General features: G+C 56.8%; 10 protein-coding genes across 24 annotated transcripts; 6 read left to right on the top strand and 4 right to left on the bottom strand.

The window, feature by feature from the left end:
* Positions 1 to 3,851: 3,851 nt before the first annotated feature.
* On the bottom strand, positions 3,852 to 6,546 carry FBXO39 (F-box protein 39). The gene is made up of 4 exons (XM_055306608.1): positions 6,433 to 6,546; positions 5,132 to 6,236; positions 4,235 to 4,411; positions 3,852 to 4,033 (listed from the first exon to the last, which is right to left on the bottom strand). Exons 1-4 carry the CDS (start codon positions 6,450 to 6,452, stop codon positions 3,905 to 3,907), a joined length of 1,431 nt encoding a protein of 476 aa, XP_055162583.1. The 5' UTR covers positions 6,453 to 6,546; the 3' UTR covers positions 3,852 to 3,904.
* A 3,823-nt stretch (positions 6,547 to 10,369) lies between these two features.
* XAF1 (XIAP associated factor 1) lies at positions 10,370 to 19,462 on the bottom strand. 3 transcript variants are annotated; one of them, XM_055306385.1, is made up of 5 exons: positions 19,334 to 19,462; positions 18,268 to 18,442; positions 17,376 to 17,461; positions 11,810 to 12,160; positions 10,370 to 10,679 (listed from the first exon to the last, which is right to left on the bottom strand). In XM_055306385.1, the coding sequence occupies exons 1-5, from the start codon at positions 19,358 to 19,360 to the stop codon at positions 10,623 to 10,625; spliced, it is 696 nt and encodes a 231-aa protein (XP_055162360.1). In that variant the 5' UTR covers positions 19,361 to 19,462; the 3' UTR covers positions 10,370 to 10,622. The 3 variants fall into 3 exon arrangements, with proteins under 3 accessions (XP_055162360.1, XP_055162361.1, XP_055162359.1); XM_055306386.1 differs by having other exon boundaries at positions 12,012 to 12,160; XM_055306384.1 differs by lacking the exon at positions 10,370 to 10,679 and having other exon boundaries at positions 11,183 to 12,160.
* Positions 19,463 to 40,160: 20,698 nt separating this feature from the next.
* SLC13A5 (solute carrier family 13 member 5) lies at positions 40,161 to 59,310 on the top strand. 5 transcript variants are annotated; one of them, XM_055307123.1, is made up of 12 exons: positions 40,161 to 40,329; positions 43,668 to 43,796; positions 43,977 to 44,113; positions 45,743 to 45,879; positions 46,440 to 46,608; positions 47,575 to 47,697; positions 48,614 to 48,829; positions 49,443 to 49,543; positions 50,535 to 50,653; positions 52,701 to 52,862; positions 55,117 to 55,254; positions 56,554 to 59,310. In XM_055307123.1, the coding sequence occupies exons 1-12, from the start codon at positions 40,228 to 40,230 to the stop codon at positions 56,713 to 56,715; spliced, it is 1,695 nt and encodes a 564-aa protein (XP_055163098.1). In that variant the 5' UTR covers positions 40,161 to 40,227; the 3' UTR covers positions 56,716 to 59,310. The 5 variants fall into 5 exon arrangements, with proteins under 5 accessions (XP_055163098.1, XP_055163096.1, XP_055163099.1 ...); XM_055307121.1 differs by having other exon boundaries at positions 45,692 to 45,879; XM_055307124.1 differs by having other exon boundaries at positions 55,982 to 56,696.
* A 16,094-nt stretch (positions 59,311 to 75,404) lies between these two features.
* Positions 75,405 to 82,872, top strand: MED31 (mediator complex subunit 31). The gene is made up of 4 exons (XM_055307148.1): positions 75,405 to 75,505; positions 76,375 to 76,452; positions 76,740 to 76,836; positions 82,434 to 82,872. Exons 1-4 carry the CDS (start codon positions 75,478 to 75,480, stop codon positions 82,624 to 82,626), a joined length of 396 nt encoding a protein of 131 aa, XP_055163123.1. The 5' UTR covers positions 75,405 to 75,477; the 3' UTR covers positions 82,627 to 82,872.
* A 1,074-nt stretch (positions 82,873 to 83,946) lies between these two features.
* TXNDC17 (thioredoxin domain containing 17) lies at positions 83,947 to 87,314 on the bottom strand. The gene is made up of 4 exons (XM_055307149.1): positions 87,060 to 87,314; positions 85,508 to 85,589; positions 84,725 to 84,800; positions 83,947 to 84,128 (listed from the first exon to the last, which is right to left on the bottom strand). The coding sequence occupies exons 1-4, from the start codon at positions 87,202 to 87,204 to the stop codon at positions 84,060 to 84,062; spliced, it is 372 nt and encodes a 123-aa protein (XP_055163124.1). The 5' UTR covers positions 87,205 to 87,314; the 3' UTR covers positions 83,947 to 84,059.
* Positions 87,315 to 87,515: 201 nt separating this feature from the next.
* Positions 87,516 to 132,427, top strand: KIAA0753 (KIAA0753 ortholog). Of its 5 annotated transcripts, none has more exons than XM_055307144.1 (18): positions 87,516 to 87,820; positions 92,270 to 92,432; positions 96,792 to 97,398; positions 99,911 to 100,017; positions 100,673 to 100,735; positions 101,115 to 101,330; positions 102,800 to 103,010; positions 111,045 to 111,268; positions 113,613 to 113,779; positions 115,185 to 115,304; positions 116,154 to 116,243; positions 118,628 to 118,706; positions 119,551 to 119,634; positions 123,016 to 123,126; positions 123,922 to 124,003; positions 127,507 to 127,627; positions 127,920 to 128,144; positions 131,336 to 132,427. In XM_055307144.1, the coding sequence occupies exons 2-18, from the start codon at positions 92,340 to 92,342 to the stop codon at positions 131,451 to 131,453; spliced, it is 2,718 nt and encodes a 905-aa protein (XP_055163119.1). In that variant the 5' UTR covers positions 87,516 to 87,820; positions 92,270 to 92,339; the 3' UTR covers positions 131,454 to 132,427. The 5 variants fall into 5 exon arrangements, with proteins under 5 accessions (XP_055163119.1, XP_055163122.1, XP_055163120.1 ...); XM_055307145.1 differs by lacking the exon at positions 87,516 to 87,820 and adding an exon at positions 91,039 to 91,756; XM_055307143.1 differs by lacking the exon at positions 87,516 to 87,820 and adding an exon at positions 91,039 to 91,768.
* LOC129496905 (collagen alpha-1(I) chain) lies at positions 88,031 to 90,967 on the top strand. Its single transcript, XM_055305263.1, has one exon. It carries the CDS (start codon positions 88,031 to 88,033, stop codon positions 90,965 to 90,967), a length of 2,937 nt encoding a protein of 978 aa, XP_055161238.1.
* A 9,993-nt stretch (positions 132,428 to 142,420) lies between the features above and the next one.
* PITPNM3 (PITPNM family member 3) lies at positions 142,421 to 202,459 on the top strand. 2 transcript variants are annotated; one of them, XM_055306102.1, is made up of 21 exons: positions 142,421 to 142,553; positions 156,527 to 156,622; positions 162,779 to 162,886; positions 172,885 to 172,932; positions 181,737 to 181,813; positions 182,171 to 182,406; positions 184,383 to 184,572; positions 185,049 to 185,171; positions 185,496 to 185,677; positions 187,759 to 187,931; positions 188,854 to 189,024; positions 190,199 to 190,393; positions 190,754 to 190,902; positions 191,722 to 191,838; positions 193,456 to 193,572; positions 193,770 to 193,918; positions 194,126 to 194,275; positions 196,637 to 196,820; positions 198,353 to 198,481; positions 199,581 to 199,833; positions 200,218 to 202,459. In XM_055306102.1, the coding sequence occupies exons 1-21, from the start codon at positions 142,532 to 142,534 to the stop codon at positions 200,313 to 200,315; spliced, it is 2,967 nt and encodes a 988-aa protein (XP_055162077.1). In that variant the 5' UTR covers positions 142,421 to 142,531; the 3' UTR covers positions 200,316 to 202,459. The 2 variants fall into 2 exon arrangements, with proteins under 2 accessions (XP_055162077.1, XP_055162078.1); XM_055306103.1 differs by having other exon boundaries at positions 199,581 to 202,459.
* Positions 202,460 to 203,501: 1,042 nt separating this feature from the next.
* Positions 203,502 to 207,815, bottom strand: PIMREG (PICALM interacting mitotic regulator). Of its 4 annotated transcripts, none has more exons than XM_055306866.1 (6): positions 207,537 to 207,815; positions 206,897 to 207,219; positions 205,134 to 205,423; positions 204,651 to 204,746; positions 204,311 to 204,355; positions 203,502 to 204,200 (listed from the first exon to the last, which is right to left on the bottom strand). In XM_055306866.1, exons 2-5 carry the CDS (start codon positions 207,182 to 207,184, stop codon positions 204,325 to 204,327), a joined length of 705 nt encoding a protein of 234 aa, XP_055162841.1. In that variant the 5' UTR covers positions 207,185 to 207,219; positions 207,537 to 207,815; the 3' UTR covers positions 203,502 to 204,200; positions 204,311 to 204,324. The 4 variants fall into 4 exon arrangements, with proteins under 4 accessions (XP_055162841.1, XP_055162837.1, XP_055162838.1 ...); XM_055306862.1 differs by having other exon boundaries at positions 204,311 to 204,358; positions 207,537 to 207,813; XM_055306863.1 differs by having other exon boundaries at positions 203,502 to 203,850; positions 204,311 to 204,358; positions 207,537 to 207,813.
* Positions 207,816 to 209,296: 1,481 nt separating this feature from the next.
* On the top strand, positions 209,297 to 217,063 carry AIPL1 (aryl hydrocarbon receptor interacting protein like 1). The gene is made up of 7 exons (XM_055306861.1): positions 209,297 to 209,892; positions 210,506 to 211,136; positions 211,684 to 211,863; positions 214,933 to 215,121; positions 215,771 to 215,947; positions 216,075 to 216,216; positions 216,800 to 217,063. The coding sequence occupies exons 2-7, from the start codon at positions 211,041 to 211,043 to the stop codon at positions 217,000 to 217,002; spliced, it is 987 nt and encodes a 328-aa protein (XP_055162836.1). The 5' UTR covers positions 209,297 to 209,892; positions 210,506 to 211,040; the 3' UTR covers positions 217,003 to 217,063.
* The last annotated feature ends 58,108 nt before the right edge of the window (positions 217,064 to 275,171 follow it).

Below are 275,171 nucleotides of genomic sequence, written 5' to 3'. Positions count from 1 at the left end.
CTGGTCACTCTACCTGGTTCACGTGGGCCCCGGTCATGTACCTGGGGCGAGGCCTGGAAAGGTGCCCCGTGGGTACAAGGAAACAAGTAAAGCCTGATGAGTAGCCTCCGTCTATGGGGAAGCCCCCCGAGCCGCGGTGCATCAATTGCCCGTAGCGTCCACATTGTGGGCACAGTTTCCCGCTGCTGGTGACCAAGGCCCTGTCTTCCTTCTCTGGAGACAGGTGAGAATGAAACATTACCTGGAAAATAACCGGGTGCTGCCAACAGAGGTGAGATCGCAGGTCAAAAGGGTCTTCGCCTGACGGAGAGCGAGTAAGTGGGATTGTGGCCAGGCCCTGTCTCCTGGAGCCTGTCCTGGGCTGATGGGAAGGGATGGGGTCATGTTCATCATCCTGCAGCACCGGGAGCAGAACCGGAGCCGGCGGATCCAGTTCTGGAAGCAGGAGCATCTGCGAGGCCCTCCCTGGGGTGGCGTCAGGACCCCGAGAGGGGTGTTTTGTGTTGATAAATGATTGCTTCCCTTGGTTACAGTGGGCGACATTTTTCCCAGGACAATGACCTCCATTGTCCCAACAACATCATGAAGCTGTATTCGTATCTACTTAGCTTGAAAAACCTTCCGGAGCCCCCCTCCCGCAGTGGCATTTCCAGGCTACATGTAGTCAAACTGGGGTCTTCGCGGATCTTCCACGCGCCCTCGTGCTTCCTGCATTTGCAGTGTCGACTCCCAATCCTGCCACGGGAGGTGGTCAGTGGTAATTAAGAGTACAGCTTTGTTGTGCGCGCTCGCCACGCTTCCTGGGCATCGGACCTTGAGCGGGTTCTTCTTGCTTAGCTCCGTTTTCTCAGCTCTGAATGCGGGATGATGGCCTCCGCCTGCCACAGCTGTTATGAGGGTTCAGGGAAGCGGGGACCATCTCCTTGCACGACTTCTGGGGACCCTCCCAGGTCCAGCTGGGGTGGTAGGGAGAACCCAGCGGGCTGACCCGGGACGGGTGTGGGCTCTGTTAGCCACCCATGTGACTCCCGACTAGCCGCCTCCTGTTCCGAGCCTGTTTTCTCTTTAACGACACTAAAGCCAAGGTCACAGCAGACTCCACAGGCGCACGGTCATGTTCCCATGTGCAACATGGAAGCTGGCAGCCAGGGAGGCGGGTTCATGCCCAAGTGACCAAGTAGCCATTGACCCTTCGGTTCAGTGTGTGTGGCCCCATCCTAGCTTTGTGCGTGAGGGACATGGTGTCCAGCCACCAGGGGCCCAAGTGGGCCCAAGTGGACCCAGGGCTGAGGGGTGGGGACTTTAGCCCAGATGGTCAAAGGCCTTTCCCCAGGAGTCTTTCCAAAGGCAGACCCTGCCCTGTGGTTGTGACCTTGCCCGGGGGTCAGGGGTCCCACCTTCCTTTCCTGGCTGGAAGGTCTACCCATCTCTGTCACTGGGCTACCCCCGCACCCCCAGTAGTTGAGAGCAGCCACCAGGGCATCAGAACCCAGACAGGGTCGCACCCGCGTGTTTCCCCGCAGAACCAACCAGGTACTCTCAGCAGACCCAGAGCTGTGTGGGGCTTCTGGGCCCCAGCTGGAAGACAATGGCACAGATGAGTGGGACACGCGGAAGTCACAGGTCTGTGGCTGTGTAAGTGTACCCCTGGTTGCACAGACCATGCGCGGGCTGCATCCTCCCAGGGTGGCTCCCCTGTGCCGGGTGCTGCCTCCGTTCCTCTCATGAGGAGGCACACAGAGAGAGGCAGAGACACAGGCAGACGGAGAAGCAGGCTCCCTGCGGGGAGCCCGATGTGGGACTTGATCCCGGAACTCAGCATCCCCGTGTCCTTAACACCTGCCGTCAGGGCTCTAGGGGCCAGACTATTCTGACCACAATACCGAGACATTACGTGGGTTTTCACTCCTTCTCTGGAGTCTTCTGGGGACTGCGCCGCGGCGTGTGACATCACAACGGACCGCAGAAGCAGGGAGGTCGGCCATCAAGCCAGATGTGATTCTCAAACCTGCAATCCCAACCCACTCGTTGACAGAAAACGTGACCATAAAACGTGAACGTGGTCTCTGTGCGGGAGCTCACTATGCTCAGATTCTGCGTCTGGAGTTGAAGCTGACCAGAACCAGTGCATGTGGAGAAGAAACCACACCAGTCAGTGAGTCAATCAGTCAATCAATCAGTCAATCAATCATCAGTCAACAAAGCAGCCTCCCAGGCGGTCTGCGTTCCAGCTGAGCCTCCCCCTCACCTGAGCGGGCCATGCTTCTCCTGTTCCCAAGGTCCTTACCCCGTCCGCACATGACTGGGGAGCTCCCACGGGGGGACCCCATCCCCTAGCCTGTGTTGGTCTGTCCTGAATGCTGGTGAGGCAGGGGCCCACTGACCCCACGGCGCTGCGGGGTGATCTGCCCATGCTGTGACTGGGCAGTGCTGGGAACTGGGGAGCCCGCATGAGCAGAAGCCCTGACAGAAGCCCAGAGGCTGGCACAAACGCTGACACAGCAAACCAGAGGCCACACAAACCACATGGCATGAGGTGCTTGGCAAAGGTGTTGTGAAATTTTATTATTTTAGGTCCTATTGGAAAAGAAAAACCTGTATACAAATATACACACAAAAATCTCAAAAGCCCAGCAGCAGTACAGCTCTGGGACCTGGGCTCAAGAATTTATAATTTCCTGTTGAAAACACATGTGATTCCCTCCCTCCCTGTTATAAAAACTAACACACAGTCCTTGTAAAAACTTGAGAAATAGGATAAAGCTTAAAAAGGAAAATAAAAACCACCTACAATCCCACCACCCGGCAACACCTATTAATGTTTTTGGGGTAGCTCTTCTGCGCTTTCACCCGACCTGGTGACTGTGTTGTGCAGGGCTCATATCCTGCTGCAGACTCAGTTGTGTGTCCTGCTTTTTTCATGGAATGCCACATGAGGACCTTGTCCCCAGGACATTAAGATCCTTCATAGGGGATCCTGGGGTGGCTCAGGGGTTTGGTGCCTGCCTTTGGCCCGGGGTGTGATCCTGGGGACCCGGGATTGAGTCCCATGTCGGGCTCCCGGTATGGAGTCTGCTTCTCCCTCTGCGTGTGTCTCTGCCTCTCTCTCTCTCTCTCTCTCTCTCTCTCTCTCTCTGTCTTTCACAAATGAATAAATTAAAAAAAAAATCTCAAAAAAAAAAAAAGATCCTTCGTAAATAGGAGCAGGTTTTCACAGCCGGCCTGGTGCAGCCCTGCAGGGATGGGGCATAGAGGGGACGGGGAGAAGCAGGTACCCCGTGTGGTAGTCAGGGGGCGGGTTCCTCTTGCGGGAGGGACTGCCAGCTCCCAGCACGCTGCCCTTATTAAGATTTTATTTATTCATGAGAGACACACAGAGAGAGGCAGAGACACAGGCAGAGGGAGAAGCAGGCTCCATGCAGGGAGCCCGATGTGGGACTTGATCTCAGAACTCCAGGGTCACGCCCTGAGCCACCCAGGTGCCCCAGGGGCTGCATTTAAAAGAAGGAATTTCCCACCTCTTGGAGGATGTGCAGGTGCATCTCCATTGCGGAGTGGAGCAGGTTCGTGTGGGCTCCTGTGGGTCACCAGGGACACCGGGCATTTGCCCCCAACCCCCTACCCCCACAACGTGTTAGGAGTCAGGATGGGGTGGGGTCCTGTGTGGCCCTGGACTCCCAGCTCTGCGCCTGCACCCTGGGACGGGTTCAAGCAGCAAAGCCCCGTGACAAAGGAGAGGCCAGCCCCGGGTGGTTGGTAAACATAGCCTTTAAAGTCCCATCGTCCGCACCCCGGCCTGGGTTGGGGCTGGCGTCAGAGGGGAGGAACGGCGGAGACCTGCAGGAGGAAAGGGGCGGGGCGGGGCCGGGACCGGGACCGGGAGGGCGCTCCCGGAGAGCACTGGCTACATCATGGGGTACGCGATGACGAAGTAGTTGAGCTCCGCGTCTATGAGCTTTCGGTACTTCCTGTGGATCTCGCGCAGCGTCCTGTCCTCGTCATTCGTCTCGTATCGGTTTGTGTAAATTCTCACCTGCGCGGGCAGAGACACGCGCACACTGCCCGGCCCTCTCGCGGTCCGCCGCGAGCAACCTGGCAGGCCCTGCCCCTGTCGCCGAGGAGGGGCGCTCCGGGTCCTCTCCCCGTGGATCTGAACCCCGGACCCAGGGACACATGCGGGGGACGTGCTGCCCCACTGCCTGCTACGCGCCTGAGCACGGGCCCCGCGCCCTACCTTGAGAGTGCGCAGGGAGCACTGCCCTTCCTCCTGACTCTTCAGGATCCGCTCCACAAACTTGACGTCAAGAAAAGCCCAGATCTTGAAGTAGAACAGCTTTCGACAGGACAAGACCAGGAGGTGCAGCTCCTCATCCAGCGACTCGTGGTTGTTATTGAACTCAAACGTTAGTTTCTGGAAAAGAAGATGAGGGCGGAAGGAGGAGGCGGGCAGGGGTGCAGGGGTGGCAGAGTCGCTCCACCGCAGACCTCTGGCCCCACAGAGGGCCCAACAGCGGTCGAGGTGGGGGGCACCGCAGGGAGGGGACGGGGACTCGGCAGGGAGCTCGTCCAAGTTTGCGAACACTTGGAGTTCAGAGGCTGCGTGCATGTCCCCCCTACTCCTATCCTCCTTCTCTCCCCGCCCCCCCACCACCCAACTGGAGCGGGAAGGACAGTAGTGGCCTGGTGGAGCGGGGGCTGAGCTGTGAGCACGTGGCCATTGGTACCAGGAGACATGAACTACCCCAGCCTTGGGTGCAAGTGCGGGATGGACAGAGCGATCCTGATTTTATGGATGCGGAAGCTGCTGGGTCTCGGAAGAGACTGCACCTGCTGGTTCCTCGGGGATTGGTCTGCTTCCCACAGGACCTCCTTCTCAGAGTGGGGTGGAGTGGGGGCGGGTGTTGCCTTCCGGCTCAGACTGGGTTGGGAGCTCACCAGGAGGCCTCGTGTCCACGCGTAGATGTGAGCTACTGTCATGTGCGGTGCCCCTGGGGGCCCAGGGACCCTCTAGTAGTTGGCTAGCATTTCCTAGAAGCCCCGTTTGCGATCAGTGGGTGCCAGCCCCGGGTGGCAGCCAGCCCAAGTGGCCTTCCCCCACTGTGGAAGCCAGGACCCTGCGTGGTGGCTCTACCTGCAAAGTGTTCCGGAAGGTGGGCAGGAGATCTGTCAGCGTGGGCCTCATGGACCAGTCTGGGTCGCTAAAGTAGCAGCTCCTCAGACTGATGCTCCGGACGGGGATCTCCTGCAAGAGGATCCGTGCCAGGCGCTCATACTTCATGACTCGCTCGAAGAAGAAGTTGACCTTGAGGTTGGAGGCGTGCCTGGCCAGCTTGGCCCAGGACATGCCCCAGATGACCTGCCCATGGGGGTCGTGGATGTGGCACTTGATGTTCATGGTCCAGAGGGTGCCAGCATTGTTCTCACACAGGTTCTCCAGCAGCTCGTCGGAGATGCAGTTGTAGTTGAGTGTGAGGGACACCAGGCTGCGGAAGGTGGCCATGGTCTTGTTGAACTGTGGGCTGCTGTAGACAGCGAGGTGGTGGCTGAAGAAGTCCTCAATGTTGAGCTGCGACACCACGCTCTCGCTCCGCAAGTAGCTCAGCGAGGTGAGCACCACGCAGCCCTGCTCCACGGTCAGCCTGGCCCCCTTGAGGTTGAGGTAATCCAGGTGTTTGCCCACCTTCTTTAAGAAGAAGCCCAAGCTTTTGATGAAGGAGCTCCGGATACTGTTCCTCCAGACAAGGCGGTCCAGCTCCAGGTGCTGGATGGACAGGGACTTGAGCCGGTTGTTACTCTTGCCCAGACACGACAGGAGGCCCCGCATGGTGACCTGAAACTTCTTGGTCAACACAGCATTGTAGGGGTTCAGAAATTTGATCTCTAGGTGTTCCAGGTAACGACCAAATTTCTTGACATACCAAAGAGCTGACTCGAATTCAGAAGCATGCACCCTGGAAGGTCTCCCGCTGAACGTGATGATCCTATAACGCCACAGGTCCGCCGAGTACATCATCTGGTTCCACTTCCTGCAGACCAGGGCAGCTCTGGACCGGTCCCTGTCCCCCAGCCACCAGAAGACACGGCGCAGGCACACATCGGGCAGATTGGCCCAGCAGCTCTGGTCTGGGGGCTGCACCGGCGGGCTCTCTTCGTCCATCGAGGAACCGGGTGTCCAGAGCAGCTGTGTGGTAGGCAGGGCTTCCAAAAATGAGGAAAGAAAACCAATCACTCGTTTTCTGTGGGGAGTAAAGAGGAAGAACCATTATTTGCCAAACAGAAATCAGGCCGGGCCGAGTGAACTTGCGTTCCCACCCAGTGTGCAGACATGGTCGGTCCACGATCTCTCGGGGACACACGCCAGGGGACCCAGTGATGGCCCAGCAGGAGAAGCGAGGAGGCTCAGGTGGGTCTGCAGCGCAGGGTGGCACACACCTGGGGCGGTTGGAGTCCATGGGGCAGCTCAGAAGAGGTGGCACCTGTGTGGGCTTTGCAGGGTGGGTAGGAGTTGGGAGGCGGACCAGCTTGGCCTGGGGGCTCGTGGTGGAGGACAGAGCTGGGACCGGATGGAAGGTGTGCAAAGGCGGGAAACTAAAAGCTGTTTGGAGCTTGACCTGCAGGCGGTGGGGAGCAGGGCGGGGGGTGGGTGTGGGGTCAAGGAGCCCGAGCAATGTGATAGAGACTGTGCCCTTGGACCAGGGGATCCCGGAGACAGGCCAGGCCCCTTCCGGATGGGAATCACCGTCTGGCAGGGGGCGCTGTGTTGCCGATGGCTGCATTTGCGTTCAAGAGTGGCCATACACAAAGGGTCACGCCACTGGAGTCAGCCAGGGTCACAAAGGCTCAAGGTCCAGAAGTAGAAGTGAGGTGGTCAGCCAGAGGTGTCCAAAGGGAAGAGGACGGACGACGGCCCAGAGCAGAGTTCAGGCTCCGACCTGGGGCCAGGGCAGCGTGACTTGTGGGAACTGGCGGGTCTGCAGGACGCCTTGCGGTAACTGATGACAGTGGCGGGAGCGTGGGAGGGCCCTGACCTGGTGGCTGGATGGCATGTGTGCCTGTACCGGGCTGGGGAGGCCAGGTCACGCCGGGTCGCAAGTTCCTGCTTCGGTGTTTCCCAAGAAGTCGTGCTTGCGAAGCCACGGCGCGAGTCCCACCTCTGTGTAAGCTGTGGCGCTCCTAGACCATTTTAGCTCGTGGAAGGGCACGGCTGGACGGGCTCCCAGAATTCTCTCTACACGTGGATGCGGAGGCCCGGACACAGCCTGCCACCCATGGGCCTCGGAGCCGCGGGCCGCGTAAATCTAAGATCTCGGGTCTAAGATCTAAGACTAAGATCACACAACTGTGCAAGAGCACCCTTCCATTCCGTTCCCTGGGCGGACGTATGGATGCGTGGACGCTTGCCCTGTGTCTGATGTGCATCTGTGGGTGTGCTTTGCCAGATGTGGGCTTGTGAACATCATCCTGTGGCTGTCCACGCCCCCCACCACAGGGGTGCCCCCACTGCTCCCTTAGCTGTTCTCTTGGTGGGTGTTGGACCCCCAGGTACCCCCGACTGCTCCCACCACCACTACAGTGACCATGCATGCCCCCAGGCCAGCTCCTGTGTGGTGTGTGTGTGTGGTGCTTTGGGGGCTTCACTAGCGCCCTGTCCCCACCGTTCCCTCTTTCCCCTCCACACCCACAGCTGTCACCAGCCCCAGTGGCTCTCCCTTCTCCAGGGCCACAAGAGGTCCCCATGGGGTGTGGCAGCAGCCTGTCCCCGTCCAGGACGAGGCATCCACGGGTGCCCAGAATCACAGCCTGCTGCCTCCTGGTTCCCCGTCCCCCGTGTCTATTTCTCAGGTTAACCTTCGTCCCACCTGCATCACCTTTGACCCTGGGGACAGCCTCATTCTCCTTCTGAGCAGCACTTGCACACTTAACAAAGGAAGAGGTCCGCGTATCTTCATTTACAGAGGCTGCTCGCAGCCCCGTCAGGTTGTCCCCGGCACTTAGTGGGGAGCCAGGTGCTCAGGAAAAAGCTAGACCAGTTCCCGAGCTAAAGGAAGCCTTTGCTCCAGGCAGTTAGGGGTCAGAACACTGAGCAGGGGGCAGTGTCCCCAGGGTGGTTCCATGTGCGGTGTCCAGAGAGCGCATCTGGGCGACTGGGAAAGCTGTGGAGTCCTTGCAGGGACCGTCTCCCCTTCCCTCAAACCTCCCGGCGGGCCTGCCCGTGGGCTCCACGGCTGGACCCCGGTATCTCAGCTGCCATGCAGGACCTTCGTTTTCTTCCAGCCCCACTTCTGCAAACCGGGGTTAAGAATGGCGTCTCTCCCTGTGCCAGGAGCTTAAATGAGCTCACGGGTGGAAGGGGGTGGAAGGTGCTGGAAGGGCGGGAGGGGGGGTAGAGGGGCGCACAGCCGATGCTCCCGAGGGTTTGCGCCCTAGCGAGCTGACGCCAGGCATTCCTGGCTCCCCCGGGGAGGGGCGAACACACCCAGCTGACGACGGGAGCGAGCGGAGAGAGTTGAGGAGGGCTCCCAGTGCGGCCCTAACCATGGGGAGGTGGGATTCCAACCCACTCCGGACCAGGGCGCGTGCACCTGCCCCAGCTGCCAACCCGGGAGGAAAGGGTAAGGTGCCCCAGGACGGCTTCCAGGAGGCGGCGTAGGGCCGTTACCCGCTCGCCGCGCCCCGCCCGCTGTGCCCCGTTCGGGCTGCGGAGACCGCGAGCCGCTGCCTGCCCCGCCCGCGCCGCCTGCGCTCGGACGCCGACTCCCCGACGCGCGCCCGCGCCCTCCGGGGTGGGGGGTGGGGGGTGCTGGGAGCCAGGGCCGCCGCCTTTGTGACGCGCGCCGGGATCTGCTCCGGCCCCGGGCTGCGGGGCCCAGACCTGGGGGCGTCAGAGGGCAGGACCCACCGCACCGAGGGTCCGGGAAGGTGCGCCCTCCAGGGCCAGGCGGAGGAGCGGCGGGGAGGGACCTGGGGGGCCCTAGGACTGGGGGCGGCAGGGGGCCGCGGGGGGGCGAGGGTAGCCGGGAGGGAGGGGGCACCACATGTGTGTGTACCTGAGCGCGCGTTGGGGTGGGGGAGGGGAAGCTCGGGCACCACCAGATGTGGGGGGTGGGGAGGGGGCCCAGGGTCCGGGAGTCCGTGGAGGGGGCGCTGGGGATGAGGAGGGGGAGGTTTGGGCACGGGGAGAGGGGAGAGGGGAGGGGAGGGCCCCGGTGACTGGGCAGGGGAAGCTGGGGAGGCAGTGGGAGGGGGTCGGGAGGGGGGTTTCTGGAGGGCCTGGAGATTTGGGGTGCCAGAAGCAAGGATGCTGGGGGGCCTGGTGCTGGGGTACTGTGGTTCCATAGGCAGGGATGCCTGGGGGCAGGGGCAGGGGTGTCCAGGAATGCGAGGAGGTTTGGTCAGAGTGGGGCACTGGGGGGCTGAGGGTCCAGGGGTCTGTGGAGGGGCTGGGGAGGGGTAGGGGGTTCAGGGGCAGGGGTCTCCAGGAATCCAGAGATAGGTTGGGGCACCAGGGGGATGGGGTGCTGGGGACCTGGAGTCGGTGGGGGAAGAAGGCGACCAGGGTCTAGGGTCCAGTGAACCAGAAGATTTGGGGCCCGGGGCCAAGGGTGGGCCATGGGGGCCTGGGGGACTGGAGCCAGGGCGTGGAGTCTGGGGTCTGGGGGGGGGGCGGGGGGCATGGCAGGGGGTTGGGTCCAGGGGGTGGGGTGGGATGGGGTGATCCCTGTGCTGACCCAGCTCTGGGGCCTGGGGAGCCCTCTCGGCTCCAGCTCCCACTTCCTGCAGCTCCAGCCAAAGCCTCCCAGGGTGGCCTGCGCCCACCAGAGGATGAGGATGAGGCTTGAGAAGAGCCCCATCTCCCTCCCAGCTTCCAGAGGGTGGAGCGCATCCAACTCACATGGGCCCGCGCCCACCTCCCTGGCAGCCCTAGTGGGTCTCCCCAGAGGCCAGGCAGAAAGGCAGCAGTGCTGATTGCATTGCCCTGCGGGAAGGCTGCATCCGTGGCCTCTGGCTGCAGCCCCAGGGCTCCCCCTGGGTCCACCCCCCTTCCGTGGCCCCTTTCCCTGTGCCCTGCCTCATGCTATGTCCCACCTGCTGTCTCTGACCGGGAAACACCCATGAGGAGTCTCAAGGAAGATGGACAGCTTCCAGGGAGGGTACTTTTATTTCCCAGGGACAAGCCTGGTTTCACCCAGGACAGGGCGGGGTGGAGTGGGGAGGGAGGGCAGATGTCTGATCCAGGTGCCCACCACCTGGGATTCTCCCGTGGCTTCCAGCAAACCAACATCTCTGTTCAAAAGAAGGAAACAACCTTGTCTTCTTTTTTTTTTTTTTTAAGATTTTATTTATTTATTCATAGAGATGCAGAGAGAGAGAAAGAGGCAGAGACACAGGCAGAGGGAGAAGCAGGCTCCATGCAGAGAGCCCAATGTGGGACTCGATCCCGGGACTCCAGGATCAGGCCCTGGGCTGCAGGCGGCACTAAACCACTGTGCCACCGGGGCTGCCCACAACCTTGTCTTCTATACGGAAGAACCCAAAGCAGAAACCCAGTGTCTTCTCTCAAGGAAAGATGGCCCGGAGAGCAGGCAGACGGTGAGGAGTGCAGGCTTCTGTCCTGGCCCAGGTCAGCCGGAGCCGGTCCTGTGCGTTCCTCTGGATGATGCTAGCCACCAGCATCTCTCCTAGGGAAACGGGTATGAAATGGTTTGCTGTGTTGAAAGGGCAGAGGCTAGTTCCTGCCTATTACTGTCCCCAGAGCAGAGTGTCTGGGCTGTGGGTCTTGAGACCTATCCTTCTCTGGGGCTGTGGAGGGGTGGGGGGCGGGGAACGACACCGTGCCCTCTTGTGCAGCTGTTAAAGGGCCACACCATTTGGCGCAGAGACTTACGCTGGGTATTTTGGGATCAGAGCAATAAGATACAAAGAAATGCGTATGATCAGACTCCCAACGTGTATGTTTGTGTTTATATAATAGGGTGGCCTTGCCCTTCTGTTTCCTTGCATGGTATTATGTCAACTGGTTACAACAAAATCTAGTACTTTTATTATTTTTATTATTATTATTATTATTATTATTTTAAATCTAGTACTTTTATATTTTGAAAACAACAAATAATGAAAGTTTGTGGGGTTTTTGTTTGTTTTTTTGAATGAGGCATGCAGCATGAAGCTGAAGAGATGAGCTCTGGAATGACATTCAGGTGGCATCCCTGCTGGATTCTGCGACCCTCCCATTGTGTCGCCCTGGGGCAGCTCCTTCTCTCTAGTTTCCTCATCTCAACAGGAATAATATGCCTGCTTGTTGTTCATGATGAAGAATAACCATTTGTAAAGAGCTTCCTGTTCTCGCTGATGGATGATGGTTAAGTACCTCTAATGCCAGTTGTTCTTGTTACTAGAAAATAATTTAGGATGTAAAAATAATTAGGATATTGAGGGAAATGGCTATAAACCCTGGTGTGTGGGAGGCGAGCCACCAACTCAGGATCTCAACAAGACTCATCTGATCTCCGGGCCTCAGTTGCTCTATGTACCGTGAGGGAGCTATGCTGGATGCCCTGTGCTGCCTCTGGCCTGGGAGCTGGAGACACAGATAGATCCAGCTCTGCCTTCAAAGGTGGCCCAGGCTCTGGGAGAGTATGCAGAGAAGCTGAGTGGCTAGTGCTCTGAGAGCGTTCACCTGGGCCCATGGACAAGAGGGAGACGGAGAGAAGGGCCTGGTGGCAGCATCTGCAGGTGCCTCTGGGTCTCAGGTTTCTGGACATGCTGTCCAGAAGGCTGGTGGGGAAGCAGAAGACAGAGGGCTGGGTACCTGGTGTTGACTTAGGATGGGCTGGGGGAGCAGGATGCCACAGCAAGAACACCCCCCCAGAGTGCTATAGGCTGCCTCGTCTTCTGCAGGGAAGGTGAGCCTGGGGTCGTGGTGCCCCAACCTCAGAGGCAAAGGCAGGGTCGTGGTTCTGTTTGCACCTCTTGCTGCTTGCTTTGTTGAATTTTGAGAAGGAAGAGGACACCTGTTTCTCTTTTTGATTTTCGGACGGACATCCTTTTCTGCCTTGGAGGTCTGCTCTTGAGCGGTGTGACTGGGGTGGGGAGCAGGAGGTATTCCTGGCTTCCCAACTGGAAAGCATTTCTCAAGCTCTGGGACCAGATGTCGCTTATCCTGCAATTGTGAGTAATGTAGAAAATTAAAAAGTTTTTTAAAAAATGACTTTGGCTTTAATAGTTGGACAACATAACAAACTAGAAGACCTGAAAGCTCCCACTACAAACACTAAGAAATGCTGGATAAAATGTGACAAACATTAATTTAAGTTGACAGTTGACTTTGTAGGAAAGAAACCATATGACTCCACGTTCTTGGAACGAAGGCCTACGCTCTAAAGCACACGTACTTGCTGACACTTTGAGGGGAGACGTGGGGTCGGTTTGGTAACAGGGCTTGGATAAGAGATAAGCCTGTCCACGCAAAGTGAGGAAGGGGTGTTGGAAGTAAGCTTCCCCTCTCTCTGTGTAGAGCTCAGAACCTGTAGGTAAACTGATGGCCAATAGGAAAGCACCAGCTCACCTGAAAAGGAAAGGGACAAGCCAGCTTGTCTACCCTGGGATCTGAGCACAGGGAATAAAAACTCCGTCTCCTGAAAACTCAAAATCACAGGCCCCTGCCGTTCTTGTATTTGGGGTTCAGGTTTACATTAGACTCATGATCTGAAACTATCCAGTCCTTACAAATTAACATGAAAACTGGGAAGTCTGGCAGAAGCAATCACGAAATCCCTCTGGAGGACACACAGCCTCAAACTGGGTCATGCTCACAGGTGGCGGCCCACCAAATGGAGACCTAGGCCTACACCCAAAGAAGCAGTCACCCTAGAGTCAGAGGCATGAGCACAAGCTCCAGAAACTTCAGAAAAACAGAACTATGGCAGAGATGCTGTAAACTAAGCTAATCGGGAAGGATGTAAATGAGAGAAAAGAATAAGATCCTGTAAATGAGAGAAAAGAATAAGATCCTGTGAAGAGAATAGGCAAATCTGAAAGAAAGGTAAGTGGAACTTCTAGAGGTGAAAAATACAGACATTGAGCTTTCCCGGATGGGCCAAACCCAGTAGGATGGATTTGGGTAAGAAAGAGCGAACTTGAAGATTTGAAGAGATTACTCAGAAGAGGAGAGGAAAGTAGAAAATGTGAAAGACGTGAACTAGAAAGGCTTAGATCACATCCCACAAGTTCCATAGAAGAGTCTGGAGAATGTGTGAGAGGGAGGGAGGGAGGATTAGGTATTTAAGGAGATTATATATGATAATTTCCTAGAACTTTGATTAAAGACATACAACTTTAGATTTGGGCAGAAATCTGAGGGAGATTTCAGTTCATTGTTCTGAGTGGGATGAGTGAAACATAAATCGTTTAGTGACATGTAACTACAGATCAAAGACGAAGAGGATCCTGAAATCAAAGAAAAAGAACATCTACACAGGGTGTCAGTTATGCAGAGAGAGGACTGGTCAGCAGCGACGGCAGAGGAGGGAGATGAGCGGCAGCCTTCCACATGGCCAGAGGGAATAAGTTAACCCAACGGCCACTCAAGATTGCAGGAAAGAGGAGCACCTGGGTAGCTCTGTCAGTTACACATCTGGCTCTTGATTTCAGCTGAGGTCATGATCTCAGGGTCATGACATTGAGCCCTGTGTCAGGCTCCATGCTCAGTGGGGTGTCTGTTTGAGATTCTCTCTCCGTCTCCGTCTGCCCCTCCTTCCCTCCCTCTCTCTCAAATAAATCTTTTTAAAAATTGCCCTTTGTGCTTTCTTTCTTAAACTATTTGAGGATATGTTCTCCCAAAGAAAGGGTAGAACAAGAAAGAGATGACCTAAACCTGGAATTTAGGAAGAGAACTCCAACACTGGAGAGAGTAGAGGTAAATCCCAGAATGACAGCTATTTATCAGATCTAGGGAGCACCATGCCCTCAAACTGAAATGGATACTACTGTGCTTGATTATACCAAGGGGAAATTTTTCAGGTCCAGTAGAAAATTTTAGGAATGACTTACTGACAGGTACCTAGAAAGTGAAGCAAATGAAAAACTGAAGCAATAACTAACTCCAGGGAAAAATCAAAAGTTATAGAAGAAAGTGCATGTAATCATGATTTGTGTGGCACATTTACAATATTTACATGATCCTAATAACATAATGTTGAATATGGCTTTAACCACAATGGGCAGGTAGAGAGAAGGAGGTGTGTATAGGATAGCAGGTATGCATAGGATAGCTGGTGTAAGAAAGAGAAATCCATATCCCTGAATCCTCATGGATTAATAGATCATATCTAAAATTGGAAAAGAAAATAACAGTGTAAGAAGGTGCTTGAGAAGTAGGAGATAAATACCAGAAGAAACAGGTAATAGGATGAGAAAGTAGCTTGAAGGGAGTAGTGGAATTTGTTTAACTGGGCCACAATATGTAAGTAAATTACATAATACGTTAGAAGTTGATGGAGCACCTGGGGGGCTCAATCAGTTAAGCATTTGGCTTCAGCTCAGGTCATGATCCTGGGATCCTGGGGTTGAGCCCCACATTGGGCTCCCTGCTCAGCAGAGAGCCTGCTTCTCCCTCTCCCTCTGCCTGCTGCTCCCCTACTTGTGCTCTCTCTGTCAAATAAATCAAATCTTGAAAAAAAAAAGTTGATAAATGCCCTAGAAAACAGTAGAGAAAGGTAAGGGGGTTGGTGCATGTGGGGTGGGGATTCAATATGTTGTCAAGAGACATCTCCACAAGAAGGTGCCTTTTGAAGATTTTTTTTTTAATTTTTATTTACTTATGATAGTCACACACAGAGAGAGAGGCAGAGACACAGGCAGAGGGAGAAGCAGGCTCCATGCACCGGGAGTCCGACGTGGGATTTGATCCCAGGTCTCCAGGATTGCGCCCTGGGCCAAAGGCAGGCGCTAAACCGCTGCACCACCCAGGGATCCCAAGAAGGTGCCTTTTGAACAAAGACTTGACGGAGGCAAGCGTTAACTTTGGGAACGTGGTGGTGGTGGTGGTTGAGCGGCTTCCAGGCAGACAGAGCAGTCAGTGAAAGGGACCCAGGGCACGATGTGCTCGAGGAACCACCTGCAGACATGGAGTTGAAGTGGCCGAGGAGGTCAGAGTGGTGACAGTGAGGAGGGGAGGCCATTGTAAGGATCCTGACTCTGTGTGACATGGGCCGGGAACCCAGGCAGAACTGTGAACAGAGCCACAGAACGGTCTGACCCGCATTTTTTAAAGGATCGTGTTGACAGCTGTGGTTTGAACAAAGGTTAGAGGCAGGGGGACCCATTTGGAGGCTGCAGGGATGGGGACTGGAGGAGACGGCATTGGCATAAGTGTGAACAGCGGAGGCAGGAAAGAGTCTTTCCTAGTGGACTGGATGTAGGGTTTGAGGGAGAGAGGAGTCAGCACAAGCCTGAAGTTTTGTCCTGAATGACTGAAAGGATGGAGTTGCTGTCAGCTGAGCTGGGAAAAGCTATGGCAGAGGGAATCTCATGTTACGTTTAAGAGACAGGAGACAATGCTGCGTAAGCAGAGATACACGAGGCTGGAGTTTGGGAGAAGAGTCCAGGATGAGCTAAATTTGGGACTGTCTGCCTACACAAGGCATTTATCTTTTAAAGATTTTTTTTATTCATGAGAGACACAGGCAGAGGGAGAAGCAGGCTCCCTGCAGGGAGCCCCACGTGAGACTCGTTCCCAGGACCCAGTAGTCATGCCGTGAGCCGAAGGCAGATGCTCAACCACTGAGCCACCCAGGTGCCCCATATATAAGGCATTTTTAAAATATTTATTTATTTGTGATACACACACACACACACACACACACAGAGAGAGAGAGAGAGAGAGGCAGAGACACAGGTGGAGGGAGAGGCAGGCTCCCTGCAGGGAGCCCGACACAGGACTGGATCTTGGGACTCCAGGATCGCGCCCTGGGCCAAAGGCAGGTGCCAAACTGTTGAGTGTAAGGCATTTTTAAAAATAAGAGTGGATGAAATTGTTGAGACAAGTGTCCCCAAAATTTAGAGGGTGGGGAGCCAGTGAGGGAGACATCAGTGGGGAAACTGATAACCAGGAAGAGTATGGAATTCTGGAGGCCAAGAGAGAACATGGAGGAAGGGAGGTGACAAGCAGTGGCCTTGGATGCTCCACAAAATGAGGGCTGAGAACTGGCCGTTGAGTTTAGCAGTGTGAAGATCATTGATTTTGGGAAGGGCGGTTGGCAGTGTGCAAAGGTCAGACGGGGGTGAGTGCGAGGGTGGGACAAGACTGTCTCCACGGGACAGGGAGTGGACCTGCCGGGTCTCAAGTAGCCTTTCTGTGGGTGGGGTGGAGAAGATCCTGCATTTCCGACAAATTCCCAAGTGACCCTGATGGTACTTACCCCCCCACCTCCCGGTGGACTGTGCCTTTAAACACCAGCACTAGACGGTGGAAGCAGCCCTTATGCCCCTTGGCAGCCGAGGGAGGGAGCGTGCAGATGAAGTGTGTCAGGCCCATAGGAAGCCACACAAAGGATCAAATCCCAGCAGGGGCTGCGAGGTGGGTGAACCCTGGAGGCCTCTGCTCCACAGAAGCCGGTGGCCTAAGACCACATGACCTAGCAGTCCATCTGTAGGGAATGTTGGCAACAGGCAAATCCATGGAGGATTTGGGGATGGGAGGTGTCCCACCAGTGTGGGGCTCCTTTCTAGGGTGATGAAGATGCTCTGGAGCGGAGACTGGGGGTGGCTGCACTGACGGTGGATTGTGTGCATATTTTACCACCACAAGGGAAGACCCAGACTGTCCTAGGGTCTTGGTAAGCCTCAGCTCTTTGAGTGGAAGGTTAGGACAGGGTCACACTCTTCACACAAGAGAGGAGGAGCCTTAGTGAGTTTCCCCAGAGGAAAGGTGAACATCCAGTAGAGGCACGAATAGGTGCTCAGGGGAGAAAGGGAGGATCTGTGAGTGTCCTCCCTCCCCCCAGCCTGGTCAATCCCATAGGGAACCTCGACCAAGCCCCCTTTTTTGGTACCTGATGCAGGCTACCCTGTGCAAAGATGGAGAAAGTTGCTCACTCCTGCCGGAGCTCACATCCAACTGAGACCATTCGCATCAAGAGCAGAACAGAGCAAGGCAGGTCCTACCGGGGGTCAAACCACCAAGTCCAGAAGCTGGGGGCCAAGGAGGTGCACAAGTGTTGGGTCACCAGAGCGAGCCACCCACCTCCCTCCCTAAGCATGGCAACAAGTATGGGAACCTGTAGTAGCCCTGCTGTGTAGGGTCAGGCCCAAATCCTACCTGCCAACACCACATGTTTGGAGTAGGGATGAGCAGAAAGTGACAAATTTCTACTCACCATCCGGTCGAAGTCCTTATTTCCTGGGATCGCCTGGTTGCAATAACGACAGTAGATGTCATGTTTAGGAGGTGAAATTCTTGTCCCTGAATAAGCACAGAAACAGCGCCATAAATGATGGCCCTCGGCAGCAGCTAGGCCAGCTCCCCTGTAGCCCCGTCCATGGCCTTTGTCCCTGGCGGTCCTGAGCACCAGCTGTCCCCAGGCCTGCCTAGCTGTGAGTGTCCCACACTGCCCGCGTCACTGGCCAGATCACCCATGAGATGCCCTGCATGGCCACGGACGGCGGTGGTTCCTGGGGCAGCGTGGGAACCCCGATGACGAGGTGGTTTACTGGAGCAGGACTGGTTTAGGAGGAGGCCACGGCGCCAGTGTCCCAGAGGCTCTGGCAGCAAGCTGGTGTCTGTGTGCATGTCTGCATGTTGGGTGTGTGGAAGCCGTGTCATGTTGATGACACCGTGCGCAAGCCCAGCCACGCTGAGATGCAGGAAATGGTGCGAGTCTCAAGGATCCCAGTTTTTCATGTGCTGGTTTTGACCTCGTCTGGATTGTCTTGCAGGAGACATGTCTTGTGACCGCCTGCAAGCTCTGTGTACCGGCGGAAGGGTGCAGGTGGATCTCTCCCAGGTTGGGAGCATCCTGTGGGAGTTCAAGCGAAGCCTCCTGTTGTGCGGGGGTCCCTGGACTCTGTCCCAGCCTCTTGGTCCCCCTAGACCAGTCCCCAGAGGACTACAGTGGATGACACTGGGAGGCCGTTCAGGTCCGAGGTCCAGAACTCCAACAGCCAGGCGGATGGGAGATGCGCACAGCCATCGCCTGTCCTGCTGAGACCCCCGTCCCTGTGTCCACCCTTACCCGGGAGCCCCCCTGCCCTCTCCACCCTGGCCCTCACCTGTGCTGAGCCGGGCCTGTTCTCTCTGACACACCCGGAGCCCAATGGGGTGGCCGCAGTCTGGGCACAGCTCCCTGCAGCTGGCACCGTGGGGCTCATGTAGGCCCAGGGCGCTGAGGCGCCCAGCCAGCTCATGGAATCCATGCTCCATGGGGCGCTCCAAGTATTCCGCAGCCTACAGGGAGGCAGAGAGGACAGGCAAGGTCACCAGACCCCAGGCAAGGCAGCCCTGGTGGGGACAGGAGCCGATCTGCCTGGGGCACTGGAGTGCATGAGGAGCAGACAGGAGGGCCCAAGAGGGACTCCCCCTGGGGAGCAGCGGCCGTCTTGGGTGCAGGGGCCACAGGAGGCTCTTCTACCAGCCTCTGGGGAACGGGGGCCCTGTGTCCCTATGGTGAGCTCCTTCTCCCTTGCCCCTCGCACCTACCTTGGATAGAAGACAGTGGTGTCTCTGCACCCCACCCCCTGTGCCACCCCACCCCCTGCCTGCTTGTTTGTTAGGAAACCATGCTGGACCCTGACCCCCTGGAAGATGACTCTGCACGGCTGTGACCCACCAACATCTGACTACACACAGAAGCCAGGGTCCCAGCCATACCCGCAGCCTCCCTCTGTGTCTGCCTAGGCTACCGTCTGGGGGCTCCTGGGAGCAGGGGCCAGGGTGGCTGCCTGTCCCTCTGCAGCACCAGCCCCATGCTCAGGAAGTGAGTGTGGGACCCATCTGCCCAGACCTGAGTGTCAGGGGAGAGGGAGGGGGCTGCAGGGGACCTGAGGGTTGGGGGATGGGGGAGCTGCTGGGGGATGGGGGAGCTGCTGGGGGACCTGCAGGTCAGGCGGGAGGGGCTGCAGGGGGCACCCATGTGAAGAAGCAGGAAAGGAAGCTGGCCTTGGCCTGGCTATTTTTTAGAGCTTTCCTGGCCTGCGTCCCCTCCTCTCAGGACATCCAGCCTTTCCTGAAACAGGGACCACTTGCCCGGTCTGGTCCGTGAGGACATGGTGGGGGAGGGGCCACTGTGTCAGCGGCACTGGGTTGATGCCCAGGACCCCTGCACCTCTGCCTCCGCACCTGCTGGTGGGGCTCATGGTCGTCCATCTTCACCTGTGGGATGGGCTCCCTGCCTCGGGCTGGGGATGGATCAGCAGGCAGTGGGTCTCATGGACTGACGGATGGACGGCCAGGTGGGCAGAGGCCACGCTCTTCTTGCTGCGGATCAAGGGGAGAGAAAAACGGGCCATTGGGTGGTGCGATAGTACAGCCGTAGTCCTCACCCAGGGCCGGGGAGGAGGTCTCAGGCCTCAAGCACAAGCAAGACGGTGAGATCACCCATGTCCCCTCCCGGCAGGGCAAAGCAGGGTCACAACATCCACAGGAGGTCTGCCTGCAAGAAGGGGTGGGTGAGGCTGCAAGGGGCCAGGTGGGGACGGCCCTGGAGGTGTCGGGGGCGGGGGGCTGTCTCCCTCACATCAGTACCCTGCTCTAGGAGCAGCCCACTGGGGACAACTGGCCTCAGGCTTTGGGGCTGCCGCAGGTTGTCTCACTGTCCCCGGGGTGGGTAGCGCCTGACCCCTGTCCCCCGTCCTCTGGGCTCCACTGAGTTTAACCCTCCCTTCCTGCCCCTTCCTGCCCTGGGGGCCTCCTGTGGCTCTGATGCCCCCACCCCCACCCCCCAGCCAGGAGCTGCATCTCACGGTCACCTCTGGGGTGAGCCTCTCCTGCTCCGCCTCAGCCTCAGGGCCTCTCCTCCTGGTGAGTTTCGTTTCTTGCAGACAAAGAAACAAAACTGAAAGTGCCGGCTGCGAACAGACTGTGCTGGGGCGGCGAGCGATTTCCCCAAACCTCAGCCCAGGGGCTGCAAGTCCCTCGGCTTTGACCCAGGAGGGCCCGCGCCTGCGACTGACCCCTGCTCCCAGGGGCCACACATCCCCTTCCGGACACCTCTGTCCTCCCTCCTGCTCTGCAGGGGGCTTCCTGCACCTGCACCATCCCCGGATCCCTGGCACTCGGAGGACTGGGTGGGGAGTCGGGGGTGCAGGTGCTGTGTGCCAAGATGGCAGGTTCAGGCATAGGTCACTGAGCAGCTTGGTGATGAAGGACGACGGGCAGGCCACCCCGGGGGGTGCTCTCCTCGCCTGTGAATCCACAGGGCACCTCGCCGCGCCTCACAGGGACTGTGCGTTTCACGAAGTGAGGGTCTTGGCCACCCTACGTCCCGCATGGCTGCCCGCACCGCGTCTCCGACAGCATTTGCTCATGTCCTGTCTCTGGGTCATATTTGGTAATTGTCACAGTACTTTAAACTTTTCTTTTTAATTTTTAAAAAATATTTTACTTATTTATCCATGAGAGACACACAGAGAGAGGCAGAGACACAGGCAGAGGGAGAAGCAGGCTCCCAGTGGGGAACCCGATGTGGGACACTTTCCCAGGACCCCGGGATCACGCCCTGAGCCGAAGCCAGACACTCACCTGCTGGGCCCCCAGGCGTCCCTCAAACTTTTCAGGTTTGTTTTTGAAGTGATGGGACCTGTGATCAGTAGTCAGGACTCACTAAAAGCTCAGGAAGGCTGGCATTTTTGAGCAATGTATTTTTAGATTAAGCTGGTACATTGTTTTATAGACGACAGTATGGTGTGAACCTAACTCGTATATTCATGGGGAAGCCAGAGGAATCCCGTGACCCTCTTTGCAGCGGTGCTTGCCTTGCGGGGCTGGCCCCGAGAGCAGCCTGTGGCCCTGAGGTACAAATGCTGCAGTCGTGCTCACCGGGTAAGAGGCATCAAGGAAGGTTCTATTTCATCATCCTGGCTTCAGATAAAGAAACTGAGGCACGGCAGGGGCGGCACAGGGGGATGACAACGAGGTAGCAAATACATGTCCTGCCACCCCCAGGCTCTCCCCCGGTCAGACTCTGAACCCAGGAAAAGTGGCCGTGGCTGGTCTTCCCCCACTGATAGAGGGCATGGAGGGCTGAGTTTGGATCCTGGGAGCACACTCAGCTGCTAGGTGATCACCTCACGTGGTTTGGCTCCTGTCTCCTTGTTGCTCTGGACTCAACTGGGGGCCTAGAGGGGACATAAGGCCAGGTGCCCCCAGAACTTGTGTGCGAGGTTGCTTCCCTGTGAGTGTACAAAAGGCACCTTTTCCCTTTTTTGCTGGAGTCCACATCCTGTTACTAATGACATGACTGAGTGACCCAAAGATTTGAGGAACCAGGTCCCGGTAAAGGCAACTTGTCCCAAATCACAGGTGCGTCAGTGAATCAGGTGAATAAAAAAACACTTGTTTCCACAGGGAAATGCAGGGTGCATTGGTCAGACAAGAAAAAATGATGCAGATAATTGCACCTCCATTAGGACACATTTAGATGTGATACATTTCGTGTCGATTTATTTAGAGCATTTTACACGTGTTTCTGTTTCCCAGAATTTTGTCCATAAAACAATTGAGTCTGTCGGCAATTAGCTTCACTACTTATATTTACCTTTATGGTTTGTAAATGTAATGAAGACACTACTGTGTAGTTGGAGGATTTTTTTTAAAGATTTTATTTATTCATGAGAGACACACAGGGAGAGAGGCAGAGACATAGGCAGAGGGAGAAGCAAGCTCCCTAAGAGGAGCCCGATGTGGGACTCGATCCCAGGACCCCGGGGTTACCCCCTGAGAGCCAAAGGTAGATGCTCACCTGCTGAGCCCCTCAGGCGTCCCCATCAGAGGATTTTGAATGTGGCTGCATGTCCATCTACACTTTTTAACCCGTTTCACCGTGAGCAGGCCCGCTGTATATGTGACTTTACAACAGCAGCTTTTTGCTAGAACCTGTGGCTTGTCCTGATGTCAGGAGTCGGACAGGGTTCTGGGGCAAGGGTGGGTTCTGGGGGCTTAAAGCACTTGGCCACATGTGGGCTCTGGGTCACCCCCGAGCTTGTCCACATGCTGGGATCCTTGGGGAACCTGCAGGAACCTCTGGTGCTGCCCACCCCCTGCGAGGGTGATATCCCTGGAGGGACACGTGGCTGGGGGGACTGTGGAGACTCTGGGAGGTCCCCAAGGGTTGTGAGGGAGATGGGGGCCATGGGCGTGGGAGGGAAGGTGGGCTCCTGGGCTGGTGCCCTGACCTGAGTCTTGGCCTCTGGAGAGGAAGATGGCCTGATTGGTGAACTCACTGAAGGGTCTGGGGACATGCACATGCCGCATGGGGACTTACCCTGGGCCCCCCTGGAAGGAAGAAGGATGGGCTGGGTCCCTGCAGAGGGCACGGCCAGGCCAGAAGGCGCAGGTCCCTATCCTGACCCTGTCCCTGCGTGGCTGTGATGGAGGGGAGCCGCCGAGGACCAAGGCTGGGGCAGGGGTGAGGGACATGGCAAGCCCCCAGCAAACCCGTCCTCAGGGGGCCTGCCTGGAAGGGAAGGGGAGGAGGCCTGCGGACCAGGTCCTGGGTGACACGGGGCTCCTCCCTGTGCTCACCCCTGGGGTCCCAGAGCCGTCCCTGCCCAGAGGCTTGTGCAATGTCCACACATGCTACGGTACCCTGAGTCTGCAGGTGTGCTGGGGCTGCGGCAACGGGGGGACCCAAGCCTCTGCCAGGCTCTCTGGCTTGGCCACCAACACTGACACGCCTCCCCATCCCCGGCGACACCGCACATTTCGCAGGCTGCTGTAGAATCAGAGGCGCAGAGAGGGTGTGCATCTGCTGGGGGTCTCACAGCGACTGTCAGGGCTGGCGCAGTGACACAGCTGCCATGACCCTGGGGCCTTGGTGCCCAAGCATACCACCACCCCCTTCCTGGACATGGGGTGGTTAGGGGCTCCGGGAGGGGGAGATGTCAGCCCCTCTGCCCCTCTGTACCCTGGGTGTCTAGGCCGTGTCTGTACTGGTGGTAACAAAAAAACAGCTTTCACAGTGTCAGGGGCTCCAGCCGGGACCCCCTGAGCAGAGGGGTGGCCAGGATGTAGACGAGGGGGATGCCGTGAGGCCTCCGGATGACCACGGTTGGTGAAGGGGGGGCTGCCCTGGGAGTGACCCGAGCTCTCCCATCTGTATCCTCACTTTCTCCAGGATGTTCCCCTTTGCAGACTCCCCCCCCCATCGCTCCCCCTCCGGGACTGACTCCCGTGTGACGATGGGGAAGGGACCCATGTCCATTGTCCCTGTGTTCACTTAGCACCGTCTGCCCGGGTGACTGCAGACTCTGCCCCTTCCATCGGGTGCCTGGAGGCCATGGGGGATGGTGCGGGCCAAGGGGGTGTGTGCTCTCTCCCTGGTAATTAGAGCAGAAGTTAGACACCCCCTCCTCCTGCCCTGGGGCCTGAGGGCAAAGCAGCAGGCGCCTTGCCCCTTCAATGCTAAACAAAACCGGTGTCTCTATTGCTGAGGCGCACACATGCTTTCACTTAAAAAAAATTCAGGATACAACAGACGAGGCCAAATCTCCTTTCTGACCACTGTACCCGCTCCTGAGCCATCGCTGGCATGCCCCGCCTAGCACGAGAGCCTGTCCCCATTCCCACTGCGAAGAGAGCCAGAGCTGTGGGCTCGCATGATGTCACCGTTCTGCTGCTGCGCTTGGCTGGTCACCAGCAGGGGCCCCAGACCCGATCCATGCGGTCCTGCACGGGAAGTGCACATGAGAGCTCCAGGGCCCTCTCCAGGGCCCTCTCCAGGGCCCTCTCCAGGCTGTGCAGCTCCCCTGCGCTTTGCTGGGGGTACAGGAAGGGGGGGGGGCGCAAACCCTGGGCCGGATGGAAGTGGGAGCCACACACACGCCCTGGTGCAGGGTTCAGGGTAATAGGAGTCCAAGGTCATGGGTGGGCGGCGGGAGGGGCGCCACAAGGACAGGATCCTGAAGGCGGCAGGTGGCTGTCTTGGCGAAGGAGGCGTGGTCCTCTCCAGGGGCCGGTGATGTCACGGCAGAGGTATTTCACTTCCCAGACGGAAATTACACGGTGCAATCGTGCATAGTTCTCGTGGTGCCTCTGGGAGGGTCCTGTGGTCAGAGTGGAACCGAGTCCCGGGAGATGCGATCAAGGAGATTTTGCTGTCTCCCCAAGAGCACCGTGTTTGCATGGGAGTGTGCTGTTCCCACCACACACAATTGCATCCGATGAGCAGTCTCTGGACCAGATTCAAGACCTGGAACGCCTGGTGTTTGTGCCTGGGGCTGACGCGGGTGGGCAGGCGGCACCGTTGGGGGATTCTCCCCCCACCTTCCTGACTCCTGCTGGGTGGGCGGCGAAGGATGGAAGCTGGTCATTAAGCTCACAGGCATCCTGCCTGCCCGGGGTCCCCAGTGCCATGCACTCCCCACCCTGCTGTCTCAGGCCCATTCTCACTCTCTCATCAGAGCACCTGCTGCCACCACCCTCCCCCCTGGCCGATCAGCAATCACCGCTCCCCCCCCCCCCCGCCCCCAAACGGACACCTTCCTGGAGCCCTAAAGGGGCATCTCAGGGTCAGCGTTCGGGGGCCTCTGGCCTCCGGCTGCCAGTGGCAGCCTTGACTGTGTCATGAGGCACAAGAACTGATGACCATGCACTTCAACTCTTTTGTTGTCACTGGTTTGGGGGGAAGAAGAGAAAAAAATGCATGCCTCAGGCATCTCTTAATGACCCAAAATAGGGTGCACCTCGCTTGGGTGAGCAAACGGCAGAGTCGGGCAGGCGGACAGCAGGCCAGGCACCAGGCCCAGCGGGCGGGGTATTATTTCACAAAGGGTGCAGTCAGGGGTGAGCTGCTCATCCCAGTTGGTGTGATGAGATATGCTGGATAGGGGATAGGCCGCTGCCTTTTCCACGTCATGGGGTAACTTATTTGACACTGGGGTGGCCCATACACACCTGCTTCGGGATTATAGTCCCAAAGAACATCACGTGTCTGCCCTCAGTGCACATGGGCCCCAGGAGTGGAGCTCAAGGGAAGGGATGCACTAGAACTTTGCAAAAACCAAGTTGTAATGTCACCGTAGAGGTGACTGGAGCTGTGGGGGTGGTCAGGTTGGGGTGCCTTTGTGGAGCGGTGAGGCCTGAGAGTACGTGTGCATGCGTGCGCGTGCTCGTGGGAGGGGAATTGGGCAGGACACGGGGAGAGACCCCCACCTACCCGGCTGGAGAATGCTGTGGATGAGTGAGGCTCCACGGCCGTGGGCACCTTGCAGGTCGGGTTAAGGGCTGGGAGAGGGGAGCTGGTCCCAGGTGCCGGGGAGGGCCCCCACAGATGCTCCCAGCTGTTTTTTGATGAGACAGGTGGAGGAGGAGATGGACACATGGTGACCAAGGACAGAGATCCAAAGGTGTCACTGCTGGAGCTGGGAGCAGCCCTGGGGATACACCGAGGTGCGGCCAGCTCGAGGTGGGGACAGGAGCCCCTAGAGCCCCAGGGAGCAGCTCTGCTCACATTGCTTTGGGGCTCCTTCTTCTTTTTTTTTTAATTTTATTTTTATTTTATGATAGTCACAGAGAGAGAGAGGCAGAGACACAGGCAGAGGGAGAAGCAGGCTCCATGCACCGGGAGCTCGATATGGGACTCGATCCCGGGTCTCCAGGACCGCGCCCTGGGCCAAAGGCAGGCGCCAAACCGCTGTGCCACCCAGGGATCCCTCCTTCTTCTTTTTTAAGATTTTATTTATTTATTCATGAGGGACACACAAAGAGAGGCAGAGACACAGGCAGAGGGAGAAGCAGGCTCCATGCAGGGAGTCTGATGTGGGACTTGATCCCGGAACTTTGGGGTCACACCCTGAGCCAAAGGCAGATGCTCACCTGCTGAGCCACCCAGATGTCCCCACGTTGGGGGTCATCTTGGCGCTGGACTCTGCTGACCATGCTTCCGACTGAGAGGGGGCCCACACCTGCCAGTTCATACCCGATGTGGAGCCACTTGGGATTGAACCTCGGGCATCGTGACTGTTATGTGTAGATTCCGGATTCTGTGATAGTGTCTGAAAAGCACCATGTCAGGTTTTGGGGTTTTCTTGCTGTTGTTGTTTTAAGCAGGCAATTAACTGACTGGATACAGATGCAGACTTTGGATCTCAACTCCCAGTTCCCATTTTCATGTGCAGCCGAAGAGTTTACGCACAGAACCAAAGACTCCATTCTGCACGTTGTCATCACTCGGAGACTCCCTGTCACTCTGGCTAACCGTGGTTGTTCTCTGGTCCTTGGGGCCAGAAGGACCAGATGTCTTGTGGGTGCAGGTGGCATGCCTGTCCTGAGCACCCTGAAAACAGAAATCGCTCTGGGCTTCTCCTCCCAGAAGTGAAGTGACTTGGGGCTTTATCTGTGGGTTGGGTAGTGCTAGGGCTCCTGTTTTCCCTCTAGTGTCGTTTTGTTCCTTTTTTGTTTTTTTAATCATTTAATTAATTTATTATTATTATTTTTTGGTTTATTTTTATTGATGTAGACTTGCACACAATGTCACCTCAGCGTCAGGGGTCCAGCATTGCAGTTCCACAGGGCCACCTGCCACCACTGACTGTACTCCCTGCACTGTCCCTTTGGCCCCCGCGGCTTAGTGGATCCGTAACAGGGAGCCTGGGCCTCCTCCCCTCCCCTGCACCCATTTTGCCACCCCCTCCTCTCCTCCTCTCTGGCATTGGTTTGTTCTCTGTATTTATGGCTCTGTTTCTGTTTTTTTGTTTGTTTGTTCATTTGTTTTTTATTCCACATAGGAGTGAAGTCATGGCATTTGTCTTTCTCTGATTTATTTCACTTGGCATCATACCCTCACGATCCACCTGTGTTGTTGCAAATGGCAAGACCCCATTCCTTTCTATGGTCGAGTTGCATCCCATCTGTCACATCTTCCTTATCCATGAATCTAGCGGTGGACCTTTGGGTCACCTCCATATCTTGCCTGTTGCAGACAAAGCAGCAGTAAACGTAAGGGTGCATCTATTTATCCAGATTCATGTTTTCCCTTTCTTTGGGTAAATGCCCAGTAGTGGGATGGCTGGATCACATAGGACTTCTATTTTTAACTTTTTAAAATAAGATTTTATTTATTTATTCATGAGACACACATAGAGAGGCAGAGACACAGGGAGAGGGAGAAGCAGGCTCTCTGTGGGGAGCCCGATGTGGGACTCAATTCCAGGACCCCAGGGTCACACCCTGGGCCAAAGGGAGACACTCAACCGCTGAACCCCCCAGGCGACCCTATTTTTAGCTTTTGAGGCACCTCTGTGGTATTTTCTGCAGCGGCTGCCCCTGTCTACATTCCCAGCAGCCATGCACAAGGGATCCTTTCTCCCCGAGTCCCCATCTAAGCATTGTCTTTCTTTGGTGTCCAGGTGTCCAGTCCTCACACACCCGTCTGGCCACACTGGCCTCCTTGCTGTTCCGTGAACTATGTATTCATGCTTCCCCAACCACAGGCCACTCACTCTGCCTGGAAGCCTCTCACCCCGGAATCCGCCAGGCCAGCTCCTGCACTTCCCTCAGTGGGGGCTACGTGGGCAGCCCCACAGAGCGTCTCTGCTTTGTCCTGGGATATTTCCTATTCCCCTTCCATCTGGTTTTCCCCTCATTGTGTCATATATTTGCTTTTGCCTGTCTTCCATCAAGCAGGCTGTAGCTCTGCAAGGGACGGAAGGGATTTTTGTCTGCTGTTCCCTTCTTCATCCCCAGCAATCAGGGCATTGCTTCATGTGCGTCAAGCTCCCAGCAGAAGCGTGCAGAGTGAACACTTGCTCTCATCCGCACCCCACACGCAGGCACGTCTGTTTGTGCCCAGTCAGCCCCTTCTCTTCCGTCATTCAAAGCCAGTTTATTTTCTCTTCTCCTTTGCAGTTGGGACTTGTGAGTTCATATTATTATTATTATTATTATTATTATTATTATTATTATTATTTTTACCTTATTTCTATCATTTTGATAGGAGTTGAGGAAGGTACAGAATTAAACGCCTGTGAGGGATGCCTGGGTGGCTCAGCAGTTGAGCATCTGCCTTCGGCTCAGGTCATGACCCTGGGGTCCTGGGATCAAGTCCCACATTGGGCTCCCTGCTAAGCGGGGAGCCTGCTTTCCCCTCTCCGTTCCCTCTGCTTGCGCTCTCGCTCAAATACATAAATAATGTCCTTTAAAAAAAGAAAACAAAGAAATACAGAGGTCAGTGCTGGAGGAAAGTGCAGGACGAGACTTATTTTCACCTGGACCGAAGCCTTGGTGATGGGAAGAAATACCAGATGTTCAGAGTGATGGAGAAACCCTGGCCGTGCGGGTCACATGCAACGAGCCCTGCTGTCCTGCTGTCTCTCCGTCCATCCCCACTCCCGGGGTGTCTGCATCATTCCTGGGGCAGCCAGAAAGAGCCTCCCATCCACATCCAAGTCAGGTCCGTACATCTGCCCAGGGGTTGGCGTGCTAGGAAAGCTGCCCCCTGCACATTCCACCTCCCTTTACAATCCCTTCTTGATTGTTTATTGTATGGTTATGTTCAGGGCACTGTCCCTTTTTGTTAAAAATAAGCAAAACTAGATTATTTATTTACTCACATCCTATAAATGACAAAATGGCAACTGGAGTTCTGTTGATACTTCTATGCTATCCTTGTATTTTATTATTTTATCTTATTTTATTATTTTATTTTATCTATTTAATTTTAATTTGTTTATTTTATATTATTTTATTTTTCTTTAATTAATTAATTAATTAATTTATTTATTTATTTTTGCTAACTTTTCTAAGCAGAGACGTGACCTTCTGGGTTACCTTTCTATTTTAAATAAAATTTCATCTTTTCTAGGAGGGGCCTGGCCGACTCAGTTGGTGGAACATGTGACTCTTGATCTCAAGGTGATGAGTTCAAGCCCCACCTTAGGCAAAGAGCCTACAAAAAAAGAATATTTGTCCCTCCTGTAAACTTCGAGTTGTTTTTTATTTAATCTCCTCACTTCATATAAATGTAAAAGTTATGAATATTTAAAAATGCCAAACAGAAAATCTGTTTACTCACTCTTCAGCTTTAGAATGAAAATATTTTTTTAGGTTTTTTTTTTTTTTTAACTTTTATTTTTTTATGATAGTCACAGAGAGAGAGAGGCAGAGACACAGGCAGAGGGAGAAGCAGGCTCCATGCACCGGGAGCCCGATGTGGGACTCGATCCCAGGTCTCCAGGATCGCGCCCTGGGCCAAAGGCAGGCGCCAAACCGCTGCGCCACCCAGGGATCCCGAAAATATTTTTTTAAAAAAGAAAATATTAGAAACAATAATTGAAGTCTCCTGTTTCCTTGCTCCTCATGTGTTACCTGAATATAACTAGTCTTCTGGACTTATTTATTTTTATTATTATTTTTAAAAGGTTTAATTTATCTATTCATGAGAGACAGAGAGAGAAAGAAAGAGAGAGAGAGAGAGAGAGAGAGGCAGAGACACAGGCAGGGAGAGAAGAGCAGGATCCACGTAGGGAGCCTGATGTGGAACTTGATCCCAGGACTCCTGAATCACACCCCTGGCCAAAAGCAGGTGCCCAACCGCTGAGCAACCCAGGTGTCCCTAGTCTTCTGGATTTAGAGTTTATTATTCCCTTGCATGGCCTTTAGACATGTACTTCATATGCATGGACCCAGAAACTATAATGTATAATGCTATTTTTGCATGTTGCTAATTCTTGCATAAATGAGGTTAAGAATGTATATATTTCTACTGGTTATTTCCCATTTATCCACATTCACGCAGGCCACCCTGGTTCACTCAGTTTAATTGCCAAAAGACAGCTACTTGTGTGGCTATGTCTCATGCTGTTAATTCATTCTCCTGGGAATTTGGATTTGGGACTTCCCATTATTTTGCGCCTGTGGGAGAAACTGTCACAATGCAAAGTTTCCAAAAGAATGAGATTTTTGCAAAGACGCTTTATGAAACAAGGAGGGAACGCTATGCAAAAGGCTATTCTGAGAACAAAAACGCATTCTTGGAAATTAAATATGAGACAGCAGAAATAAGATCGACTCAGTAAAAGCCTCGGAAGGTAGAGTTGAGGAAAATGGAAAGGAAGAAACAACCAGAGAAGTGACTTGACTAGAATTTCCTGAATGAAAGGGTGTCAGTTTGCCAAGCTTCCAAGTGCTCCACACGCACACACACACGCAGAGTATGGACCAGAGGACGTTGGATATGACATTTCAGAGCATCAGGGACAACGAGAAGCTCCTGTTGGTTTCCGGAGGGAAACATATGGCAGATTTCCCCAAAATAATCAAGAGCAAGAATGGATGTAGACTTTCTAATAAAGTTTGATTTTGAAAAGGCTTGGAAATTGAAAAGACAGGAGAAAATTCTTTTACGTTTCTGCAGGAAAGCAGTTTCCGGCACAGAATTCTCCGCTCGGCCGAACTCTGACTAAGGAGGGGCCTGGCACCGAGGCATTTTTGGGGCTTTGCTGGATGGGATTTGGCATCGAGCTACCCAGGGCGTGTGTGCATCCCCCTGGGCGCTGGGCGTCTGCCCTTCCTTCTGGACCCGGCGCTGGAGTCAGGCCCACCTCCTGTGTTTTCAGCAGCGACGCCTATGAGATTGGGCTCACGCCTTCATCTCACGTTGGCATGTGTTGGGGAACGCGCAGGATGGGTGATGGGCAAACACCCACCTGCGGTGTCTGAGGTCAGAGTGGCCGCCACCTCAGGGGCAGAGGCTCACCCTCCCCGGAGGGGCCCTAGCCCAACAGATGACACTGCGGCCCAGCAGTCACCCAAGCCAGAAAGCTGGAGTCACATTGGCTGAGGTGTGGAGAGCTCGGTTGACAACGTGGGGGGTGATGGTGGACCGGGCAGCCAGGGCTCTGCTGGAGCTCACCTTCCAGTCCAGGAGCTGGGCATCGAAACTAAAGGGGCCGTACCCTGTCTGTTGGGAAGGGTTGTGAAAATAAACGGAGCTTGGCAGGGGGTTGCCAACGGTGCCTGGAGATGCTATCTGAAGGGGGTACAGGGAGAGGCTGTCCTATCCTGGGGCCTGGAGGAAGTGAGGGAGCCACTCCTGTAAACATGTGCCCGAGAAAGTTTTCCAGGACGAAGGAGCCTGCATTTGCCAAGTGCTGGGGTGGGAGCAGGTGCGCTCTACTGGAGGGACAGCAAGGGGGGGCAGCCGGGGGAGCGAGTGAGGCAGAGCAGGGTCAGGGATGGGCCAGAGGAGCCGAGAGCGTTCCCAGGCACGGACGTCCCGGTGAGCAGGGAAGGGTGTTCATCAGAGATGGTCCCTGGGGCCATGCGGAGGGTGCCCCCCAAGGAGGGAGGGATGCTACAGGGTGTGGGGAACACACCCAGGGCTGGGGGCAGGGATGGGCCATGTGGACAGTAGAGCCCGAGGATGCCACCCACAAAGACAGGGACACCTGGAAGGAGTTCGGGGGTCATCTGGACACTTCATGTGTGGAGTCCCTGAGAAGAGGCCTGGAGGGCTGCCAGGCACCGCTGTGCAGGTGAGTGTGGGGCCAGGAGGAGGGCTGGCTGGTGGTGGGAGGATGGAGAGCCATCAGGTGACCCAGGGCCCAGAGCCCAAGATGTCAGGAGCAACTCAGCCTGTGGCTCCTCGCGCTCCCAGCTTCCAAAGAATGATCGGCAGAGCCCAAGGATGAGCCACCAGGGAGGGGGGAGGAGGGCTGGGGAGGGGTGTCCTAGGGGTCCTCTGGGGCAGGGAGCTCAGTACTGGGAGTCCTTAGGGTGCTGTAGGGAAGGGAGCTCAGTACTGGGGGTTCTGGGGATGCTGTAGGGGAGAGCTCGGTAGTGTCAGGTGCTCGGCAGGCCCCCCCCCACCAGGGCCAAGGACCGGCCTCCAGGACCCATAAGGTAGCTCACTGTCACCCTGTCAGCCTAGTTGTGGTGGGGGGGGGGGCTGCACTGGTGTAGGATCGGGAGCAGCAGGGGCAGCTTGGGTGGTGAGTGTAGATGACAGGGCCTGGTGCTGTGTTCCCTGGACACAGGCATGTAGTGTCTGTGTGGGAGGTGGGGACTCGCCGTGACGGGAGAGATGGATCTGCAGACACGGGTGGGGGGGGCAGTAAGCACACACGGGACCCCCACAGAGAGGGGCAGGTGTCAGGGCCGAGGTCACAGAGGTCACCGCTTGGCGGTCCCTCCGTCCCCGCTGCAGAGGCCTCACTGGGGATCCTGAGCACCTGGGAAGAAAGAGAGAGAGTGAGAGACAGCGAGCTCTGTGTGGCATCCTCAGCAATGAAATGCAAGGTGTGATAAAAAACACTCACACTTGGGGCACCTGGGGGGTTCAGCAGGTGAGCATCTGCCTTCGGCTCAGGGCGTGATCCCAGGGTCCTGGGATTGCATCGGGCTCCCCGCAGGGAGCCTGCTTCTCCCTCTGCCTGTGTATCTGCCTCTCTCTGTGTGTCTCTCATGAATCAATAAATACAATCTTTTTTTTAAATAAAATCTTTCAAAAAAGAGAAATTCCACATTTTCCTGGTGAAAGGCTGTCCCCGCCCCCCGCCCTCCCACCATGTTCCCCGTCGCCAGGCAGCCATATCTGAGCCAGAGGAAGGAGAAGTTGAAGGAAAAGAATTGTGGGCCGTTCAGCAAGAAGGGAATGGGAAATTATAGCAAAGGGGCACTGTGATCCCTGCAGCCTGGCGGCCAAGGCAGCGTCACTATTCCCGGACACAGGACTTTGGACACAGCATGAGCGTGGAGGACGGATCAGAGTTCACATTTGAACACAGGCGTCAGTGGTGTTCACAGCGCAGAAGATAAGCACTGCTCGTCTTGGCTCAGACACACAGCAGGGCTTCTTGGCCCAGTAGGCCCCACGCCCCAACCCAGCCACCCTGGGGTGGGACTTCAGGGCACCAGTGAGATGGTGGCCATCCCAACCTTGTCAGAAATACCACTCCCTTCACCTTCCCTGGAGCCTGGCTCCTGTTTCCCCGTGTACGTGCGCCTGCGGCCCCTTTGGGAAGCATCGTAAGCATGTGGTTTGCCACATTTAAGATATGGGAATGAGGGCAAAGGATGACGTGACTCTGGGACCCAGTGACATCATACCCACCCCTGCCACCTTCCCACCCGTTAATTTTTTTAAAGATTTTATTTATTTATTCATGAGAGACATATATATATATATATATATATATATATGTATATATATATATATATATTTTTTTTTTTTTTAAATGTCCCCTTGCACGTATGGGGAAGAGAAGGTGCTTTTCTAGGGCAGCGGGCTCTTGACTTCCTGGCTCCTATAGTCCCCAAGATATTCTTGGAAAAATCACGTTTCTCTTCCCACATTGTTAACACCCGGATCTTTTTTTTTTTTTAAAGATTTTATTTCTTTGTTAATGAGAGAGACAGAGAGAGAGAGAGAAAGAGAGAGAGAAAGAAAGAGAGAAAGACAGGCAGAGGGAAAAGCAGGCTCCATGCAGGGAGTCTGATGTGGGACTTGATCCCGAAACTCCGGGGTCATGCCCTGAGCCGAAGGCAGATGCTCACCCGCTGAGCCACCCGGGCTGCCCAGCACCCAGACCTAAAACTTCTCTATCATAAGCGTCAATGTCGGCTTGAGTCACACGAATTCGCCACATTTGTCTGTTGGAAGTGGGTGAATATTAGCGACTTCATAAGACTTAAGCTCAGTGTTGCAAAGGATGTTGCATCTGGTTTATTGTAAATATCATTTAAAAATAAAAGTGCTGCCTCATTTCCACGTTTCCAGATATACCCAGTGAGCTCCAAATATAGTGATTTAATATTTGCTATGATCCAGTTTAAAAATGCTCCAATAAGGGACGCCTGGGGGGCTCAGAGGTTGAGTATCTCCTTTCCGCTCAGGGCATGACCCCGGGGTCCTGGGATCAAGTCCCACATCAAGGAGCCTGGGTCTCCCCTGCTTGAGCTCACTGTCTCTCTCATCCTCAAATAAATAAAATCTTAAAAAATAAAAAACTGGGGATCCCTGGGTGGCGCAGCAGTTTAGCGCCTGCCTTTGGCCCAGGGCGCGATCCTGGAGACCCGGGATCGAATCCCACGTCGGGCTCCTGGTGCATGGAGCCTGCTTCTCCCTCTGCCTGTGTCTCTGCCTCTCTCTCTCTCTGTGTGTGTGACTATCATAAATAAATAAAAATTAAAAAAAAAACTAAGTGTAATCCCCTGGGCTTGATAGTCTTTGTGCCATGTGCACTATTCACACTGCCGCCCTGCCCTGGACCCGGGGTTCATTTCCCACCCCCCAACTTCAGGCTTGGCTGGGCCTGTCTCTGGCACTCGGCCCTCGGGGGTCAGCGGTGTGAGGCTGGTTCCTGCGGAGATGAAGCCCCCTGGGTTGTGCCCTATGGCCCAGAGCAGCATGTCCCTGGTGGTGTGCACGTCCTCAGTCCAGCCTCAGGTTGGGGGGGAGCGTGTGGGGCAGACCCCCAACCAGGCGCACCGTGGTGAAGCCACACACCACCTGTGGTATGCGGAGCTGGAATTAATATTTGTCGTTGCAGGACTGACCTATGGGGAGGGGACCACACTGTATTTTAAGCGGCCACGCCCTGTGGGGCTGACCGGGCTTTTTAGCAACCAAAGCCCAAAGCACGCTCACAAACAAAGCAGTGTCCCTGAGGGACCACGTGGAAACAAGGGACACCCATTCTGTGACCCGGCGTGGGAGACGCCCTCCCAGGAGAAAGGTCATGATCCATGCCCGCTGTGTGCAAGCAGGCTCAAGAGGAAATACCCAAAGCCTAAGAAACGCCGCTCCTAGCTCCTTTCCCATCTCACCAGCAGCGCTGGTTCTTTGCTGTAGTGTCAGCCGTGCGGCAGGAACCGGGACAGAGTGGATGTGTCCATCCCTAAAGCGTGTTGTTTGTTCACCGCAATTTTTAAAGGATTTTTAAAATGTTGAAAGAGCCTGATTCGTAAGGAGGACTTGCAAAAATAGTCCAGAGGCTTTCCCAACATTGTCCCCCAGACGGGCGCTGCTGAATGTCCTGGGAGCAGGTGTCACCCTCACGGAGCTCGACAGGCACTGGCTGGCTCGTTCAGCGCCATCGACTTGTGTCTGGCGGCCCTGATGCCAGCGTCCGAGGCTGCCGTGACTCTGGGAAACGCACGTCTCCATTCCCTCTTCGGTTCCTGCAAAGTTGTTTTGACTTTATTAGTGTCACCTCCCGATGTTCCTTTGTGGATTCTCATGATTTACAGTCACCAGGTCAGCCTCGGAAGGTTCGCGGTGACACATGTACGTTTTGGTTATTGATTGTTCCTCTGGGCCGCGAATACCACCCCTTCCCTCCTCTGCCTATTGGATCTATCACTTGTTCTGGTTTCACACGACCCGCCTGGACTCCCATAGGGTAGGGGAAGCCCTGGCACCAAGGACGGCCTGGTGCTGCCCTGAGATCGCAGCTGTGCTCAGACTTTTCCGCGTGATTTCATAGTGTTTTCTCCAATGGCTTCACGTCAAATTCGCACAGCTCCCTTTCCTTTTGTGTGAGACTCATTGATATTGTAAGATGCTGCTAATTGTACCCAATGATGACAGTGCAGCCACTGCACTGTATGCTTCCGACACTGAGATCGCCTAGTTTCAAAAATTTTAAACTTTACTTTATTTGATCCATTTGGATTCGGGACAGAGTGGCTGCCATTGGGCCTCCGAGGAAACCCCCTTGTGGTCCCACAGGAGCCATGAGGGTTTGTTTCTTGCTGTGGAATCTGTTTCCCACCCCGGTTGTAAACAGCGTAGACGCTGATGGATAGAGAGAGCAAGCTCTGGAGATCTGTATCCGGCTTGGAAGTCCCGTGTACTAAATTTCAGGCCACAGGGTACTGATACTGTAAACTCCGACGTGAGCAGGAGAGGCTTGATGAACAGAGCTTCCCGTCTCCTTGGGGTAGAAAGCTGCGGTTTGAGATAGATGCCACATGTATACCACCACCATACAGAGTGCATTAGATGCTACACTTTTTTAAAAAAGATTTTATTTATTTATTCCTGAGAGACACAGAGAGAGGCAGAGACACAGGCAGAGGGAGAAGCAGGCTCCCTGTGGGGAGCCCGATGTGGGACTCAATCCCGGTCACAACCTCACCCACTGACCCCCCCCCCAGGTACCTCCTCCACATGCTACATTTCTGACATGTCGTCTGTACACCTTACAAGGCATCCGTGTTGTTTAAAAGTCTGGACATAGAGTCCACACATCTCTTGCTCAGTTTCTAATTGGCTGATAAGGGATTAAATGGTGTAAGTCGAGAGTGTCGAAAATAATCAATTTCTGGCCTGTTTATATCTAAATAAATTAAATAAATGCCAATTCTGTGTTTTTAACAGCTGCCCTTCTACAAAAATGTCAGCTCACAAAGAGCATCAGGAACTAAATACAGGTTATTTTCATGGTCCAGCGCTGCACTCGGTTCAGTAAGGTAAGTTGGTGCCGCCGGCACACTCGCCGGCCGTGTACACACCGGGCGCGATGCCAAGGGCCGGCGAGTCATTCAAGCCAGTCTTCGCCGTCCAGGTCGGAGTCCGAGAGGCGAGGCTGTTCAGGATCCTCGTCAGCCCCGTGGGGAGTGAAGGGGCAGCTCCACTGCGGCATCAGCTTCCCCACGAATCCAGCTCCCGTGGTGATGGGGGCTTTCCCTGGGAGCAGGTGGTGCCAACAGCAGAGGGCAGGGTGGAGGCGCCGGGAACCTGGTGGTGGCCCGGGGGGCATGTAGCGATGCCACCGAAGGCAGAGCTGGGCTTGCACCAGAGCGGGGCCTCCCACTTGGGGGGCTGGAGGGTTGCTCATGCCGAAGCTGTCGGGAGAGTATCTGTAGCAGATTCTGGCTGTTTGCTGGGGCCTTGGCTTGTGTGGCTGAGTCAAGGCGCCAGCGCCTCTTCCTGGAGGACACCCCAGCCAGCGGGCCCGACCCAGACTTCACTCTACCCCATGGCCTGCACTCTATCCCCCAGCCTCGTCCGCCAGGGCCTCTCCAGCCCTACCTGAGTGGCCTCGTGGCTCAGTGTGTTTTATTTTAGTCGTCCTAGCAGGTGTGCAAATAACGGCCACTTTGACAAAATTTGCTAATCAGTGACATCTGCCTCTTCTGCCCTGAGTAGAGTGCAGCGGTATCTGCCGAGGAGGCAGATTTTTTTTTTTAATTAGTTTCTTTTTAAATTTAAATTCAGTTTGCCAAAATATACTATAACACCCAGGGTTTATCTCATAAGGAGGCAGATTCAGTTGAAAAAAAATGAACTTGGCATCAGCGGTGTACCCACTATGAATATTTCTTTTTTTTTTTTTATTTTTTATTCACGAGACACCCAGAAAGGCAGAAACACAGGCAGAGGGAGACGATTCCTAAGAGCATTTCAGGCTACGTACAGAGCGACACTAGTCTGCATGCATTTTCCAGAGCTCACTGTGATGACCCTGTGAAAACGTTGAGCTTGCTTCACATTCTTATTAACATTCTCACTTTTCCTCATAAAAAATTTAACAGGTGTACTTTCAGAAGCTGACTGCTTTGCAAACTGCTTTTGCTCAACAGATGGTTTTGTGAATCAACAACTTTGCTCAAGAGGTAGTGCAGAGGACCCAGCAGGGCACCCGTTTTGCTGTGGTTGTGCCTGGGTTTTGTGGGATTGAAAAACAGTTCCTATAGTTGTATAGTTTCTGGAGTCTGCCTTTATGAGAAATTGCATTGGCGGCCTTAGTGTACCTAACAGAATTCTCACCTCTAGTCTCATCAACATCCATTTCAGTTTATTAGAAATTCACCCATAGGTTGGTGAATTTTCAGTTTATTAGAAATTCACCCATAGGTTGGTGAATTTTCAAAAACTTAAATTGCATACGATACTAATTAACTATGGTCCATAATTCTGTAATGCAACTTTTATCCCCATGTGAATAATTTAATAGAATTTCAATCTTAAAACTGAGGTAGTAGAAGTCTACCTATTGGTATAAAAATTTTTTGATTAGGTGTGTTTCATCAATTTGATCTCAGTTCCAATTTGCAGTTGTTTTTTTCTGATCAGAATTATGACAAAATAGTCCAAGATGATTTTAATTATAATTAAGAACAATTCCAAAATAATTTTAATTTTGCGTATATCAGTAGCATATTTTATTTTAGTAACAACATGTTTTTAGGTAGGGAACTACTTATTGAAGAACTGAACATAAATTCAATAAATTTTGTATTCAATTTGATTTTGTATTTTGAAGAACATGATTCAAAAGAAAAAAAACAAGAAAAAAAATACAGAACACATTCTGATGACTGATACTACAAGCAGCCACATCCCAATACAATGTTTGACACCTAATATAATTAATTTTTTGATAAGTTATCAATAAAAGATATAAATTGATATGCTTTTTTCATTACTTTATTTGTTACCATGCAATGTAACAGGCCAAAAGTACATTACATTCTTTGTAAATGAGAATTTGATAAAAAATATAGAATATTCTTTTGGTATATATGTTTGCATTCAAAAATCAAACCTTTAGGGGCACCTGGGTGGCTCAGCTGGTGAAGTGTCTGCCTTTGGCTCAGGTCACGATCACAGGGTCTGCATCGGGCTCCCTGCTCAGGGAGGAGTCTGCTTCTCCATCTCCCTCCCCCTGCCCTGCTTGTGCTCTCTCTCTGTCTCTCAAACAAATAAATAAAATATTTAAAAATTGAAACTTTATGTTTAGTTTTGGGGAATAACTAAATAAAACTCATGAATAAACAATAAATTTCATTAATTTGTTAGATATTATCATCAAACTGTTCTTATGTATTAACCATATTTTGGGAAGGAAACCTCTCTCCACTGCTAAAAACTACTAGGGTTTAGGCTCTGAGTGCACCAGGCACGGCTGCCGGCTAGATGAGTCAGGCAGACAGTAGGTAAGAACCACACCAATACATATACGGGTACTGTTGTGCTGAGGGCGGGGGTGCAGTGGGGAGGAAGGGGCCAGGGGACCTCCTGGGGTCACAGGGAAAGTCATTCAGGTGTTTGGGTCCCCGCAGCACATCCAGGCTGGGAGAGCTGCGGCTCTAGCAGCAGGGTCACCTGGAGACAGGCCTGTCACCACTAAGGGGCAGGCTGGGGTTCACTTACGGCTGGGTAGACTCTCCAAGGGACAGACCCGGCTGGCCCAGGAGAAGGGAAGGAGGAAGAGAGTGACGGAGGAGGAGCAGTGTGCATCCCTGCGTCTCCAGCACCCAGGGCAGGCAAGGCGCAGAACAGGTGCCCAGTACCTGCATGCGACACACCCGGCGCAGCCTGGGGCAGGTCCCTTCCTCTCCGGACGCCCGTTTCCCTCTGCAGGGCGGCCACGGAGCCCAAAGGCGCTTGGGCGGCCCGAGGACCTTGGGCTTGCCCTCCCTCTGCGATGGCTGGAGAGCGCAGGGCGCGCGGCGCGCGCGGGGCGGGGGAGGGCGCGCGGGGCGCGCGGGGCGGTTGTTGGGGGGATGCTGGGCCCAGAGCAGCGCCGGGTGACCGGGTGACCGGCAGGAGTAGGGCCTGCGGCGTGGAGGGCGCGGGCGCCGTCATCGTCTCTGCCGACACCCTCCGGGACACGGGAGCGGAGGTAGGGGCGGGAGACACGGGGGGAAGAGGAGGGAAAGGCCGGGATTCGTTCTGAGGGACCCCGGGGCCGGCGGGGGGGTCCCGAATCGCCTCCGCTGAGCCCAGAAGGCGGCAGGTGCGGACGTGGACGGGGGCGCACGCCAGTGGAGCCCCGCTGACCCGCAGCCCCCGGCGCGCCTCCGTCTAGGTGGAGACGCTGGGAGGTGCCAGGGCCCAGGGCGCGCCCCGAGCGCCTCCCGCAGGCGGATGCCGGGTGGCGGGCGGAGTTGGGGGCAGACGCGCCCCCCTGACCCCGGGGGTGGCCCCGCCCCGTGGCCGCGGGGAGGCCTCGGCGCGGGGGGCGGAGTTGGCACGGTCCCCCAATCCGCGATGGCTGCGGCCCCGTCTTAAGCCCGCGGAGCTGCGGGCCTCCCTCACTCGCCTGTCCCGCTGGCCTCCCTCCAGCGCTATGGCCTCAGCGCTCAACTATGTCTCCAAGTTCAAGTCCTTCGTGATCTTGTTCATCACCCCGCTACTGCTGCTGCCACTCGTCATTCTGATGCCCGCCAAGGTCAGTAGGAGCTCCGCGGACCCCGGGCGCCCTATGCCAGCAGCGGCCCCGGTCCCGGCGCGCAGAGGTGGAGCGCTGAGCTAGAGCGCACACCGGGAGGTTGGCTGCCAGACGGGAGGTGCCGGCACAGACTTTGGAGGGGCGCAGAGACCCGGGGGTGCACCCCACTGGGGCACACAGATCCCAGGGCACAGGACCCGGAAGGTGGCATCGATCTTGGCCACGCAGCTGTTCGCAGGCTCAGCCCCATCTCAGAACCTCCCGGGAGTGAAGCATCGCATCCCTGCCCATCACCCCCAATGTCACCTGGTGCCCATGGGGAGCCTGGGCACCTGGCTTTCCCTCCGTCTCTCCCTTTAGCAAATGGAGACTTGGCAGCCATGGGTGGCTTCCCAGGCCAGCCGGGGTCCCAAACGGAAAGATCTCCCCCTGAGTGGATCTGGAGTGCTGTCTTTCCACCCCCCCCCACCCTGCCCCCATCGGGTCTGGTTCCCTATCCAGGATCTGCTTCTTCCCTGCTCCAAAGCCTTGGAGACCACAGCCCAGCGCAGAGCCTCTCCGGCTGAAAGGAGGTCGGAGTTGGCTGCTGGGCCGAGGTCGGCAGCGGCTGGGTAGGAGGCGGATGCGTTCCCAGGCTCACGCCTTGGGTGGCACGACCCAGGGCTGCAGGGGAAGCCGCATCGGTCGCCTGCGCCCAGCGCTCCCAGGAGGGAGGGAGGCCTGGGATGAATGGCCTTGGCAGCAGGGCGGGGGTGGGCCAGGAGCCCTGGCCGGGGCTGGCTGCGCTGGGCTTCCTGGCTGCGCTGGCTGGTGGAAGCTCCGTTGGCAGAGGCCCGAGCCCTTTGAAGCCTTTTGTGGCTGCTGGCTGCTCCTGCCTCCTTCCCTCTTTCAGCGCCTTCTCTCTGCGCCCGGACAGGAAACCTCCGCTGCCACCCCCACCTCCCACCCCCGGCCAGGTTTGGGGAACAGAGGAGCTCTTCAGGGGATGCTCTGTGGGCAGTCCTGAGGCGGGGTGGTGGGGGGGCGGAGGGTGTCGAGGGCCCACCTGCATGAGGACTGCACTCCCACCACTCACATGTCCCCGTGGATTTAGCCACGACCTTGTCCTTTCTCCACCTTGGTGTGCTCATCTGTACAATGGGTTTGGTTCTGACACTTTTGACTCTGGGTGCCATAAGTCCTAGGGTGGGGGAGGGAGGACCCTTGGGCGGGAGAGGGTTCTCCAGGCGTCCAGTAGGGCAGCCCATAGGCTGCGCCCTACCCAGTTCCCACCTGCCCCCCCGCCTCCATGCAGAACCACTGGGGCCAAAATGTCAGGTTTGGACAGTAGGGAGCCACCCCGGGGTGCCCCTGGGAGGCCCAAGGGAGGTTTCTGCTTTATGACTGATAACAAGTACCGACGAAGAACTTCCAGGGCTTCGTGCAGTGTTCCGTGCACACAGTAGGTGCCCTTCTGAGTGATGGGAGAGTGAGGGGTGCAGGTGCATTGGCTTTCAGGGAAACAGCTGGGTACTGCTGGCCCATCCCCCTCACACACACGAGCAGTGTCTGCTGAGCGTCCGGCCCGTGCCAGGACTCCCAGGTTGCTCACTGTTTGGGTGTGTGCTGGGGTAGGGTCAGATGGGGGCAACCCAGGGCAGGAGCTGCCAGGGGCACAGGTGGGTGGAGGGGTGCAGGGCTGGGCTTTGGGGAGCTGGGCGGCCAGTGAAGAGAAGAGCCCAGGCTCTGCCACAGCTGGTGGGGTGCGGGGGCTCGGGGTGCCTGTTGGCAGGGAGGGGACAGCACAGGCCTGCAGGACCCGCTCCTCGCAGAGGTTCCCCGAAGCCATACTGAGGCCTCTTGGCTTTGTCCTCAAGGCGGCAGACACAGGGAAATGCCCCCAACAGATTTGTAGGTGGGAAGACGGAGCCCCGCAGTGCTGGATGGGGAGATCAGACTGGGAGGGTCCGGGTGGAAGGTGAACGGGGAGGCCAGATTGGGAAGGTCCAGGTGGGAGGGTGGAAGGGAGGTCAGGTTGGAAGGGTCCAGGTAGAGGGTGGACGGGGTGGAGATGCACAGGGATGGTGCTGGGGAGTGAGAGGAAGGAGCTGTATTGGTGGCAGATTTGTGGCGGGGCTGGGAGCCAGGAGAGGCCGGACAGGCAGGTGCTAGTGCTGCCCTTGAAAACGCTGGGGACGCACAGAACAGCCCAGGGAGGTGGCCAACATTACCCACACCTCCAGAGGTTCCCAACTCAGGACTAAGACCTCGCATCAGGAACCCAAAGCCCGCCAAGCTAGGAAGCGTCCAGGCATGGGTTTGCACGGGAACCAGGTCAGCCTCCTGGCAAAGCCAAGGTTCCGGGGCTCCTGGTGAAAGGGTGCAGGAGGTGGTTCACCGAGATTAAACACAGGGAACGAAGGTCCAGGCCTGAGTGAATGGAGATGCAAATGAGAACACTGAGTGCCATCTTCCCTGTCCACCCGTCCTCCCTGTCCCCTCTGTCCCCTCCATCATCGTCATCATCGTCGTTGCCGTAAAACCTCTGCTGATGCTCGGGAGCAGCACTTTCTGAATGAGCGGGTTTGCGGCTGCACGTCTGGGAGTGGGATTCCAGGCCATGTCTGAGTGGCTCAGAGTAGTGAGTGGAGCAGGTGGGGTGACCCAGGGCAGACACAGCACATCCCCCCAGGAGGCCGCGGCAGTGGGGAACCTGTCTATGGAATCAGTGGAGCACATGCTGCTCTAAGAGTGACCCACGTGGGACTAAGAATGGCACAAGTCCTCCTGGATGCCATGGGGGCTGTGTCCCTGTCAGGCAGAAAATGCACGCAGCATGCGTGCCCTGGGGCGCCTCCCAGGCACTCAGGTCATCCTGCAGTGATGCGTCTGCACGAAGGCTATTTGACAGTCAAGCGTCTCCTGTGACTGCTGGAGTCCTGACCCAGGTCGAGGGCAACAAATGGAAGGGCGGGGTGGGTGCTCTTTGCCTGAAGAGCGTGCCGCTGCCCAGCACCATGAGGCCAGCGCACCGCGCAGAGAGCCCGGGGAAAGATCCACACTCAGGATGCCCAGGTGGCTCCTGCTGCGTGCAAACCGCTCTGGCGCCACTGGAGGGCGGAAGAACCACCAAGGGGAGCCTTCGACGCGGGGGGGCTTCTGTGTTCAAGTCCTCCCGGTCCCCGTGCACACTCTCCTCTCCTCAGGGCTACACTGGAAGGCGAGGGTCCCTAGTGGGCAGGTCCTGGGCCGCAACGCTGTGCTGACAGGGGCGGGGAGGCGAGGGCGCTCCCTCCAACGCTGCGGCCCCTGTGGTGGACACGCCGCCAGCACACGAGGTCTCAGGGCTGGCTCCTCAGTTTGTCAGGTGCGCCTACGTCATCATCCTCATGGCCGTTTACTGGTGCACAGAAGTCATCCCTCTGGCAGTCACCTCCCTCCTGCCCGCTGTGCTCTTCCCGCTCCTGAAGATCCTGGACTCCAAGCAGGTGAGCATCCCCCACCCCAGTCCCTCTCAGAGCCACCTAGGCCCCAGGGGGGAGACACAGACCACCTGCCTGACCGTCCGTCTCTGCGCTGAGGGGCCCCCATGGGCGACACGTGGTCTTCTCACCTATCCTGTGGTGAGGTGGCTGGGGTGGGCCTGACGGGCCCCACGCTGTCCCCAGGTATGTGTCCAGTACATGAAGGACACCAACATGCTGTTCCTGGGTGGCCTCATCATGGCCGTGGCCGTGGAGCATTGGAATCTGCACAAGAGGATAGCGCTGCGCACGCTCCTCTGGGTGGGAGCCAAGCCTGCACAGTGAGCGCTGTCCTATGTCTCTGTCTCTGTCTGTCTCTCTCTCTGGGGCCCCAGGGACACAGGCAAGGGTGGCTGCGGGCTGCCTGGGGCTTGGTGGGCAGTGAGACCCCTGGGTGAGCAGTGGTGGGTTCTCTCTGAACGCTGGGGAGGTGGGGCAGTGAAGACTGCCCCCACCAGCTCCTTCAGAAGATAGGTTCCCCAGGAAACAGGGTGGATGGAGGCTGGATCAAGCCCTGCCTGACACCCCTGGGGGTTTTGTGGGGAGAGCACAGGGAGTGGCCCAACAAGCTAGCTCAGGGGATACAGGGAGGTCACCCCTCCAAAGCTGCATACCTACCCCCTCACACCCCCGTCCCCCTCAAAGGAGCCGCGGCCTCGTCTTCCCCCACGTGGCTCAGCCCTGCCCTGACGTGAGCAAACACCCTGGTGTGCTGAGCACCCGCGTGCCTGGGTGCTGAGCAAGATGGGGCCGGATGACGTGCTGACGGCTCACAGGCCTGAGCCTCTCCCCACACTGGGTTCTCGGGCTGCTCCTCTCTGGGGGGTACAGCGAGCTCGCTCAGCGATGGGCCCCGCGCACCTGGACCCCCGTGGACCCCAGATGAAGGGCTCGTGAGTCCTCCTGTGTCGGAGCCCAGATGCTTCACAGGGTCAAGGGCAGAGCCACTGTGCGTCCTGGGACCTCAAGGCCTCAGCAACGTCCTGCCGGGGTCCTGGGAGGGTCGCCGTCCTCTCTGCCACCAGGTCGGCCTCCTTCTGGGGTGTGAGTTCAGGGAGGTCACACACACTCCTCCACTCCCTGTGCCCCGGCTCCTCCTGGGACCCTGCCTGTGGCCGGTCCATGGCACTGCCCATCTGGGGCCGGGGGTCTTTACCTGTGGCTTGCGGAGCCCAGATGCGTGTGTCACTCAATCATGTGGACCCTGGCTGAGTCCTGGTCTCTGTTCTGACAGGTCCCTGCAGGCCACCCACCCAGGCAGCAGGCTGGCCCCCAGTTCATCCCTGGGCTCCCCTGCCCCGGGCTGACCAGTGACCCCGAGTGGGTCCCACAAGCACCTTGTGCTCCTGGCCCTGAGCCACGGAGAAGAGTCAGACCCTGCCCCTACCAGGGACACAGCTCCTCTGGATCCAGCCGGGGACAAGTGTCCATCCCAGGGAGGATGGACGGTGGAGGGTAGATGGTGGAGGGTAGACAGTTCAGGGGATGCTCCGCCCGAGCTACCGGGTGCTGGGAGGGAGGCCGTTGGACAGGGAGTAGGTTGGGCGGGTGACAGAGGTGGGCCCTGGGGCCGACTGCCCAGCCCTGGACGGCACTGGGGCCAGCTGTCCCCACCGGGCCGGCACCTTTGGGTTGCTATGTGGTCCTTCCTGGTGGGAGTCCCTGATGGCCATGACTGTGTGGCATCAGGAACATTTGGAGGGGAGAGGCACAGGGGCAGCCCTGCAGTGACGCTTCCCTCCATGCCGTCCGGGCAGAACGGGCCCCAGTGTCTGGCATCCCTGCAGGGCCACAGAGTCCACCCCCACTGTTGCTCCCTGCGGGACTCTCTGGCCTCCCTGCCCACCCCTCCTCTGCAGGCTGATGCTGGGCTTCATGGGCGTCACGGCCTTTCTCTCCATGTGGATCAGCAACACGGCCACCACGGCCATGATGGTGCCCATCGTGGAGGCCATGCTGCAGCAGATGGAGGCCACCAGCCCAACCACCGAGGCCAGCCTGGGGGCCCTGGAGCTGTCGGACAAGAACAAGGCTGGAGAGCTGCCAGGTGAGCCCAGGGGCCGGGCAACCACGAGCCCCCCTCCTCTCTGCAGCCCGAAGTTCTGTGCCTGGAGCCTCCTGAGAACAGGCGTTCAGATAAATGCTCAGAAAGCGCTGTTTCTGTAAGTTGTAGGAACATGACTGTTGCAGAAAAGTTAGATCCTGCAGTAGAGCTCGCGGCGAGGTCCCACGCTCGAGTCCCAGGGTCCTGCCAGCCACAGAAATTGGTGCTTAAGCACCAGATTCCCCACTTGGACCTGCTGGGTGTGCCTCCCGCCGTCCACACCGCTCCCATTTGGGGGGCCAGCAGCTCTCCGCTTCCGCGGGTGGTGGGGTGGTGGCCCCACCTTGGCTCCCCGATGAGGCCCTGAGCTCAGGGATGGCAGAGAGCAGTCCCTGGGCCAGGTTCCTGCCACAGAGCTGCCGTGGACAGACGGACGGGGACCGTGCGGCCCAGGGGAGCAGTGGTGGGCTGGCCCGTCCCCCAGCAGAGCAGGGCAGGGCAGGGTCGGGAGCTGCGGCTGGTGGCCCGCCCCAGCTCAGCCCATGACGTGCCCCCCCCCACAGGGAGCCAAGTGACTTTTGAAGGCCCCTCTGAGGTGCAGCAGGCCGACTGCAACAGGAGGAGCATATGCAAGGCCATGACTCTGTGCGTGTGCTACGCGGCCAGCATTGGGGGCACTGCCACGCTGACTGGGACGGGACCCAACGTGGTGCTTCTGGGCCAGATGCATGAGTGAGTGGTGGGTGAGCCTTCTGGGGATGGGAGGGGCCCCCGGGGGAAGGGGGCCTGCAGCAAAGCAGCTGTCCAGGACCCCGCAGGGGTGGGACACTTCTGCCATGGGGCACGTCCAGCCCTTCTTCCCCAGCTCTCGCTCAGACTGGGACCCTATACCCATCACAGAGCTCAGGTCGTGGGAAAGCCTGTGGGGCTGGACGCTGGTCCCGGGTCACTGCTTGCAGAAAATAGACGTCCCTACAGCTGGCTCACTGCCCTTGGTAACGGTGGTGCCCCGTGGTGGCCGCTTACTCTCGGTGGACCCTGGCCGGAGCCTAGGGCTGGTCTGCACCCTCCTGCCGGGACCACACAGGGTCACAGGCCTCGGGCGGTGGCTGGGATCATGGGGAGCCACCCCGCCATGGGGCAGCCCTTGCAGAGTCCCTGGTTGAAGGCGGAGGAGCCGGGGCCCAGCGGGTGGGGCAGCTGGGGGTGGGCAGGAGCCCAGTCCGCAGACACTTGAGGCCCAACATGCTGGCGGTTTTGATCTTGAGAGGACTCTCCATAATGATAGCCTGCGGTTTTCCCTGACGCTGGCTGGGGTGGCGTGGGGACGGATGTGCCCACATCCACACCCAGGGCTGGGCTGGGCTGTAGCACGAGGGCTGCTCGACCAGCACCAGTGGGGGTCCCCGTCCACCCTGGGGACCTCCACAGGGTCTCTTTCCTGTGACCCCCCAGGTCCCTGGGGTGCGGGCTCTGAAGTGTCTAGGCACCCAGCTCCCGTGTGTAGGAAGGCGTGTTCCTCTGGAGGGAGGGGCCTTGACTTTTTCAAGGCCCTTCGTGGGGTCTGGACCCGCAGGCAGGGTGATTGGCCGCCCCCCAGGCTCGTGGTGTGTGTGTGGGGAGGTCTTGGGGCCGGTCTGCTGCTGGGCATCCCTTAGGGGCCGGGCCGGGGAGTCTGACCAGCATCTCCCTCTCTAGGCTATTTCCTGCCAGCAAGGACGTGGTGAACTTTGCCTCATGGTTCAGCTTTGCCTTCCCCAACATGGTGGCAATGCTGCTGCTGGCGTGGCTATGGCTTCAGTGTGTCTACATGAGGTCCAGGTGAGCACTGCCGCTGCGCCCCTGCCACCCCTCACCCCCACAGGAGAGCCTCTAGCCCGCCTGCTGCTGCCCTTCCCACAGGGGAGTAGGTGTGGGCCAGTGGGTCAGAGCAGCTCAGAGGAAGCCCTGTGCACACATCTCTGCAGGACAGACTTCCACATGGCTGCTGTGCCCATTGGTCCCCTCAGATCTCCAGCCTCCTGACCTCACATGAACCTAATTACTCTCAAAGGTCCCACTCCTCATGCCAGCACTTGGGGGGGTTAGGGCATCAGCGGGTGGATGTGGGGGACACAGTCCTATCTTGGGGGGCCCAAGGTGCAGCCAGGGGTCAGGGGCACCAGGTGTGGCCTCTGCTCAGGTGGGCGGCTTCCCCGAAGCCCCAAGGCTCGGGGCTGAGCTCCCTGCAGAGCGAGCAGGGGGCGCTGGGCTGGCCCCAAGGTCACTAGGGTCTCACTGTCAGGACCCCCAGCTGTGGCCGCCCAGCCCATGGCCGCTCAGCCCATGGCCATGTTCAGGGCTGCTGTTCGCTGACGCTGCCCATCAGGTGCTCCAGCTCATGGGCCCAGCCAACCCAACGTGGAGCATGGGGGGGTGGGGGTAGCCTGGAACAGTGGGGGTGGCCAGGTGTCCTCCGGCCCAGACCCTGCCTGCTATGTCCGGGGCCCCAGTAGGTGCTGCCCCTAGGTCTTGTGGATGCCCTCACCGGGGCCAGGGAGGTCATACTCACTTGGGTCCCTTGTCTGGGCGGTCGTGGAAGCAACGTCAGGGTGGAAAGTACCCTCCTGAGTTCATGGGTGGCCTCGGAGGCCATGTCCAGCCATGGGACCCAGGACCAATGGGACGTCGCTGCTGGCTCACACCTGGCTTTGCTGACCAGCCTGCCCCACTGGCCTCTCACCACGGCCCTCCCTAGTTTTAGGAAGTTCTGGGGCTGCGGGCTGCAGAGCAGGAACCATGAGAAGGTAGCCTATGAGGTGCTGCGGGAGGAGTACCGGAAGCTGGGGTCCTTCTCCTTCGCCGAGGCCAACGTCCTGCTCTGCTTCATCCTGATGGTCGGCCTGTGGTTCTCCCGGGACCCTGGCTTCATGCCCGGCTGGGTGTCCCTGGCCTGGGAGGACGGCGAGACCAAGTAAGTCGGGGGTGCATCTGTGCTGCCTGAGTGCTGCAGCTCCTTGTCATCTCCCTGTCCCCACAATAAGCCCGTGGACGTGTCCCTGCTGGGCAGGCAGGGTGGCTGGGTGGGGATCGGGAGTCAGGAGCTAAGCTGGGAGCCCTGGCTTCCAAACCTCCGTGCTGCTGTCCATCCCCTCCGAAGGCAGACGCCGGGGCCCACAGCCTGTGCAGAGACCCGTGGAGAGGCCGCTTCTCGGCAGGTCGGCCATTCTGTGGTCAGAGGGAACGAGGCCCCTCGCCGGGCAGGCGATGCAGGGGTGGGAGGTACCACCTGTTATACCTGTTGCCTTTGATGCACTGCGGGGGTTAGGACCCTGGGGAAGCAGGACCCTGGACAGTCTGATGAGAAGAGGTCAGGACACGCCTATGGAGCCACACAGACTTACGGGGAGGCCGGCGGGTCAGGGTCACCCCGCTGGGGGCAGAGCTGGGCCAGCGAGTGGCTGTCCTGGTGTTGGCTCTCGAGATCCCAGTCCTTGCTCTCTGCCCCACCTGCGGACACAGAGCAGGTGTGTAGACTGGCAGCCCCCAAGCCCAGCTGGGCACGTCCTGCGTGCTGTCCCCTATAGGTACGCATCTGACGCCACCGTGGCTACCTTTGTGGCCACCCTACTGTTCATCATGCCTTCCCAGAGGCCCCAATTCAACTTCCGCAGCCAGACGGAGGAGGGTAAGGCTGGGGGCTGGCCCGGCGCATGTCAGGATGGGACCCCAAGGGAGAGAGCCCCCAGCCTGGGTGGAGAAGCCTGGCTGGGCTGTCAGGTCGGGGTGGGGGCGTCCCTCAGTCCTGGCCTTGGGACTATCCAGGGCCAACCCTCCTCTCCTGTGCTCTGCACACATTGGGAACCTTACCAGTCCTACAACAAGCCCAGCAATGCCATCAGTATTTGGTGTCTCTCTTCCCGTTTTTATTTTTTTTAAAGACTTTATTTATTTATTTATTCATGAGAGACACACAGAGAGAGGCAGAGACACAGGCAGAGGGAGAAGCAGGCTCCCTGCAGGGAGCCCGATGTGGGACTCAATCCCGGGACTCCAGCATCACACCCTGGGCCAAAGGCAGGCACTAAACTACTGAGCCACCCAGGGAGCCCCTGTCTTCCCGTCTTTGCAAGGATGCATGTGCGTGTGTGTATGTGCATGCGTGTGTGACTGACACCCACAGAGCTTGTGGGTTTTTGTGTTTTTAGGCTGTGTACCTGTCAAAGACACAGCCTCCAACTCTTATTTTCTTATAAGAGCCTCTTGTCGCATCGACTGACTGTGCTGTTCTCTTATGGAACGTTCTGGCTCTTTCGGATTTTTCATGTTTATAAATGCGTGTTTTCATGAGCACGCTTCTCTGAGAGTGTTTCTTTAGGGTGAGTTTCCAGGAGCAGGGCTGTTGTGTGAGTGTATATGTCTCGACGACTCTCAGATGTGATGTGTTGCCAGATTGCTTCTCAAAGAGATGCTGCTGATGTCTCTGCTACTGGGAGCATGTGTGGGTTTTACCATGTCTTCACTGCAGTGGGGGCAGTGATTGCTTTGAGTTTTGGCTGATTTATGGATGTGAGAGGGGCGCCTGTCGTCCTCACGGCTTTCGTTCCCCCTGATTAGATCTCTCTTGCGTCCTGGTGCTGCCCTGGGTTGTGCATGTGCATTCTATGGTTTCTTCTCAGAACGTAAGGCTCCGTTTTATCCTCCTGCGCTGCTGACCTGGAAGGTGACCCAGGAGAAGGTGCCCTGGGGCATTGTGCTGCTGCTGGGAGGCGGCTTTGCACTGGCCAAAGGATGTGAGGTAAGACCCCCTCCCCACCGCCTGCTGCCGGCCCCTTTTACACCAGAGGGCATCACAGAGCTGCTTCTTGTACCCCCCCCCCCCCGCCCCGGGCCTGTGTGTCGTGGCTCTGTGTCTGTCTGCTCCAGATAGCTGCTGGTGTCCTGAGGGCAGGGACTCTTGTCACCAAGGAGGAGATGGATGGGTGGACGAACCTGGAATATAGAAAGTGCTCCTTGAGTGGTTGCAGCAAAGAGTGAATAAGAGACCAAGAGGCTAAGTTAGCCCAGAGACGCAGAGGATGCTGTGAGGTCTCCTCTTGGGTTTGGCGGCAATGATCCCTGCTTTGATTTGTTCTGGGAGGTCTCTTTCTCTGCTAGATCTTGTTCTTCTATTTTCTGGACTCTTTGTTGATACAGTTGACATTTAACATTTTTTTCTCTATCTAAAAATATATTTCTAGAAAAAAATAATTCTCTAGGTATATGGCAGCGCAGGAGGAGAAGAACAGCTTTGGGGAGAAAACACCCAAAAATGTAACCTTCTTACTCCCGCCCCCCCCCCTTCCTCAATAGCGAAGAAATGAGGCAGAGAGAGGGATGAGCCCACTGGTGCTACGATCCTCCATCCATCCATCTGTCCATCCATCTGTCCATCTACCCATCCTTTCATCCATCCATCCATCCATCCATCCATTGATCCATCCATCTGTCCATCCATCCACCATCCATCCACCATCCATCCATCCTTCCATCCATCTGTCCATCTACCCATCCTTTCATCCATCCATACATACATACATACATACATTGATCCATCCATCCATCCATTGATCCATCCATCCATCCATCCATCCGTCTACCCATCCATCTGACTTTCCATCATCCATCATCCATCCACCCATCATTCTGTCTGTTGATCCATCCATCCATCCATCCATCCATCCATCCATCTGTCCATCCATTCATCATTCCATCTTTTGGTCCCTCATTCCATCCACCCATCCATCTATCCATCCATTCTTTCATCCCTTCATCCCTCCATCCAGGAGTAGAATGTCATAGACAGACTTGGTCTATCTTGTTTCTGCTGTTCCTTCCGCATCTAGAATGGAGCCTGATGTATCACAGGGACATGAATATCTTTTGGATGAACAAATCCATCCATCTGGCCCCCTCTCCATTCAGTCATTCATCCATCATCTCTCATTCTTTCATTCATTCATTCATTCATTCATTCATTCATTCATGAAATGTTCCTATTATGCCCATGTTAGATCAGGCCTGGGAGTTACAGAAGAGGTTGAGAATGTTCCTGCACTTGAGGCCTTTGCAGACTGGAGAGGGGGTCATATCTGGAAGAGTGTCAGCAAGAAGTGACTTCCTTGTGATGGAATAATCCTGCAGTGTCAGGCTCAGGAGCAGAAGATGAAGCTGGTGTGGCTCGAAGAAGCCACTTCACTGAGAGTCAAGATGGGGGCATGGACTTTATTCCAGGGGCAACCACTGGAGGGTTGAGGCCAGATCTGCACTTGGGAAAACACCCTGATGTGTGGAGTAGAGATCCGGGTGGCAGGGGAGGGCTGAGAGAGTCCTGGGGTGCTCTGTACCTTCATCTAACTGAGTCTTAGCATGAGGCTCCACGAGCCACACTCTTCTTCCTCAGACTCCCTCTTCCTCTGAATCCTCCATTTCTGGCTCAGATCCCTCTCCTGAGCATCAAGAGCTTCAGGGGGCTGAGAGGAGATGGCGGCAAGGCTCTTGGGGTGCCTCGGTGGCTGAGTGAGCATACAGGCACACAGGGTGACACCCAGGTCCCAGGTTGGAAGGCAAGTGGACGGGGAGCCCCAGGAAGCAGGCTCTGGGCCAAAATTCTGTCAATAGATCATCCGGGCTGGAAACAGATCAAGGAGACAGCAGGGTAAGGATGGAGCTTGTGTCTGGGATGTGGCAGAGAGAGGGTCATGGGTACAGGAGGGGCTGAGCTCCCTGGAGAAGGACCAGGGCCGTCTCCCGCCCTGGAGATGCAGGCCTGCCACCCTTGGTGACTGCCCTCCTGTGCTTCCCAGGCCTCGGGGCTATCAGAATGGATGGGGAAGCAGATGGAGCCCTTGCACTCTGTGCCCCCCGCAGCCATCACCCTGATCCTGTCCCTGCTCATCGCTGCGTTCACCGAGTGCACAAGCAACGTGGCCACCACCACCCTGTTCCTGCCCATCTTTGCCTCCATGGTAAGTGACCTGCCGGGGAGATAACCCTTAGCTGTCAGGTCACAGGAAGCAGTCAACCTGTGACCCCATCCCAGGTCCCTGGAGGGACCATGAGTTGAGGGCCAGAGCCTGACCACTCTTCTGAGGTCCTTCTTTGTACCCCACTTTCTCCCCAAGGTCCAGGCAAGAACCGGGTACTTAGCATTCACTTTTAAAGGTGGCTGATTATTTCTCGAGCCAAGCAGACGGGATTCGCAGTGAGGAGGGGTGGGCCAGCACCGTGGGGGTGATGGAGGGCCTGGTGTGCATGGGGTGCAGGGCACGATGGCCGGAGCCCACCCGGAGGCGTCCTGGGGAGCCAGGTCTCCAGGGTGGTGAGAGGCGGAGATGTCCGGGGGATGGAGCCGCCCAGGGCTCCGGGTGGTGGTGGTGGAGTGGTTGGCACTGGGGGCCAGGCTGGCATGTATCTGAGGTAGAACAGAGCCAAGGAGCAGCTGTGACCTTTCCTTGCACTTGCTTCCACCACTCGCTGTGCGGTGTTCCGACCTCGGGGGGGGGGTGCAGCCAGAGCTCTGGGTGGGGGGTCAGAGGACCTGAGTGTGAGCTGTGGGGTCCTCGAACATGTCGCCTCGGTTCTCACTTGTCCTCAGGGTCCAGTGAGGGACGAGGGGCCGTGGAAATCCCCATGAGCGACAGCACGGGCCTGGGAGGGAGCCCGACGCACAGTGGTCTTGGCTCAGGGTTCAAGTTGCCAGATTTCTGTGCAGCTGCCCCACGTTCATGCATGTGGACGTAAAACCTTCTGTTCTCGGTGAAGGTAAAAGCGTTGGCTCCCTCCGTCCTAAGCAGCCCCCACCCACCCCATCCCCCCAGAGCCACACAGATGGGGCTTCACCTGAGGCTGTGGCCAGGCCCTTTGAAAGCAGACTTTTCTCGAAGTAGACTTCACAGCTACCGTCCCGGCCCCCCTGGAGCCCCTGCCCCAGCGTCCGCCTGCGGGAGGGGACGGGAGCCAGCTGCCTGGCTGGGTCACAGAGGTACACAGGGCATGCTCACTGGGCACACCCCGGACCAGGGCAAATGGGGTGGGCAGGAAGCAGACGGGGACCCTGCCCGGGCCTCTCCACCACTGCCAGACGGCGTGCGTTTGGGAGCAGCCTTTCCAGAGGGCGGTCATAACCCGGAGCCGCTCATGCTCGCCTACCCGGACTCAGCAGTTTCGTGTCTGGGGATGTACCTCAGGAAGCTGGTCGGCGGTGCTCACAGGCATATATTACAGGATTGGTGGTTGTGGACTTGCATTCACAGCTGCGGGTGTGGGCGGGAGGGGACACAGTCATACGCTGCAGTAGTATCAAGGATTGGGGGCAACACAGGTTTTTTAAAAAATATTTTATTTATTTATTCATGAGAGACACAGAGAGAGGCAGAGACACAGGCAGAGGGAGAGGCAGGCTCCCTGCGGGGAGCCCGATGCGGGACTCGATCCCAGGACCCCAGGGTCATGCCCTAAACCAAAGGCAGATGCTTAACCCCTGAGCCCCCCAGGTGTCCCACATGTTCTTTATCAACAGTGTCATTCCGTGGTCCTGCTCTGCACCTGAGTGTCATTCTCCTTGAAGTGTCTGTTGCGCTAGCACATAGGACACGGCTGTTTGTACACGCGTGTCTCACCTGACCGCCCGCCTCCGTAGTGGTTGCTACACTGAGGAACCTGTCCCCGGGGGTCTTGCTGCTGTAATGTCACACGGGCATCTGTCCTCACATGTGCAAATCCACACAGCGGGCTGTTGATTCCGACAGAGACGGGAGCGCATTGCGAATCACATCGCTCGCTCACTGAATGAATGCGTCGTGCATGTCTTGTCTGCACCTGGCGCTGCTGGGTGTGGCTGGAGGGTAGAAAGGTTAGGCACCACATTCCCCAGGGCATGGATGCACCCACACAGGCAGGAGGAAGTGGGCTCTGGAGGCCTGTGGCAGGGCGGGCAGGCGTGAGCACATGGTGGCTGTGGGAACAGGTCCGGTGTGGTCCCAGCACGGCGTGGTCTGTGGCACATGGCTGGCAGCTGAGTGAACAGGGCGTTCGGAAGGGCCTCCCTAGGGAGGTGGCTCTGAGGTTCAGCCCTGGGAGGCTGGCATGGTTATTGTTCAGACCCAGAGCGGAGAGTCCAGGGGCCTGTGGGGCAAAGGCATGGGGCCGGGATGCACGCAGGGCACAGGGGAGTGTCTGCCTGCGGTGCCTGTGACCTCGCAGCCCTGTGTGTCTCCCCAGTCACGGTCCATCGGCCTCAACCCGCTGTACGTTATGCTGCCCTGCACTCTGAGCGCATCCTTTGCCTTCATGCTGCCCGTGGCCACCCCACCCAACGCCATTGTCTTCACCTACGGACACCTCAAGGTTTCTGACATGGTAAATGCAGCCCCTCCGCCTGCGCTGAGGCTGGATGCCCGTTTACTACGGACGTGGGATGTTGGGTCCCGTGCTCTCGATGGGCATCTATGCACAGCTTCACTTCTCTGTTGATGCTGTCTCAAGATCTGCAGATGGTGGCGTCTCCCAGAGCTGAGAGGCGGGCTCTGGAGGCTGTCACCTTGGGGACCCCTTGATGAGCCCTCCGGAAGACATGAGGGCAGGGGGCCCCTGGGGGCTGGGATGGGTGTTGCATCTAAGGAGGACCCATGAGACAGGTCCAGGGCAGGTAATGGTGGAGATGCAGGAGCAGGGATAGGGACAGGGGCCCTGCTGGGAGCGAGGGATGTCTTGGAACAGATGCAGACAGAGGAAGACCCACCCCCTCCCGCTGTGGCTCCATCACCTGTCACCACCCGTCACCACCTGTCACCGGAGGGGGAGGAGGAGAAAGGAGGGGAGCATGTTTGGGGATCCCAGGGGCCCTGGGGGTTGTCTCACCCCACTTCCTGTGGACTGTTGGCGGTGCTCATGGGGGATCAGGGGACCCACCTGTGCTGCCCATTTCCCGGGGGCGCTGGTGGCACCTGCTCTGCCTGGGGGTAGGGTGAACGCGCAGCCAGCGGGCCCAGGACGGGCTCCCTTCCCTGAGGGCAGCGGCTCCCCGTCCCATTCCGACAGCCTGGCTGCCCAGGGGGTCCTGACGCTGACCCTGGTTCTTCCCCAGATGAAGACAGGACTCATCATGAACGTAATCGGAGTCTTCTGTGTCTTTCTGGCCATCAACACCTGGGGACGGGTCATATTTGACCTGGACCGTTTCCCTGCCTGGGCCAACGTGACGAATATCGAGACCTAGGGAAGAGCCCTGTGACTGCCGAGTATAGCGCCCCCGCCCTCCAAGGAGCCCCACGCCTTCCCGCACACCTTGCAGCAGAGTCTTGGGGTCCACTCCCCAGAGTGGCCCAGTGATACCCACACCCCCACAGAGACTGAACCCAATGGGCCACCTCCTCCTGTAGGCCCATGCCCAGCATGGGGAGTGGGGGATGGGCGGCGGCAGGGCAGAAGCGCAGGGAGCCCCTTGGGATGCTGGGGGGATGTCTGCTTTTCCCCAGGGTTGGGGGGGGCACCTGCCAGCCCCAAGCTGGGCTCTGCTGTCCACCCACCGAGGCCCACAGTTGTCGGTGGAGTGGGGGTTGGATCCCAGCTCAGGAAGCAAGAGAACAGTGGCCACCCAGAGCCTGTGCCTCCCCCAGCTCTCTGTGGCCCCATCCCGTCTCTCTCATTACTTGACAGGGGACACCGCCCCCCAAGGGGCAGGCTGTCTGGTCCCGGGCAGCTTCCTACCGCTGGGGTCCGAGCCTCCTGGAGCCGCAGGGAGCACAGTGCTACCCTCGAAGGCTGACACTGGGGCTGCTGACTTCTGGATGCTGCGGCCCACAGCTCCACGCCGGCTGACGTGCTCTGTTGTGAGGGACGACGTGTACCCCTCCACTGTCAGGGCCATCGGGCGGTGGGTCCCCCTGCCTGGGGCCCTCCAGCGCCCTTACTTCCCCCAAGTGGCTGGGCTGGGGTCACATTCCTTGTGTGGGCAGCGATGGCTGCTCTGGGGCCCCCCAGCGGCAGGTGCAGAGTGGACACAGCTGTGCACGGCAGAGCCAGAGCGGGGCCGCCAGAGCTGGTCGTGCTGGGGCTCGGGCTTCCCTCATTGCCAGGCTTTGGCAGCCATGCCTGGCGGTAACATGGCTTCGCTGAGAACGAGCCGCGCTCGGCGGCCCCCGGGCAGTGTGGCTGCGGGGATGCCCGCCCCTGCCTACCAATGCCTTACCTGTCCTCCTGGGGCTGCTCTGAAGGCCACACAGGAGCAGGAACACATCAGGTTCATTGGTGGCACTTGTCAGGGCCGGAGGACATCGGGGCTCAAGGAAAGGCCCCCCAAGGACTAGAGTGGGATGGTTCCCCTGGCCCAGTGTGTCCCCATGGGAAACTGGGCCTGGCTCTCTGCCGTGCAGCAGGCAGTGGCAGGTGCCTGAACGAACACGTGCTCAGGGCCCACCTCCTATCCATGATGCTCCCCCTGGTCCTCACAGCAGCCCCATGATGTGGGCTCATGCTCTGGGGACACAGAGGCCCCAACAGGCTGAGCTGTTACAGGATCGTTGTCGCCCTCACACCCATGGGTTTTGGTCGCGGCCATCTGGGAGTGAAGACTTTGGGAGGGGAGTTGGCAGCAGGGCAGGCATCCTGGGTGATGGCACGAGGCCCCCGGGGATGGAGGGAACCTGAGCACGTGGTCCCCTCGGCATTCAGGGTTTTAGAAGCTCCTTTGAGGAGCTGTCTGGGGCCGTCCAAGAGTGGGCCCCGTGGATCGGCCACTGAGTGTGCTCGTTGGGGCCCTGATCACACTCCTATGTCCCCAGCAGGGGCCTCTCCGCGTGCAGATGGCCTCTGGGCCGACCTCTGGACACTGACCCCTCCATTCCTGACACTAACCCTCACATCACAGCTCGTTGTTTAGCTTCAGGGACGTCTTGGCAAAGTTGCTCCCGCACAGGCCATGAGATGGGATGCTGCTGTGGTGTCGTCTGCACCGTCCAGTTCCCTGTGTCCTCGGGGGGACCCTGGCCCTGGTGACCCGTGTGTCCTTTTAACACCTAACCAAGTCATGTGTCCAGACTTGTGCATCAAATGAGTGGCTGTGACAACTCCAAGTAGACTTTCCACCCTCGCACCCGCTGCTCCTTGTGTACCCACCAAGGGCCTTGTGCACAGGCTGGTGAGGGGCCATAATCCCACCTACCCCAAGGCCTATATGCTCAGGGAGGAGCCCCTGTGGACGTGGGCTCAGGGACTGTGGGCATCTGGCCCTCCCCTCGGAGGAGCCGGCCCGCTCCTGCCCTGGTGGGGCCTCAGCTTCTATCAGGAAGGGTCCCCAGGCTGGCCTGGCGTGGAGTCAGTTCCCTGGCCTCTATCTGGGCTCAGTTGTTTGCCGGAAGCCCTCCCACACCTTCTCCCCCGTTGATGTTGTGCCTCTAATGTCTTGGAAGGAGGTTGTGCCCAAGACCCCGTCCTCTCCTCTGAGCACCTGGCTCAGGTGGCTGAGGTCAGCTAGGGTCGTGATCCTGTGACCAGGACTACTCTCCAAGCCGCGCTGCCAGTGATAGAGGAACCCCACCAGGGTCACAAGTGATGCCAGAAATCCTCATCCTTGGCCCTGGAACTGGGTGTCTCGCTGACGCTCTGAGCCCAGACCCTCCTTAGGGGAGGATCCAGGATCTGGCTTCCCTGGCCAGCCTGCCCGGATGGCCACGTCCACCCCGGAGACACAGGCTGCCCCCGGCTGCCTGCCACCCGCCAGCGCTGATGGCCCAGGGCAGACGAACATTGGGACTCAGCTTCTGAGACATGGCGAGTTTTTATATTTAAAAAGTGAACACTGTTAACCCAGCATGAGAAATTCCATGGGCACAAAGCCACTTCAAGAGGCCCCCAGCGGTTCCAGAATGGGATTTGCTGGCAGCATCTTTCTTGTCCTTCCAGAAACAGCCCATCTGCACGAAATTCTCCTGTAGACATGCATCCTCTCCGTCACACAGGGGCTGCGTCCTGCACAAAGTGCCCATCCATGTTTCCGCCCCTCCCCTTAATTTATTTGGAGAACGTTCCATTTCGGGACATGTGAATTTTGACTCTTTTCTCATCCAATAGCCTGTTTTGTTTTTAAATTGAGGTAACGTGAAAATCCAGCCAACTGCGCGGGTCGTGAGCACACTGTTCCATGCATCGCTCACAACTGTGTGCAGCTTGTGAGCGACACCCACCCCCGCCTGTCCCCCATCCACATCTCTTCCTCCCTCCCTGTACACACACCTCCCCCCGGCCACCACTGTTCCCCTAAACCTCTGCATCTGCTGAACAAAATGCTTGTGATGTTTGTTCCTTCGCAATTGTTGCTAAGCGGCTCCTAGGGCACGGCTGCGGTCTGGCCGATCCCCCTGGGTGGCCTTGAGGGGTGTTCCGGTCTGGGGCTGGCCTGAATAAAGCTGTGTTCTCTCTGCAGGAATGTGTTCGTGAGCGTGTGCTTGTGTTTCTCCGGGTGAGGGCACCCCCAGGGTTAGAGGCCCCAGGTAGTTTGAAAGCTGCATCTTATTCCAGGGAGAGCGCAACCCGGCAAAGACACAAGCCCTGGGAACGGGCAGCCGGTCAGTGCTGGCCATGCCAGGCTTCTGCTAACACTGCAGTGACCGAGTCCATGCTGGCATCTCCCTGAACCCATGTGAGGAGAGTCCTTTCCAGAATGGCAGGCTGGATGAAGGGGTGTGTGCATTTAAACCTGGGGCAGGAGCACCTGGGGAGTCAGCAGTGTGGCATCTGCCTTTGTCTCAGGGCATGACCCTGGGGTCCCGGTGGAGTCCCGCATTGGGCTCCCTGCATGGAGCCTGCTTCTTCCTCTGCCTGTGTCTCTGCCTCTCTCTCTGTGTCCTATGAATAAATAAAATCTTTAAAAATAATAATAATTAAAAAATAAGCCTGGGTCAGATACTGACCCTCTGCTACCCAAGGGAGTGGTGCCACCATTTATTATCAAAAACCACACACAATGCCTTATTCTTGCACATCTTAGCAACATTGTGTACCATCAAACTTCTCAATCTTAACTTGAAAAATATTAAGTAGTTGAAAAATATTATCTCATGATTTTCATCCCATTTATTTAAATTACATGGAACAAGAAGCATCAAAAAATTTTTTTTCAGATATTTATAATCTGTGTCTCTTTTTGGTGAACTCCGTTTTCTTCATTTTTCCTCCCCCAGAGGTCTTTTCTTACTCATTTGTAAGAACTCATTATATATTAAGGAAACTAGTCAGTGAGCAGAGGAATAGTGAGAGTGTCTGTTAAGATCTGGTGAAGCTGGTTACTCTCTGTTTATTGCTTATAACCTACCCTCCCCCCTGGCAATTCTCACAAACTTTTCATAAGAATTTCTGAATCAGCTTCTCCAGTTCCAAAAACAACGTGGTCAGCATGCACCTCTCGGGCCATCTCTCCTACGCCTCTCCCTCCCTCTGTAGGGTTTCCTGGCCTCTGCGCTGGGGGTGTCTGGGGCCAGGATCATTCTTTCTGTGGGGAGCTGTACTGTGCGCTGTGGGATGTCCAGCAGCATCTTGACCTCTATTCACCAGATGCCAAGAGCAGCCTCCATCTGCACCCCCTGGCTGCAATGATGAATACTCATTGCCAAGTGTCTGGGAACCATGGACTCAGCCTGACCTGGCAGCATGGGACAAATTGCTGCTCCCAGCGCCTATGGGGTGCTGTCCCACCTCTACCAGCCCCAAGCTGCCCTAACCAGCCTCGAGATGCTGTAACCGGCCCGAGCTCCCCTAACCAACCCCAAGCTGCCCTAACTGGCCCTGGGCTCCCCTAACCTGCCCCAAGCTCCCCTAATCATCCCTGAGCTCCCCTAACTTGCCCCATGCTCCCCTAACTCACCCCGTGCTCTCCTAACCCACCCCGTTCTCCCCTAACCGGCCCCTAGCTCCCCTAACCCACCTGGAGCTCCCTAACCTTCCCCTTGCTCCCCTAACCCACCCGGTGCTCTCCTAACCCACCCCGTTCTTCCCTAACTGGCCCCAAGCTCCCCTAACCCACCCGGAGCTCCCCCTAACCTGCCCCAAGCTCCCCTAACTTGCTCTGTGCTCCCCTAACCTGTCCCGTGCTCCTCTAACTGGCCCTGAGCTCTCCTAACTTTCCCTGTGCTTGCTCCCCTAACCTGCCCTGAATTCCCCTAACTTGCCCCGTGCTCCCCTAACCCACCCCAAGCTTCCTTAACCGCTCTTCCTTTCTCCCTGTGACTCTGTCCACCATCCAGCTAGGACATAATTTACTCCCGACATCCTTCCTCTGTCTCTCCCCCGCCTTCAAGAGTGGAAGGTCTTACTCCCACGTCCTCTGCACCTAGAGCACCCCTGGTACATACATAGTATAGGCTGACTCTTTGGGTTTTTCCCATTTAATAGTTTTGTCTTTAAATTGGATAAATGAGGCTCACCTGCGTGGCTCAGCGGGTGAGTGTCTGCCCTCAGCTCAGGTCATGATCCCGGGGTCCTAAGATAGAGTCCTGCGCCGGGCTCCCTGCTCACCAGGGAGCCTGCCTCTCCCTGCCCCTCTGTGCTCTCTTGCTCTCAAATAAATGAAATCTTTAGACATTTGGATAAATGAATAGATCAGAGCAGGCTCATAGATTAGGTTGGATGAGAAACGACTACTGATTCATTCTGCACGAAAAGATGGTATTTTCCCTCATATTAAAGTGTCCTCTTCTGCCCTCCTGCAAAGTGGACAGTCCATTGTAAATAAGAAATACTGAATGATTTTTATAGTAAATGTCTTGTCCAGCCTGGTTTTTTTTTTTTAATTTCCCCTAAAATTTCCCCTATTCCCTATTTCCCCTTCCCCTTGGGAAGCTTGGGAAGCACCGTCCGCTCATGGGCTGTGGGGCCAGGCCTCAGCGATGTCCCTAGCCCTGACCCTGGGCCTGGCATCATGTGTCTGGGAGCTCTAGCTGTGTCTCTCCCCAGCTCTCCCTCAAGTCTGGGGGGGGTGGGGCACGTGTGTCCACCATCCTCCCTGAGGGCCTCCAGCCGACGGCCATGCTCAGGCCCCCATGTGGCTTCTCCAGAGACCTGGGGCTCATCTCTGAGCTCCCTGGGGGGCAGGTGACAGACCGGAGAGTGACCTTTGCTTTCTTGGCCAGTTCCCAAGCCTAATGGCAGGGGCTTGTGCCAGGGACAGACTGTCAGGGGTCAGGGTATTACAGGAGGGCAGGGCCCTGCCTCCCATCTCTCTGTTTTCCCTGCACCTTCTGGACAGTCCTGTCCCCCACCTGGTCTGTAGGGTGGGAGTGGGGGGAGGCCGGGCACGGCCACTGAAGAGCTCTGGCTCTCCTTCCGTCATCGCTGCCTCTGCTGGGGCCTCCTGTTCGGCTGTTCCTGGGAGGATGCCTGTCAGGGACACACGGGCCCCAGGTCCACCCGAGGTCACCCTGAGTGTGCACGAGGTGGCCTCCAGATGGGTCTGAAGCTGTTACCTGGCACCACTCCGGGCAAAGAGAAGGCCCACAGAAGCACAAAGCTCCAGAAATATTACATAAAACAAGCTGATACTTGGCGGGGGTGGAGTGGGGGGGGGAGCTGCAGGGGGGCTGCTGGGCAGAGGCCCTGACCATGGGCACACCAAGTGCCCGCCAGCGTACTGTCCATCCTGCCCCCAGCCGGGCTTTACCCAGGCCCTCCTTCCAGGGCCCCAGCAGCCTGGACAGAGCCCAAGCTGGGGGGCCGGCTTCCAAAGGCGGGGAGCTCCTGCCCACGGTGGGCTCTGCGGTGTCCGTGGTTGGCCACTTGACATTTATAGCTCCAGCGCTTCTCAGCTTACTGTCCCTGCGGTGGGGTCTGGCTCTCGGGACAGCACCGCTGCGGTGAGCCTGCTGCTGGCCACAGCCCAAGCCTGAGCTGGGAGGGAGGCCTGGTTCCTGCCGCTGGTTGCCCGGGGCCCTTTCCAGAACCTGGCTGGCTGCTGGGAAGCTGCCGGGATGCTGAGGGGCCCCTGGGACCCCTGGCCCAACAGGATCTCCCCCTGGCCTGCGTGACACTCTGGGCCAAGGCGTGCTAGTATAGGGGTGAAGGAGCAGGAAGACCAAAGAAGGGCTTGGGGCAGGGCTGGATGGCCAGGGGCAGGGGTCTCTGTTGGGGGCAGGGGTCTCCGTTGGGGGCAGGGGACTCGAGGAGCACATAGGAAGCCCCCGTGTGTGTGCCACTCCCCACTTGCAGGGTGGCCCACACAGCCCTTCGGGCAGCCAGGACACTCTCCCTGCTGCCTAGTGTGACCCTCCCTCATGTGAGGGAGGGCTTTTCCGTCCAGGGGTCTGAGCTAGGAAGGACTGAGGAGGTGGGCCGGGTGCCCCCAAACACTGCAGCCCCAGGGCAGCCAACCCGGAAGGGATGCTGACTCCAAAGGCCCACACTTCACTGTGCCATGAGGAGGGGGTGTCTGAGGGTGGGTCCTGCTGCCCCACAGAGACCCTGGAGGGGCCGGGCCTGGCTCCTGGCACCCAGTGTCCACTCTGCTCTGCTATGACTCAGGGAAGGGGCCACTGCGTCACAGACCAACTCCCTGCCCTCCCGTCCCCCCCCCCTCCCCCAGACCCAAGGCCTGACTCTGGCCTGCTCTTTGTGACCTCTGGGATTGAAAGATCACGTTGTGGAGGGAGGGAGGGAGGGAGGGAGGAAATGAAGGAGGGAGGGAGAGAGGGTCAGGCACGAGACAGGCCTCGGGTGTCTGGAACTCACACCCTACAATCCAGGGAAACCCCAAAGAGCAATCAGGGCAGAGGATGGGGGCAGGTGAGCCCTAATTATGGGGTGGGGTGTGGAGGGGGCTGTGGGAGGGCAGGGCCTGTCTTGGGGAGGTGAGGACAGCTACCTAAAAATGGAGCTGATTTTCATATAAATAGAACACCTTTTGGGCGTGTTTCTTTTTTAAAGTCAGGATTTATTTCAGTGCCCCCGTCCTTAGCAAATACCCCGTGATGGGCCAGCCCGCGGTGGTTTCAGCCTGATGACATGGATAGCTTCTTCCTGGGCTGCCCTCAAGAATAAGCCAGTTCTGTCCCACAGTGAGGGCTCAATGCCTGGGGTGCAGGCTGAGAGATGGGGTCATGGGGGTGGGCTCCAGTCAGTCCTCCAGAGCGCCTGAACCCGAGGAGACAACCCGCGGCAGCTTGTGTGGACTGGCTCCTTCACTCAGGGTGTGTGAACCCACAAAGCTTCCGCCATTGATTTGAAGCAGTTATGAAGGATGAATAATTTTGCAGGTTCTCCTTCCTTCTTTCTGTTTTTTTTTTTTAAGATTTTATTTATTTATTCATGAGAGACACAGAGAGAGGCAGAGACACAGATAGAGGGAGAAGCAGGCTCCCTGTGGGGAGCCCAATGTGGGACTCGATCCCAGGACCCGGGGATGACACCCTGAGCCAGAGGCTCAACCACTGAGCCCCTTGGATATCCCTTCTTTCTTTTTTTTCTTTAACACACAGTAAGTACTTGCTAAGAGACGAAGAGATAGATACTGATCCTGCCGGTAGAATTCCTCCAGCAGAGTCAGGAGCTTGTGCAAGAGGAGACTGGCCAAAGGTGGGGCGGGGGGGAGCCATCCAGGCCACAGGGGGCTGGTCCTGGGCCTTGGCTGAGGGAGGGGAGCTGTGTACGGCTGGACAGGTGTGCAGAGGAGCAGGTACTGGTGTCGGGCTCAGGCCCAAGTGCTAGTGAGGAGGCCCAGCTATGGGACCCCGGAGTGGCAGCCGGGGTGGGGGGCGGGGAGGGCAGGGAGGGCTGGTGGTTTCAGGCCAGCTGCCTGTGGGGCGGGGGTGGGGAAGGCTGGGGCAACCTACAGGAAGCTTGGGGGTCTGTCTGGGCTGTGCGGATTATGTCTGAAGTGGGAATCACAATAACACAGGTTCCCACCGGGCGGGGTGATGTGACTGAGCCGGGTGTGCACACCAAGGGCCAGTCCTTTCGTGTCTGGCAAGGCTACGGGTCACAGGACGGTGTGGGGGGCCTTGGGGAGGAAGCAGCAGTGCAGCTGCAGGTTGGCCAGCAGGGGCCCAATCTCTTGTTCCCTCCCTCGGGCAGGGGAGTGTCCCTGGGGCTGACAAGTGCTCTCCCCTGGTGGGTCTGGGGACAGAGAGGGACCTAGGGGCCTGTGTGTGTTAACTTGGCCCCTTTAGCCCAGCTTGTCTGTTGACGATGGTCCCTAGGGGCCAGCACTTGGCCTGACTCCAGGACCCCTCTCAGGGCCAGAGGTAGTGCAGCACTTGGGAACCTTCTGGAAGGCAGAGGCTGAGATCACCCCGACCAAGGGCAGCTCGCCTGCTCCACAGACAGGGCTCCCATCAGCTGTCCAGGCTCCTGGCTCGGGCCCCAGGCTGAAGCCCATTGGCTCCTAGGAGCCAGTGGTCTCCACCGAAGCCGGTGCTGACTTGGCTTCGAGTGGGCTGCCTGGGAGGAGCTCCAGCAAGCCTGGCCCTGCGAAAAGGCCCGTTACCTGCCAGAGCTTGGCGTTCAAAATAGAATCTTGAGGAGCAGCAAACCCTTTAATTCAATGTGTCCCAACAGTGGGTCGGTGTGGGGATAACTATGATCCAGCCAGGCCCGGGCTATAATCACGGAGTCAGAATGAAAAATTATAGGCATTGTGTGGGCTTGTTTTAAATATAACGTAATCCATACTGCCCTCCCTCTTATTTGCTGGATTTGAAGTGGACTCCTTGGCAGTTGGCACAGATTTTGCCTGACGTGTAGCACATAAAAATGGCCCTTGTGCAGTGAAAGGGGTGTGGCAGGAGGGCTCCCCAGCCCCACGATTGTCCCTCCTGCCTGAGGCTCACGGCCCGTGGCCACCTGCATGGTCAGTGCAGGCACAGGCTCGGACCCCATGGTCCCAAGGCTACCAAGCCATGTGTGAGCCCTGGCAGGTCACAGGTTTGTGGGTGGTCACCAGGAGGAGGTCGCACGTCCCAGGGCCACCCCAATGTGCCCCTTGCCCTCAGCTGACCCTGTACAAGGAAGCCGAGGACAGACAGCATTTCACACCCAACCAAGGTTCCCCGACATTCTGTGCCTCGGCGCTGCTGTGCGTGGTGAGGCCGTATGTCGGTCCTGCCTTTCTGGAAAGCCAAATAATACATATCCCTCCGGGTGGGAACCTAACCTAAGGGAGGGATCACATCGCGGACAAAAGTTGGTACTTAAAATTTGTTGACTTTGGTGTGTTCTTCTACTCTTGGGAGGCAGTGAGATTTCGCAGTGTGTCCCACGGAGCCATTTCACACAGTCACTGAAGGTGTTGACGAAGGAAAATGCTCGCTAGAGAGTGGACACGGCAGACACAGAGCCGTGTGGGCCACAGGCTTGAGAGGAGAACATAGAAGAGGGGCACGTGAGGACAGGTCACAGTGATGATAGCTGTTGCACTTATAGGATCCCATCTCATTTCTGGCGTCTCCCACAGTTTCCAAATATCTCATATTGAGCATGACTTTAACCTCCAAAGAGCCGAGCATGGAGAGTGTTAAATATGATGAGAGGGTGGGCCTTGCTGTCTGGGCTCCCGTCTGGGTTAGCAGGCCATCCGCAGGGTCTGCAAGGTGACCACAGGGATTTGCTGAGCGGGGGGCTCCGCCAAAGGCATCCGGGAAGGTGAGCTTTCTGAAATCTTTCCATGAGCCCCGGCATGGGCATGGCTGCCAGCCCTGCTCTGGCCCAGCCACCCCGTGAGGGCCCACGACCCCCTGCCCAGCTGGGGCCAAGTGGGCTCTCTGTGGGCAAGGAGCTCATCAGAGCAGGAAGACAGGCCAATAGCCCCTCTGCTGTCCCCATGTCTGGGCTCCGGGGACCCCATTCATGGGCCCTATTAGACCACACACCCCCAGCTGCTGGACACCGTCGGGTGAGGGTGGGGAGCCTGCAGAGCCTTGCTGGCAAGGGTCACGGAGGGACAGCCTGGTCTCTCCCAGCCGGTTCTCAGGAGGTCAACCCAGCTAAGGCCACTTGCAGAGATGAGACGGGGAGGGAGGCCCTAGCAGCCAGTGGCCAGCGTCCAGGTCTAGCGGGCAGCTGGTCAGGGCTTGTGCAGGACTTCCGTGAATCAGCCACGTGCCTGCCCCATTAGCCACTGCGGGCAGATGGGACTCAGGAACTGAAAGGCTGGACAGATGGACGCAGTGCTTGTGAGATGGAAGATGCCCCCGCCAGGGGACACCTGGGGGGCTAATTCAGCTCAGGTCTTAACCCCAGGGTCCTGGGATGGAGTGCCACATCAGGCTCCCCGCAGGGAGCCTGCTTCTCCTTCTGCCTGCGTCTCTGCCTCTCTCTCTGTGTCTCATGAATAAATAAGTAAAATTGTTAAAAAAACAAAAAAAAATGGCAGCCCCTGCCAAGAGTGGGTGACAGCATGTAGGCCGGCAGTGGACGTGCTAACTCATCCTGGCTGTAACAGGGAACTACTTGGGTGAGCCTCCCACTGTGCCATTTTGCACCTCCCCAATTAGCACACGCTGAGGAAATTAGAACATTTCAGAGGCCTGGTAAAACCCTTCGACACCCCACTGAGAGGGAGCTCTGTCAATCAGCTCAGCCTTTTAGGGAAGAAACAGGGCAACACGGCTCTGGCTCCAGAGCTCCTAAAATGTTCATGCCACCCTTAGGCGGTCATTGCACCTCTGGGGACCTGGTGGATGGAAGTCACTAGCACAACGGAGATGCCACAGGTTTGTCTATAAAAGACAACTCATGCTGTGTGATCCCTTATGTCCAAGGCACCGTGGCATGGCTGCCGTGGAGACTTAAAAACAGGGACTCTGAGAACGACAGTATGTGCAAACAGGCAGAAAATGAAACCACCTACATAAGAAAATTAATAAGTATGCACAACAGCTGCCTGAATGTGTGGACGGCTCCACCCGTGCTGGCGAACCGTGGCCCCGACGCCCTGCTGGGCACACAGACGCTCCTGTCTCCCCCGGGCATCTGCCCTGCCGCTCCCTGTCTGCGGCGCCCCGACCCTGAAGCCTGAGCCACAGACCTCAGCCTGGTGGGGACGCGGTCCCGGCCGAGCCTGCCCACCTGGCCAGCCTGGGTGAGGCCTGCTGACTCATGCTACAGTCACACCTCAAGCAGCAGAGCCAGAACAGATAGGGCAGAGCTGGGAGTCGGGCTGAAAAGAGGGATGCAGTGATTGTGAAGGCCCTGGAGAGGCTGGCTGTGTGGGAGCGCAGCAATCCGTGCAAGCCCGCTGATGCCTGCCCTCCCTGGCGGGAGTGTCATGGGGCTGGGGGGGTGGTGGTCAGGTATTGCAGGCTGGACTGCCCCTCCCAATCTGAGTCCCCATCTCATGGCCCTGGCTTCCCCGGTTCCTGGTGACCAACTGTCATGGAAGCCAGTGCTGCATGGGGACTCGGTAGGTGCTGGAGAGCCGGGCAGGGAGGAGAGAGCATGCGGCATGTGAAGGAACACGTGGCCTCAAACAGTTCTGTCTTTCTTCAGGGTCTGTCCATCCTTCCCAAGAGTGCCCGTCCTGGTGCTGGGGAGATGCTGCACCCCTGCATGCCCCACTGCACAGGGCCACGACGCTGGGTGACTGCGCCTGTGTCCAGACAAACTGGACCTTGTTCATGGTCCCTGCGGGCTCACTGGACACAAAAGGGCTTAATGATAATCCCTGCCCTTCATGAGCTTTTGGTCTCACGGGAGACACGGCAGCCGACAATGAAGCATTGGGCGGTCACACAGGTGTCATCAGAGGTGGCAGTGGGGCATGGGAACACCCAGGAGGTGGGCTGGGGGTCAAGTGAGGCCGGCGCCAGACACGGAGCGGGGCCCTGGGGACAGGCTGCAGGTCACCTGGTAGAAGGTGCATTGGGGCCCCAGGGTCCACGGAGGCCTCCCTACCCCTATCCCCAGGGAGCAGCAGACACTTATGGGGACGTGGCACAGAGGTTGCTGCCCTCCACAATGCCAGACCCTGCGGTTTCACTGAGCCCCGTGCCCCTGTGTCCTTCCCTGGAGGAACCATGGGTCACCAGAGGGTGCATGGTGGCCAGGAGTGAGTGCGGTGCCCGGGGGGACCTGATGGCGGAAAGCTGCAGGTCAGGCTAGGTATCGTGCAGAAGGCAGGAGGAGGGGGAACAAGAGCATGAACTGCTTTAGAAACACAGCCTGGGGACTCCTGGGGGGCTCAGAGGTGGAGCATCTGCCTTTGGCTCAGGGATGACCCCAGAGTCTGGGGATCGAGTTCTGCATTGGGCTCCCTGCAGGGAACCTACTTCTCCCTCTGCCTGTGTCTCTGCCTCTCTGTCTCTGTGTCTGTCATGAATAAATGAATAAAATCTTTAAGGAAAGAAGAAAAGAAACAGCCCAAGCAGGGAGGGTACCTCTGCACCAGGGCAGCTGCTGGGCTGGCCAGATGCAGGGATGGGCACACTTGCATGAGGTGCTCACTGTGGGGAGGAAGTCAGGTGACAGGGATGCAGCAGGACCAGCAGGTGGAGGAGTATAGGAAACAGACCCAAGGCGATGGTGGGAAGTCGAGGGGCAGGGGGACCAGTTCTGTTGGAAAGAAGTCGTGGATCTAGGCCACCAAGGACAGGAAGTCCTGGCGCTCGGGAGGGTTCAGGTGGAGGGTGGTCAAGCCAGGCGGCAGTGAGGGCCAGCAGTAGAGCATGCAAATGAGGAAGGAGTTCTGGGGACCTGAAGTCTGGGGTAGAGGAGGGACAGGACACAGAGACCAGAGGAGGGATATCTGTGGGGGTGCATGGCCCTCAGGGTCAGATGCCATGCACAGGTCAGGGAGGGTGGGCTGTAGGCCTGGCAGGGGGCAGCAGGGAGAGCTCTGGGAGGAGCAGCCAGGCCCTCGGGTCGGGCAGCTCTGCAGTGAGCGCATGCAGCTCTGGCTTAGGGTGGGGCAGGTGGGAACCAGACAGACGGACAGACGGGACATCTTTAGGGATCTGAGGGAAGGAGCAGGAGGAGAGGGACCAGGTCCCACACACTCCACGTCGTCTCCTCGCCCTCAAGCCTTGGGCCCTCCTGGCCAGCAGGACTCTCTTCCCCAGGGCTGGTCCAGCCTCACATCCGTCAGTCCTTCTGTCTGTCAGTCCGTGATCTGCGAGGAGGAGCTCACGGCCGGCACAAGGTAGGCAGCCTAGTCCATCGTGGATGGCCCAGCAGTGTGTGGATTTCAGTGAGCCGTCTTCTGTTTGTCTGTAGATTTTTTTTTAAAGATTTTTATTTATTTATTTATTATTCATTATTATTTATTTATTTATTTAACTTTTTAAAAAGATTTTATTTATTTATTCATGATAGAGAGAGGCACAGGGAGAAGCAGGCTCCATGCCGGGAGCCTGACGCGGGACTCTATCCTGGAACTCCAGGATCGCGCCCTGGACCAAAGGCAGGCACCAAACCACTGAGCCACCCAGGGATCCCCTAAAGATTTTATTTAAAGAAATAAAATGTATTTGCTTCCCCGGGGAAGTCACCTCACCTCTCAGCACCGTGTCCTGACCTCCCTGGTTCGTGGTGGGGGCGGGCACGCAGTGCTCTGACTGTGGACGGGGGAGGGAGTGCTTGGCGCATGTCCAGTCCCATTGGGATACACGTGGCTCCTTCTGGGAGAGAATGGGGAGCAGGGTCGTTCCCCCCACCCAATCGTGCGGGCATGACGTGAGAAGATGCTCTGATTTTCCAAGATGAATATGGCGGCAGTGGCGGTGGCAGTGGCGAGGGCCCCAACCTACATCTGGGGACCTCGGCCCGAATGCAACTAGACCAGGGTGTCTTGGGTCCCAAGACAAGAGTCCAGCGTGGGGTGGACAGCTGGGAGTGGCTGTGCCTCACTGCAGGGGGACTGGTGCCTTGGAGGTCGTGGGGCCCCCAGGGAGGAGTCGCTCAAAGGCAGTTGGCCAGGGTCACGGGCAGGCCTGGCCAGCCCAGGCTTCCCCAGCTGAGGATGGGCCTCACTGCTGCGCAGGGATCCACTGACCTCTGCTGTCCACTGCCCGTCATGGCACTTCCCCGGGGCACCGCAGCGGGAGGGGGCAGACCACAGACGCCCACTTCCTCCACAGTGACTCCCCCTCAGAATATATTTGACGCTGTGACAGCTCATGAAGTTTTGCGTGCACACTCAGGTCCATTCCACATTTCTCTGTGTTTATTCCGTTAGTAAGAAAAAGGCTGGTTTACAATCCACAACATGCATGTCACAGTCCCAAGATTTTCTTCTAATGTTCAGAAAACACTCACCGAGTGTGCTTTCTTGTTTAAATCAATTCACCAGAATGTGTTTATTTTTATTTTATTCATTTATTTATTTTTAAAGATTTTATTTATTCATGAGAGACACACAGAGAGAGAGGCAGAGACACAGGCAGAGGGAAAAGCAGGCTCCCAGTGGGGAGCCTGATGTGGGACTAGATGCCAGGACCCCGGGATCACTCCCTGAGCCTAAGGCAGAGGCTCAACCGCTGAGCCCCTCAGGAATCCCAACAATGGGCCAACTTAGCAAGAAGACACCATGAGGCTTCTGTCCCTAAGAACACCTTTGAAGCCATAATGAGACATTTCCCGAGTCCCGGGAATGTTATTCCTGTCTTTCTTTCTTTTCTGTTTTTTATTCTTGTCCACGGTGTTCCCCATAAGTGAAACGTAGGGACCCCGTTGCTCACCTTGACTTGGTGACCAAGAGTTCTGGAGGTTCTGGGAGGCCGTGAGCAGCGGTTGCAAGAACCTCTGCTCCTTGCCAAACTGTGTTTGGTTGCCTCAGACTGCAGTTTTTCCATCTGTGCCATGAAGATCAACTGTGATGGGATATTTGAGGGCGGGGGGAGAGACAGAGACTCTCCAGCAGGGTCCACGCCCAGCGTCTAGCTGGTGGTGCAGGGATCCACTTCACAACCCTGAGACCACGACCCAAGCGGGAGTCAAGAAGCAGATGCCTAACTGACCAAGCTACCCAGGCGCCTCCCTCCTCTTCCCCTCAAAAGTGACATATTTGTCCAGGCTACCATGTGTGGAAGCCCCTAGAAGCTGGATCAAGTGTCTGGAGCAGGTACTTGTTGGGCTGCCCTGGGATGGCAGGGGCAGCAGCAGCAGAGTGCTAGGAATCTGGGGCATGTACGTGATGGCCAGAGCTGGATCCTCGGTGGTTCTTCCCATGGCTTGCAGGATGGGAGGTGCTCTTCCACTTCTAGTACTTTCAGCACAACTGACAGCAACACACACATGCTGAATTTTGAAAGCTGTTCTCTGTTTGCACATAAATAGATGGATCATGAGGATGACAAGTGCTGACCTTAGCGCCACACTAACCGGGTTGGCAAGCACTGAAGGCAAGTCCTGGCTCTTCGCAGGCTCGGGGGTTCTGAGGGATGAGTCCATGGAGCCATTAATTGAGTCGCTGGCAGGGGCCACTCTGCACTTTGCTTTCTGGAGGCCATGATGGGCTTGGCCTTGGACGCCACATCACAGGTACAGAAGCCCCCGGGCTCCTTTGGAGCTTCCAAAGCACCTGCACAGGCTGCTGCAGGTACATCACAAGTCACGGCAGAGAGAAACTTCCCTAACATGCACGGTCACGTGAGCGGAGGCTGTGGAATCTGACATGCAACACAGTATAGGTGACAAATATCTCCTGACACCCTTTTCCTTCCTGACGCTTGTCTTTTTTTTTTTTTTTTTTTTTTGGATACTTTCTTGCTCTGTGTGGATTTCAGCTTTGAAACAGATAAATGAACTTGAAAGGGACAAACCTATACAAAACCATTCATATGGAATATGTGTAACAAAACAGAAGGAAGGTGCCAGAAGCCTCTATCCTTTCAAGAGAATCGGTCAAAAAAAAAAAAAAAAAAGAGAGAGAGAGAGAGAGAGAGAGAGAGAGAGAAAGAATCGATCGTCTAGAAAGCCAGCTTTTGGCTTTTCCACAGTGACCTTCCAGCCAGTCTTCCAGAGCCTACTAGAAAGGGGGAGAGAAGCAGTGAATGCAGAAAGGTCTGGAAGGGTATTACTATCAGCACCAGGCTGATATTAATGAATTAATGAAATAATTAACCTCAGCACCAGGCTGCTGACACTAATTATCCCCATGGGATTGCAATGGAAAGGAATGATGACAAATTAATAAATTTCCCTTTACATATTTTTCAATCATTTCATGTTACATTGAATGCATATCACCTTTGTGATGAAAGCATTAAGTAGAAACCCTGCCAGAGAAAACCAACTATTTTGTTCATCAAAAAAACAAACACAATTAAGAGAAGGTCTGTATGTAATGCACGTGGTCTGTCATGTTAAAACAATGAGTAAGCTCACCAAAGCCTAATGATTAGTTTATAGCACAAGTTTTCTGAGTCAGAAGACTTAACGGTGGCCTTTGGGGTTTTATAACACCCCTTGGCCTGAGACACTATTCCACTGGGCAGCCCAGGGCACTGCCTGGCATTAAATGAAGTTGCGTGAGGGGTGCGTGGGTGAAGTTGCATGGGTGGCTCAGTAGTTGAGCATCTGCGTTTGGCTCAGGGTGTGATCTCGGGGTCCTGGGATTGAGTCCCACATCGGGCTCCCCACAGGGAGCCTGCTTCTCCCTGCCTCTCTCTGTGTGTCTTTCAGGAATAAATAAATATAAAATCTTAAAAAAATAAAAGTTGCATGAGCAATGACTTAGCACTGTGTCTGGCTGCAGCAGGTGCTCCCCCTGGCAACGAGGTCCTGCAGAATCAAGGTCACTAACACCCTAAGCTAGGAACCACCTGTCTTTCCTCAGGGGCAAATATCACAGAAGTCATTGGCAGCAGGGAGGTAAGGTCTCCTTGAAACCAACATCTCCCTCTTGAGAGCCCCTGTTTTGACCTTTGACAGAGGTCACTACCTCTAATTCTCTCCCTCAGCAAATCCTGCTACAAAGTGGGGTGCTTCCCCCCCCCCAGCTGGAAGACTATGCTCTAGCCCTCTACAGCTGCTAGAATCTTCAAAATTTTCAACGTTGGTACTGCTGATATTTGGGGCTGAGTGATCCTTTGCTGTCGGGGGTGGGATGGGAGGGAGACCTTCACATTGTAGGAGGTTTAGGGCATCCCTGGGCTCCACTCATTAGGCACCAGGAGTCACCACCACCCCTCAATTTGCCACAAAAATGTCTCCAGAGAGAGCCAGATGTCTCCCTGGGGGGCACAATCACCCCTGGTCAAGAGCCCCTATCCTACATCCTCCACACAGAAGCCAAGATATTTCTAAAAATGGGATTGCATCATTCAACTCCCCTGCTGAAAACACTGCGGTGTCTTCCCATTGACCTTAGAATAAAACCCAAGCCCCTTTCTATGGCTTCCAAGACCCTTTGTGAACTTGCTGCTGCTTCTTTCGCTAATGTCCTCTCTCCTGTACCACGCTTGTCCCTCGCATAGCTCCAACAACGCTGGTCTTCTTTCTGTTCCAGAACATTCCAAGATTGCTCCCGTCCAGCCCTTGCATTGCTGTCCCCAGACCCCTGCACGGCTCACTGTCCACCCACACAAGCCTCAGATCCAAGTCCCCTAACCAAGGCCTTCCCTGACACTTCTGAGTGAGGAACCCCTCCCTAGACTCTCTGTCCCATTACCTGTTTCCTTCAGTTACTCATTCCGATAGAAAATGGTCTTTTCATCATTTGCCGTGTGCCCCTTCACCAGTGTGAGCTCCTGAGAGCCTGGGTCCTGCCTACCTTGTCCAAGTGCCCACAGAGGAGGGGCTCCATGAATAGTACTGCCCTCCCCGCCCTCTGCGAGACCCGGGTCGGGTTCCCTTCCGAGATCACGCCTCATGGTAGATGTTGACTTTTATCTAGTCTGACCTGTACGGAAGTGTGTGTGACTGGGGGTGCCCGTACAGGGCACAGGGCTTAGCATAAACAAAGTACCTGCTTGGTTTGAAACACAAAGGCCAACTGGTTAATTAATGGAGGTCTGTTTCTTGCCCCTCGGGTTTCCTCCCAGTGGTCACGGTTCGGGTTTGCTCCGTCCCCGAAGTCTGGATCGTGAGGGTGGTTGGAACGACAGCCTCCCTATCCATCAGCCCATCAGGCTGACGGAGCGTCGCGGGCCTGCAGAACCTCCAGTGCTGGCTTGCTGCAAGGGGGCTCCCGGGGTCAACGGTGCGGCGACCCGGCTGGCGCGCGGCGGAGGGGGCTGGCCCAGTTCCGACCCCGCACCTGCCGCACCTGCGCTCGGGTCAAGGGGGGGGGGGGTCCCTGCGGGTTGGATCACCTGCGCCGGGCCGCGCCGCCCCGCTCCGGCCGCTGGGCGTTCTCCCGGCTGGGGACTGCCCCCGCGGGAGACCCCACCGAGGCGATGTAGGCGTCCCGGAGGCGCTCGGGACCCCCGCGGCTGCGTCACTGGGCGAGCAGGGAGGCGGGGACAGGACCCCCCCGCGCTCGGAGCGCCCCAGCTCCGCCCCTCGCCCCTTGCGAGTCTGCGCGAGGCCGGTGGGCGGGGCCTGAGAGGACCGCCCCGCCCCGCCCCGCATCCCACACTGCCCCGCGACAGGAAGTGGGGCCGCAGCTTCCGGGACCTCCGGGAAGCTGCTCGTCGTGCTGGTGACGTCTCGGCGCTTTTGCTGGCGATGGCCGCGGCCGTCGCTATGGAGACAGGTAGGTAGCGGCCGGAGCCCTGGCAAACACAGCTACAGCTGGCTGGCCTCCTCCTCCAGCTTCCCCCAGGACTCCTGTGTGGCGTGACTTCGGCGGGGCTCCTGTCCGCGGCTACCTCCTCCTCGCTTGCCGCGCAGACGCCGACCACCCCCCAGCCTCAACCCCTCCCGGGCCCCGACCCCCCGGCCTCCCGACTTCTCCTGGGCCCCGAGCCCCCGGCCCCTACCCGCCGGCCTCCCGACACATCCCAGGCCCTGGCCCCCCAGCCTCCGGGCTCTGACACCCCCCCTTCCCCGGGCCTCCCAAATCCTGCCGCCCCGAACCAGTCCCTCCTCCCCGCCAGGCCCTAGCGGGAGCATACTCGCCCTCTCCTCTTGCTTAGCTTGCAGCCCTCCGCCACTGGTCACCCTGGAGGTCCTGGGGAGTGGCTGCCAGAGGGTGAACATCCGGCCCAGGGGGCGCCCGCTTCCTTGGACTTCTCCTTAAGGAGTTACTGGTCTCATTAATCAGGGCCCTGCTCTCTAGACTTGGGAGGAAACGGCCCTCTCTTCCCACATCCAGCTTAGGACAATCATCCCTGCCTTATGCCTTCAGAGATACTCTCAGCAATACTCAGAACACTCCACTGCTGTTTTCTTTCTACAAACCAGCACTTTAGATAGTCACCTTTATTTTATTTTATTTATTTTATTTTATTTTATTTTATTTTTTATTTTATATTATTTTATTTTTATTTTTATTTATTTTATTTTATTTTTTATTTTATTTTATTTTATATTTTATTTTATATTTTATTTTATATTTTATTTTATTTATTTATTTTTTTAGTCACCTTTATTTTGGATGATTTTTGCTCACTTCCCTCCTAGATGATGCCGGAAATCGACTTCGGTTTCAGTTGGAGCTGGAATTTGTGCAGTGCCTAGCCAACCCCAATTATCTTAACTGTAAGTCCTTGAGCTCTTACTGACTTGAGTAGCTGTTAGTGATCTCTGGCAGAAGAACTGCAGTTCCTAATGATACCTATTTTTATATGTTCTCAGTCCAGTGGAATTAACTGCTATGCTTATACTGGTGTGTGTGAGAACAAATTGGGACATATGTTCTGCATTTAGTGTGTGTTGGTGGTGGGGAAGTTATATAAGTAGATGCTTTATGTGAGGGGTCACAAATCAGTAGTCCGAGGATTGGTTTGCTCTACAGATTTTTTTGTTTGTTTGTTTATGCCTTTCAGTTCTTGCCCAAAGAGGTTACTTCAAAGACAAAGCTTTTGTTAATTATCTTAAGTACTTGCTTTACTGGAAAGAACCAGAATATGCCAAGTATCTAAAGTAAGTTTAATTTTTATAGTCCTAAATATGTGTATAGTTATTATATTAAAAAATACCGATATTTGACAGATTTTCTCGTTTCACATTGGAAAAAAGTATATTTTGAATCTCTCCACTTCTTTCAGTTGCCTCCACCTTAATACAAAGCCACCCCCTCTCCAGCTTGGATTATTGCGGTGTCCACCCCCCTGCTTCTCCCTGCTTGTGCTCTTACCTTCCTCCTGTGTCCTCCCTCCCCCAAGCCAAACCAAGCAAAACAGTTTTCCACAGGGAAGCCAACTTGATCTTTCAAAAATGTAAATTATGACGTGATATTTTCTTGCTTAAAACCTCCCAGTGGTTTCCCATTGCATGTGAAACAAAATCCTCTCTCTTTTCTCAGGTCTCTCTTTATCTGTCTACCACTCACCCATCTCACTGAATTTCTGACCCTAATGAACCCACAGTCTGTAGATGCAGTGGTATTGCCTGAAGCTGAAGATTAAAGAACATCAGGTACTTAGAAGGAAGGTTTTCTGGAGAAGGTGACCTTACCTGACTCTTAATACAGGCATTCCTTGGATACTGTCGATGTGGTTCCAAGCCACTGCAATGCGGTGAATATTGCAATAAAGTGACCCAAGTTTTTGTGTTTTCTAGTGCGTATAAGGGTTATGTTAACATACCTTAAGGTACATACCTTAATTTAAAAATATTGTTAAAAAACACTGTCATCTGAGGTTTTATGGAGTCTGATCACAGATCACCCTACAATGATAAAGAAAAGTTTGAAGTGTGAGTATTATCAAATAATGACAGACATAAAGTCTGCATAAAGTGAGCAAATGTAGTTGGAAAAATGGTACCCATAGACTTGCTTGCTGATGGGTTGCCACACGCCTTTAATTTGTAAACAAAAAGTCCAAAAAACAAACCCAAACCAGTGTGTCTATAGCTGCTGTGCCTCCTCTGTGCCAAGCATCACACTTGTTTCAACCTTGAACCCATCCCTCTTCTTTGTCTTCACTAGGTAGTCAGAAAGCAATAGTTGAACTTCTTGTCTTTCTTTTAAACAAACACGTTTGATAGGAAAATGATTCAGACTTGTACTTTATCCAAGTCACTTTTTATTTTTTTTATTTTTATTATTTTTTCCAAGTCACTTTTTTGATCTGTGTCAACTGATTCACAAAACCCACATCCTTCTCCCTGCAGGACCCTGTACACCCTGACTGCTCCTTTATGAACAGCCACTTATTCATTGAATAATCCGGAGAAAAGCTTTTTCATTAGCTGTTGTGTGCATGTGTAGACTTGGAGACTCCATTTGGACCTGGAGACACAGGCAAGGTCGAGTTCAGGGCTGGCCGTCTACACTCTGCATGGGTCCAGTGAGCACCTGTTCTCCATTTAGGTACAGTTGCACCATTAGCTGGATGCTGGAAAGTTTTTCCTTATTTTGGGACATAATAGATCTCTGTGTAGCTTCAACCCATTTTTCCAGTTTTGTTCCTGAATTAACCCTGAACCCTCTGTGCCCTCTGGAGGCACCTGTCTGGAGGCTCACATTTGGGAAGGGTCACAAGTTGACCCATATGAGCGTTCAGCAGGCACAGGGTTTGTTTCATAGTCACCAACATTTGAAGATCGTCAGGTCTCCTACAATGATCCACATTCTGGAGGAGCTGATAGCTGCAGGTCCTTGTGCTTCCAGGTCGATTCCTAGCTGAGATGAGCCGCCTCGCAGGCCTGCACCACCTGACCTGCTTCAGCAGGAGCCAGCACCTGCACCCATGGTGGGCTCCTCACATCCGTGCTTCTCACCACCTTCAGCCACTTCTCAGCACCCTCCTTTGGCTATTTGGCAGTTGTGCCTTCCACTGCGCAGCCAAGATCTAAACACAGGCCTTTAGATGTGGTCAGGGTACACTGCAGCAGATACATTTCTTCACGTGGGCATGACCCTGGAGTTGATGCTACTGTGTTTGGGTGGGAGAGGGGGGAGGATGCTTTTGCTGGCTTGCTGGGAACTCCTTGTCCCCTCGGCCCTTCACTTTCAGTTGTTCTTTTTCTTTGTTGGTGCTATTAGCTGAGCTCTCCATTTATGTCTTACTTTTTAAAAATCTAAGTGCAGAACTTGCCTTTTGTATCTTTTATTTCCTCTTATTGGTTAATGCTGTAATTGTAGCTCATAAAAATATCTATTCTCATACTGTTTTATTTATTTATGATAGTCACACACAGAGAGAGAGAGAGAGAAAGAGAGAGAGAGAGAGAGAGAGAGGCAGAGACATAGGCAGAGGGAGAAGCAGGCTCCATGCACCAGGAGCCCGACGTGGGATTCAATCCCGGGTCTCCAGGATCGCGCCCTGGGCCAAAGGCAGGCGCTAAATCGCTGCGCCACCCAGGGATCCCTCTCATACTGTTATTTAATGTACTCTGAGCATTGTATTTTGCAGGTTTGAGATATGATCACTGCTTGTTTAAATTCCATTTATTGGCTAAATGCCACTTGAGACCATTCTCTTGGATGTCAGATTAGTTTATTTTTCAGATGAGGAAGCTAAACCTGAGAGAGGTTGGGGACCTTCTATGAGGTCCCCCATCTGGTGAGTGGCAGAGGTGGTCTTCAAACCCAGGTCTCTCTTTTCTTTTTTCTTTTCTTTTCTTTTCTTTTCTTTTCTTTTCTTTTCTTTTCTTTTCTTTTCTTTCTTTCTTTTCTTTTCTTTTCTTTTCTTTTTCTTTCTTTTTTCTTTTCTTTCTTTTTTCTTTTCTTTCTTTTTTTCTTTTCTTTCTTTTCTTTCTTTTTTTCTTTTCTTTCTTTCTTTCTTTCTTTCTTTCTTTCTTTCTTTCTTTCTTTCTTTCTTTCTTTCTTTCTTTCTTTCTTTCTTTCTTTCTTTCGAGAGGAGTGGGGGAGGGATGAGCAGAGGGAGAGGGGGAATCTGAAGCAGACTCCATGCCCAGTGCAGAGCCCAACAGGGGCTCAATCCCCCGACCCTGAGGTCACGACTTGAGCTGAAATCCAGTCAGATGCTTCACCAACTGAGCCCGCCAGGCACCCTTCAAACCTGGATCTTCTTAACTACCAATGCCTGCATGGAAAGGGAAGAGCCAGGTTAGGTGTGAGCAGGGGCATTTCAGGCGTAGCTGCCAACAGCTACAAGCAATTGTACCTTTGGAGCGTAGACAGTGTACTTTTTTAGAAGGACCCCATATCCCACTGGTGTGGTCCTCAGAGCAGCAACATTGTTGTCACTTGGGAGCCTGTTTAGAAATGCAGAGCTCAGGCCCCACCCCGACCTACCTGATCAGTCAGAATCTGCACTTAAGGGGATCCCTGGGTGGCTCAGCGGTTTGGCGCCTGCCTTCAGCCCAGGGCCTGATCCTGGAGACCCAGGATTGAGTTCCACATCCTGCTCCCTGCATGGAGCCTGCTTCTCCCTCTACCTGTGTCTCTGCCTCTCTCTCTCTTTCTCTGTCTCATGAATAAATAAATACAATCTTTAAAAAAAAAAATCTGCACTTAAGAAATGATTCATATGCACATTAAAATTCGAGAATCCCTAGTAATATACTGTTTTCACACTTCAGCCATTTGTATACTGCTTGCACAGTTACGCCTCTGTGTGTTCTCTGTAGACGTTATCTTGGGCAGCCCTGGTGGCTTAGTGGTTTAGTGCTGCCTTTGGCCCAGGGCATGATCCTGGAGACCCGGGATCAAGTCCCACGTCGGGCTCCCTGCATGGAGCTTGCTTCTCCCTCTGCCTGTGTCTCTGCCTCTCTTTCTCTCTGTGTCTCTCATGAATAAATAAAATCTTAAAAAAAAAAAGTTTTCTTAATGGACTCACTTTGAGTCCATTATTTGAAATAATGTCACGTACAAAATAGCTGGAAAAAAATAGTAAAGAGAATTCCTGTATATTCTTCACCCAGATATTGTAAATGTTAACATCTTCCTGAGAACATTGATGTTAATATATTCTGTAGTCTGCAGACCATTCTGATTTTTTTTAAGATTTTATTTATTCATGAAAGAGAGAGAGGCAGAGACACAGGCAGAGGGAGAAGCAGGTTCCATGCAGGGACCCTGATGTGGGACTCGATGTGTCCCCCCATTCTGATTTTGTCGGCTGTCTCATTAATGTGCTGTGTCTGAGGCAGTACCCGGTCTAGGCTTCTAGGTGACATTTTGTCTCTGGGTCTTCTTAGTCTTAACCTGAGTTTCCTGGTACTATTTCCCTTATACCTGTGACCCCAAAGTGATACTGTAAGCTTCTTGGTATATCCCACCAGGGTTCCTAGGAAGTCAACCTGACCTACTACTTGTGATGTTAATTTTGATCCCTTGGTTGAGGTGGTGGCTGCCAGGTTTCTCCATGTCAAGTTACTAGTTTTCCTTTGTATTTAGTAAATATCTTGTGAGGAAATTTTTTGAGACTATGTAAGCACTTTGTTTCACGTCATCCTTCTACCCCCTAATTTTGGCTCTATGGAACAATTTTTACTGTTCTATGGAATGATTTTTACTGTGATTTTCTATAATTTTTTCTACGTTTTTTTGTTGTAGTTTAGGCATAAGGAAGGAACATTCTCTTATTCCCTGTTTATTTAAAAGTTATATCCGTGTGGACTCTTGGATTGTAATCATGTGTTTTCTTGGTGCAGATTTGGCCTGTAGGAGCCCCTTCAGGTTGGCTCCTGAGTACCTGGGACTTATGCCCTTAGTGTTTTGAGTACTTGGCTTTCTGGTACTACATAAATGTCCCCAGCTCATCTTATGCCTTAGCCCTGGAATCAGCCATTTCCCCCATGGAACGCTGGAAGATGCTGTTGGAAATGTATGATCTGGGCGCTGAGTGTGCTTGTTGGTACCACAGGGTCCTTGCTTCTAGGCCATCTTTGGAAGGTGTGTGTGTGTGTGTGTGTGTGTGTGTGTGTGTGTGTGTGTATGTATTATTGTGTCTGCCTCTAATCTTGAAAAGCGATCATGCTGATGTTTTCAACTGCTGCTCCATAACATAGGTCCATCCTAGCCTCCCGCCTTTCCCGGTAACTCCTTTTCTCATAGTCGGAAACTTGGCTTTTGTTATCTACAGTGTATTATTCACTTACTTGGTTGCTCAGGTTTAGAGTGTATGTGAAGTAATTCCAGAATTGCTCTATCCTCATGGGACTCTAGAACACAATGTTCGTACATAGTTCTTTGTGAAATGGACTCACTTTTGAATAAAAGTTGTCTTTATCACTATTGATGGAAAACCAGTAGTTATCAATTAAACAGATAATTACTAAAATAGAGTGTTCATCTTCCTCACCTTGGATGCCATTAGAATAGAGTAGCTTGGTTTGCCCTCAAAGCTTGATTCTGCCTACCAGTTATTGTGTGGTCTTGGGCAGATTGTTGAATCTTTCTGAACTTGTTTTTTTACTTTTTGAAAATTTTGCATCTTGCTAGCTCTTGCTCCCTGGCTTCTCTGCATTAGCAGGGAAAGAGAAGTGACCTGAGTCAATGTTCTAGAAACGGCCGGTTCCAAGATCACTTTGAGTGAGTGACTGGACTGCAGCTTGGTGCTGTTGACCAGATCACGTGGATGACTAACTTATGCCCTTAAATCCAGGTACCCTCAGTGTCTGCACATGTTAGAGCTGCTTCAGTATGAACACTTCCGCAAGGAGCTGGTGAATGCTCAGTGCGCCAAGTTCATTGACGAGCAGCAGATTCTGCATTGGCAGCACTACTCGCGGAAGCGGATGCGCCTTCAGCAAGCCCTGGCCGAGCAGCAGCAGCAAAACCACGCGGCGGGAAAATGAAACCCTGGGGCCACCCCGGTCCTGACGTGTACATGCTGCTTTTGTACCATGAACACACAGACTCTCTAGCTGCCTTGGCGCGGGGGTAGCACCTAGAAGCTTTAGTGTACTGTTTCATCCAAATAACTTTCTCTTGTTAATAGATTACTTCTGTCAACCAGCGTTGTTCTACTTTGGTTTCCTTGTGAATTTGTAAGTTACTAGTACTTAACCAACTGAATAAAAACAAATGTTAGGTGATTTAAACCAGCCCAAGGATGCAGTGAGGGATGGGGTAAGGTGGGGGGTGGGGCACCAAACATCCCGAATTCTGAGCCGAGCTCTGTTCCCCACATAGAGTGGGGCCTGGGGAAGTCCACTGCCTCTGACCTTCCTGTCTCCTTGTCTACAGAATAAGAGGAACAGAGTCAGTGATTTCCTTAAATGAGAGCAGGATCTGCAGGAAGGAGTTACATCACCACTTGCTGTGCGAGAGGGCTTCAAGAAACAGTTGTTGGCAGTCACTGACCTACTGATGGTGGGGAGATAGATCAGTGGCTAACTTCTAATTGGACTCTTGACTTTGGACTGGAATAAGGATGAGAAGCCTCAAATATGTGCGATCATCCAACCACTAACATTTATGTGGCATGTGCTTCATCTGTTCACGGTTCACCTGCAGAACCAGGCTTTCTACGGTTACACAGCTCAGAACTGCTCATCAGTGTCACTTATGCATGAATTGGGGCTCTTGCCACTATGAGGTTATATAACAGTCTCCAAGCTCTCTCTGCCACCCACCTCATCCAGCATAGTAAAAGCAAAGTGCCTGCAGTGAGTAGAGGCTGGATTAAGTGTGCTCTGCTCTCCACTGGTTAGGTTCAGTTCTACTTTCTAGAGCCAAAGAGGATGCTTTAGGAGTAACAGTTCTTTATAAATTTGTAGCATTTATGGTAAAAGATGCTAACTCCTTTTGAGATTTGGAATTTGTTTTCTGTACTGGTAGAGACTTTTAGACATTTCTGTCACCTCCATAATCCATTCCCTTGTGCTATTACTGTCACCCTTGAAGACTTATCTTACCTACATCTTAAAGATTCCCATGTATTACAAGCAAATTGAGAGTTTATGAGCATTTTAATAACACTTAAAAAAAAAAAGATTTTATTTGACAGAGAGAACACAAGCAGGGGGAAGGGCAGAGGGAGAAGCAGACTCCAGGCTGAGCAGGGAGCCCGATGTGGAGCTTCCAGGACCCTGAGATCATGACCTGAGCTGAAGGCAGACGCTCAACCAACTGAGCCACCCAGACGTCCCTTAATGGCACTTTTTAGACATAAATCATTTTTTACATCATTTATTGCAAAATAAATTTATTTATTCAAAGCAAGTATGCAATTGCCTTTATACTAGAGCAAATCAGGAAATCAAAACACAATTGCTATCATCAAATCTTAATCTTCAGAGAACAACATCTCCACGAGATTGGCCTGAAGACACTCAGATTCCACCAGTTTTTGAGGCTGTAAGAGAAGAACAGTCTAATCTTACCTGACAGCTACAAAACTGTTATCGGGAGGGAATGTGGTGTTCCACCTGGAGTGACACAAATCTCACAGCAGAGAACTTACCGCCTTTCAAAAACTATCAACTAGTTGTAACAAGTCTTATGAAATAGTTAAGCTACTTGGCTCTGCATACTAAGACAAGAGACAGCAAGCCCAGTGCTATTCCCTCCCCTCAGCTCTCTAATTTAGAATGCCAGGGCCATGGCTAAACTTTCAATGAGGATTCTGGGTAAAATGGGAAACAAGTACTGTGCTAGTGTAAGAAATGAGGTGTTAACCACCATTCTGAGCAGTGAGCGGCACTTAGAGAATTTTAAAATGGAGTGCCTTTTACAAAGCATGAAGATCAAATGTTTAGATATTTGCATTATTAATAGTCTATTGGAATTAGCCCCAGGGATGGACAGCCAGTCTGTGTATTTTTAATGCACTCTGAACACCAATGTGATATTTGAGATGAAACGCCAAGATCTTTTCAAATTTGAATCCAGAACAAAGAGTTCTGATGTGGTGAATTGTAGCCCCAGCATGATGAAAACAAAGACACTTACTGTTCCATATTTAAGTAGTGTAGGCACTGCTGTTACTTTCAGGTTTTTTCTGAAATCATTATTTGGATCTTTCCAACTGTTTTGAAAAGAAAAAGTGATCATGGTTTCTTGTAGGTTACTTAATATTTGATATATTCCCACATTTAGTCTTTTAGTAATCACTGTTTTTGTTGTAAACATCAAACCTTGAGGGTTATGACTTTGGGACTATGCACAGTTTTTTTTTCTTTTTTTAAAGATTTATTCATGAGAAACAGAGGCAGAGACAGGCAGAGGGAGAAGTGGGCTCCTCACAGGAGCCAGAGGATCACGACCCCAGCAGAAGGCAGAAGCTCAACTGCTGAGCCACCCAGGCGTCCTCACGTCTTTTAAAGCGTGACTATGATCGGGATCCCTGGGTGGCGCAGCGGTTTGGCGCCTGCCTTTGGCCCAGGGCGCGATCCTGGAGACCCGGGATCGAGTCCCACGTCGGGCTCCCGGTGCATGGAGCCTGCTTCTCCCTCTGCCTGTGTCTCTGCCTCTCTCTCTGTGACTATCATAAATAAATAAAAATTAAAAAAAAAAAAGCGTGACTATGATCTAAAATAAACGTAGACTGCTAAGTTCTGAACTAATACTAAGCCAAATTCATTGACGTCACCTGTAACATAGCAGCTAAATGCTCAAAATTTGTAGATTCACTTCTAATGGCACGACTTTCCCCACTCCTGAGGACCCTCCCGCCTAAGTCTGCAAAGGTCCAGAGCCATGTCTGGGAAGTAAAGGGAAGGCATGCACACTTACTAAGGTCTCTCTCCCACTTGGCAGTAAATGAACACACATCCTTCACTAATATGCTTCAGCCCCTCTCGCACCACAGGCTCAGCTTGGAAAACAAAACAAAAAAGGTATAAATAATTACATATGAGCTGTGGAACGTGGCACAGAGAAATGACATCTGGGTGAGTAGGCAGGCTTGCACCTGCCCTGAGAGCAGCAGTACCCGTGCCCGAGCGTCCTGAGCGCCCTGGAGAGGCAGGATGGCTGATTCACAGGCATGGAGTGCCGGGGGGGGGGGGGGACGACACACCAGCAGGGCTAGGGAACCAAGGAGCTGGATGGGGTGCGGGGGTGGGGGGAGCAGGGCTAGGGGCCGGGGTGCTGGACGGGGTGTTGGGGTGGAGCGGGAAGGCGGGGGTGGGGGGCAGCAGGGCTAGGGGCCGGGGTGCTGGACGGGGTGTTGGGGTGGAGCGGGAAGGCGGGGGTGGGGGGAGCAGGGCTAGGGGCCGGGGTGCTGGACGGGGTGTTGGGGTGGAGCGGGAAGGCGGGGGTGGGGGGAGCAGGGCTAGGGGCCGGGGTGCTGGACGGGGTGTTGGGGTGGAGCGGGAAGGCGGGGGTGGGGGGAGCAGGGCTAGGGGCCGGGGTGCTGGACGGGGTGTTGGGGTGGAGCGGGAAGGCGGGGGTGGGGGGAGCAGGGCTAGGGGCCGGGGTGCTGGACGGGGTGTTGGGGTGGAGCGGGAAGGCGGGGGTGGGGGGCAGCAGGGCTAGGGGCCGGGGTGCTGGACGGGGTGTTGGGGTGGAGCGGGAAGGCGGGGGTGGGGGGCAGCAGGGCTAGGGGCCGGGGTGCTGGACGGGGTGTTGGGGTGGAGCGGGAAGGCGGGGGTGGGGGGCAGCAGGGCTAGGGGCCGGGGTGCTGGACGGGGTGTTGGGGTGGAGCGGGAAGGCGGGGGTGGGGGGCAGCAGGGCTAGGGGCCGGGGTGCTGGACGGGGTGTTGGGGTGGAGCGGGAAGGCGGGGGTGGGGGGCAGCAGGGCTAGGGGCCGGGGTGCTGGACGGGGTGTTGGGGTGGAGCGGGAAGGCGGGGGTGGGGGGAGCGGGGCTAGGGGCCTGGGGTGCTGGACGGGGTGTTGGGGTGGAGCGGGAAGGCGGGGGTGGGGGGAGCAGGGCTAGGGGCCGGGGTGCTGGACGGGGTGTTGGGGTGGAGCGGGAAGGCGGGGGTGGGGGGAGCAGGGCTAGGGGCCGGGGTGCTGGACGGGGTGTTGGGGTGGAGCGGGAAGGCGGGGGTGGGGGGAGCAGGGCTAGGGGCCGGGGTGCTGGACGGGGTGTTGGGGTGGAGCGGGAAGGCGGGGGTGGGGGGCAGCAGGGCTAGGGGCCGGGGTGCTGGACGGGGTGTTGGGGTGGAGCGGGAAGGCGGGGGTGGGGGGAGCAGGGCTAGGGGCCGGGGTGCTGGACGGGGTGTTGGGGTGGAGCGGGAAGGCGGGGGTGGGGGGCAGCAGGGCTAGGGGCCGGGGTGCTGGACGGGCTGGAGCGGGGGGAGCAGGAGGACTAGCCACGGGCGCCCCCGCCCCCTGCCTCACCCTGCACGCAGTCGGGGCACCAGCTCCTGCCCCCGGCGTCTTTGGAGCCGGTGAAGTAGGCGAAGATGGTCTTGCCGTGGTGCTGCTCCACCGCCCGGCTGAACTCCTCGAAGCCGGACACGCTCACCTCCTCGCAGCCCGCCATCTGGACAGCGCGCCGCGCTGGGCAGGCCGGGACCCCGAGAGGCTGGGGCTCCGGGCGGGACAGCCTGCCGGGCGGGGCGCGGCTGCTTCCGGCGGGGTCGACAGCAGGGGCGGGGCTGGCAGCAGGGGCGGGGGCTGGTGGGGGCGGGGGGGCAGCAGGGGCGGGGCCTGAGGGGGCGGGGCCGGCAGCAGGGGCGGGGGGACCGGCAGCAGGGACGGGGCCGACGGGGCCGACGGGGTCGGCGGGGGCGGGGCGGGCAGCAGGGGCGGGGCTGACGGCAGGGGCGGTCCGCGGCGCTACGGAGGCCTCAGGCAGCCATACGGCGTCGGCGTTGCCCCTGTGCGCCCGTCTCTCCACGCCCCCGGCGCCGGCCCTACGCTGATAGCCGAGTCTCTGCCCCAGCCGCCCCGGCCCCGGCCCCGGCCCCGGCCGCGGCCCCATGAGCGGTGGCTGCCCGGCCCGCCGCCACGCCGCCCGGGGACCCCTGGCTGGCTCGAGAGCCCTAACGGCTCCCAGGCCGCCCCGCGCCCGTTGCTATGGCGACCGGGCGAGCGGCCGGAAGCTCGGCCTAGCGGGTTCCCAGGCGGCCTCCCGGTAGCCGCCGCGCCGCAGGCAGGTGGGCTCGGGCCGGGACTGGGGGGTTCCGGGAGGTCGCGCCGGGAGCCGCGCCCCGGGCGCTGGGGACGCCGAGCCGCCCGAGCACCGCGCTCCTGCCGCGTGTGGGGGTCCCCGGGGCGGGGTCGGGGCGGCGGCGGCGGCGGCGGCGGCGGGGTGCGTGCGCGCGTGCGGCCGGGGAGGCGGTAGGGGAGCGCGCGGGCCTGCGGCCATGAGCGGGGCGGCCGGCCGCTGCGTGGGGCCCAGCCGGCCGGGGCGGGGGCGCGGGCAGCCGTGGGGGAGGCGGTGCCCCGCGGGGACGCCGCGAGGCCGGGGAGCGGGCCGTCGTGCCCGGGGCGCCGCGTGGGAGGCGCGCTGCGTGAGCGCGGACAGGCCGCCCGGCTTCGGGCAGCGGCCGGGGACGGGGGCCGCGGCGGGGGCCGGGGGGCCGGTGGCGGCGGGGAGCCCTGGCGCCGCAGCCCCCGTAGCGGGGGCCCCGGGGGTCGTGTGGGTGGACGGCGCGGTTGGGGAGCCCCAGGTGGTGGGGCCGGTGGGGTCGGTGTGGGTGACCGGGGCCGGGGGGGAGGCGGAGAGGGAGGGGGCGGCGGGCCCGAGCCCCCGGGGCTGCGAGAGGAAGGGGCGGCCGGGCTCCGCGGGCCCCGAGAGCATCCTGGAACTGTGGCTAAAGGTGCAGGCCGTGCGGGCGGCCTCGGGGTGCGGGGCGGGCAGCAGGGTGCAGCTCCACCCGGTGCCGGTGGAGGGCCCGCTCGAAAGGGGCATCCCGGGCCGGGCTTCCTGGGTGGAGACAAGCCGCGCTGGCCTCACGGGGCCCTGGGTGAAGGGGCAGGCTGCGGTGGCCCCCCGGGCACCAGGACTGTCCGCCGCTCCTGGGCCAGGGGCTGGCTGGTGCGGGCAGCAACAGGCTGTGGGGCTGCTCCCTGGGGGTGTGCCCACCACCCTGGCCACCAGTTGTGGGCTTGTCCCCCACATGCTGGGGAGGGGGCAGGCTGTGGGGGTGCCCCGGGCCACTGGGTGGCCTGAGGCCATGCAGAGAGAGGTGGGCTGTCCATGGGACAGGGGGCAGTCGGCGCTGGTGCCCAGGGCGTTAGCTGGAGAGGCAGTCTGCGGGGACACCCCAGGCCTGTGGGGAAGTGGACAGGCTGCAAGGGTGCCCCATGCCGTGGGGGCACCCAGAGGCTTGGAAGGGGAAGCCACCCCTGCGGGTGCCCTGGACATGTGGCGGAGGATGCAGGCTGCGGAAGAGATGGGCTCCGGGGTTGTTCCTGGCATATGGGGCACTGGACAACCGGTTGGGGTGCCTTGTGCTACGGTGGAGGAAACCAGATGTGGGGGTGACCCAGGATTCAGGGACAGAGAACAGACTGTGTGGGTAGAGACAGGCTCCGGAGGTGATCCAGGGCCCTGGGCAGCCATCCACGCTGCAGAGATGTGTGGTCGTGCCACACAGGAGGTGGGCTCTGGGGGTGCTCCGGGCCCATGGGGGGTAGGGCCGGGAATGGGGAAGGACACCGGCTGTGGGAGCGTGCCAGGTCTGTGGGGGGCTGAGCAGCCGGTGGGGGTGTCCCAGGCTGTACTGCTGCCAGGAGCTCTGGGGGAACAGGCAGGCTATGGGGGCACCGCAGGCCCGTGGGAGAGGCAGCAGGCCCTGGGGGTGCCTCCGGCTGACGCGGTGCCCGGGGTCCCCCAGGGGGACACAGGCAACGGGAACGTTGTGGGCCTATGGGAAAGGAGGCAGGCTGTGGGGGAACAGGACGCCCTGGCCACGGCTTTGGAGGTACCCGGGGCTGAGGATCAGGAGGCTGGCTGTGGCAACATGTCCTGTCTGTGCAGGAGAAGACAGTTTGTGGGCTCGTCTGGCCCCCAGGGGATGCCCGAGGCCACAGTTTTGCCCAAGCACAGGTGTGCCCTGGCTAGGGTACCTGCAGCGGTAGGTGTGCCTGGGCCTGGCAGGGGGCCTGCCGCCGTGTGGGTGTCTGGCCCTGCGTGTCGGGAAGGCAGCTCCAGTGAGGTCTGGAACCTGTGGTCAAGGGTTCATGACGCTGCGGGACCCGTGGCCCCTGGGGGACTGTGGTCTGTGGGTGAGGATGCTGGTTCTGCAGCTTTCCCCAGGCCATGGGGAAGGAGGCAGGCTCTTGGGGTCCCTGCAGCACCAGGGCTGGTTGGGGAGGAGACAGGCCCCGGAGATGTCCTGAGATCCTGGGCAAGGAGGCCGAGCACCAGGGCTCCTGCGGCTGCTGAGCCACCTGCAGCTGCTGGGGAACCTGATTCTCTAGGGGTGGAGGCCGGCTCCGGGGCGTTCTCAGGCCTGCCTGGGCGGAGGCTGACTGCGGGGGTGTCCGCAGCAGGCGGGGTGCCCATGGCCCCCAGGACACTGAGGCCTGCCTGGGAGGAGTGCACTTCCGCAGGTGTCGCAGGCCTGTGGGGGCAGAGGGAGGCAGTGCCAGGACACACAGACACCTGGGCTCCCACAGGGCAGGGGGTGCCCAGCACCATCAGGATGCCAGGGCCCAGGGGGGACAGGCTGGGCCCAGGGGTGCCCTCAGGCTTATTAGGGAGACAGGCTGCTGAGGTGCCTGTGATGCTGGCTGATGCTGACTCTAGGGATGCCTCAGGGGCGTGGGGACAGAGAGGGGTGACGGAGGTACCTGCTACTGTGGGGGCTGCAGGACCCGTGGACGGAACGGTCGGTGCCGAAGGCCTGTGGAGGAGAGCCAGCGGGTCAGCCACTGAGGCTGCGCGGGTGCCCGTGTCTCTGGGGGTGCTCGCGGCTGTAGGGGTTCCTACAATGGGGCGTGTGCCTGCTGCCGTGTGGGTGACAGGGTGTGTGGAGGAAGAAGGGGCCTCGGGGGAAGAGGCTGGGGCCCCGAGTCTGGAGCTGCCTGGGGAGAGCCAGGCAGCGGGGGTGTCTCCCTCCCGCAGCTACAGAACTGGGTCGTGGAACAGCAGGAGGCCTGACCGGGGAGAGCCCGAGCTGGAGAGTGGGGGTACCGGGTCAGGGCCTGGGACCATACTGGGGGCAGCCCCGGGTTTGAGGCTGGAGGGAGGCCGTGGCCGATTGAGGGGTCACCCGCAGCAGGGTGGTGGTGGGGCCCCTGGAAGAGAGCTGTGTGTGGGAGGACAGGTTGAGGGGGGCCTCCCAGTAGTGTAGGGAACAGGTGGGGGGGCCTGGGCTCTGGGGGAGGGGGCTTTGGGGGGAGGTGTGGCCTGGCTCATGGACGGGGGCACAGGCTGCAGGGGCATCCCTAGGATGGCAGAGGTGCTTCACAGAGATGTCCTGGGGCCGTCAGTCACAAACAGGGAGGTGTCCTGGCGCCCAGGGGAGGGGACAGGCTGCAAAGAGGGGTGTCTCCCGCATTTGTACAGGGGGCCGCGTGGGGGTGGGTGTCCCTGGACCATGTGCACGTGTGTATGTGTGGTGTCACTCGAGGTCTCCTGAGGCGGGGTCACCGGGCGTGTCCTAGTAGATAGTGGGTTATGAGGCCTTGGGCTCCAGGGGATGACCTGCAGATGCCCTGGCCCACTCTATGCCCTCTCTGCGCTGCCATCTCCGCTCACTGTCACCCTGTCGCCTGGCCTGCCCGCCTTCCCGGCATCAGGGCCCGAGGTGAAGGGAGTCTTGAACGGCCGTCCTTATGTTCCAGCATGTGTTTCTGTCTCGAAGCAAATCCAGTCTGCAAACCTTGGGTTTATTCAAGCTGAAGTGAGGCGTTTATCTCTAAGATCTGGCTGTTCCCCGTTGACTTACTGTAGGATTGTTTGACAGAACAAATACTCCCGTACATTTAAAACTAATCAGTTTGTGGAAAACCAGCTGAATTCAACAAGTGTTGAGTTAAAGCGTCTGCCATGCTCAAAATATCAGAGGAGAGCAAGACAGGCCCTTACCGCCCACGAGCCTTGTCTAGCCGGGACGATGGCACTTATCCCCGTTACCTGGGTAGGTGACCAGGTGAGGCGAGAAAGTGACCTGCATGTGCTGACTGCACGGGTGACTTGGTGTCTGGGGGGCCCTGGTGTGAGCATAGAAGGCCCGCCATCCCTCAGCCCGTGGTGGGCGGGGCCTCTAACTAGTTAGTGGCTCCCCCACCCTGCGGGCCTAGGCGAGTGGGCATGCTGAGCCCGCAGGCTGGAACCCGGGCTACCCGCTCCACCTGGCAGTTAGGGCTTGTGACCTCCATTAGGGCTTGTGGACTCGGACCCCTGCCCTCCTGGGGCCCTTGAGATCTGGGATTTGGAGCCACCCAACATGGGGTCGTTAGACTGGCATGCCCTAGTTCTCAGGAGGATTTCTAAAGCGAGGGCACTTCTGTAGGTGGAGGACGCTGCCCTGGACCTGTCCTGGGGCCCTCGCTGCTTGGCGGGAGGCTGCCGCACGCGCTCGCCACTCTGTCCCCATCTTTCTCCCTGCGCTGGAACGTGTTGTCCTGATGGCCACTTTCTCTCATTTCAGGCGATGACCGTGGGAGAGCAGTGCTGGCCGGCAGTGAGGCTCCCAGCAGCAGCCCCTGCGCCCTGACGGCATGGGCCCGGGCAGGCCGGCCTCAGCCTGTGCCCACCTGGTGCCCAGCGTCCAGGTGGACGGGAGGACTGAGCCCCACATGCGTCAGACCCAGGTACTTCTGTTTGTGTCTTTGCATTTTTCTCATGAGATGTCTTGAACAAAAGCTGGAACAAGAGGACAGTGAACACCTATGAAACTAGCTTTGAGTGGTAGCAGTTGTCAACGGTCTGTCCCGCTTTCCTCTCAGGTGTTTGCAGGACCACATCCTGATGTCTGGGGTCGATGTTTCAGAGCACTCGGTGCTTTACCGTAGTCCCTAGAGTAAACTCTGCTACATAACCATTTCTATACCTAGCGAAAAGGACAAAATTAGTTCCCTGATATTACCCGGAGGCCAGTTTTCCTTTGGCGCTGCCCTGTTGCTGCCCAAGTGTGTTTTTCCCCAGCACCGAATTTATGACAATGTCGGTACCTCAGTGTTGAGTTCCATGTGAACACCAAGATCCTGCCACGAGCTCCCGGTGTTTGCTTCACTGTGTGTCTGACCCTGAGCCCAACGTCGGGGGCAGACACGAGCCCCCTGCCCGCCTCACATGCGCGTCTCCTGTTAGATTCTGGTCTTGGAGCTCATTCTTAGGCTACGTCAGGACGTACACATGTGGTCGTGTTTGCTGAGTTTATACACACGTATGCACATGTGTCACTCATTCCTATATCAGGGCAGAGGTCTTGTCCGTTGCTCTAGAAAGTTCTCCCATGCCCCTTCCTACCTTTCAGAGGCCAGCATCATCGTGGTTTCCCCGCCATGCATTTGATTCTGTGTGTTCCCAGCGCTCCTGTGAGTGCTACCACACCCAGCTGCTCTCCTGGGTCAGGCCTCATTCGGTGGGCGTAATGTGCTGCCGCTCTGCCCACGCTGATTTCTGGCGAGGGGCACCGTCCCCTGGTGGAGCCGGGCTGGCTGGTGTATTCTTGGTCGCTGTGATGCAGCTGCCATGAGGCCCTGGTACACCTCTGGGTAATCGTGAAGTGGAGTCTCTGGGTCATGGGTGGGTGTGTGTTCAGGCTTCAGCGAGCCCGAGGGCGTTTTTCCTGGGGCCCTGCAGATGGTGAGCCAGTATAGCACTTGTTCGCTGCTCTGCCAGCCTGGGGTCTTTGCTCTTTTTCTTTTTCTTTTTTTTTTTTTTTTTAAAGATTTTATTCATGAGAGACAGAGAGAGGCAGAGACATAGGCAGAGGGAGAAGCAGACTCTATGCAGGGAGCCCGATGCGGGACCTGATCCCAGGACCCCGGGGTCATGCCCTGAGCCAAAGGCAGACACTCAACCACTGAGCTCCCCAGGCGTTCCTAGAAATAGTTTTTGACATGGTTTGAGATGGACATGAAAGCACAGCAGCGTTGCCCCGAGCTCCTGGGTGCGCATCTCTCCCCTGTGTGTCTCCATGTGCGCTCACATGCACACCCCTGCACATGCACATGCATGGTCTAACCGGGAAGCTGTAACTTGCAGGCGTGATGCCTCTGTGCTGCTGAGCACATGGTATCTTGTACCAGAAGCACTTCTGTGACATGACCCTAATGACAGGAGCTGGCGAGTCCCTGTTGAGGTGGTGCCACCATGGCCGTGCAGGCCTCACTCAGATATCCTGGGGTGTACCAACATGTCCTATACGGGGAAGGGATCCCAGGTCACCTCGAGGCGAGCTGTGTGTTTGTTTCGTTCAATCGGAGACTCTGACATTCTTGAAACATATGGGTGGGTATTTCACAGGTTCTGTCAGTCTGGGCTTCCTGAGGTGTCTCATGTACCCCTGACAAGAAAACTGCGCAGAACAATGCTGAGCCCTTGTGCGTCAGGAGGTGCCCGCTGCGGCCCTTGTTCTACTCTCAGCGGCCCTTGTTCTACTCTCAGCGGGACAGCCCTCCTCGCGCCCCCCCCCCAGCCTCCCCTGCGCACTTGCTGACGCTTCTCCCCTTGTGGCTGCAAGCATGCATCCTCCTGACCCTGTTACCGTGCTGACCAACTGATGGACTAGATGAGTGTTCGTGGATAATGGATTTAACATTTATTAGAGAGAGAGAGAAAACACGACAGGGGGAGGCAGAGGGAGAAGCAGGCCCCCTGCTGAGCTGGGAGCCCCATGCCAGACTGGATCCCAGGACCCTGAGGTCATGACCTGAGATGAAGGCAGACGCTTCACCGATGGAGCTCCTCCAGGCATCCCTTCTGTTGTGGATAATTTTTGCCTGAATCAGTTTTCTGTTCTGCTGGGGCACTGCTGGCCCCCTACCCCCACCCCTGACACACCCCAGCCCCCACACCCCTGCCCCTCTGCACACCCCCATGCACCCCCATTCCCTGCACCCCCCACCCCCACATACCCACCTCCCCCACACCCCCCCGCACCCCACATGCCCTCGCTCCCGCCCCCCCATCCCTTGCACCCCATCCCTTGCACCCCCCCCCCCACCTAGTCTTGCCGTCACTGGTGTCCTTTGTTTTTTTTGCATGAGTGATGAGATGCCATGAGTGATGAGATGCCGTGTGGTCTCCCAGGAGAAATCCCTCCCACTTTCCAAGGCCGGTACCTCACACATTCTGTCTGCACTTGGGCTTCTCCTCACAGGGGTTTGTTCCAGAAACCCCCACAGGTCACAGAGGTGCCCATGGAGGTCTACCTTGCGGAGGGCTCCTGGGGGCATGCAGCTTGGCTGCTCAGCCGCTCCCACGGGGCCTGCAGGTTCCTTCTGGAGCATGAGGACCCTGGGGATGCCCCGGGACGTGCTGCCTGTAGCCCCCACCCCAGCCTCACCAGCAGCGTGGCCATGCCTGTACTTGATGCCGGCCTGGTGCTGGGCAGGGCGTATGTAATTTGTATGTTTACAAGATTGACCAATGTTCCATATGTTAAAGGACCACGTTTATATCTTTTTTTTTTTGTAAACAGTCTACTTATGGATTTTCCCATTTTCTATTGAGTTTTGGTCTCTTTTTATGTTGATTTTAAACATTTCTTTATATAGAGAGCTGTTTGTATTTACAAATTTTTTTCAAATTTCAGTTCTTTGGCTTTGTTTATGGTGTTTCTAATCATGAAAAAAAAAAAACCCACCACAGGCCTGTTGTTTTTAAAATTTTATTTTAGGGGTACCTGGGTGGCTTACTTAGGCATCTGCCTTCAGCTCAGGTCATGATCTCTGGGTCCTGGAATGGAGTCGCGCACCGGGCTCCCTGCTCAGCACAGAGTTTGCTCCGCCCCTGCTCCTCTCCCCCTGCTTGTATGTGCACATGTATGCTCTCTCTCTTTCTCTCTCTCTTTCTGTCTGAAATTAAAAAAAAAATTCATATTTTAATGGAGCAAAATTTATCACTCTCTAGTTTCATTGCAAATGGATTTTGAGTTGGAGTTAGAAAGCCTTTCTATAGCTGGGCTGAAGAGGAATCCTCCCATACATGATTTTTCCACTGCTTATATCACCCCCTCAGGTATTTTGGTTATTTTTACTTTTGGAGGATAAACCTTCTCCCAGTAAAGCTGGGAGTCTCGTCCTGCCTGTAAGTCTGTGCCCTTCAGATGGCATTGCTTCCAGTGAGGTTTTTGACTTCTTTGTTTCTGAAATACCTTCCTGAAGTTTTACCACAGTGTCTCATTTTAAACTGACCCTTTGTCCTATGACCTAAAGCACCTCTGTCCTGAGGGCAGGAGGCTGTCCTGGGGGTTAGGGCAGGTGACCATGGGCTGGCTGTGGGGCCTACAGATGTAAACTCCTTTGTTCCCTTGCCATAGTCATCCCACAACAGGTACTTCACCTTAAAGAAAGACTCTAAAGAGAAAAATGCCGAAGACTTGAAGGTATTAATTGAAGTAATATTTCTATTAGTGGAAAACTGGAATCCTCTAAATGTTTAACGAGGTTATCGCCAGGCTAAGCATGAAAAGGCCATTGGTGGGATTTTGGGAAATGCCACTGTGAAAATGATAGACTCTGAAACATGCTTCTGTTCCCTGAGAAAAAACAAACCAAACCTCCTATCTTTCATGATTGAAACTGACGAACCTGAGGCCTGAGTGGGAAAGTGATGGACTGCGGGCGCGGGGCGCAGGGCGTGGTGCCGCCGGCAGGTGCACAGCCTGGTCGCCGGCGGGTCCTGTGTGGTGGGGCCGGGGGCAGCATCGGCAGAGCTTCTGGCAGGCCGCGCTGTCCCTGCCACCGCCGATGGCGTGAGCCAGTGCAGTTGGTAATGGGGATGAGGTGCCCACAGGTTACTACAGGCAGGAGGGTGGGATGGGGCCTGGTGATGTGGGAGGAGCCGGGACATGTGACTGGCTGCCTCCATCCGTGTGAATCAGGAGCAAGTGTTAGCCCTGACGGTGGGGCGGCAGGGTTGGGAGCTTGGCCGTAGGCATCTGCCATTGTGCAGTGTGTTCTCGTTCTAACTTGCTCTTGCATTGTTTTTTTAATTTAAAGAACCAGCTGCAGTTTAATCGGAGTGTTCCCACGCATTCCAGCAACTTGGCAGTCCGCTATTCTTGCCCACATGCGATCAGAATTGAAAAACTGAGGCACTCGTACACCGAGTCGCACCATCATCAGGATCTGGGTTTTAGGGACGGTCCTGATGTCAGCGGCTCTGCTTCCTTCTCCATCATCTCAGAGGAGAGGCTCAGCTTTGCCGTCCACCTGGCCAAGAGAGATGTGAAGCGCAGGCACTTTGAGGAGCATGTGAAGCAACACCATCTCAGCAGGGAGCCGCAGGTCTCCCAGGCATGGGGACCCCACAAGCACAGCGTGCCTGAGCATAGGACGCAGAGGAAGGAGTTGAGTAGCCGGGAGACGTGTCTGTGTGGCTGCCAGCCATCCCCGGTGGGAGCTTCATGCTCAGGCGCTAAGGTATATCTGCACACGCCTCGTCCCACATTGTCCTGGCCAGCCGAGCTGCACTCGCCCCCCACCTGTGACCCAGGGCTGGAGCCACACACCAGGACAGGCAGCCACCATTGCCTGCTGGAGGTCCAGCGACTCCAGAAGGAACTGAACACCTGTATCCAGAAAATGGAAGAAGTAGCTCAGAGAGGTGAGACACACTGGATTCCTTACTTGGAAGAGCTGCCTGGGGAGAGGCATAGTTCCAGCACATTCCTTTGGGACCCCGCCCACTCCAGTCCCATACGCACTGTAATGGGGTGAGCTCATAGTCCACGAGGCAGGAGGACTTTGACTCTGCCTGGAGTCTGTCTTCCTGAGGAGCCAGCCCCGCCCTGGCCCCCCGAGTCGGCAGAGGCACCTGACATAGTCGCGTCCTATAGGTTGGGGCACTGGTTGGTGAGGCCTGGTGGCCAGGTACCTGCTATCTGAGCCTCTGGTCTTGTGGGTCCTGATAGCATTTTATTCTGTAATGTTTCCTGTTTTATTAGTTCTTCTGGCAAAATTATTTTTAATTTGCTCCAAATAGAGCATAACATGTGCATGTTCAGGTAATGCCAGTAACGTGGTGGCATTTGCCTGGAGCTTGGGGCATGAGGGGACATCTGACCCCCAGGCACAGGGGAGGTTGCTTGGTCATCCCATATGGGCCCCCATGAGTGCTCTGGAGGCCCTGTACTGCTCTGGGAGTAGAGAACCCACCTTGTGGGGAGTCTGGGGCTAGACCAGCAGGTGGGGGGACAGAGGAGCCAAGCTTCCCGATTGGGGAGTGGGGGAGCCACGACTGGGATGACACGGGGTCTGTCATGAGCCTCTGCACTTGGGATATGTGGGGCAAGGTGTGGCGCCCTACAGAGCTAGCCGTGGTTGGATGACGTAGAACAGAAGCAGGTTGGTGAGGCTGTGGTGGCCCGGGAAATAGGACTTGTCCTGAGCTTCCAAGCAGCCAGCGGAAGGGGGACCTGCGATGGGGGTGGAATTCACCATGTGTATGACAAAGCTGTACGTATGGAAGGCCCCTCTCCGTGGCTGTCCTGACGAGTGTGCTGTGTGGCACCATGGGCATCACAGTGAGGGCACGGCTGCTCGGGATGGTTGCTGTGTGTCCCCGGCGCCCCTGATGAAGCCTTGCTGTCAGGAGCTGTGCCCTGAGGGTGGGGCCTGACGCAGGGTATAGGGAGCTCGCGGTTAGGTGCCCTATCGTTTATTTTATTCTTTAAGATTTTGTGTATTTATCTTAGAGAGCGAGCAGGTGTGCACCTGCAGAGGAGGGGGTGGGGTGGAGGGAGCTCAACAGACCCCCTCCCGAGTTCGGAGCTCCCTCCCACGGCCCTGAGATCAGGACCCGAGCTGAAATCAGGAGTCAGACACTTAGACTGACCTACCCCAGTGTCCCTTGTGTGTTTATTTTTTAGTTTAAAATTTCGTTTTGTCAGAAATCCATAGTTCTAACCTATAGCAGAAACGTTGCAAACCCACCGCCACAGCGCCGGGCACTTTGCTGCGGCCCCTCTGCGGACGTGCCCCCTGCGCTCTCAGGTGCTGCTCTGTAGATGGCTCGTCGCAGAACCACCAGCAGGGTCCTTAGTGGAACCCTGCCCAAGCCAGCATCCCACATGACCCACATGTGTGGTGCCAGAGTGTGTCAATGCCGTGCAGCCCCAGCGAGACAGAAGCTGTGTGGTTTGTGGGCGCCCATGAGGGGGTGTGTGTAGCCACAACTCAGATTTCAGAGTTTTGCTTTTCTCAAAATTCTTTTCATCATTTGGCCTCTAAATGAGTAAATATTAAGTATTTGAATCATAAAATATATTTGCATTAACAAAACATGGCTTTTGTCTGACTTGCATTCTGGGGTTTTATGTAGGAGCTTGTTTTGGATAAAGGTATTTGAAAACCACTCCCCCAGGAATGGATGCCCGCATGCCCCTCAGACTCTCCCAGTAACAATTTCTTTGTGTGTTTTGAAAACGTGGAGCACCCATGTATACACGTGTGTGCTTCCTGGCAGACATAGGAAGGCTTTGCACACTCAAGCAGTCTTAATGTGTAAGAAAGAATTACTCTTTTGGATTCAAGATAAGAAAGTATCAAAGAAACGTCCCAGAATATAAAATAGGCCAGTAAAGGGTTTTTGAAAAAATAGAGAGCATTACAGGTTTTGGCTCAATATAAAGAATTTTAGGGGCATCCGGATGGCTTTGTCGGTGAAGCATCTGCCTGCGTCTCAGGTCATGATTTTGGGGTCATGGGGTGGAGTCCCTTGTCAGGCTCCCTGCTCTGCGGAGCATCTGCTTCTCCCTCTGTGGCTCCCCCTGCTCATGCTCGCTCTCTCTGTCAAATAAATAAATAAAACCTTTGAGGTATATGGATTTCAGTGGTAAGGTGCTTCTTGGTGGTGTAGGCCGACTGCTGGGGACTGGTTCTGGGACTCCACCCATGGTGGGAGCGTAGCCTGAGGTTCTTGCATCTCTTCCGTCTGTGAGCCACACATGGGCCTGTTCCTTCCTCGTTTCGTGGCTCGTGGAAGTTTTTTTTTGTGGGAGCCCCAATTTTTTTTTTAAATAAAACTAGAGATCTTCCACTGTGTTATGTCTTGCAATGACTGAATTTTTCATGTGATTATGTGGCACCTAATCCACTTTTGGGGAAACACTTTTCAGATAGAACGGAAGAAGCTTTGGATCCAGATGAGGAGCGGCGCGTCCGCATCAGGAGGCAGGAGCAAGCTGTGCGCTCGGCCCGGATGCTGTATGTGCTGCAGCAGCAGGTACGGGGGTGGGGACCAAGGGCGGGGGCGGGGCAGCGGTATGGGTGGGTACCGCACAGAACCTCAGTGTCCCCTGTCTCAGCCTCGCGGCCCGCTGTGTCCTATGTGTCTTGTGTTCATGAGGCTGCATTTCCTGAACACGAGCACAGGTGATTTTTTTTCTTCCTGTCTGCCTTTGTGGTGTTTGTGACCTATTTCATGGCTGACTCGCATTCTTTAGTTGCAGAGATGCTTGTAAATGTGCATTTGAACTGCGATGCCTCCTCCTGAGTTGGCCTCTGACTCACTTCCCGTCACCTGAGTCACATATCGGCTTTGTTGCTTGAACCGAAAACTCAACATTTTTGTCTCAAAGAAGGTGCCTGCTTTAGCTGTAGCTCTGTGTTCTCGTGGGGGGTGTTTCCATCCTCGCTCCACACTGGCTGTGGAGGTGGTTCTGGAACACGCCCTCGCGTGCCTGGGGAGCGCTGTGCTCTGTCACCACCTTGACCCTAAAGTTGGGGACTGTTTTGGGTGCATGAGGGTACAGCCTGGTCTCGTTTCAGGTGACTTGACTTAAATAGTGTTATGCTTGGACAAGACATGCTGTGTCCTTTCCTATGGAGAAGATAGTGGACGGGGCTGAAGTCTCCACTTTTTCCTCTTTACCACACAGGTGAAGGAGATCCAGGAGGAGTTGGATAAGTTGAGCCCACAGAAGATCAGACACACCAAGAAGGTAGGACGCGGTTCAGTTTGTCATAAGCTGCCCTTGCGGTGTTTGTGGGACATGTGCGCGGGTTCTCTGCTCCACCATGTGCTCAGAGCACATGGATGTGTGTCCCTGGTGCACGTGCACGGTGAACGTCCTTAATGGGGGGGGGGGGTCGCCCTCCAGGGAACAGAAGGTAGATTCTGCTGGTGTGAGAAGTGGGCGGGAGGGAGGGAAGGACCATTTGTCACCAGAAAGCTGTTACGCACTCGCATTCCCTCATCGTGGGGCGGTTTCATGGTGGAGCACTGTCCAGGAAGAAGACAGGTTGCGAGTGCCCGTGGGGGGTTCATGTGCAGAAGTTCTGACTGTGGAATGACCCCCCCCCCCGCCCCGTTCTTTCCAGTCGTGGGCGATGTCACGGCTGGCCGCTGCCCACCGAGGAGCTATCCGGGCCTTACAGGTGCTGGTCACCCAGCTTACCGACCGCGGGGAGCACCCCGTCCCTGCGCGGTGCAGGGAGCTGGGAAGCCTCATCCGCCAGCTCTCACTCTGCTCCGCCAGGCTGGACGCAGACCCCTCTGTGCCCGACGTGGTTGTGGACATCTTGCGGCAAATTGAGGTACGAACTGGACGCCAGGTTTCGTTAAACGTGCCTTGTTTCCAAGCAGGGAAGTGATGTTTGCTGTCTGGTTTCGCTGGGATCTGTGAGGAAGACAAGACAGCGTGGCTGCCTGGTGACGCGAGCTCCATGGAGGATGGAGGAAGCGCTCTGTTTTTCACTTGCTGCTTTTGTATTCTATTCTGTAACGCTGCACGTCAAGTCGTGTGAGAACGGGCGGCTTGGGAATGGAATGGGCGTTGACCCCTGGCCGGGTCCGCAGGAGTGGTGCTGGCCAGGACACTCCACTCCCTGGCCGTGCCCGTGAGGGTTCACAGGAAGGCAGCAGCACCCTCTGCAGGTAGCGCCTTGATGTGCGTGCGCTCCAGGTGGAGTTTTGGGAAGAGGTGCTTAGAGACTTAGGACAGCTTGTAGCTTTGTGCTGTGGGCCGGCAGGTACTGGCCTGGACAAGATGGCAGGAGCAGGATGCCCCACTCTGCCCTTCTGCCACCCTGCGGTGCCATCACATTGTCCTCACACTCTCCCATTGCTCCCTCCCCAGAGTTGGCTCCCTCCACCCATCCACAGGGACTCCGGAGGACAGTACGCTGGGGGATACCTCAGGGTGACTGTACCGTTAAGCAGCCTTGGTGGCCCCCACGACCCCTCCACCTTGAGTATCGCCAGCCTGATGGGTGTGGTTTGCGGGGACACCGGGCATGGGGAACTCACCACAGGAGAGCTGTGGGGGTGCACACCTTCCGACAGCGTGGCTGGTCATGCAGTGCTTTTTAAACTTTCTTGTCAGACACGTTTTGGGCATGGCGATCTGTTCAGAGGGTGTGTCTTCGCCGTCCTGGGGAGGCCCCGGGGGGCTTCCGGTCCCTTCCCAGATCCGAGCAGGAGCACTGGAATGTGACGCTTCTTCACGTGTCTGTCTACCCCACTTTGGAAAACACTCAGTAACCCGGGACGCTCCTTGAGTCCTGCTGACGAGCTTCCTGTCCCACAGCTTGACGTCCTTCTGCTGCACTGCCACCCCGAGAGCCCCTAGGGCTGCGTTCAGTCGTCCTCAGCAAGTGTGGAGCGGCTGCAGGCCAGGCCCTCAGTGTGCGGATGAGTGAGGGGCCATGCAGGGAGGAAATGACCACAGCCCTAGAGACGTATGCTACACGTGAACCTTGTGCTTGAGCTTACGAGATTTTTTTACTGAGAGTTAAGATGCTTGTGAAGCCCATGGGATCAGGTTCCAAAGACCGTGTGAGTTATAACATGCGGTGGATTTGGATGCCTGTGAAGTACTTCTGTTCTTCATCTCCGTGCCCCTGGCTTCAGTGAGTGGGCTGCAGGACAAAGTGTGCAGGATTCCATTCAGTGGGTAGATGCCCTAAATAAGGTTTTCAGGCTGAATGACATGCCGCTGGCTGTTGGATGACGCAGCTGTGTGACCACATATTCACGTGGGACCTGGTTTCTGGGTTTTGTGCAGGCTCTGGAATCCCTCCTGGAAAAGAAGCTGTCGCCAAAGAAGGTAAAGACATGTTCAACGGACCTGCGGCGCAAGTTTCCTGTGGGCAGCCATGGGGCCTCGGAGAGACGGCACAGCCCTTCGCCGCAGAGCCAGAGGAGGCCCCTCGTGGCGAAGGAGACACTTCCGCAGGAAGCCACGGGGTCTTCGGGCACCAGGAAGCTCTCCGCTGGTAGGTACCTGGATGGTCTGAGGCAGGAGCTGGGTTCTCACGTTCACTGCACTGAGGGGGCAGGGCCTAAGCCCAGCCCATAGCAGGTGCACTGGAGCCCAGAGAAGCCAGTGGCAACCAAAATGTGTCCTGGGGCGGGAGGGTGGAGGGTCCCCTACAGAGGAGGGCGGGTGATGTCAGGTTCTTTCTTCCCCCATCCTGGTGTTGAGGTCACCCAGGGGAGATTTCCTCAAGGGCTGGTGGTTAGAACTCTGCCTCTGAAGGCTCTGTATGTAGATGTCAGCGCCGGGTGCACATGCAGACACACGGGAGCACACACAGGGGCACATGCAGATAAACGGGCATGTGTGTTTCCCTGGCATGGGGAGTAGGTAATCTCTTGTTCCCCCAGAACTGGAGGGTTAGCCGCTGTATGTTTAAGTCCCCCGCTCCCGTGCCCCCTGTCTTCTCCCCGTACCCTCATGGGTGTTTGGGCTCCCCCTGCACTCTGGACCTCTTCCGCATCTGCGTTTATTGCAGGTATTTCGTCATTTGCTCCAGAAACCACGGGCAGATCCCTATGGTTTCCTCTTAACGTTGTACTTGAGTGTATAGAGATTTTTTACTGAGAGTTAAGACACTTGTGAAGCCCGTGGGATCAGGTTCTGTTTCAGGAGGTTGCTGTTCTCTTTGTTCTTCTTTTTCAAACTTCTGCTGATGGCGATTGCTGATCTTCAGAGGAATTTAGGAGTTCGTCAGGTTCCGGGTCAGGCGTGATGGGGGTGAGCCAGGCCTCCTGAGTTCACAGGCTGGACTGGGGAGGGTGGGGGGACCGCACTGTGCCCACCGTGGTCCCGTGCTGTTTCCCCCTGCAGGTGAAGGGACAGCATTCGGCGTAGAATTCCTGACTCTCAGATACTAGGGACCCCTAGACCCCCGGCTGGTTCTGCTCCATGTTTCTCATGTCATGGTTTTCATTGCGGCCTGAAGGGGATCTCTTTATCGCGTGTGGCAGTGGGTTAGAGCTCCTTCCAGTGTAGCCATGGTCCTGGCCCAGATCCCAGGTGGTGCCCACAGTCCTTCCCTTGGTTCTGAGACTGGGGTGCGCTGCTACGTTGCTGAGATCTTACATTTAATTGGCAGTATTTTAAAATCTCCTGTTGGTGCACGAATAACGATAGGTCTTGGTGTTTTGGATTTGATGAAATAATGAGATTTTGTTTGTTCTTGTGTTTTTCCAGATAGATGAGATCACCCACAAATAAGTTCTGCTTCTCTCTTTGCAGTTCTGTACCTTTTCTTTTTTCTTTCTTTACTGATGTGGTTCAGAGTAACACTGGCTGACAGCTGTAGTGAGGGCATCACTCCCACCAGATGTAATAGATCCGTTTATATGCAACACCTGCTCTTGGGGAGGGGCATATCCGAGTGCAGAGTCAGAAATGTTCTTGTATCGTCTCCTAATCTTTTAGATTTTCTTTTTGTCTGCTTTTTCCTTTCTTTTTTGTTAAAGTGATGGAGATGTGCGTTGACAGTGACTTGAAATTGTTTTTAAGATTTTAATATTGGACTTTTAATGTGCCAATGGTGTTGGGGTGGATGAATCCAGTAACCTAATGTTCCTTTTTCATTTTTTTAAAAAAGATGTTATTTATTTATTCATGAGAAACACAGAGACAGAGGCAGAGACACACGCGGAGGGAGAAGCAGGCTCCCTGCAGGGAGCCCGATGCAGGACTCCATCCCTGTGACTCCAGGATCACACCCTGGGCCGAAGGTGGCGCTAAACCGCTGAGCCACCTGAGCTACCCTAACATTCCTTTTTCAGCTGGAGTAGAACATAGAGGTGGAAAGTGTGCACAATGTAAGTTGAGAGCTCAGGCTGTCATCAGAAGATGACATCTGTGAAACCACTACGTAGGTCAAGAGGTAGAGCATTAGAAGCTCCCAGAAATCCCCTCTTCCCATCTCCCTGCCTCACCTCCATCCCCAGATTAATGGTTATTCTGATTGTTTATGCCGTACTTTGGTTTTTGCCAGATTTAAGACTTTACTAAGCTTTATAAAACTAGAATTGCATATGATGTACCGCTTTGGGACTGGCCACTTTCACCTCCTGTTCTGTGGGAGGTGTGTTTGTGGAGCCGTTCACTGCCGCATTCCACTGTGTGAACCTACACCGGTTCTGGCATCTTCATGAGTGTGTTTTTCCCGCTTTGGGGCGATGGCAGACAAAGCCTCGGTTTTCACCGTGTCTCTGGCCGGCGTGAGTCGGGTCGTAGTGGATGCGTTTGTTCAGCTGTAGCAGGTACAGACTTTTCGAAGTGGTCTGACCGGTTAGATGCCGACCAGCAGCGGACGTGAGCCTCCGCTACACATCCTAGCTGGCACTTGCCGTTACCAGTCTTAGTGAGTTTGGCTGCCTGCTCAGTGTGTAAACTATCATTCTGGTTAGTTTTTTTTTTTTTTTTTTAAGATTCATTTATTTATTTTAGAGAGAGAGAGCGAGAGGAGGCAGGAGGGAGCAGGGGGAGGGTAGGGAATCCAGGAAGACTGCACTGAGCATGGACACAACATGGGGTTGGATCCCGCGACTCTGAGGCCATGACCTGAGCTGGAACCAAGGGTCGGATGCTTACCTGAGGGGCCACCCAGGTGCCCTGATTGTTGCTCTGGCTTCCTTTCACGTCTGTGCTTGTGTAACGGGGTGAGTATTTGCAGGTGTTTATAGGCCACTTGCCACCTTTTGGAAAGTGCTCGCTCCAGTCTCCTGCCCTCTCGCCCACCTCTTTCACATTCTCCTCCTTGTTCTTTTCTTCCTTCCTCTCTCTTTTTTTTAAAATTGGTTAGCAGTTCTTCTTTTGGGGGGGGTTTGTGTGTGTGGACCTAGTCAGTGTGTGTGCTGGAAACCGTCAAGTGAGATGGCGCTGGTTAGATGTTGCCCTGGGATCTCCAGGGAAGCAGAGGGGTGGTTTCACCATGTCCCACATCACCATCTTTTCCCGGAAGTGTCCTTGCGTCTCTCCTTATGTCTGGTTTAAGCCTTTCCCAGTGCCAAAGTTAGTAAAACGTGCTCCCGTGTGTTTCCTTGAGGACTTGCATCTGAAATGATGATTATTTCCCCAAACTGACAACATGTGCTGCTCTTGCCGTACATGGTGTGTCCGCAATCAGTTTCCAGGCCCAGGTTCTCTGCTGCTGGTCTCGGCTGGGCCGGGGTGCATGCGCCGTCGTTACTATGACTCTTGACTGGGACGCTTGGCCCCTGGTTCTCCCAGAATGCCTTTGTTGACCTTGACCCTTGGCACGTCCACAGAAATTTTAGGATCAGGATATGATTCCCACCAGCAGCCCCTACCCACCCCCGAGATGACAGATGACATGGTGGGTCGTGACGAGGAGCTGACATCTCCAATGCCAGGTGTCGCTGTATGCAGGGGCTGACCATACGTCTTCTTGTAGGTGCAGACTGCATGCATTAATGCTGGTTCCTCTTCCCCTCAGCTCGTTCCTCTGTGGGGCCGTGCTCAGAGCTCTTGCACATGACATCCTCTAAGACGTGCGCCACTTGCACAGACGTCTGACTGGCTCTAGGCGTCATCTTGTGCCAGTGGCTCCACTGTGTGCATGGTCGTACTGTCTGTGGGGAACCACGGGTTCGTTTCCAGCTCCTGTTGCTTTTCCTCCTATCGTGCTCTGGTTTGAGTTATGGAATCGGCAGCCGGCTGACATGATGGTGTGCGCATGTCTCCTGGGATTTCTGCATCGTGGGCCTGAGCTTGTGCTGTGAGCTGCCCAGAGCTCTGGCTGTGGCCTGTTCCTGGCAGTTCTCTGTGATGCTGTTGCTGGGCACCACGGAGCCAGGTCTGCTGAGCCTGTGTGACGCTTGCCTCGATCTGCATTCCCACCCTGGGCTTCACGCTCCGCTGACCTTCTGGGAGCTTCTGTGAAGAGCTGGCAGTGGGTGTTCTTCCCTCGGCTGAGAGGTTATGTTTCTCCCACTCAGGTTCCTTGGGACTAAGGACGCACCTGAACTTTGAACCTCGTTCATGGGTCTCCTTGGCCAGGGCTTTCTGTGCTGTGCTTTACTATGTGCATCAAGGTCTCATGTTTTGCTGTTTCCTCTGTTGAGTTGAAAGTTAGTAATCAGGCCCGGTCTGTCCCTGCCACCGATGCTGAGGCGCCGCCTCTGCCGTGGAGGTCACAACCCTGAGTGCTGGCTGTGGTTCCCCGTTGCCCTCACGGTAGGCAGTAGAGCCGGGACAGTGCCTTCCCCTTGCCTGGAGTTAGCCTCCTGTCCCTTGGGGCACCTGCCGTGTCCCTGATCCAGTGATCGGGAGCAGCGCATCAGGAGGAAGAGGCCTCTGAGTGGCAGGCCATGGTGTCTTCGGTTCTGGGTGTTGAGGGCTCACGGTCCTTGGGGGCATAGCCTGCGCACTGGACTGTGGACTGCCCAGGAGAGCAGCGCCCAGAGGAGCAGCCACACGACCGCACTGTGACCGCAGCCGAGGATGTTCTGTGTCTGAGCGGCACTGCGTCATCATGGGGTGTGGATCCTCGTCCTTGTCCCACGGCAGGCTCAGGTGTCAGTGGCGCTCTGGATAGTCACCAAGTGCTGTAAAAATGCGGGTGTGTTTGGTTCCTGAGGACAGTCAGACGACAAGGGGACGTTGGATTGTGTCAGGCACCTTGTAGCTGAGGAAACCAATCTCTGGTGGCCACTTGAGGATGAGTTCTGTCACTTTTTAAATCCTAAAGCTGTTGTATCGTGGAAGTAAGTTGGCCGGTGTGGTTCCTCAGCATCTTCTGGAATGTTCTTGCGGTGTGTCTGTACAGTTGGTCAGGGAAGGGTGGTGGCACTGTCCCGCCATCAGCCAGGCCCTCAGGCTGTGCGGCCCCATCTCCTGTGTTGGCAGCTGGTTCCTGCAAACCCAAAACAGGCTTCAGGACCTGCAGGTCAGGTGTGGGCTCTGCTCGCAGTATGTTAACCGGTCCTGGCCTGCGGTCATGTTCCTTCTGCCCATGTTAGGTTTCTGGCTCTGCAGCTGCCCTCCAGAGAGGTACCGGGTTGGAGGTCCGGGCCCTGATGCTGGCAGGAGTCTGAATGCAGTTTTCCTCATAGCATGAAATATTTAGAACATACAAAAAAAGGATGAAAATTACAGATACTTGTGTACTCTCCAGGTTTAAGAGATTTTAACTTTTTTGCTTTATTTGCTTTAGTGTTTTTTTATTTTTATTTATTTTTTAAAGATTTTATTTATTTATTCATGAGAGACACACAGAGAGAGGCAGAGACACAGGCCCAGGGAGAAGCAGGCTCCATGCAGGGAGCCTGATGTGGGACTTGATGCCCGGACTCCAGGATCACACTCTGGGCTGAAGGCAGACACCCAGCCACTGAGCCCCCCAGGGATCCCTGTGTTTTGTTTTTAGACGTAAAATAGAACAGGTGCAATTCGGCTCTTCTTTTTTTTGTTGTTTTTAAGTAAACTCTACGCCCATGTGGGACTCGAACTCACGACCTGGGATCCAGCGTGGCTCCCCTGAGCCGGCTGGGCACCCCCCAACCCTTTCGTGTTTCCTGTCCCCTCCCTCCCTCCCCTAAGGTCCTCCTGTGTTGATTATCGGGTGGGCCTGCCTGCCGGTGCCGCTGGGTATCCATCTGTAGATGCACTGTTGTTTGCTGCCATCTGGACCTGGCACCCGCATCGTCCTTCTGCAGTCAGCTCCTCACGCTCGTCCGTGCTGATGCGTGAGCTCTGACTCAGGAGATTCACAGCTGCATAGTTTCCCTGTGGGAGCACCGGGGCTGTCAGCGTGTGCTCATGGGCATGAGTTTGGCTGTGTAAACACCGACAGGATGGGAGCCTTTCTAGGCCAAGCATGGGCCCAGGGGTGAAGCTGCAGTGTGGACAAGCCTCAGGCTTCATTAGAGCTCCCGAGTTGCCCTGCATTGTGGGCTGGTTCACGCCTGCAGCCCCTGGTGTTTCCCCAGTGCTCCCCTCAGTGCTACCTCAGTGTTCCCGTCGGTGCTCCCCTGGTGCTCCCTAGGTGCTCTCTGGGCACCGTTGTCCATCCTCGCCCCTGTCATCCCTGGGATCGCCTTGGGATCGTCACCTTAAGCCTCTCCCCCAGTCTCAGATGTGAAACGGTACTTTGTTGTTTCAGTTTTTTTTTTTTTTTTAATTTTTTTTTTTTATTTACTTATGATAGTCACAGAGAGAGAGAGGCAGAGACACAGGCAGAGGGAGAAGCAGGCTCCATGCACCGGGAGCCCGATGTGGGACTCGATCCCGGATCTCCAGGATCGCGCCCTGGGCCAAAGGCAGGCGCCAAACCGCTGCGCCACCCAGGGATCCCCTTCAGTTTCTTTCTGTTTCAGGATCTTTCTGATAACTGGGGACCATCTAATGTTTTTATTGACACTTCAGATTTTTCTCTCTGAATTGTCTATTTGTATCCTTTGCCTGTTTTTCTGTTAGATTATTGATTTTTCTTACAGATTTCTAGATGTTTTTACTATCTCCTGGATATTAACCGCATGTCCGTTGCATGCATCACAGACCCCTACTTCAGACTCTGGGCTTTCTGTTGAGTTTACTACACCTTCTTGTCTGGAGGAAGTTGCAGCTGCTGTAGTTAATTCAGGTGTATTGGGGATGTTCTTAAGAATGGCTCCTGCATGGGATCCCTGGGTGGCGCAGTGGTTTGGCGCCTGCCTTTGGCCCAGGGCGCGATCCTGGAGACCCGGGATCGAATCCCACGTCGGGCTCCCGGTGCATGGAGCCTGCTTCTCCTTCTGCCTGTGTCTCTGCCTCTCTCTCTCTCTGTGACTATCATAAATAAATAAAAAAAAAAAAAAAAAAAAAGAATGGCTCCTGCACCCCAACATCTTCATCCTATCTCCTGTACTTTTTTCTGAAACATTTAAAGTTTTCCTGTCACATTTATGTCTTCATTTAATTTAAACATGAGCAATCCTGAGCGTAGGGCGAGGCCCGTCTTTGTTTTGTCCCCATGGACGCTGGGCACTCTGCGTTGTACTGTGTGCTATGCCCTGCACTTCACCAGGCATGGGGACCTCTGGGGGTCCATCCTCACGCACCCCTGCCTGGTTGTGCTTCTCCGGAACCATCTGGGCTGGCATGGGATTGTAGTCTTATGAAGAACATTGGGACCAGCCTATTTTGATCCCCAAAAAATCTGCTTAGATTTTAATTGGATTTGAATTTGAAAGGATAGGCTACTTGGGAGAGGACTGACAACGTCACCGTGTTCTTTCCATTCATGAAAACAACTTACTCAGATCTTCCTTCATGTCCTTTAAAATGCCTTTGAATATTTTCTGTGAGTCTTATACATCTTTTCTTAGATTTGTTTCTAAGTGTCTTATAGTTTTTGTTGCCGATGCTAACAGGATAATTTTCTCTTATATTTTCTCTTATATTTGATACATGAGAATGATACTAACTTTCATATATTTTTCTTTTATCCAGAAACCCTCTTCCTCATTTAACTTATGTGTATATTGCCTGGGATTTTCTATGTAGAAAATATCGTCTCATCTTCAAATACAGATATTTTATTTCTTTTCCTGTTGCAAGATGAACATCACAGATGGAGCTCAGAGTGCATTCTGTATCAGATTGGGGGCCAGTGCAAGTTATGAGAAGTGACACTTAAATGCTTACATCGTAGGAAAAACACATCTGGTAGCCAGGTGGGGTGACCAGGGACAACGAAGGGGTCGGTCAGGAGATGCTGATACTATAGTCGCGGGTCTGCCCTGGGAGCTAGCAGGACAGCAGGAGGGGCAGGCAGGGCTGGGCCGAGGGGCCGGGAAGGAGCACGCGTGGGCAGTGAGCCCCAGTGTTAGCCACAGCCCCTGGGTTTCTGTGTGTGGGTCCATGTGAGAGTCACAGGGCAATCAATGACTCTGGCAGCAGCGCGCCTCGATGTTTATGGGCTGGGCGGGATGTCTGCAGGCTAGAAATCCTTGTCACCCACTTGAGTAGCATTTCCCTCTGTTTGTCTTTCTGAAATGTCCTACAGAGAAGTGTCTCCCTGGGGCAGTGCCCGCAGCGACCCAGAGCTCGGAGGATGTGATGGATGCGGAGATCCTTCTGGAAGAAGCGCTGCCTGCTCCAGACCCCAGTGCCAGCCTCTTGGCAGAGCCACTGGTCCTGGCAAGGGCCAGAGCAGCGGTAGTGAGGCCCGTGGCCGGGAGCACAGCGCTTGGAAAGAAGGAGGCCCAGGTGCCGGTGAGGCTGCCACAGGTATGGGGCGGCCCCCTCCATGGCCATGTCCATGCTCAGTGGCTGCTTGGTGGTGGCTCCGGGTAGTTTTTGCTTTTTTAACAAAAAATAACAGTTTCTAATGCTGCTCCCAAACCGGGCATTCTCTCTTGTCCTGGTTTGCTGAGACCCAAATTGATACCAAGGTCATGACTGGGCAGGTTATTTGAAAATTCAGTTGCTTCTGCTTCTGCTTTGGAAGATGTGAACTGGGAGGGGACAGAGATTCGCTTCCCACTGAAGGTAGGTCCTGACACATCACCAAGTGACCACGTGGCACAAAGGCAGCCTGAGGTCAGCACCCGCTGTGTGGAGCCAGCTGGCTTGAAGCTACCTCAGGTCTTAAGCGTAGCTAAGTGGTGAACAGGCCGGAGGACGCCTCCTGAGCTAAAGCCCTGATGGAGTTATTGCCACTGGACAGGCCGTGTGTGGGCTTCCACAGCCACACGAGTCTTGGCAGGTGGCCCTGGGATGGTGCTGGACCCTTGTCACCAGGGACTGATGGGTCCTGCTTGGATCAGGCCTGTTTCCGTCCCAGGCAGCTCCTTGGGGGTGCCATCGGCAGTGAAGACCGGCCCTTCCCAGTGTCATGGGTGCTCTTGGCCAGATAGCCCCATGCTTCTCCTCCATGAGATCACGGAGTATTCTAGAAACACAGGAAGAAACTAGCTCCTCTTCTGCAGATGAGAATGTCATGAAATTTATCTCTTTTTTCTTTGCTTAGGAAAAAGCATACATATGTGTAAAATACATATATGAAAAACATATATAAAAACATATAAAACATAGTTACGTGTATACATGCATGTGTAATTTTATATATATATATGTATGTGTATATATATATACATAAAGATGGCAAAAACAGGGTGTCCAGCTTCAGTCCTCACCCCACACCACCCCTGGCCCGGGAGGGAATATGGTGTGTACACTCAGTGTGAGTGCGCTCCGTGTATGGGCATGCTCCGTGTATGAGGTGCACTGTGTGAGTGCACTCTGAGTAAGGTATGTGAGTGCATTCTATGTGTGAGTGGACTCATAGGTGAGGTGTGCTCCGTGTGTGAGGTGCGTTCTGTGTGTGAGTACACTCTGTGTATGAGGTGTGTGAGGTGTGTTCCATGTGTGAGTGTGCCCCTTGCGTGAGGTGCTTTCTGTGTGTGAGTAGGTGCGTTCCGTGTGTGAGGTGTTTTCCATGTGTGAGTGCGCTCCTTGTATGAGCTGCTTTCCATGTGTGAGTACACTCTGTATGAGGTACGTTCTGTGTGAGTGCACTCTGTGTGTGAGGTGCATTCCGTGTGTGAGGTGTTTCCATGTATGAATGTGCTCCTTGGGTGAGTGCACTCCTTGTGTGAGCTACGTTCCGTGCATGAGTGCACTCTGGGTGAGTGTACTCTGTGTGTGAGGTATAATCCATGTGTGAGTGTGCTCCTTGTGTGAGGTGCACTCCGTGTGTGAGATGCATTCCACGTGCAAGTGCACTCTGAAGTGCATTCCGTATGGAGTGTGCTCCTTGTGTGAAGTGCTTTCCGTGTGTGAGTACACTCTGTGAGGTACGTTCCATGTGTGCCTGCACTCCATGTGTGAGGTGCATTCCATGTGTGAGTACACTCTGAGGTGCGTTCCGTGTGTGTGCATTCCCATGAGTGAGATACATTCCATGTGTGAGTGTGCTCCTTGTGTAAGGTGCATTCCGTGTGTGAGATGTGTTCTGTGTGGAGTGTGCTCCTTGTGTGAGTGTGTGCCTCGTGTGAGGTGCTTTCCGTGTGTGAGTACACTGTGTGAGGTGCGTTCCGTGTGTGAGTGCAATCCATGTGTGAGTGTGTTCCTTGTGTGAGGTGCGTTCTGTGTGCGAGTGCACTCCATGTGTGAGATGCGTTCCGTGTGAGGTGCGTTCCGTGTGTGAGTGCACTCCGTGTGTGAGGTGTGTTCTGTGTGTGTGTGCCCCTTGTGTGAATGCATTCCTTGTGTGAGGTGCGTTCCGTGTGTGAGTGTGCTCCTTGTGTGAGGTGCGTTCCGTGTGTGAGTGCACTACTTGTGCGAGGTGCATTCTGTGAGTGAGTGCGTTCCTTGTGTGAGTGCGTTCCGTGTATGAGGTGTGCTCTGTGTGTGAGGTGCGTTCCGTGGGTGAGCTGTTCTCTGTGTGAGGTGTACTACGTGTGTGTGTGTGTGTGCTCCATATGTGACTGTGCTCCATGTGAGGAACGCCCGCCCCTAGGTTTCTACCTCAGTGATTTCCACACAGGGTTCTGGTACAGCGTGGGGACCCCAAAGCTTCTGTCCACTGGAGGTTAAAACGAGCTCCTTTGAGTCCGTTTCTGTCTCTCAGGGCCCCCACAGAGCCGAGAGAAGTAGACCCCCTGCATCCCAGAGCAGAAGCCGCTTGCAACGCACGACGGTGTCATCCAGACTGAAAGTGAGCCAGCAGCCCATGAGGGAGCACAGAGCCCCGTGGGTGCCTCCGAATCCCACATCCCCACCGGCGTCTCCTAAGTGGTAGGTGCTGGTGCTTGTGCTCTGCGGGGCCGAAGCCACCTGGCCGCCCATCACTTAGAGCTGACAAAGCAGCAGCCTTAGTGTCCTTGAGGAGAGAAGCTATTTGGGTGAGAAATAAGTGAGAGGAGCTTGTCTAGGAGCCTGTTGGTTCCCTTTTCCTTCCCGACCCCTGTGGACGCCCCTGTGTCCACATGATAGATTCTAGTGCCTTCCTCATAGCTGAGTGTCCAGGGGCTGGTGTGGGGCCTCCGCCCTCATGGATCATCGTAGGCATGAGCAGATCTTGGCTGAACAGATGAGGATTTAAAAATAATCTTGATTTCAAGACAAGGTTTAGAATCACAGACCCCTGTGGGTCTCATGCTGTGGGGTCAGTGAGAATGGCGGCGATGTCATTGTGTGTCTCCATGGTCGCCACATGGCAATGACGAGGCCCTATTCCACAGAGGTAGGGCAGGCAGGTCCTCGGCAGCAGCGGCCAGTAGGTGGAACTGGATGAGATAAAGAGGCGTCTTTACCATGGGTCAGGAGCTGTGGAAAGCGCAGGGAAAGGGCAGGGGGAGGCGCCAGGGAGGCAGTGGGGCCCTCGGGCTGCCTTTCCTGAGGCCGGCGAGGTGGCGAGGAGCAGCCAGGCAGGGTAGGCACCTCTGAGACTCAGTGGACACGCTTGCCCATTCACGCTCACTTTATGGTTGAAGAAGCAGCGTCTAGAGGATATAATGCCTCATGTACACAGCGCAGCTGGATCTCAAGTCTGTGTCCTGCTGTGCGTTGTGTTTGTTGGTTCTAAATTCTGTTTCTTTTTTTTTTTTTTTAAAGATTTTATTTATTTATTCATGGAAACACAGAGAGAGGGAGAGGCAGAGACACAGGCAGAGGGAGAAGCAGGCTCCATGCAGGGAGCCCGATGTGGGACTCTATCCCGGGTCTCCAGGATCATACCCCGGACTGCACCATACCCCTGGTGCTAAACCACTGCGCCACCGGGGCTGCCCAAATTCTATGTTTCTAAGGGTGTGTTTGTGTGGATTCAGGCAGACGCTCATTAAAACCTCAGTCGGTAAAAAAAAAAAAAAAATAAAATAAAATAAAACCTCAGTCGGTGAACATGTACGCCGCCCACCCAGGAGCCCATGCCTGTGGCCAGCGTGCGCGGGGAGGGCAGCGGTGATGGTGCCTGGACGGCCTCCAGGGCATCCAAGGGGAGAGAACTTAGCGACACAGGTGTCTATTACAGCGGGCCTGCTGCTCCCTGTCCGCTGACCTAGTGGTGGTGCGTGTGGGGCGGGAGACCGTGTCCCCAGGCACCGGGCTGGGCTCTGTCCAGGCCCTGCCAAGGACCGCCAGCTGCGCAGGCGCCGGGGATGGCACGCGAGGTCCCAGTGGCGCTTCCCGTGTTTTGCAGTGCTGCCTGGCTGAAGGTGAAGCCGAGCCCCAGAGGTGCCACACGGGAACCGTCGGTCCCGCAAGCCGAGGCTCAGGTGCAGAGTTCGTCGAAGGGCGCTGTTGTGCAGGAAGCTGCAAGGTTTGTGCTGCTGGTTTTCCGGGGCCCCAGGGAGCCAGCTCTGGGGGGCTCCATGCTCCTGCGTGGGGATACAGCTCTTTATGTCAACCATCAGCCCCCAGGCTCTGCTCTCAGGGGCACGGCGCAGACAGTGAACTCCTGCACTTCTTGCTTCCTTCACTGTATCCCGTGGGCGCCTGTTGTCCGCCAGCTGCTTGTCTGTCTGTTGCGGCCATGAGCTCCATGGAGACTTCTCGAAATGGGGCAAAAAGACTCCTGGCCCCTGTGACCTATGGTTGTAGAAGGGATGTTTATGACTGTGATGTGAGGCAGAGCCAAAGGGTGAAAAACGGGGGCAGGAGGGGGCAGGAGGGGGACAGAGAGATTTGTGGGCCTGGGAACAGGCTCCCATTGGGGGGTGGGGAGAATGTTCTGGAGGGAGCGGTGCCGACAGGCTCTGTGCTTGTGTGGCCGACGTGTTTGTATTGCAGGAAAGTGAAAACGAGTGTCGGCTGTTAGGTAATTGGACTTGGAGTTAGCTTTTTCCTTCTGACCTCACGTGACGGAGCCATGCCTGGGCCCTGAGCTAAAGATACAGCAGCAGTGTTTTTTGCGGTCAGGCCAGGAGTTGTAAGGACAGCATGGCTCGCTTTCCTGAAGATGTTTGTGGTCGTTTTGGCACCATCCCGGGGTGTGTGCATGTCAGCGTGTGCACGGGGCCTCACGTGGGGAGCTCCCGCGTTAGCTGTGTCTCCATGGAGTGCCCACTGGTCCCACAGCAGTGTCCTGGGGGCCCTCACCCTGGCCAGCCTGGGGGACTGCGGCCTGCCAGGCAAGGTGCATTGGTCTGACTCGGTTTCCCCCCGCCAGACTCGCTTGGCTTGACGCCGAAGCTTGTAAGACATTGAAGGAGCTGGAGGAGCTAAAGGCAGAGGGCTCAGACCAGATGCAGCAGCAGAGGTGAGTCCCCGCAGCCGGGGAGGAGGAGGCATCCTCCTGTGGAGCACACATTGGTGGAGGCAGGGTCGCTGAGAGGTCGGCGTGCGCTGCCACTGCCCACCCCGCGCCAAGCTCCCGGTGGAGGAGGTGGATACAGTCAGGCGGGGAGCACGAGGCAGGTTATGGCTCCTGTGTGGACTTGAATGCAAACCTGATGCCCAGTGGGTGCGGAAGCATGAGATTTCAGCACGCTGGTGCCATCACGGGCCGTCCTCTCACTCCCATCATAACGCGCCCTGCAGCCGGGCAGCCAGGGCAGTCCTCCGTACAGTGTGTGCTCTGTTAGCGTCATTCCCTGCCATGGCCCAGCAGCTTCCCTGTGTGGTTGCCGTGTCAAGCTGCACGATGTCTGGGACACCTGGGGCACAGTCAGCTGAGTGCCCGACTCTTGGTTTTGGCTCAGGTCGTGCTCTCAGGGTCCCGGGGCTGAGGTCATGTCGGGTCTGTGCTCAGCAGGGTGTCTGCCAGAGTCTCCCTCTGCCCTCCTCACCCCCTCCCTGCTTGCCTGCTCTAAAAAAATAAATTTTAAATAAACAGAACAGCTGCATGATCATGGAGCTTCACAGTTGGAAGGTTGGTGGTATTTGCAATGGGATGGTCCCCAGTGAGGCTGTCTGTTGCCTTAGAGGGGACCCTGGGACCCCTCCCCACTGCCCTTCATCCAGATAGCAGGATGGTTGCCTGGGTGTCCTGCCGTCCCCGTGGGTGGTCATACGTGATAAATGCAGGTGCACAGCCCAGGACACCATGCAGGGAACGGGTGTTACCAACTGTCTCCCCACCTCCCCACCCCGGTGGGAACCCCGGTTCCTTCTTCCCCAGGGCGACCCACCATCCTGATCCACAGATGTGTCCCCTGCGGATGGGTCCCTGACACTTTGTATGCTGGAAACCCAAGAAGCAAGCACAGAGCAGGGACAGGTGGTGCTTTCACTGTGACGGGAGGAGCCCGGGCTCCCCTGGGACCCGTGTGTCCATGCAGGAGGTCACAGCAGGTCAGGGGCGAGTCCTTGTGTTCCGAGGGCGTGTGGACGAGCCGGGTCCTGTGGACCTGCGGGGAGAGTGCGGGGCCTCACCCTGTTCGTTTCCCGACCGTGCTGACACTGGTGGCATCCCTAACATTAGACACTGCTGAGACTGGCGGAGCCTCGTGGTTCGAGTTTGCACTTCCTTGCCATTGACCAGGGATGCGAGCCTTCCTGGTGCTCACTGTGAAGCGTCTGTCTGGGTCCTTTGCCCGTGTATTATTTTCATTGTTTTAATTACTGATTTCTGAGGCTTTTTGGTGTGGGCAGCTGGCAGGCGGACGTGCAGCAGCGTGGCTCACCTGTGCACTTCCTTGTGGTGGCTTCTGAAGGAGGAGCTTCGAGTTTTGAGTAGGATCCGTATGTTGATGTTTTCCTGTGCAGTTGATTTTGTTCTGTGACTGGTCTCAGAAGGCTTTACCATGCTGGGGCCCCCAGACATTGTGTGCTCTTCTGAGTGTAGTGGCCACAGTCGTAGCCCAATGAGTTCCTGGCTGTCACACCATGGGCTGCCTGGCCTCGCGGCCTGTGGAGGTGTGCTGTCTGGGCGCCACTGTGAGTCCTTCCCTTTGTGTGGGTCAGGGCATCTAGAGCAGGTGGTCTGGTGCCCGGGGTGTGAGCAGCTGGCTGCCAGTGTCCTGGGAGTGCCCGGCATGCCTGCAGGTCTCCCATTTCCAGGACTCGTGCCACCCTCTGGTCAGAGGGCTCTGGGGAGGAGTGGCCAGACCTCTGTCTAGTCAGAGGGGCCTAGGATGCAGCATCTTCCATGTGCAGGCGCCTTGGCCCAGAGTCCTGGTCCAGCAGCCCCGGGCCCATTGGCGTCAATGGGGCATGTGTGTGGATTCTCCGCTTCCCCCGTTACTGGCCTTGAGTTTGGCTTCATCAGCTGGCTGCGGTGGGTTACATGTTGTCCTGTCATCCAGCACTTTCCCCGTCGTCTCTGGGTGTGTGTCCAACTGCATCATGTGGACTTTGGGGGAGGGAATAGATGAGTGAGATGTGTCCCACCTTTCACCTTTAGTTGTTTAAATGTAGCTGTTATTCCTCTGAAGCGTACAGAGAGCCTGATGCAGCTGTTGGAACATCCAGAAGGGTCCCCAGCGCGTCGGGACTGGTGATGGCACAGCACCTGGGCTCTTGTTGGAAAGGCTGCAACCTCTGCTCTCTCACAGGCCCAGGGGCTCGCTTGGCCCTTGGGATCAGGGAAGCTCCATACTTTGGTCATCGTTCAATTTCCCTCCACCTGGAGTCGTACCTGAATATACAAAATGGCATATTTTCTTGCTTTTGATTTTAATCCTTGGTTTTATTTCTACATAGTGTCTCTGCCGCCCAGTTAGCAGAAAAGGTGGAGGTGGCGGTTCTGGAGCGTCTGCAGCCTCTCCTGCTCAAGGCCCAGGTAATGCACTTGCTTCCCTTTGGACGTTCTCAAAACGGTTGACGTCCGTTGCTGAGAGGCCACCTGGCCCTCCCCTGCGCACTGTGGCCGTGGCTGTGGCCGGGTCCTCCAATGCACACAAGACACAGACACGGGGCAGAGAGGAAGCTCCACTTTTGAGAAAAGGGAGATTTTAGTTTAGGGAACGAGTTCAGGTTCTGCTTTCCATCCTCAATGAAGTAGATGTGGTGGTGGTGTTCACCTGGTCCTGGCCCACACCCTACAGTTTGCAACAATGGGCACACTTTCCTGCGGGCGGCGCTGGTGCACACTCAGTCCCTCCTGGAGGAGGAAGTAACAGATGCAGGCACCGTCCACTCTGGGCCGGAAGCTAGCAGCCTGTCCGGACCCCATGGGTCCACCGGTTATGGGAGCCGTCTGGTCTGTGTGAACAGATGAGCTGAGGGCCCATCACGTGTACATGGCGTGTGGTGTCCTGGTCCCTGAACAGGCCACCGGAGACAGGTATGCTCCATGTACGGTATGTGCTGCCGTCACTAGAGGCCTGGGAGGCTTGGGCGTGGAGAAGATGGGGGCTCCCGGCCACCCACTGGGGTGGCCTCCTCGCTCAGCACACAGGTGTAGGCTCTTTGGGTGGAGACACAGCTGCCCCGACCAAGTTCCTGAGGGGAGAGAAGGAAAGGACAGACACCAGGACAAACGTGCACCTCTGCACATGGCCCTGAACAGAAGATTCCTGCAGAGCCTGACGTGGCCCAAGCTGGGAGCAGCTCCACACAGCAGTTCCCTGGTCCTGACACGGGCTGTAGGTCCTCATGATGCACAGACATGCTTGTCTCAACAGAGAGTCAACTCCTCCCTGGAGGCAGATGCTAACCCGAGGGACCAGCTGCCCACAGACACGGCAATGGCACAGCCTGTGCAGGAGGTGCGTGTGGGTGTCCAGAGGACGTCCGGGGGCCGGGGGGTTCTGCTTGGGCGGTGGGAGCTGACGGTTCCTCTGTGGCTGGTGGAGTCTTTGCACCCACGTCAGGAGCCGCTCACCGAAGCATCTGGACCCCGGGGCTGTTCGGGGCTCTCCTCTCCCAAGGACAGACTGTGGCCGCGGTGCCCAGGGCCTCCATGGCCTGGTTTCCTCCTCACCTGGGGCCTCATGTCGGCGTTTGGTAGGCACGTGCCCAGCTGGGTAACAAGTGGGATCTGGCCTGGCACAGAGAATGCCGGGATTGGAGAGGACTCATATTGGGCTCGTGTGGGACTGAACTTTCCCGTCCGTGGAGCTCAGGTTGTGGGGCGGGAGCCGCAGGTGGTGCCCGGGACCTGCTGGGGTCCGGAAACAGTTGCGGCCGCCCGTGCAGAGCAGACACAGGCAAAGCAGGTCTGCGGGCTTGGGGAAGTGGAGCAAAGCTGCCCATGGGCTTGGAGCGGGGGTGGGGGTGGGCCTGGGGAGCACGTCTGCCGGGCCGAGGCCTCACTGTCCCAGCACACCATGGCAGAGTTGGGTCAGAAGGCTCCTGTGCTGGAGCCCAGAGCCTACCATCCGCACGCAGCCAGGTCTCAGCAATCCTGTCCTGGCCGTGTCCCCGTGCCGTCACTGTGTTTGAGGGTTACCAGCCTCACTCCTGAGAATTACTCTGTGAGCATACATGGGTGTGAGGAGACCCCGCTGCCAGCAGCTCGCGTCCCAGTTACATTGGCCCATGGCTGAGGTCCCAGGTGGCACTTGACAGCATGTTTGTAAATAACTGAGCAAACAGGGAGGGAGACCCCAGGTGTTGACTTGTGTGCCTTGCTCACAGTGTCCCAGGACTTGTCTCCAGGAGGTTGGGGGCATTTGGTCTCCTCGTGAACCACAGTTCTCTGTGGCCTCACCATCTCTGATGCCCAGAGGGAGCTTGGGGAGGTTTGGGGATGACGTGTTGCTCTGGCCATGCATAGACCCCTGCAGTGTGTCTTTCCAAAACGCAGGAGTGCTTTTTTTTTTTTTTTAAAGATTTTATTTATTTATTCATGAGAGACACAGAGAGAGGCAGAGACACAGGCAGAGGGAGAAGCAGGCTCCCTGCACAGAGCCGGATGTGGGACTCAATTCCAGGACCCCGGGGTCATGCCCTGAGCCAAAGGCAGGCACTCAACCACTGAGCCACCAGGGATGGTGGCTTGTTTTTAAGATTAAAAGTGATGCATGCATGTTTTTAAGATTAAAAGTGATGTGCACATGGCTAAAAATAGCTCAGCTAAGTGTGATGTGACCAGCTAACCCATACTACCAGGAGCAGCTATGTGGTGTGGGACCTCGCTTCTCAGTTCATACGGCTGTGATGCCGTCAGTGTGGGCTTGCTTCCTCTCTGCGACGGCACTGGGGTCCTTGACATTCTATTCCTGGCCGATGGGAAATCTTAAACATGAACATGAACATACATCTTCATTCACTAGACCCGTGTGCCTGGGTTTGCATTCTCTAGATTTTTCTGTAATTTTATTATGATTTTTCAGCTGATTTTTTTTCATTAAAGATTTTATTTATTTATTCATGATAGACATAGAGAGGCAGAGACACAGGCAGAGGGAGAAGCAGGCTCCATGGTGGGAACCAGACGTGGGACTAGATCCCGGGTCTCCAGGATCATGCCCTGGACCAAAGGCAGCACTAAACTGCTGAGCCACCTGGGCTGCTCTGGAGATTTCTTTTAAGAAGGATCAGCTATTCTTTTTGAAGTGAATTTTGACACTTTTTGTCTTGGGGGAATTTATGCATTTCATTTTTTAAAAAGATTTTATTTATTCATAGAGAGAGGCAGAGATACAGGCAGAGGGAGAAGCAGGCTCCATGCTGGGAGCCCGACGCAGGACTCCATCCCGGGACTCCAGGATCACGCCCTGGGCCTAAGGCAGGCGCTAAACCGCTGAGCTACCCAAGGATCCCCTTTCAGCTGATTTTTATTTAGAGTTGTTCATTTCTTTATATTTTTAGTGGCCATTTTTATTTTTTTCTGTGATAGGATAGAAGATTTTTTTAAGTTGCCATGGCAGGAGCTGTTCATGGCTGTCTCCACACGCATGGGCTCACGCAGCCCTTTCAGCTCTGAGGCAGGACTGTTCCCATCCCGCAGTGAGGTGAGCACATGGCACAGTGGGCAGAGCCAGGATTCTGCGCCTTACATGTGCCCCGTTCTAGAGCCTAATGCCCTCACTGCCCAGCAGATGTTCTCTGAGGGCCTCCCTCAGACCTCAGACTAGATGGTAGACGTATCTTAGGATCTGAGGAAACGAAGCACACATGGCCATGTCTACAAAGCATAAAGCACATAGTGAATGTAAGAAATATAAGATCAGGAAACGCTAGTAGAGGCCTCCAGGGTCATGGGTACAGAGAGTGAGGACGGGGAGCCTTGTGGCATCAGGAGCAGATGCTTTACAGAAGCCTGGAACACACCTGTCGCTGCAGTGTCACACACCCGCCAGTGGACTGTCCTGGGCACAGCCCAAGACAGCGCCGCCCTACCGCACAGGAGGCCACTGTGCTCTGGGCTTGCTGAGGGGATGGGCGCCAGGCTTCCTGGGGGTCGCTGGGCTACTTGGCCAGCGTCCCTTCAGGTCCTTGACTGCCTTTTCCACCCCTCACTTCTCTCTGCTCTCTCCGCCCTCTCCCCTCCACCCTTCTGCCCTCTCCCTGCCCCGCCCTCTCCCTCTTCTTCCCCTCTCTCCTCTCCCTCCCCTAACCTTTCCTCCCCTCTCCTCCCTCTCCCTTCTCTCCCTTCTCTCCCTCCTCCCCGCCCCTCTGTCCCCTCCTTCCCCTCCTTTGCCTCCGCCCTCTCCCTCCCCCACTGCCCTCTCTCTTCTCTCCCTCCCCTCCTTCCCCTCCACTCTCTCCCTCCCCTCCCTCCCTTCTGCCTTCCCCTATCCCCCTCTGCCCTCTCCCTCGCCTCCCTACCTCCTGCCCCTCCCTCCCCTCACCTCCCCTCACTCCTCTCCCTCCCTTCTGCCCCCTCCCTCCTCTCCCCTCACTCTCCTCCACCCTCCCCCTCCCCTCCCTCCCTCCCTTCCGCCTTCCCCTCCCTCCCCTCTGGTCTCTCCTCTTCTTCCCTTTCCTCCCTCCCTCTTCCTCCGCTCCCTCCCATCCCTCCACCTTCTCCCTCTCCTCCCTCCCCTCCCTCCCCTCCCTCCCCTCCCTCCCCTCCCTCCACCTTTTCCCTCTCCTCCTTCCCTCCCTTCTACCCTCTCCCTCTCCTCTCTTCCCTCCTTCCACTCTCTCCATCCCCTCCCACCCCTCCCTCCCCTGCCTCCTCTCCCTCACTTGCTTTGTAGGCTGCTGTCCTGGACCCACTGAGGGACCATTTGGAAGCCTCAGCTCCCATCGGGGGCGGCAGGGACAGCCCGTACCTGGAGACCCTGATGCTGCGGATGGAGGAAATAGAGGTGAGGTCTGGGGCCGCCCCCAACACTTCTGCCCAGGTCTGGAGAGTCATGTGGTCCATGTGGGGCCTGGGGACAGTCACTCATCCTCCCCAATGGTCAGGTGTCCTTAAGGCTAAGGTGAGGAGGTATCCGTGGAACCCAGGCGTGGCCGTTCTCCTCCCTTGACGTCTTTGGTAGGTGATGACTGGAGCCAGGACCATCAACATCCCTCCTGGCATGGGGTCCCAGCAGGTCCCAGACCCTCTTACCTTCTTGGGTTCCCACGATTCACAAGGCTTTTATCACACGTTTAGACCTCAGATCTGCCGCGGTGCGGCCCAGGATTGTTCAACGCAGGGACATGAGACACAGCGAGGGGATGGGGTGTGGCTGGGGTCCCAGAGCTGGGGTTGCTGTGAAGGAGACACATCGGGAAGACAGTCTTCTGTTGGTGTTTGAAAGAGACGTGTGGTTTGCTGTGGTGCTGCCACGGGGTCCCCTCTCAGGGCAGCCGTCGGGGCCTGCAGCATCTGGCGTGAAACACATGACTCACGTGGGACGTGGTCAGTACTTGGCACATGGCACAGTCCTCTTGTCACAGCAAGTTCTGGGGGATGGTGCTGTTCTCCGTTACACGCGTTACAGCACTTGCTTCACTAGTTTTAGACTTTGCCTCGTGAGCTCCCATCCTGGCCTGGCAGCTGCCCATCTAGCTTGGGTCTCGTGTGGAGCTGCTGCGTCCTGAGCAGTTACAGTTTGTAATGAAACTGATCTTTTCTCATAAATTAAACTTTTTTTTTTTTTTTTTTTTTGAAGAACTACCAGGAGACCGTTCGCCAAAGATACAATAAAATCGTATATGCTGACCCTCATCGTTGGATGCAGGAAGGAAAAACGGGTGAGTGTCCCCCACGTGGATCCCCTCACCTCAAACACAGGAAAGCTGCAAACCTTTGGCCATGGACACACGTGGATCCACTCGGCCTCTGTCCACCTGCCAGTCACGCTGTTTGGATGCCTGCCTTGGTTGCAGGTTCTGTGTGTGGGACCCTGAGCACGGCAACGTGTATCAGAAATGTGTTACGTTTCTTTATGGCTTTTTTTTTTTTAGATAAAATTTACATGTAATAAAAAGCACGAATATTAATTGTGTTGTTAGATGGGTTTTGGCAAATGGGTCCGCTTTGCAGCTCCTGTCAGAGGTCAGATGTCACCTCAGTAAAGTCCCTGCGCTCATCCCCCATCTGGGGCCCCACCGGCCTGGCTCCATTGTGCGGCTTGCAGGCTAGGATGGCACACGCACTATGTCGCATGGCCTTGTCCCTCAACTGGTGGGAGCACCCTTTCCCGCGTCCCGCGGGCTGCAAGCATGAGGCGAGGCTCCACAGGCCAACACGGAGGGGCTGGCAGGGCCGGACACCCACCTTCCCTGGCTCGTGGCCCTGTCCCTCCAGACACTGCTTCCTTGTCACCCATCCCTCCCCGCCGTGGCGGTCAGGACCCTGGCCTTTCTGGCAGGATGACACTTGGGCCCACCTGATAGTTCAGGATGCTCTCCCCATCCCAGGGTCCCCAACATCAAGTCCCCATTGCTGTAGGGGATGCTCGCAGTGTCCAGGACCATTGGCAGGCATGTCGGGGGCCGCTGCCCTGCTGCCACGCTCGGGTCAGCGCTTACCGCGGGGTTCTCCTGGCAGGCACGCCCTGTTCATCATCTGCCTATGATCTATGCTCGGTTACGTCTGGCTTGGACTGTTGGGGGTACGTGTGCTGTGAACACAGTCACATATAGTCGTGTGTGGACATCGGCTTCTGTTTCTTTTGGATAAACACCAGAGCAGGCTTGCCAGGTTGCAGCATGGGGGTGTAACTTGGTCATGGACTGCTGGGCCTCCCTGCGGAGTGGCATTGCCCACTGAGGCCGGTGGTCAGTGATTGCAGCCGTGGCAATGGGCGTGGACCATGTCCCCTCAGTTTTAATTTCATTTCATTGATGAATAAGGACGTTTAGGGTGTTTTCCTGTGATTATTAGCCAGTGTTGTGTGTCTTCACAAGGCATCCAGATACTTTGTATATTTTTAAAAATTGGGTTGTTTTTTGTGCATTACATACGTTGTTTTAATACCAGCTTTTCTGGGATGGGATTCAGGTTGTGTAGGATTCACCCATTGGGAGTGCAGTTCCGTCTGTTGTGTGCTTGCAGAGTGTGCAGACCTCACCCCGTCCGACTCCAGCATGCGTCCCCCAGAAGGAAGCCCTGTGTGTGCGGCCGCCTTGCCTTGGCAGCCGTGAGTTTCCTGGCAAACATCTGCCAACATCTTGCCCGGTTTTCTCAGATGTGTTTTGTTGGAAGCAGACATTTTTAATATCGAAAAGTCTTATGCCAATTTTTTCTTAGATTCTCGTGTTTGACCTAAGAAACTGTTGCATGCCACCAGGTTGAGAAGGGGGTCTGTTGTTTTCTTGGAGGAACTTTGAGGTCTGGTTCTTGCGTGTGGGTTCATGGTCTGTTCCCAACAATGGTTTCCCTGTGACCTGAGGTAGAGATGAAGGTTCATTTTTCTGTTTTCTTCCTAAAAGAAGGCCCTTTGTTCTCGCCCCGTTTGTTGAAAAGACGTGCACATTTCTCCTCATTTCATGAGGGGCAGATGCAGGCCTGTGAAGCTCCAGCAGGAGGCCCGTTTCTGGGGCTGGATGGTTGCTCATCAGTGGCCACTCTGTGGATGCGGGGAGGTGCTGGAGGTGCTGGAGGTGTGCACAGAGCAGGTGCGCAAGCATCGGGGGCGGGAGGCCGCAATGCTGCCCAGGTCCAGGCGGGGGTTGGGGGTGTCGGGATACACCCATCACACTGCACTTTCACAGGAGGGTGAGCCAGGTGAACACAGAGCTCGTCTGGGCCTGTTGTTTTCTGTGATTCCCAAGCCCTTGGTCTCTCTGCGGTTCATGCGGCCAGCTGTGGAGCAGCTCTGGGAGGCAGGTCACATGGCTCCACCTATGGGGGCTCCCCCATCCCCCTCTGGAGCTGGGCCCCCCTCCCTCTCTTCCTCCCTCCCCACCAGCTCCCACCCACCTGTCATGACCACCGTATGTCAGAGTCGCTGCTGGAGGGTCTCCTGTCCCACCTAAGCCGCAGGTTCCTGAGCCAGTGTGTACCCTCCTCCGTTGCGTGTCCTACGACGCGTAGCATGGGCTTCCTGGCCTGGGAATCCGTGGCTTCCAGCATCTGTTGGTGTGGGAGCCAGGTGCTGGGGTGGGTCACCCTGAGAGCCGTTTGGCCCCTGGACACAGAGTGGGCAGCCTCATGCAGAAGCCCATCTTACCCAGGACTCCCAGTGGGCATCCCCTTTTCCAGGCCAGTTTAGAGGTCTAGTGGCTGCTGATGACTGTGTGGAGGCCAGTGCACCCTGGGGAGGCGTCCTGCAGACCCCGAGAGCTGATGCTCCCACCCTGGAAGTCCCAGTGGGCATCCTGTTGCCCTTGCTCTGGGTATGAGCTCATTGGCATCACAAAACCTCAGAGGGTGATTTTTTTTATTTGTGCGGCATTCCATCTGTACCTTCCTCTCCTTGGGTGAAAAACTGAAAACTTCTCAGTAGTATTTTTACAGAAACGGACGCAGGCAGCATCTCTACCGTGTAGGAAATCATGGTTGTATCGCTGGGGCAGGCCCACGGTGCCACTTACCTCAGGGAAGGACATGCTTCCTTCTACACTTGGAACACATTTAATGTGATGAGTAACCCGAAGCCCAGAAGAGCTGTCGACTGCGAGGTCTAGTCAGTCAGTGCTGACTGTGCTTGTGCAGGTTCCCAGCAAGGCTGAGAGATGAGCAGGATCGGCTCATTAGTGTTGAGATGTGAGCGCTTTTCCTTCCCCAGTCACAAGACCATTTAAAGGTCAAACGCTGGAGACTCCCCAGCGGGTGGCTGGTCCTCACTGAGCCAGAGCCCAGGGCTTTGCACACACTAGTTCGCGGCACATCCTTGGGGCTCACTGGTCGTCTCACCCCTTTCTTATGGTGACTTTAAATTTGTCTTTTCTTGGGACACCTGGGTGGCTCAGTGGTTGAGCATCTGCCTTCAGCCCCGGGCATGATCCCGGGGTCCTGGGATCGAGTCCTGCGTCGGGCTCCCCGCAGGGAGCCTGCTTCTCCCTCTGCCTGTGTCTCTGCCTCTCTGTGTGTCTCTCAGGAATAAATAAATAAAATCTTAAAATAAATAATAATGATAAAATAAATTTACCTTTGCTTTGAAAACCAGAGCGTTTTTGCACTGCTGGCTGCCCCGTCAGGCTTGAGAGATGATGGTGCGGCCTCCTGAGGGGCCTGGGCACTAGGACGGCGCTGGGAAGCTTGCCGGCCTCTCTGTATGTGCAGTCACTGTTTGCCTCTCCTCTTCTAGAGCAAACACTCGCAGCAGTAAGTGAAAGGCCTCTCTCTCCTCATCCAATCAGGATCACCAAGACCCCCGCTCGCAAAAACCCAGACGTGAACATCGTGCTGGAAAGGCCCCAGACTGGCAAGTGAGTGGGCTGGGGTGGCTGTGCTGGCTGGCCCATGGTGTTGGCACACGCGGGGCCCCGATCCCCCAGCCGGGCCTTGCCACGCTCTTGGGCAGGTGCCAGCGCCACCTGGCTTGTCTTTCCAGGGCAGTGTCACAGGGCTTCTGCATCCAGCACTGCCTACAGGATGGGGACCCCTTTGCGGTTGGGCGGTCAGGGTGGGTGGGGGCCTTGGGTTTGTTCAGGTGGAAGGAAGACAGGCCTTGTGATCTGGGATCCAAACATCTCTGTGCCCATTTCTTCTTTGTGTCAGTTCCTTGGATGAAAGCGTGGGGCCCGACGAGGGGTCTGACAAGAGAGGGGTTCCCCTGCTGCCCCTTCCAGAGGAGTATCCGCGGAAGAAAGGCCAGGCCGCCCTGCGGGTGCCCCCGGGCCTGCGGCACAGCATCGGCGACTACTGCAGCCGCTTCGAACAGTACCTCCGCCTGGTTGGGCATGAGGCCGTGGGCACCTTCAACCCCTGGCTGCTGGCTGAGAGGTCAGTATTGTGTCTCAGCCGCACCTGAGAGCCAGGTGCCCAGTGCTCACCTACGGAGGGCTGCCAGGGAGACTGGGCTGTGTCTGGGCCCATCTGCGGGCTTGTCTGCCAGCTGCCGCTTTGGGCAGGGGAGCTAGAGGGACAGGTGTGTGATCCTGCATGAGGAGTGCTAGGCGGCCTGCTGTCAGGTCTGGGACAGGATATACGACACCATAGGGTGCGGCGGGCAGGTGGGGGGTGGCCACCTGGGTCCTTTCACTCCTGGATGGGGCCCTTCCTGTGCATACACGGTGCTGTGACAGACACATGTACATCCAGTCCTTTACCTGCGCCAGATGCAAATCCTGTGGGGGGCGGCACCTGACCCTGGAGCTGCAGACCGCAGCCCCCCCACCCCACCCCGGCCCCTAATGGTGACCAGCTCCTCCACAGCAGCCTCAGGCCAGGGGCAGGATGGAGGATGGGATCACCTCTTTCAGTGGCTGATTCTTTTAAATGCTTCTGCCCCTTCCACGCGGCCTCCTGCACACCGATCCCCACAGCCCCACAGGCCCTTTAGTCCGTCTCTGGCCTCTGCCCCCCAGTTTTCTCTGAGACCCTCTCTCCTTCCACCCAGATCAACTGGTGGCTTGCATTCTGGGTGTCCCTTCACCACCACCTCCACATCTGGAAACCACCCCCCCAAGGGCCTCCACCTGGGGCTTCTCTGGTTTGCAGTGCACACCTTGCTCTGTGTGGGGAAGACGCTCCCAACACATCAGGTCCTCATGCTCCCTCCATGATCTACACATCCACGTGGCTTCCTTCTTTCACAGGAGAGGGCAGGTGGAGGCCTCATTCCCTGGCCCTCACCTGGGTCCCTCCCCCCCCAACTCCCCTGCCATCCACTGCCTGCATTCCCTGTGCCTGGGGGGCCGTTGGCCTCAGGTTTCTCCTCCCTTGGAGCTGCTAGTCTGTTTGGATCCCACCTCCCGCCCCCCCTTCCTTCTGAGTCTGGGTCGTTTTTCATTGGGTCCTGTTCCCTCGTGGCTAAGGCATATCTGTTTCCTTCTGTGGTGGGATCGTGTGTGGTCCCTTGGCTGACCCTGAGCCTTCCTCTTGCGGAGTGTCTGGGGTGCAATCTGGTTGAGCCGCACATGTATTTTCTGGAAGGGGAAGGGCACGGGGAAACCCAACTGGCTGTGTGGTCACTTGCACACCATCCCCAAACTGACCGGTTGTGGGTCACCTGGCATGTTGGAAAATCCAGAAAAGACTGAGGAAGACGGTTCTCTGAGGGTCCTTCGTGTAATTCTGCCATCCTGCAGACGTAGGAAGCACTCAGCCCATGAGGAGCACACAGCGTATGGGCACCTGGTCCCTCCAGTGACAGTTCCCACACATCACAGCTGCGGGTTTTCCCTCCCCGCCTCTCATTCCTTGTGTGCATGTGCTGTAGGTCGGGGCTGCAAGGACTGGATCTTGGAAGAGCAGCCAGGAAGCGGCATCATCCCAGAGCCGCGGGCATGAGGGCAGTGGGTGTCTCGGCGCCTCCTTCCCCCCCAGGAGAAGCGCTGCTCCTATTGGAGAGCAGCAGCAGACGTTGTGCACGGGCAGAGGTGGGAGCGCTGGTGGCCCAGGCAGTGACGTGTTTGTGGGAGCAGACTCGCCAGGCGTCTGGGACACTTGTGATCAAAAAGGGCAGATGGAAGCTGCATGTTTATCTGTCCACCCTGAATCCCCACCTCGGTCGTGTCCCCAGTGGCTACGTAAAGCATGAAGCCATAGGTGACGGCAGGCAGATGAGCAGTACAGGGTGGAAGGCGGCATGCAGCCAGACGGGGGTGGAAGGCCCGGCAGACGGGAGAGCCAGTGCCAGCCAGGGTGCCGCCGGGGCCGTGGAGACCGGGGACGAGGGGGCCAGACACCCACGCTTGAGCACAGCCGATGGGCCAGGCCGGGCGCCACAGCAGGTGGACCCAGAGAAGCAGGGAAAGCCCCAAACCAACTTGGAGTCAAGGACACAGTCACCCCAGGAACCGAGCCCGGGATACAGCAAGAAAGGGGGAAGTTCTTAGAAATTAGAGGCATGATGGCCACAGTAGCTCACTGGGGAGCTTCGCGTGAGAAGCCAAGACTCCCATTAGGAGAGGAACGGACCCGAAGACAATAGGGTGTGTGTGCGGGGAGCTGGTGTGCATGTAGGGCTGGGAATGTGTGGGGCTGGTGTGTGCAGAGCTGGTGTGCGTGCGGGGCTGGGTGTGTGTGCAGGGAGCTAGGTGTGCGGGGCTGGGTGTCCACAGAGCTGGTGTGCATGTGCATGAGGACACCCACTGCCTTAAGGCAGGAGCAACATAAGCAGCTGCTCCCAGGGGCTCTGGGCTCATCTGAGGACGTGCTGACAATGTCTGTGGTCAGGCTGAGGTCAGTGCTCACGGGAATGCAGGGCGGCCGCTAACGCAAGAGCAGAGTCAGGGTCCAGGTTGTGGCACGAAGATCGTCACAGAACCTCACGACACCCGGAGGCGGGAGAAAGAAGGCAGAAGATACCCCACATTTTCATAGCAGGAGCTGAGATGTAGCAGAGTCGCATTACCTGGAAGAGATCATGCATGTCAGCGAGATGGGGGGTGGGCAGCTCAGCGGCAGCACCAGACGTCCAGGTGGGGCTCTGTCCGTCTGTGGGAGTCACACGTCCCTTGCGAACGGGGCCCCTCGCCCTCCGCAGACCAGTGTGGACGGGGCCCTAAGTTGGACCAAGTGGAAATGTGCACCTCCTGGTATTTCCCATAAATAAAGTGATCTCGGGGAAAGGGCGGCAGCGGGTGGTGGGAGCAGCATGGACCCTGAGTGCGCCCTCGGTGGAGGCATAACTGCGGCTGCGCAGTAGCTTCCGCTGTGTGGGCATCTCAGGCTGGGGGCTGCCAGCTGTGCACACCTGCTGTGCGGGAACTCGGTCCTGCAGCAGAGCGGACGCCACGCAGACACTGGCGGACGTGAGCGCATGTTGGTCGGTGGGCAGCCTTGGGTTCCTGACTGTCATAGTCCTTCCCGTGACGTGCCCGAGGGGAGCATTGCGGGCAGGGGTGGGCTATGGGGCCCAGGCACTGCCCTCTGCTCTGGGAAGCAGGGCCTCTCGCCTCCCCGCCGCCCCCCTGGGTGAGTCCCACTCCGCGGCCCCTCCGCTTGCAGCCCTGCCGTTTGTCTTCCAGCTTTTCCGAGGAGCTGGTGGACGAGGCGCTCGGGGCCGTGGCCGCGGAGCTGGAAGATGCCTGCGAGGACTATGCGGAGGCTGTGTTCACCTCGGAGTTCCTGGAGCCCGCAACCTGACGGTGCCCCCTCAGGGTTGGGGTCTTGCCCGTGGCTGTGCCTCTGCATCTCCTTGTCGTGGTGATGGCTCTGGTGGTTGATGATGGAGGCAAGGTGCTTCCTGGGGCCCAGGAATCGTGAACGATGACAATATAATATTTTCTCAATGTGTGATTTTCCTACTGAAGTAACTATGTTCGTCCCGCTGCTGAGTTTGGGGACATGAGCATTTGGACAGGTGCCGGCAGGTGTCCTTCCCGGGGGGCCGCCAATCCCTGGAGGCAGCCAATCTCTGGGGCTGCCAAAGGCTCCTGTGCTCTGGGCCCGCAGCTCACGTGCAGATGGAGCCTGGTGCCCCCTGCTTGTCACGGCCCTCAGCCTGCTTCTGCCCCACAGATGAACTATGATGTCCAGACTATGGGGTCATAGCTCTGTCGGGGTCCTCGAGAGGGTCCTAGGCTCCGTCCCTGCGTCCCTGGCCGGTGCTGCCTATGTGTGTGACCCATGGAGGAGCCGGGGCAGGAGGAAAGGCCCAGCAGATGCGGGGAAGCCCTGGTCCTGGAGAGAACACGTGGGGCCACGGTAGCTGGGTCCTCACGCCCCCACCCAGTGGTGGTTTTCCAGAAAAAGAAAAGGAATGTGCATAGAAATAAGGCCACTTCCTGGAAAAGTTTCCTTCCATTGGCAGCCTGAGGTGTGTATGTGCCACGAATGGCAGGTGGCATGAGGCTCCCCCAGGGGCAGGGGGAATCCTTGTGGTGCCTGCGGTGTGGATGCATGTTTGGGTGACCACATGAGCTGCTGGGTCACACCGACTCCTGCAGAACTGGGCTGCATGTGATGCGGGGGATCAGCAAGGCTCTGGGGTCAGAGGTCTTCACCAGGAGGGCGCATGGGCACGGGGGTCAGCGGGCAGTGGCTCCAGGAGCTCCAAGTGGCTTGTGGGGCAGTTTATAGTGTGCGGATTCTTTAAATAAACTCAGGATTTTACATTTGTGCGTGTCTGCCTGAAATCATTCCGCCTCCCTTCTCCCCAAACACAGGACTGTGACTTAGATGCCCCACTGACACCTGGAGGGCACACCAGGGCCTCTGCTGCCTGTCCATCCCTTCCCCCACCACCACCCCCACCCACCCCCGCCGGAGAAACGGCGGTAAGGTTCGTGTTCATGGAGCCTTCCCTGGACGGGACGCTCGTGGCACTGCATTCCTGCTTCCAGGGGAGACAGGGCCCGGCCATCTGACCTTGACGCACCTGCTCCTATGTGGAGCTCCGCTCCGGGGCACCCTCCTGCCTCATGGGCCGCAGGCAATGACCCCACGCTCCTCACCCCCTGCCCTGCTGGGAGGGCTCCACAGGCCCAGGGCTCCGGGTTTCCCTGCGTGGACACTTGAAGAAGGGAAGGGCCGTGGCCGTGCTGCCCACCCCACAGCCAGGGTCCCCTGGGCCCGAGCTGACGACCCAGCAGGTCCCTGAGACGCCTGTTCTGAGGCTGGAGGCCAAGGCTGGGTGAGGGGCCGCCCTCTACCCGCCTCCCCTGCTGTATGCATCTGTGTCCATCCTGCCTGGTATGCTGGGTGGGGTGGCGTGGGGTGGGATGGAGAGCCGAGATTCCCCCGGGACATTGGTCACCGGAGGATGGAGGAGAGAACCCACGCCAGCATCTCCGTGGATGTTGGCTGTTAGCTTTGCCCCAGGAGCCTCCCCGGCCTCCGCCCTCCTCTGGGCCTTCCTGCCCATGACCCCAGCTTCCCCCTGCCTCACTGTCCAGCCCAGCATGTGGTCCCCACACACCTTCATCCCTCGTGGCCCTGGACAGTCTCCCGGGAGCTGCCAGGACTTTGCATTCCGGGCCACATCCTGAGGCAGGGGCCGCAGAGCCAGTAGGGGTAAGCCTGGGGTTGTACGGACTCCGGGACGGGGCGTGCCCCCTGCAGCCTGTGCTCTGGTTCTGTGAATGCCTGTCAGGTAGACAAGCTGGGGTGGCTGACAGACCGTGGGGGACATAACTTGCAGCATGGCGTCCAGCCTGAAGTGTTCACGGTGCCCCTGCTCTCCTGTGACTTCAGCGGCCCCAGCCCTGCCCTGGCCTTCACCTCACCTCCTAGGGGCATCCTTCCAAGCAGCAGGGGCCCCCACCTGGTGACACACTACACACCCAGTGCCCTGGCCCCACAGTCCCTGGGGGCCCCTCCCTGGCCTGTAACAGGTCCATCCTGACCTCACCCCGGGTTACGTGCTCCCCGCAGCCATGCTGACGGACCAGGCGGGGGTGGGAGGGCAGCTTCGCTTCGAGGGCAGCCAGGGCACCTGCCCGGGGGCGCCTCCAGAGCCACTTGTCTTCCGAGGCTGGGCAGCCTGTGCTCCACTTGTGGAAGGTTGGCTGCCTGCCATGGAGACACAGGGACAGCGGAGGCCATTCCCTCCTCCAGGGGCCTGAGCACGGAGGCGAGAGATTGAGAGAATGGGAGCTGCGGTTGGGGCCGAGGGGCTGACTCCTCTTTCCTGAGCCAGGGCTGTGTTGTTGGTGGTCTTCATGGGGGACGTGGCATTTAAAGGGGGCCTTGAAAGATGGGCAGGGCTGCGGCAAGGGCAGAGGGACCTGAAGGCAGAGGGGACGGCCCGGAGGGAAGGCCACAGGTGGAACATGGTATGGTTAGGTGCAGGCGACAGGGCGGGATGGCCCCCCAGTCCCACAGGTGGCCCCAGGCACGCAGCTCCCCGGCTGTGTCCACCCTCCCTGGGAAGCAGGATCCACCCCAGCCTGGGTCCCGGCCTTTCCTCCATGTCTACACGGGGGAGGCCCAGCTACGCGCCCAGCCGTGTCTGGTCCAGCCTCACAAAACCCAGCCTGGAACAGGTGTGTGAGGATCTGGACGCTGCCCCCCGACAACGAAATGGGGCACAGGTGTACCCATGAGGCCCGTGGGAGGCCGGCAAATCCTGGGGCCGAGCCTGCAGGAGGCTGAGGGCCCACGGGCAGCCTCTCGGTGGCTGGCTCCATCCATGGTGGCCTCCTCACATGTCTGCTCCTGGTGACAGATTTTGCATCTGCTCAGTGTGATGGGGACCTGCAGGACATCCTGGTGCTTTGCTGCTGACATTTACTCCAGGATCACGAGAGAATCCCAGAGGCAGGGCCCACAGGGAACAGTGCAGTCCTCCCCGTGAATGTAGGCCCCGCTGTCTTGGCATCTGGAGGGAGTTGGAGGAGTGCCCACGCGGCAGGAGGCGTCTGGGGGATACCGTGAGCCCTCCCAGTGTCCTCATGAACTCAGTGGTTCTCGCCTCAGGCGAGATCCCGGCCCTGACCCGGGGCCTGTTCCCAGCTGCACAAGTGACTTAACCAGTGGTCAGGGTCTTGATGTTTGGAAGGGTCGTCTCTGAAAGTCTGGTAAAAGCTATAGAAAACATGCAGACACATGTACATGCATACAGGCATGTGCACACACATGTACACATACACATGTGTGCACCACCTGCATGTACAGACCTATGCACACATATAGAACACTGCACACATATGCACATGCATACTACCCATGTGTACACAGTGCACATGTGCTCATATATACACACAATCATGTACACCCATGCACACAAACATGATGTCCACGGTGCACTGTTATGTGCGTGCATACATGTGCATGGTGCACAGACAAAGCAATGCAAACATTTACATGGGCATGAGCACATGTATGCACACATACACACATGTAACACACACAGCTGCACTTTCAGGGGCTCACGGAAGGCCCCCTCCCAAGTGCTCTGCAGCGTGCCCGTGTGCTCAGCAGGGCCCTGCTGGAGGTGTGTTCTGACCACTCTCTGGGTGGACGGAGTAGGGTCCATTGCCCACCGTCCTGCAGAGCCAGGGTGGGCCAGCAGTGCTGAGCCCGAGGTCCCATGTTTGGTGTCCCCAGATTTGCAGTAACCTGGGGGGAGGCAGAGACCTGCCCCGGCTGGTGACATTGGAGGCCCAGTGGCTTTCACCAAGTTTTACTTCCTGCAGGTCAAAGCGGAGTTTGAGTGCCAATGATCACAGGTGTCGTTATTCCCCAGGTGTGAATGCTCAAGACGCTAGAGACCACGCGGGCCACAGCAGCCCCTGCAGGGCAGCGGTACTTGGGGGCTGCAGGGGTGCTGCCAACCCAGGACCTGGCGCTTGGAGGGGCGGCAGGCACTGGTGACCCTGGCTCCCCTGACACAGCCCCTGGAGGCTCTGGGCGCCGGTAACTCTGGCCTCAGGACCAAGTGCTGGGGATGGCGAGGTCCTGAGCCTCTGATCTGGGTTCACGGTGCAGCCTCCCCTCAGAAGCCTGCGCACCCTCACCTTAGAGTGGAGTTGGGGTGAGGCCGGATGTGCCCAGGGTCTCCGGCATGGCCAGCCTGGCCTGAGGAGCAGTGCAGAGATGCGACCCCTCAGCCCAGCGGGTGATCGTGGTGGAGGCTGCGCAGTGTTGGGCTTGGGCGGCTGGGTTCCTGCTGGCTTCCCAGGGCATCTACGCAGCCCCCTGGGGTCTCCCAGGCCCTGGCACACTCCACTTTTGCTTGAGACCCCGGGCGTGTGCGTGTTGCCACAGGATGTGCCGCACCATGTGCACACTGTCTATGCTGAGAGCTGCGGGTCGGTGGACACTCGCTGCTGCCCCTGGCAGTGGGGGCAGGACCACAGGACAGGGATGGGGTGGAAGGGCTCCTACTAGACAGCGATCACCCCTCCTCGGGGCACCGGGAGCCCCATCTGACCCCCAGAACTGGGGGCCCCCCCGCGTCCCCACCTGCGCAGCGAAGTGCCGGCCGGCAGGGGAAGCTGGCCTCAAGTGGGAGGCTCTGGGGGGGTCCCTCCTTGCCTGCCTCACAGGCAGAGACAATGTCAGCATCTTGGGGTTCCCTCCCGGGACCCCAGATCTGAAAATGTAACGCAGTGTGTGCCCTTCCCAGCTCCTGGCCACTGCACCCCTTCCTTCGGTGAGCACAGGTGGTCTTCAGCCTTTGGAAGCGGGTTTACACGCAAAGGGGATTTGTGCTCCATCTGCGGATCCCTCTCAGCCCTCCCAGCCCAGAGGGTTTCCGTGACCCTCCGTGCTTCTTCCATGGCTCATCTCGTTGGCACCTGCTCAGAGAGGTGTCTCCCGCCAGGGACATGGCTGAGCTGCCCACATCCCCGAGGTGCTTGGCACTCTGCGAGAAATCCAGTATAACCTTAGTAGGTGGATTCAACTCAGTTCCAAACACTTGTAAAATTCAGCATCTTGGTCATTAGTCCGCAGCCCTACAGCATGGCCGGAGGCCTCCCAGGCCAGGCCGCTGTGCCCCTGTGGGCAGGGTGTGGGCCTGGGGTGGGGGCAGCAGGAGGGCGGCCAGGTGAGGGTGGGCAGGGAGCGGGGGACCGGGGAGGGGGGTACTGGGTGGGGGAGGGCAGGGAGTGGGGGACCGGGGAAGGGTGGTACGGGGGTGGGGGGGTGGGGAGGCAGGGAGAGGGGTAGTGGGGGGTTTGGGGCCCGGGGGTCCTGGCAGGCGGTCCTCCAAGGCTGCACCTGCGCAGATGGGCCGAGCCCCTGCTCACGGCTGCCCTGCTCCATCCCTGGCCCTGTCTCCCCGCTGGAGGTAAGGGGATAGTGGGTGGCAGTGGCTGCGGTTGGACACCCAGTCCAGCTTCTGTGTCCTTGTCTGTGACATGGGAGCATCTGATGGGCTGCTGTCCGCAGTCACTGAAGTACCGAACACCTGCTGGAGCATGGCGGGTCTTGGGGGGCACCGGGTACCGCAGTTCCGGGGGTGGGACAGCGGACAGGAGGCAGAGCTCCTGGCCTGATAGGGGCCCCAGTTCCTGGCAAAGCCTGGGACAGGGGGTGGACACCATGGCCCTTCGTGTGGGTCCCCACCCCCAGGCCCGTTTTGGCAGATCATCCACTGCCAGAGCCCTGTGCCACAGGCTCTCCTGGGAGCCGCTGCACCCAGGGTGGACTGTGCCTCACGGCTGCTGCAGAACCCCGCCCCCCTTCCCCCCCCCCCAAGCCCCGTCCCCTTTCCCCCCGCCCCCGAACTGCAGACGTGGAGCTGAACTGTGTACCACAGTCGTGCCGAGGGACCCCAGGGGCAGAGGACAGTTCCAGGCCGTGGGCCCCAGCAGGAAGTCAGGTTCTTGCATGGGCCGGTCGTACCACGTGTCCGAGAGCAGTTTGCAATGCCATGTTTAGGGAAAGCGTGTCCCTGTCAGCCCCGCCATGCCCATGCTGTATGTGCCCGGAGTCTCCCGGCTGGGGGCACAGGCACACACAGCGAGGTCCACAGGCAAGAAGCCGTCATGTCCACGGGGCCCCTGAGGGCTACAAGAACAAGACGCCGTGTTCTTACACTGAAATGCTCCGCAGGAGGAAGTGAAGAGACCAAATCTACTGCTGTCGGCGTGGACGCAGCTCAGAACCACAGCAATGCTTTCCGTGCTGCCAGCAGCTGTGTGGAGTCTATGCACGCTCACCCAGGACAGGGAGGCTGCACCCGTCCTGCTCTGTACCATCATGTGCCCCGCAGAGGTGAGGCTCCTGCAGAAGAAGGGGCCCGGGGCCGGCACACCAGGGCCAGTGCAGGCGTGGAGCGGGGTCGCAGACACCCGTGCACGTGGTGGGACTTGGTCTCCTGTCCTGTTGCGCAGCTACAGGTGTGATCGGGAACTGCTGGGGTCCTTGTCACTCATGCCCATGTGTGGTTGTGCGTTCTGGAATCTGCGCCAACCATGTGAGAGTTTGGGGCCGGGATACAGTGGAGGCTCAGCTGACGGGTGAGTGGACAGCGAGCGCTCCTGCTGCACGTGGTGTGAGTGTGAGTGGCCTTGCTGGGGCCCCACACTCAGTAGCCCTGATGGCAAGCGCAGCTCGCCATAGTGGGAGGCGGCGGGGGGAGAGGAGAGGGACCTACTGGGCCACACAGCACAGCACAGCGGCTCCATCCCACTGTGCCGTCCCTGGAAACCCAGCCCGCAGCCCCGCAGGCGTCCTGTGCTCAGCAACGCAAAGCAGGCCGGGGAGCACAGTGCCTCTCCATGACCTTGGCAGGCAAGTTCTGTGAGACGTCACCCCCACGTCCTCAGACAACACCGAGGATGCGTTTGCACGGCTGTCTAGATGCTGCATCCGTGCTCGGAGGCACCCAGCAGGAATGCGGAGCATTCAGTGTGGCCTGTGGGGCAGGGCTGCCCCAGCGGGGGGGTCCTCACGCACCAGGTCCGAGGCTCACAGGAGGGGTCACTAGCTCATCTTCAGGGATCTTCTTGCCTCTTCTGGAGATCGCAAGTGAGCACACGGGCCACCTGGCACCTCCTTTACTGACTCTGCAGTGCAGGGCTGCACTGGTCCAGCTCCAGGGGTGGAAGGTAGACGCAAAGGCCAGATAGGCCACAGCTGCCAGCCAGGAGGGCAGGGCGCTGGGACCCTGGGTCTCCTGTGGGGGGGCAGGAGTTGGGGCAGCTCCACGTCAGGGAGGAGCCTCTGAGGCTGAGTCTGTGAACTGAGTGGCCCCAACGGCAGCAGACAACACCCGGAACTTCCTGGGGCCAGGGAGGTGCCTCCAGAGGTTCGGGTAGGGCCAGAGGTGAGGCCAATGAGGCCTCAGGCCCTGCCCCAGGCCCTCCCTTAATGTGCACCAGCAGCAGGCAGGGATGAGCAGCCGTGCCAGGCCTGGTGGGCACCGCAGGACCTTCCCTGCCAGCCAGCGTGTCCAGAAAGGAAATGAGTGTAGCTGGGCGTGAGTGCCTTTCTGTGGGGCTGTGTGGGCTCCTGATGATGGTCACTTACCTTTCCAAGTGCCCGGACACCAGCTGTCCTGACCCAGTCCAGGCCAGCTCCCGCCTCCTGGTGCCCAGGGCTCTGTGATGGGTCCATTCTGTACACACGTCCTTGGGCCTGGGAGCTGCCCCAGCGGGGACACCGGCCACAGAGCAGGGCGCCCAGGAAGTGTCCTCCCTCAGACAGCCCAGGGTGGTGCCTGTAAATGGTTGGCTAATTCTTCTTCAGGTAAGAATGATCTCTGTGATGCAGAAAGTTCCCCGCCCACCCCCTTAATCTGAGGGTGTTTGGTCCCGTGTCTGCTCTGCCTGGAGGCAGGGCCAGAACTTCCTTGGCAGCTGGTGATGCCACCCGCCGTGCACCTTCCTTGAGCAGGATGTGTTTGTGTGTGTTTGCATGTGCATGTGCACACATGCATATGCACACAAGCATGTACATATCTGCACACCACACATGCCCATATACACACATATGCGTGTGCTGCACGTGCATATATACACACCAACACATACATTCATATACATCCCACACATACATGCACATCCATACAAACCCACACACCACACATGCATATATACACCCACATATACATGCACACATGCCCATATACACATGAACACACATGCATATACACCCATACACATCTTACACATGCACACACCTCTATACACATCTACATGTACATGTCTCTAGATACATGTACACATGCATATGCATGCACACATACACACCTATACACATCTACAAGCATACATACACATGCACACACCTCCATATACATACACCCACACACATGTATGTATACGTGTATACAATACATGCACAGCAACACATATACCCCCCATATGCCCATATACACATGTACACATCCATATACACACATGCACACACATACATACACATACACACACATCTGTACACATCCATACATCAGGCATGCATATATACACAGCCACATACATATGTACACACATGCATATACACACATGCACAAACATATATATCTAGACACATTTACACCCACAAATGCCTATTCATACATGCACACACATACCCATATACAACACATGCATATATGGACATACACCCATATACACATCTACACCCATGCCACACACATGCCTATACACACTTGCATATACCTACAAATCCACAGATACACACACGTGTGCCTATGCACACTTATATGTATACATGCACACACATCTATATACGTCCACAGATCACACATGCATATACACAGTCACATACACATGCACACATATGCATTTAAACCCACAATCCCGTATACACATGTACACATACAGACACACATGTATACATGCATATACATACATGCAGACACATATACGTGCACACACAATATATACCCACATACATGCATACACTGGCACACACACATGAGGAGGTGCCAGGAAGTAGCAGGGCCCCTGCCAAGCCGCAGCCACTGTGAGTCAAAGGGCCCAGGGAGGTGCTCAGGCCCAGATGTGCCCCACCACAGGCAGGCCTGTTGCTCCCCAGCGACCATCCATGCCCACAGCCCAGGCAGGCAGGCCTCTCACAGGGGAAGGTGAGGACAGTCAGGTACCACGTACAGAGCACAGGCTTGCCATCCAAACCTGCATGACCACCAACTGCAGTCTCTCAGCTTTGTTTTCTTCTGCATGAACCAGGGATGGCACAGCACACCGAGGGTACCTTCGGCTTCCAGGAGCCACAGCCGTGGAGCCGCAAGCAAATGCCTGCCCACCCAGTCCCCATGGCCACACCCATGCCACACCCATGCCCACTGTCCCCAGGTACTGGGGAGCAGCTGCTGGCCAGCTGCAGTTCCCCACCTTGGCACTTCTGAAATTCTCTCTACTGGAGTTAGTGCCAAGGTCTGGTTCCAGGACCCAGAGTTCTGGGGACTGACAGACGTTCAGTCTCTGGCAAACCAGGACGGTTGGTCCTCCAAGGTGAAGCCACACTAGAGCATTTGGACAGAGGGGCCTGGGAAGCCTCGGTTTTGTTAGCTGGGGCACCACTCAGAAGGAGCCACACGTGGGTCATATAAGATGTGGATGGCTGCTTTAATGAAAACATTCCCATGGGCAGCACCATCCAAGGATGGAAGTGCTCTTGCCTAGGGTACTGAGCTTCCTGTCCTTAGATGTAATCAACCAGGAGGTGCAGGCCACTTGCTGAGGATCTGGCAGATGGAGTCAAAGCCCCAAGAGGTTGGTGGACTCGATGCTCCCAGAGGCCCCCGTAGCCTAGGGGAGCCAAGGACTCCCCAGGACCTAGGGGGACCTTGCAGTGAGGACTGAGGCTGGCCCAGGGGGCAATTCTCCAATGGACCTTTCCCCCAGGAGGTGGGGGTGGGCTGGGGCAGGTGGGGCACCACCTGCAGATGGTGCCTGAGCTTAGCCCTTGCCAATTCTGCAGCGGGGCAGGGCCTGTGGCAGTTCCCCCTGCAGCAGCAGGGGGTTAGGCGGGGCTGGCTGGCAGGTGTGGGGAGCCCATGGGCCTGGAGGCCCAGCCTGGCTCCCGCCCAAGCACCGGGAGCAACCCTGAGCCCGGGCCAGCTCCCAGCCGTGTTGAGCTGCACCCCACAGAAGCCTCCTTCCAGCCTGCTCCCGGGGTTGTCTGCAGTCAGGTCTACCAAGTGTGTGGGCCACTACTGGGTCGCTGGGCTCCCTAAACTCCGCTCCCCCCACACCTCGAAATCTCAGGTGGGATGCACGCGTTCCTGCACAGTTAAGGGCACCGAGGCCCCTTCCCTGCTGAGGCTAGGTCAGGGCCTGGAAGGTCCCGACCCCGGCGCGGGGGCTCTGGGAGGGAGGGCCTTGTCTCCCCGGCGACCATCCGGGGCTCCCCCTCTTCCCCTCCCGCTGCTCTGTGTCTCTCCCGCGCCAGGCCCTGGGTCTCAGCCTCCTCTGCCCCCCCGCCCCCGCCCCCCCCGCTGGTGTCTGGCCCGGGGGTGTCCCCTGGCGCTGCGCCCCCCGCGCCCCCGCCCGCGCCGCAGGGCCTCTCGCGTGTGCGCCCCCCGCGCGCTGCGGTGGTGGCCGGGCAGGGGTGCGGGGCGCCGGCGCGGGAGGCGGCGCCGGGCCCTTCGTCAGCCCCTCCCCGGCCGCGCCGCCGCCACTCGGCGCCTTTAAGGAGCGGGAGGGAGCCGCGAGGCGGCGGCTGCGGCGGCCGAGGCGCACGGGGCGGGGGCGCGGGGCGCGGGGCGCGGCGCGGAGTCCGCTCGGGCCGGAGGCGGCTGGGCGGCCGGGGCCGGGCCGGAGCGGCGAGGAGCGCGGGGACCAGCCGGAGCCCCCGCCCGGGACATGGCCCAGGCGGGCCGCGCAGGTGAGGGCAGGGCGGGCGGCCGGGGGAGGGGCCGCGGGCGCAGGTGAGCCCCCGCGCAGGTGGGCGGAGGTTCCGGGGAGGGCCGAGCGCCCAGCGTCCTTCCTGCACCCCCGGCAGCAGAGGCGCCGGGAGGGGCGCCGCGGGCGGGGTGGGGGGGCCGGGGCCGGTCAGGCCGTCCCCCTCCCCCAGGCGCGGGCGCCGCAGGGCTGCCCCGGGGCCGCCGCTCCATCCCACGCCCCCTGCGCAGCCTGGACGCGCCCCCTGCCCTGCAGCGCGCTCTCCCCGGGACGCGGCGGTTCCCCCCCAAGCTCCGTCAGGAGACCCAGATTTCTCCTCGGGAAGGAGGGGTGCCCCGCGCGCGCGCCGCCTGGGAGCCAACCCCGGGGACAGAGCATCAGGGTGGTGGGGGTGTGAAGGTGGGGCCTCCTCTGGGGCCCGTGGGCGGTGAGAGGCAGTGGGCGGCAGCATTCGTTCCTTCATTCATTCAGCCGGTCGTTCATTCACCCCCACGCGCTGTGTGTCAGGCCCGGAGCTGGGCCCTAGGGATCCGGAGGTGCCCGCGCTGGACCCCGGGGTGGGGGCGCCCACAAGGCTAGCCGCACACTGTGGGCTCAGCAGGGCCTGCTGGCGGGGCTGGCATGTGTGAATCCACCGTGAACTCATCCCCAGCCTGTGATGCTGGCAGGTGCTGTGCCATCCCCCGGGACTCGGCATTGGTCTGGCACCAACGCACCCCTCTACCCACCAGCAGCAGCAGTGCTGGAATGGGTATGAATTCCCCTGTACACACGCACACTCAGTGTGAGCACCCCAGGCCCTGTGCAAATCCATGGCCGCCCCATGGGCACCTCTTGGGATGCCCCTGTGCACAGACTGGGCATGTGGTTCAGGGCCCCCAGGAGTTCGGCTGGGGAGGGACACAGCAAATGTGGAGCCCATCTGAACACCTCCTTCTCACTGAGGAGCTGTGGGAGGCACCGGGAGATGACACCAGGCCAGCTGGAAATGCTGTGTCCCTCCCTCCTGTGAGAGCCCAAGGCCTTACCCGCCCCCGCTGCTCCCAGAGGGCAAATGGCAGGGCGTGTGTCCGCCCACCACCCCCAGCCTGTGTGTGCATGCGTGTGCACTTGCATGGATCACCTGCCGGGGCGCCGTTGTGTTGTTACAGTAGCAGCCAACGCATTCCAGGCCACATGCAGAGTGCCGGGGTGGGGGTGGGGGGATGGTTCTCACCAGCCACCCCCACCCAAGACATCCGAAACAGATACTCAGAGAGACAGCTCCTTAAGGTGGCCCAGAGAGTGTGGGCACAGCCTGGGTGCAGAGCCGGGTCTGTGGGACTCGGAGGGTGGTACGTGGTGGACTTTCTCTGTCACTGCCCAGTCAGGTGGCCCCCACGGATGGACAGGGAGTGCGGTCTGGCCCCTGCTCTGCCGTGGCTGAGAGTCCGCTGGACTGTTTTAGGGACAAGTGGAGAGCCGCCCTGCCTGGGGCATCAGCACCTCGTGCTGCTCCAACATCTCGTCTCTCCTGCCTCGGTGCTGAGTGTGGCCCTTCCCTTCTGGGCAGCGCTGACCCCTCCTCTGTGCAGCCAGGGACTCAGAAAGATGGGACTGTGCCCAGCCCTTCCGGACGACTCTGCATTTTGTAGATGTCCCCGGGCCTCTTCAGGCCCTGAGCCTACTGACCTGAAAACGGCTGTTGGGATGGTATGTGGGGGAGCTACACAGGTGAAGCTTTGGAACAGAGGCATCCTTGAGGACAGGGGCCCAAAGTGGGGCCGTGACACAGTGCTGGCTGCTCTGGACTGCCAGCTGCAGACAGGCAGGGCGACGGTCTAAAAGGGGGGTGACGTTAGGACCAAGGGAGGCTGAAGGCTGAGGTGGAGGCTGTGGGTGTGAGGGGCCTATGAGACATTCCCCCTGAACACTGGCCGGACGCCTGCGGAGTGGGGGGCAGGAGAGCCAGGGGTTGTGGAGCCAGCACAGTGTGTGACTGTGGGCAGGTGAGTGGTGTTCCTGGGCTCACGCAGTATGCGGCCCAAGCAGCCAGCCAGGGACCGTCACTGAAGGAGGCCATAGAAGGACTTCTACTTTGCCAGGAGAATCCAGGTACTTCCAGAAGGGATTGCGTGGATTAGAGTGCAGATCCCACACAAGTTATTGTCCGTTCCCAGGCCAGACCTGTGGTGGTGCCCAGCAGGCACCCAGTCTGGAGAGGAGAGGGGAGGCAGGGAGGGCCCGTGTTCTGCGCTAGGGCTACCTGTGGGCAGTGAGGCCACAGGCGGTATGGCTCAGTGAAGGCCAGCGGTCTCTAGGCTGCTGAAGTGGGGTAGGCAGGTGGCGCTGGGCAGGCCTGGGGTCGGGTCGGACAGAGGAAGAGGTGTGTGTGGAGGGGCACAGGAGGGCGAGCACCCAGAGGGTGGCTGGAGGCACCCAAGGGCGTAGGCCTGGGAGGGGTGTGTGGGGTGGGGGCAGGAAGAACTCAGGAAGTAGCACAGCAGTGGGGAATGGGACAGGGGGGGAGCCTGGGTGTTTGGTGGCCCTATCACCCACTGTGAGGGGGCGAGACCGGCCAGCAGAGCTGGCTCATAGGAGGGGCTGTTCTGTTCCCGCCACCCCAGTGTCGCCAGTGCCCGCGGTCGGGACCTCGTCTGGGCAGGGCTGGGCCGTCCAGGCCGGAGGAACCAGTTTCTGAGCTCCAGGTGCTGGCTCAGCTCTGGGGGGAGGTGCTGGCGGGCTGTGTGGGCAGGGGACTGATCTCGCAAGGGATTGATAGGCAGGGGACCCATCCCCCAGGGGATACATCTTGTGGAGGCCGGCTCTCCGGAGGACGGGAGGGGCTCCCAGGACCCTGGGAGATGGCAGGGGGTTCCAGGCATGACCCCGTAGTTGTCATCCTCATCATTGTGGACATGGGGAAGCTCCCAGGCCCTAGGGTGCCAGGATGGCTTTGCAGGGTCCCCTTCCTGGGGGCCCAGAGCCAACACAGGGGCTGAATCGGAGGCCAGTGTCCCGGCTCAAGGCCTGTCTGAAATTTTGCCTTCAGGAAGCCTTCGGGGACTTTCCTGCAGCGTTGGAGGTGTTGCAGCTCCCGCTCCTCTGCTGAGCGGCCCCCCTTGCCTGCCTCTCAGGCCTGGAAGCCCCTGTCCTCACAATGGGCCCTTGTTCCCCTGGCAGGTGCTGGGAAGTCCTCGGGGGGGGGGGGGGGGGACCCAGAGTGTGAGCTTACGGCTGGACTCCCCCCTTGCTGGGGCTGAGTCCGAGTTGGGCTGGCCAGAAGGTGTGAATGTGTGGCCTGTGGGGGTGGGGGGGCATGGAGTTTCTGGTCCCACCTTCAAGTTAGCAGGGCCGCAAACAGGCTGGGGAACCCAGGGCCCTCTTCTGGGGCCATTTTCACCAAGGACAGGGTGTGAATGCTCTGTGGGGAGTGGGGATGTCCCCGTGGGTTCTGGGTGCTGTGGTGGGCAGCCCAGGGGCGAGGGGACACCCTGGCACGTGCGTGATGTCACCTGCTCCTTCTGCATTGGCTCGAGTGTGTCTCTGTGGGGGAGGCTCTGTGTTCCTCCTACTTTGTGGATGAGGACACCAAGCCCCAGGAGGACAGAGTGTCTCATCCTGGGAGCCCCTGAAGCCAGAGGCAAGGCTGGAGGAGGATGGGGGTTTCGTCCCTGCTTGGATACACATCCCTGGCAGTTAGGCTGCATCACGGAGAGGACAGAGAGGCCGCTGGCTCCATCCGGGCTCACCTTAATGAGTCCTTGTAGGCCTCAGTGTCCTCAGCGGCGACCAGGGGGTCGGGACGGGGAGGGGAATAGCTGGGAGCCAGGACCTGCTGTAAGTTTGCTCTAGGGCTGCTTTTTCTCCTTTCTCGGCCCTCCGGCCCTGCTGGCCTGTGCCTGGGGGTCTCCTCCCCGCTCTTCTCCTGCCCTCGGGGCCCCCAGTGTGGAGGGGGCATGCCCCGGGCTGGTCCTGGGGGTCTGCAGCCAGGCCGGGCAGGGGTGATCGGTACCCCCACCAAGGGCTGGGATGGGAGGGGGCTGAGAGTGCACAACAGCCTGGAAATCACATGAGATCCCAACCCCCCCCCCACGCCCTCAAATCCTCTTTACTCCCAGCTTTAAAATTCTTGTTTTCTAAAGAGAAAGAAAATGCTAAATTGTACCCCCTTTTGCAAAGGAACAGAGCCTTAATGAGTCACTCTGGAGGTAACTGCCACCTCCAGGGCGCCACGCCCGCTGCCCGCCCGCACAGCTGGGTGGCCACGGCACCCACGGGGTACACATGTGGGTGGGGGGAGCCTCCTGCCATGGCCCCCGGCCCACCGCCTCTGGGCTGTCCCCAGGGCAGCATTTATGGGGTTTGCGCTGAGGTGCTCAGGGCCTATGTGGCCACATCAGGCTCCACTTGAGGCTGGGGGACAGGGAGGGGGAGGCTCTGTGGCTGGAGGGGGATCAGTGTGTGCGGCCAGGGTGGCCAGGGGCAGGTGCTGTGGGAAACCCGGTACCTGGGCGTCAAGCTGTTCCCAGGCTTCTCAGGAAGGCGCTGCTCCAGGCTGGGAGCCATGGGGTATGGGGCTGACCCGCAGGGGTGGGTCCCCGGAGCGCTTGTGGAGCCCGTCTTGTTTGGAGATGGTCGCCCTAATGTTTGCAGAGCCGCCTGTGTGGGGGAGGCACCCTCTTCCCAGACACCCCATCGTCCTGGAGGGGAGGACCAGCCATCTGAGAGCCAGGATGCCAAAGGAGGGCTGGATGCAGAAATGGAAACCCGCGCTCTGTCCGGGAGGGGTGCTGGGTTGTTGTGGATCTGAGGCCTCTTCAGAGTGGAGCCATCTGCTGCGAGGCACGTCACCTCCTGCGTGGCAGCCACTCGGGGACGGATTGCGGGGCGCGGGCCTTAGGGTGGGCTTGGGGGGCCATTCCAGGGACCTGTCCTTGCAGGTGCGGCACGTCTGGGGCCGCCCACCACCTCTTGGATGCCGCTGTCTGTCTGGACGGCCCCAAGTGCCCAGGCCATGTCGTCCTTGCCGGGTCGCCCCACTGACCGGGCCCAAGGCTTCCCTCCCCTGGGAGGCTGGTCCCGGATGAGCAACTCTGGAGTCATCCCTGGTGGTAAAAAGCGCTATTTTCAGCTTTCCCATTACTGCCCAGTACGTGTGTGGGGGGTGTTTATCCCTTGCTGTCTTTTTGTTCCTTCTGGAACAGCCGCGGGAGCACTGAGCAGCCCCACCTCCAGGGTCCTGGCCGCCGGCTCCTGGTGCCATGATTTGGCACCAGATGGGGAGCCTGCAGGCCAGAGGCAGCCGGGCCCCACCCCTGCTCGGGAGCAACCTGAGGCGACAGGTAGTCAGACGGCCCACGTGGGGTTCCCTTGGCCGGGGCTGCTCCCGGTGACTTGCTTCAGGCAACCGTAGCCTTCGGTGCCTCAGCAGAGCATGGGTGGTGTGTGGAGGTGGGGCCTGCAGCATCCTCTGTGGCCCCTGTGGGTACCCAGGGCATGGGCCTGTTTCCCACTCCCCACGGGGCTCCTGGGGTCACACCGGGGGACCTTCCTGCAGCTGTGAGGCCCCCCGCCCCTGCTGCCCTCCCGAGAAGCCCGCAGGTGGCAGAGCTGTCTCTGGCACAGTGACAGGTGCCACAGGAGCTCTCTTGAGCGGGAGGAGAAAGCCTTTCCCTTGTGGAGCAAGAGTCTGGCAGGACAGAGGGGGACGTCTGGGGAGACCCGCCTCAAACACTTCGGGACCATCAGGAGCCAAAAGGGTAGAGCTGAGAAGGTACAGCAGTAACCAAAACTATTAATCACTAATTATCTCCTAAATAGGGTAATTAATGGGTGTTTAAATGGTATATTTATGAGATACCAAGAGGTCTTCAAGAAGCATATTTTTTTCAGAGTAGCTGGTTGACCACCTGTGTCCTGTGGGGGAACTCTGGGGTCCTCATCCCCCTCTGGCCCAGGCCTGGGGGCAGGCAGGCTGGCTTCCTCCTCGGGTCCGTCTGTCCTCGGCTTCAGGCGGGGGCCTCACGGACCATGCAGCTCCCTGGATCGCATGACATTGCTGGAGAGAAGGCAGCGTCAGCAGAGGACGTGCCCCTCCGCGGTGCCTGTGCGGCCAATGTCAGGCGGAAGGCCGTGGCTGGTGCTGTGGCTCCATGGTGCCATATTTGCAGCAGGGTCCGCCACGGGGACGTGGCTTCATTTGCAATGTGGTTGGAGCTGTGGGCCACAGCCTGTGGTGTGCCCAGGGCTGTGACCCGGCTGTGACCCTGCCAGTGGCCTGGTGCTCTGGGGGTGGGGGCATGTGGTATGTGTCAGGGTCACTGTGCAGCCTGGGGTCCACACCTGCCCTCGTGGAGCCACCTGGCTGCCCAGACACTGGATCTCTACAGGGTCCTATAGGATCTGGGCTCCAGCAGACAGGCTCCCCAGGCTCCCCGCATGTCCCCGAAACAGCCTGGCCCATAAGCTCATCAGTGGCGCATACAGCAGTTTGGGACGTAGTTAGGATATGTTTCCATAGCAACCAACCCCAACCTGCATTGGTTTCCTTCCGCGGCTTCTACTGGCCTCGCATCCCTCCTTGGTGGCCCCACAGCCTCTCCTGACCCAGAGAGGAGGTCTGACGACAGGTGCGGTGGGTGCTCCCCCAGGGGTGGCTCTGGGTGTCCCCTGCATCGGGCCGTGTGGACAGAATGAGAGCTCCTGGGCCTGCTGTTCTCGTATGTGCATGCACATGTGCATGTTCATGTATATATGTGTGTGTGTGTGTATCTGTGCATGCACTTATCCATGTGTTTGCGCACACATGTGCATGCGTGTTTGTGCACCTGCAGTATTATGTGCACGTGTACATATTTGCACATGTATGCATTTGTGTGTGTGCATATGCACATGTGTGCATCCATATGCATGTCTGTGCATGTGTGTGCACTTGTGCATGCATGCATGTATATGTGAATATCAGCACATATCTGTGTGGCTATATATGTTTGTGTTTATAGTGCATGTGTGTACATAACCAGGACATGTGCCTGCACATATGTGTGCTTGTGTGTGCACATGTGTGCATGCATGTGTGTTCATGTGCACGTATCTGCACGTATTATGTGCATGCGTATGCATTCATGTGTACATATGTGTGTGCAGTTCATATGCATGTCTGTGTGCATGTGCATGTCTGCTCATGTGTATATGTGTGTCTGTGTGTGACACATGGAGAGACTGGGGACGAGGGCCCTGAGTGAGCCACAGTGGATCACATGTTTGCTGAGGCCCCATCAGAGGCCGCGCACCCGCCTGGCTTCGGTGCAGTGTGAGGCAGGGCTGGGCAGCAGGCCCAGGGCTGGACACCCCCCCACCAGGCTGCCCAGAGGCATGCAAGGCTCCCAGGAGGCCTGGGAGTCGGCGGGTGTGACTTGAACACCTACAGAGCATGGCCAATCACCGCAGACACCTGGGGCCCCTCAGTCCTCTGATTAGCCACACTTCTGATCCTGGAGGAGAAGCTTCTAGATCCAGCTTCTTATACAAACGGCATGATTGCTTTGACTTGCATCTTTCCTCCTGCCCACCCAGCCCACCCTGTCCTGAAGACTCAGTGGGGGCCCCTTCCCCAGGAAGGCCTCCGGGCCTCCAGCCTGTGGGGCCCCTGCGTCCGGGACATGTTGTGCACACCCATGGGGTGCGGCATTGGCACTTGGCCCAGGGCCAGGCTGCCCCTTCTCTGCCCTGCGCTGCTAGGGCTGGGCCCAGAAGCTGCAACCCGGGGCCGGGAGCAGTGGGTTAGCTTTCTCCCTGACTCCCTCGTGTTCCCGTCCTGGACCTGCAGTGGTGCCAGGGAGCCGGCTTCTGTTGCTCCATGGCCTGTGTGCTAACTTCTCCGGGAAGTTCCTGCTCGTGCCTGTGAACTACTGTGTGTGTGATGCAGAGACAGGGAGGGGGTGCATGGAGCGTGTTCGTGGCTGTGTCATCAGCACAGGCATGGGGAGGGAGAGGGGCTTGGGAGGATGGCGCTTTCCAGGGAACGCAGCCACACATTCAGATGTCTGCACAGATATGAGGATACGCAGACATGGACCTGCAGAGCCCGTGGATGGGCCTGGCTTCCAGAGTCGCCTCCAGCGCCTACCGGCTCCGTGACCTCGTGTCGATAATGGCATGTGTGTCAGCTGTAGGATGGGGACATGGGGGCTCCGTTAGGGTTATTTTAGGCAACTTCCCGCAGGGTGTCTGGCTTGCTCCAGTTACTCCACAGGTCACCTTTTAGTCATTTGCTCGTTGGCCAAACAATTGTGCTGGACCCAGAGCAGGCACAGAGCTGCGGGGCGGGGAGTCCTCATCCTCACTGTTCTGGGGTTGTGGGGCCCAGACTTTAAATGCCCCCCGAACTGTGTGCCCCACCCTAAGCTTCAGGAGACTCCCTGGCCCTCTAGGCATCTGTGTTCCCATGTCTCTGAGCATGCAGGTGATGGCCTCGGGGTGGGGAGCCCCCCGTCTGCAGCAGGCCCTGCCCTGTCTCTTCTCACCCCTGTCTCTCCTCCACCTCTGGCTCCGGCCATGTGGGTCCTTGTCTGCCTCTCAACCCTGCCCCTGTGGTTCCTGCATCTGAGAACATTGGCGTGTATGTCCCACGCGTGCGTGTGCAGGAGTGAGTGTGCACACACGCTGGGTGTGCCTGGCTCCTCCTCAAGGATGGAGGGACAGATCTTCGGGAAGGCCCCTCATATCCTGCCATGTCATCCCACCACTGTGTCCCTTTGTGACATGTGACTTTGTTTAAAAGCCTGTGGGACGATGTGAGGAAGCGTGCACCCCCCATACAGAAGCTGGGTGACACCTGCTGCTAAGTGTTCCAGAAGCGTGGGCAGCTGATGCCCGTGCAACCCCTTACCAGAGGCTGTTTGGAGCAGCCCCGGCCTGAGAGGAGGGTAGGATTTTTAGTGCATCTGAACGAACCTATAGTGTATATTTAAAAACCAATGCGGGGGGAAACCAATGCGGCGGGAGGGGGGGATGTCTGGGGGGCTCCGTGGGTGAAGTGTGTGCCTTCTGCTCAGGTCATGACCTCAGGTCCTGGGGTTAAGTCATGCGTTGGCCTCCCTGTCCAGCCCCTGCCCAGCGGGGAGCCTGTCTTCCCTCCCACTTGTGTGCTCTCTCTCAATCTCTCTCTCTCTCTGTTGCTCTCTCTAATGAATAGTCTTAAAAAAATAACATAAAAACCAAAAACTGATGCAGGAATGCATTTTGAAAACAAGGAGGATAACAGTAAACAAGACAAACATGCCTTTGAAAAGAAATTCAAATAGTGACTCTGTCCAGAGGAGAGGGTCTCCTCTTCAACAGAGTGGCGCTGTGTGAGTACTCTGTCAGTGCCTCGCTGTGTGTCTGTCTGTCCTTCCTTCCCTGAGTCCGCTGTCAGATGCGTGGGGAGGGGGGCACAGCAGAGATGGGAGGGGGACATACTGTTTTCTCCAGGTCACTTCCTCCTCCCTGCTTGGCCTCCCCCCTCCCCCCGCCCAGAATGTCAGCTCTGCGAGGTCCCCACCCCGTCTCCGTATGTGCCATGGTGTCCCCAGCGCCTGCATGGTGCCTATGGGTGGGCAGCCATGTGACACCCGAGCCCCCCTGCCCTGTTCGCCTGCCTCCAGCGGGGAGAAGCCCCCCAGCTTCCCTGCAGCCCTGCCCTCCAGCTGGACCCCCACAAAGGCCGGCCTGTCACATGTGTCATCAGCGTGGTGGTGACCTAGGGTGATGGTGGACAGGACGCAGGATGTGGTAGGGGTGCTGCAGGAGGCACATGTCTGGAGACTTCCTCCTTCCCTGGGCTGGAGCGCACATACGTGTGCGTGCGTGTGTGCTGGGGTGGGGGTGGCAACAATGTCCCGGCCTTGTCTCCTGGGCAGAGCGTGCGCCATTCGGGTGCGAGGGCCGCCACAGCTGGGAGCTTCTCCTGAACCCTCGCGCTTCAAGCTCAGGAGCCAGGTAGACTCGGGTCAAGCTTCTGGGGAGCCCATTGGCGCTTGCACTCGGGTGCCACACTTAACACTTAGGGCCCAAATAACAGGGACAGTAGGACGGTCCTCACCACCTGGTGCTTGCTGCTGAGGACCACGGTCAATCTGCCTAGCGACGGATGTTTGCATATTAATCTAGTGCATGTGGTAGTTTCTATACTTTTTAGTATCTGTGACTAGGAACACACGTAACGTTAGTGTGACTTCAGCAAGAATTTTTATTTTTATTTTTTTTATTAAAGTTTTCTTTTTTTAAATTTATTTATGATAGTCACAGAGGGAGAGAGAGAGAGAGAGAGAGAGGCAGAGACATAGGCAGAGGGAGAAGCAGGCTCCATGCACCGGGAGCCCGACTTGGGACTCGATCCCGGGTCTCCAGGATCGCGCCCCGGGCCAAAGGCAGGCGCCAAACCGCTGCGCCACCCAGGGATCCCAAAGTTTTCTTTTTTTAATAAAGATTTTATTTATTTATTCATGAGAGAGACACAGAGAGAGGCAGAGACACAGGCAGAGGGAGAAGCAGGCTCCCTGCGGGGAGCCCGATGTGGGACTCATCCCAGGACCCTGGGGTCACGCCCATGAATTTTTAAATGACTGTGTGCTTTCGTAAATCACATAAATCTCTATACATGTTGGATTTATACATAAACACTTCTTTTTGCATTTTCAGTAGGGAGGGGTTTCTTTTGCTGATACTGTAAATGGTGTTGTTTTTAAACATCTCAAACTGTTTTTTTGTTGATGATAATAAGCAAGAGTGCCGTTGACTTTTGTATATTGGTCTTGTGTCCGGCAATCTTGCTGTACTCAACTACTTGTTCCAGTCATATTTTTGGTGGAGTTGCTTTTTAAAAAATATTCTTTAAAAATTTATTTATTTGAGACAGAGAGAAAGCATGAGCATGAACGGGGGTTGGGAAGCCACAGAGGGAAGGAGCAGACTCTCCGCAGAGCAGGGAGCCCAAGGCAGGACTTGATCCCAGGACCATGAGATCATGACCTGAGCTGAAGGCAGACGCTTAGCTGACTGAGCCCCCTGGGCACCCCTTATTTTCCATATAGACAGTGATGCCATCGAAAATGGAGGGAATTTTGGGTTTTGCTTCCAAGTGTGTACCTTTTGTTTTGTCTCTTGTCCTGCTGTGCTAGCTAGGACTATCTCCACTCACATCAGGGCACCAGGCCCACTTCCATGTTAAAAATGCTCAGTGTTGGTGCATCCCTTGCAGTCAATCCAGGGCCTGGACCAGTCTGCCACACTGCCTACAGCGAGTGGCCAGAATCAAGAGTGTCTAGGGTTCCCCATGGGGAATATGGATCAGACCCAGTGTTGCACCTATAGGTCACTTCTGGGCTTTGGGACGAGCTTCTGGCCTGGCTCCCAGCCACAGTGTGTGTTCATGAGTTGGCAGTAAATCCAGGGCCTGGGAACAGGAAGGGTGTGTGTTGGGGAGTTTGTGGTGGGTTGGGTGGGGGGTCAGGTGGTGAAGGGGTCAGGCAGGTGGAGGGAATGGGTGGGAGGTGCTGTCCCTGGGCCAACAGGGCTGACCTTGCCCTTCAGGAACAGAACAGTGTGTGCTCCAGGCTCTGGGCTCAGGGCAGGGACCCATGCTAGGTCCTGCAGGGGACTTCAGGGGAGCGGGGCTGCTGCGGGCTCCCTGGGGCTATCTGTGTCCCCATAGCCATGCCCAGGGAGAGCACTTGTGCGTTGGCATCTGCTGCATGTGCAGACAGGCTCCCCAACACCAGCCAGAATCGAAAAGGGAGGTTCTCCATCAGGTTCCTCATTGTGCCTATGGGGAAACTGAGGCACAGAAATGAGACGTGTGCCTGCTGGTCGGGGCTGACATCTCAGCAATGGCAAGCTCTGTGTGCATGGTGGTCATACTGTTTTCCATACAATCTAAGATGCAGTCAATGCCTAAGATACATGATTATTTTATAAACCCCGAGGAAGAATAATCAAAACCATTTATAGCTGAGCCCCGAACTCCATGGGCGCCTGGGGTGCTGACTTCTGCATGGTCAAAAGCCCACAGATGACTGCTGACTCCCCAGAATCTCACTGGTTGTTGTCCACCATCAGCCAGAGCCTCACCAGGAGCATAAAGAGCCGATGAGTCTGTGTTGTGCATATCGTATGCACTATGTGCTGTAGTCGCTGTGGGTCAGGCCAAAGAAAAGAAAATGTTATTAAGAAACATGTAGGGAGGGATCCCTGGGTGGCGCAGTGTTTGGCGCCTGACTTTGGCCCGGGGCGCGATCCTGGAGACCCGGGATCGAATCCCACGTCGGGCTCCCGGTGCATGGTGCCTGCTTCTCCCTCTGCCTGTGTCTCAGCCTCTCTGTCTCTCTCTGTGTGACTATCATAATAAATAAATAAAATCTTAAAAAAAAAGAAAGAAACACGTAGGGAAGTCTGCTGAGAGGAAAAACACCTGTGTTTATCGAAAGGACCGTGTGTAAGTGGACTTGTGCAGCTCAAGCTCGCGTGACCCAAGGACCAGCTGTGAACTATGATGTGCTGTTATGTAAGACATGCTCCGAGTTGGTTTTTATATTTTCTTTAAGATTTTATTTATTTATTTGAAAGAGCCAGCACAGAGGCAGGGAGAGAAGCGGCTCCCTCTGGGGAGCCCGATGCAGGACTCGATGCCAGGACCCTGAAGTCACGCCCTAAGCCAAAGGCAGATACTCAACTGCTGAGCCCCCTGGGTGCCCCAAGACATGCTCTTGTTTTAAAGATGTTAATGTGTGAAAAAATGTGCTGGTGAGCACACCGAGGCCTTGGTTTGAGGTTTTCAGGCTCCCGAGGCGGGTATGCATGTCCTCACCTCACAGCCGGAGCCCTGAGGAGCAGAGGGGCAGGGGGCTCACCTGCCGGTGCACAGCTTTTTGGGGACGAGGGCTGAGCTGGGATCCTGTTCTTCCTCAGCCCTGAGCTCTTAACCAGCAGCCGCCCGAGTCCCCTGTGTTTTTTGCAATGTGGCCACATCCACACATGGGGAGCCCTTGCATCATAGATGCTGGGGTGTCATCCAGGCCCTGGTGTTGCCAGGGCTCAATGGTCAACTGTCGATAGTGAGCTTCTTGGGAGCATCCCCCCAGCACCTTTGTGGTTTCAGCTTTGACAGGTTTTCGCCCACCTGCCATCTCCAGCCCTTCGTGGGTCTGCCCAGTGGAGGGCGCCCTGGGCACCGGCTGGTTCCATCCAAGGCCCTGAGGAGGTCCGATGCCGTGGCCTGGCTTCTGTGGATGGTTCAGGTGATCCAGCAGTGGCCGCCCCAGGCCCCCCAAGAGGCCGACACGGATCCTTGGAGCTCAGGGCAGACTGCGGTGGGCACTGTAGGTGGGGAGCCAAGGCTGTGGAAAGAGGACGGGGCGCAAGTGGAGCTCAGACAGGCTCCCCCCCCCCCCCACACACACACGCTGGGGTCTGTGTCTCTGCCGAGGCCGTCGTCCAGGCCTGCACACACAGTTGTGTCGGCCCCTTCGCCCTCCCGGTGGCCTTGGGCAGGGCCTGTCGCCTGCCTGCAACGGGGAAACACACAGAAGCGCGTTGCCTGTGGGAAGACGTGTTCTGGGCTCGGTGTGACATCCTGGGCCGTGGGGCCTGTCCTGCCCACCTGGATGTCTCACATCAGCAGGTGGCTGAGCGGCCACCGTGGACAGAGCGCCTTCCCACCGGCTGACACCCTGTGTCCACGCGGCACGGCCCACTGTGCGTTCTGGCCCCGGGCCACCTTGGGGGCGTCTTGATGGCCTCCAGTTTCGGTTTTGGGGCGCGCTCATTCCCTCCTGTTGGAGGAGCTGGAGCCTGAATGTGAGCACAGCGTCTGGCTGGTTGGTGAGGCATGGGGCGCCGATGGGGTTGGGAAGGCTGGCCTTGGTCTTGGCCACGTGGGGCCTCACGCAGGGACACGGGCTCAGGCCTGGCTAATGAGTGTGTTCCCCTTGGCAGGTGGTCCTCCCCCGGGTGGTGGTGCCCCCTGGCACCTTCGAACTGTCCTCAGTGACTCGGTGGAGAGCTCTGACGATGAATTCTTTGATGCCAGAGGTAAGTGAATGCCCTCGCCCCATCATTAGAGGGATCCCTGATGAGCATTGGCGTCTCTCCTGGGGCCACCATGTCCCACACTCACATGTACCGACCCGTGCATCCCCAGGGCAGGGGCTCTACCTTTCTCATTGGCTGTGGGGCATGGGCACCATCCTCCGTGGGCTTGGGGTTTGGGGGAGAGGGGGACCAGGAGGGACTCGGAGGAAGACAGGCTCCCGCAGGGGAAGCGACACCACCCAGTGCAATGGCCCAGGTGCCAACAGAGCTGGTGACCAGGCCCTGGGGGGACGTGGGGATGGAGGCGAGGAAAGGAGGCAGTGCCGGCGGGTGGCAGGTCTGCCCACAATGTCCGAGGGAGAGTCCCCACGGCCACGCTTGCCCGGCCTGAGTGGGCGGGGATGAGATGCACTGAGGCCTCCTCTGTACCCAGGGCCCATCCTCACTGCCCGTCCGGCCCCGCCCCGGGAAGTCACCACATCCAGGTGTCTGCTCGCTCCTGGGGCGGTAGCTCTGAAACACCTGGCCGAACAGGGTCTTGAAAGGCAGACAGACTGTGCCTGAGCGGGACCCTGGGGACGTGGCCTCCACGGTGCCTCGGTTTCCCTGTCAGCTCTGCACCTCTGGAAACGGGGAAGACTCCAACTCAGGGCAGCAGGGCCCGGATGCCAGGCCTCCCCAGCCCTCCCCGGCCCAGCTGGGCCTCACGTGCTGCCTTCCGTGGGTGTCTGGCTGCAGTGGCTGTGGGGCTGCTTCTCCGTGGCAACCGGCTGACAGTGTGACAACAGTGCTGTCAATATTTTGATGCTCAGAACACTTTTATTTCAAATATTTTGCAGTTCACCAGGGTGGGTGCTCCTGGATGGTGGGGACGGCAGGTGGCCGGCAGTGCTGAGGGCCTGCTCACCTGTTTCCCTCCAGCAGCTCTGGGCACTGCCCCTATCCCACAGGCTGCATCTTCCTTCTGCCACCACCCCCCATGACCTCACCCCTGTGACCCCCCTGTGACCTCCCCATGACCTTCCCCCATGACCTCTCCCATGACCTCCCCTGTGGCCTTCCTCCGTGACTCCCCCATGCACACCCCACCTCATATGGGGGTTTCCCTGGCTAGATGAGAGCCCCTTGCCATGTGCAGGGGGGATGGTTAGGCCCCGGGGGGGGCAGGATCCCCCTCGTCTGTGGGTGGCTTGGGGGCCTTGGCAGCGGTACAGAGCAGTCTGTGCGCCCCACGCCGCCCAGGCAGGATGCAGCTCTGTGGGCCACATGGCCGGTGCCCCCATGGGTGCTGCGGGCTGGGCAATGGGGTCCAGATCCTCAGAACCAGGAGAGGTGTGTCCCTCCTGTTGTCCAAGGGGATCTGGGGGCCACGGTGCAGCCTCTGAGGGTGGGGTATAGAGCGGGGCCAAACCTGGGGGCATCGGGGGGCCCATGGCTCAAGCCCTGACCACGCCCAAGCTGAGTTCGTCTGGCCACCCACATCCAGGCTGGGGAACAGCCCTGAGGACTGGGAGGCTTGTCCAGGGTCACTCTGGGTTGGGCAGAGCCGGGGCTGAAACCACCCCCTCCACTGTCTATGTTCACTGGGTGTCCACCCATCAGGGAGCAGGCGCTGCCCTTGCAGGGCGGGCATCGTGGGCGCTGCCCTCACAGAGGAGCCATCGCGTGGCTGGGGACAGGGAGACAGCGGGCCAGTGGGTGAGCTGCAGCAACAGTTGCCGAAAATAAAACAAGGGAAGAGACACCTCAGCAGAGACAGAAGACACACTGGACTGTCCGTCCTCCGGGAAACACAAGCTGAGACTGTGGTGTGACACTGCCCCCTGCCCGCAAGGACAGACAGTTGCCTCCACCGACCCTGATGGAGGAGTTGGGATTTGCAAACTGCTGGCAGGAGCAGCTGTGGTCCGGCCGTGTGTAGTGGGTTCCAGCTCCTCCACAGCTCGTGGTCCTCACCCCCGGGGTACCGGCCGTCCTGCTGCCGGGTGTCTGCCCGGGGCAGGGGGAGAGCGCATGTCCACCCAAGAGCGTGTGCAGGGACTGCACTAGCTCCTGCCCAAACCTGACACACCCCATATGCACAGTGGCAGGTGAACAAGTGCACGAACGTGGGTCAACTGAGCATGGAGACGCGGCGTGGCCATGAAATGGGCAGGCCCTAGGGGTGGGGGCTGTGAGTGGGAGACGATGGGTGGACAGAGTGCCCTGGGGGCTGACCCAAGGATGCGGAACTGGGATGTGACGCGCCTGCCGTGGCAGGAGCAGGGAGTGGCCTGGGGGCGGGAGAAAACTCTGGGAGTGATAGTTTTGAGGTCCCTGTGCCCAAACTTTGCAAATTGTCCTTTTACCTGCATGTAGTTTACTGAGCACTGTTCTCCTCAGTGACACCGTTAAAAGTGGAGGCCCCCACCCCCCGATGTAATCTGAGGGATGCCGTGGGGTGAGTGGTGGGCCCCTGGGGACATGCTGGCTGTCCTTAGGCCCTCCCCTGGCATCTAGACGACAGCCTGGTGCCTTGCCATGAACTCACACAAGCAGTCCCAGCCCTGGCAATTGTGGGTGTGTGTGTGGGCTGGGCTGGGGGATGAAGCTGAGGGGGGCCGGGGTGAAACCAGGGCAGCTGGGGGGGTGCAGCCTGGGAGGCCAGGGTGCAGCAGGGGCATCTGGAGGGTGGGGGGAAGCTGGGGGGCTAGAAGGGTGTGGCCAGGGTTTGCTTTCAGGGCACACCTGGCCTGGGTGACTTGACGGGAGCACAGCCGAGCCCCCTCTGGGGGGGACCCTGGAGGTTTCTGCTGCCGCTGCGTCCTCTGTGTCCACCACTGTCCGTGGCTCCCATGCCCAGGGCCGCAGACCTGGCACCGTCGACGCCCTGCTGCCCTCCAGTGGGAGGCCGGCCCCGGGAGCTTCCCTCAGCCTCATGGAGACCCTGCTCCTGGTCCTGCTCCCGGGACTGAGAGAAACTGGCGCACTGCCCTGACAGCAGTTGGCGTCCTGGAGAATGTGGGGTGCATCTCTGTCTGGGCTTGTCCCAAGGGTGTGGCCCCCACGGAAGGGCAGGTAGTGGACAGATGTGGGGCTGGTGACTGGCTGGTGTGTGACCCCAGGGAAGCTGTGGGGCCTGGGCCCCGGGTCTCTACAGGGCAGGGTTGTCTCAGGGACAAGGGGGACACTGCTGGCCATGGAGGTGGAACCGCGGTTCGTGGCCCCAGGGGAAGATCTGCAGCCTGATCCTGGGGGCCCCAGGGCAGGGTGCTTCTGGATCCTGGGAGATGGGCGGTGTTGGGTGGGCAACCCCGGAAGGGACGGGGCTGGGACAAGGAGTTGCGCTGCTTGGGCGTCCTGTGGACGCAACAGCAGCGGAGGCTCCGGCGTGGGAAGAGGCTGAGTGGAGCCAGGCTAGGGTCAGGTCCGGTCAGCCTGGGGTCAGAGCTGGGGCTCCATGGGGGTGAAGTAGGTGCAGAGGTCATGGGAGGTTAGTACCAGCATGCAGGGAGCAACCTCCAGAAGTTGAAATGCAAAATCAATAAGTGGGGTATTGATCCAGCCGGCCCGTTGTGGTGCTTGGGCCCTGCCAGGAGGCACGTACTGTATGAATAGATGTTCAGCAGACAGACGGCCACCAGGCTCCACCAGGGGAACCCGCTGTTGGCAGAGTAAGGCTGCTGCCATTCGAGGAGTCCCGGGGCGGGTGGAGCAGGTTGAGGCATGAGTGGGAGGCAGAAGGCATGGGAAGGCCATGGAAGATTCCGGAAGGCAGAGTGAGGAAGGGTGGCTCCTCAGGAGCTAACCAGGGATTGTGGAAAGAGGGACCTATGGGGACAGAGAGGTTCTGGGCCCAGAGAGCGAGGCCTGTCCTGGTGACAGGGGCGGGGACCCTGTGGCAGAGGCCCCGCAGCCTGGGAGGGATGGGGCGGGTGGGGGTGAGAGCCGGGGTGCGTGGGGTGGGCCAACGCCAAGTGTGGGGACAGGATGGTGAGGCTGTGGGATGGTGGACCAGGAGGGGAGGATGGCCTCCGTGCTGGGCCCTGGGGGCCCCTGGAGGAATTGGGACTGGGATGTGTACGCAAGCCCTGCTGAGCACCTGCTGGATGCATGGCCCCAGGCCCGGAGCCCCAGGTCACCTGTCTTGCCATGTCAGGATGACTTTACTGCTGTGTTTTCTCATAAAACTGGGTTCCCGTGGTGGGGGCGGCCAGGGGCCGGTTGGGGGGCAGTCGGGGGCTGGTTGGGGGCAGTCAGGGGCTGTCGGGGGGCAGTTGGGGATGGTCGTGTCTCACGATGCATGGGCAGGTACACAGACCTCTGGGCTTGGCAGGAACAGGTGAAGGGCTGTGTGCCTGGGCAACGGGGCTGGGAGAGCCAGCCCTGCAGGAGGCCACGGCCCAGTCCTTGGCCGGGACACCCCCGGGCAGAGGGCAGCTTGGCTCCAGGCCCTGTAACCACTCCCTTTGTGACCTCGTGTCGCCCCAGGGCATGCATGACCACGATGCTGTTCTATCGCTGACGAAGACCCCGGGTCGTAGAGCTCAGGCCACTGTCTGAGGCCAGAGCTTGAAGCAAGTTCATCTAACCCCAAACTGGGCTTCTAACCCCTGTGGCCCTGCTGCCCTCAGGCTGGACCTGCCCAATACCTGCCTGCTGACAGCGCCTCATGCCCTGCGGCCTTTTCACGTTTACGGCGTGACCTATGGCCCTCAGGACGGCACCCTGGGAACGGCTGCACAACTAGAGTCGCGGCCCCCGTGGAATAGATATGAGGACAGGGCCAGTTGAGGGATGTGTGCAAAGGCCCAGCCCATGTAGGGCAGGGTCTGGCCTGGAACCTGTTGCGGGGGGGGGGGGGGGTGGCGGCAGGCGCTGCCTGCAGGTGTTGACATGGGCCCGGATCCAGCACACCACCCTGGGGAATGGTCTGGGTGTGTGTGGTGCCAGGTGGGGGGCAGGGGGGGTTGGCAGTTCCTGAAACTGCTGTAATCCTGGTCGTAGCCTGGGGCCAGGTCCACAACTTCTTGGTGCTTCTCCTTCCTCGTCTATAAAACAGATATGGTAACGGTCGTTATGCCTTCAGGAGGATCAGGTGGGCATGTGTCAGGTGCCCACAACCATCTCAGCGCAGGGCTTGCGCTGGGTGGGTGAGAGCATCAGTGAGGTGACAAGGCGACGAGACCCCACGATGTGTGAGCAGGTGACCCGGCGGGACGTGGGGCGGGAGCCTGAGCATAGAGCCTGCGGCACCCTGGGCAGTCCCTGGCTGCAGCCCCAGCGCCTCGTCCTCATCCTTGGCAGCTTCTCAGGTCTCGGCTCCTTGTCCGTGGCTGTCATGGGCTCGAGGATCCCCCTTGCCGACTCTGTACTGTCTGCTCAAAGACACAGGGCACGGTGCCCGTTGCCAGGAGAGCCTGTCCCTTGGAAAGCAGGGCCGGGGGCGGCTGGCGGCCTGTGGTTGAGGACATCCCCATCTCTGAGACTGGGACGAGGGGCCGCACCCAGCCAGGGTGCAGCTGACCTGTGCGTGCTGTGCTTGGGCCTTCAGGGTGCTTGCTGAGCTTAGACTGGAGAAGGGCATGGGTTGAGACGGGGCTGTGGGCCTGGGGGAGTTGGAGACGTTACAGGGTCACAGACTTGGCATGAGAGCCCAGTCTTCCGCCGCCTAGTCCTGCAGACAAAGCTGCCCCTACCCCACTTGCACCCCACATCCTGGAGCTACCCCTTTGTCACACGGGCCAGTGACTGTAACCTGCTCATCAATGCACACCAGGACCTGTACCCACAGCCTCGTGGAACCCTCACCACAGCTTTGTAGTGTAGTGTAGACCTTGCTGCTCCCATGTTTCAGATGGAGACACTGAGGCTAGGAGAGGTTAAGTAACAAGGGGTGGCTTTCCTTTTCCTCCCACACACACTTCCTTTCAGGAAATTCCATTCCTGGAGGCGGGATTGGACACTGCAGTGGGGTCTTCGGTGTCGCTCGCACATGCCCCCTCATGTTGGGGCCCCATAGGGCACAGCACTCGTGCTTTCTCCTGATGGAAGTTTCCGGAACATGCTGCAGCTGTCCAAGAGCACACACCCCTTCCATGGCAGGAGTCTGTGGCCACAGGTAGGTTCACGGGGTGCGGGCTGCATGCTCACGGCCTTCTCTGCTTCTGCCCACAGAGGAGGTGGCCGAAGGGAAGAATGCCATCCTCATTGGGATGAGCCAGTGGAATTCTAATGACCTGGTGGAGCAGATGGAGACCATGGGGAAGCTGGAGGAGCATCAGGGTGAGACTCCGCTTCCCGGAGCCCCAGGCATGGACGTGCTGCGGGGGGATGGTGTGTGGGCGTCTGGGCTGGAACCCGCGGCTCTGAGGACAGTCACGGGTCTCTGGGCGCCTCCCCTGCCTGGATCCACGTCCCTGCAGGAACCTCGTGGGCACCTGTGTAAACACCTGAGCTTCTACCCTCTGCCCCCAGGGATGCAGGGGTGCAGCTGTGTCTTTGGAGGGCTGGGCCTGTGCTGTGGGGAGAGCTGCTAAGCTGGGGCGGCAAGTGCAGGAGTCTCTGGGGGTCCGTTCAGGAGGGTTTTCATGGGTGGGAGCAACCGGGAGCGCATCTGCAGACATGGCAGGCTGGTGTCTCAGGCTCCTGCCTTTGGGTGTGGAGAGCTAAAGTGACATGGTGATGTGTACAAGATGGAGGGGGGTCAGATGTGGCCCGGGGCCATCCCTTCCCTACCCTGTGTAGCACCCCTCCGGCTCCCTTCCCTCATTTCCCACAGTCATTCCTTCCTCCTGGGCTGGGCCAGGCCGTCCCCTCAGGGGGCGTTGGGCAACGTGGTCCCGCCTGGCCCAGGAGAAGGGCATTGGGTGGCAACCGGCTCAGTGCTGGTGACCTTCCTGGAACCCCCTCCCCCCCAGCGCTGTCCTGGGAAGTAGACGTGCCAGGGGGGTGACTGCTCCATTTGCAGGTGAAGAGCCCAAGGCTCTTGGAAACTGGGTCTTGCCCCAGGTCGTCAGAGCTACTGGCAGTGGGCACAGATCCCTGGGGTCCTGATTCCCAGCTGGATGGTGGTGGAGGTGTGTGTGGGGGGTCATGGTCATAAAGAAAGGCCCCAGGGCCACTGGCACCTTCACAGGGAGCTGGCCCCGGGACCAGTCCAGAGGCAAAGCCCCCATTGTCACAGCCCCGTGTCAACAGCCTAGCCCTTGGACAGCTCCTTCCTTTGTCCCAAACGCCGGGGGACCCAGGAGGGGTCAGCAGGTACAGGTGCTTCCCCACGTTGGTGCTCCATGGCAGTAAGACAAACCCAGATGTGCCCTGACCTCCCATCAGGCTGTCCTTTCCCTACCCCCTGCCCCGCGGATGGAGACTCGGCACAGTGTGAGCTGGGGAGGGGTGAGGCAAGGTGGGCAGAGCCAGGATGGCCAAGGAGGCTGCAGAGGGGAGCTTTGGGCACCGTCTGGGGCCTGGGAGTGGACTTGGCTCTGCAGCCATGAAAGCCAATGGCACCTGTGTGTTCGTGGGCAGAGTGGGGCTGGAACCGACCTTGTGAGGATCAGGGGAGCCAGGAGGGCCCTGTGCATCCAGGGCCCATCATCATCACCCCAGGATGCATGCGGGGCATCCCCATGGCTGGATCCTTGGGACAGCACTTTTGGGGTCTCCCTGGGCACAGGGGGCAGCAGGAGAGTGCGGGGGGATGGGGGGGGCGAGGAGGAGGAACCTCTGGCCCCTGGGAGCTCATGATGGGCTTCAGCCCTAAGGGCCATCCACCACCACACAGGCTGCCCCGTGTGTAGTGTGGGTACAGCCCCAGATGGGGCGCAGAGCCCAGGAGTAGGGTCCTGGCCGGGGCTACCTGGGGCAGGAGGAGGCTGAGCGGGGGGATCTAGAGGGATGCCCTGGGCATGAGTCTGGACAGCAGAGGGACCGAGAGCAGGTCAGGAGAAGGCTGCCCTCGAAACTGGCCCTTGGGGTCCCCCCCGACCCCAAGTTTGTGTCCAGGCACAACCTTGTCCCCAGGCTGCTGACTCAGCTCAGTAGCCACCTACTGAGCTCTGCCTGAATGTCCCAAAGCTGCTTTTTGCTCTCCGTGTTCCTGACGGCACATGATGTGTAACATATACTCTATACACATGCTCGCACGATGTATGACGATGAATGATATATAAGATGATATAACGTGTCCTATGTATGCACATACAGGTACGATACATGATGTATGATATAGTATCTACTCCCTATGCACACATGACACGCACGACATAAGTACGATGTATTCGTGCATCCGTGTACAGTGATTACATATAATGTGTATGTATTTATATACACACACATACACATGTACACACATAAACACACACGTGCATTTTCTTTTTATCATTTTTTCAAGTATTTCTTTCTCCATTGCCCCTATCAGACTTGCCTCAGGGACATGCCACACCTGGGTCTCATCTTGCCCTTCCTGCTCTTCCTTTTGGGTCCTTGTTGGCCTCTGGAAATTTCCTCAGCTCCAACCCAATCAGTAGCTGCCCAGTCCTGTCTGCTCCAGCTGTTGCCATTTGTCTGGTCAGCTCTTCTGTGGAGTCTGTTTTGGGTTTTCTTGGGAGGAGGGTTTTGCTTTTGTGTATGTGTGTGTTTAAACAATCCTCTTTTCATTTTCGTGTGCTCTGGGTTTTTCCCCATAACAACCTGATATCAATCCGTAGGTGCCATGGATTCGCCCCATGCTTTGCAACATTTCCATCTCCCCTGTTCTTTTAAGTTCCAGTCTCCTAGTGGGTTGGACATGGATGGAAATAGACCACACGCACCTTGGTGTGAGCTAATTAGCCAAAGATCCCTGAGTGAGATTCTGGCACAGAACAGGAAGGTGCTTGCATCCAGCGCTCTTGGGAAGCTCGGAGCTGCCATGAACAATTGTCCTAGGAAAGTAGGTCCTGCCGAGTTTGCCTTAAAACCAAGGCATGATTCACGCACCATACAACCCACCCTCTTCAAGTGCTTTTTTTTTTTAAATTAGAGAGCGAGAGCACAAGCAGGGGGAGTGGCAGGTAGAGGGAGAGGGAGAAACAGGCTTCCCACTGAACAGGGAGCCCAATAAGGGACTCGATCCCAGGACCCCGGGGATCATGACCTGAGCTGAAGGCAGATAGATGCTTAACCAACTGTGCTACCCAGGCGCCCCTTCAAGTGCTTTTTGTATGCTTTGTATATTTGTGGGGCTGAGCAGCCATCACTTGTACTTGGTTCTGGAATGTTTCATCCCCCCAAAAAGAAATCCCGTACATGTCAGCAGTCACCCCTCAAAACCCCAGAGTTTTGTAGAAGCGGAATCCAACAAGAAGTGGCCTCTTGTACCTGATGTCTACCTTGCGTCCTGTTTCTGAGACCTGCCCAGGCTGTAATGCAAACCAGGACGTCATTCCATTTTGTGGCACAACAACAGAACAATGGATAACTCTTATCCATTCATCAGCTGGTGCACATTCGGGTCATTTCCACTTTTTTTTTTTTTTTTTTACTCTTATGAGTAACGCTGCTATGAGGTTTCTGTGGGGACACACCTATAGTTCTCTTGGGCGCACACCCAGGAGTGGGAGAGCTGGGGCCACGCCACGTCCCCTTCTCCCCAGTGTTGTTCCAGGGTTCAGACTTCTCTACATTCTCAACAACACTCGTCATTGTTGTTTGATGAAAGCTGCACTAGCGGTGTGACACAGTGGATCAGGTTATGGTTTGGGTTTGCGTTTCTCCAGTGACTGAGGGTGGTGAGCACATTCATGTGATTATTGATTGTTGCTCATCGTCTTTGAAAAAATGTCTGTTGAAGCCCTTTACCAGTTTTAAAAATCAGGTTGTTTGTCTTTCTCTTGGTGAGTTGTAAGTGTTTTTTATATATTGTGGATGTTAGGCCCTTATCAATGATTTGATTTACAAATGATACTTTTCCCCATTCTGAGGGTGTCTTTTCACCTTCTTGATAATTCCCTTCAGTATGCAAAGTCTTAAAATTCTAATGAGGCCTGACTTAACCTATTTTTGCTTTTATTGTTACTGTGTTTGAGGCCATGTGTGAGAAACCATCAACTAATACAAAGTCATAAAGATTTACCCTTTGTTCTCCCTTAAGAATTTATAGCCTAGCTCTTAGGTTTAGGTCTTTGATCCACTTGAGTTCATTTTTATGTGGAGTGTGAGGTAGGGGTTCCATTTCCTTGTTGTGCCTTCAGGTAACCCATTGTACTGGAACCACATATTGGAAAGACAATCCTTGGATTGTCTCGGCCCCCTTGTCAAAAACCAATGGATCAGAAACATGGATTTATATCTAGACTTTCAATTCCATTCCTTGGGCCAGGACCACATCATCTTGATTACTGTGCACTTGCAGAAAATGCAGAAGTCCATGGGCTTTGCTGTGCTTTTGAGCATTTGTTTCGGCCATTCTGTATTCCTTGTATTGCCACATGAATTTTAGAATCAGCTTCTCAGTTTCTGCAAAAAAAAAAACCAATAAAACAAAACAAAAACCAGAAAAAAACCAAAAAAACAACCCAGCTGGGATTTTACGAGGGTTTGTGTTGAATCTGTAGATCAATGTGGGGAGTATTCCCATCTTAACAATATTAGTCTTTCAATCTGTGAACACGGGACATCTTTCTATTAGTTTAGGTCTTTAATTTCTTTCAGTGACATTTTACAGTTTTCAGGGCACACATCTTGCACTGGTTTTGTTGAATTTATTCCAAAATATTTTATTCTTTTCAATGCCGTTGTAACTAAGTTATTTTCTTAATTTAATTTACGGATCACTTGTAAGTATATAGAAACGCAGTTGGTTTTTGTGTATGATCCCATATCCTACACCTTTGCCGAAATCATTTATTAAGTTTATTTTTGGGGAATAAGGATTCCTTAGGATTGTCTATGTACAAGATCATGTCATCTGCAAACAGGTTGTTTTGCTTCTTCCTTTCCAACCTGGGTGCCTTTTATTTCTTTTTTATGTCTGAATTCCCTGCCTGGATTCTCCAGCATAACACTGAATAGAAATGGTGAACGCTGACGTCTTGTCTTGTTCCCAGTCTTTGGTGGCATTTTCAGTTCTCCACCATTAAATATGGTGTCCGTTGCAGGTTTTTTGTTTGTTGCTTTTTCTGTAGTTGTCATTTACCTGGTCAAGTCAGTTCTCCCCTATTCTGGGGTTGATCAGCGCTTTTATTGTGAAAGGGTGTTGGATTTTTGCCAGATGCTTTTTCTGCACCTACTGAGATGGTCCTGTGGGGTCCTGTTTCCTGTTACTACAACTGATTCTCGTATGTCAAACGGCTTTGCATTCTTGGGGTGTATTTCACTTGGTCCTTGACACACTGCTAATCTCTTATGAGCAGAGTTTACATGTGTCTCTCTGAATAATTTATACCAATAATCTACAAGCTGTCACTTAAGGGGCTGCTCACAGGCAGGGCTCTTCCCATCTCAGAAACAAACTGGATGTCATCAAGGCCACATTCTTATTGACAGGAGGGATGCCAGCACCACCTGGGCGGCCCCGACCAACTTCTCAGCCTTCACTTTTCCAGAAAGCTCTTTTATTTTTCCCCATCGTTCCTCCTGGACTCTGGCTTGTGCCCTACCTAGATGATGTGGTTCCTGGACCAGGAGCCTCAGCATCCCTTGGAAACTTGTCAGAAATGTGAGCTGGGAGCCCTCTCCCAGGCTCGCGGAGCCTGTTTTTTTTTTTTTTTTAAGATTTTATTTATTGATTCATGAGAGACACAGAGAGAGGCAGAGACACAGGCAGAGGGAGAAGCAAGCTCCCTGCGGGGAGCCCGATGCAGGACTTGATCCCAGGACCCCGGGGTCACGCCCTGAGCAGAAGGCAGATGCTCAACCGCTAAGCCCCCCAGGTGCCCCATGACAGATCCTGCTTTAACTGCCCTCAGGTCATCCTGGTGCTCACTGGAGCCTGAGGGCTGTGCATCACTGTTGCCACTGACTGGCCCCAGGGTCCGCAGATCCATTTTCCTGGACTCCCCTCCCCCCGGGTCACCGAGTTTGGCATCTTCCTTCAATGCAGTTGGTGTTCCTGGGGATACTGGGTGCCACAGTCCACATACCCCCCTTCGTAGCTACGCTTCCTCCGCCCTTGGCCTGTGTCTGGGTGATGTGATGCATCTGTGTGCTGCCAACGGCTGTCATCTAATTATTGGGGAGGGCAGAGCATGCGGCTGGGTGACATTAGCTTCTGGTTTCTTGGTATTTTTAGCTTCCCAGGGTGTCCTGTTCCTCAGACATTCGGCCCTCCCCGCACCTGAGGGTAGATGCCTCTGCTTGGTGGAAGCAGGCGCTGGGGGGTGGGGTGGGGTGGCACAACCTGGCAGTTCTAGAAGCTTCCTTGGCCCCTGGATTTTCCTTCAGGGGCCCGTCCCCCCCCCCCCCCCCCCGCCGCGAGCTGCCTGTCCTCTGGCCACAGGCTTTCCCCTGCAGGGTGCAGGTGGCAGCTTCTGCTCGGCTCCATCGGCAGTTGGCCTAATGGACATTTGACTTTTGTGGCCATCCAGAGCTCTGCACTTACCAGTGTCTCTCACTGGATTCCGTGCTCTGCCGCTGACATCTTAAAATCTGTGATGATTTTGAACTAGGGCCCCCACATGCAGTCTTGCTTGAGAAAGATGCGACGTGAAAATCTTGCATAGGCTCTGCAAACCCTGTGGCCGGCCCTGCCCTCCTCCACCCTTGCCCTCTGCCGTCTGCCCTCTGGGGGACACCCAGCAGCGCCTGGTCTGCTGGGGCACCCCTTCTTGTCTTATGATTCTGCTTGAGACCAACTCCTGGAAGTGTATTCGGGGTCATTTTCTAGGGATTTGGGGCGGGAGGAATAGGCTGGATCATGTTGTCGGCTTACTCGCCCTATTCCACCCGCTGTGCTGCAAATCCAGTCACTTGGTTCTGCCGTGAGGCCAGCAGGTGGGAGGCACCTTCCGCGAACAGACGCTTAAACCTGCCAGCCGGGCCCGCAGGCCAGGAGTCTGCTGCTCACCCTCCTTCTCGCTGTTACAATTGTCCGGGGGATGGTAAGTTCGCCGTGGCTGCATGTCCACCGTGGGATGGTGTGGAGGGGCCATCGTGGACCCTGTGTTCCTTGTCTCCAGGCACCCCCTGCTCTCCTGCTCACCCCACGTTCTAGCCAGAGCCGCCTGGGGGCTCTTGCTGAGAGTGGAGCCGGTCGTAGGGGAGCCTTCCCGGTGCCTGGCCTGTTCCAGACAGCCTCCCCACAGCCTTGCCTTGGCTGAGGGTGTGCTTCGCCTCCCTCTCGGGACCTGAGCAGGGAGGGCTCACCGCGCGTCCATGCCTTCCCTCCCCTGTTGTGCATTCAGCTCACGTGCACTGGTCGACATACAGACATGCTGCCAGCTGCAGGGGATGGGGTGGGGCAGGCGGGTGGGGTGCAGCTGGAGCGGCGGGGTGTGGCAGGGTGCGGGGTGTGGTCGGGGCAGCGGGATGTGGTAGGAACCATCCAGTGCGCCGATCACCTGCAACAGTGGGAGCAAGGCAGCGGCGGTGGAAGGGTCAGGAGGCCTTGCTGGCTCTGGGCACCCTGAGGGCGCGATAGGCAGAGGGAGCAGCAGGTGCGAAGATGCACAGGGGGGTCGGGAAGTGAGGCACTCTGGGCAAGCACATGGGGGTTCATGTCCCCTGAAGTCAGGGTGCAAGGTGCTGGGGCTGGTAAGGGCCCGAGATCTTGGGGAGGCAAGAGGGGGCGCAGCAGCGGGGAGCTCGGAGTGGTAAGGGGTCCTGGCTTTCTCAGGGGTGCCCTGGGGACCCAGAGAGTAGTTGGAGCAAGAGCCACCATCTCGAAAGATCTTTCTGGAAGCCCAATGAGAAGGCGATCAGAGGCCACAGAAAGGTGTACAGGGGAGCAGGGGTCCAGGTGGGAGGTCATGAGGGAGCCCCGACCCTGCAGCTTGGGGAGCTGGAGGCTGGGTGTGTGGGGAGCTCCCTGAGCAGGAGGGTGGGGGCCTTTCTACCCCAGGATCCCAGCTGCTGCCCCCCTGTTCCTTGGGAAGGATATTTCTGGCACCTTCCTCCCTGAGGCCCCCTATCCCAGTGCTTGCCCCACCCTCCTTCCCCAGGCCTCAGCCTTTGGTGGACGTGATCCCCTGGCTCCTGGGACGGGGCGGGGAGCATGGTGTGTTGGGGAGGTGGGGAGTGGGGAGCCGCTGGCGGGTCTGCATCTGTAGAGAGGAGATGTGACCCAGAGGCATGGGACTCTGCGGGCTGGGGACCCGCAGGCCCTGCCCCCATTCCCTCTGTGTTCTCCATGCCCTCCTTGCCTCCATGCCCTCTGTCCCCCCCATGGCCTGTCCTGTCTGCAGGAGTTCCTGGCAGTGTCCACAGGTGAAGAAGGCCAGGCAGAGGTACAGCCGGGTGAGCAGGCCCAGGGAGCACAGCCCAGCCTCCCACTGTGGGCCCCAGATTCCTCCCTCCCTCCCTCCCCAGCGCCTGCTGTCCCTAGGGTCCTGGGGTCGGAGGGTGGGATCCGAGGCATCTCCCCGCCCCTTGAGGCCCCATTCAGGTTCAGGCTTCACTGCCCATGTGAGTGTGGGGCAGCCCAGCTTCCCTGGGACACCCGCTCTTGTTCTCCTGTCCCCATCCCAGGAGCCCCCTTGGGGCAGGAGCGGGGGACGTGCTAGACAAGTTGGGAAGCTGCTGCTTGTGGGTGGCTCACCTGGATGGCCTCCTGGGGGTGGACGTCCCTCACCCAGTGGGGACCGCGTGTGTCCTGGGGACCCTCCCCTGGCCTTTTCCGGCTCTGCACCCCTGGCTCCCGCTCCAGTGCACACAGACATTGTCGCCCCTGAAATTCTGCCTGGGACACAAGTCACACTCCCTCTCCGGTAATGAACGTGTTTTGTGGTGTCAGTGGCTTGTAAGCTGCCGGGTGAGTCACCCCTAGGCCTGGGCAAGGGAGCAGGACGGTCATGAATCAGACCCTGCTGGTCCCTCAGCCATGCATGGCCCGTTCCCTAAGGGCCTGGCCCCCAGCAGTTGCCCAAGAAACGCCAACGGCCCTTGTGCTGCAGTCAGGGCTCTGAAGGGCCCTGGGTCTGGGGCTAATGTCCCTCTTTCTGAATAAGGTCATCCTTGGATCTGTGGGATGGGGAGCGAGCGCACCTGGGGGGCAGGCGCTGGCCCGGAAGGTGTCAGTACCCGTGTTCCTGCCCACACTGCTCCCAACTCCAGCATACAGGGGCCCCAGAGACCTTGGGCTGGCTGTGAGCATGGGGGCCTGACCCAGGTCCCTGCCCGTTGACCCAGACTTCTCTGTGGACGTGTGATTTTAAGGAAGTCATTAAAAATGCACGAAGACAGGCACCTGGGAGGCTCAGCGATTGAGCATCTGCCTTCGGCTCAGGGTGTGACCCCGGGGTCCTGGGATTGAGTTCTGCATCCCCAAAGATGCCGGTTGCCGTCATAACTAGGACGGTGAGATTTTGCAGCTTCCCCCCAGCGGTGTCATTGTGAAATCCCCCCACCCCCGCGGAATGTTATCCTAACAGCCCTGGGAGGATGGCCCTGGGTGCTGGCACTTGGTCGCGCAATGGTCTACACTGGAACCAGAAGTATGGGAAGGGTACTTTGTGCTTCGTTGTTGCCCCGGGTCCGCGTAGGGAGCTCAGAGGCAGGGATGGGAGCCCCGAAGTTCCGGAAGATGCGTGTGGAGCAGGGCCCAGGAGGCCGGGAGTCCTACAGTTGTGTCGTCCTCCTTTGCGTCTGCTGGCGTCTTCCATGTTTGCAATGAGGAGTTTCTGTGACTTTTGTGGCTGTGGAAAATGGCCTCTCGTGTGTGTGTGTGGGGGGGGGCGGGGGGGCTACCCCAGCTACCTCCGTAGAATCCACGGGCCTGGCCTGGGTTGTGCGCAGTGTGGGGAGGGGCACAGAGAGTGTGAGCACCATTCCAGGCCTGGGGACGGCCCTTCCATGGTGGGGCCCAAGTCTCAGACACAGACCCCATAGGACTTGGAGACCCCCTGGGTGGGGACAATGGGAGGAGAGGGGAGGGCCGGCTGCCCCCACCCAGGCCAGGGAGCTGCAGCCCCATGAAGGCGGGAGGACAGGCACACAGGCCCCGCTCTCCCTGGCTCCGGGTGTGCTGGGGCACGAAGGGCCCCCAGTGTGGTGAGTAGGTGAGAGGCCCTGCCCACCCCAGCTCTGGGAAGGGCTGCCTGGCGACATGGTGGGGACCTGCTCACGCTCCTTCTCTTTCTCTGCAGGAGATGGGAGCACCCCGTGCACGTCCAGCACCCTCCAGGAGAAGCAGCGTGAGTGATGGCCGACCCCTGGCTGGCTCGGCCTCCTTGGGCCTGCCCCCCATCAGTTGAGCTCCTTGGGGCCCCAGGTTCCCACGTGCAGGGCGGCTGGGGGGGCTGTTGTGCCCAGAGGCAGACGGGACCCTGCAAAGCCTCATGTGTTGCTTGTGTGTAGTGGAAAGAGGATAGGAAGGCAGTGCAAACCCTCGGAGCCTTCGGGGCAAGTGCTTTTGGGTGACTTGGCCTTGGGCCACTGCAGGCACTGACATGGTGCTGGGTCATAATACCTCCCCCGCGCACCCCCACCTCCAGGTCCTGGTCTCTAGGTCCGTCGGGACTTCCTGGAGGGGGTGTCCGCGGCCAACGCAGGATGTCCTCCCTGGATGCCCAAGGGGACTTGGGGGGTGGCTTCAAACAAGTGCTTGGTGTTGGCAGCATTGCTCATCAGGAGGCTAGGGTTGGGGGCCCAGGCATGTCTAGGGGTGCAAACGCTCAGAACCCCTCAGTGTCTGTCCTGCTGTTTGGATCTGTGGCTGAGGCTTCGGGGGCCCAGCGCAGCTGCCCACTACCCAACCCAGGCCCGTCTATCGCTGACCTGTGGCAGGTGTTCCAGCGCCCAGGGGCAGGTGCAGACAAGGCCCGTCAGGGGCCGGGGGGCCTGGGTGCCTCTGCTGAGGGCTCCCCCAAAGCCAGGCCATGAGTGCAGGGGCTCGGTATGAGCGTGGCAATGTCCCAGAGCACCCAGATTTCAGCCCGCGTAGGCGGCTAAGTGAAGACCCGGACACATTGGTGGGTTCACGTTTCCTGATGGGGGGGCAGCAGGGAAGTGGCGGGTTTGGCCACAGGGCAGATGGGGCGTCAGGGGGCCTGGGTCGTGTTTTCCACGGGAAGGTGGCAGGGGTCAGGAACTGCTCCCTTGAGAAATGCGGGCAGCAGGGTGCGGGGGGCTCTCTGCAGCATACCTGGAGTCCTTGGGGGCAGCGGAGGACTGGCACCTGCGTGGAAGAACCCTTGAGCTTCGAGATGGGGCGTTTGCAGGTGGAAGGTTCGTTCGTGTCTGGGAATATCTGGCAGTCGCGGGATGGCGTCTCCACACAAGATGTCCCAGGGAGGGAACACATCGGGGCCGACCCCATGTTGCCGCTCCTAGACCCGGCCAAACAAAATGTGTGTTTCTGTGAAGGTGAAATCTCCTTTATTTGGCTTGTAAACCGAGGTCATGGATTTTATCTGGATTCTGTTACCAGCTGTTCCCACGTCTGCTTCCTCAGGATCTTCTCACTCAGGGGGACGAGACAACAAGGTTGCGGGGCCAGTGGGCTGAGTCTGAGGCTAGCATGTGGATGGTGAGGACTCCTGAGAACGTGGCTGACTGGCAGTCCTGCTGTTCATCCAGCTGCTTACGCCGTCCACAAAGCTCGGCCTTTGGACACTTCTGTTTGCCTGAGACAATGGAGGTCGTGCGGGGTCCAGCTCTGTTTGCTCGCGATCCCGAATCAGCAAGTACACAACCAGGGCGTTGGTGAGGTGCTTGGCCGTCCATGGTGTGCATGCATGTGCCTCGCAAGAGACAAAGGAGGAGGTGATACGAGGTGCCCCAGATCAGGACACTCAGGACATTCCTGCGAGCTCCCCACAGTCCCCGAGCCTCTGCGCCCTGACCTGCCTGGCCAGCTCCCCGACATCCCGGAGCTCCCATTACTCGGCTGTGGAGACGTGACCCGAGGCCTGCCCCAGAACAGAGCGCGAACGGCCTTCATGTATTGTTGGCCCTCCATGAGCCTGGCTGCTGGCTCAAGGTCGCTCAGAACTCCATGTGCTCAGGGCTCTGCCCATCCTGTGACCGCTGGGTTGGCCCTGCGCAGGGATGCGTCCTCCTGGGCCCCACGGACATGTGTGGGTGGCACGTGTGGCAGGTGCTGCCCAGGAGTCCTCCCTCTCAGACGCCGAGTGGCCTCCATCCTGCAGCAGCAGGGACAGCCTGGCGACCTGCAGCCTCCACCCGGCCCGTTACTTGTCACCAGATCATTCCGTTTGTTCGAGGAGCCCAGGGGAGCCCCCGGGTCATGGTGCCAACCTTCTGGCGCCCTCTGCATTCCTGTCGCCTCCGCGCCTCCTGGTCCCCTCTGCCAGTTCACGCTGCTCCAAGCCCAGTGACACTCACGGCTTCTGGCCTGACCTGGGCCTGCCCCAGGCTCCCCGTCTGCTCCCCGGCGCTGCTCCTGTTCCTCCTCCAGGCTGAACAGTGTCATTTCCACAAACTCTAGCCAGAGACCTGGAGGTCCTGCCTGGCTTCTGTCTCCCAGAACTGCCAGCCTCCACACTGGCCTCCACACGGGCCTCCACGCTGCCCTCCTTGCCTTCAAGCTCTCCAGCTCCACCTCTCCCTCCCAGGTGGGACTCTGAACTTTGTCTTGTCCCTGGACCAATACCCGACCAGAGTGCAGGCTGAGCGCCAGGCCTGGTTCCATTTGAACCCGGGTGGTCTCTGTCCCAACCCAGCCTCCACGTGGCCGCCTGCAGAGCCCGGCTTTGTGGCTAGTCCTGACCCACCCTGCTCCTGTCCCCAGCCTGGCCCCATGGCCGCCTCACCTGTTACAGCTGTGGCCACCCGGAAGGGACAGAGAAGATGTGGATGCCGAGCAGCGCCCGCCTCCCTATGCGTAGGGCCTGACCTCGCATCCCACCACCTGGAGCCTGTGACCAGACCAACCAGTGGCTCAGATGCTGGGACGGCCAGCAAGGACCTCCTGTCCTGGGCGCCTGCCTGCCACCCCCCAGCAGCCCCAGGGGCACTAGCCCCTGCCCACAGCTGGCCCGCGGCCCCGCAGGGATCGGGTGTCTTTTCCCAGCCATGTGGGCGGCCTGCGCGCAGCTGCAGACAGGCTATATTTAGCCTCAGCTTTAGTGAGCTCAGGGTGGCAGACGGCTGCCTGGGGGGGCCCCTTCCGCGTGTCTGTGCCGACGCGGTCTGTCCCTGTGTACATGTGCGTGTATGCCCATGCGCTTGTGCGTGCTCCTCGGCGTGCACATGAACACATCTATGTTGTGCCGGGGGCATCCTCAGCCTCCTACACCGGGGCCTGAGTGGGAGCAAAATACTTGTTCATGACTTTGTTTGAAAAATACTTGGTGAGCATCTTCCCTACACTGGCATCTGGACAGCCTTTGGGGACTATGTGGAGCGTGAACAAACCCTGTCCCTGGCTGGGGGACACAGGGCACAGCTGGGAGGATGGAGGAGTTGATGAGTGCAGACACCACAGAGCCGACACTATGAGGCTGGGTCCCAGAACAGAGAGCCTCCGTGCTTTTGCGAAGAGGAGAGGGAGGCTGGAAGCCCCGCCCCCCCGCCCCCCTGCCCCCCCCCCCCGGGTGGGGGTGAGGGGTGGGGGTGGGAAGGACCACTGAGGCTTCAGGAGCAGCATGAAGAAGAGTCGGGGCTTGGGGAGCAGAATGTGCAAAGACCCCATGGTGAGAGGACGAAGGAGAGGCTCGAGAACCATCCTGCGGCCTAGTGCTGGAGCTCAGGGGGGAGGTGAGTGGAGGGGAAAGCAGAGGAGAGGCTAGTGTGGGGCCGGGGCCCAGGATCGTTGTGCAGCACGCAGAAGCTGGCCCACGACTTCGTCAGAGTTCCAGCAGGAGAAACAAGGCCTGCCTGGACACGGCATTGAATGGGAGTCCAGGGAAAGGACCTTGCTTTCGGGTTGCAGACACCCTGGGGCCTGGGGCCCGGCCTGGGCGGCTCCCACCCGTGCAGCCAGGTGGTCCCACATCCTGGGCCCTCGCGGTTGGTCGTCCATCCTCCAGGGGTTGCGGGGTCTCTTTCTAGCCTGAGACCATCTCTGGTTTTCTTTTGGGAACAAAAGAGTGTCTAGAAACAAAAGCCAGGAAGCCGCTACATGGAACCCAAGCAACCCCAGCAGTGGGATAATAGGAATTAGTGACTCAGAAGAGGAGGCGCTGCTACACGGGCATCAGAGGAAAGTCTCATGTTTAATCCGACTCCTGAGTAGGCCGTGCCCGTCAGCAGCGTGACTTCTACCAGGACGAAGGTGCTGCGCGCCCTCCTGCCGCCCCGTGGCCTGCCCAGCCCCTCGCCGGGAGCACCGGGCACTGGTTCCTCCCTGCACACACGCATCCCACAAATACCCAGGTGTCTGCGTGTTTTTACGCCGGTGGCGCCCGCACTGTCCTGCCCCCCTGCTGGTCTCGGTGATCGTGTCTCCAGGTTATTTCAGCATCTCACTAGGTTTGGCAGCCCAGTGGCCTCGGGAAGGCTGTCCTGTGTCGCCACCGTGGCTGTGAGAACTGGGTAGCAGTGTCCTGGGGGGGGGGCATGCAGCTTGCTTCCTGTGTCTGCAGCACGAGTGGTGCAGCTGGGTCTAGCATGGTACGAGCGCCTTCCAGCTTGGGTCCGGGGTGTCAGGGGCACTCTGTGCTCCGTGTTCCAAGTGCCCCCGACTGCAGCCATGGATGAGCAGCGGCTGCTCCCCGATAGCCCGGGCGGCCATGTGATGCTGACCTGGGGGTGAGATCAGCGGGCATCCTCTGGTTTGGTTTCCAAGGCCAGGTACCCGGGCCAGTGTATAAGTGCCACATGCTGTCCTTTTTCTGGAACCTGCCGGGGGTCAGCGTGCAGGCAGGTGGGTATGGGTAGGACGCAGTTGATTCCCTTGGCCTGTGCCGGCCTCCCCGTAGGGCCCAGGTTGGCGGGGGTGGATGGCAGTTCCTCCCTGTGGGCAGGCCGCACCCTGTAGGCATCGGGAAGAGCAGCTTCGGCCTCAGGAGGGTGGATATGCCCGGCCTGGAACTTGAGTGCACCTCCCCAGCCCTGCACTTGCGCTTGCAGGACCCCCCAGGGATGAACACGGGGGGGGGGGGGGGGGGGAGCCGGAGACGCTGGGGGAGGAGGCAAGGCAAACACAGCAGGTGCCCAGCCCTTCCCAGGGCCCTTCCCAGGGCAGGAGGGTCTCTAGCAGCCTTGCGTTGGAAACCGCCTCAGGCTGGACTTCGGGTGGTGCTGCTCCTGGCCTGGGCCACGTCCACCCACGCAGTGGCCCCTGGGAGCTGCCCCCATGCTCACAGGCAGCGGTCAGGCCTCAGGGTGGGCCAGCGCCTCTGTGGGGGACTGACTGTCCCCCTGGGCACTGAGCCTCTTAGCAGGTGAATCCAGGCTGATGGGATGGGTTCTGACTTTGCAGGGGTTAAGTTGTCACAGCAGGGACCCCATCCATCCCCGCAGCCTGACCTGCGCCCCCCTCCCTGGTGTCCCCCTGCCCAGCTTGTCCAGCCTCCCTCCGGGCCACCATGGGTCTCTCCAGAAGCCGCCTCACCTCGCTAGCTGGGCCCTGCCCTCCGTCCTGTGACCCGAAAGCAGCTCCTGGGGATGTGCAGGGCTACCACGTCCCCTCAAGCCTGCCCTTCCCCAGACAGGGACCCCCTTCCACCACTTTCCTGCCCAGTCACTGGGCTCACTGAGCCCCCTAGTGGCCGGAGCTGCAGGCATGTTTCCTCCTCATTCTGAATGAAGACCCCAGCACCTGCCCGCAGAGCTGCCCCCTTCCCAGCCTAGGTTGTGTCACGTGACCCCAGGCCCTTTGAGCTCCTCAGGCACCTGGACACACGACACACATTTGGGCCCTGGCCAGGGGAGCAGGAGGCCACTGTGATGTCCAGTTGGCTTTGTGACCCAAATGTGGGATTTTGATTCACTCATCCTGTTTCACCATTGTTGCTCCCTCACAGGCCTTCCTTTTCCCTTTCATCCCCCCCACCCCGAGCCTGTCCTGCCTCCCTCAGCTCCAAGGGCAGGGATACACTCAGTCTTATTTGTGGTGCTTGCACTTGGTGAAGTGGGGGCTGTGGCTCCGTGTGAGCCTGACAGCTGCCCGTGGATGCATGCGTGCTCGCTGGACCACAGGGAATCTGGGCTCCCCTGAGAATGAGAAGAAGTCAGAAACAACCACCTGTCCCACCATGCAGACAACACCTGCCTCTGACAGGGGTGCTCATCCTTGTCCTGGTCCCTGTCCCCGTCCCTGGACCGTTTCCATGCTTGTCCTTGGCGTGGCACCTGTCTGTGTGTGGCCACTGGGGGGTCAGGGCCACAGACCCCCCACGTGCCAGGGAACGAGGCTCTGGTTTGTCGCCGACACTCCCACTGCACATCCCACTTCCCACCCAGAGCAAGTTGCAGACCTGTGGAGGGAGTTCACCCCTGGAATCCGCCTGCATGTGGGCTTCAGTGTGTTTCAGAGGATGGGGCACTGAGTGGGTCCTTCGCGGGGACAAGCCACGTGCTCATGGGCTGGGCCTGGCTCTGCTCCCTCGACAGTGGGGGTGGCAGGTGCGGGGGTGCAGGGCAGGTGGGGGCGGCGGCCAGCGTCAGGGGGCAGACATGGTGGACCCCACCGCGAGTCGGGTGATGCTTTGCTCCGTGGGCCATGCGCATGGGTGCTGACCTCGGCTTCCACCTCAAGAGCAGAGTGGCACTTGGGTAATTAGAGGGATGATGGTGGTTCATGCCTCCCGAGGTCGTGATTCAGCGGATATGCCCTGGCTCTTCAGCTGGCAGGAGGTGCCTTGGGGGCGAGGTGGGCCAGCAGGGGTGCGGGGCGGCACAGTGGTTACAAGACACAGTCCCAGGAACAGCCGTGGGCTCACCCCACCCCACCCTGGGGTGGCCTCAGTTACCTGGCGGGCGGGAATGTCTGCTTCTTGGAGCAGCAGAAGGCTTGAGGGCCTGGCCCAGGCTGGGGGGCCTCGAGGCTGCCTCTGTGGGCCAGACACATATTCCCCCTGGGCTCCTTGGGTCCTGTTAGCCCATCCTCCAAGGCCAGACCGAGCTCTGCGGGTCAGGCCTCCCTGCCTTCCCACCCTGGGAGCAAAACCTGTGTGGCTTCTGCTCACAGAGGGGAGCCAGACCGTCACCCTCGGTGGGGGAGGCGTGGGGGCGCTGGGCTGCTGGCGGGGCCTGAGGACGCAGTGCCCTTGGTGTGAATGGTCAGTGAGGGTGCAGGATCAGCCCCACCCGCCGAGGGCACAGCACCCAGGTGACCACAGGGCCCTCATGTCTTCCTGCCGCTTATTTGTGGGCTTGCGATGCTAATTGGTAGCAATGCAGTCGGAGCCCATGGTCACACCAGGGCTCAGGGTGGCCACGACCCTGTCACCCGCGGCCCCACAATGCCTGCCATGGCCCTTGGGCTGGCCTGCTGCACTGCCCGCCCGGGCCTGACCGGAAAACTGAGTCCTGCTCGCACAGCTGCCAAGAGCAGGACTTGGGCTCATGCACCCTTGCCTCAGAACAGCTCTGTCCTACCTCGGAAGTGAGGTGTCGCCCAGTCCCCGCCAGGCCTGGAGCCACACATGGGGCCCCATGCATTGCAGAGCATGGCTGCTGTGCCCTGGGGGGGTCTGCGCTGGGCACCCTGCCCACCACTCTTAGGGATGCCAGTCAGGGCGGACTGTGTGAGCGCAGCCTCCGGGGGATTGTGGTGTCGCCCCCTGCAGCAGCAGGGCAGGGTCCTCCGGTAGATATGGGGCGGGCATGTGGGCTCACTCGGCCTCACAAGGGGTGTGGCCTGGAGCACATGACCCGGGGCACATGAGCCTCAGTGTCTTGCCTGGAAATGGGGCTAATGTGCAGAGAACAAAACCAGTGACTGCAGGGACTGGTGGCAGCACCTGGGCCACAGTAGCCACTCAGCAAACACCAGGCCTGTTCCCGGTGTGTGTTACCAGGAGCCTGTCTTGAGCGCAGGGCCCGGCGCGGAGTCCACGTGGTGGTAGAGAGTCGGGTGGCTGAGGAGTTGGAGAACGATCGGGGGACTTCACCCCGAGGTCTTCATCCTCTGTGCCTGGGCCACCCCACCGTCGCCGCCCAAACCATTCCCCACTGTGTGGGCTGCAGCCCGAGCTCAGAAGGCAGTTACTCTTAGCCCAGGCCCCATCTACGGGGACCGAGTAGTTGCCATGTGTACCTCCCTGGGCAGAAAAGCTTCTGGGTCTGTGTTCTTGGCCCAGCACATGGGCCGCAGGGCAGTGGCTGGGAGATGCAACATCTCCATGGGCTCCTGCCCTCCCCTGCCCAGGCTTTCCCTCAGAGCCCCCCGGGAGTGGGGGTACTCCCCACGTGACCCCCAGCAGGTGCAGCAGGCTCTTCGATGGGGCGGGGGCGCACACAGAAAGGACCAACTCTGTGGACTTGGCTGCTGTAGGAGGTGAGTGAGCTTCCCGTCGTTGAAGGCATGTGAGCGGTTTGTAGTCAGGCCTTGTGGCTCGGCCGCACAGAGGAAATGACATCCTCCCCGCCAGATGTGTTGTGGCACAGGGATGAAGGCTTGGGCCAAGCAGCCCCAGAGGAGGAGTGGCAGCCGAGGGAGGCGAGGACGGCCTCATCCTGGGCTCGCCGGTGATGAGCAGCAAGGGCTCAGATACTGCTGTGTGTCTCAGGGGTCCACCTGCCCCAGGGGACCCCCTGCAAGGCCGTGCTGTTCCTCTCCTGGCTTTAGGCAGATGTGCATAAAATACTTGACACAGGCATCCAGGTTTCAGAGGCATGCTCAGCCCACATGTGCGTCCGTAGCTGGAAGCAGATGCCGCCAGGTGACATTCCTACAGGCACTCTTGTCACCCAGGAGGAAGGCAAGGCAGTTGTTTGTGGGCCTCAGGGGTTGCATGGTGCTGGCCTCCCTGCACTTTCTGGTCCTGCTGGCCTGGAGGTGGGGCCAGACGCTGTCCCTCCAGCTGGGAGTACCTGCGGCCCCCTCACTGGGGGTCCCACGGCGCTGAGTCCTCTCTTCCCCCCACAGGAGAACTGTACCGGGTTTCCTTGAGAAGACAGAGGTTCCCAGCCCAGGGAAGCATCGAGATCCATGAAGACAATGAGGTGGGCTGGGCTTCTGAGGGTGTCTGGGCCCACCTCTGGTCAGAATTTCTGGGAGAGCCCCAGGCTGGTGGACACTTGACTTCCTCTTCACTGGTCTCACTGTGTGACTCCGGGCAGGTGCTCATCTTTCTCTGGGCTGTTGGCTCCTGTGTGAACCAGGAGGGTCTCTTGGGACCCTTCTAGCCCCCACAGTAGGGCGCGTGCTCTGCTGGCAGCCTGCGTGCCTCCCTCTGAATGCACACGAGGTCCCACCACACTGGGAGCCGGGGGGCCCCCAGCTGGGAGCTGAGACACGCCAGCCAGAGTGTCTGTGTGCCATTGTCCATGGGTCTCTATTCCGACGGATATCCTTCTCAGGAAGGCTGCCCACAGCGCTCCTGCAAGACACATGTCCTTCTGCTGGTGCTGCATGGGGGCAACATCCTGGACACGGGTGTGGGCGACCCATCCTGCAAGGCAGCCGACATCCACACCTTCACCTCCGTGCTGGAGAAGGTCACGCGGGCCCACTTCCCAGCAGCTCTGGGCCACATCCTCGTCAAGTTTGTGCCCTGCCCTGCCGTCTGCTCGGATGCCTTCTCACTAGTCTCTAAGTGAGTCCCCTCTGCCCACCTGGGCTGGCTAGGGCTGGTGGGGATGGTGGGCTGTGGGTGCCCCTGGCCGGGGCCTCCCTGGGAATTGAGGGTGGGAAGGGGCCAGTGAGAGTCCAGAGCAGTGTGTCCCCCTGTGCTGGGCCGGGCGGTACAGGCCCCTCGATGGTGCAGAGCCACTCTCCATGCTCCCCATGCTGGCCCTCCTGGCCCAGAGGAGGCTGCAGAGGCCTCGAGGGGCTAAGCTGTTTCCCCGGGGTTCCCAGCAGCATGTGTGCTCTCTGGCAGGCAGCACAGGGCAGGGTGGATGCCCAGCGAGGGCTGGGACCACTGCCCTGTCCGGGTTTCCTGGTCTGTAAAGTGGGGATTGTCATGTCCTAAGTACCTGCTGGGGTTTTCTTGAGGGTCTTGCGGGCTGGAGCTCCTGGCACAGGTGGAGTCAGCCGTGATGCACGGCTGCGTCCTCATGGTGGGGACAGCGTTCTCTGTGATCAGCAGGCTGGGAGAGGATGTCTCGACTGCCAGCAGGGACCCTGGCTGGAGGGGACTGAACAGTAGGCTCACAGGGCCCTAGTTCCATATCCAGAACTGCTGGAGCCTGGGGGAGGGAGCGGGGCACACGGGGTTCACTGTTCCTGGTGAGAGACAGGAAGGGGCCCGGGAGCAAATGCCCTGTGACCCCTGTGGTCCCAGGTCGGGCTCCCAGCTGGATGAGGGACAAGATGAGTCAGTAGCTCCCCCAGCTGGTGTGATTCTTGGCCCCAAGTCAGGGAAGGCACGCTGGAGTCCTGTCCATACCAGCCCCTGGCCCTGCTCTGCAGGACTGGTGAAGCAGGCTCTGTCCCGCTCCTGTGGTCAGGAGTTCCCAAGCTGTTCCATAATAACCCCAGGAGCCAGAGTCCTCGCCCCCAAGACGTCCAAACCCCAGAACTGAGTCAGCACCCCGGCCCTGGTCCCCAGGAAGATGGATCGTCCAGCCACTTCCGGGGAGCTCAGGGAGCCAGTCCCTCCCCACCAGGCGGCTCTGCTGGCCCACTGGGAGGGAGCTCATTCTCTGCTAATTAAACGCTCTACAGCTGCAGTGGAGGCCTGTTTCCTCCCATTTGTTCTCTGTGGAGATGAGGAAGGGCTGCTGGGCCGGCCATGCTCACCACCAGGGCTCTGCCACCTGTGCGGAGAAGCCTGAGCCCTGGCACCTGCCCTGCGTCTGTCAGGTGCCCCATGGGTCCACGCTGCGCCCTCATCCTGACCTAGAGCCATGGGCTGAGGGCCTGACGTCCCCTGGACAGAGGCAGGCCGGGGTGGGAGGGAGGCTGGAGCAGGAGTTGGGAGCTGGGTCTAGAGGGTCCTGAGCCCCCTGGAGGGAGGGACTTGCAGGAGGGGAGCAGGGAAGTGGGGAGGCTGAATGGTCCGCTGGCAGCAAGGATGCTGTAGGGGAGGCTGTGTCGTCCGTCCGGGGGTCACACCTTTCCAGCAAGCCCCTGAAGGCTCCAGACCCTCTCCTGAGAAGGGTGGACACAGCTCACGTGTGGGGCCCCGTGCTCACCTGGCAGGGGTGCTTCACAGGGACCCCACGCCTGGGAGGTGCTCTCTCCTCCTTCCAGGCACCCCTAAAGCCTTCCTTGAGACCCAGTCCCAACTCCACCTCCCCCAGGAAGCCTGCTCTGATCTGTCCCCACCAGGATCCACACCAGGTCGGGTGTCCCAGGGGTCTCAGCAGGAGAGGGCTGGGGGAGGCAGCTGTCCCAGGAGACCCTAGCCCACATGCCGGGCTGGCGCGGGCAGGGTTGCACAGGGGAGTCAGCACAGTACCCCCTAGCCCCTGGCCTGTGCCCCATTTCCTCTGGCTCTTGTCCAGCTCCCCCTCCTGAGCCCCAGACAGGGGCCCAACCGTGGCCAGCTCGTGCCTCTGCTCTCTGCCCCGTGTGGCCCCAGATCCCTGCCTGAGCCCACTGGGCTTCCCTTGACCCTGTCTGCAGCCTGAACCCCTACAGCCACGATGAGGGCTGCCTCGGCAACAGCCAGGACCATGTCCCTCTGGCTGCACTGCCCCTGCTGGCCATCTCGTCTCCACGCTACCAGGATGCGGTCGCTACTGTCATCGAGCGGGCCAACCAAGTCTACACAGAGTTCCTCAAGTCCCCTGACGGTATCGGCTTTAGTGGGCAGGTAGGACACTGCCTCCCTAGCCTGCCCAAACCTAGCCGGACCCTGGCTAAGTCTGACCCCCGACCCTGGCCTGATTCCGACCCTAGGCTGCCTGCTGTTGTGTCCTCAGCTGACCCTGGCCCAACTCTGACCCCGGACCCTAGCCTGCCTGCTGTGTGTCCTCAGCTGACCCTGGCCCGAATCTGACCCCTGATCCTAGCCTGACCCCCGACCCTAGCCTGCCTGCTGTGTATCCTCAGCTGACCCTGGTCCGACTCTGACCCCCAACCCTAGCCTGACCCCTGACCCTAGCCTGCCTGCTGTCCTCCGGCTGACCCTGGCTGCAGAACGAGCACCTGTCTCCCATCGGGTCTCCCTCTGTATCTCACGGGGACAGGTTCCTCAGTGTCCCCTGGACAGGTGACTGGTGCCCTGGCTGGGTGGGGGTGAGGGGTCCCTGGTGGGCTGGACTTGCACCCCAGCTGTGTCTCCTGCAGGTGTGTCTCATCGGGGACTGTGTGGGCGGCCTCCTGGCCTTTGATGCCATCTGCTACAGCGCGGGGCCCTCAGGGGACAGCCCAGGCAGCAGCAGCCGGAAAGGGAGCATCAGCAGCACGCAGGTGCGGGCCAGATGGGGGAGTCTGTCCCCGGGGGAGGGGATGCCAGCGCTTCACACTTATCCATGATTGCTGGCTTCTAAAGTGTTGCTTCACGATCCTACAAGAATGGGGCTCAGGGAAGACTTGGTCCGGAGTCCCTGGGGTCACGTACCTTTGGGTGCACCCCAAATCTCCCCATCTCTGCCATGTGGCTGCCATGCTCCTGGGGGCCAGTGCTGCCCTGAAATCTCAGGAGAGAAGGGTTCATGGGGCCTGGAGGAGGAGGTAGGGCCCCCGAGCCTCTGGTGACTGCACTGCCCTCCTGTCCTCTGTGTGACCCCAAAGGACACCGTCGCGGTGGATGAGGCATGCAGTCTGGCCAGCAGTAAGCGTCTCAGCAAAAGCAGCGTTGATGTCTCCAGTGCACCGGAGGATGAGGAGCCCCCAAGGCCATTGCCGCGGAAACAGAGCGACTCCTCCACGTATGACTGTGAGGCCATCAACCAGCATCACGTCTTCCTGTCGAGGTGAGTGCTCCTCTGGCGTGGTGTCCGCAGCCCAGGGGACCCCAGCTCATGGTTCCCCAGGAGGCCTGTGGCGGGTCACGTGTGCTGGGCCTCTGCCAGGACCTTGCCCCTGTCCCTGCTCTGCCCCGACTGGCAGACACCAGGACGGTGGGTGCCCCCTCCCTGAGCCTCACTGCTCCTTCTTCCTGCCAAAGGGCAGATGCTGCCGGCCGCTTTGCCAACGGTTTTGAGAGTGTGGTGTAAGAGCTGATGCGGGTGTGTTTGGGAGCCACTCTGGGTGTGTGTTCTCACTATTTCTCAGATGGGGCCTCAGAGAACCCCGGTGGGCCAGGAAGTTTCTTGGGGGGCACGGCCAGCTGTCGATACCCTGGGGCCAGTGTTCCGGCTCCCAGGCCCCAGCGCGGCAGCTTCTGCACAGAGTTCCATGAGTCATCTGCATGTTTATCTTGGATGCGGGTATCCAGGCGGGTACAAGCCCAGCCAGGAAGGGACGTCCCCTCTTATCCTGATGACACGCACCGTGAGGTCGTCACAAGCTCTGCAAAACAGATCCACTCTGAACCCTTCGGAGTATTTCCTTTCTGTGTATATCGTTTACGTGGTCTGCATACAGTTTTACTTAAAAAAAAAAAAACCTTTATGTTGTGATTTTTTTTGAAGATTTTATTTATTTATCCATGAGAGACACAGAGAGAGAGGCAGAGACAGTCAGAGGGAGAAGCAGGCTCCCTGCGGGGGGGCCCGATGCAGGACTCAATCCCAGGACCCCGGGGTCAAGCCCTAAGCCAAAGGCAGATGCTCAATCCCTGAGCCCCCGGGGACCCCTATGTTGTGATTTTATCTGATTTTTATCTCTGTATAATAAATACTTGCTGAACGTTCTTCATAGGGAATATTTTATTGAGTGCATAGATACCTTACTTCTTCCGAGTTTTCCAGTTCTTTCTGACAGGTGGCGCTCTGGCGAACACCTTCGCGAGACACTTTGTGTGTGTTAGGGCTGGTTTGCTCAGGTGCGCTTCCGCAAGGGAAACCGTGGGATCAAAGGCTCTGTGTGTTGATGTCTCTGACTGTTGGAAGCCTTCCTCCCATCCCCCGCCCCTGAGGGCCACGTTTCAAGTTGGGGTTGCAAGGTGAAATTGCAACATTTCTAGTTCATTCTTGAAATATCCTTTAGGGAGAGGTCCCAGATTCAGAGAAGATGTCCGAGGCTTTGGGTGGCTGGTTCCACGCAGCCAGCTTTCCCCTCTGGTGTAGGGACAGATGGCTGTTTCTCTGGCAGTTAAGGAGCTGGCGTGTGTTTAGGGACGGCACTGTATGCAACATGTGTATCGTTGACCCCAGCGCTGTCCTCATGGGGAGAGTGGGGAGCCCGAGGCTTCAGATCCAACTGCCTGGACCCTTGCTCCCAGAGGGCAGGCCGCCTGCCCCGTGCTAGTCCCATTGTTATTGCTAACATCCCCTCTCCCCTCCACCTTGAGGATTCCATCAATTCACAAGTCAGGGGATCGCTCTGGACAGTGTTCCACCCCAAGCTGTGCCTCAGAGCCAGCTAAAGTTTGGGGGGTTGCTGTTCTTCTCCCGCGGCTCTGGCTCACGGGCCGGCTGCAGGCGGGAGCCCACGCTGTCTGCGGGAACATGCATTATAGTGAGAGGCCCAGTCCCTGGAGAACTGACACCACGCAGTGGGTCTGCATAGGGGCCGGGCTACTCAGGGACATGGGGCTGGAGGTCGCGGGGTGGCTCCCGCACAGCCAGCACCAGGGGGCAGGCCTGCCATCATGTGGGGTGTTCGAGTAACCCTAGGTCCTTGGCCCTGCTGAGCAGATGCAGGTTTACTGGATGGTGGCCGTGTGGGTTTTCCCAGGAATTGTCTCTGGGAATGCTGAGGGGGAATGTGGCCTGCTGACCCTGGGCCTGGGGAGTGTTGGCAGACCTCAGCGGCCAGCGTGGAGGCAGTGTCGACAACCTCTGAGCCCCGCGGATGCATTCGTGGAGGGCTGGGCTCCTCCCACTCAGCCTGTGCACCCTGGTGCGCAGCCCTCCCCTAACTGCCCTCCCGGCTTTTCTCCCTGGAGCAGCATCCACTCCGGTGTGCTGAAGGACGAGGCCGAGCCTCCTGCGGCCGGGGGGTCCCAGCCGCCCGAGGTCAGCCTGGGTCGCTTGGACTTCGACGTGTCCGACTTCTTCCTCTTCGGCTCGCCCCTGGGCCTGGTCCTGGCCATGCGGAGGACGGTGCTGCCCGGGCTGGACGGTGGGTGGCTTGGGCTGGGGCCTGAGAGGCCTCGTGTCCTTGGGCACAGGGTCGGGCCCTGCAGCCAGGGGCGTGGGGTGGAGGGACAGGCTGCCACGTGTTCCAGGGTCCACAGAGTGCCTGTGCTCCCCCAGGGCCCACTGGGGCTTGTCAGTGTTCACTGACGCCTCCTCCATGGGATGGATGGGAGGGGGAACTCTGCCTGGAGCGGGGTGCAGCGGGGAGGCTGAGGCCCCTGGCTGCCCTTGGTGTGGCCCCGGAGACCTAGGGCTCCCTGGACAGCAGAGTGACCAGTCCCCTGAGCCAGGTGGACAGAGGGCCTCAGTGCAGACCCCTGCTGGTGTGAGGGGAAGTGTTCCCAAACTCTTGCCCCCGCCCCCGTGTACCGCTAACCCCAGGCCCGAGAGGCAAGCATGAGCTGCTCCCTGGGGACCAAGTGATGAGCTCTGTGTCCCAGAGATGCCCTCATCGGAGTCCCGGAGGGTGGGAGGCGCAGGCTGCCCCGGGGGCCGGGCTGGGCAGTCAGGGCAGCTGTGAGATGCTCGGCCCCACCCTGACTGTGACGCCCCCCGCAGCTGATGCCCTGCCGATGTGTCTGCTGGCGGGTCAGGAGCCAGGCCGGGGAAAGCTGTGCGGATTTGCTGCAGTGTGACTGGGAGGAGGGGCAAGGATGCAGAGGGGGGCACGGCGGCTGGCAGGGAACTTCGTACCAGGCGCCCACAGTGCCTCTCCTGGGGCGTGGGCAGATCGGCAAGGCCTTGAATGCCCAACTCCACATCTCGACTTTGCTCCTGTCGGTGGCAGGGAGCCCCCAAATCCTTGCGCAGGTGGTTGGGGGGCTACTCAAAGCTGCCCTCAGGGGCCTCCGAGGGTCAAGGGGGCGGGAAGAAGCAAGGGGCTCCCCCGTGTCCCCTTACCCCAGGCTTCCAGGTGCGTCCTGCCTGCAGCCAGGTCTACAGCTTCTTCCACTGCGCGGACCCCTCGGCCTCGCGGCTCGAGCCCCTGCTGGAACCCAAGTTCCACCTGGTGCCGCCCGTCAGCGTCCCGCGCTACCAGAGGTTCCCGCTGGGCGATGGACAGTCCCTCCTGCTTGGTAGGCTCGGGTGTGAGTGTGCACTGAACAGGGGCTGGGCCTGCCATGTGCCCCACCCCGTGATCTCCTGCCAGTGTTTCTGCCCCTGTGATGCTCCCGCCGGTGCCCCCACGATGTCCCTACCAGGTGCCCCCCGTGATCTCCACAGGGTGCCCCCACCCTGAGATGCCCCCTCCAGGTGCCCCCACCCCCATGATCTCCCCGCCGGTGCCCCCACCGCCCCCACAGTGCCCCTCACCAGGTGCCCCCACCCTCCCTGATGCTCCCTGACTGGGTACCCCCACCTTCCATAGCCCCCCTAGTGGCCCCCACCAGGTACCCCCACACCCCTGTCCTCATCCAGCCCTACATAGCTGAAGGAGGGCCTAGCCCCTGCTGAGGGGGCCTGTGAGCTGGACGGACTGGAAGACAGCAGGGCAGCTGCCTCACTCACCTTCTGGGCTGCCCAAATGTGTGCACACCTGCTCTGCAGGGGGCCCCTGCCTGATTCCTGTGGCTGCGGCCAGCGCTCGGGCTGCTAGACCTGACATGGGAGGGGCAGGGCAGGGAGGATCCCAACCTGGTGGGTAACATGCAGGAGGGAGCCTTGGGTCCTGGCATTGGGGCAGGGGGAGCAAGTGCAGGTGGGCTCGGAGGAGGGCTGGTGGCCCCTGGGGCTCCAGGAGGTGAGCCAGGCATGGATGGTCACTGGAAGCCCAGCCCCTGACCCCAGCTGAGAGCCAGGCCAGGCCGGGTGCAGGGTCTGTGCCCGCGGCTCAGGCAGGACTCAGAACCAACCACGCCCCCCCGTTTTAACAAAAACTTCATTTCCGAAGTCCTCCTTGGTTGGGAGCTTCCACAGACAGAGATGGCTTCGAAACGTCCCCCGTGCACCCCGTGTCCCTCTGTGCTTAGGGCGTCACCTGCCCCTGAGCACGCCTGAGCACCCAGGCTGCAGTGCCATTCACATGCAGGCTCGGCTGCGGTCCCCGAGGCTCAGGGAGGAGCTGGGTATGAGGGCACGTGGTTCTGGGTCATCCTGTGACTCGTGTTTCTGGGGCTGTGTCCCAGAGATGCCCTCATTGGAGTCCCAGAGGGTGGGAGGCGCTGGCTGCCCCGGGAGCTGGGGCTGGGCAGTCGGGGCAGCTGTGGGATGCTTGGCCCCACCCTGACTGTGACGCCCCTCCCCCCACAGCCGATGCCCTGCACGCCCACGGCTCCCTGTTCCTGGGGTGCAGCTCACAGGACAGCCCACCGCTTCCCGACGCCCCCGCCTCGTCTCCCCCAGTTCTGAGGCCCCAGCGCCCGGGCCGCAGGGTGAGCCAGGACAGCTCCCATAGCGAGAGCTCAGGGTCCTCGGACAGCCTGGCCCTGGTGGGCACCTCCCACAGTGAGTGAGGGTCCTTGGGGCTCTGCCGGGTCGGAGGGAGAGGGACCTTCCCCTGGGTGGCTGCTAAGGGCAGCTGGGACAGATAAAGAGCCCTGACCTCTGGCCACAGGCCGAGCCATGACCTTGCCCAGCCTAGACTGATCCTGACCCTAGTCCGAGCCCTAACCCCACGGTTCCTTCTTCCCATGGGGAGTCCCTGCAACCCCAGGGTGGGACTGGGCATCTCTGTGGGGCTGGCCCTCGCTCCTGGGGCCCAGAGTGACACATTGACCGTGCGGTCTGTGGGATGGGGCCCCAAGCCACCCCGAGGGCTGTGGCCCAGGCAGGCCACACTATCCTCACCTTGCACTGGGCCCACAGTCACAGCCAGGTGGTGGGGTGCCAAGCGCATCGACTATGCCCTGTACTGCCCCGACGTCCTCACGGCCTTCCCCACTGTGGCCCTGCCCCACCTCTTCCACGCCAGCTACTGGGAGTCCACAGACGTGGTGGCCTTCATCCTAAGACAGGTACCGTGCCCCTCCCAGGGGCCCATCCTTGCGTGTGGGAGACAGGGCCCCCTTGCAGGCCACACTGGACCCTGGGCTGGTCAGCCAGATCGGGGGTCACCAGGCCAGGTGGCAGGTCTCATGAAGTGCACTGGCTTCTGGTTGGCGGTGCGCCACTTCTAGCGGATGGAGGGGGATGTACCCATCCTCCTGGAGACGATAGAGAAGTGCCTGTTTCCTGGGGGCCTGTGTATCCTCAGAGAGGCAGGAACCTGGGGAGGGCACAAAGAAGGAGGTGGCGGGCGGAGGGTGGATTCCGTGCAGCCTTGGGAGCTAAAGGCAAGGGACCGACCCTGTTTGGTGTCCCGTGGGCAGCGTGCTGGCCTAGAGCGAGGGACAGCTGTCAGCTGACTGTATAATAGAAGGAAATCCCGTGTCTGCTGCTGGGTGGACCAGGAGACCCGTGGAGAGGCTGACCTCGAGGTGGTGGCGGGGTGCTGGTGCTCTGGGGGGCCGCCGGCTATGACAGAGGAGGCCAGTGGGTCCTGCTGTCCACCTGCACCCCTGCAGGGGGAGCTTCTAGGTTTGGGGAGGAGCAGGGCCAGGCTGGGCTGTGGTCTGGATGTGGGAAGGGTGGGCTGCCTGCCGTGGGCCGGAAGGAGGTAAGTGGAGTCTGGAGCTTGGGGCAGATATGGGTGGCACGCACCCTGTTGACAGGCAGGGCCCCTGAGTGCCGTGTGTGGGCAGCTGTCCTCTGCCTGTGGTGCATCCTGTAGCACAGCCCGATGCTGACCCCACCTGTCCCAAGGCCAGACTGACCAGAGCACTCCTGTTGCCCAGGTGATGCGCTACGAGAGTGTGGCCGTCAAGGAGAGCGCGGGCCTGGATGCTGCAGCGCTGAGCCCTGCCAACCCCCGTGAGAAGTGGCTCCGTAAGAGGACCCAGGTCAAGCTGCGGGTAGGTGCTCACTGGAGCAGCACTCGGGGGGCATGGGGCTGCCTGGGGGTCGGGGGGTGCATAGACAGGAGCAGGTGCTGGCTGGGGCACGATTCAGAGTGCTGGGGCTGGCAGGGAGATGCCTGCGGGGGAGAGTTGCTGGATGTCCAGCCTCCATAGATGAGGACATGAGTCAGAAACTCAGCCATGCCCACGGGGCTTGCCATCTCATCCGCCACTGAGCACGGCCTGGTGTGGTACTGGCTGCCACAGAGGGAGGCACCGATGAGGAAGCAGATGGAGAAAGGCCTCTCAGGCAGGCTGTGCTCGGCTTCCCTGAACGGGGGTCCCCTCCATTAGGTATTGTGGTATGAATAGGAGTTTGGTAGGCATAAATTCATTTATTTGCTCAGCCAACCATCATCAAGTGTGGATGTGGCTGCTGTGTCCTCTGCTGAGTTGGGAGCATGTAGGGGCTCAGGGACACAGCCCCTGCCCTGGTGGCTCCCTTCTGCCCTAGTCCCAAAGGGTAAAAGATGATTAGCGCTCTGTGAATCAATTCTGTTTTTGTAAACATGTTTTTTTTTTTTAAGATTGTATTTATTTATTCATGAGAGACACTGAGAGAGAGGCAGAGACACAGACAGAGGGAGAAGCAGGCTCCCTGCAGGGGAGCCCCATGTGGGACTCGATCCCAGGACCCCGGGGTCATGCCCTGAGCCCCCCAGGCACCCTTTGTAAAGGTACTTCCTGAGCTATAACCACGTTTTACACCCTGCGTCAAAGTGCACAACACAGTGGGTTTCGTGGGGTCACGGACGTGTGCAAACAGCACTGTAGTCTGTTCAGAAGTTTGTCACCACCGCAGGAGGGGACCCGGGGCTCCCCACCTCCCCGGCACCCCCCTCCCCTAGTGAGGCTGTCTGTGGATTCGCCTGCCCAGGGCGCCGCGGGTGCGAGTCACCTAGCGTGGGGCTCCTCCCACGGCCATCTGTTCCCACCCAGCGGAGCAGGTGGCAGTACTTCCCTCCTGGTGGCTGAGTGGTGGTCCTGCAGGGACCCACCCGTTGACTCGCTCGTCAGCTGCCAGGCATTCATGCGGTTTCCCCGCGTTGTCTGCTGTGAAGACGCTGCAGAGCTTTGTGCGAGTCCTTGCTCTTGCTCTCGATCTCAGGGTTACAGACCCAGGGAGGCAGGGGTGGGCCTGGGGCGGGGCTCTGTCTTACCTGAGGGGCCGGGAGCTCTTCCAAGGCGGCCTCCCCCAAGCTGGGCAGGCGGTTAGGAGGGGTGTGTTGGGGGTCCCGGGCTCTGACCCCTCATTCTGGCCGCCCGGGTGCGTGGCTGGGGGTATCCTGGCGGGGAGGCTCCGTGTAGCCCAGCGCCTGGCAGTGCAGGCGTCTTTCTGTGCATTTAGCTGCATGAGCCCGCTCCTCTGTGTGCAGGAACCTGGGGGCCTTGGAGACAGAGTTGGGGTCCCCTCCTGGGGTCTGTTCCCCTCCTGGCCTCCATGGGACTGTGGCTTAGATCTCCCAGAAAGGCATGTTGTGGCGGGACGTGTCCCCCCAGCCGCCTGAAGGACCTTCAGGAAGAGGCCAGCTCGAGCCCCCAGCAAAGCTGAGCTGCTGTCTGTCCTTTTAGAATGTGACTGCGAACCACCGGGCCAATGACGTGATAGCGGCCGAGGATGGCCCCCAGGTCCTGGTGGGGCGCTTCATGTATGGGCCCCTCGACATGGTGGCTCTGACTGGAGAGAAGGTACTGGCCCGGGCTGTCCTGCTGGCTGCCCCTGCAGCAGGTGCCTCATGCACCACATGACACGGATTCGGGGAGCTGAGGGCAGGGTGGGTCTGAGCCACCTCGGTGGGTCTGAGCGGCGGCATGCGGGGGGGAGCTTGCAACATGGCCCCCCAGCCATGCCCGCAGCCCTCATTCCCGCCCCCTCACTTGTGCAGGTGGACATCCTGGTGATGGCGGAACCGTCCTCGGGCCGCTGGGTACACCTGGACACGGAGATCACCAACAGCAGCGGCCGGATCACGTACAGTGTGCCGCGGCCCCGGCGCCTGGGTGTTGGCGTCTACCCGGTGAAGATGGTGGTCAGGTGAGACGCCAGGCTGGCCCGATGTGGAGTCTGCGGGGTGTCTTCCTGGGGCCCAACCTGTCTGTGCAGAGAGGGGATGATGGCTGGGCTGCTCCCCTATACCCCGATGTTCCCGCTGCCCCTGGCTTTGCAAGCTCTGAACCCAGCTGCAGGCTGACCTCTGGCCTCCCTTGGGCGCATGGCTGACCACAGGCAGGTGCCTTTCAGGGGTGACCAGACCTTTGCAATGAGCTCCCTCACGGTGCTGCCCAGAGGCATGGAGTGTGTGGTGTTCAGCATTGACGGGTCTTTTGCTGCCAGCGTGTCTATCATGGGAAGTGACCCCAAGGTCCGGCCAGGGGCGGTAGATGTGGTACGGTGAGTGCTCCTTCTGTGCCTGAGTCATGTCCACATCTCGGGGTGGGAGCCAGTGGTCCCCGGGGTGGGAGGAGCGGCCACACATCTTCTGGTAACTGCAGGACCTCCCTAGGTCTCTAGGGACACAATGATGGACTGTCCTGCGCCTCGTGGCTCTGTGGGTGAACGGGGCTGGGCCGGGATGTTTTCACCATCCCGTTACTCACAGCCCCGTGGTGCCCATACTCACGTGGGCTCTTGCTCCCAGGCTGGGCTCATCCCCCGGCCCCCACATGGAGGCTGGAGCCTTCCTCCCACCCAGCCTAGGCGCTGCACTCTGTGGGTTGTAGGCAGTGGCAGGACCCGCCTGGATTCCCGGGAAGGTCTGGACGTGGGACACGTGGCTCAGGGGGCGGGGCACGTTTTGAGACCACCTGACGCACAGCGCTGAGTTTAGGGGGATTGGGGCTGCCATAGCCAGTGGGGGAAAGTAGACCAGGCTTCCTGAGAGAGGTGGCGCCAGAGACAGCCTCTGCCGGCCAGACGGATGGATGTTTTCTGTCCGCGCCACTGCACAAAGATGAGCGAACAGAGAGAAGTGAGAAGAAAATACAGGACTGAACTTGGTAGCACAGAAGGCGGACACGGGTGACAGGGGTGGGAAGGACGACGCAGGGGTGACGGGGACAGGAAGGATGCAGGGGTCGGGGGATGGGAAGGATGACACAGAGGTGACAGGGACAGTGTCAGGGCAGCTGGACTCTGGGGCCAGATTGGGGCAGGGCAGGGATGTGTTTGGACAAAGATGTGGGAAGGTCTTGCCCATAGAAAAGCAAGAGAGGAAAAAAAAAAAAAGAAAAGCAAGAGAGGTACTGTAGTCTTCCCTCCCTGCCTCCACCCCTGCCTCCACCCCTGCCCTCACCCCTGCCTCTCTCCCTCCCTGCCTCCTTCCCTGCCTCCCACCTCCCTCCTCCCTTCCTGACTCCACCCCACCCTCCTCCCTGCTCCTTCTATGCTCCTGCTGGGCATCGAGGCAGACAGATCTCCTAGAGGGAGAAACTGTGAGGAAAACAAGTCACAGGCAGGAGAAACTGTCATGTCCGGGAGTCCACACATCTGAGAGCAGGATGGAGCAGGAGCAGGGGTCACTGTGGGGAGGGCACAGCAGCCTGTGTGGGGCCCCCAGGGCCAGTGGACCCCTAGATGCCCCGGTCCTGCAGGAACAGGCCCTAGACGGTGTCCAGCTCCCCCGGGGGGCGTTCATTCCTCCTACGGTGTCTGTGCCCCCCCCTTCGGTGAGTCAGTGCCCCCATAGCCAGGCAGGGGAGGCTGTGGTCCCCTGTCCTGTGTTTGCTGGGCCCTGCCGATGCTCTGTAAACCTTGCTACTCATCAGAAGCAGACTCCTGGGACCCAGCTCAGAGCTCCCCAGAGTCCCCAGGGGTGACACCTTGGCCTGTGCTTTATTACAAAGTCTCCTTGAATCTCATGGGTCACCTTCTAGATTTGGAAACCCCTGGTCTCTGGGAAGCATGTGCTGTGACAGCGCAGAGAGGAGAGAGAGCGCTGATTCTACTTGGGAAGCTGGAAAGCTTCCTGGAGGAGGGGGCCCTGTAGGCCAGGGGGATGGAAATGAGAGAGGAAGGCATGCAGGCCGTGGTGGGGGCTTGGCAGCTGTGGATACAGGGCTTGGGGGCCACTCAGTGGCTGGGGGACAGATGTCCCAGGGCAGAGCATGGCTGGCCTCGGGGTACAGGGGCACAGAGGCTGTGAGACCTCAGGACACAGGGGGCCGAGATGGCTTCAGGTGGCAGAGCAGTAGGGTTCACTCTGGGGTTTAGAGGCCACCGTGGCAACAGTGCCCACCGTGCAGCCCACTGCCCTGCCCGGCATGTCTGGGGTTTGTCCCGGAGGCCTGGGGAGAGTGCTCTGCAGCCATCTCTGCCCCCTCCATACAGATGGGTCCTGGGGGGGTCACCCAGGTGGAGTGGAGTCGGGGTGCTGTGAGCGCCCTAGGTGGGGTTGGGGTCAGATCCTGCTGGTGGGAGAGGTGTTCAGGGCTGGAGCAGGAAGCAGGACTCGGGGCTTCTCTTAGGCTAGGAAACCAGAGGGCCCCGGGAGGCCCCGGGGAGGGGATGGGCAGAGGGGACAGTGGGTGCTGCCTGTGGGACATCTGGGGACATGGCCAGGACTCCAGGGGCTCCGAGTGTGGCTTTGGAGTCCTTCCAGCTGGTTCTTCCTGGGGCTCCTCAGGAGGGCTGCAGGGCAGGGGAAGGGGGCTGCCAGGTGGGGGGTGGGGGCCGCAGGGTGGGGACTGCAGGGAGGATGGCTGTTGTGGCCTGGGCGACCCCACCATGGCGTCCACGTGGCCCATGTGCCCATAGGCACTGGCAGGACCTGGGCTACCTGATCCTGTACATCACGGGGCGGCCAGACATGCAGAAGCAGCGGGTGATGTCGTGGCTGTCGCAGCACAACTTCCCACAGGGCATGATCTTCTTCTCGGACGGGCTGGTGCACGACCCGCTGCGGCAGAAGGCCATCTTCCTGCGGAACCTGGTGCAGGAGGTGAGTGCCTGCCGCAGGCACAGGGCCCCCACACCCCTGCACGCGGGGGCATCTCACTGGGAGCCCCACACCCCGCGGGGATGGTGGGGACAGCAGGGATGGGAGGAGCACGGAGGCTCCAGGACTCCAGCGACCTTGCACTCATACCTTCCTCCTCCATCTCCTCCCCCTGGGGTCTCGTGATTCACCCCAAGGACGCCCAAGTGGCCCCTCCGCTCTGTTCAGTACCTGCTGTTCTCCTGGAGCGCTGACCCTGGGTGGGTCTCCCAATGTGGAGCAGGGGTCGCCCATGAGGGCCCAGGGTAGGACGCAGCCCCCTGTCTGGTGTCCTCCCACCCCGGGGCCAAGGAACAGTCCTCATGGCTTTAGGTGGTTGGGGAAGATGCAAGGAGGGTCATGTTTCATGATGTGGAAATCGCGGGAAATGCAGATGTGGGGCCTGCAGGTGCAGCTATGTGGGAGCCCAGCCGTGCCCTTTGGCTTCTGCAGCAGCGACGGTGGGTGTAAGCTGCCCCAGAGCTGCTCGGCAGGTGCGGGAGCGAGTTTGGAGCCTGCCGTCCTCACATCTGCTCAACCCACTCCAGAGGACAGATGGGGCTTTCCCCAGAGAGGGCATGGAGGGCTCCTAGGAGGAGGTGCCTTTGGAGCTGAGTCCCGAAGCACAAGTGTGAGTGTGCCAGGTGGACAAAAAACTTGTGTGTGCAAAGGCACCGAGGTAGAGAAAGGACAGGGATGTGCCCAGAGCTGCGGGCATCCCGGAGGCCTGCGTGTACAGGGTCGCAGACCCAGGTCAAGGGGGAGCAGAGGCCTGGGGGTCTTCAGGACTCTGAAAGTCGAGAGGCCTTGAAAACCCTGAAAACCAGGCTGACCATAAACTGACCGTAAACTCCGTTGAGGGCAGTTGGGAGCCACAGGGGAGTGTGGAGCTGGGCAGGGCAGCAGAAGTGACTACTTAGGGTTTGAGACCAGTCCCCACGGTGGGTGTGGGGGGAGGCAGGGAGGCCCAGCAAGGGCAAGGCCCAGTGGGATTCAGCTGGAGGCCGTGGGGATGGGCAGGGGGAATGGGGGCTCCTGCCCAGGAGGGACGGGTGAGGGAAGGGCATGGCTGTGTCAGGGTGTGGGAGATGCAGTTGTTCAGATCCCAGAGGGGCAGCCCCGGGTTTGGTCCGGAGGCCACCGTCCTTCAGGAAGTCGGGGTGGAGGCCGAGGGTGTTGATGGGTCACCCCTGGGTGCAAGAGGTCCTCCCAGCGCTGGTGGGGCTGCCATGGGCCATTGCAGGGTGTGCATGTCAGGTGGGTGGGTGTCGGAGTGGCTGGGTGGGGAGGCACGTGGGCAGCTGTGTGGACCACCCCCTACCTGGGGTGGCATGGACTGCAGGGGGGCAGGGGGCCACACGGAACTGGCATCCAGTCCTGGCCCAGGGTCAGCAGATGCCACGGTGGCACTGGCCTGGGGTGCGGGGTGGGGTGGGGCCCAGGGCTTGCATGGCGGGGGGCGCTGGACCATCCTCCATGAGCCCTCTGCATTCCAGTGCTTCATCAAAATCAGCGCGGCTTACGGCTCCACGAAGGACATCTCTGTGTACAGCGTGCTGGGGCTGCCGCCCTCCCAGATCTTCATCGTGGGCCGGCCCTCCAAGAAGTACCAAACCCAGTGCCAGGTGGGTGGCAGTGGGCTGGGGAAGTTGGGGGGCATCCATGGTGTGTTCTTTTGTTTTCCTTCTGTCACTCCTCAAGGGCTGGTGTCTTGCCCTGGCCCAGGCCCTGTGCTGGGCACAGGGGAGACCCTGCTGGACTCAGAGGTCACGTCACTGGGTCCAGTGAGTGGAGGGAGATGTTGGCAGACAGAGGCCTAAGGAAGGACAGGGACTTAGAGCAGGTGCAGGTCATTGATGAAGGCCCTGGGATGGGACCTGGTTCAGGGATGGAGGTGCCCTGGGGTGGGCGCCAGGTCGGGGATGGGGTGGCTCCGGGGTGGGAGCCAGGTCGGGGATGGAGGAGACTCCAAGTGGGAACCGGGTCGGGGATGGAAGAGACCCCTGGGTGGGGGCCGAGTCAGGGATGGAGGTGCCCTGGGGTGGGGGCCGGGTCAGGGATGGTGGTGACCCCAGGTGGAGGCTGGGTCAGGGATGGAGGAGACCCCAGGTGGGAGCCGGGTCAGGGGTGGAGGAGACCCCGGGTGGGAGCCAGGTCAGGGGTGGAAGAGACCCCTGGGTGAGGGCCGGGTTGGGGGTGGAGGAGACTCCTGGGTGGGGGGCCAGGTCAGGGATGGAGGTGCCCTGGGGTAGGAGCCGTATTAGGGATGGAGGTGATCCCTAATACCTGGTGGGAACCAGGTCAGGGATGGAGACCCCCGGGTGGGGGCCAGGTCAGGAGAGGTGCCCCCGGGTGGGAGCAGAGTTTCCCTACTGGGGTCCAGGTTCTGCTGTGCTGGCCCCCTGCCCACTCTCTGAGGAGCAGGGGTCTGAGGTCGCAGTGGGAGGGCAGCATGGGGGCAGGATTGATGCAGTTCTGTGGGGCAGGGGCCGGGCAATGGCCAATCTTGGCGTTTGCGGTTTTGGTGGCAAGTGGGCAGCATGGGGGGCTCGCCCCACAGGTCCAATCGCAAGTGCTCAGATGTTCAAAGCCGGGCAGGGAAGTGCAAGAGGTAGTGAGCTCCCCGTCTCCCCGGGGCTCCAGGGCAGAGCCAGAGGGCCCCGCTTAGGGCATGCAGGGTCAGGGCATGGGGGGCAGCCGGCCTGACGCCTGTCCCCTCCACAGTTCCTGAGCGAGGGCTATGCCGCGCACCTGGCGGTGCTGGAGGCCGGCCACCGCGCACGCCCCAAGAAGAACAACCCGCGCATGGTCCTGCGCAAGGGCAGCTTCGGCCTCCATGCTCAGCCAGAGTTCCTGCGGAAGCGCAACCACCTGCGCAGGACCATGTCCGTGCAGCAGCCAGACCCGCCCGCCAACCCCAAGCCCGAGCGGGCGCAGAGCCAGCCGGAGTCTGACAAGGACCACGAGCGGCCCCTGGGTGCGCTCAGCTGGGCACGCGGGCCCCCCAAGTTCCAGTCGGTGCCCTGAAGGCAGGGCTGCGCGTGGAGCAGGGGGGTGCCCTACCAGCTGCCTGCGGGCCGGGAGGGGCAGCTGTTCCCTGAGACAGGCCTTTTCCTGCTTTTTCCCTCCCGTGTCTGTCCAGAAGTGTCCACCCGAGGCGGGGAGCAACCCTGCCGCGTGTGGGGCGCGGGGCTCCCCCGGCTGAGGGGTAGGGGCGGGACCCCAGGGTCTGTGCACAGCCGCGGCTGCCTCCCTGTGCGGCGCCCGTGGCCACAAGCCCCTGTCAGGACCGGTGTGTGTGTGACCCTGGGGGCTGGGCTGCCCGTGGCAGAAGGGCTTGACCAAGTCGACCATCCTGCAGGTCCCGAGGCTTCGGAGGCGCCAGGTGGGCCCTGGAGGGAAAAGCCCCCAGACCAGGGGCCATCGGCTGCTGGCAGGTGCAGCCTCCTGGTGGGCTGAGGGAAGGACGAGGGGTGCTCCTCATCCTGGACCCCAATTTCCCGTGGCCGAGGGGCCACTTTGTGGGCATGAGAGGATATCCCCAGGGTCCTCCTGCATTTGCGGTGTCCATCCAAGGCTGGGGGGGTGGGGTCTGGTGCTGAGGGTCTGTCCTCCTGCAGCTGTCCATTGCCCCCATGTCATCCTTGGTGTTGTCACCATTTTTCCGCAGCGGCCTGTGAGGATGAGGACAGTGGTTCCTCTTCCTAGGGCCGGGGATGGGGGTGGTCCCTGCCTGGCATCTTCCCCGTGAAGCTGCAGCCCTGGGGTCCGGCCCAGCTGGGAGCCCACCCTGGCCCTCCCTGGGCCCTGCCTCCTGTTCAGAACTGGACAGGTCCCCCCACTGAGGCTGGTATGGGTTTGTGACTCCAGGCGACCTTGCAGCTGAGTTCCCCGAGTGTTTGCGGCCTCGGAGGCCCTCAGTCAGTGCACAACCTTGCACGCAGCCTGCAAGAGGGGCCCTGGGGACTCAGGGGGAGGGAGGCGGACAGCCCGTGTACTTGCACTGATGCCCCCACCACATGTCCCCGGAAAGGGGACAGGGCCCCAGAGGGCTGCGACCAGGCTCAGCCTCCCCAGCTCTGCTCACACTGGCATCCCCCTGTTGGTTCCTGGGGCCACAGAGATGCCAGCACGCTGGGGCCTTCATGTGATTTTGGCTCAAACTGTTGTACTCCCTTCCATCCCGCTGCCCCTCGGCTTGGTGTGGTGCCCTACACTCGCCCTGGCGAGGCCCCTGTGTTGGCAGGGCCTGGCTCCCGGGGTTGCAGGGGGGCTCAGAGCCTGCCCATGCTGTCCTGCTGCAGAGGCCCTGTGTGCCCAGCAGCCCCTGCTCTGGGCCCCTCGGGCCATCCCCGAGCGGGCGCAGCGCCTCCTCCTCCAGGCCTATGTCTGTCGTCCGTCCGGTGGGGCTGCCCCAGAGCCCAGACACCCGTCCGCAACCACAGCCGGCATCCCTGTGGGCCCCGTGTCGCTTCCGCCCAGTGTCTACCTCTTGCAGCTCCCGAGTGGCCTGTGTGCTCCCCAACGGCGGCGGCTGCTGGTGGGAGCAGCCGGAACACCCTGTGAATTGCCTGGCAGGTGGGCGCCCTGCGGGCCGAAAGGGTCCAGCTCCCACCACCGCCCCACTACCACACCACACGTCTTCTCTAGGCCGTCGCCGCCTGAGCCTGAGCAGCTTCATCTGTGGCCCTGCGCCTGGCAGCTGGGTGCGTGGCTGTCCCTTCCACAGCCACCCCGGGGGCTCTCGAGGCGCCCGCTCCCTGGGTGCAGCCACTTCTACCCTCACCCTTCCCACCTGTTCCCACGTCCGCCCTGGGTGGAGTGTGGGCGGTCCTTGCCCTGATCCTGACGCTGCACCCCGTCCCTGGGTGAAGCTGCCGATGTTGGCCTGGGTGGTAAAGTCCTCAGGAGATGTTGCTTCTTCCTGAGTTAGGCTTCCTCTGCCCCGCGACCCCAGGCTGGGAGGGAGGACGGAGAATGCCAGGCCCCCCAGGGAGGCTGCAGCCCACGAGCCGGTTCCGTCTGTCTGGGTCCCATGGCCTGCGGTCTAGCGCTGGGGTGGCTGCCCCTGTCCTTCCTGGAGTTCCCTGCTTGCAGGACTCACGCCTGCCTGGCTGCTGGAGGGACGTGGTACCCAGGGGCCACCAGCAACCCCATGGGGGTGCCAGCATGGCTGCTCCCACGGCAACTCCGCGACCCATGCGCACTCCCTGCACCAGTGGTTTGTTCACTTTCATCGTCTACTTCCGTAGGAGAGAAACAAAGGGGGGGGGGGGTGCTGCTGCTGTTCCCTGCCCTGCCCCGTGACCCGGTGTGGCCATGTCCTGTTCCCGTCTGCTGGCTCCCGGGCCCTGGAACCCGTCTTCCTGCCTGACCAAAGCTCCTTGTTCCCACGTGGCATGTTTGTTCTTCCCTGGGGCGGGGGGGCGGGGGGCTGTTCCTGTGGGAGGGTCTGCCTGCTGCCTCCTCTGCACGCACCCCGGAGTGGGGGTGGTCAGGGTGCCTCCTCTGAGGATTTGCACTCCCTTCGGCTCCACAAAACACATTTAGGAAAGTAGACTCTCTCCGTGTGTGGGGATGCCTGGGCGCGGGGCAGCTCCAGAGGTGGCGGCGGCGGGGGGGGGGGGGGGGGGGGGGTTGGCTCTCTGAAAGGGCGAGCTGCAACTCGTGGCCCTCAAGCTCTATCCTTATGACCTTGGAGCCCAGACATCGAGTACAACCCACCCCCCCATGTGTCCTCCAGGCAAAACGTGGCACGAATTTTTCAGAGAAAGCAGGTGGTGCGGGTTCAGCACGGACACTCCCCACCCAGCCCAGGTGCCACCGGGCCTGGAGGGGGCACCCTGACAGCGGAGGAGCCCCGCGGCCTGACCCCGCCTTAAATAACCAATGTCCTCGCCCATTCCCGGGGGTTTGGGTGCCAAGTGCTCTGCAAACCTGTTTTCTCTGGCTCAGCCAAAAGACACAACCCTTCCCCCTTCCCCTGACCTCTGGGCTTGGCGTGGGGTGGGGGGGGTGGGGGGGATTTTCCTTAAAAATCACAGCTAGGGTAAGTGCAGGCCTTGGGATGGCCAGGAGGAAACAGAGGCTGACCCCCCCCCTCGCTGCAGTGGACGGGTGGTGGGTGACGTCAGGGAGGGGCAGGATGGGAGGTGGCTCACTGTGGGGGGGCTGCCCCTCCCCCCAGAACCCCACTGTGCTTCTCTGTTCGCTCCATGGTGGCAGCCTGTCTGGTCTCATCCGTTGTCCGATGGTTCCTCCGTGTGACTCAGTGTTACCCGTGGTGGACGGTCCTGTGCTCCAAGACGGTTTCTCCTCTTCCTCATGGCTGCCTTGTACAAACATCCGTTAGAAAAAGAAATTGTAAAATACCAGATTTCTAACAAGATGCACACACGGCATTAATGGCATTCGGAGATTTTTACACCCGGTCTTGTTTTTGACGTGAGCTGGTTTTTACTCTCGAATGTTGTCACTGAAATAAAAACCTTCTTTGCCTTTAAAGGGCACGTGCTTGGTTCTAAGCCACGTGGAGAAACCTGTCATCATCGTTGCAAGGGGGTCCCCACCCTGAGCCAGGGGCCCGGCCGCGTGGATGGAGCCCTGCGTGTGGGGGTGAGTGAGGAGGGACGGACAGAGCAGGTGTCACATGCAGAAGCTGAGTCTTTATTACAAAAGAGCAGCGTTATCCGGGGAAGAAGTCACACACCAGGGTGTTTGTAATAAAATGACAAAGCAGATGTCTTAAATAATTTACCGAGGGCAGAGATGGCTGAGAGCAGGCCTGCCCCTCCCCGCACCCACCAGTGCCCTGAGGGATGATGCATTTCCGAGCCTCATGGGAGGAGTGTGACCGAGCACCCGCGCATCTCCCTCCATGTGACTTGGGCTGGCGGGCAGTCACCGGCAGGTCATGAGTGGTCACGTGTGGTCATGGGCAGGTCACAGGTGGTACGAGCAGGTCACGGGAGGCCACGAGCAGGTCCAGGCGTGGCTGGGGCAGGAACAGAGCCCCTGAGCAGCCCACACCCCCCGGGCCCTCCCTGGGAGCGCGTGGGGACACACAGATCCTGGTACGAGGGCATGGTGGCCGACTGTGGCCGGCTCCATGCCATCCAGAGCTCCCTGTGTGCCTGCCGCTGTGCTCCAGATAGGGGAGGCGGGGGCACCATTGTCTCCCCCCAAGCCCCGCCTGCCACCCTGGGAACGGGGAGTTGGAAGGTGGCTCCTGCTCCTCGGGGGCCTGCTGGGCCGGGCTGGGGACACGGTCGGCGAGGTCAGCGGCTCTGGCTCCAGGCAGGCAGGGAGTCTTGCACACTTCCTGCTCTGCAGGGCCCATCAGCTCTGCAGGGTTTTCCGAAAAAGATCCTGTTTGTGCAAGTGTCTGTGCAGGTGTTTGTGCGTGGGGGGGGAGGGGGAGGAACCAGGAAAGATGCCTGGGAGGAGGGAGTTACCTGAAGGCACGTCTTCAGTCACGGATGAGAGACACGGTCATGTCACTGCTAGAGACGGGGAGGGGGAGGGGGTACAGGTCAGGTGCCTTTGGCGCTATAGAGCAGGAGGGAGCCTCCCACCACGTTCTCAGAGCCAGCTGGCTGCCTGGGGGCCCGTGGTGCCCACTGTCTGAATGGGCAGCGTCCACTGCACCCGGACAGCCACGCACAATGAAACTTTTGATCTGATCCCCGGAGGTCTCAGAGGAGTGGGTGAGGCTCAGCGAGGGGTCGGGCTGAGGTCACACGGCCAGGGGTCACAGAACAGGGGTCAGAGGCCTGCCTGAAAATGCCAGCTCACCCCTCTGCAGCCACAATGGCCTCGTCCAGCTCTTGGGACAGCATCCGGAGGTGCTGAAGTCCTGCTCCCACGGGCTCTAGGTCACTGTCAGACTCGCTGGAAGGAGGAAAAGCCACCCCGAAGACTGGAGCCCAGGCCCCTTGGTGGCACAGAGTGGGGAGATACCCTGGGAAAGTTTGCCAACCCCACCCCCTCCCCCCAGGAAGCGACCTGCCCACGCTCTGGAGCACCTGGAAACAGAGGGTTTGAGCCCATAAGGTGAAGGGCAGGTGACCTTGCGGGGGGTGGGGGGGGTGGGGAGCCCTGCTGCCCCCTTGGAATAGGAGCCTCAGCCCCCAGGTGGCTTCAGAACGTGCTTTTGGGCTAAGGGTGGCCCCGTCAGAGCCCAGCGCACGTTTTTGACACACAGGGAACTAAGGCCCTGGGGACACCCCCTGCTGCCTGGGCACCCCCACTAGCCGCGGCAGAACACTGTCCTCCTACCTGGGGGAGCACAGGGGCTCTGTCGATGAGTAGGGGCTCCGGAGGGCAGCGTCCCTCCTGAACCGCCGTCCTGGGTAGGCGCGTGGGCCCCTGTGGGCAGAGGGCCGGTGGCAGTCCTCCCAGGGGCCCAGGCTCAAGTAGGCGGGGACAGTGCTAGGCAGCCGGCTGCCCTTCTGGCTCAGGCTGTGCGCTGGGGGGCTGCTGCCCTTCTGTGGCCCTCTCCGCCTCCTGGCCTTCACATGGGTCTCCACCAGCCACCTGGTGCCGCTTTGGCAGGACTCCTGGATCCTCTGTGACAGATGCAGGGAAAGGTGAGCAGAGACAAAACAGGGGTGAGCTACCCCAGAGTATCTGGGCTGCAGACACCCACAGCTCCAAGCCTGGGGGTGGTGAGGACGGGTGTGGATGAGTCCACGGGAAACAGGCCGCTGTAGGAGCCTGCTCGGAGCCACCCAGGGAACGAAAGCCTTGGCCACGTCCAAATCCTCTTCCGGGACCTGTGACAACCCGTGACAACCCATTGACGACTGTGGCACGCATAGCAGGCCCACACGCCTGGCCTGGCCTCCAAGACCTGCCTCCGCCCTCACATGTGCATTCACCATCCCTGCAGGTGCAGGTTTTTCCCAAGGGGCTGGGAACCCCCCTGGGGCCCCTCACTGCCCCGGGGAGCAAGCCCCAGCTCTTGGGTCTCCCATACCCACCTGGGGGGCTGTGAGGCTCTTCTGGCCCAGAGCGTCTGCCCTGGAGGCCGGTGTCCAGGGGTTAGAACGAGACCTGAGTTGCATGTGGTGAGTGGCATGGCCATGTCAGACTCTCTCATTCCATGGCCCCAGGCCCCAGGAGGAAAACCATCTTCCCAGGGAGGGATGAGCACTGGGGCTTGGCTCAGAGACCTCCCAGCAGAGGGTCTGTCCGCAGGTTCTCGCCCGCGATTTCCAATCCCCAATCAGACCCCAAGGGGATACTCCCTCCATTCTCTCCTTGGGGTCTGTCCTTTCTAGGTGACACCTTCTCCCATTTTTGGGCAGGAACACCTGTTCACCTGGAGAGCCCACGGGTACCTCACATCTACATGTGACATCTTCATGCCACGTGTGTCACACAAATCCCTGCAGACCTGCCTTTGGACCCCCTGTGAGGCCAGACCTCCAGGCCCCTGCACCCCTACCAACCAGCTGAATGCCGGGTCCTGCTAATTGGGCCCGATTCTAACGCTGTTGAAATCCTCCCTATTGACTCTTGGGAGAGTCTAAACACCTCCAGCCTTGGGACCCCTGCCTTCTCCCTCATGGGGGACCCACCCCTGCCTTCCCCCTCCCCAGGACCTCTGCCCTCCCCCTCCCCAGGAACCCCTGCCCTCCCCTCCTGGGGACCCCTGCCCTCCCCCTCCTCTCTCTCTGCCCTCTGGCCACACCCAGATTTCTCTTCTGTGCCTCCTTCCTCCCTGGATGTGGACTCACACTATTTCACTGCAGGTGATTCCGTGGTGGCCCCCTCAGGAAACCCCACTTCCCTGTCATGCCCTGGTGTGCTACCCTGTTACTACACAGCTTGGTCACCTTGCACGGTGGGTCCTCTAGGGCAGCGTTTCCATTCACTCAGACCACTGCTAGTTGAGCCCAGGCAAAGCCAGCACTGGGGTGCAACCACAAAGCCCGACCCCCACCTCCCCGTGGCCTCCTCCGAGGCCCTCGCAGGCACCGGCCGTCTGGCACCCGCGAGGCCCTGGGTGAAGGGACAGTTCACATCACCCACATTACCTGGGACACAGCACCCAGTGCGTTCTTAGCGGAGCGAGCCGCTGCCTGGAGGCCCTGCTGCCCTGGCTCGGGGCTTTCCAGTTCCAGGCGTTTCCAGGAGGGCCCCGCCCCCAGGTTGAGGCTGACGGCTCGAAGGGGCAGCCTCCTCTGGAACTGTCTGCACAGGGAGCCCAGGGCCCCGCAGGAGATGTCCGGATGGCCAGGGGCGCGCAGCACCACCTCGGGCTCCTGCAGCTGCTCTCGGTCCTGCCGCCCGGAGGCCCCCACGCCTGGCCACTTGGAAGCCATCGGCCTGGTCCAGCGTCTGTTCGGCCCACCAGATGCTGGGGAGGAGGCCAAAGGCAGGTCAGCAGGGCATCCCGGGCCCCAGTGCGCACAGGCTGCTCGGGCGGGGCGCGGGGGTCCCTGGGGTGCTTCCTGGAAGAGGGGTCACTCTCCTGGGAGAGGCGGAGGGTGGACAGCAGGCCGGGCCTTCCGGGCTAGGGCTCCCTCCGCCGCGCTTTCGCGCCCCTGCCCGGACCCCGCCATCCATTTGCATCTCGCAGTCCCCAGACGCCCCCACCCACCTGCGCGCCCGCCCTGACCGAGCCCCCCGCCCCGGCCAGGCCCGTGGGGACCGAGGCCGAAGGACCCCACTGACCCAGGGGCCCGCCGCGCCTGCCGCACGCCCGCACCGGCTCCGCGCCCACCCGGCGGGTTTGAAACTCCGCGCGGAGCCGCCCCCGGGACCGTCCTCGCAGCTGATTGGCCGCGGCCCCTCAGCCCGGGCTCCGATTGGCCCCGGCGCGCGCGGCCGGGAACGCTGGCCTCCCATTGGTTGGCTGCCCCATTCTTGCCCGGGCCGCCCCGCCCGGTGGGCTCGGGGGTCACGCGCTCCGCCGGGAGAGGGCGTCTCCTCGGGGTTGCCGCGCCCGCGGAGCGGAGTCTGCGAGCCTGGCTCGGGTCCCCAGACGCACCGCTTCCACTCGGGAGCCTGGAAGGTTCGGGAGGGCGGGACAGGGCAGGGGCGCGAAAGCGCGGCGGAGGGAGCCCTAGCCCGGAAGGCCCCTCACCCCTGGCCTGCACCCCCTCACCCCTGGCCTGCAGTGCAGCCCCCAGACAACAGCATCCCAGCAAGCTTCGCACCCTGCCCTCCCTCTTTCCCGCGACCTCAGGGCAGACCCCCAGCCCCCGCTTCCAGGCTGCTGACCTCTGGGGGGTGTCTCCGCCAGCGCCCCCCTTCCCCCTTCGTCTCTCTGTCCCCTGTTGGATGACCCCACCCGTCGGCCTTAGAGTCCCCTCTCCCCGCGGCTGGGGCCGCGTGCCCCCCACCCCACCCAGCCCTTCGGGGATGACTTCAGAGGACCCTCCTGGCAGCCAAGGAGTAGACGGGGAAACTGGAGTCCAGGGAGGCCAGGCTGGGCTGGGCCCCGGTGGGCTTCAGTTTGTGGATGGTAGGATTCCCGGTGTCTGGGACCCGGGTCCCTGCGCCCCCTCCTCAGATTTAGGGCGTCAGTGACCAAAGGACCAGCGATGGCACCTCGTGCCCTTGACCGCTCAGGCCTAAAGAAGAGGCCAGTGGAGCAAGACTCCGCGGGGTGGGGGTCCCGGCGCAGAGGGGCCAGCACCCAGGGGGGCACCCCACCCTCAGGCCTGTCAGTGAGACAGACGTTTCCGGAGACAGGACTGCACCCTGAGTGCTGCGCTTTGATTTTCGGGTTTGCTGTTTCACGGCCGGACCCCGCAAGCCGCCGCCGCCGCCAGGGAGGCTGCTGTGCCCGCAGGCCCCGCTCTCCCGCGCGGAGGCCGAGTGTGGCCCGCCGAGGTCGAGGTCGGCCGCAGGGGCCGCACAGATCGGGTCAGTTCTCGCCTTTCCCCGTGACACAGGAGGGGGAAGCAAGCGCGGTCATGGTCGGGGACACGAGCTCGCGGGGGGGGGGGGGGACGCGAGGACGGCGGGGACCAGAGGGCTCCCCGAGCTGGGTCCTGGGGGCGTCGCAGGGCAGCCCGCGTCTGTCCAGCCCCGACGGCGAGCCCAGGACTGAGGCGGTATTTTCATCGTCATTTCGGGGGACAGCACTGGCGCAGGAGGGCGGCTGTCCCTCCAATCCGGGTGCAGAGTCGCGCGGAGCCCAGGCCCGGTGTCTCTGGCTTTGCAACCTGAGCGCGTGCGCTTTGATGGCGCAACCTCCTCAGGTTTGAGGGGCGTGGAGGGGGCTTGCCCGGCGCGTTTGGGGCCTCCCACATGGTCCCTCGGAACGTCCCCGCCCCAGCAGTGGCCATGGCAACGCGGGGAGGAGGGAGAAACGTTTTCTTGTGAATGAGAAGCTCTCCCTTATCGTGTGCGGGTGCAGAGCTGGGGGGGGGGGGGCTGCGGGGGTGGAGGGGGTGAGGGCGGGGCTGCGGGGCAGGGGGGCTCCAGCTCCTCCTTGTAAGGAAAGAGCACCAGTCCCAGGAGGACGCTCCCGGGGTCCAACCGTGGCCTCCACCGGAGAGGAGGAGAAGGATGGAGGATGGAAGGGGGCCTGTCCCGCCCTGCCCCACCCTGGGGGCTCCAGGCCAAGGGCAGTAAGTCCAGCAGTTTCTGGACCCCGTGGGATGCTCAGGGCTGGAAGGACCAGACCCTAAACATGTGAAATGCCAGGACCGTGCAGAGCTCGGGGTGAAGAAGGCGGGTGAGGGACAGAAGACCCGTCCCCAGCACCACCTCCCTCCAAGGCTGTGGGGTGGAGAAGGAGCCTGGCCCGGATCCTGAGGCCCTGCACAGCCTTCACTGGGCTCGAGGAGCGGTGGGCATAGACAGCTCTGTCTTCCTGAGGGCTGTTAGGAGGTTCGTCTGGGGGCCCGTGTGGAGGCAGTGGCCCGAGCATCTGGCCGCAGCCCACTCCCACCTCTGCCCACAGAGGGGCCAGATCTATCAGCTGGACCCCGGCAGTGCCCAGTGCCTTTGCACCTGCTACAGGGGAGGAAGCAACCATCGCTGGCAGCAAAGTGCCTGACATGAAGGGTCTAGTATAGTGAGTATGTGAAAGCAAACGGCCACGTAACCGTCATGGTGGGGGGGACAACAGGGTCAGGACCCTGGGAGCAGCCCCCGCCCCGCGTGACTGCCCTCCTCCTCTCCCCCTCCTTCCGCCTTTGTGGCAATCACTTTTGTTTTCTCTGTACTTGCCACACCGAGATGCCCATCCCTGCGCCCTGTGCATTAGGACCCTCGAGGAGGGTGGAGCAGAGGCCATGACCCCTGTGCCCTGTGCCCTTGCCCCCGAGCTGGGAGGGCACCCAGAGGGGCTGAACCCTGGGGGCTGAGTGTGGGGGCTCAGGCTGGGCCTCCCCTGTGCTGATGGCTCCTGGGGGGGTCCTGGAGGGGCTGGGCCCCTCAGCTTCCTAGGGGGCGCAGGGGAGGGGATCTTCCAATCTCCGTGGGGAAAACAGGCTTTTGGAGGGTGGCAGACAGCCAGGGGCACCAGTTGGGATGGGAGAGGCGGGGAGAGCCCTTTGCACGGGGGAAGGGGGCTGACGATGCAGTGCTCCCCCCCCACCCCCGCCCTGGGGCGCCCCGGTGTCAGTGTGGGGTCACGGGGAGACAGGCCTCAGAGCCCCTGCACCGCCGCTTCCATTGGCCGCCAGGTGGCGCCAAACACCGAGCCTTGAAGGCATCGATCCCAGGGGACTGGAGGGGCTGGCAGGCGGGCTGGTGGTCTGTGCCTGGGTCCCAGGGCTCAGAGACCCCTGAGGTGAGACCCTCCAAAGTGGGGCGCAGAGCTACCCCACAGCCCGCCCCTAGCGCCCCAACTGTTCCCAGCCCTGTCCCCTCCCTTGCCCCATTTCAGAGCCCCCAGAAATCTGCTTCTCCCCACCCCCGCCCCCAGTGTCACCTCCTCTGGGAGGGCACACAGTCTGGGGGGAGAAGAGGAGGAAACAGGAAAGAGGGGAGGCAGGGATGGGACTGGCGGCAGGGACTTGACTGGGCCACCAGGCACCGCACGGTTGTGCCCTACCCATCTTCTCTGGAAACGCTCTGCTCGGGAGGGGGTGTCAGGAGGCCTGGCTGCGGCTTAGGGCTTATTGTCCCACCCAGGGGGGCAGGGCCAATCCCCACACCAGGTGTCTGTCCCTGGGGAGATTACTGCACCCAAGCACACACCTCCCTCCATCCCTGGCCATGGATGCGGCTCTGCTCCTGAATGTGGAAGGCGTCAAGAAGACCATTCTGCACGGGGGCACCGGCGAGCTCCCAAACTTCCTCACGGGGTCCCGGGTGAGTGGGCTGCTCTCTGTCCAGAGGGGGGATCCCCCCCACCAAGCTCCAAGGCAGCCCTTCTGCGTCCCCACTGCGCCATGGGCTTTGCCAGAACACGGCCAGGTGGGCAGTCCAGGGTCATTGGCACCTGGGCATCAGGGAGGCTCTGACATGCTGCCCGTGCCCTGGAAAGTTCTGATCCTGTGGGGTCAACTGTGGGGCACATGGTGGGGGGCTCTGGGGATTTTCTGGAGCCTCGAATGTTGAGCGAGAAGCAGAAGCCCTGGGAATCTTGGTTTCACCCATATGTCTCTGATGGACATCCCTGGATGGCGGACTGGCTGGGCCCAGGGCCTCCAATCTGGGGCCTCTGGAAGCAAGGACTTCCCCACTGCAGTGCCACTGCTGCTGCTGCTGCCACTGCTGCCACCAGAGAGGGACAGGGTCCCCCAGGAGGGACTGTGTGTGGGTGGCGGGGGGTTGCCCTGCGGTGAGCTGACTGAGCAGCCCTGTGAGTGCCGGCGGGAGCCTGTCTCAGACCAGGGTCCCCTCCGTTGGTGACCAGGTCATCTTTCACTTCCGCACAATGAAATGCGACGAGGCGCGGACAGTGATCGATGACAGCAAGCGTGTGGGCCATCCCATGCACATCATCATCGGGAACATGTTCAAGCTGGAGGTCTGGGAGGTGCTGCTGACATCCATGCGCGTGGGCGAGGTGGCCGAGTTCTGGTGCGACTCTATTGTAAGTATGCTGCCTGCCCACACTTGCCGCGGCCTCCTGCGTGGGGGGCCACCTGCATCCACTCCCCCCGCTGCCACGCTGATGGAGAAGAGACCCCCAAAACAACATGCTCCCAAACCGACAGCCCGTGTGGTGGTGGGGTCCAGCGCTGCCCCCCGCCCCCCCACTGCGTGCGCAGCCATCGGATCCCATGGGACTTTGCCTCCCCGCTCCGTGGCCCACATGGAAATGGCCAGACCCACTGACGTTTAAATGAACGTGTCCTACACAAACCCCGACATGTATAGGAAAGTCAGCGAAAGGTACAAGGAAGCCCCCTGATGACCCCCCTCTCACAGCAGCCACCTTGCCTGGGACCCAGGCCTGCTTCCTGCACCCCTGCTACTTTCCTCCCTCACCCCACATGGTTTAGGCCACGCCTCCTCATGTCCACAAATACTAACGTGTACGTCTGTGAAATATTAACGGAATGTTCTCAACATCATGATTGATGATATTAATGGGGGGATAAGTGATGGGGTGGTGAGCGAAGGCCTCTTCTAGAATGTGCTGGAGGAGTTCCAAACACTAACATCCCTGTTTCACTGACGAGGACGCATAAGGGACAGAGAAGGGAAGTGACCTGCTGTGGGTCAAATGGATTAAGAGTCAGGGTCAGGGGGATCTGCAGTCCCCTCACAGCTGACCCAGCCTGGCCCGCCGCCTCCTCCCTGGCATCTTGGGTCACCTGCACACACCAGGTGAGCTACGTCTGTTCACTACCGGTCCTGATGGTTTAGCAAGAGGTGAATTGTGTTGTGATGAGCAGTCTTCAGACAATGGTTTCCTTGCGGTGTTGGGTCGTTTGAGGTGATATCTGCCGGCTTTGCTTATGGGAGGACAGCCTTTGTGGCTCTGACCTTGGGGCCACGTGGTAGCTGAGGCTCAGCCTGGCTCGCAGGCTGGGAACCTTGGTGCCGTGGTGACCACTGCGTTTCCGACAGCCCGCTGTGTCCCCTCCCGACCCACGCGTGCACACATGCACACACGCACCTGTATGCACTTACTGCAGCCGTTTATCCCGTGATGTGCCCCCCTTTCTCCATCTGCACACCTGGGAACCAATTCACCCTCCTGTCCCCTCGACCCATGTTATTCATAATCCAGTCTTGGCGTCGCTACGCAGCCGCCTGTCCTGTGCCTGCTGTGTGTCTGTCTGTCTGAAAACACTCCCTGGGCACCAGCTTGGAACCGGGCTGTATGTTAGGAATGAAACAGACCAAGCTCTGCCCTGGAAGGAACCCAGTCCTGTGGGAGGCATGCACGCTCAGGCAATTTCAGTGCAGGGCAGCTGCACATATGGGAGGGCAGGCCTCTGTGGGGCCATAGGCCATGGGCAACTAGCGCTTTAGAGTCTTGAGGAATCATCATCATCAAGATGCTGTTGGACTGGGGATTGGAGGGTGAGTAGGAGTTCTCCAGGTCTACCCGCAGAGAGAGAGGTGGCATCCGGGATGCTGGTCTGTCTGCAGGATTTTGTGCTGGAGCCCAGGACTGCAAGGCCAAGGGTCGCAGACTCAAATTCCACGGGGGGCCAGGAGTTCTGGCTGGCCGCAGATCATCTGCCTGGTCCAAATGGGGCCGCCGGTCCTCAGCTCTAGCCAGATGTCGGGCATGTGGTCGGGGGTCCTGAGCTTTTAGGATGAGCCAGAAATCTGAGTCCCTTGGCATTTGAATGTTGGTTACCTAGTCGACCAGGACTGCACACATGAAGGATAGGACAAAGCCAGACCTGAAGAATGTTGTCTGTGACCAGCTTGTAGCCTCCAGTGTCAACACAGCCCTGCACACAGAGCTGCACTGGGACCTTGAGGCCCAGGAGAGGCGTGGGGATCCCAGCGCCCCTGGCCCGGCTCATAAACTGGGTCCCAGTCCCTGGGGCTGGAGCCCCACGCGTGGCTCTGCTGTTCTGCCCACCCCTGTGCCAGGCAGGTGGGCTGGGTTGGAGCACAGGACCGGGCCTGCCCTCCCCACCCTCCTGCTGCCACCCAGTGGGCACAGGACTCAGGATCTGTCCCTGGCCTTCCTCCTCCTCCTCTTCCTCCAGCACCCGGTGCCCCCCGAGCCCTCTTGCTGCCCGCCGTTCTGCTTCTGCTAGGATGCAGGTGTCTCCTGCCTGGGCAGCCACCTGACCCGGGCCCTGGCTCAGTGCCCTTTCTGGGAGGCAGGCCTGCGAACTGGAGCTGGGGGCCGTCCCCTCCCCCTCCTGCCTGCCACCCCGGGTTAGAGGGGTGCTCTCCCTCCCTAGTTCAGCCTTGATCCCTGTGGCATTAACGACCATCTGGTGGCTTCTGTCAGGAAGGAGCCTCGGGCTGTGTTCTGGGCTAATCCTGGCAGGCGGGGGCGGGGGGGGGCTGGGCAGGCTGACCTTCCCTGACTTGGGGGATGCACTGAGTGGCTCCTGCAGATGCCTAGGGGGGCCTGAGACGGGCTGTCGCTGACCCCGTGCAGGAAAGGGGGGGCTCTCTGATACAGCTTGTGGATGGGGAAGCGGAGGCCTGCAGGGCTAATTTACCCGCCGCTGTCCACACAGCCTGGAGCAGGGGTGTATCTGTCCCGCCTCTAACCCACGATGACCGCACTGTGACAGGTGCACACACAGGTTGCGGCCCAGGCTCCCTCCTCATCCCCAGTAGCACCAGCAGGAGGCCAGTCCAGCCCCTGGAGCTGCCCCAACCCCCACAGCCCAGAGACCCCCCCAGGCTCCGGTCTCCTGGGGGACAGAAGTATGCCAGGGCCGAGCACAGGCACCATGTGTCCTCCACAGGCATGCTGCAATCCAGGCTCTGTGTTCCCAGCTGTGCGACCTTAGGCATGTTACTCGGTCTCCCTGGGCTCTGGGGTGCCCCCTCACTCACCCTCTGATGGGAACAAGTGCCTCCCTGGCCAGGTCACTTAGAGATGGGCAGGAGGAGTTGCCAGGGGCACAGGCAGCCGCAGTTCATAGCAGGGGTGGGCAGGGGCGGAGAGCAGGGGGGCCGGGCCGGCTCTGAGCACAGGGGCCCGTGCCATCCGCTGTCTCCCCCCCAGCACACAGGAGTCTACCCCATCCTGTCCCGGAGCCTGCGGCAGGTGGCGGAGGGCAAGGACCCCACCGAGTGGCACGTACACACATGCGGCTTGGCCAACATGTTTGCCTATCACACGCTGGGCTACGAGGACCTGGACGAGCTGCAGAAGGAGCCGCAGCCCCTCATCTTCATGATAGAGCTGCTGCAGGTGTGCCCCGGGGTGGAGGGGGTGCAGGGGGCGGTCCCAGCCCCAGGGAGCCTGGGTTGGAGGGTGGGCAGCGGGTGACCAGTGGCCTGGGGCATCACCTGCCTTCTCCCTAGAGCATGAGATGGTTCACGAGCCACACCCTCGTTTGTGGGGTGGTGGGAGAGCATCAAGTCCGGGTTGCGAGTCAGTTGATGGCCAAGGATGAGGTTACACCTGAGGGCTACGTGGGTGAACTGATAAATAAGAGAACTGTGTCCACAAAGGGCCTTAGTGGGCCTGCTCGGACAGTTGTGTGGTTTGCACACTGCACAAGGGCTTCACCTCTAAGGACGTTATAGACTTTGTACACCTGAACCTTTAGGGTGACGCTTTTCCAGCAGTTGGCAATAAAGGGTCTTGTTCTGGACAAACAAGTATGGTGACTCTTCTGAGTATTCAAAGTATGATGTTGACAAGGGCCATGTATTCCTAACATGCACAAAGGTGCTGCTTTAGCACAGGCCCCAGGTCCAGGGCTCCATCCCCTGTGTCTGTGGATGGGCCCAGCCCACGGGCTTGTGCTGCTTTCCTACCCCATGGACCATGCAGAGGCAGCAGGGGGGGTGGGTAGCCAGGGTCCCCGCCTCACCACCAGCTGCTCCTGGGGCAGGTGGAGGCCCCAAGTGAGTACCAGAGGGAGACGTGGAGCCTGAACAATGAGGAGAAGATGCAGGCGGTACCCATCCTCCATGGAGAGGGGAACCGGCTCTTCAAGCTGGGCCGCTACAATGATGCCTCCACCAAGTACCAGGAGGCCATCGTCTGCCTGAGGAACCTGCAGACCAAGGTTGGGGGCACTGCGGGGTCGAGGGGCAGCTGTGGGGTGGGGGGGTGGCTGTGGGGTGGGGGGGGGTGGCTGTGGGGCTGGGGGGGCAGGCAGGCCAGGCTCACGGCAGGCATCCCGCCCCCTGCAGGAGAAGCCCTGGGAGGTGCAGTGGCTAAAGCTGGAGAAGCTGATCAACACCTTGATTCTCAACTACTGCCAGTGTCTGCTGAAGAAGGAGGAGTACTACGAGGTGCTGGAGCACACTAGTGACATCCTGCGGCTTCACCCAGGTGCGAGGCAGGGACAGGGGCAGGGTGGGGTGGGACGGAGTGGGCAGGGGCAGGCAGGTGCGAGGTGTGGAACGGGGTGGGGGGGTGGGGCAGGTGCAATCAGGTGCAGTGGGCAGGTGTGAACAGAACAGGCGGGTGCACACAGGTGCGAGCAGGGCAGTGCGGGGCCTGCGGGGGGGCAGTCATGCTCAGGCACCCACCCGCTGGGACTCCCACCAGCCGCTGGCCCCTCCCCACCAGCAGGTGTTTCTGTGCGGAGGTGAGGGCTGCGCTGGGTCCCGGCCGCCCTCCTCCTGGACACCGGGCACTGGTTCACCGCTCACCTCGCCTGGTCTGGCGCCTGGAGCAGCTGCGGGGCAGGCACGCGGTGGGGCCCAGAGCCCTCGGGGAGCCTGTGGGGGAGAACATGAGCAGGGTCCCCGCGAGGGACAGGAGTGGGTCCAGAATCGTCCCCATTTACTGCCCAGGCCGCGGCTCAGGGACACAGAAAAGTTAAGGATCACGGTCAGGGCCAGGAGTTTTGTGGGCAGGTGAGGCCTGGTCTCCCCGGGGCTGCCTTCAAGGCTGGGCTGATCCCCTTCAGGAATCGTGAAGGCCTACTACGTGCGTGCCCGGGCTCACGCAGAGGTGTGGAACGAGGCCGAGGCCAGGGCGGACCTTCAGAAAGTGCTGGAGCTGGAGCCATCCATGGGGAAGGCTGTGCGCAGGGAGCTGCGGCTTCTGGAAAATCGCCTGGAGGAAAAGCGGGAGGAGGAGCGGCTGCGCTGCCGGAACATGCTGGGCTAGGGTGCAGAGGGCCTCCCCTGCCTCCCCAGCCTCCCCTGGACTCCCCCTGGCCTCCCCAGCCTCCCCTTACCTCCTCTGACCTCTCCTGCCTCCCCTGGCCTCCCTTAGGCTCCTCTGCCTCCCCTTCCCTCCCTGGTCTCCCCTGGCCTCCTCCAGCCTCCTCCAGCCTCCTCCTGCCTTCCCTAGGCTCCCTGGCATCTCCTGGCCTCCCCTTACCTCCTCTGGCCTCCCCTGGCCTCCCCAGCCTCCCCTGGACTCCCCAGCCTCCTCTGGTCTCTCCTGCCTCCCCTGATGTCCTCCATCCTCCTCCATCCTCTCCTTGCCTCCCTGGCCTCCCCTTACCTCCTCTGGCCTCCCCCAGCCTCTCCTAACCTCCCTCAGCCTCCTCAGCCTCCTTTTGGTTATTTCTGTAGCTCCACACCCATCCTCTAGAAGAGCGTGGGCTGGCTGATGGCACTTCCTCCCCCACCATCCCCACTGCTTACTGACACCACACTCCTGTAGCCAAAATCCTGCGTTGCGCTTCGTCCTCCCTTGTCTGTCCTCCCTTGACTCTAAATGAATGAAACCAATAAATAGAGTAAGTTCCCCACAGGCCCTGCGTGGTGCTGTGATTGCTGTTCTGAGGCCCCGGCCCCGGGCCCCAGGGTGAGGCTGCTCTGGGTGGTGGTGGGGGCGCTGCACACGCCGCACACACCGTGATGTGGGACCTGCCCCCTTGTGTGGCAGAGGAGGTTTGAGGTCTGAGCCCCCGCCCTGGGGAGGACAGGGGCCCACTGGTGCTGGGTTCTGCCCCCGAGGTGCGAGGCCGCAGGGCAGGAGGCAGGAGGTCAGCCTCGGGGGACACCGGGAGCCGGGGAAGCCACAGCAGGACTTTCCTGAGGTCAGTGAGGCTCTCCCCAAACACAGGACCCCCAGCAGAACTGAGGCGTGAATGTGCCCCCGACCCTGACGCGGTGGGAGCTGCCCTGGCCTTGGTGCTGAGGCCGCGGTGGGTGGGTGGGCAGGCACGGCCAGAGACTCTCACCCCGCCACAGAGTCCATGGCACCCCCCCATGCCATGCGGTCCGGGGACTAGGGTCAGCCACATATGGCGACACGAGGTCCCGAGCCCCCGACTCAGCCTCAGCCAGAGGCCACCTCTACCTCCGGAAGCCTCGCTCTCCTCATTCCTCCCTGGTAGTGTCTGCCCTGCCAGGCATACTTCTCACCCTGGTGTGTGTGCACATGTGGGTGTGTACATGAGAGAGAGGGAGGGAGAGGGCAGGAGGGAATGCAAACCCTGCAGCCTGCCTGTGGCCCTTACACAGCCTCCAGGGAAGTCCCACTGGCCATGGGGCAGGTGGGGACAGGAGGCCTGGGGACATGGGCAGAGCATCCCGTCCTTTGCAAGGGCCCAGTTTGCAGACGGCCAGCAGGGAGCACCGGGAACAAGGGGCCAGGGGTCCCCGGGTGGAGGGCTGGGGCCTGGACCTGGTGACAGTACACAGCGCGGTACTTCCCCACGAGCCCTGACCTCCTGCCCCATGGGCTGCTGGGACTAGGCCTCGGGCCGCTACAATGATGCCTCCACCAAGTACCAGGAGGCCATCTTCAGCCTGAGGAACCTGCAGACCAAGGTTGGGGGCACTGCGGGGTGGGGGGGGTGGCTGCGGGGCTGGGGGGCAGGCAGGCCGGGCTCACGGCAGGCATCCCGCCCCCTGCAGGAGAAGCCCTGGGAGGTGCAGTGGCTAAAGCTGGAGAAGCTGATCAACACCTTGATTCTCAACTACTGCCAGTGTCTGCTGAAGAAGGAGGAGTACTACGAGGTGCTGGAGCACGCTAGCGACATCCTGCGGCTTCACCCAGGTGCGAGGTGGGGACAGGGGCAGGGTGGGGTGGGACGGAATGGGCAGGGGCAGGCAGGTGCGAGGTGTGGAACAGGGTGGGGGGGTGGGGCAGGTGCAATCAGGTGCAGTGGGCAGGTGTGGACAGAACAGGCAGGCACTTAGACACAGATATGTGCACACATGCACATGCAAGCACACAGGCATGCATGCACACAGGCATGCACACATACAAGTGCACATATGTGCGCATACACATGTGCACACAGGCACAATGCAAAAGGACACACATACATGCACATGTCTTATGTACATGTGTGCACATATGTGTGTCTAAGTGCATCGCATCTCTGTGTGCACATATACATGCATACATGGTGCACTTCTAATGTGCATGCATGTATGTGTGCCTGTGCCCATGTCCATGTGTGCCTGTGTGCATGTGCACCCGGATGTCTGCACACAGATGTGTACACGTGTGCACACGCATGTGCACCATGTGTACATGTAAGGGAGAAAAGAAGCGGGGAGAATGGACGAGGCAAAGTCTGACCAGTGAGTCATCTGAGAGGAGGGGACCTGCCAGAGGCATGTGCCAGCACTCACCCCCCAGTGACCCTATGGGTGGGGTCATTATTGTCCCAGTTTTCAGATGCAATGGGGAGGCTGGGCTCTTATAGGTGAGGGCAGCTGAGTCAGCGACTAGAAGGAACCTGACCCATGGGGCAGAGACCTCCTGCAGCCCATGTCCACCTCACCCAGATCGCTGGGATCGCAGGTCTTGTCCTCCCCCGTGTGGGTGTGGAGGCAGCGGGGGGGGGGCTTTCTAACGCCCCTTCACACACTTGCTCTCTGTGCACTTACCTTTCAGGTTTGCTCTTCTTTTCTCCTGACAAATCCCTTTGCTCGGTTCCTGGACTGGGAGCTGCTCTGACAGCGTCTCTGTGCCAGCGGTGGCTCTAGGACCGGCCACTCAGCTCAACATCCAGTTCTGTGGCAGCTGTGGGGGTGGGGGACCCCCACTGAGGAGCAGGGACACGGCCTCTGGGTCACACCCAGAGCCTGCGAATACGAGAGGTTACATGGTGCACGGTAGTCAAACCTGCAGATGGAACTGGAGTTTGCCAATGAGCTGACCCTGACGTAGGGGGACCAACCCAGAGCATCTGGCGGACCATGGGGACCACGAGGGTCCTAGACACGGAAGAGGGAAGAGGAGGCCCGAGTGAGGACAGCGTGACAGGGACCTTGCCAGACACTGCTGGCCACGAAGGTGGAGGCAGAGGCTACATGCCCGGGGACGCGGGTGCTCCCCAGAAGACAGATTCACCCCCAGAACCTCCTAGAAGGAGCCCAGCCCTGCCAACCTCTATATTTTAGCCCAGTGAGACCCATTTTGTGTGTCTGAACTCCAAGGCTGTGAGGTAGTAAGTGCCATGTTGTTTTAAGCCACCTTGTTGGTGGGAACCTGTTATGGCAGCCAGGACCGTGGTGTATGTGCAGGCGGCAGGCCCAGCGTGGACTGGTCAGCGACACGGGCAGACTCCTGACAGACAGGCACATCCCTGAGCTCAGCTCCCATGTCAGCTGCCACACCAGGAGGTCAGCAGCGGCGCCCAGGGCCCTGGCGGGGCGAGGGGATCACCAGGGCGTCTCCCTGGAGGTCCTACTTCCCTGTAGGCCAGAGACCTGGTCTCCACATCCACCCTCGTCTTCCTTTGCTCCGTCGTCCTCCACAATATACTTCACCTCTTCTGTGTGAGTCCCAACTTTCAACCTGTTCACAATTGATATTCTTGGGGGAGCCCGGAGAGTCCTACCCATGCTGCCAAGACCTCAGTCAACGAAGCCAGCTGGCCCCATTGTTTTGTTTTTCTTTTTTTAAGATTTTATTTATTGATTTATGAGAGACACAGAGAGAGGCAGAGACAGAGAGAAACACCCTTTATTTGATGAATTCGGTCACTACTTCAGCATTTTATTTTCCTTGCAGGGGATGGGAGGTCGGGGTGGTGGGCCCAAGGTTGCTCTTCCAGGTTGGCACCTTGAACTCTCAGGCCCAGGATGCCATGGGGTTTGTGGAAATTCTAAGTAGCCAGCTTCTGTTTCTTTGTTTACAATGATCTGGGTGCCAAATGAGGTCTTCAGGATGTTTGAGGAACAAGCAGCTGGGAAGAAGTGTTAGCAGACCACCCGCAACCTACTCAACCCAGGGGCACCCATCCATCTTCATTCTAAAAGAATGAGGCCCAGAGACTCCTGAGTGGCTCGGTGGGTGAGCATCTGCCTTTGGCTCGGGTAGTGATGCCAGGTCCTGGGATCGAGTCCCACACTGGGCTCCCTGCAGGGAGCCTGCTCTCCCTTTGCCTGTGTCTCTGCCTCTCTCTCTGGGTCTCTCATGAATAAATAAATAAAATCTTAAGAAAATAGAATCCTCAACTCTTCATGTTACAGATTCTTAGATCCAAGTCTTCCTTCCCAGCCCTCTACTCCAGGGATCTAAAGGTTTGTTCTTTGGGGGGGGGGGTGCAAACGATTCCCCTTTGCCTTCACAGTAATCAGGGGTCTCTCGCTTGGATTCACGAACCCACCCACAGAGGATGAGAAGCCCCTAGCGCCCAGCTCTGTGGAGGAGCCTGAGGACCTGGGTGCGTCTCCCACCCAGCAAACCCGGGAGCCGTCTGTGAGCTGGGTTGGCACTGGGCAGAGGGGAGTCAGGGGAGACAGAACCCGCCTGCCGCGATGCCTCTACGGATTTTGTGCCTCTTCCTCCAACGCCTGATGGGGCGCTGCTTCTCGCCTGTTTGAGAACTAAGAGCCTCAGAAAGGGAGCGCGTGGCATAGATCAGATGCAGCTGCGTTTTCCATTTACACAGACCCTGCTTCCTCCCGGGCTGGAGCCATGCCCCTATGGCTGCCCATCTCCCCATGGAGCATGGAGCCTGCCACACACAGTAGGCACTTGAGAAGTGCCAGCTGAACATAACTCAGTAGCTCAGTGCCCAGGCTCTCCTGTCACCAAGACCTGTGCTGCCCTTCCATGGAGCAGGGGACAGGGGATGCAGGAGCGGATGCGGGAGTGACATGTGACTGAAAGGACTGTTCCTAGGCCCTCTCCTTAGCCCTCAGCCCCCTGGGAGCAGGGGACGAAATACAGCCCATGTGCAAACCTGGTATGCAGTGTCTTTATAAATAAAGTTTTATTGGAACATGGCTATTCCCATCTGCTGCTTGCCTTTGCAAGTAAAGGTTTTTTTTTTTTTTTTAAAGATTTTATTGATTTGTTCATGAGAGACACAGAGAGAATGGTGGAGACACACGCAGAGGGAGAAGCATTCTCCATGCGGGGAGCCTGGTGCGGGACTCGATCCCAGGACCCCAGGGGTCACACCCTGAGCCGAAGGCAGATGCTCAACCACTGAGCCACCCAGGTGCCCCATGAGTACAGTTTACGGTCATTTGGTCGCACCCGTCCTTTCAGGTCTCATCTGGACCTGCTTTCCCACGACGACAGCAGAGCTGAGTAGTTGTGACACGGGCATCCTGATGCACAAAACCTGCAACACGTGCAGTCTGGCCGGTTACAGAAGAAGCTGGCCGAGGCCTGCCTCAGAGGACTATGGGACACAATGTGGCAGGAGCTGGGTCCCCGAGTCTTACATGGAGGGAGGTTGTGGCCGCCAGGAACATGCATGCATGCTGGACTCTTCCGCAGGTGGGAGGGGGTCTTTTGGGAAGAAAGGGAACTTATGTTTTAGGGGCTCTCCCACTGGTGAAGCCTCAACCACTGGCCAAGCAGTCTGGGGATGTGCTACTGCTCCGGTGACAGCCTCCTGACTTCTGCTTCTGTGTCTGCATGGGGCCGGCTCCCAGCTCACTGACCGGCTGCGGGACAGAACCAGGGGCTTCGGGACAAGCCTCAGGTGCCTTATGTGTTTGGAGAGGGTCACTGAAGGGACACACAGGGCAACTGGGGGTGGGATGGTGCTGGGAGGCCCTGGGGATCTGGAGCTGGATGGGGACCGTGCTTGGGCTGGGTTGGCATGGATGGGCCCCAGGCCTGGCAGTAAGTGGACCTAACCTATGGGGTCATTGCAAGGAACCCAACTGGGTGGTGGATGCGAGGGGATGCTGGTGCTGGGGGCCCCGGAGAGCAGCGTGCTGGCTCCTCATGCCAGGGTGGGCAGGGGGACAGCAGGCTGGCTCCTTGTGGGCAGGGGGGCTGGAGGGACAGCAGGTCAGCTCCTCGTGGGCAGGAGGACTCCATGCCGGCTCCTTGTGCACGGGGCAGGGCGGGGGGCACTGGGCTGGTGGTCCTGCTGCTCCTCCAAGGCCCAAGGCGCCGGCACCCTGACTCCTTCCTCCTCCACATCCAAGCAGGTCAAGCCCTGTCTTAGCCCCTGAATCCATCTGAGATGCACCCGTTCTCAGCCTCCGCTGCCATTGCAGGGGCTGCACACCCTCCTATCTGCAGACCCCACGTCCCCTCAGCAACCGGTGATGCCTCTTCTAGGCGCAGACCTGTCTACGTGGCTCCCACTCAAAGTCCCCCCAACAGACACACAGCTCCTCCTCGGCTCTGCCTCCTCTGCAATTGTGAGAGGCCCCCAGACTCCCATGGCCCCAGGGCCTCTGCACATGCCATCCCCTGTAGGCAGAGCAGTGTTTTCTGCCTGCCTGGCTTGCTGGTGACATCTGCTCGTCCTCTGGGTCTCGGGGCCACCCATCTTCCTCAGGGAGGGTGCGTTCCACGGCCCACATAGGACCTGTGCTCCTCCTATGGGAATGAGGCCCCTCCTAGAATTCTGCACTGTGTGTGTGACTGTTGGGTCGGTGGCTGTGTCCCCCACCAGGCAGCATGGGTGGGAGGCACCATTACGTGGGTGCATCTGTGGCTGAGCTTCAGGAGGCAAAGACTGCATGTGTGTCAGTTCACACCCACAGCCCCAGGGCACTGTGGGCAAGCAAGCCAGCCAGGATGAATCAAGGGTGCGGCTGAACAAGGACTTGGGTCAAGCTCATGAGGATCAAGGGAATGAATGAATGAATGAATGAATGAATGAATGAGTGAATGAATGAGAGGGCCTGTCGGGTGCAAACATGATCCAGACACAGGCTGCCCTTGGGGAGCTCACGCTTGTACTGAGAGAAGACAGAGCCACCAGGAGGGCAAGGGTCAGGGCAGGACCAGCCCTGCTGCAGGGAGGTGGACTCGGGGGACTGGCGGGGGGCCTGGTGGGGGAGCCTGGGGCTCTGCAGGCCTCGGTGTCACGAGCAGTGCCTGAGGAGGGGGCACTGATGGGTGGGATCCCCCAGCCCGCCACACTCTGCTCTCATCTGTGTGAAGTCTGTGGTTCTCATGCAAGATTTTGTTGGAGACAAAGGCTAGTGACCCAGAGGGGCTCCAGCGTGTGACCCGAGAGGGAGGGGAGGCCAGGGTCAGGGAGAGGGGGACATGCCAACCCCGTGGGGTTGCTCCCACCTGGAAGTCATGCTGGGCTGGGCTTCTCAGGTTCCTGGAAAAATCCAGAGCAAAGCCGTCCTGCTAGGATGGGCTGCATGCTTTGTGGCCGCATGGTCTGTGTGTGGCTGCCCAGTTCCACTATCCCGGCACCCGAGAGTGCAGCCGCAGACTCTACCTAACTGACAGCTGGGGCCGTGTTCCAATAAAACTTTATTTATAAAAGCAGCTGACTCTGGAGAGTGGGGCGCTGTGAGCCCTTGGGGGCCATGCTTGCAGCGCTGGTGTTGTGGGTGGGGGCGGGAGGGCATGTCTTCACCTGCTAAATGTAAAAGCCTCCCCCTACAGGTTCCAGGAAGCTGAGCGGTGGGTGCAGCCAGCTGGGGGGCCACCTGCAGTGTGTGCTGGGGGTGGGGGGGCCCAGGGGGGCCTCGCGGTTCTCTCCAGTGACAGGCATGTGATGAGCTGTGGGGAGATGTAGGAGACACGCTTCCCGGAGCCGCCTTCAGCATCCTGCCCTGATGGAGAGGGGCGCGCATGACGGTCTCAGCTCCCCCCACCCCCTGCTCTGCTGGTCGGTGGGGCACCTGCTGGGTCCCCATGGGCTGAGAGGCAGCCCCATCCGTGCTGGCCGTGCATCACTGTCGTACATGTGCCCAGGAGGCCCGGGATGTAATTTGTTGTCAAGATGACTGGGTTTGGCTTGGGCGTATCGGAGGGATAAAAAGCTATTTCCTAGTGTCTAAATCTCATTAAAAAAGCAATTTTGCAATCAATTACAATGCAATTTAGCCACTAACTGTTTAATTATATATATATATAAAAAAGGGAAGATCCTCATATTTATGAGCCAGGCCGAAAGAGCCTGTCTTTGGAGGACTCTCTGGAGCAGAACGAGTGGCCGGCTTGGCCCGATTATACTGAAGCTCAAGCTTCCAAGTCGATATATTATATGCGCCCGCGGAGGTCGTATCGCTGTGAGCATATGGGAGTGGGAGAGATTCATTTTCCCGCAAGAGCTTGGACCCTTCTTATTCTATCATGTGCTGTAAAAATTGTATCATCCGATGTGGCTTTTATTAAAGGAACATTATTTCTATAAATTATTTTTTAATGCTGTGGGAGAGCATGGCTTCTGGATCAGCCTGGTGAACGCAGTGGGGATGGCAGAGAGGGGATGCGGGCGAGCGGAGCCAGGTGGGGAGGGGTCCTGGGCGCCCCTGCGCACCTGCACTGCGGTGGCCCTGCCCACTGGCCTCCTGTCCTAGTGCCCATCACTGGCAGAGAGCACACGGGGACCCGAGGGTCAGGGCCCTGCCTGCCAAGGGTCTCTGGGGGCAGCAAGCGGCGGGAGGGTTTCGACAGGTGCGCTGGCGGCAGACAGGCAAGCACCGGCATGTGTGCTCGCGTGGACAGAGTCCACGGGGATGTTGCTTGGGGGCTTGAAGATGCAGGACATCACCAAGGGGAATGATTCATTTCTGTCCTGGGCACGTCCCCGGCATGGCTCGAGCCCAATGCCCCCAGAGCGTTGGCTGCAGGTTTTGTTTGCAGGAACTATTAGACTTTGCGTCAGAAAAATCCCGTTCCCATCCTCAGGTGGAGTCCCAGCAGTGGCCCCACTGTGAGCCTGGATTCTGGCCACAGACCGAGGATTGACCGCAGTCACAGGCTGAGTTCAGGCTATGTCTCCAGGGTGATCCTGGCCCTAGACTGAGGTCCATGCACCAGCGCCAGCCACATGTGTGTCCTCACATGGTTGGAGGCACCCCTGGCCTTCCCTCGGAAGTTTGTGCACCCCAGAGAGCACAGCCATCCCTCCCGGCACTTGACTTACAACCAGGTCCTGTGTTAGTGACACTGGGAGCCTCCACAGGTGCAGGTGGCTCCCCGAGTTTGCTGCAGACAAATAAGCTCACCTGGGGGCCTGAGAAGATGAAGCAAGTGAGCATCCACCCAAACCAGCTCTGATGGGCACCCACAGGGGCCTGAGTCGTGTCCCTCCACATCCCTCAGCCCAGGGGGAGGGATGCTGCACCCCTCAGTGCATGGAAGTGGGAAGGTGGCCATAGGGAACCAGGCACATCTGGCGCCTATCCCCTCCTCACCCTCATCCTGTGTGTCCAGCCTCCGGACGAACCTCTCTCGAGAAGTAAATCACAGGGTTGGGACTTTATTAAAGCTGGAGACAAGTATCATTCTCAATGGGGAAACACTGGGAGCCTTTCCCCTAAGATCAGGAACACGACAGGGATGTCCACTCTCACAACTGCTATTCAACATATACTGGAAGTCCTAGCCTCAGCAATCAGACAACAAAAAGACATTAAAGACATTTGAATTGACAAAGAAGTCAAACTCTCCCTCTTTGCAGATGACATGATACTGTACATAGAATAATCCAAAAGCCTCCACCCCAAGATTGCTAGAACTCATACAGCAATTTGGCAGCGTGGCAGGATACAAAATCAATGCCCAGAAGTCAGTGACATTTCTATACACTAACAATGAGACTGAAGAAAGAGAAATTAAGGAGTCAATCCCATTTACAATTGTACCCCAAAACATAAGATACCAGGAATAAACCTAACCAAAGAGGTAAAGGATCTATACCCTAAAAACTACAGAACACTTCTGAAAGAAATTGAGGAAGACACAAAGAGATGGAAAAATATTCCGTGCTCATGGATTGGAAGAGTTAATACTGTGAAAATGTCAATGCTACCCAGGGCAATATACACATTTAATGCAATCCCTATCAAATACCATGGACTTTCTTCAGAGAGTTGGAACAAATCATCTTAAGATTTGTGTGGAATCAGAAAAGACCCCGAATAACTAGGGGAATACTAAAAAAGAAAACCAAAGCCAGGGGCATCACAGATTTCAGGTTGTACTACAAAGCTGTGGTCATCAAGACAGTGTGGTACTGGCACAAAAACAGACACATAGATCAATGGAACAGAATAGAGGATCCAGAAGTGGACCCTGAACTCCATGGTCAGTTCAACAAAGCAGGAAAGACTATCCCCTGGAAAAAAGACAGTCTCTTCAATAAATGGTGCTGGGAAAATTGGACAGCCACGTGCAGAAGAATGAAACTAGACCATTCTCTTATATCAGACACCAAGATAAACTCAAAATGGATGAAAGATCTAAATGTGAGACAAGATTCCATCAAAATCCTAGAGGAGAACACAGGCAACACCCTTTGTGAACTCGGCCACAGCAACTTCTTGCAAGATACATCCATGAAGGCAAAAGAAACAAAAGCAAAAATGAACTATTGGGACTTCATCAAGATCAAAAGCTTCTGCACAGCAAAAGAAGCAGTCAACAAAACTGAAAGACAACCTACAGAATGGGGGAAGATATTTGCAAGTGACGTATCACATAAAGGGCTAGTTTCCAAGATCTATAACGAACATATTAAACTCAACAGCAAAGAAACAAACAATCCAGTCATGAAATGGGCAAAAGACACGAAGAGAAATCTCACAGAGGAAGACATAGACATGGCCAACAAGCACATGAGAAAATGCTCCGCATCACTTGCCATCAGGGAAATACAAATCCAAACCACAATGAGATCCCACCTCACACCAGTGAGAATGGGGAAAATTAACAAGGCAGGAAACCACAAATGTTGGAGAGGATGCGGAGAAAAGGGAACCCTCTTGCACTGTTGGTGGGAATGTGAACTGGTGCAGCCACCCTGGAAACTGTGTGGAGGTTCCTCAAAGAGTTAAAAATAGACCTGCCCTATGACCCAGCAATTGCACTGCTGGGGATTTACCCCAAAGATACAGATGCAGTGAAACGTGGGGACACCTGCACCCCGATGTTTCTAGCAGCAATGTCCACAATAGCCAAACTGTGGAAGGAGCCTCGGTGTCCATCGAAAGATGAATGGATAAAGAAGATGTGGTTTATGTATACAATGGAATATTACTCAGCCATTAGAAAGGACAAATACCCACCATTTGCTTCAACGTGGATGGAACTGGAGGGTATTATGCTGAGTGAAATAAGTCAATCGGAGAAGGACAAACATTGCATGGTCTCATTCATTTGGGGAATACAAAAAGTAGTGAAAGGGGCTAAAGGGTAAAGGAGAGAAAATGAGTGGGAAATATCAGAGAGGGAGACAGAACATGAGAGGCTCCTAACTCTGGGAAATGAACACGGGGTGGTGGAAAGGGAGGAGGGCAGGGTTGTGGTGACTGGGTGACGGGCACTGAGGGGGGCCACTTGATGGGATGAGCACTGGGTGTTATGCTATATGTTGGCAAATTGAACACCAGTAAAAAATAAATTAAAAAAAGAACTCCAATTAAAAAAAAAAAAACCTGGAGGGACGTTCCGCGCCATCCTCATCCCTTCCGGATGGCCATGGGCTCTTCCTTTGATGCAGCTCTTTCAGGTGCTATGATGGGAAGCCATCTGCCGTGCTGATGCTGCTGGCTTGTCCCCTGCGGTGCCCATTGTGTGCCAGATGCCGTGCTTCTGCTTGTCCTTGTCATCTTCCGGAACCCTCACTGACAACCCTGTCAGGTGGGTGTTTTTGTTTGTTTTTGTTTTTCATTTTTTAAGATTTTATTTATTTATTCATGAGAGACACAGAGAGGCAGAGACACAGGCAGAGGGAGAAGCATTCTCCATGCAGGGAGCCCGATGTGGGACTCGATCCCAGGACCCCAGGATCACCGCCTGGGCCGAAGGCAGATGCTCAACCGCTGAGCCAGCCAGGTGCCCCGGGTCAGTGTTCTTCTTTGCTCACATTACACGGGGGTCGGGGGGGGCAGTAGCTGGTGGTGACCCCACAGGATGCAAGCCTTGGCCTCTCTGATGTTAGGGAGGGTGATTTCCAGCCCTCACACTCCTCCACACGAGGGACAGGGAAGGTGGCAGGCACGTGGTGGTGAGGCAGCACGGAGCCCACTCCTCTGCAGACCCAGCAGAGAGAAGTCACAGAGCCGTCGCCCCCTGGTTCTGTTGGCTTGGACTTGTCCCGGGACCCAGCAGCCTCAGGTGGACAGACGGTCAGTTCCCCGGGCGTGTCCAGGGCCTGCCTGGCCAGTCTTGACCCCTCTCTGCTTCTGCTTGATCCCATTCTCAACCAGACTGGCCCCGGGCCCCGCCGCACAGACAGGACTTAATTACCTATTGATCTCCTTGCAAAGGTGCATGGCCTTCTGTCCCTGCAGTGCCTCTGTGGCCTGCGCACAGTCTGGTGGGGAAGACGGCTCGATTCAGGATGTCAGGGATGTCGGGGGAGCCTGGCTCCTGGGCGAGCAGGAGATGGCACAGGACCTGGAGCCACTGGCTGTGGAGGGAGTGCACCTAGGCCCCTGCGGGCCCCACAGGCCGTGGCGCCACACAGGGAGAGCCACCACCAGGAACCAGAATAGCTCCCTGTGCCATGCCGGGCTGGTAAAGCAAGTCGGGGTTCTGTGTACATAGACTTCTCCACCCAGGTGTCCCTGCTCCATCCATGCAATTCCCTGCAGGCTCCCCTGAGTCACTGTGTTCCCTGGCACTTGACCAGATGGCATCCTCTCTCCTGTGCTTCCGGTTCCCCAGGGACCGTCTGAAATACTGGCCAAGCACTCTTACCTCCAAATTATATTAAGGAGTTTAATTAACAGAGATGACTCCAAAACCCATAGATCACAGGCTAAGCGTACATGGTGCACAGACACACATGGGCTGGGGCTGCCTCCCCCATCCCTGGGGACCTGGTGCGTCATCCATAGCTGTCAAGTTGAGTCCTGACCTTCCTTTGTGTCTCAGGAACAGCTCTGGGATCGGGCATAGACTCAATAATTCAATCTTGGGGGGCACCCAGGTGGCTCTGTGGTTGAGTGTCTGCCTTTGGCTCAGGTCGTGACTCCGGAGTCCTGGGATCGAGTCCTTCATTGGGACTGCTTCTCCCTCTGCTTGGGTCTCTGCTTCTCTCTGTGTGTCTCTCATGAATAAATAAATAAAATCTTTTTTTTAAAAAAAGTATTGATGCAATGAAAACCCACCTGTAGCCACCTAGATGGGGGGGGGGAGATTACAAACGCCTTTGATGTTTCCTCTTCCTTGAGTTCCCAACCCTCTCTGAGGCCATTACTGCCCCGAATTTTATGTTCATCATTCTTTGGTGCAATTTCCCCACACACTTGCATATTTCCTTTGTGATCCATGGTGGACGCTGCCTGCAGGCGAGCTTGATGAGGAGTCACTGACGTGGTGCCGTGGGATGGCTTTTCATGAAAGTGTGTGGCTGTATCGCCACTGCGTCTGGTTCAGAATATTTCTGTCTCCCGCAGAAAGATTCCCTGCGCCCACCTGCTGTCAGTTAAACACACACACACGCACACATCCCAGCGGGCATGAAATGTATCTTGCTGTGATTATTTAATTTGCATTATCTTAAAGATATTTATCTTAAGGATTTATTTTAAAAGACTTGGCTCATTTTTAAAGTTGTATCACTTTTGTTATTGCCGTCAACTCATGGGACTCCTTACGCATTCCTTGTGAGTCCCTCCATCTCAGTCTGTATCCTGCTTCTTAACCTGGTTCATGGTATATTTGGAGACAGGAAATTTAAATTTTGATAAATTTTTTTTCTTAATGTATGAGTATTGCTTTCTGCAAGTTAAGAAGCCTTTGCAAGTAGGAAAAACTCAGTGTTGCTGTGCATATCTCCTGCTCCTCATCTCACACAGGGCTCTTCCCTCCTGACGCATCTGGTCACCCATCACGTGTATGGGTTCCCCCCACCGAGCACTTCTCCACAGCACCAGCCAGGGGTGCTGCAAGTTCACTTAATTGGCACCCTGCCCGCCTGCAGCCAGCAGCAGATCCTGGGGGACTGGGGACTAGGGCTCAGCCCTGTAAGGCCGCCCCCACCCTGCCTCACTCAGGTCCAGGTGTCCCCTGTGCTACTGACCAGCCAGCTCTAGGTTCCCGTGACCCCCTATTTCCTTGGTTTCGACTCATCTGCTGGCGTGGCTCCCAGACCTCAGGAAGCAGGTTGCTGTGTTACTGTAAAAGGAGGTAACTTCAGAACAGCAGACAGAAGAGCTCCGTGCCCAGGATGAGGTGTGCCGAAGGGGTAGACTGCCGTGCCCCTTCCAGAACCAGCTCCCCGCATCCCACTGGAAGCTCCTGGAACCCTGCACTTGGGGGATCTTTGCAGAGGTCTTGTGTTTCGGGCGTCATCAATCAGTAACTCCATCTCTAGCCTCTCTCCGGAGAACAGTGGATGAGACCAAAAATTCACAGCTTTTACTCACAGGTCATTCTCTCTGGTGACCAGCACCATCCAGGAGCCACCAGGAGCCACTTCCTTAGCACAAAGGTGATTGCTACCACTCAGGCAAATGCCAGAGGATTTAGGAGCTCTGTACCAGAAACGAGGGCAGAGACCTCGTTGTACACACACACAACACACACACACATATTCTATTATTTCATATGTTGTCTGCCCCAAATTTGAAAATAACATCTGTTTTCTCTGGAAGTTCTGTGGTTCTAATATTGTGTTTAAGTCTGTGACATATCTCTAATTAATTTTTGTGTGTGGAGTGAGTAAGTTGCTTAGATTTTTTTTTTCCAGTATGGATATCTAGCTGTTCCAGCACCTTTTATAAAGGCTTTCCAGGGATCCCTGGGTGGCTCAGTGGTTTAACACCTGCCTTCAGCCTAGGGCATGATCCTGGGGTCCTGGGATGAAGTCCCGCATCAGGCTCCCCACATGGAGTATGCTTCTCCCTCTGCCTGTGTCTCTACCTCTCTCTCTATGTCTCTCATGAATAAATAAAATCTTTAAAAAATAATAAAATAAAAAAATAAAAAGACTTTCCTTGCTCTTCTTGGATTGACTTTGTCAAAAATTAGTGGACTGTATATGTGGGTCTATTTTTTGGACTTCGTATTCTTGTCCCACTCACCTGTTAATCTGGCCTTAGATCAAAACTGTACTGAAGTGGGGGCACCTGGTTGGCTCAGCAGTTGAGTATCTGCCTTTGGCTCAGGGCGTGACTTCAGGGTCCCGGGATCGAGTCTCGCATTGGGCTCCCTGCATGGAGCCTGCTTCTCCCTCTGCCTGTGTCTCTGCCTCTCTCTCTGGGTCTCTCATGAATAAATCAATAAGATCTTAAAAAAAAAAAACCCAACTGCACTGAAGTGGTTACTGTTGCTTTATAGAAATCAGTTAGAGTCCTCCAACTTCATTCTTCTTCAGAACTGTTTTGGCTATTTTGAGTAACCTGGATTTTCCTACACATTTTAGAATCAGTTTCTCAGTTCCCCTAGAAGCTCCTCTTGGAATCTGGGGTTGTGACCTACAGATCAGCTTGGGAAGAGCTGACATCGTAACAACGTCAAGTTGTTTGGTTCATGAACATGGTATATCCTTCCACTTATGTAGATCTTTCATTGTTCCAGCAATGTTTCATAGTGTTCAGCAGAGAGGGTTTGCACCTTGTTCGTTGCATTCTTTCCTAGGCATTTTGTCTTATTAATTCTACAGCAGATAGATAATATTTTAAAAACATTTCTGTCTTCTGATTTTTAGTTGCTGGTACATAGACCAATCATTGATTTTTTTTAAGTTTTATTTTAGAGAGAGAGCATGCACATGAATAGGAAGGAGGAGGGGCAGTGGGAGGGAGAGAGACAGAGAGAGAATCCTCAAGCCAACTCCCTGATGAGGGCAGAGCCTGACATGGGGTTTGATCCCACAACCCTGACATCATGACCTGAGCTGAAATCAAGAGTTGGATGCTTAACCGACTGAACCGCTCAGGTGCCCCTCATTGATTTTTATATAGTGGCATTGTATCCCATAAGATTGAAAACTCAACTATCCTGTTGTGTTTGTTTGTTTGTTTGTTTTTAGATTCCATACTCTATATATACAACCACATCATTTCTTAATAATGACAGTCCTACTCAATTTCCAATATTTATTATTTTTATTTATTTATCTTTTCCTATTACACTATTCCTATTATTATCCTATTACACTATTACACTATTCCTATTGTTATTCCTATTACACTATTCCTATTATCTTTTCCTATTACACAAAGTTTCCAGTACAACGTTGAAAACAATTATCAGATAACTTTGCTATTGATCTTATGAGAAAAACATGCAATGTTTTACTTTCTTTAAAAAAGATTTTACTTATTCATGAGAGACACAGAGAGAGGCAGAGACACAGGCAGAGGAAAAGCAGGCTCCCTGCAGGGAGCTTGATGTGGGACTCATCCAAGGACCCCAGGGTCACAGCCTGAGCCAAAGGCAGGTGCTCAACCACTGAGCCCCCCAGGTGCTCCTCAGTGTTTTACTATTAAGATGTTGTTAGCTCTCAGTATTAAATAGACACCTTTCTCAGATTATAGAAAAAGTATTTCATAGTTTCCTTTTTTTATGACCATAGTAGATGTTGAATTTTGTCCAATGCTTCATCTAAATCATGTGATTTTTCTCCTTTATGGGAGAAGTGTTGCAAATTACACTGATTTTTTTCTCCTTTGCTGTGTTAATTTAGAAAATTTCACTGGCTTTTTCAAAATTTTCAACTTGATTTTTTTCAAGTATTTTCCCGATGTTAAATTAAGATTGCCTTCTTGTGATAAATATCATTTGGTTACAATGTGTTACATTTTTACATACCAGTATGTTTAATTTGTTGATAGTTGGATAAAAATTTCTCTCTCTCTAATCATGAGGAATACTGGTTTGTAATTTTCTTTTCTTATAATATCTTTGCTAGCTTTTGGTACCAGAAGTATTCTGGCTTCATTAAATGATTTAGGAAAGGATTCTTTCTTCCTGATTTTCTGAAAGACTTTGTTTAATATTGTTATTATTTCTTCCTAAATGTTTGATAAAATTCATCAGTAAATCCATCTGGACTTGGAATTTTTATTGTGTGTGAGAAAGTTTTTTATTTGAATTAATAATTATTTTATATAAAGCATTATTTAAATTTGTGCTTTCACATGATGTTAGTTTGAGTGAGTTATCTTTTTAAAGGGTTTGTCTATTTCACCTAAGTTGCCAATTTATTGCCATAAAGTTGTTCACAATATTCTCTATTTTCTTTTAATAGATTTAGAATATGTAGTGAAATCCCCTGTTTTGTTTCTGATACTAGTAATGTGTGTTTTATCTCCTTTTTCCTTCATTAATCTCCTCACAGAGACTATCAATTTTATTACCTTTCCAAAGAGACAACTTTGACTTTGCTGATTTTCATTAGTTTGTCCCATTTTTATATCATTGATTTTCTCTCTTTTTGTTGTTTCCTGTCTCCTGCTTACACTGGTTTAATTTTGCTTTTCTTTTTGCATCCATAGGTGGAAGCTAAGATCATTGATTTCTTGTTTTTTTCTTCATCGATACAGGCATCTAAGGCTCTAACTTTTCTCTTAGCCCCCATATTAGCTGTCGCCTACAGTTTTTGATATGTTTTGCTTTCATTATCACTTAGTTTGAAATATTTCCCTATTCCCTTTGTTATTTTTTTTCACTGATTTATGGGTTAAGGATGTTACTTAACTTCCTCATATTTGGTGATTTTCTGGATAGCTTACTGTTATTACTTTTAAATTTAACTCCATTCTATTAGAGAATGTAACTTGTATGACTTCAATCCTTTAAATGTTTTGAGACATGCTTTATGGCAGAGCATATGGCCTGACCTGGTGAACATTCCTTGTGCTCCTGAGAATAATGTGAATTCTGCTCTTTGATGGGGTGACCTCTCTATGTGAATCAGGTCAAGTCGGTGGATGATATTGTTGAAGTCGTCTGTATTCTCACAAGTATGATGAGAGTGAGGATGGGTTAGGAGGACATGCTCTGTGTTGGGGAGGGGTTGGTGGATGAGGATCTACTTGCAGGGGATCAAGCTTTGGTGTAACACTCTTACTTAGGACCCACGTATCTCACACGTAGAGTCTACCTAAACCAGCAGGTAAAGATGGCTAGATTCGTTTAAGTCAACTACTTGCTAAGGGTCTCCAGTGTGTCTATCCGTCTCTGGGAAGCTCCAGGAGAGAGGGTAAGCTTCCATCAGGAGACCGGATGTTGCTTGTGATGAAGCATACCTAGTGCCCCCTGCCTTTAGAACTGAGCATGCCCAGTGAGACAGGGTCTGCTCTGACACTTTGGATGAGGCACCTGCCTGCCATGGCATTGAGCATGCTCAGTGGGCAGTTTGTGTGAGCACCAAGCACACATGGTGCTTTGGAATGCTCAGCTCCAACCCTCGGGGCTCCTGTCCTGCATGACTGCTGGAGCCCAGGGATGCTTAAACCACTCGTGGCAGGGTCTGGAGGTTATCAAAACCAAGCGTTAGTTGTTCAGACAGGGGGCTGAAAGCCAGAGGGTGGTAGGGGGTTGATCAAGATCATACTGGGAGTGGTGCCATGGAGAACACACGTGCTGGCTCTCCTGTCCCCTGCCACGACTTGGGGGCATTACAGAACTTTGGCTCCAGGCTGGAATCCGAGACGCCCACTGTGACTGATGCTCCATGGTGTGCAAACCACAGTTAGGATGAAGAGCTTCCCCTTGGCTTCTTCTTTCAGGAAACATCTCTTCCCAAGGTCCCTGTCAGGAGAGACGTGTAGCTTTGACCCATTTTGCTCTCTCGGAATGGTGCAGGAACCTCCATGAAGCATTTGCTCCCAGGACTGATTTGTTCAGGGCTGAGGTCACAGTCTGTGACCAGGGCACAGGGGCACGCAGTCCAGAGGTTGGTGGCTTAATAGCCCCAAGCAGTTGGGAAGGCGAGGAGGAGGAGGAGGAAGAAGAGGAAGAGGAGGAGGGGAAGTCCTCTGGTGGGAGAGGGTTAATTGGGTGCAGAGGTCACATTGCACCTGTTGCAAACCATCATCGAGCATCGGCAGGTGAGCGTGGGGCAGCATGTCCTCCACTTACAGCAATTTATTTGGCCCATCTCTCAATCTGTGGTAAAGTGCTTTTGCTGTGAAGGCCTGATGGTTTGTTTTTTCTGCTTAAGCAAAACATAAATTATCTGGCCCATTAATATCCGGGCGTTTTAATCCATTATTAGAAGAGAAAAGTAAAAATCCTGCCTCAAGATGAATGTGTGCCGTTAAGGTGATTAATAATGCGCAGCCCCTGGTGCATCCATCACTCTGCCGGAGCCCCAGCTGGCAGAGGAGGGAGGAAACAGGTGGGAACCTGGAGGAGCTGCTACCCAGAGCCTTGTCCCACGGCCCCTTCCCTCACCTCCCGTCCTCCAGAGTCCTTGCCAGCTCCTTAGCTCCTTGCCTTCATTGTAAACCTCGGTGACCTCCCTGCCAGAGCGCCTACTGTGTGCGAGCCCCATACTGAGGGCGAGGCCGGAGCAGGGGACGGGGTGGTCCCTGCTCTTGGAGGATTTTCTGTGTATCTGGGGAGAGAGGAACAGTCCACAGAGAGGAGTCAGTGCCCAGCACGAGTCGGCGAGGAGTCAGACGTCGGACTCCAAGGACTGTCAGCCGAGAAGGGAGACGTTGGACATGCCAGGGATGCTTCCTGGAGGAGGCACCTGCCATGGGGCCTTGGGAGAGAAGAAGGGTGTGGGAAGCACAACTGCGGATACGGATTCTCCAGCACCTTCTCTGTGCCCAGCACCACACGAAGGGCTTTCTGTTACACCATCGCGGCTCCACCCTGTGGCCCCGGAGGTGGGTATTGTGATCACCTCCTCGCAGACCAGGAAACCAGGGCTCAGAGGCGGAGGACCCTGCCATCATCATGCAGCAGGAGACTCTGGGGCTAGTGCTTCCCCCCATCCCCACTGGGGGAGGTGGAGCCCCTGGGGGCAGAGGAGCCGGCAGGGTGGGCGGGTGCACTCAGCCGCGCTTGGTCATGCTGTGTAGCCCCGGGAGGGATGGCCTCGACGCCAGACACTGAAACAGGGTGGTCTCCCCCCTGGACCTTAGCTTACTGTGTCCCCTGGAGCTGGGACCGTGTCCTCCATTTGGGGCCGGAAAGTGCCCACGGGTGCCTCCCTCCTCTGTTTCCAGTGGGGTGATTGCTTCTCTTCTCGGTTCTTTCTGCCTGGCTCCACGTGGCACCGTTCCCCTTTTCTGGCCTGAGAACCTCTGTTCATCCCTTGAGGTTCTCCCCAGAGAACCTCTCGGTGGGTCCCCTGTGGGCAGGAGTGGTCACTCTCCCGTCCTGGAAGGGCTATATCATTCCTGGCTGCCCTGGACCCAGTCTGTTGTTCCCAGCTTGTTGGTGGGGACACCACCTCCAGGACAGTGGGCCCAGACAAGAGCGGGCCTGACTCACGGAGGAGGCAGCAGGATGTGGTGGCCATGGCAGATGGCTGGTCCTGCCAGGGGCATTTTATCTAATTGTCCAGCGGGTCTGTTGATGGGCACTCGGTGCCAGGCTCTGGGTGGCGAGTGATTCAGACACAGTCCAGCACAGGGACAGATGTCAGCAGGGGCGAGCTGCCTTGCCCAGGGACATTGCGCGAGCTGTGTCTGAGCATGACAGCTGGAAGCAGTGTTGGCCAGCCCAGGGTCCGTCTCTGAGCCCTCATGGTGCCCAAAGAAATGACGAGCACCTGTAGGTGAGTGTCCAGGGAGGGGAGCCAGGCCCCTGCTGCATGGGTGGCCACCCAGGGGAGCCGCTGCTGGGCCTGTCAGGGGGCTCAGGGCCTTCCAGTCCTGGTCTTCCTGTTGCATCAGAGCAGCATGGTTTCTGGGGGATGGGTCCTGCCCGAGGCTGCAGGTGTCCCTTGGCCTCTGGGATGCAGATGTGTCACTTCCCTGTGAGTGGGTAGGGGGATCCTAGGAGGACATCCTCCTGGGCCAATGGGAACGTGACACCTCGGAAACCCCGTAGCTAGGACCAGATGGTGGCTGGGCTGAGCCCGTGTGCAGGCAGAAGCATCCAGGGCAAATCGCTGGGTGTGGGGTGCACAGGGAATCTCTGAGCCTTAGATCAGAGCCCCATCTTAGAGGCTTTGCATGCAGAGATCTGGGGATCTGTGTTTCTTTCCTCAGTGTAAATTTCCTCATGTAAAAATGCAAATTTTTACATTTTGGATTATAAAAGTAGTACTCTTATAGAAAATACTGAAGTTCCAGAAGCATATAAAGAAGTAGAAATTAGGGACTCCTGGGTGGCTCTATCCATGGAGCATCTGCCTGCGGCTCAGGTCATGATCTCAGGGTCCTGGGATCAAGTTCCGAGTCCGGCTCCCTGCTCAATGTGGAGTCTGCTCCTCCCTCTCCCCCTGCTCGTGCTCTCTTGCTCACTCTCCAATAAATAAATAATAAAAAAGAAGTAGAAATTAGTAACCTGTTATCCCACTGTCCAGAAGCAACTCTTTTAGCATCTGGATGCTTCCTTCACAGTTTTTGCACAGATCTTCTGAGTTCGCGAGCCCCAGCGGCATATATAATTTTACAGCCCTCTTTCTATAGCACCGGAACGTCCCACAGCTCCCTCCACATCACTGATACTTTGAGCTGCCTTCTCTGCAGCCAGGCGCCCTGGGGAGACCCCCTCACACCAGCGTCCACGCTCCGGAGCTTTGTCCTGGGGTGCAGGCACTGCTGGCTTGGGAAAAAGACAGGAGGCTTCAGGGTTGAGGGTTTCCGTAGGCGGCGGGAACAGGCCCGGGGTCTCTGGGCAGGAGGAGGAGGCAGGATTTCAATTTAGGATGGTCTCGTCCTCCCCGGATCCCCCCACTCCGCCCTTCCCCCCACTCCCACCCCACCCCCGCCTTGCCCTTCCCTATTGTAAAAAACCCATTAGACTTTTATTCACTTACAAAATAATGTTCATCTTTCCTTTCTTTGTAACAGGAATATGTGTCCCCTTCGGAACAAGTGCAAAGCGTCACAGGAAGAGCGCCAGGAGCTCTTTAACGCGTGCCCCACCCCCTCCTCCAATTCCTCGGGACTATTATTTATACTCTGCTGTAGGCATTTATATATTTGCCACATATAAACAATAAGTATGTAACTTAATAATGCATGTTATGAAATTTGCATTACTTTATAGACTGCTTTCTTCCTACTTAATGAGCTATTATCAACATTTCCATTGCTCCAAGAGTTCTTTGGAAAGATGATTTCTAACAGCTCGTACATTCTGTTGTACACATAGAATATCAGGCATTCCATCGAGTATTATGCATTTGGATGATTCTTTCCAATTTTTTTAGTTTCATAAATAAGTCCTTGATGAGCACACCCTTGCATAAATTTTTGTGTGTATCTCCGTTTTTTTTTTTTCTTCCCTAAGTGCATATTCCTGGGTTTTTGGAAGGTTTTGATTATCATACGGAGCTGTCCTATAACAATATGATATCTACCTATGTATGCATGTTGTATAAAATGCCAGAAAATGTTGTGATCTGTAAAATCATGCAGTAAAAATGACAGAACTTACAGGAGGAAAAAAAAGATGTTTAAGGCAGATCACTGAAAATTATGTTACGTTTTAACTACAACACTAACAAAAAACAAACCATCTTAATAAAAATGCTATTTAAAAATTAATTACGTTTCTAACAAACAGCAGGAACTGCCTTACTGGTAGAAGCTGCCTGCTGGACCTGGGGCGTGGAGAGGGTCTGGGGATGACATGCTGAGCGAGGGAGACGAGTCGGGTGCAGACAGTGTATCCTGGGCAGAGCGTGGCCAGTGGGCCCTTTGGCGGGAGGGCAGCTTGCGGATCCCTGGCTCAGCTGAGCGCCCTGCCTTCGGGCTCAGCTGATGGTGGTATGAACACAGCCCAAAGGATGTGACACCTGGGCTCCCTCGATGCTCCTGCCATCACACATGGATTCACATCCTTTTTTTTTTTTTTTTAAAGCAGATTGTTTCTTTTTTTTTTTTTTTTTATTTATGATAGTCACAGAGAGAGAGAGAGAGAGGCAGAGACACAGGCAGAGGGAGAAGCAGGCCCCATGCACTGGGAGCCCGACGTGGGATTCGATCCCGGGTCTCCAGGATCACGCCCTGGGCCAAAGGCAGGTGCCAAACCGCTGCGCCACCCAGGGATCCCTGTATTCGCATCCTTAACTGGATTCTACCCAACACAGAAAGCTGCCAATTAGATAGATATGGCATCTCGGTTTTAAATATGTGGGTTTTTGTGTGTTTTTGTTTTTGTTTTTAATTACCAGGGAATGGCTATTTTTCTTATGTTCCTTAGCCAATTCTGTGTCCTGTGTCACCTGTTGGGGTCTACATGTTGCCTGTTCTTCCACTGGGGCATTCATGATTTTCTTTCTTTCTTTCTTTCTTTCTTTCTTTCTTTCTTTCTTTCTTTCTTTCTTTCTTTCTTTCAGATTTTATATTTATTCATGAGAGACACAGAGAGAGAGAGCGGGCAGAGACACAGGCAGAGGGAGAAGCAGGCTCCATGCAGGGAGCCTGATGTGGGAATCAATCCCAGGACCCTGGGATCACCCCCTGGGCTGAAGGCGGAGCTAAACCGCTGCCTGGGCTGCCTGGTTTTCTTTATTTATGAAGGCTATTAATCCTTCCTCTGTCATAATGAGGTCAGATCCTCTCTCAGCTTGTCATTTGCTTTTTGGTTTGGTTAAGGATTCTTCTAGGGCACAGAAGTTTGGAAGTTGATAATCACATCTGTGCTACATACCTGCGGCTCTGTGCTTGGAAAATCCTCTGCTGTTCCTCAGCTGGTCAAAGAGTGATCTCTTCTTTCCAGGTTTTTTTTTAAGTTTCTTTTCTTTTCTTTTTATATTTAATTAAAAAATTAATCTAGAACTTATTTTAACAAATAGTATAATATGATGATCTAACAATTTATTTTTTCCTATATTCCAATTTCTCCAATATTTAAAACATTGTATTCCCACAAGCTGTCGCTGTAGGAATCAGCATTTTTACTCTTGTTATTATAAACTAGGCTCATTTAAGGGTAATGTGTCCTGTTTTATTGATCTGTTTGCCAGTATTTCCCCTGATTTCCTTATACTGGGATTTGTATGGTTTATATTCATAAGTATCTCACCTACAACCCCTAGTTGCTCCTTTTTTATCCAAAGCTTTCTTAGCCAAAACTTTATCCTGTTCCTTCTTCTCCTAGGTTTATCTGTTGGGAATTTTCATCAGGGTTGTATTAAACCAAGAGTCAGCAAGCTTTTTTTTTTTTTTTTTTTTGTAATGGGTCAATACTAAATATTTTAGGCTTTGTGGGACACACATGCCCTATATGCTCTCCTCCTCTTCCTCCCTTTTACTCCCTTCCTTCTTCTTCTCCCATAAACGTAAGCAATAAAAGCCAGTCTTAGTTCAAGGCCCGTGGAGTCCACAGGCTGTACTTGGCCTGCAGGCTGTGGCTTACCGGCCCCTGATCTAAACCAAATGTTTTGGTTTCCTGGGTGGTAAGTGAAGACCATGCATGGGGTGACCTGGTATCGCAGGAGTTCGTTGTCTCACAGTTCTGGATGCTAGTGACCCAAAGTTAAGGTGTCGGCAGGACCATGCTCCCTCTCAAACCTGCGAGCAAGCTCTTTACGTGTGTCTGGCATCTGATGCCACTGGCTGTCCTTGGTGTGTTCGGCAGGCAGTCACGACCCTCCAGTCTTGGCTTCTGTGGTCCAGCTTCTCCCTGCAGCTCTGTCTTCACTCGGGCCTCTTCTTACGGATGCCAGTCTGGGTGGAGGGCCCACCTGAGTCCAGTGCCACCTCACTGTAAGTGATTCCCTGTGCACGTCCCACTCTCAGGCATGCAGTTAGGGCTATACCATACTGTTCTTGGCGGGATGCAATTCAACCCATGGCAGCAACAAATATGTTTGAGAAGAATCCAAATGGAAGAGATCAGCAGAAGAGATCTTGACAATATTTAACCTTTCCACCCTAAGGTATAATATATATTCTATGTTAATTAATTTTGTGACATTAAACCATACTTGCAAACCAGGTTAATCCTGCAAACCAGGTTAGTCCATGTTTATTCATCAGAGTAATTTTATGTTTGTCCTGCTGCTGCTTGTGTAGCAATTTATATCCACATTCCCCAGCAAGCTCCGTCTTAGGTTTTCTCTCCATTGGTGCTTGGGTAGGTGTTACAGAGACCAAGCTTCCTTTGCAGAAGGGACAGCTTAGCTTTCCATGTTTGTCAGCACGTGGGAGTGGGAATTTATATAGTGTAGGAGTTAATTTGTGAGTAATTTGTGAGTAAAGGGTCCTGTGCCCTTTTTTGCGGCACATAATTTTATTTTTTAAAGATTTTATTTATTTATTCACAAGAGACACACAGAGAGAGGCAGAGACACAGGCAGAGGGAGAAGCAGGCTCCCTGAGGGGGCCCCGGGATCACGCCCTGAGCCGAAAGCAGACGCTCAACCACTGCGCCACCCAGGCATCCCAGGACATAATTTTTTAACCGTGCATTTCCCCTGTGGCTGGTGCTCTCTCCCTCTATGTCGACAGGGTCAGATCCGAATCCTTAGAACACCAGCCCCAGTGCTCTTGGAATGCCCTCCTGCACATGGATGTGCTGAACTAAGGGTGCGGTGGGGGACAGGGATGGAGCTGATGGGCTCTGATGTGGGCCCTGCTGTGTCTGCCAGTGCAGGTATCAGGAGTTCACCCGTGGGCACTCACCTGGATGCGTCTATGCACACGTGATGAGCACATGGTGACCTGAGGAAGTGTGCGTGGGAACATGTGTCATCTGCCCTCTCCACCTTCACCAAACCCTCCATCAGGTGGCCACCTTTCCCACCGGCCTTGTACACCAAGGGCTTGTGGTCTGGATGCCCCCATGGGGCACAGAGTGCTGGACCCCCACTGGTGCCCCGGGCAATGCTCTGCGGACCCTCCATCAGCACAGCAGACTCAGCCCTTCTTTGGAGCTGCTATAATCCCATATGTTCCCCCATATGCCTGAACCTTTCTGCAATTCTTCCATCTGCTTCTGGGAAATGTGAAGGAATTTAATGATCTTTTCTGGGGTTATTAAACCGACAGCTGTTGTCATTAATAGAGGACATTCTTTACTGTGGCGAGCAAACGCTAGTCATAACTCTGGCCTGTCACATGCGCTCTTGCTAATGATGAGCGCGTTTGTCTCAAGACCTGGGTGGTGGGCACGGGTGGCTCTGATGCCAGCTTTGAAGAACGTCCATCTTCAGAGAGTGAATGTCCTCACTTCTGTTTTGTTTTCTGGGCTGCTTTTGAGGCAAAATGTGTAATTGGCAAAAAACAAAATCCAATCCTCCAGCCGCTGGCTTTCTCTGAAAATGAAGGAGTTGAGTGCTAAAAAGGAAAGATTACAATTTACCGTGTGTTTCAAATTGCAGCTCATTTTCTGGTAGGATGTTAGAAGCAGAGAGAAGCCAGTTTTATGGTTTGAATTGGGGGTTGTCTGTACTGTCACAGAATGGGACTGGGGAGACGGGGCTGTGCTCACCTGAGGAGCTGCAGGGAGGAGATGCCTGACCTGGCTTCCACCTACCCCTGGGGCAGAGCAGGTTTCCTGACCAATAGCTAGCCTTAGGGTTTGATCTTTGGGGTTCAGATGGCATGGAGTGGAAGGATGGGGGGATTTCTTCTCACCAGATAAGACTCTGAGATGCAAAAAAAAAAAAAAAAAAAAAAGACTCTGAGATGCAGCAGATGGTGGACACAGTGGGCAGGTGATGTGGAATATGGGGCCAGCAGGGCTGGAGGTTCCAGTGGCCACCTGCAGGCTGGCCAGGTACTCCGGGCAGGGTTCTGGCAGAGCTGGGCATGCAGAGCCACATGCAGGCCCCGTTCCTGACAAGCTGCCGGCGATTCGAGCAGCGACCACGAAGTCCACCTGTACAGGCATGATGGCGCTTGGGAGGGTCTGAGCCCCAGCGAGTCCTCCCTACACCGGCTATCCAGACCCAGCGGTGGTGGCAGCGGCGGTGGTGGGGGTGACTGGCGATTTTCTCTGGGTCCTGGATCTGGCCAGTGGGGAAGACCTGGGGTCTGTGACAGAGGGCATTGCTGGGTTGGGAGAGTGAGCCTGTTCCAGGGCCTGTTGCCTTAGGGAGCGGATAGCTGAAGGGCACAGCACACACAGAGCATGCCCAGCCGTCGGGGATCAGGGAACAGAAGGGACAGAGGAGGGAGGGGACAGCTGCCACCATCGGGTCACTTGCTCTTCAGGGACAGACACACTTCCTCTGTCCGTTCATTCAAAAACATGAACAAGGTATGCACCCCACATTTTGCCAGGCCCATGGAATATGAAGGACCAGAGACCCTGCCCTCAAGGAGCTTAGGGTCAGGGGAAGGGACAGACAGTCCAATCACACGGCAGCATCATCGTGCGGTGGCTGCTGAGTAGGGCGCACGCAGGGTGCTTGGGGTGTGGGGAGGGGCACAGGTTCCTGTGTCCGTGTGGGTCAGGGAAGGCTTCCTGGAGGACATGACATCTCAGCTGAGAGCAAGAGGACAAGCAGGGCTCAGCCTGTCCACCGCAGGTGGGGGTTCCCAGCAGGAAAGGCAGCTCGAGGTGGGCTGAGGGTGCTGGGTGTAGACAGGGAATAGCCACACAGAAAGCTGAAGGGACAGGCACGTGTGGGGAGCGTGGTCCTGGCTGTGCCTTCTTGGATGTCGTGGGCCGGCAGGGACAGCCACCTTGGTAACTCTGCTGGCCTTTACTCTGCCCCACATGACAGTCAGACTAGGAAATCTGGCGACATGAGGAGTAAGCAGGTGGCGGGGTGTTTGCTTGCCAGCTGGCCGCTCTGTCGACAGCTCTAATTCCTCAGTATCTTCTCGTTGTGGGAGACAGAGGAAGACAAGCCTGGCATCTCCTGCAAGGCTGTGAGGGCTGCTGTCAGGTGCTCTTTGGGACCTGCTATCCGGGGGCAGCATCTGCAGGCGGGGTTCCCACAGTGATGACTGAGTCTCCCCCTTGGGCTTTTGGCTCCCATGGCTTTGTCCCCTCCATTTGTACCAGGTGGAAGCTGGGAGTGTTTCGAATGGGTTTAGGGAACCCACCTGCATGTCCCTTTGCGAACTCTGAGCTGCCCATGGGGCAGAGGTGCCTTTGGGAAAAAAACCACACAGATTTCACTTAAAGAAGTCACCAGTGGTCACAGGGCTTGGAGAGCATGATCTTGGCAGGAAAATCTAATGCCAAATAAAATATTTCTCAAACCCAATCAATGCTGGGATCTCTTTTTAAAATGAAACTATTTTCTTTTTTTAAAAAAGATTTTATTTATTCATGAGAGACATGAAGAGAGAGGCAGAGACACGGGCAGGGGAGGAAGCAGGGTCCATGCAGGGAATCTGATGCAGGACTTGATCCTGGGACTCTAGGATCATGCCCTGGGCCGAAGGTAGATGCTCAACCACTGAGCCACCCAGGTGTCCCTAAAATGAAACTATTTTCAAAGAAGTCTCCCCACTTCTGTTGACTCAAGTAATTCCCACTATAATGTCACTTGAATATGTGCCAATACGAAAGCCGAATTAAAATTCTGTTTATGGCACTCATTTCACTACAAAAGCAAAACAAATGAGCAAATTATAGAATGGCAAACTATGAAATCAATAAAATTCAAATTAACGGCATTAATTTAATGGGATGTTGTTTCAGCAGACCTAAATCACCGCAGTCCCCTGGAGCGTGGGCTCCACCTGCCTGTCACAGCTCCGGGGAAGTTGCCTGTGGTTCACCCGGCCCAGCGCCTCCCTGCAGAATGTGCCTCTCTGTTCTGTTCTTAGCCCACCACAGTTAGTGAAAATAAAATCCAGTGAGGTCCCCGAAAGCTGGAAAGCTGTATTTTTTGAATTATTTATTTATTTATTTATTTTTAAGATTTTATTTATTTATTAGAGAGCACGAGCAGGGGGAGGAGCAGAGGGAGAGGGAGAAGCAGAATCCCTGCTGAGCAGGGAGCCTGATGCAGGACTTGATCTCAGGACCCTCAGATCATGACCTGAGCTGAAGGCAGACACCTGACCGACTCAGCCACCCAGGAACCCCATGCAATATATTTTTTTAAGATTTTATTTTTTAAAGTAATCTTTGTACCTAACATGGGGCTCGAACTCCCAACCCTGAGATCAAGACTCACAGGCTTTCTTGACTGAGCCAGCCAGGTGCCCCTGGAAAACTGCTGTTTTTAAGCCTCATCCCCAAACACACACACACACACACACACACACACACACACACACACACACTCACTCACACATAAGCACTCTTTCAACTCCTTATGTTTGAAATTTTCATAATAAAATGGTATAACGAATGAAAATTGAAAGGAGGGCAGCCTGAGTGGCTCAGCGGTTTAGCGTCACCTTCAGCCCAGGGCCTGATCCTGGAGACCCAGGGTTGTGTCCTGCATCGGGCTCCCTGGATGGAGCCTGCTTCTCCCTCTGCCTGTCTCTCTCTCTCTCTCTCTGTATCTCTCATGAATAAATAAATAAAATCTTTAAAAAAAAGAATCAAAAGGAAATAAATCTGAGCACAGAAAGTCTGAGTTCTGCATCCCAGTAGGAGGTAGGGTGTTGGGTGGTGATAGGGCTGGCTGGGGAGTGCTGCCTGGGGCACATGCTGTCCCAAGTGGATGGTCAGGGACTCCTGGGGGTGGTGAGGGAGCTGGCCACGTGGGCACCTGGTGTTCCAGGGAGGTCTCAGAGCAGGTGTGTAGCATGCAAGGCCCAGTGAGGAGGCCCCGGTGAGATGGGAGCTCCTCAAGGGCTTTGAGCCCAAGAACGAATCAGACTTATGTTTGAAGAACACACTGTGGCTTCTCTGATGAAGGCAGGGTGACGCTGGGTCACGGCAGAGGCCAGGGGGGCCCTGAGGCCATGGCCGAGGGCCAGGTGCCAGGTGACTTGGGCCAGGGCTAGGGTGGCAGCCCTGGGGAAGCCCAGAGTTGGCTGGATTGTTGGCACTTTCCAAGTAGCACCAATGGGATTTGCTGGTAGGGTGTAGGTGAGGAGGGAGAGGACAAGGAGCCAAGGTCGGGGCAGGAGGGGTGGGTTGAGTAGAGATCCTGTTTCCTGAGATGGGGAGATTGGGGAGACTGGGGAGCAGGTCATGGGGAGAAAGGGCACCAATGCTGTTAGTGGACTGCGGGGGAGGGACAGTGTGTGCACATGTGTGTATGCGTGTGTGCGTGCATGAGGAGGAGGCCGTCCAGAGCCACACACCCAGAGTCCCAGAGGAAGACACTGGACCAGCCTGCCTGCCGGATCCGGGCTGTGCTATCTTCAAGGACATGCCTGGCCTGGCTCCCACGCTGAGTTTTGGAGAGAACTCTATTGTGTGCATCGTCCCTCCCTTGGAGGGCAGTGAGCTTCACATCAGAGGTTTGCCGCTGTCACCAACAGGTTTGGGGCATTCCCTGGGTCATCTGCTCAAAGGCATGGTGGGGTTCTAACGTCTGGGGGTGTGGGACTGGGGACGGCACATTGTGAAGTCTTCTCGTGTCAAGGGTGACCCACCATTCTGGTTAGCTGGGGATGGTCCTGTCCTGGCTTCAACAGGGAAACCCGCACATCTTGGGAAACTCCTCAGGCCCAGGTAGACTGGGAGGGTTGGTCACCTGACCCTCTGCCCACCTTCCAGGCATCACTCACAGTCTGGTTTATGCACGGCTTCCGCACCGTCCACTCAGCACCCTGCACACCTGCCACGTCGGAGGTTCACGACCTCGGACATGCTGGTTCAGGATGAGTGACCGGCTTCCCCTACAAAACATCTCCTTCCCAGCTATGTTGCTCCTCACTCTCGGGAGGACGGTGAAGAACGTGGGCAGGGGCAAGCTTTGCCATGAGCCCGGGTGCACACACCAGCGTGCGGGCCAGCCTCCAGCCGGGGAGGCACGTGGGCCCCACTGCCCTCGGCTCTGAGCGCCCTCATGGCCACGGGGCTCTGGCACCATCGAACCTGGAAGCAGACGGTGTGGGTCCAGCTGCGGAGAATGGCCCCAGGGACGTCAGGCTCCCCCATGAGGCCTGCTGAATTTATAGCGCTCCTCTCCGTGCTGGGGCCAGATTTCTCTGCTCAAATCAGACGCAGGGTGTTCCGTGAAAAGGAGAAACAGAGAATATTGATTGCTCAAGTTGGGTGATAACGAAAATCCAATAATATACCTTGTTAATTTAGTGCAGAAGGGGGGAAAAAAAGCCCACACTGCAAATATAGGTTACAGGAGACAGGGGAAGAAATTACATTGTAACACATGTGAGGGTGCTAATTCGATACATCCGTGCTATAAATACCACAGCATCACATCAGCCCAGAATGAGCAATTGCTTTTCCCAGCTTATTGGACTCAACCCATTCTGCTTTCTTGTTGATTGGAGACTTTGAATCAAGAACAGAAATATGACCAGAAGGGTTTTTTTTTCTCTTTTTTTTTTTAAAGCCGCAGAATAAAAGTACAACTTAGCAAATCTACCCAAAAACACGAAAAGCAAATCTACAATTATCTGTATTTAGAAGATGGGCCACGGGGGCCCCTTTATCCTGTGGCACTTCTGGAAATAGCAGTTGAGGAGAAATTAAACTTTTAGTTCGTTGGAGCAGAGGAGATCAGACGGGTGGTCGTGATCAGTCCCCAAACCATCGTTTAAGTCGCTGGCTTTCTGGGTCATTGCATGAGGCGCACAGTAAGTGCGGTGGGGCCCGCCCCGGCCTCTCCAAACCCGGCACTCCTCTCTCAAGGAACCGCGCGTTTGAAACATATCTGTGATGGAAAAGACTTAAGTGTGAGGCCTCTAGCGCTCTCTCCTTTCAAGGTGACAGTAATTGAAGGATGGAAGCCACGCGATTCTGACATTTATAATTCAGCTGTGGAAAAGGTCAGCTTCCCTTCTGATGCGCGGTGGAGCCAGCGGGAGGGGAGTGCAGAGATGTCACATGACATGTTTGATATTTTCAGGGGTGCTTTGATTAATAACAGCTTCAATTTGCAATATGTAATTATAACACCCTACTCTCCACCATATGGAGTGACAGGCTCTGAAGAAAGTAAAGCCACTGAGGAGAGGTGTAGACGCCTGTGAGGATTTGCAGGGAACCAGCTGTGGATCTTGCAGGGTCTGCAGTGTCACACCCAGGAGGGAGCCTTTATCTGGGGGCGGGGATGACTTGTGAGTCGGCGTGGGTGGGGGGGGATGTGGTTGTATTTGATCCCATGGGGTTGGGTGGGAGGTGTGAGGATGCAGGTGAGGACCCCAGCCCGGGAGGGGCCGTGGGTGCAGGCTCATCTGAAGGGAGGAGGGGGGTGCAGAGGGAGGTCCCAGGGGGCACACAGGGGGCGGGTCAGCAGGTCTGGATGGCACCCTAGTGTGGGAGCTCCGAGGATGGTCCGAGGGCTTCCAGTTGCCCCGTTAACACTCAGGTCTTCCTCGGGGTTCTGGTTGGCGGCATCTGCTTAGATTTTTTTTTTTTTAAGATTTTATTTGAGAGAGACAGAGAGAGAGAGAGAGAGATCACAAGAAAGGGGAGCGGCAGAAGGAGAAGGAGAAGGTGACTCCCCACCGAGTAGGGAGCCTGATGCTGGACTTGATCCCAGGGCTCCAGGACCATGGCCTAAGCCGAAGGCAGAGGCTTCACCAACTGAGCCACCTGGGTGCCCTGCTTTGATGTTCTTGCAGAGAGATGAGCTGGAGCCGGGCCTGCTCCTGCCGGGCGCCTCCAGGTCACAGATGGGCCTGGTGGTCCTTCTGGGTGGTGGGTTCCCAGCAAGAGAGTGTGCCCAGGCTCGGGTGTGGAAGCAACAGTTCCAGGCATTGGCCGCCCTCAATTGCACTGACACGCCTATGCCCAAGATGACCAGCTGGGGCAGGGCTTCGTCCTGAGGCCAGGCTCCAAGGTCAACATCAGGCCTGGATGAGGCTCAATCTGGGGCCAGGGTCAAGCTCTGTGGGTGCTGGGGCCATGGGCCAAGGAGGTGGCTGTGCTAGAATTGCAAATACTGGAATACATCCTCATGGACTGCCTGACACAGCAGAGGCTGAGCCATGCAGCTCCTGCCTTGTGCTGGATGGAGCCTGTCTTACTCAAGTGTATTATTTCAGGTATCAGATATCTGGGAGGGGAGAGGGGGTTCGATGGGCCCAGCTTGGGTCGCCCCGAGGGAGGTATCCACCCTCCATTAGTCAATAATCAGTGGTCAATGGGAGACTGGGGTCTCTCCAGGCCAAAGGGACTGCCAACATGTGTGGGGTAACTCCCAGGGAAGGGGCCCCCATGGTGAGCCAGGCTGGCCTTCCATTTGTGTGCATTTTCAGAAGCACTAGGACATCCTCCCTGGGGTGCTCCTCCTGGTGTTTTTGCACCTAAACCACCCTCACCCTGGAGCCAATGGCCTGGGTTTGCAGGGTGCTGCTTCTTCCGTCCAGAGTGGTGGTCTGTCCAGAGGCTGGTGGCTTACTGCTTAGCATGTTCACACTTCCACAGGCCCTAGATGTTCAGATCTGAGCTGACCCTAGAGCTGGTGGTGGGAAGGATGGGTCTTAGAGGGCCCGCCCACAACCACAGTCCAGGTCAAGGGACTGACTGCATGGGGGCCACCTGAGCCCAGTGACCTCTGACCTCGGGGTGGTTGGTCCATGGCTGGTGGTGGTGGCCCAGCTGTCAGAGCATCAGCAGTCACAACGATGAACCAGGTCAGCCAGGTCTTTTCCCTCAGAAATTTAAATTCCAGATACAGAGGGCTTCAACCAGTAGGACAGAAGCCGGGGCTCATGGGAGAGGGCCACAGGGGCCATATTCTCCTCTGCAGTGGAGGCCTGGAGGTGATATGCTTGAGGGTCCTGCCCCGTTCTTACAGAGCGTCTCAGGCTCTTTGGGCTATAGCCTGGCGTGCTGTCTGTTCTTGCTGGGGGCTGTATGTCAGAGACACTGTCCACCTTGTTGCCACATGGGTCCCTCTGCTCAGGGTGCCTGGGGAAGGAGACTGGTCATGGACAAACAAAGCATCTGCTTATCTTTCTGCTCCAGAGCCCAGACGTGACAGAAAAGGCCTTACAATACACGACAGCCAAGCTGTGGGAAGCATAAAGCATGCTCTTGGACCAGACAGTATTTAAAGAAATCTACAGAAGCTGGAAAGCAAGTGGAGTAGAATTAAAACAACTCAGTCGTTGAGTGTTTGCCTTTGGCTCAGGCTGTAACCCTGGAGTCCTGGGATGGAGTCTCACATTGGGCTCCCTGCAGGGAGCCTGCTTCTCCCTCTGCCTGTGTCTCTGCCTCTCTCTGTGTGTCTCTCATGAATAAATAAATAAAATCTTTAGGAAAAAATAAAGTAAGCAATGGTTGGGTGCACCACATCTAGGGATGCCAAACTCAGGACGGGTCGACAGGATCATGAGAGAGCCAGTTACAGCGCTCATTGTGCACATCAGGTGTGGAGGAATAGGGGGTGGTCTGGCCCCTTGCTTGATCCCTGTCTTCAGGTGGGAGCGATGGCGTGGCTGTTTGAACCAAGAGGCAGGGCCTCTGTAGCTGTGTCCCACGGTAGGAAGGCGGCAGTTGAGGTTGGAGTGCATGAACCCAACCAGGCAACTGAGGGACTCTCCCAAACCCTGTGTCCAAAGACTGACCTCCAGATCCCATATCTGACAAATAGGACTCAGCAGAGAATGAAATGTAGGAAATTCTCAAAAAAATAACAGCAAAATGCTTCCCAGGGCTGAGGGAAGGCTTTGCTGTGGGTGAGTGGCTCCGTTTCCTCTTCTGTACAAGGAGCGTAATGACAGCATCTAGCACAGGGTTGTGGAAAGTATAGCTAGGCTGGCCATGAGGTAAAGCTCAATGCCAGGAATTAACATTCTAATAATCACGATTATTGCAAGGTGCCAAAGAGCCAAGTGTGTTGGGTAAAAAATGCACAAAGCCCCAGACAATCGTAGGAAGATTTCCTAACACCAGGGATAAAAAGAAATATCCTTAAAACCTTTCAGAAAGTGCAAAAGGACAACAGAAAGTGAAAAACTGTTCTCTACAAAATAGCAAGTCTGAGCAGCACTGGATGCAAGAATCCGAGGAGCTACGTGTTCCAAGCTCTGAGGGAAAACAGTTTAAACCAACAGTTTCCTATGTTTGCCTAAAATGCCCTAGAGGGTAAAGATATTTTCAAATGGGCAAAAAACTTAGAACACTTACTTCTCGTAATCCATCTGCCTGTGATCAGCTTACTTTTTCCTTCCAAGAATAAAACTCAAAAATTATTATATCATTTGAAGAGCAATCGGTGCTTTGGCAGAATTAAAATCAGCAATCTTTTAACTGACTCATGACCAGTGAGTCAGTGACTGCACACTGATTGAGGAGATCGCTCTCTCCCCTGGATTCAAATCAGAAGAAGTCATGCTGGGTGAATCAATCTCTCTCTCTCTCTCTCTCTCTCTCTTAGTTTGGATTACGTGTATTCAAGTCATACTTTTTTTTGTCTTTTAAAGTAATTTTTATTTTTTAAATTATTTTTTAAAGATTTTATTTATTCATGAGGAACACAGAGACAGAGGCAGAGACACAGGCAGAGGGAGAAGCAGGTTCCATGCAGGGAGCCTGATGTGGGACTCGATACCAGGACCCCAGGATCACAACCTGAGTCAAAGGCAGATGCTCAACCACTGAGCCACCCAGGCCTTCCTTAAATGATTTTTTTAAGAAAAATTTGAATATAGTGGACACACAACGTTACATGAGTGTCAGGTGTGCAACATAGTGATTGGACACGTCTACACATCATGTTATGTTCACCACAAATGTGGCTGCCATCTGCCATCATATGACATTATCACAGTACCACTGATTGCATTCCTTGTGCTGACCCTTCCATCCCCGTGACTTATTCCTCCCATCCCTGCAAGCCTGGATCTCCCACTGCCCTCCATGCTTTCTGCCCATCCCCCCTACCCTTCTCATAATCCATATGAAAAAATGAACAGAGACACGAGAGATGAATCCCAGAAGAGGTGGTCTGCAAAACATGAGTATGACTTAAAAGATAAATTAGGCGTGATTGCTAAAAATAACGGTGATCTAGAATCAGGATCCCACAGAACATGAGTGTGGGAGAGCTGAGGAAGGAGTGGGAAGGGGAGATGGAAGCAAAGGATATTCAGAGTTTTGGGAAGCCCTGGTGGCTCAGGCTTAGTGCCACCTTCAGTCCAGGGAGTGATCCTGGAGACCTGGGATCGAGTTTCACGTCGGGCTCCCTCCATGGAGCCTGCTTCTCCCTCGCCTGTGTCTCTGCCTCTCTCTCTCTGTGTCTCTCGTGAGTAAATAAAGAAAATCTTAAAACAAAAAGGGTATTCAGAGTTTTGTTCTGTTGGAGGGAAGGATGTAGAGATTGATTCCTTCCAGATGTTGATAGATAATCGTAGGTTCAAGCACAGACATGGAGTGTTTGAGGGTATTCTCTGGAACGATGGAGAAAGAGTATCAAAGGGAAATATGAGAGAAGAGAAATATGATACAGATTGTTGGCCCATTCAGTGATGGGTAGTCATTCCTACCCAGGAAGCGAGTTGTGGATGGAGGAAGAAAAAAAAAAGCAGAAGAAATAGGAAACACAACATAAAGTGGCGAGAGTCAGTCCAAAGTAACTATAACTTAAATACACCGACGAAGATAAATCTCAGTTTGGGTTTAGAAGTTTATCTCTATGCTATTTCCGAGAAGCACATCTAGAATGGGAATCCCACAGGGATGTGGACGATTGATAATTACAAGCCATGCTAATCTAGTACTAGCAGAAAAGCAGAAGTTGGCGCTGCTGACATTCAATAATGTATATTTCAAGATGAAACTATTAAAGGGATAAAGAGCAATGATTGGCATTGATAGAAGGTCCAATCAATGGACAAGGATGCAGCGATTATAAACCATCAGTTACCTAATACTGTGGCTTCAAAATACAGTATGCAAGGTTTAAGGGTGAATGTACAAGAAGTAGATCTATGATCAGCATGGAGCTCTTTATCTCTGAGGTCAACCAATCAAGGAGATAAAAGATAAGTTATAGCGAAGATTTTAATAACATAATTATTAGCTAATCTTACATACTTCTGCATATAGATACATAATATAAAGTTTTTGTTAATAAACAATACACATTATGTTCAAGCACACGTGAAACAAACTTTTGCACAAATTAGCATGTATTGGGTTATAGCAGAAATCTCAGCAAATTGTAATAAGTATATATTATACAGCTCAGACTTTTGCCAGTCCAGGGAGGCACTCTACATACTGTGACCACCCCTCCCTCTGAAACAGTGCTGGATAAAATTTATTTTTTTTCCCTTAAATGCACTCATATTGGAAAGAGAGGAACAATGAGGTCAACAATTTAGTGAAGGCAGGCACCCCTCCTAGTCTTCGGATTTTTGCCCCAAGGGCATTTACTGAACTTGAAATTTGATTTAGAATAACAGGCAAAGACCCGGACCAGGTGGGGAATCTACTAGGAAACCCTCATTCTCATCATTAGGGAGCCAAAAATAACCCTTGATTCTCACTGTAAGGAAAACCACCTACCTTTAAATTTGGTACTAAGTGGAGGAGGAAAAAATTTTCCTTGGGCATAAATCAACACAAATCAGTTCTTCTTGACTGGTAAGCCTTGGTGGTTGGGACACAATAGTTGGCATTTTTAGCAAGTGCCCTCTGCAATTCTAATGAGGGTGGTCTTCAGACTGCCTAAAGTAGTGGTTCTGCACATTTGAATTAGCTGGAGAGTTTTTATTTATTTATTTGTATTTATTTATTTATTATTTATTTTTTTTAGCTGGAGAGTTTTTAAATATTTCAATGCCTAGGTCACACTGCGGGCCAGTTAAACCTGAGTATCTGCTGGTGTCTGTATTCTTCAAAAGGTCTCCGAGAGATTCCAGTATGCAACCAAACTTGAGAACATTGTCTTATAACCTGTGTGTTCAGTAGGTGCAAGAGCTAGAGACTTCTGGGTATCTACGCTAGGAAAGTATTCCCATACCTACCCATTCCTTCCTTCCTTCCTTCCTTCCTTCCTTCCTTCCTTCCTTCCTTCCTTCCTTCCTTCCTTCCTTTCTTCTACTCATCCAACCATCCATGCATCTATCCATCCATGCATCCATCTATCCATCCACCCACTTATCCTGTCAACAAATATTTATGGAGCCTACTTGAGCAAGTGTCTGTCTTAGGCACTGGAGATACAGAAGTAAACAAAATGGGGGAACCCCCGGATCTTAAGAAGCTTTTGTATTTGAACAGGGTAAGACAGATATGAAAGCAAAGTCCTGTGTGGGGATGTCCAATGCAGAGTGGAAAAACTAGAAAGGAGATGCCTGGGTGGCTCAGCAGTTGAATGTCTGCCCTTAGCTCAGGGCATGATCCTGGGGTCCTGGGATCGAGTCTCACATCGGGCTCCCTGTAGGGAGCCTACTTCTCCCTCTGCCTATGTCTCTGCCTCTCTCTCTGTGTCTTTCATGAATAAATAAAATATTTTTTTAAAAAAAGAAAAACTAGAAAGAACTGCAAAACCTGACAGGAAAGATTGTTGAATCACCGTTTCCTGTTCAGCAAGCAGGCCCCTGCAGAAGCAGATGGTATTGAGTGGCATGACTCCCAGCTCCACCGCTCCTGGGCAATGTGTCCTTAGGCAACTCACTTGATGACTCTGATCCTAAGTCTCCTCATCTGTAAAGTATGGATAGTAATATTACCTTCTTCAAGATATTCTTATTTATTTATTTAGTCATTCATTCATATACACATGCACACACAAGCATATGCATGCAAACATAGGCACACATGTGCACATACATGTGCGTATGCATACATGCACATACATATGTGTGCACGGGTCACACATGTGCACATACATATGAGACAGAGCATCGGAAAGCTTAGTGGAGGTCCTGGCAGAAAGGAAGCCCTAACAGATGGCTAGCTGCTATTGTTTTTGTGGCTCTTACTGTTATGACAATTGACAGCTGCAGGGTTCTCAGAAAAAGTACAGGTTTAGAAGCAGAAAACTTGAGCTCTGCTCCTAAGGTTAACACTTACTCTGCATACGATCTGGGGTAAGTAACATTTAGGAAAGGTATCAATTAGAATCTCATTATGTTTCAGCTGTCACGTCTAATAATTTGTTTCTTTCAATCAAGATGGTATCCTAGGATGACTTATGTTCCTCAGTGCTCTTTAAACCAATGAAGGTGTCTGGGGTCTCCTAAAGTGTACCCACCTTTCATCTTACTGCCAGTCACAAGGGGGACCTGGGCTTCACCAAGAAAGTAGAAGGGCACAAGAACACCAGTCTGTGAGCCTGACAGTATTGTTCCTAGCTGTGGAATCTAGAAACCTAATTTAACTAGTTTCGTATAGGTCTTAAAAAAAAAAAAAACCACAAACCGATGAAAACATACAAAAACAAAGAGAATGGAGCAATGGACCTGTGTGTACCCTCGCTCATCTTCAGCGGTAGTCAACACAAGGGCAGTATCGCATTAGGAGGATCTCTAAGTGACCTGAATGCATGGGTATGGGTCTCATGAGCTTGATAATTCTGGGATCCAGGCCTCCCACTCAATAGCAGAGAAAACTCTGCTCCCATGTTGAAGAATGCATGAGACACTGACTTCTGTGCAGAGCAACTGGTCACCTGCACAGGAGACCTCTCTCTGAGGACCAGAAGGTCCAGGCTTGATGAAAGAAACAGAATTGTAGGTCCTGTGTAGCATGCTCCCATTCTGAGCTAGTCCCAGGGCTAAATAACATCCTAACACATTTGCTATTTACTCTTTTAAAATTCTACAAGGTAGGTGCTTTTATAATTTACAGGCTAGAGGGATGCCGAGGTGGCTCAGCGGTTGAGTGTCTGCCTTTGGCTCAGGTCATGATCCCAGGGTGGGATCGAGTCCCACATCGGGCTCCCTGGGGATAGCCTGCTTCTCCCTCTGTGTCTCTGCCTCTCTCTCATGGACAATTAAATAAAATTTCTAAGGAAAAAATATTAACAGCTAGAAAAAGGACCTCTGTAAACAGAGGGTCAGAAATTGCTGGCGGTGACTTAGCCCAGATTTGGGGGTGACTAACACCAGTGCTGGTGCTTTCAACATCTTTCACTGTCCCAGGAAGGTCCTGGACTCTGGAGTGGAGAGAGGGGGTGAGCTCTGCAAGCAGGTGGGGGCATGGCCATTACCTGCCCACTGGCAGGGTTGGGAAGATCAGGCCTTAGCTCTGTGAGCTCTAGGAACCACCTGGAAGCGGGGCACACATCTGGAGCAGGGCATCCAAGTCAGTGTCCCATCCAGGGCCCTGATGGTGGGAGATAGTGTAGCGGGAACAATGGTGGGGGGTCCTCTCTGGGGCACAGGAAGGCTTGCTCCCCTGTGACTGTCATCCTGCCCGGCTCTGGGGCAGCCCCCCCCCCCACTTTAGCTGCAGAATCTGAAACTAGACCCGATATTTCAATGAAAGCCTCATTTAAGTAACACGCCGTGGGAGGATTAATAGCGTGTTTCTCAACCGGATTAACTATTGAATGAGTTCTGGGGTCCATACGTAAAGATCTCACCGTGTCCTCGTTAATGAGTTTCCTCCCTGGGAATTGCAAGTGCTGCTCACACCCGTTACCCTGCAGCCGCCCCTGGAATTGCAGGGAAGGGCTCATTACGCCTACACGTTGCACGCTTCATCGTCTATGGAAAACGCTCCACAGGAGCTAATTGCGGATGTGCTGTGGGGGTCACGGCTGTCCCGCGTGCGCCCTGCCCGGGAGTGACTCGGGCTGCGGGCTGCAGGTGGACGCGGCAGGGGCAGGCAGCAGGCATACACGCCGCGGGGTGGGGGGCAACAGGTGCAGGTGCAGGACGGGGACCCGGGGCGCCCCCAGCACCCTGTCCCTGGCTCCAGGCATCCGCTTGGGAGGGCTGCAGTCCCCCAGGGCCGCACCTGAGTCCGCAGCACCTGCGCAGCCTTCGACCACGGCCTGACGCCTCTCCGTGTGCCCATCTGTCCAGGTGGGCGGAGCATGTGACCCAGGCTGGCCAATCCGAGTGCTCCGTGCCCCGTGCCTCAGAGACCAGAGAAGTGTGGACGCCTGACGTGGCCCGCACGCGCGAGGCCTGTCCTGGGCTTTTGTGGGCCCTCTGGGGCCGGCGGTGGTCCGCAGCGTCCGTGTCTTTTGTGTCTGGGAGGAGGTGAGCCTGGCGCAGGTGTCGGGGAGGAGCCTCCAGGCGGGCGCACCTGGACCGTGGCCCCTGCGCCGGGGGTTCGTGAGGGCCCTTCTGCCCGGCCCTGGTTCCCGACGCGTGGCCCGGGGGGCGTCCCGGTGGTGGGGCCCGGCCCTGCCGGGGAGGTCTCCGTGGCGAGGATCCCCGGTCGTGGCGGGGGCCCGGTGCCAGCGGCGGGCGCTCGCCGTGCGGATGGCGGTGGCCGGCGGGGTTCTGGGCCGTGGACGCGGTCCTGTGTTGGCGCTCAGCGGGATGCAGGATGGAGGGGCTGCACCCCGCCCCCCCCCGCCCCGCGGCCACCTCACGCGGAGTTCCCGCCGCCCGGGGGCCTCTGCCCTTCTGGGGGGGGCGTGGGGGTGTGGGGGTGTGCGCTGCCGCCGCTCGCTCCCCCCGGGGACCCCAGCGGGCACTGGGGTGTGTCTGGAAGGCACGTGGGGGGCGAGGGGCAGCCGGGCTCAGCGTGGCCTGAGGGTCTCTGCTCATGATGCCAGGCGCGGGCCACTGGGAACTCGTGTTGCCGGAGGGGGTGGCCGTTGCTGGGGGCACGGAGGGGAGGCAGCCAGTTAGGGGCATGGCTGCCACTTGCGGAGCAGCACAAACCTGCGCGAGCCTGACATGAGGCTGCCCTTGGGTGCGGCACCTCCAGGCCCAGCCCGTGCCACGGCTCCACCTCGTGGGCCTCGGGCTGTCGCTGCCACTGCGTCCCTTCAGAGCTGGGGCAGCGGAGTGGACACTGAGCCCGCCCGCCTCCCACCCCCTGCTGCACCGTAGGTGACGTTACTACCTGCTCCTTCCTGGGTCTGTGCCCACCTTGCCAGTTAGGGCTTGTGCTGTGTTACTTTTGGCTTTGCTGAGCTGGTCTGTTCATGGGTGTGCAGGCGTGAAGGTCATGAGGCCGGTACGTGGGTTCAGGCCTTTTCCCGAAGACCTCGAGTGCCCTTCCGTTTCTGTGGCTGTTATCTGGAGCAGTGGTCTGCTCCGTGGCGCTGAGGGTCCCTTAGGATCCATACTCCCCTGTCCCAAGCACTGGCTGGGCAGGTGGCCCCCGGCTAGAAACCACCCTTCCCAGCCTTCCTGTGGCCAGGGAAGCGAGGAGCCCCCGGACTAGATTGGGGACGGTAGGGTGTGAGTGGAAGTGCTGTGTGCCCCTCTAGGGGCAGAGCGGTGGCTCCACGTTGGGGATGGCAGCACTGGCCACCCTGCCTGGGTCCCTGATGGCCTCGGCCGGTGGGGCCGTCTGTCCTTCCCAGACTCCCGCTGCTTTTGTGAGAGGACACATTATTGTATTTTAGTCTCTGAGTCCCTTTAGCTAACACCTGAGCCCCCCACCCCGGCCCATGTCTCTCTTGGGGGCCGTCCTCACATCTGATCTTAATGGTGGCTTCTTGAGTCCGGGGGCTCGTGGCAGCTGGCACACTTTGCAGATAAGGAAACGGAGACCCAGAGAGGGCTGGGTTTTGTCCAAGGTCACAGATGCAGGGAGGACACAAGGACCCAGGTCCCTTGCCTCCCAGTGTGGTGCTCATTCACTGCGCCGGGCTATTGCCTGTAACCCTCCGAATCAAGACCATAATGTTGTTATTAAAATATTTACTTGCATGAAAAATTTCTATTACCTGAAACTCATGTATTATAGATGGAATCAGTAGCTTAGGAGGAAATAAACAAGAGGAATCACTTTAATAACAAAAGCTATGCAGATAAATTCCTCATTTCAGCAAGCTCTTGGCGGCCCCAAATAAATATATCATTTTTATCAGGCAAGTGCTCTAGAAATAGCGTCTTCAGGAAATATGTCAAAATAATCTCTCTGGCTGTGCTCCTTTCTGGAGGGAAGAAATACGATGGTGGCTTCGGCACGGGCTGTCAGAACTGAGGGTAATGAGAGGCTGGACAGGCTGGTCTCTGGACTTCTTTCCAGCCCACCAGGCACAGATGAGGGGCGCGGGCCACGCTCTCACCTCTTGGCTGCGTGGCATTAGCCAAGTTGCTTGCCGTCTCTCAAGCTTCCATGGGCTAATACCTACCGCTCTCTGGGTATGGAAATTTTTCATCCAGCACAGAGCGCTGCTCACAAATACTTGGAACCTCATCGAATGCTGTTACTACTGTTATTGTTCAAGTTATGGGCAGGGTGTAAAGGGTGGACCAGAGAATGGGGCCTGGTGTCCACTGGCTGAGGAGCGCGTATGCCTGCGCGTGTGCCTATGTGCACGCACTCACACACCCCATCTGCGCCCCTCTCCTGGAAATGCACCGCTATCACCCAGGGCCTCAGTGGTCCAAGCCCGGAGCCCTCTCAGCCCCATGCTCTTCCTTTGAGAAGAGCCAAGTCCCCCATGAGCCCTGGAGCATCAACGTCCTGTTCCTTGAGTCCCCCACTTCCTCTTGTCTCCACTCTCGCTGTTACTGTCTCAGGTCAGGACACCATTGCTTCTGACCTCTGCCCCAGTGTTCCCATGTTTGCCACCAGTTCGAGCTTCCCCCAAGATGAAAGCTGTTCCTCTGCTCGATAACCTCCCATTGCCTGGAGGGTGAAGTGAAGTCTGATTCCTCACCTGACAACGGAGGCCCTCACTTCTCTGGCCCAGCAACCCTGACACATTCCATCTTCTGTGCTCCCACACCTGCTTGTACTCTGGTCTTTCTGCAGTGGCCTCTCCTTTCTGTGGGATGTTGGCTCACCCTGCAGGGTGCAGCTCCAGGGTGTCCTTCCAGATGTCATGGACATAGCAATGATTCTCTGCTAAGTCCCTCTCACAGTGTCCTGTGTTTACGTCTGTGGCTCCCCACAGGTCCTGCAAGGCACAGTTACCCTCCTGTTAGTCCTATAGTCTGAGACAGGTGGGGAAGGGAGCCATGGAGCCTATAGCCCTGCTCTCATGGTGCAGCAGCCCTGTTGCCTAGTGAAACCCGGGCTCTGACCAGCTAGGCCAACACCTCCACTTGGGGACAGCTTGGAGTGGGCACACGGAGGGAAGAATCTGGGGAAAGGACATGGGATGCCCCTCCTCCTTACCAGTGGTCTCATACTTCAACCCCAAGGCAAGAAGCAAACTTTCCGTTTTCTCTCCCATTGCATACCCTCACCCTATCCACCTGATTTAGCCAGAGCCCATCCCTGTAGCGACCCCATTCCTGCAGAGCTCTGAGGGTCTGTCTCAGGAAAGGAAGGAAAAGAAAGGTTGCTTTCTGTCTGGTGCTCCTCCATTCTGGTAGGCTTCTGGCATTTTGGAGGTTTAACATCTGACAATTAGCTAAGAATGTGTCCTTTGCATGGTGCCCTTTGTGTACCACTTGCTGTGTGTGTGTGCATGCACGTGAGTGAGAGATGCAGGTGCATGCACATGAATGTGCACATGCCCACATGCAGGCATGCATGCGTGCACATGTGTATGTATACATGCATGTGTGAGTGCGTGTGTGTGGACTTGTGTTGAAGTGTAGAGTTAGTCATTTTAGCCAAGGACCCAGGCAATCGCAGAGAGAGCTGATTTCCCTTGATAACAGCAGTGCATCTTGCAAACCAGCCTGCTGGTCTGCTCGCCCCTCACGTCCTCGACAAAGGGAGTTGGCAGCCGACTTCACTTCCTCTATGGGACATGCCCAGCAAAACTGCCCGAGCGCAATGACTGTGCTGTGCCTAACACGCCAGTAATTAACCTTGTAAACTCACTTTTTGAACAGCCCTCATCTATATTTTAAATTAATTAGGGGACCCACAAGGGACTGACTCTGAAGGAGATAATTATGCCTTTTCGTGGGGTTACAGGGAGCTTCACTAGTCAAGAAGCATCTTATTTTCCCCGGAAAATTAAACCAGCGCGCCATTATCACATCATTTCTAAATGAATAAAGGATCGGATCTTAACATCGTGGTCTCATTTCAGCAAGAAAGAGGCAAACTGACAAGCTGTTTTGTCACATGCTTGTTTGAGCAGAACATTTTGAGAAATGTTTCTGGGTCCGTTTGGGAAGGGGAGCTCCCGGGTAGGAAAAATGTCTGAGATGACCAAATGTGACAGGGCTGTTTGCCAAGTAATCACCCCATGCTTGAGCCTGGGGAAGAAGCAAATGCGTTTCCATTTTCTGCTCTGGAGCCAGAGGGGCCTTGCTCAGGGTGGGGAAGCAAAGTCTATCTAGCGAAAGATCATGACAATTCTGCTTGGCCGTTCGTTGCTGCTAGTGAACACAGTGATATGAAATCAGTCGGTTCTGTCTCATGAAATTGTATCCCTCTGTGGCAGGCCCTCTCAGGATGGCCTTCTGTGTCATGCACCTCTGTCGCCCCAGGATCTGGCCCCCAACTCAGTGGCACCCCGCAGCCTCTGCTGTCCCCGGTCCAAGAACTGCTTGGTCCATGAAGGCACAGTTGACCTGAGCCAGGCCAGTCACATTCTTTCCACCAGCAGCTGGGACTTGGGAACCATGCGGAAGCTGAGAGTCTTGGCTCACTTGGTGGACACAGTGCTGGTAACCGGCCCCTCCTCCCTGGAAAAAGAAGGGGGAGAAGCAGAAACTTGGAACCAGGCTTTGAAGCTGGGTTCCGATCCTGGCTCTGTGTCTTGGGTCTGATCCCAGTCTCATAACCTTGAGCATGTGATTTTACCTCTTTGACTTCAGTTTCCTCATCTGAAAATGGAAATTTGATAAAGAGAGAGAAAATTGTTATTTGAAACAACTGTCACAAAGCCTCTCTTGCTGGTTGTGAAATTTCTCTCTAGGGTGAATGGACCTTGGCTGCCAAATGTTGATGGAGCCTTTGGTTTGAAAACAGTCTTGAGGATGTGGCTGGACATTGGCCGAGTAAGAGGGAGATGGAATGGTAGATTTTCCAGAAGGAGCAGGCTCAGGGGAAGAGGCTGCTGGTGGGTGGGTGAGGAGGAGTTCCAGAACTCGGGGCAACCTGGGCTTCTCCAGTGCTGCTTTTACAGAATATCCAGAAAACTGGAGGCCATTCCAAATTAAAAACACCTTTATTTATAAAAACAGATGGATTGCCAACTTGTGCTTTAGGTTAAAGGGCATTCTTTTTATCCTTGACATTTTGAGATTTCCCCATGGACTGTTGATGGAATGGTCTTGTTTTCATCCTTGAGACTCTGTTTTCAAAACCTTCAAGCCTGGTGAGCTTCTTGGTACTGATAGTTGTGTCTTCCAAATCCAGTAAATTCCCTAGTTTTCCTAGAAGGTATTTTCTCCCTCCATCTTCTAGGAGCCCCACTAGTTATCCCATATCTGGTGGGCCTCCCAGACTTTTAGTTTGCCTCTTCTTTTTTTCCCTCTCATCTATTCTGTCTCTTTTCATTATGTTTTTTGAGCTATTGGATTTGACTTTTTAAAAACAGTCTTTTTACATGTTTTAAGAATACTTTTGGCCATACATTTTTAATCTCTAAGAGTTCCTTTGTGTTCTCCGAGTGTTTAAATTTTGTAAAAATCATTTTATTTTATAATAAATGTAATTGTCTTCTGGATTCTCCCTGAAGATACTAATTAGGGTTGTGGTTTTTCATCTCCTGTCTTCAGAATTATTTCTAATCCCTTAGGGGTCAGCTTTTCTCTTTTATAGTTTGATTCCTTGTATGTTACAATCCCCACCCCCACTTAAGTATCCGGGATTCTGGTTGGCAATTATATTTAGATAATTTGTATTTGTATTTAGAATAAGCTATACACAAGTGCATAGGTGCTTCATGAATATGAGGGGGCTTATTAAATGGTGGGATGGGCTTTAGACTGGTCAGAAGAAGTTGTCTTTAGAGCTGGAGGACCCCTGAACCCCATGTGTGGAGGTCTGTTTTTCTGGGATGGCGTGGCTTTTTCAGTTTGCTACAGATTTTTGGGCATGCCATCTTGTACGAGGTAGAGCTTAAGTCTACTTCCCTGATTGAGCATCAGGCTTAGTGACTTTATTCTAACAAATAGAATATGGCAAACATGACCATGTGCGACTTCCACTGTTAGGTCCAAGAGGCACTGCGGTTTCCTCTCTGTTCTCACTGTTTGGGGAGATCAGCTGCCATGTCATGTAGATGCCCAGGTGGCCTCTGGAGAGTCCAGGTGGTGAGGGAGCCATCCTGGACGCAGACCGCCTGGCCCCAGACAAGTCTTCAGATGACTTAGCTTTAGGTTGTGTCTTGACTGTGCCTTGAGGAGAGCTGAGCCTGAACCACCTGGCTCACCTACTCTTGAATTCCTGATCTGGAGAGGCAGAAAGACAATACATGTTTGTTGTTGTGAGCAGCTCAGCTTTGGGGTAACGTGTACCCATGTAACTAATAGGCTATCGATCCTCCTTGAGATTGACTCTCTGATGTCTGACCTAGATATAGGTACCTGACTGCTAAGTTGTGGTCCAGCAGAGGTGTTCTGTATATGATCACCTTAGCCACCCTGCTTCCAGCTCCATATCTCATTTCCATTTCTGTGTGAAATGCCTTAGTCCTAGCCTTAGGCTGCAAAGGGCTCGCTGCTTCCTCGACCACATCTGTCTCCAGGTTAGCCTCAGGTGCAGTGACCTCCAGATGGCCTCCCCCCTCCCCCACATCCACCCATGCCCACAGATTGATTTGCTCCTCTGTTCTGCTGATGGCTCTCCTCCTCTGGTCTTGGTGGATATGCATTTGTACCTGGCACGGGCCGTCCACTTTCATCACAGTGGGGTCTCAGTGAGAGAGGACATTATTTCCTGTGATTGATCAACAATTTTTTGCTCCTGGTTTTCTAGAAGAGCCAAAGGTCTACGACTGGAAGCATATCAGGAAGATCTATGCAAAAGTCAAGATGATAAAGCTTCTGGCTCACTTTTACAGCATGGGGAGCTGAGAAGCACACCATGAATCAGGTATGTTTTCATTGCTTCCCCCAAGTTCACAGGTCTCAGTAAGAGCTTGTCCTGATGACCCCAGAGCCGAAGGTGGCTCATGATTGTGAGGCCTGATTTGCTTTTGCTAAACCTTCTATTTCATACTCATAATTCAGGTGCCTCAGCTGTTGCCATGTGACAAAACCTTTGATGAAGGCTGGGAGTCTTAATGAACCAATAATTAGTTTTAAGAACATAAGTCGACACAAAAGCACAACTAATGCCTTTTTAATTGCTTTTGCTCTCATGTTTTAGCAAATGCATACCCTGTGTCTCATGGAATCATAGTAACTCTGACACCCCTCTGGGGACCCAGAGGCCCCAGTCTTGGATGGGGATACTGCAGGGCAGGGACCTTAGGCTTTGCCTGGTCCTCTTGCTAGCCCTGGGCCATGGACAGGAAAACTGATCCACAGACTCACAAGATACTTACAGACACAGGGTCTTCTGGATGAGAACTCTAAAAAGCCAAGGACACACAAGATCCAGAGCTTTCGCGGAGCTGACTTGAGAGAGGAAGCTGGGAAGGTGGACTCAATGAGGGAGAACTAGAAGTATCTTTTATTACTCCTTGGAAGAATTCTATATCTCAGTCTAGAGACTTAGCTGTTAGCTCTGTGGATGGAAGCTCCTTTTCTGTAGTCTTCAGCTTATGTGTGAAGGTTCTATCCTTGGTGTGGATGACACAGTCAGTGAGCAGTAATCAGATAAAAAATAAAGCAGTTCTATTTTTGATAAGCATGTAAAGTGAACAGGTTAGGTACTGTGGCAGAGTGATCAGGGAGACCTTTCTGAGAGGGGACATGGTTGGGAATCTGAAAAGAGCTTGAGAAGGGGATCAGAATTCATTCTTAGAAGTGAGGCTATGGTAGGGGGAGTTTCACCATTGATATTTCTAAATTGCTTCAGTTTTTCTTTCAAGAATGTTACTTTTGTCATAAGAATTTATCTTTTTATTTTTTAAATATTTTATTTATTTATTCATGAGAGACATACAGAGAGAGGCAGACACACAAGGCAGAGGGAGAAGCAGGCTCCCTGTAGGGAGCCCGATGTGGGATTCTCGACCCCTGGACTGGGACCATGCCCCGAGCCAAAGGCAGATGCCCAACCCCTGAGCCCCCCAGGTGTCCCTGACATAAGAATTTAAAGGAATAATTCTATTTTAGGGGAAAAGGAAGGATCTTATTCCAAAGCCTTGTCTTCATATTTTCTTGTGCTCATTCATTGGGTTTGGCAGATGTTTCTGAGGGATGGGCTCTGCATCTGCCCTGGGCTGGACTGTGACCCAGGAGACTAGAAGAGCCAGGCCTGGGCCTTGTGAGCCTGGCAGGCCAGAGGGAGGCCCTGGAGATGCCCTGCAAAGAGTGGCTGCTTAGTAACTGTTGGTTGAATGGATGGATAGATCACATTATGCAGAACAATGCTGCAACTGAGCCTGCTCATCCGCTTGTCCTGCAGTCCCTCCTCCCAGGTGTGTGCAGACTGCTGTGGCACCTGAACGACAAAAGCTTTTGTCTATTTTAATCAGTGATGTGCTCTCAGCATCTGGAACAGTGCCTGGCACATAGGAGAAACTCAGCAGATACTCGTTGCTTTTAAACATGTTTACAGTAGGTTGTTGTAGGGTCATATTCTGTCCAGAGAATAGGTTTATGGTCATGCAGCCATGCTTCGACTATGCTGTGGAGAGGCCCCGAGTCTTCATGTCTTCCTCTCTGCAGTAGGAACCACAAGGCACATCCCATACAGGGGCCCTATCCTCTTTTGGTACTCCGCGCATGTGGGTAAATGATCCTGATGGCCATTTAGCTTGTTTTCAGCATTTCACCTTCTGGTAAATATATGTGCAAGCTTTTCCAATTATTTCCTTCAATAAATGTGTGTGCATGGAAGTGCTGAGTCAGAGAGCATGTGCAATTTAAATCTTGACAGAAAGTGCAGGTTGCACTGTGGAAAGTCGGTGCCTCTTCCCATCTTACCAACGCTGGCATTATTACTTTTTCCAGGCTGGCAGGTTCCAGTGACTCTGCATGGTCATGTTATTCTGCATCCATCTGATTTCCAGGGAGGCTAGCCCATCTGATACATCTCTTCATCTGCATGACCCCGTGGAAGCCCAGGCCCTGGCTCAGCATGGGAGCTTAATCAGAGAAGCAGACAAGCTACCCAAAGTAATTAAAAAGGAATCAGGCATTCCTTTTGTCTCTCCAAGAATATTAAAGGGCCCTAATTCATAACTTACAAAAAGGCTCTTCTCAGAAGCCATTTCCCTTCATCCCTCATCCTCCCTACCCCCTTGCAGACAGAAGAGGCTCTAGAGTGCTGGGGGTGGGCGCATCCTCAAGTTTATAAGCTGTGTCCTTGTCACATTTTTCCTTTTTCTGTGAATTGCCGCTTCATGCCTTCGGCCCTTTTCCCCATTGTGACATTTGTATTTTTCTCTTTGATTTGCACAAAGCTCTCACGTATCTGCTGGGAGCAGATGAAGTAGGGGCATCCCTTGTGGCAGATGAATGACAGAGCCCCATGTCTTGAGCCTGCATCCTCTCCTCAGGGATGCCAGCAATTCTTAGGGCTTTGAAAGAGTCCCTGAAACCTAGAAATTGTCCTCTTTCTGACACTTCCATGCCTCCACCTCTTCTCCCAGCCTCTTTGGGGTACCTTAGGGGCAACTGTTTATGGTGAGTGGTGGAGTTACCATGGAGACCTAAGCTGCATTGAATCATGTTAGTGGGTTGTGGCCAGCATCTTTTTCTTTTTTCTTTTTTCTAATGAAACCAACTACACCAGAACAGAAAACATCAGAATGCGACACTAGTAGTAAGAGTATTATTTCAGTGAGAGATGGATCTACGCATATGCTGAGTCCTGCTGTAAATGTATCTGACTTTGGGTTCTAGACAAACGCTTGCAGTCCATTGAGTTAGGGCACTGGCATGGGATAAGGGTTTGGGGTCTCATTCATGCTTGTTGGGGTGACCTGCAGTTGGCCCTCCTCTCTGTGGCCTTATGGCCATGCCTTTAGCGTGTTACAGTGCATCTGTGTCCACTTACCCAGATGGGACCATGTGGAGGCCAGTCCTGCCCACAGCTCATGCACATACTTTCTGCTCACATGCTGGCATGCCACCTCCTGCTCAGGCCCCTCCTGCTCTTGCTCCAGGTCCCCATTGCCTTGAGCTTGGAGACCTTCCTACCTATTTCCCAGGTGGATCCATCATTTCCTTGTATAGATCACAAGCCTGTTTTACTTATGTATGTATGTATGCATTCATTCATTCATTCCTTCATTTTACTGACCACGTTCCAAGAGGAGTCTTTACACACGTCTTTGCTGTAAAGCCTTGCTACGGACTGAAGGTTTGTGCCCCCACTGGCTTCCTCTGCCGAAGTCTGACCCACAATATTAGAGGCAGGACCTTTGGGAGGTGATTAGTTCACGAAGGTGGAGGCCCCGTGATGGGACTGTGCCTGTATGAAAGAGACTCCAGAGAGCTCCCTCCTGCCTCCTGCCATGAGAGGACATAGCGGCTTGACCAACTGTGAGACTGCAAACCTGCGACCTTGATCATGGTCTTGTAGCCTCCAGAGCTGAGAGGTGAATTTCTGCCATTGGTGAGCTCCCAGTGCAGGCATGTTACAGCAGCCAGGCTGGGACACGTGCTCAGCTCCCTGTTGCTTTGGTCATCTCAGTGCAGTTTTGGGAGGATGAAGGTAAATTCTTGGGTTGAAAGTGGAGACTAGACTTTTAAAAATTAAGTTAAAAGTCACATTACATAAAATTAACCATTTTAAAGTGAATAATTCAGTGGCATTTAGTGAATTTACAGTGTTGTGCAACCATCACCTCTCTCTGGTTCCAAAACTTTTTCATCCCACTGGACAGAGATCCTGGACCCATTAGGCAGTTCTTCCCTCCTCCAGCCTCCAGCCACCATGAATCTGCTTTTTGTGTCTAGGAATCTAGCTATTATGAATATTTCATGGAAATGGAATCATACAATGTGTGACTTCCTGTGTCTGGCTTCCTTCACTTAGCATGCTTTTTGTTTGTGTGTGTGTTTTTTAAGATTTTATTCATTTATTTGAGAGAGAGCACACACACAAGCAGGGAAAGGAGTAGAAGGAGAAGAAGACTCCCTGCTGAGCAGGAAGCCCGACATAGGACTTGATTCCAGGACCCTGAGATCATGACCTGAGCCAAAGGCAGATGCTTCATTTACTGAGACACCCAGATGCCTCCATTTTTTAAATCAATGGTGGAGATACTTTAAAAATCATGTGCAGGGCAGCCCGGGTGGCTCAGCAGTTTAGCGCCGCCTTCAGCCCAGGGTGTGATCCTCGAGTCCCGGGATCGAGTCCCACATCGGGCTCCCTGTGTGGAGCCTGCTTCTCTCTCCGCCTATGTTTCTGCCTCTCTCTCTCTCTCTCTCTCTCTCTGTGTCTCTCATGAATAAATAAATAAAATCTTAAAAAAATAAAATAAAAAATAAAAAATAAATATGTCATGAAAAAAATAAATAAAAATCGTGCAAATTTGATTTTTGCATGATTAAATTCAGAGGAACTTTTATATTTATTCCAGTATATTTAAATAAAGTGTAATACTAGTTTCAGCTGTATAGCATAGTGATTCAGTACTTTCACAGATCACTTGGCACTCATCACAAATGCCCTCCTGAATCCCCATCACCTATTCCCCTGTCCTGCCACCACCTCCCTTCTGGTGACCATCAGTTTCTTCCCTAGAGTCTGGAGTCTGGTTCTTGGTTTGTCTCTCTCTTTCCCTTTACTCATTTGTTTCTTAAATTCCACATATGAATGAAATCATAGGATATTTGTCTTTCTCCAACTGACTTATTTCACTCAGAATAATCTCTAGCTCTATCCATGTCCTTGCAAATAGAAAGATCTTGTTCTTTTTTTGTGGCTGAATAGTATTCTTTTATACACCCCCTCCCACACACACATCTTTACCCATTCATCAGTCCATGGACACTTGAGCTGTTTCCATAATTTGGCTATTGTTGATAATGCTGCAATAAACATAGGAGTGCATGTATATTTTTGAATTAGTGTTTTCATTTTTTTGGAGGTGTAAATCCATAGTAGTACAGTTGCTGGTTCTGGAGTAGCTCTATTTGTAACTTTTTGAGGACCCTCCATACTGTTCTCTAGATTGGCTGCACCAGCTTCCATTCCCACTAGCAGTGTACGAGGGCTCCCCTTCTCCACATGGTTACCAACACTGTTGTTTCCTATGTTGTTGATTTTAGCCATCCTGACAGGTGTGAGGGGATACCTCATGGTGGTTTTGATCTGCATTTCCCTGATGCCGAGTGATGTTGAGCATCTTTTCATGTGTCTGTTGGCCATCTGGACGTCTCCATGACAGGATGGAGAAATGTTTACTGAAGTGCTCAGCCCATTTAAAAAAAAGACTTATCTTTTTGTTGTTGAGTTGTAAGAGTTCTTTATATAGAATTGGTTATATACTCTGTCTTGGTCTAGGTCCCTGCCCAGCTGTATATGGGAAGGATGAGCTTATCCTGGGCTTATCTGGAGCCCAGTGGTCAGGCTGAACTGGGGTGAAGCCAGACGAAGGTTTGCAGTGTGTCCTCCAGCTCTCTGCCCTTGGCTGTTTCACTGAGGATCTTTATTAATTCACTGAGGGTGATTACAGCTAAATGTCTGCTTCTCAGCTGGGGAATAGGTGGGAGCCTATGAAGAAATTAGCAGAGAGGGTTTGTTCTTACTCAGCAGAACCTCAGTGACTTAAGGCTTTCATGGTCCAGGGGACGTGGACGTGTGCTGCCCTCCAGGTGGTGGGGAGACCCCTGCTCTTCTGCAAGGGGGCACGTGTGTGGGAGCATCGGAAGTGGGGGGTCTATGAAGCCTGTCTTCAGGGAATAAAGTCAAGGAGACATCTGTGGGCATCTTGTGATGGTCCTGGGGGCCCTGCCTCTGGACAGGGGCCCATACAGCATGAATCTGTGCAGTTCTGGGACCACTTTAATTTTCTCAAATTGATTAGATTGCTACTCCCTCTGCATTTTTTTCTCAGTTGTCCTTAGAAAAACCTCCAGTTTTTGTCCTTGGGCTGTGCTTCTCTCTGGGGGATCAGGAAAGGGATAGCTGTGGGCATAGGCCATGGCTCCAGCCTCTGCAGGCCAGGGGCAGGGCAGATTCTGAAAGGGTGCAACAGGTGTGGAGCCCTGCAGGGGAGCGCACTCTGGTTCCTTATCACTGGAAGTCAGACTCCCAGGTGACTTAGCTGGGTTGGAACAATGGGTCAGAATTAGGAAGAAAACTAAGTTTAAGGGGTGAGCAGAAGAAATATAGACTCGTACATTTGATTTGAAAAGAGTGCACATGCAGGACATAGGGAACGGGCTGAAATGTCTCACAGGAAGGGGACTTGTGTGTGGCTGTCAGTGTGACAAGGGCCATCTCAACATAAACAGGATGGAGAGAAGGGCTGTTTAGGTCAAGGGCTGTCTCACATGGAGTCGCATGTCCATCGTGTGGGGCCACCACATGATGAGGTACATAGTCGTGGGCACTAGAGTTTACTGAGCAGGGTGACAGGGACCCTGAAGACCTAGAGATCATGTTTTGTGAGAGGTGGCTGAAAAAACTGGGAGGCAGGGCTGTGGTCTTTGACTTCACTATGTTAAGGGCCGCCATGAAGATGGACCACTAATTTCCTATTGCTGCTGTAACAGGTGACTGAAAATCTAGTGGCTTGTAACCACATAAACTTGTCTTATATTTCTAGAGGTCAGAGTGTCACTAGGGCAAAATCAGGGTGTTGGCAGAGCTGTGTTGCTTCTGAGGCCTCAGGGGAGAGTTCCATTCCTTGTCTTTTCTGGCTTCCAGAGGCTTTCATCGGCTTCTGGTCCTATTCTGTCTGGAAAGCAGCATCCTTAACCCTCTGACCTCTGCCTGCATGTTCACATCTCCTCTCACTTACTAGCTTCCCTCTGCCCTTGTAAGATCCCTTGTGATGACACGGACCCTCCTGGACAATCCAGAACAATATCCCCACCTCGAGGTCCTTAATTTAATCACACCTGCAAAGTCCCTTTTGCTATTGAAGGCAACACTCCCAAGTTCTGAGGGATTAGGCCCTGGGCATCTTTGGGGGTCATTGTTCTGTCTCCCACAAACAACAGAATGTCTGGTTTGGTTTTGTTTTCCTGTTTGTGGCTACAGAGACAGAACCTGGTCTAATAGGTGTAAATCACAGGGAGAGATGTTTTGAAGTGAGATGAAGCCCTGTGTCTCACAGTCTGGACTTTGTACAGCAGGGGAGGTGGGCTCAGGAAGAGAAAAGGTCCTGCTGTCCTGGGGTCACTCAAGTGCAGATGACTTTGCTCAGAATGCTGGTTCAGCAGGATTTTCTGCTTTGGGTGGGATGTCAAAGCCAATGGTAGAGATGTTCCCAATTTTAAGACGGTTACTTCTCTACAGAGTGGGTGTATCATTTTACTTGGTTCATGATTGAGATTAGATAAGGCTTGTCTCATGACAGGATGGGACACAATAATGCCCAGAGTAGCATCTCTGTGCGTCCTGCACCCACTGCAAACACCAGCCAGGCTCGGCGCCCCCAGGTGCAGGCTCAGCACCCCAAGGTACAGGCCAGGCTGCAGTGCCCTGATGTTAGTGCCTCCAGGAGCAGCCCTTGGCCAACGACAAAGGGAAGTGGGTGAATAAGGAATCCAGTTTCCTGGCTCTGGTAGTAGCGATGGGGAGCGCTCTAGACCTACTACCCACAGTGACATCCTGCTGGTGAAAGCACCTGCCACTGGCCCCTTTCCTTTCCCATTTCCTACAGGGCTCCTGATGATAACCACCCAGTAAACCACCTGCTCTCAAACCTTAATCTCAAAATGTGCTTCTAGGGGACTCAGACTATGATAGAACAGGGGACTTGGGGGAAATAAACCCTCTTATGACAAGCAAGAATATGAGCTAAGTAAAGTTTCCCTGCAGACAGTCCTACCACTTCCAACCCAGAAATCTCCACCCGACAGCCCCATGCTTCTGCCCATTCTAGAGTCGACAGCTGTCTTTCCCAGCAGAGGTCGAGTGCTGCGCTCAGTGCTCCACGGAGAAGAACCTCCCGAGGAGCCACACACCTGGCATTTGTCTGTGTCCTGGGAATGGAATTTTAGTGGTCACAAAGTTGGTTGGGGGGAAAGTGTGATGATCTTGATTTCTGAAGCTGGCTTTATTTCCTGACTCCCAAGTGCCCAGTGAGTGACTTCATTTCTTCCAGGGCAAGTTTCCTTTTCCTGTCTGCTTACTGGGACTGCTGGCCTGATCTCAGCCCCTCTCTGAGTCCCCGTTTTGGAGATCCTGAGGTGTTCACCCCCACCATCTGTACCCCTGAGAAGCTGGCTTCCCCAGGTTGTGGGTACCAACCCCAGACCCTCCTGTTCCTTGTCACTCCTGGAGCAGGGGCTCAGCTGCACTTGGTCAGCATCACCTTGTCCCTCCACCACCCTCTCCCAGCAGTGGGGGCCTTCCCACATGGATCAGGGTGAGGATGGTGGCCGGGGGGTCAGTGCTGCCCACATTTATCACCCTTTAGTGCTCACACTCCTGTCTCCACCTCAGAAGCCCAGAGAAAAACTGCCTCAGTGGTCCCTGCAGTGACCCCAGTTCTCATGCCTAAATGGGCATGGAGGTATGTCTGTGTATGTGCAGTGGGGTGGTGGACAGCAGAGCAGTGTGCCCTGCCTGTGGTCCCAGGAGTCACCTTCCAGCTCTGGGTGGCTTGAAAGCAGCAGACACTAGCAGTTGGCAGTGGCTTCTCTGCATCTCATGCCCCTGAGGTGAGTCCAGTACAAAGAGCACAGGGTCAGAGTAGCACCTGGGGAATGTGCCGTGAGAACCATGTCCTACTGTGCAGAGCTGGCCTGGGGCCCTGGGTGTTGGTGGGGAGCACGCCCAGCACAGAGCTGCACAGCCTCCCCCTCAGCCTTCGAAAGCATGTGGCACACACGGTCCTCAGTTACCCTGCACTCAGGCTGTTGGTACATGCTCAGTGTGGGGCCTGTGGCAGATGGCGAGGTGGGCTCCCCAGTAGGTCTGGAGCGTGGGCTTTGGAGAGCGCTAATGTTTCTCAGATCTCCTCTGCAAAGAGCCAACTGTGGCAACACCAAAGCTCAGGCCAGGAAATGGAAACACACTGCCAGGTGGTGGGCCAGGCTGCTTCTTAATTAAGGAGCCTCCCAGCTTGCAGGCACCGGGTGTGGTTTGTAAATAGTTTGCGCACCTGCTGCACCCACCCACGTGCTGTGGGAGTGCTCCTGCACTTTGAGCAAGGGCTGTCCAGGCCCCTGCACCCTGCTGGGAGCAGACGTAGTCTCTGTCTCTGTTGGACGTTTACAGTGTGCCAGGCACTTTGTCTGCATGTGTGTTTACAACACAGCAATCCTGTCGGCCGGCGCTGCTGTCGAACCCACCTTACAGGGAGGAGCTGGTAAGCGCTCAGATCATGTTGTTAGACAAACCCGAATTCTGAGCCTCATTCGTGGTGGGTGTGGTAGGGCAGTTCTGTGTACCTCATGGTTTATTGAGAAGATTAAAGAAAATTATGTGGACAAAAATATTACAGTCTAGAATTTTCCAATTAGTGATGATTCAGTAAATGTTTGAATGCTTGCCGAGATGGTTAATTTTTTATGTCAACCTGACTAGGCCCTGGTACCCAGATACTTTGCCAAACATTATTTTGAATGTTTCTGTGGAGGGTGTGTGTATGTATGTTTTAGATGAAATTAAGACTTAAATCAGTA

This window comes from Nyctereutes procyonoides, unplaced genomic scaffold (assembly GCF_905146905.1).
Source record: "Nyctereutes procyonoides isolate TBG_1078 unplaced genomic scaffold, NYPRO_anot_genome, whole genome shotgun sequence".
Taxonomy (NCBI): Eukaryota; Metazoa; Chordata; class Mammalia; order Carnivora; family Canidae; genus Nyctereutes; species Nyctereutes procyonoides.
The sequence above is the reverse complement of the archived record's forward strand: the minus strand, read 5'-3'. Positions and strand labels throughout refer to the sequence as shown.

Excerpts from the sequence above, each read along its gene's own strand:
- MED31 (XM_055307148.1), top strand. The coding sequence starts at position 75,478 with ATGGCCGCGGCCGTCGCTATGGAGACAG. Across the intron at positions 75,506-76,374 it reads GGCCGTCGCTATGGAGACAG|ATGATGCCGGAAATCGACTT; the intron begins GTAGGTAGCGGC and ends CTTCCCTCCTAG. Across the intron at positions 76,837-82,433 it reads GAATATGCCAAGTATCTAAA|GTACCCTCAGTGTCTGCACA; the intron begins GTAAGTTTAATT and ends CCTTAAATCCAG.
- KIAA0753 (XM_055307144.1), top strand. The coding sequence starts at position 92,340 with ATGGGCCCGGGCAGGCCGGCCTCAGCCTGTGCCCACCTGGTGCCCAGC. Across the intron at positions 116,244-118,627 it reads GACCAGATGCAGCAGCAGAG|TGTCTCTGCCGCCCAGTTAG; the intron begins GTGAGTCCCCGC and ends ATTTCTACATAG. Across the intron at positions 118,707-119,550 it reads CTCTCCTGCTCAAGGCCCAG|AGAGTCAACTCCTCCCTGGA; the intron begins GTAATGCACTTG and ends TTGTCTCAACAG.
- FBXO39 (XM_055306608.1), bottom strand. The coding sequence starts at position 6,452 with ATGGACTCCAACCGCCCCAG. Across the intron at positions 6,237-6,432 it reads ATGGACTCCAACCGCCCCAG|AAAACGAGTGATTGGTTTTC; the intron begins GTGTGTGCCACC and ends TACTCCCCACAG. Across the intron at positions 4,034-4,234 it reads GCTCCCTGCGCACTCTCAAG|GTGAGAATTTACACAAACCG; the intron begins GTAGGGCGCGGG and ends CTGCCCGCGCAG.
- LOC129496905 (XM_055305263.1), top strand. The coding sequence starts at position 88,031 with ATGAGCGGGGCGGCCGGCCGCTGCGTGGGGCCCAGCCGGCCGGGGCGG.
- SLC13A5 (XM_055307121.1), top strand. The coding sequence starts at position 40,228 with ATGGCCTCAGCGCTCAACTATGTCTCCAAGTTCAAGTCCTTCGTGATC. Across the intron at positions 45,880-46,439 it reads CAAGGCTGGAGAGCTGCCAG|GGAGCCAAGTGACTTTTGAA; the intron begins GTGAGCCCAGGG and ends CCCCCCCCACAG. Across the intron at positions 55,255-56,553 it reads ACCTCAAGGTTTCTGACATG|GGGACACCGCCCCCCAAGGG; the intron begins GTAAATGCAGCC and ends ATTACTTGACAG.
- PITPNM3 (XM_055306102.1), top strand. The coding sequence starts at position 142,532 with ATGGCCCAGGCGGGCCGCGCAG. Across the intron at positions 172,933-181,736 it reads CACCCTCCAGGAGAAGCAGC|GAGAACTGTACCGGGTTTCC; the intron begins GTGAGTGATGGC and ends TTCCCCCCACAG. Across the intron at positions 193,573-193,769 it reads TGGCTCTGACTGGAGAGAAG|GTGGACATCCTGGTGATGGC; the intron begins GTACTGGCCCGG and ends TCACTTGTGCAG.
- PIMREG (XM_055306862.1), bottom strand. The coding sequence starts at position 207,184 with ATGGCTTCCAAGTGGCCAGGCGTGGGGGCCTCCGGGCGGCAGGACCGA. Across the intron at positions 205,424-206,896 it reads CACTGGGTGCTGTGTCCCAG|AGGATCCAGGAGTCCTGCCA; the intron begins GTAATGTGGGTG and ends CATCTGTCACAG. Across the intron at positions 204,359-204,650 it reads GCCATTGTGGCTGCAGAGGG|CAGTGACATGACCGTGTCTC; the intron begins GTGAGCTGGCAT and ends CCCCGTCTCTAG.
- XAF1 (XM_055306384.1), bottom strand. The coding sequence starts at position 19,360 with ATGGACGACCATGAGCCCCACCAGCAG. Across the intron at positions 17,462-18,267 it reads ACAGGCCCGGCTCAGCACAG|GGACAAGAATTTCACCTCCT; the intron begins GTGAGGGCCAGG and ends GTGCTTATTCAG. Across the intron at positions 12,161-17,375 it reads ATAAGGACTTCGACCGGATG|GATAAGCGACATCTGGTCCC; the intron begins GTGAGTAGAAAT and ends TCACAATTGCAG.
- TXNDC17 (XM_055307149.1), bottom strand. The coding sequence starts at position 87,204 with ATGGCGGGCTGCGAGGAGGTGAGCGTGTCCGGCTTCGAGGAGTTCAGC. Across the intron at positions 85,590-87,059 it reads GTGCCCCGACTGCGTGCAGG|CTGAGCCTGTGGTGCGAGAG; the intron begins GTGAGGCAGGGG and ends TTGTTTTCCAAG. Across the intron at positions 84,129-84,724 it reads CACTACTTAAATATGGAACA|CCTCAAAAACTGGTGGAATC; the intron begins GTAAGTGTCTTT and ends CTTCTCTTACAG.
- AIPL1 (XM_055306861.1), top strand. The coding sequence starts at position 211,041 with ATGGATGCGGCTCTGCTCCTGAATGTGGAAGGCGTCAAGAAGACCATT. Across the intron at positions 211,137-211,683 it reads ACTTCCTCACGGGGTCCCGG|GTCATCTTTCACTTCCGCAC; the intron begins GTGAGTGGGCTG and ends GTTGGTGACCAG. Across the intron at positions 216,217-216,799 it reads CATCCTGCGGCTTCACCCAG|GAATCGTGAAGGCCTACTAC; the intron begins GTGCGAGGCAGG and ends GATCCCCTTCAG.